At 34.6% G+C, this 288,358-nt stretch overlaps 9 protein-coding genes and 2 long non-coding RNA genes across 22 annotated transcripts in view; 7 read left to right on the top strand and 4 right to left on the bottom strand.

Annotated features, from left to right (window-relative positions):
* Window positions 1-6,599, bottom strand: part of LOC148622638 (15-hydroxyprostaglandin dehydrogenase [NAD(+)]-like) — a 23,494-nt gene extending 16,895 nt beyond the window's left edge. The window contains exons 1-2 of one of the 3 annotated variants that reach the window (XM_088572594.1): window positions 809-1,002; window positions 1-105 (exon numbers count right to left, since the gene is read on the bottom strand). The exon at window positions 1-105 is cut by the window's left edge and continues 26 nt beyond it. In XM_088572594.1, coding sequence (XP_088428720.1) covers window positions 1-105; window positions 809-840 — 137 coding nt within the window. In that variant the 5' untranslated portion in view covers window positions 841-1,002. Of the gene's footprint in view, window positions 106-808; window positions 1,016-6,568 lie in introns of those variants that run through there. The other 2 variants (XM_088572598.1, XM_088572597.1) reach the window with 2 other exon arrangements.
* On the top strand, window positions 5,517-9,054 carry LOC148622637 (uncharacterized). Its single transcript, XM_088572592.1, has 2 exons — window positions 5,517-5,600; window positions 6,029-9,054. Exon 2 carries the CDS (start codon window positions 6,034-6,036, stop codon window positions 8,386-8,388), a length of 2,355 nt encoding a protein of 784 aa, XP_088428718.1. The 5' UTR covers window positions 5,517-5,600; window positions 6,029-6,033; the 3' UTR covers window positions 8,389-9,054.
* A 1,290-nt stretch (window positions 9,055-10,344) lies between these two features.
* Window positions 10,345-13,640, bottom strand: LOC148622636 (uncharacterized). Its single transcript, XM_088572593.1, has 2 exons — window positions 13,519-13,640; window positions 10,345-11,764 (listed from the first exon to the last, which is right to left on the bottom strand). The coding sequence occupies exons 1-2, from the start codon at window positions 13,541-13,543 to the stop codon at window positions 10,728-10,730; spliced, it is 1,062 nt and encodes a 353-aa protein (XP_088428719.1). The 5' UTR covers window positions 13,544-13,640; the 3' UTR covers window positions 10,345-10,727.
* Window positions 10,982-22,583, top strand: LOC148622635 (uncharacterized). Its single transcript, XR_015920676.1, has 2 exons — window positions 10,982-11,122; window positions 22,316-22,583. It is a non-coding gene; the product is annotated as an uncharacterized LOC148622635 (long non-coding RNA).
* LOC148622634 (von Willebrand factor C domain-containing protein 2-like) lies at window positions 21,565-22,644 on the bottom strand. The gene is made up of 2 exons (XM_088572599.1): window positions 22,401-22,644; window positions 21,565-21,725 (listed from the first exon to the last, which is right to left on the bottom strand). The coding sequence occupies exons 1-2, from the start codon at window positions 22,642-22,644 to the stop codon at window positions 21,583-21,585; spliced, it is 387 nt and encodes a 128-aa protein (XP_088428725.1). The 3' UTR covers window positions 21,565-21,582.
* Window positions 22,645-26,103: 3,459 nt separating this feature from the next.
* LOC148622633 (uncharacterized) lies at window positions 26,104-39,475 on the top strand. Its single transcript, XM_088574137.1, has 8 exons — window positions 26,104-26,137; window positions 32,685-32,826; window positions 34,441-35,045; window positions 36,261-36,290; window positions 37,268-37,294; window positions 37,717-37,989; window positions 38,342-38,521; window positions 39,246-39,475. The coding sequence occupies exons 1-8, from the start codon at window positions 26,104-26,106 to the stop codon at window positions 39,473-39,475; spliced, it is 1,521 nt and encodes a 506-aa protein (XP_088430263.1).
* Window positions 39,476-56,869: 17,394 nt separating this feature from the next.
* On the top strand, window positions 56,870-64,754 carry LOC148622632 (uncharacterized). 2 transcript variants are annotated; one of them, XM_088572591.1, is made up of 3 exons: window positions 56,908-57,119; window positions 59,388-59,476; window positions 64,393-64,754. In XM_088572591.1, exons 1-3 carry the CDS (start codon window positions 57,002-57,004, stop codon window positions 64,549-64,551), a joined length of 366 nt encoding a protein of 121 aa, XP_088428717.1. In that variant the 5' UTR covers window positions 56,908-57,001; the 3' UTR covers window positions 64,552-64,754. The 2 variants fall into 2 exon arrangements, with proteins under 2 accessions (XP_088428716.1, XP_088428717.1); XM_088572590.1 differs by lacking the exon at window positions 64,393-64,754 and having other exon boundaries at window positions 56,870-57,119; window positions 59,388-60,352.
* An 18,648-nt stretch (window positions 64,755-83,402) lies between these two features.
* Window positions 83,403-88,331, top strand: LOC148622631 (uncharacterized). Its single transcript, XR_015920891.1, has 3 exons — window positions 83,403-83,419; window positions 84,323-84,528; window positions 88,133-88,331. It is a non-coding gene; the product is annotated as an uncharacterized LOC148622631 (long non-coding RNA).
* A 7,957-nt stretch (window positions 88,332-96,288) lies between these two features.
* LOC148622630 (putative G protein-coupled receptor No18) lies at window positions 96,289-186,489 on the top strand. 7 transcript variants are annotated; one of them, XM_088572585.1, is made up of 5 exons: window positions 96,289-96,434; window positions 126,498-126,526; window positions 159,829-159,864; window positions 172,447-172,580; window positions 180,538-186,489. In XM_088572585.1, exon 5 carries the CDS (start codon window positions 181,173-181,175, stop codon window positions 182,565-182,567), a length of 1,395 nt encoding a protein of 464 aa, XP_088428711.1. In that variant the 5' UTR covers window positions 96,289-96,434; window positions 126,498-126,526; window positions 159,829-159,864; window positions 172,447-172,580; window positions 180,538-181,172; the 3' UTR covers window positions 182,568-186,489. The 7 variants fall into 7 exon arrangements, with proteins under 7 accessions (XP_088428711.1, XP_088428709.1, XP_088428712.1 ...); XM_088572583.1 differs by lacking the exon at window positions 96,289-96,434 and adding an exon at window positions 96,472-96,742; XM_088572586.1 differs by lacking the exons at window positions 96,289-96,434; window positions 159,829-159,864 and adding an exon at window positions 96,472-96,742.
* Window positions 186,490-209,812: 23,323 nt separating this feature from the next.
* LOC148622629 (DNA polymerase lambda-like) lies at window positions 209,813-268,036 on the bottom strand. Of its 3 annotated transcripts, XM_088572578.1 has the most exons (9): window positions 267,386-268,036; window positions 262,807-262,884; window positions 262,334-262,441; window positions 259,577-259,756; window positions 258,787-258,915; window positions 257,047-257,215; window positions 216,759-216,850; window positions 214,842-215,003; window positions 209,813-211,511 (listed from the first exon to the last, which is right to left on the bottom strand). In XM_088572578.1, the coding sequence occupies exons 1-9, from the start codon at window positions 267,968-267,970 to the stop codon at window positions 211,404-211,406; spliced, it is 1,611 nt and encodes a 536-aa protein (XP_088428704.1). In that variant the 5' UTR covers window positions 267,971-268,036; the 3' UTR covers window positions 209,813-211,403. The 3 variants fall into 3 exon arrangements, with proteins under 3 accessions (XP_088428704.1, XP_088428705.1, XP_088428706.1); XM_088572579.1 differs by lacking the exon at window positions 214,842-215,003; XM_088572580.1 differs by lacking the exons at window positions 209,813-211,511; window positions 214,842-215,003 and adding an exon at window positions 215,754-215,959.
* A 125-nt stretch (window positions 268,037-268,161) lies between these two features.
* On the top strand, window positions 268,162-279,635 carry LOC148622628 (copper homeostasis protein cutC homolog). Its single transcript, XM_088572581.1, has 8 exons — window positions 268,162-268,317; window positions 271,102-271,161; window positions 271,652-271,820; window positions 273,513-273,553; window positions 274,385-274,420; window positions 274,639-274,772; window positions 276,546-276,573; window positions 279,352-279,635. The coding sequence occupies exons 1-8, from the start codon at window positions 268,266-268,268 to the stop codon at window positions 279,588-279,590; spliced, it is 759 nt and encodes a 252-aa protein (XP_088428707.1). The 5' UTR covers window positions 268,162-268,265; the 3' UTR covers window positions 279,591-279,635.
* Window positions 279,636-288,358: the final 8,723 nt, after the last annotated feature.

Below are 288,358 nucleotides of genomic sequence, written 5' to 3'. Positions count from 1 at the left end.
AGAAGGTTTTTCTGTTTTCCCTTTCCCCAATGAGACTGCCAACCAGATTTTAGGGTGTTGGTTGGTTTAGGTCCCTTTGAAAAACTTACTAAAATAACTTGCATTCTGTAAATATGAAAAACGGCCATTAAGATTAAATGTACATGTACTATTAAAATAAAATTTGAAGCTACAGTTGGTCTTTTCACACTGACCTTAGTCTCAAGCACATCCTAATATTAGACAGCTACATGTACTACCTTAAATGTTTCTGAAAACCTTAAAATTACTATGTACCAAATTCAGTATTGGTTGGGACTCATCTTAGTCTGACTTGTCACATCTTAATTTTCTGATGTGACTCTATTTGTATAACAAATTTTTTTGGTAAATGTTTTTTTTATTTAGAAATGTATATTCAATTTATTCCACTCATAATATTTATTGATGTTTTTGAATTTCAAGACCAGTCATTATCTCTTAACAACAAACTACAAAAATAAGAAAAGTTTGATGAATTTTTCCTAAGTCACATGCATTTATTATGTTAGTAGTACAAATAATTATGCTCTCTTCAGAGATTTCATTTTGCATTTTCTGGTCATCTCTCTAATAATCAGCAGTGAGGTATAAACAAATGTTTTCGAACAGCATATATGACGGGGTCATGATGAAAAGCCAGACTAAATCAAAAGAAGTTGAATGATCACAGTGTGCATGTATATGTATGCAGAATAATATTGAAATTTCTACCATCAATAATTTTGTAATGCTCGGTAAAATTGAACATGGACAATTCGCTATTAAAATTTAAATTGAATTAAATTACCTTGCTTCCTGCCTCCAATGTTGCTTGTGCATAGGCTCTACCAAGACCTCTAGCACTACCTGTTATTATAACAACCTTATCTTTTAACAACATTGCAAACTCATTTCATTTCATCCCAAAATCAATCTGAATATAAAAGACGAGTTAGACAGAACACAAAGTCCGAATTAAAATTGACGTGTTATTTTCTGACCTAATGATCCTACACAGACATTTCGTACCACAAATCAACTCGACCCAAATAGAAAAAAAAATATGTAGTATAAAATACTATTACATATTTTTCTAATCATACTTAGTAGTATGAGGCTAACATTTTGACCACAATAACTCGGGGTGAGTCGCCCTTCTGATATCAAGAAATTAAGACGTTCGAATATTAGCCTATATAAATATGATCAAGTATAAAAATCAAAGACTGAAGTCTTCAAAGTAGTTAATCGTCAAATATTCGCACTCACTGATTTTGGCTTCCTTTCAACATCCGAAATGGTATGCTCTAAAATCGGGTGATTTCCACTAAAATCTTGAATCCCTGGATAAGTTTGCGTACTCTTTTGTAGACCGAATTTCCTCTGACCCTGCAACCCTCCTCTTTTTTATTTGGATATTGATATTGACCAGGGAGTCAGTTTAGGAACCAGATTAAGCAACTGGCAATGAATACTTATAAATATCGGGGCGTGCTAATGTATATGACCTATATAATCTTATAACGAGCCCCATTGCCTGAATCGGAAACTGGGTAACGTTCAAAACTAACCGATCATTTCGTGTAACCTTTCAGTTCTCGTAGAAGCAAGAAAAACACGCAGTTACATATTTACATATTTATTGACGATTTTATAAACCAACTCAACTAGATGATTTATAGAACAGTTGTTTTTTTTTGTTTTACCACAAACATGTAGTTGGTTAATAACATATAATATTAGCCTAAATAAGATCAAAACTGCCAATACAATACAAAATACCAAAGTACGTCAATACCGGATTTAGTCGTCCAACACGGTCCAGTAGAGCAAGCCTTGGACCGATAACTAAGCCAATATGAAAAAAAACCTTACGTAATAATACTATATCATCGTTATGTTATCACTCTACCAACAGTGTGACACCAATGCTAACCTGGCTAGGGGACAATATAATACTAAAAAAAAGTCCTGTCTTGCTGAATTGAGCATTTCTGAAAGAACGTAACTAAATTGTAAAGAAATTATGATGAATCGCATAATGAATAATCTTGCGGAAGTACCATTAGACCACACCATGACTCAACATACATCCATAGAGGACACGGACCCAACAGTAAATTTCTTATACACACCATGACACAAATATAACGCACAGGTTCATAACACCATCCAGATATGGAACTCAATGTTTTAAATTATACTCTAAAAAGAACAAAACTATTCATTGTGTAAAATAACTTAACATTTTTGTTCAGGCTACAAACCATTAATGTAACTTCTCATAGGCCCCAATGCTAATTTCACTAAGTTCAATGAGTTATGGAGCTTCTACTTAAGTTTAACCTGAAGAAGACTATACATCACCTAAAAGCTGCATGTGTACACTAATAGTCCCGAAAATATTGCGTGGGGTTTACTACCTTGTAATGCGACACTGGCTCCTAGAAGACAATGAGCTAAAAAGAATGGGAATTCTCCTACATTTCACAAAAGGGCCTCCATGCAGAACTCATGAAATATTTAATTTAGGAAATCACAGTGACCATTTTATGTAGAGAGACTGAATCGTTCACCTGGTTAACCATTTGCTTATTTGAAAAACTTGAGGAATGAGACAGGCTAAGTCAAAATCAACTAAAATTATTCATAGCATTTTCATGACCTGAACCAGAATTTTGCTAAAGGCAACAATTTTTTATTTTTTTTGTCTTATGACCCCTCAGTTCCATTTATAGTATAGGCAGCCATATCTATTCACTGATTAAAAATCATAACAGTCATTTTGAGCACAATACACTAAAGAAATATTATGCTTATTTTCATTCAATGATCTTAAATGGTTTTAGAGACGAAGATTTTCAAAGCTGTACATGTGAAAAAAAAAAAAAAAACAAAACCAAAAAAAAAACTGTTTCAGGGATCGCAACTCCTACATTAGTCAATGAATGGTTTTGAAAATTTCGGCATAGGTCCTTCTCTTTTTACCCTATGCCAGAAATTTGTTAAAGGCAACGGTTTTTGAGTTATTTGCAAAAAACTGCCATCTGACCTCTATGTTCTATTTTTAGTAATGGCGGCCATGTTTTTTCTTCATGAATCAACAATCCTATTAGTCAATTTGTGTGGGATACCCTAAAAAAGATATATGTCAACTTTCATTGAATTCTGTGCAATTGAATTTGAGAAGATTTTCAAAGTTGCACATGCGAAAATACAAAAAAAAAAACTGTTTCAGGGGCCGTAACTCCTACATCAGTTGACCAATCGTTCTGAAAATTTTGGCATCGGTCCATCTCATGATGCTGCACAATATTACACATGCCAGAAATTTGCTAAAGCAACGGTTTTTGAGTTATTTGCAAAAAAACTGCAATCTGACCCCTATGTTCTATTTTTAGTAACAGCGGCCATGTTTTTTCATGGATCAAAAATCCCAACGGTCGTTTTGTGCAGAACACCCTAAAGAACAATCATACCAAGTTTAAAACCTGTCAGTCCAGTAGTTTTAGAGGAGAAGATTTTTTTTTAAATTTGTCGACGACGACGACGACGACGGACGCCAAGTGATGGCATAAGCTCACTTGGCCTTCGGCCAGGTGAAACAAAATATAATTCCCTGCCAAACACAAGCTCACTTGTGCAGATTTGATGTACACTTTTTCCACAGCAACATAACATAAGTGCACCAAAACTTGCGAAGGACTATTTTTGCACTAAAACTTGTGTAAGACTATTTTTGCTTACGTTCTAAAAAACTCATTGGTTGAATTAGTGGTATGTAACCTTAATTCAGTACCTTATTTAAATTTCTTTTAAAATTCAAGTAAAAATACACAAATATTTTTTTAGATATTTTGCGAGCATTGGAAATTCGATTTATAAGCGGAAAGTACAATATTAAGCTAAATGTTTGTTATTGTTGTTTAATTTCGGAACGGTTGTGTTTGAAAATGTCTATAATACTTCGTAGTCTGATTAATTGAATTTATGAACAGACATGACATTTGCAGACAAGCCAAATAGTTCGGATTGCAATTAAAAACTTGTTTGTCGAAGACAAAGCATGCCAAATGTGTTTCTGTCTGCAATTTCTTCGAATAAAATACTTCGTATCCGCTTTTATGTTGATTGTTCTTGATTAAGGTGAAGTGAGATCTTATCAACTTTTATCCTTAATTTCAGTACGATTCTTTGATCAGTTCGTCCCCTTTTCGAAAGGTATTTATGCCACTGGTTAGTAATGTAATGAACTTACAACTAGTAGACTTGTTTAAGAACCACTTGGGCAAATTAAAATTGTTGCTTGCTCATACATATTCATGCTATAAAGGAATGCAACAGAGGTTTGTACGCATACGTTAAAACAGTATATATAACATCTTCACTAAAATATAAATCGTGTGTTATGTCGTGATAAACGAAGCTAATGAAGTCGCCAACGACGAAGTGGCGCTGACTTATTGTTTTTATTGTGTTTCTTATTATTATTAAGTCGCCGACCAAGAAGTTTAGTAGTCCAAACAAAATCAAGGAAAAAAATCGCGTGCGGCTCGGCCGGTATTTTCAAAATGGCCACCAACGCAGTCGAAAATTAGAATTAGTCCGATTTCGATGAAAATTGATATCTAGGTTCTTTGGGTCGTCCCGATTAACAATCTGCGGCTCAATTGACAATTTGAGCTACGTGTCGGACGCCATTTTCAAAATGGCCGCCACTGCGCGAAAATTCAAAGATGGCCGATTTTGATAAAAAATTATATCTAGGTTCCTTGATTTGTCTCGATTAATAATCTGCGGCGCAATTGGCAATTTCAGCTACGCGGACGCCAATTTCAAAATGGCCGCCACTGCGTGCGAAAATTCGAAGTTGTCCGACTTTGATGAAAATTGATATTTAGGTTCTTTAAGTCGCCTCGATTTATTATAAGCAGTTCCATTGACAATATGTTTCTCAAAAGATTGATCAGGAAATGGGAGGTGACTACTACACGTTCTGTGGAAACGTAAATTTTAATTTCCATAGGAGTTTGTAAAAACAACAGAGGATCTTAATCAAATAAAATGTTTTTTATCACCGAATTAACGGGCGCTAACGGGTACCTAGATCAATACCTGCAAGTCGATTTTCATATTTTATGAATAGTTTCACATAATTTTTTAGACCTTTCACAGCTTGCTTTATGGGATGGGTTTTGTCTCTCATGGAAGATTGGTAGGTGACTTGTAGAAGTTATTTGTTCGTTGCTTGGCATTTGGTGGACGACTATCTCATTGGCAATTATACCATTTCTCCTATTTTCATTAGTAAAATCTTCATAATATATTTTCTAGAATAAGAGTCGTGATCTCATGATCGTGATAAAGAATGACACATTTAGATCAAAGGCAACCTTGTACAGTTTCTTACACTGATTATATGGAAAAGTTTGTCAAATATTACCTTATTAGTTTGATCAAAGAACACTGTACTAATATATCTTTGCCATTTGTTTCCTTGATCATACATAGCCTATCATCTGTTGCATAATCATTTCCGCTATACAATCACATATAAATTTTAACACGACTTGATTTGTAGAACTTCCTCATCATAAATCGTAAGTCTTATTAATCATTTTATAAAAGTGTTTAGAAATCGTGAAGTCAATCGATCATCTGGTTTTGTTCTGATAAAGATGAAATACATAAAATTGACGACAACGACCTTTGAACTTTTTGAAATGTTCGGTGGCTTTAACTGCAGAAACGGCTGCCCAAAGTCGTTGTTGGTGTCACATTCTTTATAATATTCAGTTTAATGTCACACATATATTCATTTAACACAAGATTGAGGATTCTTCGGGCCTTAAGTTCATGTTCGATTTATTTTTCCACACCAGATTAAGGGTCTTCATGTTAGATTTTAATTTTTATGAACTTTGTTTTGTAACAAGTTTTTGGTACTTTGCTTCTCTGACAAATTTAATACTGCTACTACATAGAGTGTGTGCCTTTTTTTCTGTCAATTTATTTGCTTTTGTTTCAGATTTAATGATGAAGTCGAATTGGTTTTTTGTATGCTGTGTTTTTCAGCATGTACTCACTATTCATGGCGACGATACCACAAAAGATGTTTGTTCTTTCACCATCGAAAAAAGATCAGCTGAGTATTTTGCTCAGTGGTTAAAAATGATGAACGGAATGCTTGCCCACATTCACTTTAACTTTCAGGGCAAATCCTACAACTTCACAGAAGATGTGATCTTCCCGGATCGTTGGATTTGGACATACATTCCACCAGCCGGAGGACATTTATATATATCATGGCCAGTAGATTACTCTGTTTATTCACTAGATCTACTCAACACAAAAACTCTTAAGTTTCCTGTGACTTTGTATACATACGCAGAGCCAATGAATTGCTCTATAATATTTGGAGATCCAAACACTACCCAAGAACTGAGCAATGCTTTATATAACATGTCTTCACTGTATTTCTCTCAGATAAACTATTATTACACCTACAGTTACTGGTGTTACTTGGTTAAAACGCCTAACTTTTATGATAAACGTTGGTATAACTTACCACGATACACTGGCATTCCGCTAAAACTGTATGGATACAGATGTTGTCGTAACTATGTTGAAGTGACAAAAGCCGTTTGCGATATTAGTGACGAGGACCTATGGAACCCTTATCTGCTCTTACCGTTTTACATTGGAATTATTTTCTTCCTGTATTTTCCAATTTTACTTGTTAAATGCGCACGCAGGTCGGTTGATTCAGATAGACTCGGGGAAAGAAATAGATTCGAGCTTCTGGATATAACCATGGTAAATGACGAATACGTTTACATGAAAAACCGAGGACCTATCTCGATATCGAAAATCGTTCTTAGTATCTTTGGTCTAGCAAATAGACACCCAAAAGCTGCCTCATTGGTACGTAGAGTAGTTTTGGTAATTATTTACCCTGTTATAGTTTACATATACATTGCCTTGTATTCCGTTTTTGGAAAAGATCTTATTGTCGAATTGGTAAGACAACGCATCCCATGTGGCTTTGCATCAATGCTTGGCGGTTTCAGAGAAAGTTGGGATTTATTTTTGCCCATGTTTGGAGGTCCGGTTGTTTCGCTAATACTGTATAATATAATTGGACTCTTTGTAATCCTAGTACCAGATAATCTTGCCGAAGGACTTATTTTGGGATTACCACCTGATCGGAGATGTTCAGTGTCTTTACTTCGTATTGATATTGAAACAATTGAAAAGTTTTCGAACAAAAAATGCATTGGACCAACTGTGACTGGTTACAGGAAGGCTTATTCTGTATTTCTTGCATCGGTTTACATGCTTACAAATCCTGATTTTTGGATATTTACCCTTGATTTTAATGTCCGGCGCTGGCGATCCACCATGTCTATCTTGTGTGGATGTTGTCCAAGGTCAAGATGTTTATATCTTGTTTACGTACCTTTAGGTGTTCTGTACGTCGGCTTGTGTATAGTGGAATTCCTTTTTGTGTGCGTCTTTTATGGGTTCCCGATTATTTTCTTTATCGTCACAGCTGTCTGTGGGTGTATCAAGTATTTCAAGCGCCCGCGCCCGGGAAGTATGTTTAATATCGAATGTCGTGTTTTAGGGTCTGTTTTGTTTCAGATATGCTTTCTGTTCTACATGTACATGATGGTTGTTATTACATTAGAATCATTCACGATCATAGGCTATTTCATATTTTTCTTGTATCTTTCAGTCATTATATTCCCAAGTCAAGCATTCGGCTATGTGTATTTCTTTGTGATGTTAATCGTTTTTGTATATGGTGTTGCTGACGACCTTGAAAAAGAATACCAAGAACTCTTAGAGTTAACAATAAAAGCATCAAAAAAGTTAGAAAAAGCCTGTATAGGAAAAGAAGTTTTTAATCGGAACACTGATGACCTTGAACAGTATCGTCTTAGAGAGATTCTAGCTTTGACAAAGATGATACCCGTTTCAATGTCATATGGTAAGGTATCAATCGACTACCAACCTAAGTTTGAGTACATCAGATACAATCATCAGGTGCCAGGAGTCAAGAAACAACTGTACACATTCGTTGTAGATAAATTTTACCCTGTGCATATTGCATTATTCAAGACCGTGATACAAATATTATGTGTACAACTCATTGTTTTGGCATCAATTGTTTTTATATCAATCTATATAAGACACGTGGGAACTGAAGAATCACGTGAAGTCCTCAATGTGATGTCAATCGTAGTTGTTACTATGTGTCCAAATCTTGCACGTTATTTTTTCAAACGTGAACACAACTCAGCCGTACGACGGATGAAAGTCCGACAGAAAGTTATTGAATTCTGGGAGAAAGAGGCACAGCCCCACGGACAGAATGACCAATGATTGTTATTGTATTGTTATATTTAAAAAGAGCATTTGTGCATTAACAGAGTAAAATGCTAATACATGACAATCGTCATCTATGACATGAACTGCTTTAACCGGTTCACTTTGAACACAAACAAACTTGTCTTAAAATCGTTATTTAATCAAATGTTTTATTTTTATTGCTCGGGGCTAATACAGATAATGATGCATTTCCCGCATGGCACCAGTCTCCGGTCCTATGACCGTGTATTTCAGTGTGTATGTTGTGCCACATGCTTTATGACCATTTGTCTCATAGTGAATGTTATGTATCAAGCTACATGATCTTGTGTGTGAATGTGTATGTTGTGTCTCATAGTTTATATTTAGCCTCCTGTTCTATGACCTTGTGTCTCAGCTCAGGGTGTATGATTTGTAAGTTATGACCTTGATTCCTTGATGAGCTCTTTATATGTGTTATATGTATGTTGTGTAGCGGGGTTTATGACATTGCTTCTGAGTGTGTTGTTTCTCAAACCTTACGAAATTGTTTCTCAATGGGTATGTTATATCTCGGGTTCATGACTTTTTGTCCCAATGTATATGTTTTTACCCTCAATCTCAAGCCATCTAGCCTTGTGTATCAGTGTGTAAATATTGTCCACGACAAACTAATAATAATAAAAAACAGGTAAAAAGCAACTTTGATGTTATATTTTCCGTTATAATCCTTTAGACAAAAACAATTATGCACATATATTATAAATCTTATGGTTTACATCTTATTATTTTTTACTCTAAATCTTAAATATCAAAATATAATATTAATTATAAAATACAATGTACAATAGGTCGAAATACATTCACACATGATTTCGTTTGTCCAACAAATATGTTTTAAACAATTCTTAGTTGCAACGAATAAATGCAGAATATCTCAAAAACTTAAAATATATATATTGATCAGACAATTAAGTTCTATGTCCTCTATTGTGCTCGATGTATTGGTATGTAAAATGCAACTAAAATGTCATTAAAATTTGATAAAATGTTCCATAAACTGTTTGATACAAGTTTTTGCTGTTTCCAAAACTCAATAAAGTGCTGTCGAACTTTATTCTTTCGAACTTTTCCCTCATGAGATTTTGCAAAGAAGAAACGCATGATATTGGGAATCATAGTGACACAGACAACGGACACGACATTCAACACTTCACTCGATTCTGCCGATGCTATATTCCTTATGTAACGAGCAATGAAGACTACGGACAATAAAACTAATATCTGAATTACACTGATCTGAGCGAACAGACTCGAAACTGAAAGGAAAATAGGCCGACATTTTTCTGTAACAAACCGGAACAGGTCCTTGCGCACACCAGGAATTTGTTCTTTATAATAGATATACTTGTCATTATCACAGACTTGTATTTGAAGGAGAGGTTTCGTAAGATTGGAAGGCATGTTTTTTGTCATCATTAGGAATACAATGTTATTTGTATTTCCCCCCTGGCATATCTCCTTAGCTAAAGCAAGTCTCTCTACTTCTTACATGCTTTAATTGTGTAGTACAGAATTTCTTTATACTCCTGTTCAAATTTTTTAAATAAACTGTTTACGTAAATAAAAAACATAATGAAAAAGTATACAAACCCAAAAGCTCTGCTTGGAAATAAATTAAGTGACAAATAGACGCAAAACAGAAAATTACCGATCATGATAAATGTCTGAAGCGTAATAACACTCTGCAAAAAAATAAAGAACAGGGAAAAAAGGGGAAATATTATTGAAGAAAATATACTACAAATAAACGTTCTACCTTTTTGTACACTCTTGATACATTTTGAAAAACCACGGATACTACAAACAGTAAAGAAACATATAGGAAAACCATTGTACAAAACCATAAGTACAATCTCTATAATGGAAATAAATATATACACTAACAGCATAGGGAAATAAAGTGTAAATTTTATACATCTGCAACAATCGTTAGTAAATATTTTATTTATCAGAGTTGACCATCTCTTACAAACAAAAAAGAACACAAATTGCCAAAACGACGGATTAGCAAACACACAAAGCGAACCTTTCATTGCGGCATATACACGTCTATATCCACAGTGATGTTTACAATTTATCTTGGAATACATTTCAATTGATTTCATATCCATGTCCAGTAAAGTAAGGACAGATGTTTTCTTCCTTTGTAATCCACAGACAAATATATCTTCGATTTTTCTAGGAGGTAGGATCAAAATAAGACCCACAAAGGTATAAAGAAGCAACGATATAACTGGTCCACCAAATATGAGTAAAAAGAATCCATACTGTCTGTAAACCCATCAACCACAGACATAAAACCAAACGGAATCTTACGTTTTACGAGCATTGTTACCAAATTTTTTTCCGTTTACATGAAAAATGTATATGAATATGTATATCAGAAGTGGAGAGAAAAGTACAAAAGCAGTCCGACGAATTCTGGTAGCCAAAAGAGGATGCCTCTTCGCCAGTCCACATATACTTAAAACCAATCGGTTCACAGTAACTGGTCCCCGTTTTTTCATAAATATGTACGCGTCATCATTATCATTATCATCAGTATTTATATCATCATCTCCAATATGGCGGTCATTGGGTGGACCTAATTTTCTACCGTATTTAATGGCTCGGTGGCCACATTTGACAATAACTAGAGGAAAGTAAGAGAAAAATAAAACACCTAAAAAGAAGGGAAAAAACTGCGACGACTGCCAAGGTATTATGTGTGAGTAACAAGTTACGTTTTTCTGTTCTTTGTTAGTTTTGCAACATTTATATCCAAATAATCGGAACGGAACTCCTAAATATCTGCTCAGATGGTACCGTGTAGATCCGTACATATCATTTTCTACTGCTAAATAACACCAGTAACTATAATCATAGAATGCACTGACTTGGTCAAAGTTAAATTTCTCTAGCATTTCATACAAAGCATGTCCGAGTTTCCTTACTCTTTGCATTTCTCCAAAGGTGATATTACAAAAAGGGGACGAAACATTGACGTAAAGTTTGACCGTCTCCTTTAATGTCTGGGTATCAAGTAAACCAAATGAATAAACGTAGTATTCCACAGGCCATGATATATAAAACTGTCCACCTCCAGGTGGAACAAATGTCCAAATCCATTCGTTTGGGAAAATAACATCTGATGTCGAGCTATGGTTTATATATGGTATGAACTGAATTTTAATATGGGCCAACAATCCATCAATTAAAATATTTTTAAAATATACTGCAGACTGTTTTTGCACATGAAACTCGCAGTCATTTGTGGCACGTGTTTGAAAAAACATAAGAACGACGATAGCGGACAGTAATATTCGCATCTTTCTATTTTTTCCTCTTCTATTTGACAGAAACAAAATTTCTGAAATAATAATCTTTTTTGTTAAAATGAAATACAATGTACACTGATAATTTTTTTTATTTCAAACTATTCGCATAGGTAATTTATCATATATTTAGTAGCAAATACAGCAGTTTTGAATACCTGATAAAGTTTAAAATGTTTGACCCTTATCAAACAAAATTGACGACACATCCCTTCTCACGGCGCCATATGTCTAACATTTATCACCCCATTTATAGCATCCCTAATCGGAATTCGATATCATTTTCGTGTCGGGGTCTCTCGGATGGTTTGAATACTGTAATGCACTCCTAACCAATGCATGATAAAGGCTATACTAAGTATTACATGACCGAATCTGTAACACATGCGCTATCACTCTCGATGTCGGGATGATACAGATTTTGCCATGTATTACATTTTTATATAACGCTATGATTATTAACCATTGAAATCCCCTATAATTGGTGGAATCACAATTGAATTACTAGAATACCTATATCGTCTATTGTCTGTGGGCTAATGCCTGAAGTCTATCGCTTGTAGTCTACAGTCTGTTGTTTATTGTCCGTGGTCTATCGACTGTAGTCTATAGTCTATTGTTAATTGCCTGCTCTGTCGCCTGTGGCGTTTAGTCAGTTGTTTATTGTCTGTGCTCTATCGCCTGTAGCCTATAGTCTGTTGTTTATTGTCTGTGGTCTGTCGCCTGTAGCGTATAGTCAGTTGTTTATTGTCTGTGCTATATCGCCTATACCCTATAGTCCGTTGTATATTGCCTGTGGTCCATCGACTGTAGTCTATAGTCTGTTGTTTATTGACTGTCGCCTATAGTCTGTTGTTAATTGTCTGTGGTCTATCGCCTGTAGCCTATAGTCTCTTGATTATTATCTGTGGTATATTGTCTATAGTCTATAGTCTATTGTTTATTATCTGTGGTCTATCGCAAGTATAGTCTATAGTCTGTTGTTTATTGTCTGTAGTCTATCGCCTGTAGTCTATAGTCTGTTGTTTATTGTCTATCGTTTGCTCTGTTATTCACTAGCTGGGGATTATTATTGTGTGTTGTTTATTGTCTGACATCTATTGTCTCTGTTGTATATCGTCTATCGTATATTATCTGTCGTCTATTGCCTGTGGTTGTTGTCATTCGTTCCTTGTCCAGAGTAATCAAAGGAATCAAGATTCTAACGGAAATCACCAGAAAGTTATCCAGGGACAAAGACCAGACATGGAAAACAGACATACACAACAAAGAACATAAAACAACCAAAATAATGCATACAAAGTAACGAAAGTAAATGAGCAACTCGGACTCTAAAAACAGGGAGCATGGACTAGTCTATATTGTCTTTCATATTATGCCTGTTGTTTATTGTTTGATGTCCGTTATCCGTTTTATATATTGTCTGCCGTCTACTGTCGTTACAGTGGTAACTTTTAGAGGCGAATCCAGATATTACTAAATAGAACCCTAACCCTGGACCATGATTATTTCTCAATAAAAGGGTGAGAAAAATATGCATCACATTCACTTATGTTTATAATACAATGCTAATTATCAATGTACTTGGTTCACACTGATATTAAACGGTAAAACGTCAGACCATATGATTTCACTGTGGTTATATATACATGTACCTATACCCTTGACCCATACATTATATGTATGTCTGGAATTTTGCGATATATATTAAAATTGTAAAATTAAATATTTCACTGAAGTACATGCCGAGTTTATTACTAAAATTAATATTGAGCAAATTGATACATACCTGTCTGAAGTTTTCCAGGGAGCATGGGAGCATTTATATAAAAAAAAAACAAAGACGGATAATTCTCACACAAATTTAAAAGAGATATATAACCAGGTATTTAAAAATTGAACTTCATGTTAGGAAACAATTAACTGTCTAACTGATAAAGGAAATATTTTGCATACATATATTGAGACTATCAGTGTATCCTTTTTTGACATTTAAAAGTAATTTATTTTATACATACACACAGAAGAACAAATGTAATAATCAATATGGAGTGTTCTTTTTTTATATGACAAACTGCCTTCATATATCAACAGATATGACCTTCAAAATGAACACGACGTGTTTAGTACTAAGCAAAACTACTCACCTTTTCGTAGCACCTGAGTTCATCCCGATTTTCAATGGACTTCAGTGCTGTTTGTTTTTAAGTGTATTTGTGAATTCACATGTAGAAAAAGGAACAGATATGGTAAAACACAATAAATGCACCATCGTATAACCCCTGTTAACATGGTAAATAATTACAGAGATCATCAATGATTGATTGATTGATTGTTGGGGTTTAACGTCCGAGCAGCAATATTTCAGCTATATTCAGACAATGAACATGAAATGGATGATTAAATGAACATGAATGATGATGAAATGAAAAAAAGGGATGGGACACAAGGATAACAGGGTCGACAAATTTAGATTGTCACTAGAAAAAGGGAGGACAATTTAGCCTCCCGTGGCGGAGCGCAAAGGTTCCTACTCCTATCGAATACCACAGCAGAGTTCTTTAACGTGCAAGGAACGTGGCATCTTTCCCAACACGGTGCACCACCATGGTTTGCAGTCAGGTTTTCCGTATTATAGCCTGACAACCCCAGCGGTACCCCATTCCACCACCTGGGGCACACATCCCTGTTGCTCTGTGGGCAGAGCGCCTAGCTCCTGGCTAGGTTTCTAAGCACTATTTAGTCGTCTTAGTGGTTTTATTAAAAACATGTTCTTGATTTGCCTTCCTGAATTTTATTTCCAAAAAATGAATAATTTTGGCATTTTAAAAAAAAAAATTCATCATTTTTCTGTCTAAATGTAACAAAATGTGATAAAACTATATTTTTTTTTATTAAAAAAATAAAGAAAAAGTCAATTTCTTTTCATTTTGTCAAAAAATTGTCAAATTATGCAAATGTCCTGTAGAGCAAGCCAACAAGTTGTGAACTTCTAAATCTTGAGCCTTTGGGTATTTGGTCAAATCAGCTGTTGTGAAAAAATATTTACACAGGGGATAATCATTTTGTCCCCAATTTGTGTATTGTGTCTGTTTTTTTTTTTTTGTATCATTTCTTTATTTTATTATTACAATTTTATATTTTTTTTTATATCAAAGAAGTACTTTAAAAATTGCTTTTATTTGTTGTAATTATGTTTTTTCCAATATTTTTACCATATTAAGAATTTGATAATTCATACTTATTTTCGATTAAGTGTTTTTTGTTAAAGAAGCTTTTATTACTGATCACATAATTATCTAAGAATAATTACCACTTTAGTTTTTGAGAAAATCTTTGTTTACAAAAAAGTTAGAGAAGTTTTTAAATAAGTGGTCATTTTCAGATTTTTGATTTTTTCTAGTATAAGAAGGTGGTTAAGCAAGGATAACAGTGGGTGTGTTTCACGTATGGGTCAAATATGAGGGGGTCTCTGTGTTGATGTAGTTAAAATTGAAAAATGATTGTGAAAATTTCTATTTTTTTCTGATGGAAGTTTAAGATAAGATGGTTTATTTCATTTGATTTGAAGCGGTAGATTTTTTTTAATTTGAAAAAAGCTATAATAAACTCTGTGTGAAAATTAATTGTGTCCTCGTACCTATAGATATCACAAAAACAGAGAAATTTGATCTTGAATCATTTTGGAAATTATAATCACTTGGAACTGAAGGATCGGAAAGCCGAGAGAAACAGAACACTTACCTAAGCGATAATCAAGAGAATAATATTGAATTTCGCAAAACTACCATGGAAGTAAGTCCGGGAAGGGTAGTCTTGTTTAAGGAAATCACACTACCACAACTGGAACTCCTGGCAGCAGTTATAGGGGCCCGACCAGTTAACCACCTAGCTAAGTTTAACTCTGAACTGTTGAAACATCACACTGTCGATTTATTGCGAACCATGTAAAAGAAATACAGGATCTTACACAGTCGAGTAATTGGAAATATTGTCCTTCTGGCAATCCGGCTGGTTACCTGGTAACAAAAGGAATTACAGCTGAACAATACAGAGAGAGCAATCAATGGATTAAAGGGCCCGATTGGTTAACATGTAGTTTAAAGTATCCGGTTGCAATTGAAACTTACATATGTTTATCAGTTCTATTACAAGAGGAAACCCCACGTACGAGCTCAGCATAGGACAATTCGATTGGTCAACCAGTTATGAACATTGACCGGTATTTGTCATACCAAAAATTGCTGCGTATAATATCATATAGGAAACGATTTGTGTACAACAGTAAGTCGGAACCAAATAAATTACAGAAATCAGCAGAAGTGTGGATTAAACATTGTCAACAAGAATCATTCATACAGGAGTATTAGGCACTGAAATCTGAACCAACGATACGAAACACTTTACCTACCCAGGATAAAACAACTAAAATTATTCCTTGATGAACAAGACCATATGCGTTGGACGTATACGCAATGCACCCTCACCTGACAATGCAAAATTACCGTATAGTTTGCCCACATTGAAGCGCATGGAAAATAATTTGTTTGTTTGTTGGGGTTTAACGTCCGAGCAGCAATATTTCAGCTATATTCAGACGATGAAAATGAAATTGATGATAAAATGAACATGAAATGATGATGAAACGAAAAAGTGATGGGACACAAGGACAATAGGGTCGACAAATTTTGATTGCAACTGGAAATAGGGAGAGGTGGGTAGGGTCAGGCAATTTAGCCACCTGTGGCGGAGCCCTATGGTTCCTACTCCGGGAGAATACCACAGTAGGGTCCTTTAACGTGCGAGGAACGTGGCATCTTTCCCAACACGGTGCACCACTATGGTTAGCGGTCAGGTTTTCCGTATTATAGCCTGACAACCCCAGCATGTAACACGCCAGGGGTACCCCATTCCACCACCTGGGGCACACATTCCAGTTGCTCTGTGGGCAGAGCGCCTAGCCCCCGGCTAGGGTTCTGAGCACTATTTAGTCGCCTTTTACGACAAGCTTAGCGCTGCTGCAGGCCTATTCTTTTAACACCCGGACCTGCACGGGGTGCCTCTACAAGAGCTAAATATCTGGATGTTGTGAAGGACTTAACAGAGGAATCATTTTTACAAGCATTCAGATGTTTCACAAGTAGGAAGTCTACACCCCGTTTAATCATGTCGGACAATGCGACAACTTTCTTTTCCTCATCGGATAAGATAAAACGACTGTGTAATTCAGAGAAATTACAAAAAAAAACACTAGCCGCTCAAGGAATCGAATGGAATTTCATCCCCAAACGAGCTCCGTGGTGGGAGATATGACAAAAGTGAGTTTGAAAAAAAATCCTTGGAAGATCTCTTGTTGATATATAACCATTGCAAACGATAGTAAATGAAATAGAATCAATTTTGAACGATGGACCGTTAACATGTATTCCATGGGAGCAGGAAGATCTTGAACCCCTTGCTCCAGCCTACCTTTTATACGGCGGACGTATAACCACTTTGCCATATCATTCAAATATTGAAATTGTCATTTATGAAGGAACATTAGTCGACAATTCTAGTTTAACTAGTCAAACACGGAGACAATTGTTACTCATACAACAATTTTGGAATCGTTGGAAAAAAGAATATTTGACATCATTACGAAGATGCTACGTTCCTAGGGAGAGGTGGGCAGGGTCGGGCAATTTAGCCTCCTGTGGCGGAGCCCTATGGTTCCTACTCCGGGAGAATACCACAGTAGGGTTCTTTAAGGTGCGAGGAACGTGGCATCTTTCCCAACACGGTGCACCACTATGGTTTGTGGTCAGGTTTTCCGTATTATAGCCTGATAACCCCAGCATGTAACACGCCAGGGGTACCCCATTCCACCACCTGGGGCACACATCCCAGTTGCTCTGTGGGCAGAGCGCCGTAGCCCCTGGCTAGTGTTATGAGCACAATTTAGTCGCCTCCAAAAAAGACGGTAAACCTAGATACAAATACGTAGTTCTTGGTAGAGATTCCTTATACTTTGTAAAAAATAATTCCAAATTATCTTCCAAATATACCCAAGATATTTTCAAAATGCTGGAATTGTTTTAATCGACAACATATTTGTCAAGTGTGATGGACGCGTTTTTAAACAAACTATCGGCATTCCAATGGAAACAAATTGTGCTCCTCTACGTGCTGACCTATTCCTTCACTCTTATGAGGTTGACGTTATAGCTGATCTGATTCGGAAGAAAGAACATCGTTTAGTTAGATCCTTTAATCTCAGATTACGCTATATAGATGACAAATTATAGTTAAACAATCCTAGTTTCAGTCGGGGATTTGATACATCGCATCTACCCCAAAGAACTTGAGATAAAGGATACTACAGACACTGTGAAGTCAGCCTTATATCTTGCATCATAGCATTTACTTTTGTTACTTTGTTGTGTTTGTCTGTTTTCCATGTCTGGTCTTTGTCCCTGGATTACATTCATTTGATATCCGCTAGAATCTTGGTTCCATTGAATACTCTTCCACTAAATCTACCAGAATCTGTGTTCATAGTTATATGAATTGCACACAAACACAATGTTCTTCGAAGCTTTGTGTGAAAGAATAAAAGCAGATTTTGCATGAAGTAAGGAAAGACAGCTTTTTACTTTTGGTCTTCGAAACTTTCTATTTCATCATGAAGAGGTTCCGATATTAATTCTTGAACAGACAAAGAACACCACATCGCGAATAATACTGGACAAACTGTAATATAGGAAGACTGATAATTTCGTCTATTCTCAAGTCCAAAATATCGCAGTTTTATCTTCAAACGGTGACAACCAATGAAGAAAGTGAAGTACAGATGTAATGAAGTCCAAGATGCTGTTGGGAATGAGAAAGCAGGTAATCAAATGCTTCTGGCAGAGATTGATTGATTGTTGGGTTTAACGTCCGAGCAGCAGTATTTCAGCTATATTCAGACGATGAACATGAAATGATGATGAAATGAAAAATGGAATGGGACACAAGGATAATACGGTCGACAACTTTTGATTGCCACTAGAAAAAGGGAAGGGATGGGTAAGGTCGGGCAATTCAGCCTCCTGTGGCGGAGCGCAAAGGTTCCTACTCCTACCGAATACCACAGCAGGGTTCTTAAACGTGCGAGGAACGTGCCATCTTTCTCAACACGGTGCACCACTATGGTTTGCGGTCAGGTTTTCCGTATTATAGCCTGACAACCTCAGCATGCAACACGCCAGGAGTACCCCATTCCACCACCTGGGGAACACAACCCAATTGCTCTGTGGGCAGAGCCCCTAGCCCCCATCTAGGTTGCTGAGCACTATTTAGTTGCCTTTTACGACAAGCTTAGCGCTGCTACAGGCCTATCCTTTGACACCCGGACCTGCACGGGGCTTCTGGCAGAGAAGATTATCTAATCTACAATGTCGTTAGTACTGCACACAGGACTTATTATATTTCTAACCCGTTTAGTTTTATTATTGGAGCCTGAGGACACTGCAGTACATAGCTTTCTTTTCTAGCAATCTTTTTCCGAGTGTTCAATGTTCGTTTAGAATAATCACAATCAAGTTTATTTTAAATACTGTTATTTTATTTGTAAGTAAACCATTTAAATATTTAACCGTATCTACACGTTAAGTGGCCCCGTGCAGGTCCGGGTGTTAAAAGAATAGGCCTGCAGCAGCGCTAAGCTTGTCGTAAAAAGCGACTAAATAGTGCTCACAACTATAGCCGGGGGCTCGGGCGCTCTGGTGTGTTACATGCTGGAGTTGTCAGGTTATAATACGGAATACCTGACCGCAAACCATAGTGGTGCACCGTGTTGGGAAAGATGCCACGTTCCTCGCACGTTAAAAAACCCTACTGAGGTATTCTCCCGGAGTAGGAACCATAGGGCTCCGCCACAGGAGGCTAAATTGCCCGACCTTACCCATCCCCCTTTTTCTAATGGCAATCAAAATTTCGCGACCCCATAATCCTTGTGTCCCATCCCATTTGTCATTTCATCATCATTTCATGTTCATTTTATCATCCACTTCATGGTCATCTCCTGAATATAGTTGAAATATTGCTGCTCGGGCGTTGAACCCCAACAAACGAACAAAACATCAGTAACGAAGACCTGCTGACTGATTGTAACCACCAAGACATGACAACAATACTGCTAAGAAAAGATGGAAATGGATCGCACATGTCGACAAGAAGGACAATACTTCCCATACAAAATTTGCATTGCTTTAGGCACCTGAGGGCAAACGAAAGAGAGGGCGCTCTGGAACTTGGAGGAGGACTGTAGAGGCAAAAAATGAAAGGCATGGAACATACATGGGGAACTGTCGAGAGAATGGCCAAAGCTTGGAAAAAGTGGAGGACCTTTGTTGCTGCCCTACATGCCAGCCGGCATATTAGGCAATAAGTACAAAAACCACTGCGTACTAATCAACGCAGTTCCGCTTTGCTATTTGCACTCAACAGTCACCTTTAACAAATGCAGTTCAGCGTGAGCATGAACACACTTAGGGGTATTACCATTGCAACTTCGTGCAGTCACTTTCATATGTTGTTTGTTTGCACCGATCCGTTCTAAGCACCGCTACCCCTTTTTGCGTTTTAATTTAGAAAGCATTTTAGGTGTATAGTTGATCATAATCAACTGTCAAAATGCAGTTAAATGAGTGATTAATTAAGGACCCAACTTTTTTTCAAGCGTGGTGGTTAGAGGGGCAGTCATTCTTTTTGAAAAAAAGTATTCCAACTTTAACAGTATGTGTTTTATTCCGTTTTGATTGAATTGATAGAAAAAAATGATTCGATATTTCCTTCATAAATTGACAATGTAGATTTCAAATAAATCTATGACTGCTGCTGAATAAATGGTCTTCGCCGTAGTCATCCCAATATTAATTACATTAAATACAACTAAAATTGAAGACGTCAATAACTTTGTCTACTTGGGTAGAATTAACATGGACAAACTGGAAAAGTGATGACGAGACATTAAAAACCTCTGGAGATGAAAAAGACTGGATTGAGGCTAAAAATCCAACCATGACCCCAAGACAGCCAATAATGTTTTAATGAAACGAATAGTGTGGTACTCAGAATTCACAAATGTTTTGACTTAATATACAGTCTAAATTTGACTCCTTTAGCCGAAGATTGTCAATGTGACTTAGTAGCTATTATTTCAAAGATTTACATTAAAGCTGTCATATTTCACACGTGGTGAAAAAGGCAAACCAACGTTTAGGTCTTATAAGAAGATGTTTACAAACTTAACGTCTGAGAAGGTATCTATTTTATACAAGACTACTGTGCGTTCAATTCTTGAATATCGATCAACTACTTGGTCACCAAACTTAATTAAAGAAAACGAAGCTTTAGGGGAAACCCAACGTACTCGTTTAGCAAAAAAATTAATTCAACCTAGAATCATTAGAATACATATAACATGGTGACAGGATATGTGAAAAAAACATGTACATATACACACAACAAATATGAATCTCATTTTGAAAATTTATATGAACTGAATCAATTACAAACTAAAGGTCACAACTATAAATAAGTGAAGCATTATGCAAGAACTGATGCGAGGAAATCCTTCATCTTGAACTGATTAGTGAATTCCAAAAATTCACTCGCCGCTCCTACTGTCCTCTTTTTAACTAAGGCACTTGTTTTAATTGTTTTCATATGTTGATGCATTGTTCTATGTCGTTGCAGAGTTTTTACATTTTGAATGAAAAGTGAAATCCGTAGGCTGTATTTGAAATGTTAACAATGTCTTTTCTCATTCTTTGATACGCGATACATGGCACAAAACAAAACACACACATATTTACATCATGTTTTATTAGTTAACTTTGATGGCACAGGTAGCATGAAGTACATTCATACCAAAACCAAATCTTTCTGGACATTTACATGTTGTGTGATTGTTTATAGCTACTGCTTGCCCGGCAGGAATTATTTTGTCTCCAGCATAACAGTTTCTTCCTACAAATAAACCTGAACTAAATCATTATGTTGTGAAATTGTGGGAAAGGTGTAATGGTAGCTTAGAATGAAGTTATTCAGACTGTCCATGTAGAAACCAGACAGATTCTATGACATAGGTGGAAGAGAATAAAATTTATCCCTCTAATTTGTTTCCCTATGTAATGTTAAACTCATTATGAGGACAGAAAGAACAGGGATTTTTCTGTATTACAAAATTCCTTAACAGTTTATGAACAGATCAAAGAGTTCTTTTTTTTTATTTATTTTTAATTTTGTAGTGCTTATTATGTTTTTCATTTCTTCAGTAAGTTACAAAACATCCTTAAAAAACAAACACCGTGGATTTGAGATCTTCAATGGATAAAAATGTTTTGAATACAACATTTGGTATATGTCATTTACTGCTTGGGTCTTCGATGGATACCCTCTCAAAAACTGATATAAACAGGAGTCTTTTTGTGACTTGACTAATGTGTTTTTATATATATATATAAAACTGATATTATTTTATTTGTTTTTTTTAGAGCTTTTGGAATTTCTTTTGTTGTTTTGTAGTTTTTTGTATTGCTTGTTAATTTTGTTTTCAGGCTCAGGACTCTCATGACTTTTCCAGGAATAAAAATACTCGTTTTCGACCAAAAGGTATCACCTAGAACATGAAAGGTTATTTACCGTTAGGACATTGCGCGCAGCATTTGGTCGGATCGTGGACTGCATCCACACACATTGGCATTGCACAATCTACAATGGCGCACACAACTTTTCCAAATGAACAAAAACAAGGCGAACAAGGTGACGACTGGAACTTTTCTCCTTCAGCATAGAATTTACCGTCTTTGTGACAGCCCAACGGAACTAATGTCATGGCAGTGGAAAGTACTACAAAACTTCCATAGCAGAGTAAAACGTGCCACATGCTTACAATAAAAGTTTCTTTCTAAAGCTATTTACTATTCTTATCTCTATGACTTATATATAAGGAACAGATGTCCTCGGTTGATCGTAAATATGTATAAAGATAGCATAGTGTCGTTATCAAAAGGGTGTGTTCGATAGGAGAAATTGAGATTGTCTGTTCTGATAAAACCGATAAAAATAGTATGAAATCATCATATGACAGTATCGCTACTTTATATTATGGCTACTTTTTTATGTATCATTTTTAAAAATCGAAGTAGTAAAACTTACAGTCCATGTAAATAACGAAATAGTTTTTGTCATGTAAAAAAGAGGTTGTCTAACATTCTGATAGGTAGCATGGAATAAAAAAAAAGATCACCTTTTTTAAGTAGTAACTGAAATCCGGACATAAATGTGAAACCTAGACCAAGCGTTAAGCTCTATTGAGTACCTAAGTAGTGTAATCGTTTAAATATTTGCGATTGCTAATTTTAGCGGACTCTGTCTGGTGAACATATTCGCGGTATCAATTTCCGCGGTTTCAGAGAATGGTGAGCGTTATGCAGTGTTTAATATTCATTTGCCCACTGCACAGCAAAATTATTAACTAAATTTAAAGTAACTTTAACATTTTCACTGGCTGAATTTCTTCGGTTATGCAGCCAGATGTCTTTGAATATCCTAATTTGTACAAGTCTGTCTTTGCTGGCTGGAAAAGCAGTGACTACTACTTCAACGTGGTCTGACCCACGTCCTCTCGCACGTAAGGCAAGCTAGCGTGCATAAGACAACGGAAGCAGATTCAAGGTGGCTTAAGAAAATAACTCAAGATTTTCATGTTGTTTATTTTCGATCGAACTGACTTTCGACAGTTTTGTAGCAGACAGCCTGAAGGATATCCATGCCAATGGAAACAGTATCAGGACATCGACAAACTGTATGGTCATCGATGTTAATTTTTTGTCCCGCTGGAATGATCTTGTTTATTGCGAAGCAATTGCGTCCTGAAATAAAAATTGAATTGTGGCAGTATACTGTACCATTCATTCATTTTTTTAAATTTCACTTTCACTTGAATATTCCAGAATTGCAGAATCAACGTTTGAAATTGCAAGCGTAAAAAAAATTAAAAATATGCTTTATTGATTGGTTTAATTTACACCTAGGTCATTACAACTCGAAAATGACGAAAGAAACCTTTGTGGTTTTTTTAAAAGGTAAGACTTTCTGCATAAAAAAGAATATATTTTACAGCAATTAGTAATAAAAAGATTAATAAGAGAATAATGATCTCGTCTTACCGGCCAAACACGTGGGACAACATTCGCCTGGTTTTTTGACCGGATCCACACAGAGCGGAGCGGGACAACTCTCCATATTACACGTAATAATTCCATTGTTACAAACACAGTGTCTACAAGGTATAGGATAGAATTCCCGTCCCTCTGGGTAATATCTGCCGTTTTTATGACATCCTTTTGGTTGTACAATCAACTGAGAACAGATTCCCAATATGTTTACAAGTATAATTATTGTTATTAATGGGAATGTTGACATCTTACTGCTACACAACAATGGATAAGATAAGTGTTTCACGGTTTTACATTTCCTAAGCTATAGTTCTGAACTAAGCGACCGGAGACGATAAATGACTGTTTGAAATAACTAGTAGTTTAATCCAGCGACATACTTCAAAAATTGATAATAATTTACAACACTACTCAATTTCTTCGTTAAACAAAGCGGAAAACATACACTTTATTATATAAAAAATGATCAAGATTATTATGAAAGTTTCATTAAATTCCATTCGATTGAAGGAATGAGAGATGGATAACCCTCCGCGTAACGGACATTTCTAGATTATATTGTTATCTTTAACCATTCTATAACAAAATAACAAAAAAAATTGTTTTAAATAACGGACACTTTAGAGATATTGACGTCTGCCCTTATCCTGATCGTCATCTCAATTTAGGCAAAAAGGAAAGCAGTAACCTAAAATATATGATACAGGCGACGACGACTTCAATTTCACATTTCCACGTATCGATTATTTCTAATGTTGGTAATTTTGATGGTATTGTCATTCTTTAATATGTTCTGAGCTATCTTTTAGTAACTGTGAGCGTTCATTAAATCTTAAATGTTGTATTGAATAAAGGAGAATTGGATGTATTACTGAGTGAATTTTACGGTGTGTTTATTTGTTGTTTCTGATAAATTTTGACTTTACGTTGAAAGGGATGGTTAAAGCCTTATAAAACAAGTTTCACCCACCGCAGACATGCACTTGTCTTACACAACCGGTGCACCTGGTCCATGCTCCCAGATTGTAGTGGAGTCTGAGTTGCTCATTTCTTTTTTGTTTCTTTTTTAGTATTATTTTTGGTTGTTTTATATTCTTGTTGTATGTGTCCGTTTTCCCTGTCTGCTCTTTGTTCCTTGATTTCCGCTAGAATATTGGTTCCCTTAATTCAAAGGCTTATTATATAGCTTTTTCTGTTTTTCTGAATTGAATTTAAAAATGAAATTATAAAAAAAACATGAATTATATTCACAGCATGCAAGAACCTTCGTATGTTTGATTTCCTTTATTATATGCCCAATAGAACGTACACAAATTCTTGAATAAAATCCAATAAATTTTCCATGCATACGAGTGATAAACAACCATTTCCTTTCCAAAAGAACCAAATAAAACGTTTATATTCAATGTAAATAAAAATTCCATCTCTTGATGAAAAATTTCAAAGTAATAAATGACCTATAAAATCAATTCTAGTGAAATGTCAACGCTTTGAACTGGATAATGTCTACATAAATAAAGTTATCAACTTAAACATTTTACATATTTGTTGAACTGAATCAATCTAACAAATAATAAGTGACGGGGTAGTATCAATTACGTTTTAAATTTTAGAGATCGAAGGCATATGGTGAGATAACATTGAAAACAGTTAATAGGAGATTCTATTCTAAGATCGGGAATAACGCTGGATTCTACAGACGAGAAAGTAATTTCAAAAGTTTCCTGTGATCTGCTGATACTGAAAACTTTGTAAGAAACAGTTCCCAAAAGAGGGTAGTATACTTAAATGCTGAACGCTCGTGTATTGTAGAAATGATTTTTCAAAAACCGTGTCTTCACATGAAAATGCTCAAACCACTAAAAAAGCATAACAGATTTTAATTTTAAAATTCAACAGACTATATGGAGAATAGTCTGTAAATATAAAACATTTTTATTTAAACTAAATGAATGACACTGTTGGTTTAATGATGCACATAATTAAATAATAAATGCAATTTTCTAACAATTTAATGTTCCCTTCAGTTCCTGATTTGAACTTCAATCGCTCGTTGTCATTGATTTCTGTATAATGTAACTATAAATGGTTTCGCACATTTTACATTTAACAATTTACGGAAGTTGTTTTGTGCACTTTTAGACACTGTCAAGAAACATGAAAATATGACAGGAAGAGGGATCACTATTCTCCTCCTATGTAAGTACAAGCTTCACACGATTTTTGCTGCAAGACCTTGTGACGAAAACATTCTTTCACACAATATCGCCCATGCTGCTAATTGTTATGACGAAAACGTTCTTTCACACTGGTGATTTTCACATAAGCGTAACAAAGATCGTCCATTGACTTATATATATATATATTTAAGAAAAATATTCCCAAGTTTTCTGCAGCATTGCCCTAAAATATTCTAGTTTTGAATTCAAATCCACAAAGAGTTGAAACTCGCAATGTAATCTTCATTTAGCCCTGATATTGCAATTTGTAATACAGACTTCCCTTTTAGACTTTTCCTTTTGACTACTGTCTAGATTTTATCAATTCGGTAATTCATGAAGTTTAAAACAGTATGCGGTATAAGATAACAAATGAATTCACTACAAAACCCGTTTTGTCCAGAAATAAAGCATATTAATTGAATGGTTCGCCTAACTAAACAATGGTTGACAATCGTATGGGTTTAATGTTTCAAAAATCATAATCTCATCTCACCATTGCCCCATGCAGGTCCGGGTGTCAAAAGAATAGGCTTGCAGCAGCGCTAAGCTTGTCGTAAAAGGCGACTAAATAGTGCTCAGAAACCTAGCCGGGGGCTAGGCGCTCTGGGTGTGCCCCAGGTGGTGGAATGGGGTATCCCTGGTGTTTTACTGGGGTAGTCAGGCTATAATGCGGAAAACCTGACCGCAAACCATAGTGGTGCACCGTGTTGGGAAAGATGTCGCGTTCCTCGCACGTTAAAGAACCCTGTTGTGGTATTCGATAGCAGTAGGAACGTGTTATACAATTTTAGTTCAATTAATAGTTTAAATATGTGAAAATTTGCAACTTCAAACTCATTTTGCAAAGCCCGTGTTGCAGATCGAATAGAGAACGTTGTGTTTAACTTATTCGTTAATCAACACAGAATAGCTAGATTATACACTTTAATAATCTACGGTGCCTCATTATCTCTTAATCATTGAAAATGCACTAAAATGCAACCAATTTTAGAGGCATTTTTGTTCTGTGATAAAATAGTCAACTATTGTCGGAAAAAGTTATGTTTTACATTTTTGAAATTCTATACAAGTGATCTTTCCATGATACCGTTTTCCAAATACCTAAAATAAACGATTTCACTTAAATTACTTATCTAAGTGTATTGGGGTCGATTGATCTTTCATCCCTTCTCTAATTAATGAAGAAAAGCAGAAAAACTCTACCGTTATTCACTTTGATAAGTACGATATTCAAAAACTACATTGATTTATCTTTCCATTGACATATACTATAGCCGTATACCCTCTAGGGCTATTAAAGTTCGAAAAATACTTAGCCGTCCGCAGCAATATAACTGTGAACCTCCAAAACGTTAAATGATAGACTATTTATCGTTTAAGTCACAGATAACATTTTATTCCAAAGCACAAGAATGATTAGTAAAATACTCAACATCGAACATATTTGAAACCTTCAATAAAGCGTAGGAAGTCTTGCAAATGTCTTTCTATTTCAGTTATACCTTACTTTTAAAAAGACAATAACCTTGTTATTTTGCCTCCCTGTTGGCGTTGGCTCACGAGTTTTTTTTTCACAGATCCAGACTGCCTTCTGTTTTCGGCCATCTATAATGCTCTTCGAAATAACCAGCCCCGTGCAGGTCCGGGTGTTAAAAGAATAGGCCTGCAGCAGCGCTAAGCTTGTTGTAAAAGGCGACTAAATAGTGCTCAGAAACCTAGCCGGGGGTTAGGCGCTCTGCCCACAGAGCAACTGGGATGTGTGCCCCAGGTGGTGGAATGGGGTACCCGTGGCGTGTTACATGCTGGGGTTGTCAGGCTATAATACGGAAAACCTGACCGCAAACCATAGTGGTGCACCGTGTTGGGAAAGATGCCACGTTCCTCGCACGTTAAAGAACCCTGCTGTGGTATTCGATAGGAGTAGGAACCTTTGCGCTCCGTCACAGGAGGCTGAATTGCCCGACCTTACCCACCCCCCTTTTTCCAGTGGCAATCAAAATTTGTCGACCCTATTAACCTTGTGACCCATCCTTTTTTTCCTTTCATGTTCATTTTATAATCCATTTCATGTTCATTGTCTGAATATAGCTGAACTATTGCTGCTCGGACGTTAAACCCCAACAAACAAACAAACGAAATAACCATATCCCATAAAGATATTTTGATTTCCCGTTTCCACTAAATCAATCCAAATTACTCCACCCATTCTAATCATATATTGCTGCTAATATGATTCTTCTTTGATTGTTTCGTCTACTGCTACGTTGTTGATCTGTTGTCTCACTCAGTTTCCGTTTCATGAAGACTTGGAATCCTTGTAAAAAACTGTCTGAACGATCCAACTACAATTAGTTGATTCTTTAAACCTTTCAATTTCGAAACATTCCTGACACACGTAGGTCATATCTCCGGTAAAAAAATTCTTCCATTTGAAATAACTTCTTTTCTGCTGATTGCAAACTCTTCTGTAGATATGTATTTATATTTGGTTTGACTTGAGGCCCTAGCAATAAAATCTTGCTGCCCATCCTAAGTGGCAACATACCCTGTTTCACTACATTGTCACTGTTGCGTTTAGTTGCTCCTTCTATGACATCCAATGATCCTTTTCTAAGTCCACTCTTAAAACAATGACAGGGTGACGTTATTCCAAATTTCTTTCCAAGCAACAAACGAAGTCGAAAAAAGATTTTATGCTGGATTAAGGACGGGTGAATCTGCCCAGAAATGAGTGTGAGTTTTACCTGGAGTTTGATTCTAGAGATTGGTCAGTAAGTCTGTCAAGATTGCACTTGCTACACTAGCATTGTTGATTGATAAATTGGTTGATGGCTATATCCAGGCGATGAACATGAAATCGATGATAATAATGGACATGAACTAATGATAAAATGAAATATTGGATGGGACGCACAGAAAATATAGGGTCGACGAGTTTTAATTGCCATTGGAAATTGGGAAAGTTGGGTAGGGTCGGCCAATTAAGCCTCTTGTGACGAAGCCGAGGTTCTTTCTGCTTTCGAATACCACAATACCACAGCAAGGTTCTTTAACGTGCAATTGCATTACGGTTTGCGGTCAAGTTTTCTGTATTATAGCCTGTTTTCCAAATTATAGGCATGATTCGACAGTGAACATGGCTATCGAATTTCACTGTCGAATCAAGTGAAATTCGACAGTCATGTTCTGCTAAAAAAAATCATTAGTAAATTGTGAAGACAACCATGAAGGATCCTCTTCTGCTACTGTGATTATCCGTACTGTATTGAATCAGCCTTATATGGCATGCGTCTGGAATAATCGTTCCTACATAGAATTTAAACAAAAATCTCGCGCTATTTTTTGCTTAGAAACAAGTTTTGTGCTATTTGTTTAGCTTAAAGACAAGTTCCGAGGTTTTCTCTCTTGGTCAAGTTTCTTTGAGTGTTTGCCTGTATTCTCCATGAAATGTTTGTAATTTTTTTAAGTTCGGTAAGCAACCTGTAGTTCTTCATGACTCTGCCAGAAACAACTTTTCAAACCAATTTCTTCTCAATTCTGCTTAACTCGGTTGTTTCTTTGATTTCTTCAAAAACGCATCATTCTGTGTACAACAAATTTTTCGTGTCAAGTTGTGTATTGGTTTTAGTCCAACGTTCTCACTTTTACACTTCGAAGAGTATTCCAAATCATTTTTTTTAAGCAAATAGTTAATTGTACGGAGGGTCATATGGCTTTATATATATAATGTGTCGTTCCAAAAACAAAAATTAAATGGACCAAAGCGCGGCTCGAAATGTTATGTCGACGATAAAAAATTAAAGAAAGAAAATGTGCATTATTCATTGTGCGCTACACGTCACTTTACCTGAAAGACTCGTAAATTACACTGGTTTGTTTGTTGGGGTTTAACACCCGAGCAGCAATATTTTAGGTATATTCAGGCGATGAACATGAAGAGGACTAGGCGCTCTGCCCACAGAGCAACTGGGATGTGTGCCCCAGGTGGTGGAATGGGGTACCCCAGGCGTGGCATCTTTCCCAACACGGTGCATCACTATAGTTTGCGGTCAGGTTTTCCGTATTATAGCCTGACAACCCCAGCTTGTAACACGCCAGGGGTACCCCATTCCATCACCTGTGGCACACATTCTAGTTGCTCTGTCGACAGAGCGCCTTAGCTAGGATTCTGAGCACTATTTAGTCGCCTTTTACGACAAGCTTAGCGCTGCTGCAGGCCTATTCTTTTCACATCCGGACCTGCACGTGGCCAATAACAAATATATAGGTCCGAAACTTTTTGTATTTGACTAGACTGACGTCGTCTTTTTTTACTATGACGCCAAAATTGTAGTTTAAACATATTTTATTTGCATATAAACAAAAGGGATTGAACAAAAGTGAATCACACTTACGAGGTTCTCTCCTAAATACAATATAATATACAATAACAAAATGACATTGAGCATGCATCAACTGTGTATACTTATAATAATCAGTTAAATTTAAAGATAGAAAATAAGACCTTTATGCCAGACTTTATCAAAAGCTTTGGAAAAATCGCAAAAAACAAAACAGTTAATTTCTTTTTTCTCAAGTGAATTTAGGATGTTACTATAAATTTCAAGTAGTTGGTGGACAGTCGAATGTTTTGGAAGAAAACCAGATTGATATTTGTAGATGAGATTGTTGCTGTGAAGATGGTTGTACACATATTTGAAAATTATTCTTTCCATTACTTTTCCAACACAACTTATTAATGATATGGGTCTATAATTGGATGGTAAAGATGTATCACCCTTCTTGAAGAGAGCAGTCACATTTGCCAATTTCCAACTAGTAGGAAATTTGCATTGCTGAATAGATTTATTAAAAATTTTCTGCAATGGGAGAGCGATTTTATCAGGACACAGCTGAAGCATTTTATGACTGATAACATCGGGTCCAGATGCTTTATTTGGTTTTAGAACCTTAATAATATCAATAATTTCAGACTCTTCTATATGTACGTCCGATAATTTATGATTTGTTCGGTTTTGAAATTCCGGGACTTGATGATTTTCTTCATCCAATTTAGTGATTGAACAGAAATATTTATTTAGTAATGCACACTTCTCGTCATCTGCATATGCTATATCATTTAAATCCTGATCGTTTATAATATTCTGAAGTGGGGGTATAGAGTTGGAACCTTTTGTTTGCCAAAATTGTATGCGTTAATATTCATGAAAGAAATGTCGGAAGTAAGCTGTGACATACACATTTTCGATATTTCGAATAAACTTTTCTAAGTAATAAGGTGCCCCGTGCAGGTTCGGGTGTCGAAAGAATAGGCTTGCAGCAGCGCTAAGCTTGTCTTAAAAGGCGACTAAATAGGGCGCTCTGCCAATAGGGTTGGTACCCCTGGCATGTTGCATGCTGGGGTTGTCAGGCTATAATACGGAAAACCTGGGCGCAAACCATAGTGGTGCACCGTGTTGGGAAAGATGCCACGTTCCTCGCACGTTAAAGAACCTACTGTGGTATTCTCACGGAGTAGGAACTACAGGGCTCCGCCAGAGGAGGCTTAATTGCCCGACCCTACCCACCTGTCCCTATTTCCAGTGGCAATCAAAATTTGTCGACCCCATTATCCTTGTGTCCCATTCCATTTTTCATTTCATCATCATTTCATGTTCATTTTATCATCCACCTCATGTTCATCGCTTGAATATAGGTGATATATTTCTGCTCGGGCGTTAAACCCCAACAATCAATCGATCAATAGAGTAATAAGGTATATATTAGGTTTGTTTTGTTTGTTTGTTGGGGTTTAACATCCGAGCAGCAATATTTCAGCTATATTCAGACAATGAACATGAAATGGATGATAAAATGAACATGAAATGTAAAAGAAAGGATGGGTCAAAAGGATAATAGGGTCGACAAATTTTGATTGCCACTGGAAAAAGGGGGATGGGTAAGGTCGGGCAATTTAGCCTCCTGTGGCGGAGCGCAAAGGTTCCTACTCCTATCGAATACCACAGCAGGGTTCTTTAACGTGCGAGGAACGTGGCATCTTTCCCAACACAGTGCACCACTATGGTTTGCGGTCAGGTTTTCCGTATTATAGCCTGACAACCCCAGCATGTAACACGCCAGGGGTACCCCATTCCACTACCTGGGGCACACATCCCAGTTGCTCTGTGGGCAGAGCGCCTAGCCCCCGGCTAGGTTTCTGAGCACTATTTAGTCGCCTTTTACGACAAACTTAGCGCTGCTGTAGGCCTGTTCTTTTAACACCCGGACCTGCACGGGGCGTATATATTTAGGTGTATTTATTTTACTTGTTGTGTGTTTTTATAGACAAACAACATTTTGAAATATAAAAGAACACAATTATGTTTTTTTATACCTTTAATAATATTCACTGTAATGTGAAAATCGGTATCGCACAATATTGGCCATGCTGCTAGTCGTTATCACGTAAACATATTTATTACACAATAACCGTCGTTCTGCTAGTGGTTTACATCAAATAAAATTTTGCATTTACTTTTCTTTAGTTTTCATTAACAGGATAGTTTTATCAAAGCCATCAAACCCAAGAGCAAACATCTTGAATGTTTCCAAAGAACCACCGTCACCATTAGCCTTCTGGCCTATGAAACAAAGCCTACATGATGACTACCAAGCACATGGAAGAAGGTATGCCTATTCGAAGAGTTTCAATATCCAAAGGCCCGTTTATTTACTCAAGTCAGAAATAAAAGATACGTTACTTACTCTGTGACATTGTGTGAAAAACCCAATGTTTCGGGTAAGTTAGCAGCCTAACTTTGTAAGAGGCAACAAAGATGGTACTACCTTTAGGGGTGATTTCCAAAGGCCTTTTTTTCTCAACCCCTATAGCAGATTTTTGTAATCTGATTGAAAAATGCAAGCAACAATTTTCCTGTGCAATCTAAGAAAAGCCAAAATTCAAAATCGGACCAAAATATAAAAGTTGATTTTTTTTTTTGTTTTAGGGGGGGGGTCCCTTTTAGTACACTTATAACTTAAACATAAAAAAAACAAGTTGATGTTTTAGTCTGGAGATAGCTGAAATCTGATGGAAAATTGCAGGCAGAGATTTTTATCAGGATACTAACAATAAAAAAAACGGACCATAAATGAAAAAGGTGATATTTTTGTGCGTGGCCCAATTTCGAATTTAGTTAACTCTAAAACACTTAAAAATTATTATAAACAGAATTTCTAAAGAAGCACACTGACATCTAAATCACCAAAAAAAACCTTCTGCCATCTACATAGGAACAATGTATTGAAGTTTGAAGTTAAATAATTGATTGATTGTTAGGGTTTAACGCCCGAGCAACAATATTTCAGATATATTCAGGCGACGAACGTAAAAAGGATGATAAAATGAACATGAAATGATGATGGTGAAATGAAAAAAGGATGGGGCTCAAGGATAGTAGGGTAGAAAAATTTTGATTGCCACAAGATAAAAGGAAGAGATGGGTAGGGTCGGGTAATTTAGCCTCCTGTGGCGGAGCGCAAAGGTTCTTACTCCTACCGAATACCGCAGCAGGGTTCTTTAACGTGCAAGGAACGTGGCATCTTTCCCAACACGGTGCACCACTATGGTTTGCGGTCAGGTTTTCCGTATTATAGCCTGACAACTCCAGTATGTAACACGCAAGGGTACCCCATTCCACCACCTGGGGCACACAACCCCCGGCTAGGTTACTGAGCAATATTTAGTCGCCTTTTACGACAAGCGCTGCTGCAGGCCTATTCTTTTGACACCCGGACCTGCACCGGGCGTATTGAAGTTAAAAAAAAATCGGATAATGTCGTATGTAAACGAACGTTAACGGACCACTACAACGAAATGGTGATACCGTTATGTGTCTGCAAAAATTGTGTACGGTCGTATAAATATAGAATGAGACAATGAATATAATATCCGAGTAGTTGAAATGAAGTCGTAAAGGTCAATGTGCAACAAATTTTAATCATCAGCTAGTCAGTTTTTTTAAATAACGTTTTCATTTGAGTTCCACTAATGAAAAAAGAAGAAAAAAAAGAAAAAAAAAAAGAAAAAAGAAACACACCATTGACGTCCGTGTGCTATCTTGTCATATTATGATAATCACTTACAACTTACATAGGACCACCTTATGTATTTTATTATACAGGCAAATGATCTGCGCTTAACCTTTCGTATATCCGAACGATGTTATTTTGGTTTTGATGGTTTGTTTTAGCATACATAAGATAATTCAATTTATCTATATTAACTGTAAATTTTTGTAGATATGCAGTAATAAGTGACGGGCAGCTGAACTTTCCGGGGGTTGACAACCAAGTTACATATGGATACATTAGTGTCTCCGTATCAAGGTGTGTAACCATTTCAAACAATGATGGTTTTCTGAATGGTAACGACGCCATGACCTGGCTGTTTTACATCAGAATCACGTCATCACAAACTGCAACGCTTTTGCAATATTATGGAATGTCTTCACACTCTGGTTTTACATTTGGAGTCGCCAGCAATAAATTATTTATCTCTTACAGGGATGACACTAATTCGGCTCACTATTCGACAAGCGATTTCAATATTCCAGCGGACGGATCATGGATTTTTGTTGGGTTTACATTTAACAAAATGTGGATAACAAATGATCATATAGATCTGTTGTACTTCACACACGGTGTCCAAAAATCAACGTATGGTATGGGGACTTCTGAGAGAACTGTTGATGCATATGGTGATATAATAATTGGAAGAAATTGGGATGGTTCCCAGCAATTTAATGGTGATATTGCTTGTATGCAGTATTTCAATACATCTTTACTCGGAGGAACATTAGATGATTCGATTAATCTGTGTGATCCATCACAAGGAGAATTTCCTGGTAAATCTTACTCTGGGTTTGGATTTTTAAGTTGGTCATAATTAGCTTTCAATCAGTCTTTTGTCAGTACATGATGTAAAAAACAAAACAAAAAAAAAAAAAACAAAAACAAAAAAACTTCGTTGTAATATTTGTCATTACTTGTTAAAAAACATGAATTTAAAAACCGTTAACAACTATTATATTATTGATTGATTGTTTGGGTTTAACGTCTGAGCAGCAATATTTCAGATATAGATGATAAAATGAACATGAAATGATGATGAGATGAAAAAAGGGATGGAACACAAGGATAATACGTTCGAATAATTTTGATTGCCACTAGAAAAAGGGAGGAATGGGTAAGGCCGGGCAATTTAGCCTCCTGTGGCGGAGAGCAAAGGTTCCTACGCTAATCGAATACCACAGCAGGGTTCTTTAACGTGCGAGGAACTATGGGTCGCGGCCAAGTTTTCCTTATTATAGCCTGACAACCCCAGCATGTAACATGCCCGGGGTTTGTTTGTTTGTGTTTAACGTCCGAGCAGCAATATTTCAGCTATATTCAGACGATGAACATGAAATTGATGATAAAATGAATATGAAATGATGAAATGAAAAAGGGATGGGACACGAGGACAATGGGGTCGACAAATTTTGATTGCCACTGGAAATAGGGAGAGGTGGGAAGGGTCGGGCAATTTAGCCTCCCGTGGCGGAGCCCCATGCTTCCCACTCCGGGAGAATACCACAGTGGGGTTCTTTAACGTGCGAGGAACGTGACATCTTTCCCAACACAGTGCACCACTATGGTTTGCGGTCAGGTTTTCCGTATTATAGCCTGACAACCCCAGCACGTAACACGCCAGGGGTCCCCCATTCCACCATCTGGGGCACACATCCCAGTTGCTCTGTGGGCAGAGCGCCCTAGCCCCCGGCTAGGGTTCTGAGCACTATTTAGTCGCCTTTTACGACAAGCTTAGCGCTGCTGCAGGCCTATTCTTTTAAAACCCGGACCTGCACCGGGCAACATGCCCGGGGTAGCCTAGCCCCCGGCTAGGTTTCTGAGCACTATTTAGTCGCCTTTTACGACAAGCTTAGCGCTGCTGCAGGCCTATTCTTTTAACACCCGGACCTGCACAGTGAGTTTCAACTATTAAGTATCACCCTAACTGTGATTGTAGCTTGTATAATATTTTCACTTAAAGCCGACCTGTGCATTTCTATTGTTTCTAGGTGACCATACCGTCAGGGAGAACAATTTAGGTAAGTACAATAATATATTTTTAGTTTACGAATGGAAATAAAATCTTATATACCCTATCGCATGTGAAGTTTTCTCCTAAGTCTCTATATTGCACAGCCTTGTTGAGACTGTTTTGATCGTTCTTAAAATTTGTTATCACTGTCAGTAACTATAAGGAGTAGCTAATAGAAGAAGGTATAAACAGTTTTTAGTGGAGACCGATTTGCTCATTTCCTTTTGTTTCTTGGTATTATTTTAGTTACTTAATGTTCTTTGCTGTGTATGTCTGTGTTCCAGGTTTGGTCTTTAACCCTGGATTACTTTCTTATGATTTCCGCTACAACCTTGGTCCTAAAAGTAAAACGATGGACAGTTTTATGCTAGTACATACAGAACGTGATTTGAAAAAAAAAAAAAATATATATATATAAGGGTCTGAAAAATTCCCAACGATATTCTGAATGGTAACGACACCATGACCTGCATGTATTACATCAGAGGCACGTCATCACAAACTGTAACGCTTTTGCAATATTAAGGAATGTCTTCACATTTTTTTTTACAATTATTTATCTCGTACAGGGATGACACTAATTCGGCTGGACAGGTCATAATATCACTTAAACTGTATTTTTAGAAATCAAACATTTTAGAAACAATATGAATAATACGCATAGTCAAGGAGTGGCATAATTCAAACCAAAACAGACCCGAACTGACGTGCAACGCTATGTCCTGATACTGGAAAACATGAGAACGGTTCCATTTAATGTGTAGACCTTACCATTTACCTCCAAAACACGACCATATTTGTGTGCATTTATTGTAACACTAAAACAAAACCTATGTTTGCTTGCTTGTCATTACAAATATCATCACTGCAAATTTGTTGAAAATCGTACACTTGGTGTTTTCCTATAAATTACTAACTTACTCTACTTACCTACAGCAAGATACAAAGGCGATTTAAAGATAATAAAGTTTCTTTAATTTGCAGTTGAAGTAACAACGGGAGTAACGACCAGTAAGTTACATAGGATGAAAAGTATTGGAGATTGATTGAGAAAATTACAACATTTATCGTTAAATTATTAATTTTAAGTCATAATATACAGATATTTATAAAATGTCTTATTGATGTTGTAGGATTCAGCAAACAAAATACCATTCATTATCGCATTGTGCTGCAAACCTAACAGAAATGGACATTAGGAAAAAAATATATAAACGCCATTGCCGTTTTTTTTCTGACATCATGAAAATGAAGAAAAGAAATGTAAATAATTGATCAAAATACACAGCAAGGTTTTTTCATAAAGCCTTATTATTTGTTGAAATATATTTAAACTTGCTTTACAATGGAGAAAAAAATTAAAATATTATCTTAAGTCTAAGGAGACCTGATATTTCTGGCTTTTTAAAAGTGTTTTTTTATTGTAATTATAGCGGATGTGTCATGTCTGGTATGTTCTTTTTCTGAATGGGGTCCATGGAATGATTGCTCTGAAAGTTGTGGAGGAGGTGTCCGGATGAGGTCCAGAAATATATGCTGTCCTGTTGAACTTAGTATGACGGAATGTCTAATTAATTATTGTCCGTTGGTTACTTATAACGATCTTCATCAAAGTCAGACGTGTAACAGTATATGTAGTAATGGTGGAACGTACTTTAGTTCATGCTTGTGTCAACCGGGTTGGAGTGGTCCTTGTTGTGAAAAACGTAAAGATATTAAGTCATACCTTTAAAAAGTCAGAAAAAAACATTTTTTTTATGATGGTTCACGCAATTTGTATTTTTTTAAAATAATTTAAAATGAGCTATATATATAAGTTAAAGTGTAGCGATAATAGATGTCGAAGGGTAATGAATTGTCTAATTTTTTAATGTCCTATTGCTAATTTCAAGATTGACTGATGGAAAGACACGATACACCAAACGCATTCTTAAAACGGTTCTGCTGTTCTTTGTTATGGGATATAAGACAAGTAAACAAGTTGCAATCAATACTTAGAGGGATACAAAACAATCGTATATTAAACTTTCTTCTGTATCAGAGATTTGTCTGTTTAAGCTATGAAGTGTTCTGGTGACCCGGAAATCCCGAAAAACTCCAGACTAGTAGTACAAGGGTACCAATACACGAACCAGTCGGCCGTGGTTTGTGATATCGGTTATGCTGTTACTTCGGGAGATCCGATACGTTACTGTAACAGTACGGGACAATGGAATGGAACGAAACCAATATGCTCACGTATGTAATGTTCAGAATTTTACCGATGTATGATGGAATTGAACAATATAAGATAATGCGTGTACTGGACTTGATAAAGGATGAATTGCAATTTAAATTGCAATTGCAACTCGAAATTTTAAGTCATGAACTTAAAACAATTCAAAATAAAACGGAAATAGATATAAAACGACATACTGGATCCGAGAAAAAGTAGAAATACATGATTAAATAGCAACTGAAAAATTAAAACTCATCAATGAAATGAAAGCTTATAATTACTGATATTCAAATTATAGATAAAAAGATAGAAAAAAGAGCGAAGTAAGCAAAGAAAACATACTAAGTAGTTCTAGTGAGCATCGTAACTACTGAGCATATACACTGTATTATCATAACTTGTTTCTTAAGAACAGATCAGTACCGTTCTCATGGACAAAAAATACTTTTGTCCAAATTAAATTTTCAAAACCAAAACTGTCAGCTGCAGGCTATATTTATTTTTAAAATTGTCGTAGAACTTTATGGGCTAACCTGATCTTTCACATGCTTCGGCTCACATACTAGTATTACAGTAATATCACATCCAAAAATATTTTAATATTGTTCATGTGAAATCTTATGATATTCGTTATTACACATTTAATTGCTCAATTTAGCTGAAAGTTACGTTAAATTCGTTTGAAACTCGTGTGAAATAATTTGGCCTGTGTAAGTATAATACGACTTATTGTTTTACTTTCAGTGACCTCTTGGAGCTATAGTCCTATGGAAGGCCATGGATCGTTTTCACACTTACTGATGGATAAATCATCTCTCTCCAAAAGACAACGATCACTTAAATCTGTATATGAAGATCGACCTAGTAAAGTAATAATTGGGACAGCTGGCATAATTATTATTTGTCTCATTGTTTTTTATTTTATATTCATGGATATGATGACAATTTGCAAGAATCTCAAATTTGCACGATAATAAAGAGTAATATCTATATAAAAATGTTTGTCAATTATAAAATGGCAATAAAAAAACCGATGGCAAGTGTGTCAGTAAAATTGTTTAACTGTCAAATATGGTTGTTCGAGAAACGAAGAACATTTTAATACTCCAGTCAAAGATTAATTTGTCGGACGTCATTAAATGTTCAACCAGTATGTGATCCCTGTAAAATATTTTTAAAAATAATTTTGATAACAATTTTACACCAAAATAAGAAACGATCAATTTCTGTTGTTTTGTCTACTGCAGTCTGTAACTATCTCTATAAGAATAAATTATAACTCAGACAGTTTGTTTGTTGGGGTTTAACGTCCGAGCAGCAATATTTCAGCTATATTCAGACGATGAACATGAAATTGATGATAAAATGAACATGAAATGATGATGAAATGAAAAAGGGATGGGACACAAGGACAATGGGGTCAATAATTTTTGATTGCCACTGGAAATAGGGAGAAGTGGGTAGGGTCGGGCAATTTAGCCTCCTGTGGCGGAGCCCTATGGTTCCTACTCCCTATGGGAGAATACCACAGTAAGGTTCTTTAACGTGCGAGGAACGTGGCATCTTTCCCAACACAGTGCACCACTATGGTTTGCGGTCAGGTTTTCCATATTATAGCCTGACAACCCCAGCATGTAACACGCCAGGGGTACACCATTCCACCACCTGGGGCACACATCCCAGTTGCTCTGTGGGCAGAGCGCCCTAGCCCCCGGCTACGGTTCTGAGCACTGTTTAGTCGCCTTTTACGACAAGCTTAGCGCTGCTGCAGGCCTATTCTTTTAACACCCGGACCTGCACGGGGCCAAATTAGACAGAATGACTAAATTGATTTCGTATTATATCTTTGATTGAATAAAATAAATTACAAATTATAGTATTTAGTTTTAAAACTTATACAGTTCGTAGGAGTAATTTTGGTGGTCTTGGTGGAGATGTCATGATTAAGGCGGACCGATTACTGGACAAACACATGAGTGACCTTATTTCTAGACGCTAATGCTTCGGAAATATAATGGTTAATTTTAAACAAATGAAAATTGTTTACAAATAATATAAAAGTAACATTATTTTCCTTTAGTCACGGTTATGTATTTACATATATAATTGATCTATCCGTTTCTATTTCATAGATTAGTCAATAAACCTTTAAACATAATAGAAACCAAGACCTAATTTTGAATAGAATAGCATTTAAAGTTTGATAAAATAAAACTATCAAATATGGCAAATTTTTAATGAAATAGCTTTAGTTTTGATTTAAGTCAACAGTCAGCTATTACATCACTATAACATGATTGATTGATTGTTGGGGTTTAACGTCCGAGCAGCAATATTTCAGCTATAAATCCGGCGATGAACATGAAAGGTATGTTAAAATGAACATGAAATGATGCTGATTAAAAGAAAAAAGGGATGGGACAGAGCGCTCCTGTGCACAATTTAGTCGCCTTTTACGACAAGCTTAACGCTGCTGCAGGCCTATTCTTTTGACACCCGGACCTGCGCGAGGCTCTTAATGCATGCATTTTAAACCTCTTTACCTTCACTAGTATTGCATTCCTTTATGTACGAATGCTCTACTACGCACAATCAATATTTGTACAAAATAAGACCGGGTCAATTTCGAGTATGAAACAGTGCACCCCAATCGCATCTGTATGGTGTTATAAAACCGAGATCATTTCTGGAAACTTACCCTTACTACCGCGGATTCAGTGAAGGCCATTTCACAAGTTACGGAAACAATATCAGGTTTTTGTTGACAGTCGATTATCAAAAATCGTTTGAATTTTTTATGGAGTGCCTCCAGAAATCACCAATTTTAAAGTACCCGAATGCAGACGTGCTCAGAAACCTAGCCGGGAGCTAGGCGCTCTGCCCACGGATCAATTGGGATGTGTGCCCCAGGTGGTTGAATGGGGTACCCCTGGCGTGTTACATGCTGGGGTTGTCAGGCTATAATACGGAAAACCTGACCGCAAACCATAGTGGTGCACCGTGTTGGGAAAGATGCCACGTTCCTCGCACGTTAAAGAACCCTGCTGTGGTATTCGATAGGAGTAGGAACCTTTGCCCTCCGCCACAGGAGGCTAAATTGCCGACCTTACCCATCCCCCCTTTTTCCAGTGGCAATCAACATTTGTCGACCCTATTATCCTTGTGACCCATCCTTTCTTTTTTTCATTGCATGTTCATTTTATCATCCATTTCATGTTCATCGTCTGAATATAGCTGAAATATTGCTGCTCGGACGTTAAACCCCAACAAACAAACAAACAAACCGAATGCAGACGATGACTTACTCGATACAGATTGTTGTGCGTTTGCCGCGTAGGCTCTACTGTAAGGCAATGTCCTTCAAAAGTTTCGAGATCCCGAGGACCAACGCGCCAGATAGTTGAGGTCGTGTCCACCTATGATTCCGTTATAAAACATATACCCGGAAAACTAGATGGTAACGCGGCCGGGCTCAGTCATAGAGCGCGAAATGACATATTTTTGTACTAATCAAAAAATGAAGAAAAAAAATGCAGAAATTTCTAGAACGCCCAAGGATGGTAAAGTGAACATGAAATGATTATGAAATGAAAAAAGGATGGGACACAAGGATAGTAGGGTCGACAAATTTTGATTGCCACTAGAAAAAGGGAGGGATGGGCAGGGTGGGGCAATTTAGCCTCCTGTGGCGGAGCGCAAAGATTCCTACTCCTATCGAATACCACAGCAGGCTTCTTTAACTTGACATCTTTCCCAACACGGTGCACCACTGTGGTTTGCGGTCAAGTGTTCCGTATTATAGCCTGACAACCCCAGCATGTAACATGCCAGGGGTACCCAATTCCACCACCTGGGGCGTACATCCCAGTTTCTGTGTGGGCAGAGCGCCTAGCCCCCGGCTAGGTTTCTGGGCACTATTTAGTCGCCTTTTACGACAAGCTTAACGCTGATGCAGGCCTATTCTTATAACACCCGGACCAGCACGGGGCCCGCCCAAAAGGGGGGGGGGGTTAAATATAGATTCTTAAACAAAATCATATTGATTGATTGATTGGTGTTTAACGCCTAAGCAGCGATATTTCAGATATTTAGAGTAGCCATATATACACCCGTGCAGGTCCGGGTGTCAAAAGAATAGGCCTGCAGCAGCGCTTAGCGTGTCGTAAAAGGCGACTAAATAGTGCTCAGAACCCTAGCCGGGGTCTAGGGCGCTCTGCCCAAGGTGGTGGAATGGGGTACCCCTGGTGTGTTACATGCTGGGGTTGTCGGGCTATAACACGAAAAACCTGACTGCAAACCATAGTGGTGCACCATGTTGGGAAAGATGCCACGTTCCTCGCACGTTAAAAAATTCTACAGTGGTATTCTCCCGGAGTATGAACCATAGGGCTTCGCCAGAGGAGGCTAAATTGCCCCACCCTACCCACCTCTCCCTATTTCCAGTGGCAATCAAAATTTGTCGACCAAATTATCCTTGTGACCCATCCTTTTTTTTCATTTCCTGTTCATTTTATCATCCACTTCATGTTCTTTGCCTGAATATAGTTGAAATATTGCTGCTCGGGCGTTAAACCCCAACAATCAATCAATCAACGTAAGACTGTGGAACGGAATATTTATTTTTCTCGCATGTACATTAAAAAAACCTATGTGCATAATAAATATTTGTAAAAAAAAAATTACAAAAATGCATTATGAAAAATGCAGCAAATGAAATGATATATTTTTTATATATGCTACTGTGCGTCCCAAATTTTGACTTCGGAAGTTTTTACGGACTACATTTGAATACAAAACGGTAAATCTGGAAATGATACGGGTACACTCTTAATATTGATCACTATCATAAAACCATTAACGTATATAAAGATTACAAACCTTACGTGACAACTTTACAAACAACTTTCCCCAAGTTTCGGAGGAAGATAAAAATAACCAGGGATAAATTTACTCAAAATTACTCGTATATAAAATCAATGCTACAAGTTAATTACAAGGTCATCCTTCGTATAATCTGTTTGACCCAACAAACAAAATGATGTTAATGTACAAAGAAACTTTTTTCCTTTTAGATGTATCAAGGTTATCATTCTTGCCATTGAAGGAGAAGATATGGATATCTTGTCATTCTAAGTTTTTTTTTCAATGAAGTGCTTTTACTGCCACAGATTGGTTATTCCATCATAACAATTTTCAGCCTTAATGAGATCAAATTAAAAAAAAATCGTACTCATTTCATTATTCTGAAAAGTGAAATTTATGTTTATGTTGAAGAATTTAAAAGCGATAATGCATAAGCAACGAATTCGTGATATTGCATGGACTGGCTTAGAAACGATAAATAAAACCACCATATTGTGCTTTGTGAGACAATCGATAAAAAGTCAAGCATAGCTTCCAATGTTTCCATCTTTAAGGAATCCCGTGCAGGTCCGGTGGTCAAAGGAATACGCCCGCAGCAGCGCTAAACTTGTAGTAAAAGGCGACTAAATAGTGCTCAGGAACCTAGCCGGCGGCTAGGCGCTCTTCCCACTGAGCAACTGAAATGTGTGCCCCAGGTAGTGGAATGGGGTACCCCTGGCGTGTTACATGATGGGATTGTCAGGCTATAATACGGAAAACCTGACCGCAAACCGTAGGTCATGTGAGCTATTGCCATCACTTGGCGTCCGTCATCGTCGTTAAGTTTCTTCAAACAACTTCTCTGAAATTACTAAATAGATTTGCATAAAACTTATGACTGTTCCTTAGATATCCTGCACAAAATGTCTGTTTGGATTTTTGATCGGTTAAAAAACATGGCCGCCGTTACTAAAATAGGGCATAGGGGTGAGACAGCAGATTTTTGCATATATCTCCAAAACCGTTAGGTTAAGCCAAAAGTATAAAAAAAGTATAAAAGTATTCAGCATGATGAGATCACTCTGTGGTCAAATTTATGTGGCCCCGTGCAGGTCCGGGTGTTAAAAGAATAGGCCTGCAGCAGCGCTAAGCTTGTCGTAAAAGGCGACTAAATAGTGCTCAGAAACTTAGCCGGGGGCTAGGCGCTCTGCCCACAGAGCAACTGGGATGTGTGCCCCAGGTGGTGGAATGGGGTACCCCTGGCATGTTACATGCTGGGGTTGTCAGGCTATAATACGGAAAACCTGACCGCAAACCATAGTGGTGCACCGTGTTGGGAAAGTTGCCACGTTCCTCGCACGTTAAAGAACCCTGCTGTGGTATTCGATAGGAGTAGGAACCTTTGCGCTCCGCCACAGGAGGCTAAATTGCCCTACCTTACCCATCCCCCCTTTTTCCAGTGGCACTCAAAATTTGTCGACCCTACTATCCTTGTGACCTATCCTTTTTTTTCTTCATTTCATGTTCATTTTATTATCCATTTCATGTTCATTGTCTGAATATAGCTGAAATATTGTTGCTCGGACGTTAAACCCCAACAAACAAAACAAATTTTTGTGAAAAGCTGTTGACCCATGTTGGAGTTATTACCCTTTTAGGTCGTTTTTTTGCTGTTTTTTGATGTTATTACTTTCAAAAATCTCAGAAACTACTGTTCAGAATTCAATGAAAGTTGGTGTTTTTATTTTTAGGGTATCCTTAACAAACTGACTGTTTGGATTTTTGATTGCTTTTGTTGTTTGTTGGGGTTTAACGTCCGAGCAGCAATAATATTAGCTATATTCAGACGATGAACATGAAATTGATGATAAAATGAACATGAAATGATGAAATGATAAAGGGATGGGACACAAGGACAATGGGGTCGACAAATTTTGATTGCCACTGGAAATAGGGAGAGGTGGGAAGGGTCGGGCAATTTAGCCTCCTGTGGCGGAGCCCTATGGTTCCTACTCCGGGAGAATACCACAGTATGGTTCTTTAACGTGAGTTTGTTTGTTTGTTGGGGTTTAACGTCCGAGCAGCAATATTTCAGCTATATTCAGACAATGAACATGAAATGGATGATTAAATGAAAATGAAAAGAAAAAAAGGATGGGACACAAGGATAATAGGGACGACAAATTTTGATTGCCACTGGAAAAAGGGGGGATGGGTAAGGTCGGGCAATTTAGCCTCCTGTGGCGGAGCGCAAAGGTCGTATCGAATACCACAGCAGGGTTCTTTAACGTGCGAGGAACGTGGCATCTTTCCCAACACGGTGCACCACTATGGTTTGCGGTCAGGTTTTCCGTATTATAGCCTGACAACCCCAGCATGGAACACGCCAGGGGTACCCCATTCCACCACCTGGGGCACACATCCCAGTTGCTCTGTGGGCAAAGCGCCTAGCCCCCGGCTAGGTTTCTGGGCACTATTTAATCGCGTTTTACGACAAGCTTAGCGCTGCTGCAGGCCTATTCTTTTAACACCCGGACCTGCACGGGGCTCTTTAACGTGAGAGGAACGTGGCATCTTTCCCAACACAGTGCACCACTATGGTTTGCGGTCAGGTTTTCCGTATTATAACCTGACAACCCCAGCATGTAACACACCAGGGGTACCCCATTCCACCACCTGGGGGCACACATCCCAGTTGCTCTGTAGGCAGAGCGCCTAGCCTCCGGCTAGGTTTCTGAGCACTATTTAGTCGCCTTGTACGACAAAGTTAGCGCTGTTGCAGGCCTATTCTTTTGACACCCGGACCTGCACGGGGCTAATTCTGATTTAACTCCGCACGGATCCGGGTATCAAAAGAATAGACCCGCAGCAGCGCTAAGCTTGTAGAAGGCGACTAAATAGTGCTCAGAACCCTGGTCGGAGGCAAGGGCGCTCTGCCCACAGAGCAACTAAGTAATGTGCTTCAGGTAGTGGAATGGGGTACCCCTGGTATGCTACATGCTGGGGTCGTCAGGACATAATACGGAAAACCTGACCACAAACTAATCATGTAAAACAGATCAAATATGCATATTAGGGCTGCCTAAAGAAATTTAATGCAAAAATAGTGAAAGCTATATCCTCTCTTCGAGCACCTGTGTCAGTTTTATAGCTCCACCAGAGCACTGCGCGTTCCTAGACGGCAACAATATTCCTCAGCAAACATCGTTATATTGATTGTTTGTATTAATTTCTACTCCAGAATCAAATATTTAACAGACATTTTAGAATAACGTGTGATGGACGGGGAAAAGCGTTAGATTTATCAGTTTTACTTCAGAAACCATTTGCCGTCTCAATATTTAAAACGTCTAAGGATTTACATGTAAAGGATATTTTTATGTACTTGTCCTAGATCTTCACGTCATTAGACTGAAATCTGTTAAGGAGTTGGAATGTTTGTATTCCAAATCCATGTCGGTTCGTTTATTTATTGTCACTTTCTTTTGAAAAGGTCGCAAGCTCTTCTGTAAGCTTTGCACTTTTTGTTCATTTTCTTTTAGCATTATTAAAAAACATTTCTTATGAATAAAGAGAAAACACCAACAAGTTATCCATTTTGTCGCTGTCAGAAAAAAAATATTGAGACGATTTTCGGCTTCCATTATAGTTGAAACTATTTCCAGACTGCGTACGACTCCAAGAGCTTTCAGTAACTGGTGAATATTGTCCACTGGAGTGTTTGACAACATGTCAGCTATATGCAGTGTATCCCTGAATACCTGTCCACGTTTATATGCAGCACATATCTATTTGATAGACTGTTAATTCCCAAACAAACTGGTTAAAATAGCAGTCATAACTAGCTCCACTATGCGACCCAAAGAGCTTCATAAATGATTCTTCAGTAGTCTTATCCACAGGGCACCCGAGTTCCAGTCCAGGGATAAAAGACCCAATACTTACTTCATTCGATGTCTTGTCACAAGTCTCAATGTTTGCAGGGAGGCGGAAAAGAACGTGGCGTAATAGGTGTAATTCAGACATTAAAAGAGGAACAGCCCCGTGCAGGTCCGGGTGTTAAAAGAATAGGCCTGCAGCAGCGCTAAGCTTGTCGTAATAGGCGACTATATAGTGATCCGAACCCTAGCCTGGGGCAACTAGGTTGTGTGCCCCAGGTGGTGGAATTGGTACCCCTGGTGTGTTACATGCGTGTTACATTTCTCGACCCCATTGTCCTATTCCTTTTTCATTTCATCGTCATTTCATCGTCATTTCATGTTCATTTTATCATCAATTTCATGTTCATCGTCTGAATATAGCTGAAATATTGCTGCTCGGACGTTAAACCCCAACAAACAATTTGTTTGTTTGTTTGTTGGGGTTTAACGTCCGAGCAGCAATATTTCAGCTATATTCAGACAATGAACATGAAATGGATGATAAAATGAACATGAAATGAAAAAAAAAGGATGGGTCACAAGGAGAATAGGGTCGACAAATTTTGATTGCCACTGGAAAAAGGGGCATGGGTAAGGTCGGGCAATTTAGCCTCCTGTGGCGGAGCGCAAAGGTTCCTACTCCTATCGAATACCACAGCAGGGTTCTTTAACGTGCGAGGAACGTGGCATCTTTCCCAACACGGTGCACCACTATGGTTTGCGGTCAGGTTTTCCGTATTATAGCCTGACAACCCCAGCATGTAACACGCCAGGGGTACCCCATTCCACCACCTGGGGCACACATCCCAGTTGCTCTGTGGGCAGAGCGCCTAGCCCCCGGCTAGGTTTCTGAGCACTATTTAGTCGCCTTATACGACAAGCTTAGCGCTGCTGCAGGCCTATTCTTTTAACACCCGGACCTGCACGGGGCCCCAACAAACAAACAAACAAAAAAGAAACATAAACACACGTCAGACATGTTGCCTCTTTTTTCTACTACAATTCTTCAGCACAATGTCCTCCAAAAACAATCTATCTTCGTTGTCCCATTTAAATATATAGAAACCTAACTCTCAACTTTAAATGATTGGCGCAGACATATTAATATCACCAATACGTGTAAAGATTACGTAATGAGCGTCTCTTAAGTTGATTTTACAATACCGTGAAGCTTATTTGCCTTCGGGATTATTTACGCCACATAAATCTAATGGAACAAGACTCTATACTTTCTTACACTTCATTTCCAGTATATTTGAACTGACATGAGTACTCGGGTCTTGTAATACTCAATTTAGCACCATGTTAAAATTAACTTGTCATTTAAAGCTCTCGATAATAGATTGTTTCATGTTATTAGGTGCTTAGAAATGACTAGTTAGAAATATCACTGATGCTAGGGAAAATCTCGAGAGACAAGCAAGGAACGGGGTGTTGATTTCAATGACAAGCGTATATTTTGCCTGCTGTTATATTTAAAAGTAAAGGACAACATGTCAAACAGTCATTCTCTTTAAGCTTTGAACATTTTAAATAGGGGATGTGGCACACATGGTCTCGGAATATCTTCAAACTTGCAGACCTTTGAGTAGATAAACAGTCAACTTTTAATGCTTTGACATGTTGGTTGCCATAGGAAAGCATGCCCGGTTTTTCCGTAAAAAATAACAATATTTCACCTTGAAATTAAGGTTGTTATACTTTATTTATTTTACATTGATTTAGATGTGATATCATAATATTCCTTGATGAATAAACCATGGATTTAGAACAGGCATACTTTGTAATAATAAAAGTTGATTGATTGATCGATTGTTGGGGTTTAACGCCCGAGCAGCAACATTTCAGCCATATTCAGGCCATGAACATGAAATGGATGATAAAATGAACATGAAATGCTGAAGGGATGTTGCCACAGATGAAAGGAAAATTTACAATTTTGAATGAAAAGTCATCACATTTGTTGCAATATTTGGTCAATAGTTTTCCTTTACCATCGATTTCTAAGTGTAGGTCAAGATATGAGGCTGCTTTCACAGTGTCTGGTATCCTTTATGTCATGTTCTTTGGGGTAGATGCGATGTATCAAATCCCCGAAATTAGGATTGTTTAAAGATAATATGTCATCTATATAGCGGAAACTGAGATTAAAAGATCTAGCCAAACCATATTCTTTCTTTCGGATCAGATCAGCTATAGGAGTGAAGGAATAGGTCAGCAAGTAAAGGAGCACGATTTGCTCCCATTGGAATGCCGACCGTTTGTTGAAAAACACGTCCACCACACTAGACAAATATGTTGTCGATTAAGAATTTCAGCATTTTGTAAACATCTTCCTCAGTATATTTGGAAGATGATTTGGAATTATTTCTTTCACAATATGAGGAATCTCTACCAAGAACTTACGAATTTAAAAACTTGTCTGTATTCACATAAAAGTAATTAGACTACACTTTTTCAATTCTTCAAGTTGATTATCTGAAAATACACACCAGAGAGCGATGACAATCAAAAGAGAGCTTATTAAAGAAAGAGCAAAAACACTACTGCAAACTTGTCTTTTGTGGACGGTCATTTCCAGTAACAGTTACACAATTCTTTTTACCTATTTGCATGTAAAAATCAATAGATATCATCTTGTTCACTGTAACTTTGAAATTTTTGGGTGAGAATATTTTGGAATGAGAGATAAACAGTAACTCTGGAATACTAAATGTGAGACATATAGCACTGTAATTATGGGACAGTGTTCAAATTTTGTGCAGAAATAATGTTTTGGGTGGTGTTTTAAAGTTTATCCTTTCTCTCATCAAACACTGCTGCCACAAAGTCTTCCGTTGAGATCTTCTCTAATTGGCACAACCTAGAAAAATAAGAATTTAAAATTTGGCGGTCTACCAGTGAATGGGGATGGACAAGATAATGATACTCATCTTTCATGAGTATAATTCCAGGAGTGTACAAATTAGTGATTTAAAATTGTAAATTAATGAGCTAATTTTGCTCAAACAAAACTGACTTTATGGCATATTTGCGACTATCAAACGTTCATCAGATTTGGGAAGCATAGTCGTCGAAGTATTCTCTGCAATACACTTTATCACTGAATATAGATACTTCTACCTTCATTATATAGCTATTTGTATTTAATTTAAGTATTTTAGTTCTTAGTTCTGGGGAGCGGCAGCTTTTTAAACCGTTTAGAGTTAAATCCCCTCTTGGTATGAGATTGTTGATGAAAATGATTCACATGTAGAAGTGTTATATACATTAATGTATATTGTATGAAGAGATGTTTTTCTTGTATAGTATAGCTACATCTGTTGATAATGTATAAGTTAACGAAGGTGAACATTTTCCTTTCACAGGAAACATAACATACGAAAACGTTGATTAAAGCGGTTTTCAAAATAAGAAAACGGATGCTCATGTGCATGCTCAGAAAACCTCATGAATTAATCTCGTTTGGGAACTAATGTATTAAACCTGTTAACCTCTCAGAGATTTTAATGTCATTCTGAAAATAGGAATTACAGCTTTATTGGCTGCATCTTGCATTTTGATGAAGGTAATTCCAACTCTACAATGAAATACATTTCACTAATAATGCAAGTTTCCCGATGAAATGTTTTCAGAATCAATATACGTATTAGATTATAAAGGCTAAGGATAAGGTACCAATCTTCAACGACTACTGCAGGAATATTAAGTGGGAATTCTGAAACTAATATGGTAGACAATTACTGTCTTGAAGCCGTAGAAATTTAATACAGCACCACTATCACGTTATATTTTTTTACCTTATTATTTTTTAAAATGCTAAAGGCAATTAGTTTACTCAAGACTATGCCAGGGCGTAAAGATAATAAAAAAACATGTCCAACATGAATTTGCGGGAAATCGAAGTTTTGTCGATAATTATTAAAACTGATTTTGACTTATGAGGAGATCTTGTTGGATTGTTTAATCAATTGAAAGTTTATTTTTGACTAATATCCACGTTTTTAGCTCGTTAAAGAACCTTCTATGGTATTATCCCTGAGTATAACGGAAGGGCTCCACCAAAGGAGGCAAAATTGCCCTGCCCTACCCACCTCTCCTTATTTCCAGTGGCAATCAAAATTTGTCGTCCCCATTATTCTTATGTCCCCATGCCATTTTTCATTTCATCATTATTTCATGTTCATTTGGTAATCCATTTCACGCTCATCGCCTGAATATAGCTGAAATATTGCTGCTCGGGCGTTAAACCCCACAACCAATCAATCAATCAACCTTTTACGACAAGCTTAGCGCTTCTGCAGGCCTATTCTTTTGACATCCGGACCTGCACGGGACGCTAACTGAGCAACTGGGTTCTTTGTCCCAGGGGGTGGAATGGGGTACTCCTGGCACGCTTCATGCTTGGATAGTCAAGGCCACAATACGGAAAACCTGATCGCAAACAAGGAAACTTAGGAAAAATTTCACGTTACTCGCATGTAAAAGAACCCTTCTGTGGTATTCTCTCGGAATAGGATCCATTAGGCTCCGACACAGGAGGCTAAATTGCCTGATCCTACCCACATCTCCCTATTTCCAGTGTCAATCAAACTTTGTCATTAAATTCAAATTAATCTCTAAAACCTAGAACTTAATTATCAGTACAAGCATAAATTCATGTCTTCTTACTGTCTGCAAGCTATTTTGTTCAATGAACAGGGAAAACATCTTTAAAAGGGCTTGTATGAGTTTACTGAGTTTTTATAGATAAAGCAAATGTTTTATAGGGGTAGCAGCAATAACAACACACGATTAAACTTATAATGTAGTGTTATTATGAAAGGACACTAAAACTAAATGTATTTTTTGTAATAGGCAGTGGTATTCTCTTCATTATGACTCAGGATAACTATAGATGTATGATTAATGACCTGTTTTCCTTCCGACATTAACGTCACATTAGGTTTTCCAATATAATGCTTTGTTTTTGTCTTTATTGCTATCAATTTCTCATGTAATGGTACAACAAATCCTATTTTTTTTATCTGTATAACGTGCTTGGAAATATAAATAAAGGGATTCTGCAAGGGAAATCAACTTAATGGTGTAAACAAAGCGTATTAGGGTCTCATATTTATATTGATAGTTCAAAGGAGCTGATGAAAATTAAGAGCCATGGCTATTGTAACTGAATTATTCAAAACGTTGTCCAGAGTAATCTCATCATCACGTTAACGAGAGAGCATGAAATCTGAGACTAAAATCTTATTACTTGCATAAAAATAAATTATTGATAGTTTTACCTTTGACACAAGTTATACAAAAAGTTTATAAAACCATATGGTTGCGTCATAAAGTATCAGTGAATATTTTTTGAATAGACATGAATGACTATTTAATCCCGGCATAGTTAATTTTTTCAATTAGTTCTGAATTAAATTAACTTACTTATGATTAGAAGTTATATTTTTGGAGGAATAGGCCTACAGCAGCGCTAAGCTTGTCGTAAAAGGCGACTAAATAGTGCTCAGAAATCTAGCCGTGGGCTAGCGCGCTCTGCCCACAGAACAACTGGGATGTGTGCCCCAGGTGGTGGAATGGGATACCCCTGGCGTGTTACATGCTGGGGTTGTCAGGCTATGATACGGAAAACCTGACCACAAACCATAGTAGTGCACCGTGTTGGGAAAGTTGCCACGTTCCTCGCACGTTAAAAAACCCTGCTGTGGTATTCTCTCGGAGTAGGAACCTTTGCGCTCCACCACAGGAGGCTAAATTGCCCAACCCATCCCTGTCTTTTGACTTGTGGCAATCAAAATTTGTCGACCATATTATCCTTGTGCCCCATACCTTTTTTCATTTCATCAGCATCATTTCATGTTCATTTTGTTATCCATTTCATGTTCATCGCCTGACTATAGCTGAAATATTGCTGCTTGGGCGTTAAACCCCAACAAACAAACACAATTTGTCGACCCTATCATCCTTGTGTCCCATCCCATTTTTCATTTCATGTTCATCGTCTGAATATAGCGGAAATATTGCTGCTTGGACGTTAAACCCGAACAATCAATCGTTTTTTTTTTTTTTTGCTGAAATAAATCTAGTTTTAATTTTGCTACCAGTATGTACCAAAATTTCCTACAAAAAAAAAAAGACGCTCGGCACTGCCTTGCATTTAGCCAAGATTCTGAGCCTCGTCTTAATATTATATCGTCTTCTTAGGCAAGTGTGAACACAATTATAGTTTTTAACACACTTAGGCATAAGGAAGTTCAGTTCATTATGGATACAACATCTCGTTTAGACACAATATAGCACACAATTTGAAATTCAATTTAAAGTGAAAAAGTTCTGTTTAAAGTGTGCCAATCGAAGTCTTTTGTTTTCGATTCTTTTACTTTAAATAACATTTGATGTGCAAATCTGATCCAAAAGCAATCCAAATCAAAATTGACCGAAAAAAGGGGGTAATGTACTAGTGACCCACTGGTTTCACTTACCACTTTCTTGTCAAATTGCCACCACCTATATAGTACCAAAAACACATTGAGCTTAGATATATGTGCATACTTTGTGTGTATTCTGATCAAAAAGTCAAAATAAAACTTTTAACTCATATTTGTAATTTACGTCAAAAGTGTAATTTGCCTCCATGCTGTCAGTTAGCAGAAAAGGTAAAAATGTTGATTTTTCATTATTATTTATTTAAGTAAACTTGTGAAGAATTTCTGTGATTATCGTACCATTAGTTAAAAGATTTTAAAAGCCTTATTTTAGAAGCTTCGCGTCCCGTGTTTGTCCGTGGTGTAAGGAGGTTAAATTGTCCGACCCTACCCGCTTTTCCTATTTCCAGTGGCAACTAAAATTTGTCGAGTCTATTATCCTTGTGTCCCATCCAATTTTTCATTTCATCATCATCATTTCATTTTCATTGCCCGGATATAGCTGAAATATTGGTGCTTGGGTGTTGAACACAAACCATCAATCATTCGAACATTCGCAACTGTATGCAACTTACAGACATCATTTATTCTGGGATTTTACAGTGAAACTTTGAAAATTAATTTTTTTAAGATGTGAACTAATGGAAACGTTAGGAGTGGTTAGTGAGACCACTTAAATGGAAACGTAAGAAGTGGTTAGTGAGACCACTTCGGCCTCTTATAACTCGAAAACCGTCAGAGATTTCAGAGAATCAAATAAAAGAAAATCGGAAAAAGTTAAACCCCAACAACCAATCAAACTCCTATCGCAAAGCAGGATTCTTTAATGTGCGAGGAACGTGGCATCTTTCCCAACACGGTGCACCACTATGGTTTGCGGTCAGGTTTTTCGTATTACAGCCTGACAACCCCAAGGTGTAACACGCCAGGGGTACACGTCCCAGTTGCTCTATGGGCAGAGCGGCTAGCCCCCGGCTAGGCTTCTGAGCACTATTTTGTCGCCTTTTGACAAGCTTCGCGCAGCTGCAGGCCTATTCTTTTGACACCCGGACCTGCACGGGGCGGAAACGAAAAAAGAAAATTGATGAAGAAATTTAGAGACAGGCCAAACATTATTAAGTTCAGAGAATTAATGAATAATAGAAACATTCTCTGCAAATGTATACGTATTATTAACTCAAAAATGTAATCTCCTGGGCTGGTTGTTTGTTAATTCAGCTGTTTTATACTAATATGCTAAATGCAGATACCTCTGTATTACCTTTGTATAATGTTAATTTGTATTTTCATGAATTTCTTTGTTTATATTTTCTGTTTCTCTGTACCATAGTACTTTGGTTTGAGAAAAATAAAGATATATATTTTATTTTTTGCTTGAGCAATTAAAATACAAAGAAATTGTGATTAACTGGCCCGGTAAATTAAAATTGTTTCAACTCATCCGATATTTAAGTCATTCAAATTATCTTTCTTGATACGGATGCTAAAACGAACGTGATTTCCAAGTACCATTATCTGAAGTTTAAGTTTAATGATAATTTTTTTCATGCTGATACATTATCTATATTTATTTTATAGATTTTTGTATTGATTTTTTTCCACGAGACAAATTTTGAATATTTCAATACTGTCTTTGGTAATCATGTTGCTAGAAGATCCACCTTCCCTGTTATATTAACCTACTGTTGTTTAGACTTGTGTAACGGATTTGAAACTAATGATGTTTTTGAAAATGTGCTATGAAATACAAAATACCAATTTTATAAATATAAAAAATTTTGGTATACCATACGCCCGTTTCAAGGAGTTTTATTTCATTAACAGGATTAAAATCAAGTGCAAGAAAATGTATATCTAGAACTATATTGTTGACCAGAAATACTCGAAAAACAAATATACCAGAGTAGTAAGCCAAATTTGTCACCACGAAATTCATGTTTGATAACAGAAATTAAGCTTTAGTTTTTAGGGGTTCCGAATTAAATAATTTAAGGCTTATATAGATAAGACAGGTTTATGCTGTTAATTCAGAACTATTTGTCTCTACGAGTTTATTTATAATAAGCATATGCTTAGAATTTGATTGGTTGTTATTTTAGCATTACGTCATTGATAGTTGGGTATGGCTGCAAGTTACTCAGTTCGCAACAAATTTTCCAAACGTTTCGATTCGATAACTAACGATATTTCAACCTTTCAGTTTTGTTCGATGTTCACATTTGTAATTATAACACTGATGATGGATTGTATGTACAGATTAAGAAATCCCTTTTAGAGTTATCACAACGGCGGACAAACGCGCACCTCGATCTAGACTGGCCCCGTGCAGGTCCGGGTGTTAAAAGAATAGGCCTGCAGCAGCGCTAAGCTTGTCGTAAAAGGCGACTAAATAGTGCTCAGAACCCTAGCCAGGGGCTAGAGCGTTCTGCCCACAGAGCAACTGGGATGTGTGCCCCAGGTGGTGGAATGGGGTACCCCTGGTTACATGCTGGGGTTGTCAGGTTATAATACGAAAACCTGACCGCAAACCATAGTGGTGCACCGTGTTGGGAAAGATGCCACGTTCCTCGCACGTTAAAGAACCCTACTGTGGTATTCTCCCGGAGTAGGAACCATAGGGCTCCGCCACAGGAGGCTAAATTGCCCGACCCTACCCACCTCTCCCTATTTCCAGTGGCAATCAAAATTTGTCGACCCCATTGTCCTTGTGTCCCATCCCTTTTTCATTTGATGATCATTTCATGTTCATTTTATCATCAATTTCATGTTCATCGTCTGAATATAGCTGAAATATTGCTGCTCGGACGTTAAACCCCAACAAACATCGATCTAGACTGAACAAGCAAAGATCTTCCTCTTGGGATACCTCGAATCGAAATTACAACAAGAACTAGAAAAAATTGATGTTTTTGTACCACTCTCGATCGGCAAAGCTAATCTGAAAAAGATTTACGAGGAAAATATAGCGCGTAGGAACATTTCAAGAAATAGTATAAATAGTACAAACGTTTAAGTGTCTACAGAAATTAATGATGACAATTCGGCCAATTCTGAAAAGGAAGCGAGTGAAGTTGATACTACCGATATTCCTTCTGACAGTTAGGTAAATTGATCAACTTTAGCGTTGGATAATCGCAGTGATGCGGTCCAAAGAAGCTCGCGTAGAGATCTGAATGTTGTCACAAATACGTCATCCAATATGGCGGCGCCCATGAACAACAACATTGTGACTGGTATGTTAAACTCTATGCAGACGATGCAACAAACTATGCTAGGTCTTCAGCAGACAGTGATGAAAAATTAATTCATAATGATAAGAACTCTCAAATCAGTGGAGACCAGAACAATTTGTCCACGGCGTTGGCAGCTTTTAGGAATGAATGGAAATTCCACTGAAACGACAAACAGTCAGCAGTCTTTCACACATGGTGGGTATCGCTTTCCAAACTCTGAATTTGAAGTCCCATCTGAATGTATTCCCCACTTAGATGTGGTGCCTGAAATCCTTAAAAAGCGAATTTCGAAGGCAAAGACATTAATCTTGCAAGTTTGTTAATGATAAAACTTATGTACAGGAATAGGGGTCAATCACACTCAATATGTCAGGTCATGAGGATACAAAATTGCATAAAGTGCTTACAATTAGTGAGTTTATCACCGCCTTTGGCAAGTTTAAAAGGGTAATGTGCATCCAATTTCCACCAAGGCGCATAGAATTAGATAGGTATGAAGCCAATATAATTGAAATTTTCAATGTGTATGGTCCAAAATTTTATGATTACCATTGCCAGTTTTCAGCCCGCTCAGCGGCAGCTTTGAAAGATTTAACATCAAGGTAGATTGGTCAAGCAAGGACACATCACTATTGAGCATGGTCACAGGCAATGCAAGGGTTAACACATGCTCTTATTGTTCATCTACTATGCATCTTACATCTTTCTGTCCTCAGCTATGGACACAAAATCCAACTAATTTCCCTCCTAAGTTAAAGGCAAATATGAGTGTAAAGGATAGTGACCGTTATGGCCGGAAAAGGATAATATTTAACGATCAAGAAATTTGTAACAATTTCAATGACAACAAATGTAACAGGCAACAGTGCTCATATTCACATTTATGTTCTGTGTGCTTCTCTAACAATCACGGTTCTTCTTCTTGTAACAAGAGAATATCACAAAAACAAAACCATACAGAATTTGTCACCACCATCAAGTGACGACTAGCTACATATACTTCACATACCAAAGTTGATACCCCACCCCTGTTCATGTTAGTGTTTTGCAACAGGAACTGCTAAAACATCCAGATCCAGATAGGGACTTTGTTAACTACTTATGTAATGGCCTTGTTTATAGCTTTGACACCTTAATATCGGATGTGGATGTACCTAGTAAAGAGTGTAAAAATCTACGTTCAGCAATTACACAACCAGAAGTAGTAGATACACAAGTCCCATTGGTGTGGCTAAAGGGAAATATTCAGGGAAACATAGACTTATAGTAGACTTATCTTCTCCTCATGAGGACGACACACATTAGGGTGTAAATGACATGATTGATAAGGAACAATGCTCTTTGTCTTATGTTCGTATAGATGATGCTATTAAAATAATACAAAACTTAGGTAGGAATACATGAATGTGTAAAACGGATATTTCTGATGCGTTTAAACTTATGCCGATTGTTACTTCTCAGTGGCATATGTTTTGTCTTAAATGGAGAGATAGTTATTATTACTATACTAAACTTGCCTTTGGCTGTCGCTCATCACCAACAATTTTTGACATGCTTTCACAAGCAAATTGTTGGATAGCTGAGAACAACTATGATATTCAGTTTATTTTACATCTTGATGATTTTATTACTTTCGAGCATCCTAAAAAATGTAGTCCAAGAAATATGGACCTTTTGTATACAATATTTGGTAGACTTAATGTTCCTATGGCTAAGCATAAGACAGCTGGCCCAGATACTGTTATGGAATATTTAGGCATTATCTTGGATTCTAGTTTAATGCAGCCTAGGCTACCACATGAGAAACTCCTACGTATTACTGCCTTTTTAACAGAATTTTTGTCCAAGAAATCCTGCACAAAACGGGAACTCTTACAACTGCTTGGTCACCTTAATTTTGCGTCCCGTGTTGTAATTCCCGGCAGAGCTTTTGTGTCCCATTTAATTAAATTGTCAACTACTGTTCGAGCTTTACATCATTATGTTAAGATAAATAAAGAGTGCCGAGAAGACATTAGAATGTGGCGTTCTTTTTTATGTAATTGGAATGGTGTCAGCATGTTTTACAATGTGGAACGTATTTCATCTGATGAATTGTGTCTATGTACAGATGCCTAAGGAACTATAGGTTTTTGAGGATATTACAAAGGGTTGTGGTTTTCTGAAGCATGGCCATCCATGTTTCTAGATGTATTAGCGGAGGACAGTATCTTCTCAATAGCTTTCAAGGAACTGTATCCCATAGCAGTGACTGCCATCTTGTGGGGGCATTTGTGGCAAAACAAAGATAGTGTTTATGTGTGATAATGAGGCTACAGTAGCTATCCTAAAGAAAGGCAGATTAAAATCACAACATATTATGCCCTTAATGATTTAGTTGCCGCTCAATATAACTTTATTTTCATGTGTAAACATGTGCCAGGTAAATACAATTCAATAGCAGATGCTTTGTCTCGTTTGCAGATGTACAGATTCCGCCAACTTGCGCCAGAGGCTCAGAACCTATCATGCACAGTGCTTCCACCTCAACATGTGCTTTGGAACTCTACAATGTAGTGGATCAATTGTGGTATAGATCTATCTCAAGTAAAACTAGACAAGTGTATCAAGTTGGCTTTAAGGCTTATGTGAATTTTTTGCTATTAACGAGGATTGTAGCTTTTATAGTACCAGAGTATTCTAATGTAAAAGTTGATGAAGAAACCCTACTACTTTTCGTACCTTATTGTACTAGTAAACTACTGATAAGTTATAGCATTATAAAGTCTTATTTATGTAGCATTAGGTCTAAGTGTTTAGAATTAAATATTGGTTATCCTAATGTTCTTGAACTCAGACGCCTTAAGACAATTATCAATGGTGTCAAACGGACTCAATCAATTACTTTTAAGCCTAGATATCCTATCACTTTTGATATTTTAGAAAAAGTTTGTCTATGGCTGCGTCAAGGAAGTAGCTATGAAAATTTATTGCTTGAAGCCATGTGTACAATAGCATTTTTGGGGTTTTTAAGATGTGGCGAGTTTACAGTAGATAGTGCTGAGAAATTTGATCCAGCATTTCATTTATGTGTTTCAGATTTGATAATTATGACTGATTGTGTACATCTTAAACTCCAAATTTTCAAAACAGATCCTTTTAGACAAGGTGTGACAATAAAATAGAAAGGCAAGGATATATGTCCTCATACAATATGTTGTATATAAATGAAGAAAAGGCTACAAAATAATCCATCTCTAGACACTCCATTGTTTGTAAATATATATGGAAATACTATTTCAAGATCTTACTTTTTAAATATGTTTAAACATACCATGGACATTTTAGGCTATGATTCTACATGTTATAATGGTCATTTTTTCCGCATTGGGCCCCGTGCAGGTCCGGGTGTTAAAAGAATAGGCCTGCAGCAGCGCTAAGCTTGTCGTAAAAGGCGACTAAATAGTGCTCAGAACCCTAGTCGGGGGTTTAGGGCGCTCTGCCCACAGAGCAACTGGGATGTGTGCCCCAGGTGGTGGAATGGGTAACCCCTGGCGTGTTACATGCTGGGGTTGTCAGGCTATAATACGGAAAACCTGACCGCAAACCATAGTGGTGCATCGTGTTGGGAAAGATGCCACGTTCCTCGCACGTTAAAGAACCCTGCTTTGGTATTCTCTCGGAGTAGGAACCATAGGCTCCGCCACAGGAGGGTAAATTGCCCGACCATACCCACCTCTCCCTATTTCCAGTGACAATCAAAATTTGTCGACCCCATTGTCCTTGTGTCCCATCCCTTTTTCATTTGATGATCATTTCATGTTCATTTTATCATCAATTTCATGTTCATCGTCTGAATATAGCTGAAATATTGCTGCTCGGACGTTAAACCCCAAACAAACAAAAACAACAAACTTTCCGCATTGGGGCCGCATCAACTGCGGGCAGGGTCTGTGTTGAGGACCATCTAATTAAGCTTTGGGTCGATGGTCCTCAGATACTTATTGTACCCCCGTGCAGGTCCGGGTGATAAAAGAATAGGCCTGCAGCAGCGCTAAGCTTGTCGTATAAGGCGACTAAATAGTGCTCAGAAACCTAGCCAGGGGCTAGGCGCTCTGCCCACAGAGCAACTAGGATGTGTGCCCCAGGTGGTGGAATGGGGTACCCCTGGCGTGTTACATGCTGGGGTTGTCAGGCTATAATACGGAAAACCTGACCGCAAACCATAGTGATGCACCGTGTTGGGAAAGATGCCACGTTCCTCGCACGTTAAAGAACCCTGCTGTGGTATTCGATAGGAGTAGGAACCTTTGCGCTCCGCCACAGGAGGCTGAATTGCCCGACCTTACCCATCCCACCTTTTTCCAGTGGCAATCAAAATTTGTCGACTCTATTATCCTTGTGACCCATCCTTTTTTTCATTTCATGTTCATTATATCATCCATTTCATGTTCATTGTCTGAATATAGCTGAAATATTGCTGCTCGGACGTTAAACCCCAACAAACAAACAAACCTACTTATTGTAGATATATCAAAACTTCAGACTCGGTGATCAAAAATGCACAAAAAGCTTTAGCTACTTATAATCCTCATGATTGAATTTATTTACTGCATCATATATGCACAAGTGTGTAACAACATCAAAAATTTTTAAGTATGAATTAAATATTTACTGGGTTAATTTTAAGTTTGTATTATTTAATTTGTTGTACCTATAGTTAATTTTTATCTCGATCACCCTTATATTTAATTTTGGGGCACTCAGATTGCATAATTACAACATACTGGAATGAAGAACTATCGACTCTTTGGAAAGACATGCACTTTAAAGAGCGATCATTCTTAAAATGTACGGGAAATACAAATTCGAAACGATTAAAACGGCTCCAATTCCAAAGTGCACAAAAACTATTTGATCGTAGATTGAGATTTTATGAAAGACGGCACCGAAATGCGTTCTGTGAGGAACTTGAAACAATGACAACAAAAAACCCTAACGAATTCTGGGCTAAAATACGTAATATGGGACCACGAAAACAATCCGAAATACCCATGGAAGTTTATGACGATGAACGAAATATTCTTAATGACGAAAATGAAGTTTGCGAAAAATGGAAATCCGAATTTGAAAAAATGTACAACAACACTAATGCAAATCAGGATTTTGATAATGAATTTTATAGACAATCGCTACAGCATAAAAATCTACTAGAAAACAACATGTTAGATCCGTTATATCAATGTAACGAAGAATTAAATTCCAATATTACTATTGAAGAGGTCTCTGTAGTGATTAAAGCCACGAAAAATGGAAAAGCTACTGGTTTGGATAAAATACCATACGAAGTTCTTAAATCGCCGAACATCTTACCAATTCTACTATCTCTTTTTCAATGGATATTTGATACAAGTTTGATACCATCTTTATGGAGAAAGGCAATATTGTTTCCCATCCTGAAAGACATGTCCTCCGATAAGCGAGAACCATTGAATTATAGAGGAGTGTGTCTACAGTCATGTATATCTAAACTGTTTAGCTCTTTTATGAACAATCGTCTAACTTCCTATTTAGAGGATAATGATTTACTTGCAGACGAGCAAAATGGATTCCGCCGACAAAGATCATGTGAGGACCATGTTTTTACACTGAACAGTATAATTCGAAATAACCAAAATATAATAGCAACTTTCGTAGACCTGAAGAAAGCGTTCGATTTCGTAGACCGTGATATGCTCCTTTATAAATTACTCTTAAAGAATATCGATGGTAAACTTTATAACTCTGTGAAAAGTATATATTCATTGACTTCAGCAAGCATACGAATAAACAATACTATGACAGACTGGTTCACGTGCTATTCAGGAGTTAAGCAAGGTGATAATTTGTCCCCGACTCTATTCTCGATATTCATAAATGACTTGGTTCAGGAAATAAATAACCTAGAGTTGGGTATCGATATCCATTCAAAAAAACTTTCACTGTTATTGTATGCCGACGACATAGTTATGTTTGCGACCAACGAGAATGACATGCAGCTTATGCTGAATACTCTTCACAACTGGTGTAAAAAGTGGCGAGTTCTCATTAACACGGACAAATCTAAAGTCGTTCATTTTCGATCGGGACGAAGACCAAGAACATCCTTCCAGTTTAAAATTGGTGATAATATGCTACAAATAACAGAACAATATAAGTATCTAGGCGTGATATTTCATGAAAAGAAAACATTCGAGTCAAATGCCGATAATCTTGCTAAGGCTGGAGGTCGTGCCCTCGGGGCCCTAATCTCAAAAGTGCACGGGCTAAAGGACTGTGGAGTTAGTACTTTTCAAAAACTGTTCTACTCATGTGTGGCTCCGATTATTGACTATAATGCTGCTATATGGGGATTTAAAGGTTTCAACTGTATTGACAATGTTCAAAATAAAGCAATCAGATACTTCTTAGGAGTACACAAGTTCGCACCTAAATCGGCAATAATCGGAGATATGGGTTGGTTACCATCACGACATAGACATTTTCAACATATGGTTAGATACTGGAATAGACTTATGAAAATGCCTGACGACAGATTATGTAAACAAGTGTTTCTGTGGGACTATAACAGATGTAACAATAACTGGTCCTCAGATTTAAAGTCTGTGATGAATGACATTGGACTCAATCATCAATTTAGTAATAAACTCGTATGTGATCTTAACACCGTAAATGACTCTCTTGTTGAAAAGTACGCACTTGAGTGGTTTGATATGAATGAAAACTCACCAAAGTTGAGGACTTACAAAACGTTTAAATCGTTCTTCCAAATTGAACCATACGTCAAAATGAACTTATCGAAATCTGAGAGATCTATGATGGCACAGTTCAGATGTGGAATTCTCCCTTTGAGGATCGAAACAGGCCGCTATGTAGGTGAACCCAAACATCAAAGAATATGTCGTTTGTGTGACACTGACAATGTAATTGAAGATGAAATACACTTTTTGACCGAATGTTGTTTTTACAATGATATCAGAACTGAGCTTGTCAATAACATAAATGGACTTGATACTTTCAAAACCTTACCAAAATGTGAACAGTTAATTCAACTTGTGAAATATTTTCCCAGACAAACTTCAAATTTTATTTTAAAAGCTTATTGTAAGCGTAGACAGTTCATTTACTCAAAATGATTTTTTTTTTCTGTTGTTTTACTTTGCTTGAAATTGTATATAGATAAAGCTAATTTAAGTGACTTATAGGTCCAGTGGGCCGGGTGTGTCTTATTTCATGTTAAAATTATTGTTTGTTAGTTTGATTTTGTACACATGTCACTATAATAAATAATTACTTACTTACAACAATGTATACAATCTGATTTTTGGCCGTTTTAATTAATTTTTAGAGTAAGGGATTACCTAATTAATTAATTCCCAAAATTTTTCATGCTTCATTTAATTTTAGTGTAAAATTACATGCTTTAGGGTTCATACTACATGTATTTTAGGCATTATCTGGAGGTTATGCTCTTTCTACTATGGTCTTGTACAACACACCTGCCTGTCTTCCGGCTCTTGTAGCTAACTACACCGAGGTGACAAGTAAGCAGATAGTTAGAGCAACATTTCAAGCTGCATTATTAACAATGTTTTGCCGGCTCTTGTAACCTATGCTGCACCGATACATCTATTCATCGAATCTTGTAGCATGTTCAGCTGTTACACCGAGTTAAGCATTGTTAGTAAGACTTTCAATATTGAGTCTGCGCCAAAGCCAAACTTGAGTATAAGAATTAATGTTTTGTAATGGTAAGATTATTATTTTTGTGTAACGATATTGTTAAACTTTGTATATGTTTTGTTTTGAACTAGTAATAGAATTATTAGCCTTTAAATTTTGTTGGGTTTTAATTATTTTGACACAAGGTAGGGAATACATGTATATGATAACAGATTTCCTACAACAGATCACCTTTTCACTTCAAAAGGCATCTGCTGATAATACAGATCAGACTATTCATATAAACAACACGACAATTAAAATACTATAAGACGGTGATATGCTCCAAGTCATGGCCTAACTGGGGTAGGGGGAAACAGTGCAGTCAAAGCTATTCTCAGAGGGCCTGCAAATATTTTTGCAGCTATTCATTTAGTTCATTACGAGTCGTCATATAGAGCGTCAAGGTAATTAGGTCGAGGAATCGGGATGTAGGACAGGGCTATTCAATTCACCGGAACAAATACATTTAAACTAACTAGGATGATACTTCAGTCTAAGTCACAAGTTATACATTGTACATGTAGGTGTCCTGTAGTTATCAGGAGAACTCCCTTTTCATATCATAGATGGCACATTAATAACTTAAGGTTACATCTAATTCTGATATTAACGACATAAAGCTGTAAATTTTGACAAGAATTGTCATCGCCCTACTACCGTGGATTTTATTATTTTGTTGTCGGGACATTCCAGAACTTCATTACAGGTGTATTTAGACTTTATGAAGGCCTTTTTGTATTCTTTGAAAGTATCTACTAACTTGTATAGAGGTTTTAAGATGGTGCATTTGTAACGTTGCACCATATCAGTTCTTTTATTTCACATGCTGCACACGTATTTCAAGGAGTAAACTTCCATCAATAGAAATAATGAATTTGGTACCTTCAGTACAAATTGGTATTTAGCATATGTGTTATCAACTACCTGACGCCTCGTGCAGGTCCGGGTGTTAAAAGAATAGGCCTGCAGCAGCGCTAAGCTTGTCGTAAAAGCCGACTAAATAGTGCTCAGAACCACTGGGTTGTATGTCCCAGGTGGTGGAATGGAGTACCCCTGGCGTGGTACATGCTAGGGTTGTCAGGCAATAATGCGGAAAACCTGACCGCAAACCATAGTGATGCACCGTGTTGGGAAAGATGCCACGTTCATCACATGTTAAAGAACCCTGCTTTGGTATTCGATAGGAGTAGGAACCTTTGAGCTCCGCTAAATGAGGCTAAATTGCCCGATCCTACCCATCCCTCTCTTTTTCTAGTGGGAGTCAAAATTTGTCGTACCTATTATCCTTGTGTCCTGATGTGTACTCACTTAAAATCTCGTCTCGAAAACATACATTCTTTTTACTCCAGAAAAGGCGGGACACCTAGATGCAGATATGTAGTACTTGGTAGAGATTTTTACATGCTCTGCAAAAAACTTTTAGCAATATTTTAGCTATATTCAGACGATGATGTTTGTTTGTTTGTTGTTTGTTGGGGTTTAACGTCCGAGCAGCAATATTTCAGCTATATTCAGACGATGAACATGAAATGGATGATGAAATGAAAAAAAAAAAGGATGGGACACAAGGACAATAGGGTCGACAAATTTTGATTGCCACTGGAAAAAGGCGAGATGGGTAAATTCGGGCAATTTAACCTCCTGTGGCGGAGCGCAAAGGTTCCTACTCCTATCGAATACCACAGCAGGGTTCTTTAACGTGCGAGGAACGTGGCATCTTTCCCAACACGGTGCACCACTATGGTTTGCGGTCAGGTTTTCCGTATTATAGCCTGACAACCCCAGCACGTAACACGCCAGGGGTACACATCCCAGTTGTTCTGTGGGCAGAGCGCCTAGCCCCCGGCTAGGTTTCTGAGCACTATTTAGTCGCCTTATACGACAAGCTTAGCGCTGCTGCAGGCCTATTCTTTTAACACCCGGACCTGCACGGGGCTTCAGACGATGAACATGAAATGGATGATGAAATGAAAAAAGGGATGGGACACAAGGATAATGGGGTCGACAAATTTTGATTACCACTGGAAATGGGGAGAGGTGGGTAGGGTCGGGCAATTTTGCCTCCTGTAGCGGACCTACTCCGGAAGAATACCACAGTAGGCTTCTTTAACGTGCAAGGAACGTGGCATCTTTCCCAAGACGGTGCACCACTATGGTTTGTGGTCAGGTTTTCTGTATTTAAGGCTGACAACCCCAGCATGTAACACGCCAGGGGTACCCCATTCCACCACCTGGGGCACACAATCCAGTTGCTCTGTGGGCAGAGCGCCCTAGCCCCCGGCTAAGGTTCTGAGCACTATTTAGTCGCCTTTTACGACAAGCGTAACGCTGCTGCAGGTCAACACCCGGACCTTCACGGGGCGAAGGATGAAATGAAAAACGGGATGGGACACAGGACAATAGGGTCGACAAATTTTGATTGCCACAAGAGAAAGGGAGGGATGTCATGTAATACATCTTTTAGCACAAACTGATACAAATTCCCAGTTCTAGAGTTACAGTCACCTATGATAAAAATGTCTAGATATAAATCAGGACATTCAGCAACATATGTTTCTAATTAATAAAATAAGTCAACATCATGTATTTTATAAAATGATGAGTTCTTGGGAGGTATATAGATATAAGCAACCAAGTGGTTGTTTCCACCGCCACCAAGTTCTTTGGATTCTCTCAGCCATCCGAAAGTTTCATACATAATGTCAATTTTTTCTCTATTCTGTTTATCATGGCATATAGACCACGACCTTAATTGTTGATATCTTTTCCTGGACAATGGAATAGCTTTATAAATAAAATTATCTATTACAACATCACGTGTATTATTAATCCAGCATTCGGTCAATACACAATATGATATGTACTTATAAACTGTTTAAACTATACATCATTGACTTTATTTTCAAAACCATTATTAATATTCCATGCTAAACACTTAAGTAACAGTATTTCGACCTACCATAGGATTCATTTCCGGAATCACCAACGACGCTATTATTTACCTCTGGATTTCTTTTACGGTCTTTTTCCATTTCATTTTCTTCACGAATTTCAGCACTATAATTGCATCATCGATTGTGCCGTCAGAATACCAACACTATCAATTACAGTACTTGTCGCGAATTAGCACTGCCTTCACTTAACCTCACGAGCTTTCGTTATCAACAATAAGACATCGCCGTTTATCCACCACCGTCTTCGGGAAATGATCAGTTACATCAGAGATATTTGTACTTTTTCAGCTTAAAAATATTTTTACGAACAACATCGCGTTTATGTCTATCTCCAAATTTTACTAATATCGGCCTTATACCATCTTTGCTTTCCTGTACCGCTTGAGCATTTTCAAGGCGCTTTATTTTTCCGAGACGACACGCTAACTTAATGAAGATATCTCCGTAAATTACAGCCTCCTTAATACCGTTTAAAAGTATATTAAGCGCCGTGCAAATCGGGGTGTCAAAATAACAGGCCTGGGGTTATGGCACTCTGCCCACGGAGCAACTGGGTTTTGTGCCCCAAGTGGTAGAATGGGGTACCCCTGGCATGCTTCCTGTTGGGGGTTCTCAGGCCATAATATAGCCCGGTGCAGGTCCGGGTGTCAGAAGAATAGGCCTGCAGCAGCGCTAAGCTTATAAAAGGCAACGAAATAGTCCTCAGCGGCCCGTGCAGGTCCGGGTGTCAAAAGAATAAGCCTGCAGCAGCGCTAAGGTTGTAAAAGACAAGCCCTGAGAAGTATTTAGTTGCCTTTTACAAGCTTAGCGCTGCTGCAGGCCTATTATTTTGACACCCGGACCTGCACGGGCCTCTGAGGACTATTTAGTTGCCTTTTATAAGCTAAGCGCTGCTGCAGGCCCATTCTTTTGACACCTGGACCTGCACGGGGCTATATTATGGCGTGAAAACCCCAACAGGAAGCATGTCAGAACCCTACCCCGGGGCTGCTATTGTGTATTTTCACCGAGATTACAAAGTTCGTTTGACCATGGACGGGTAGGCGTGGGTTGTGTAGGAAAGAAGGGCATAAATTGCCCCCCCCTTCCCCAAATTGCATTTGTTGTGTTGGTGAGGTGACTAAGGGCGACGTCATCATTGTATATTTCTGTTTATATTACTCATGTAGCTTTGATTTCCATGTTTATGATTTGTTTCTCCGCATAACAACCCTCATCATTTTCTATTACACAAACAACGGACACAAAACAATGCTTAAAAATAGACACCAATTAACCTAGAATCTGTAAAGGAAATAAATATAAAGTCATGATAAAGTGGATAGCCGCACGACAACACCGCTTTAATATAAAAAAAAACAAATAAAATTTAACTGAACCGATCAGTAGGATGTCGTGCTGAATGAATAATATAAACGAAAGCCTATCAAAAACCCGAAATATTTTGAGCGGGAAAATATAAGAACCGTAACAACCACCCCTACATAAATGATGCAATTACCCAGGAGAAATTAATTTCATTCTAATTCAATACTTCAAAGGAATGAAATTATAATTGTTGTTGACGTGACAAATCAAGTAAACTGTGACCTAAATTCTGACCTTGCTCGTTGTTTTTTGCTCTTATTACGTTTTTTCTTCTTTCTTTCACCGTTCGTTCTTAGCATCCATCTGGCTTTATTATTGTATCCCAAAATGGAAATATTGTTTCAAGATAGTTTTAACAAAAAATAACATTTTTGTTGGAGCCGAGGTGAACACGTGTTGTATAAATCAATGGCGATTGCTGGGACGTTGCCACAGATGAAAGGAAAGTTGACAATACCGAATGAAAAATGATTGGGTGTGTCGTATAGTTTGGTCACTAGTTTTCCTTTCAATCGATCTCTAAGTGTAGGTCAAGTAATAAGTCGAACTTCACAGAGTCTGTAGTGTACTTTATCTCAAGTTCTTTGGGGGTAGATGTAATGTATAAAATTCACAAAACTATGATTTGTGAACGGTAACATGTCATACATTTCATAAAGTGGATACTAATGTTAAAGGATCTGGCTAAACGATGTTCCTTCCTTTGGATCAGGTCCGGGTGTCAAAAGAATGGGCCTGCAGCAGCATCGCTAAGTTTGTCGTAAAAGGTGACTAATTAGTGCTCACAACCCTAGCCGGGGGCTAGGGCGCTCTTCCCACTCCCCGTGCAGGTCCGGGTGTTAAAAGAATAGGCCTGCAGCAGCGCTAAGCTTGTCGTAAAAGGCGACTAAATAGTGCTCAGAAACCTAGCCTGGGGCTAGGCGCTCTGCCCACAGAGCAACTGGGATGTGTGCCCCAGGTGGTGGAATGGGGTACCCCTGGCGTGTTACATGCTGGGGTTGTCAGGCTATAATACGGAAAACCTGACCGCAAACCATAGTGGTGCACCGTGTTGGGAAAGATGCCACGTTCCTCGCACGTTAAAGAACCCTGCTGTGGTATTCGATAGGAGTAGGAACCTTTGCGCTCCGCCACAGGAGGCTAAATTGCCCAACCTTACCCACCCTCCCTTTTTCCAGTGGCAATCAAAATTTGTCGACCCTATTATCCTTGTGACCCCACTTTTTTTTCTTCATTTCATGTTCATTGTCTGAATATAGCTGAAATATTGCTGCTCGGACGTTAACCCCAACAAACCAAACCGCTCTTCCCACGGAGCATCTGGGTTATGTGCCCCAGGTGGTGGAATGGGGTACCCCTGGCGTGTTACATGCTGGGGTTGTCAGGCTATAATACGGAAAATCTGACCGCAAACCTTAGTGGTGCACCCTGTTGGTAAAGATGTCACGTTCCTCGCACGTCAAAGAACCCTACTGTGGTATTCTCCCGGAGTAGGAAACATGGGACTCCCGCCACATGAGGCTAATTGCCCGACCCTACCCACCTCTCCCTATTTCCAGTGTGTCCCATCCATTTTTCATTTCATCATCATTTCATGTTCATTTTATCATCCACTTCATGTTCATCGCCTGAATATAGCTGAAATATTGCTGCTCGGTCGTTAAACCCCAACAAACAAACAACAAACATCCACCACCTGGGAACACAACCCAGTTGCTCTGTGTGCAGAGCGCCCTAGCCCCCGGCTAAGATTCTGAGCACTATTTAGTCGCCAAGCTTAGCGCTGCTGCGGACCTATTCTTTTGACACACGGGCTAAACATTGGGTGTAGTGCGTTTTGCAGAAAAAAGCCATGTTGTTTGGGCCTTTAACTGCTGATGCGACAACCTATTTGTCATGTATGATACACAATGTTTTGCCACGTCCGGGTCTTTGAAAACGGATGTCGCATCAACACTCATTGACCTACTTAAAACTTTCATATATCATTCAAAATTAAAGACCTTACAGACTTGGAATCATGCAAAATTTGACTTATTCATTTCATTGTCAATATAATTTCAAAAAGACACTTTTCGAACAATACAAATGCATGTATGTATGCTTCAGTTTTAACACAAAGTTCCACACGATTACCACGCGAAGACGATTTACGATTTGAATTAATTGGAATTACACACGATTAATATTTTGGGGATCAGTATAGGTCAAATAATTGATTTCAAGAAAGTTATATTTGATGGATTATTTGATATTCTGACTTTAATGTGTATATTCAATTGCCTACCATATCAGGTAAATTCTTATCTTCAAGGTTATGATCGTATCTAGTTTAAATATTATGTTTGACATTGCTTAACTGTTCAGGTTTCGATATCTGTTTACGTTTGGAATAGCATGTTCGTAAATACTTAATGTTTAAGGTATTTTTCTGTTGGAATAGGCTGTGATAATTCATATGAAGCTTTGAAATAAAATATTAAAGCAAATTAAGCCGTTACTAAAGTGTACCAAAACTTCTACACCATAGTTGGAGTTCATTCTGCTTATTTCTATATCAGATGCGTGTTTTCGGTTTTGTTTTGTCAACTGATTGATGATTTATTTTCTTAGAAGAAAATATGAAATGGCACCTTAGACTAAGGCATTTAGGTTCACCATAACCCTTCGACAATTATGGACCTAATTTCATCACATTTTTTGCTCAAACTACAGGCAAAAAATAAAGGCAAGCATGAGAAAGTTACATTATTTGTATGTTACTTTAAACCATAACCTGACCCGACTTCTACCGCGTTATTTTTATCAATTCTGCAAAAGATTACAAAATAAACCAACAAATGAGTTTCACTTGATACGGTCCACTCATGATCACAGTTTATAGTACATATTATGTATATGTGGCTTTTGTCGAGTTTCTGTTGACCAGCATGTCAATTTGAATAAAGTTCACCTTTAATACATAGTATACACTTTAGAAAATTAACGTAACTAAGGTTTTTGTCACTCTGCAGAATTGATAAAAACATCACAGGAAAAAAAAACAAGTTAAGATTTTGATTTTTTAAAAACAGAAAATTAATTTCAGTTTCAATTATCTGGACTCATCAGCCATTATTTTAGCCTACCTTGTCCAAAGGGTCGTGTGGTGAGCTGTTGCTATTACTTGGTGTCCGTCGTGAACCATTTTTCAAAAATCAATTCATCTGAAACTACTTTACCAATTAGAACCAAACTTGGTATAAATGTTCCTTAAGCTGTTTTATATTAAACTGATTTGGGGATTTTTTTATCCGTCAAAAAAACATGGCCGCCGTTACTAAAAATAAAACATGAGGTCAGACAGAGTTTTTTCACATATCTCTCCAAAACCCTAAGTTTACCAAAATTCTGATGGGGTAAAAATATTCATCATTATGACATCTAACTGTTGTCAAAGAGTAACCAAGGGAACCAAGGTTATAGCGGTAATCAAAAGAAAATAATCCAGGGACAAAGACCAGACATGGAAAACAGACATTCACAACAAAGAACATAAAGTAACTAAAACCAAACTTACAAAGTAACAAAAGTAAATGAGCAACTCGGGACTCCACAAAAAACTGGGAGCATGGACCAGGTGCACCGGTAGGGTAAGCGTCCTCTGCTTTTCTAGAAACACCCGCCGAGTTGCTCATAACAAGTCAAGTCCGGGGTAGACAAAGGAGGAAAGGAAAACTATGACCCGTTGAATACATCAGTTTTCATGGTGCTGATGGATACACCATAACGATCCACGAGTTCATGATGACGACCATAAAACTTCTGTAGTGATGACTTCAATCTTGTAGCAACATAATCCTGTTCCAGAAGCCTATTTGTTAGAGTTCTAGCGCGATACAAAAAGTCTGGGTAGTTTCGACAAGCTCTGGCCGTATAACGTATGAGTTGTGATATGAACACTCCATACGCAGGAGCCGAAGGGATGTTGCCACAGATGAAAGGAAAGTTAACAATTCTGAATGAAAAGTCATCACGTTTGTCGTAAAGTTTGGTCAATAGTTTTCCTTTACCATCGATTTCTAAGTGTAGGTCAAGATATGAGGCTGACTTCACAGTGTCTGTATTATCCATTATCTCAAGTTCTTTCGGGTAGATGCGATGTATCAAATCCCAGAAATTAGGATTGTTTAAAGATAATCATCTATATAGCGGAAACTGAGATTCAAGGATCTAGCCAAACGATATTCTTTCTTTCTGATCAGATCAGCTATAAAGTCAGCCTCATAAGAGTGAAGGAATAGGTCAGCAAGTAAAGGAGCACAATTTGTTCCCATTGGAATGCCGACCGTTTGTTGACAAACACGTTGAAAATATGTTATCGATTAAAAATTTCAGCATTTTGTAAACATCTTCCTCCGTATATTTGGAAGATGATTTGGAATTATTTCTTACTAAGTATGAGGAATCTCTACCTTCTTGGTATATTTGTATCTAGGTGTACCATCTTTTTTGGAAAAACAACGATGTATAATGTTTTTAAGTCGGGATTTTAACTGAGTATGGGGAATAGAAGTATACAGTTTTGAAAAATCATAGGTTTAATGCTATTATATTCAGATAATAGTCTTGAACTGATTGTCTTCAAAAGATCTTTCGAATATTTCAGGATCCACATTGAATTAATACCACTACGGGAGTAACAAGTGTTGTGGTAGGACTGTAGACCCTCTTTGACAGTTGTGAGTATAGAAGTTAAAAGTTTTGAAAGAGGTTCGGTGGTACATTTTGCATATCCAGCTATGAAACGTTGTTTGTATGGATTCTAGTGAAGTTTAGGAATCCAGTACATAGACGGTAAATCACAATCATCGTCATTGGTAGAGACCAAAAGACGATAGCACAGATTTATGGTTTTCCACAATCTCTTCTTTGGAGAGAGTGGTAGCAGTGTATGTCCTATCACTGCTATAATTTTCTACGTCTACCTCTGATAATAAACATTGTTGTATAAATCCATCTAGATGTTGTTGCCCTTCTTTGGCTATTTTAAATGTTATTACTTTCAGTATATTTCCTTAAAACTGCTTGACCAATTAGAACTTATTATGAATGTTCCTTAGTGTATTCTGCATAGGACTGATTTGAGGATTTTGGATCCGTCGAAATACATGGCTGTCGTTACTAAAAATAGAACAAAGGGATTAGACTTAAGTTATTCGTAACATCCCTAAAATCGTGAGGTTTATCAAAACTCTCACTTGGGATTAAAGTTTTCAGCATGATGAGATCTACCTGTGGTCAAATTTTTATGTTAAACTGTCAAGCTATGCTTGAGTCATTGCCCTTTTTGACGTTTTCTCGCTATTTTTAATGTTATTACTTTAACAATATTTTCTCCTCTAAAACTACTTGACCAATTAGAACCAAATATGAATGTTTTAGGGTATCCTGGGTAGAACTGGTTTTTGGATTTTTATTCGTCGAAACAGCCGCCGTTACTAAAAATAGAACATAGAGGCTAGACAGTTGTTTCGCATATATATAATAATAAGGTTTATCAATATTCAATGTGGATCCTAAAAAATTCGAAAGATCTTTTGGAGACAATCAGTTCAAGACTATTATCAGAATATAATAGCATTGAAACCTATGATTTGCACAACGTTATGCCAGAGCTTGCCGAAACTACGCAGACTTTTTGTATCGCGCTAGAACTCTAACAAATAGGCTTCTGGAACAGGATTATGTTGCTACAAGATTGAAGTCATCACTACAGAAGTTTTATGGTCGTCGTCATGAACTCGTGGATCGTTATGGTGTATCCATCAGCACCATGAAAACTGATTTATTCAACGGGTCATAGTTTTCCTTTCATCGTTTGTCTACCCCGGACTTGACTTTTTATGAGCAACTCGGCGGGTGTTTTTAGAAAAGCAGAAGATACTTACCCTATCGGTGCACCTGGTCCATGCTCCTAGTTTTAGTGGAGTCCGAGTTGCTCATTTACTTTTGTTACTTTGTATGTATGATTTTAGTTACTTTATGTTCTTTGTTGTGTATGTCTGTTTTCCATGTCTGGTCTTTGTCCCTGGATTACATTCTTTTGATTACCGCTATAACCTTGGTTCCCTTGATTACTCTTTCAACACTGTATACTTCTATTCCCCATACTCAATTAAAAGCCCCGTGCAGGTCCGGGTGTTAAAAGAATAGGCCTGCAGCAGCACTAAGCTTGTCGTAAAAGGCGACTAAATAATGCTCAGAAACCTAGCCGGGGGCTAGGCGCTCTGCCTACAGAGCAACTGGGATGTGTGCCCCAGGTGGTGGAATGGGGTACCCTTGGCGTGTTACATGCTGGGGTTGTCAGGCTATAATACGGAAAACCTGACCGCAAACCATAGTGGCGCACCGTGTTGGGAAAGATGCCACGTTCCTCAGGACGTTAAAGAACCCTGCTGTGGTATTCGATAGGAGTAGGAACCTTTGCGCTCCGCCACAGGAGGCTAAATTGCCCGACCTTACCCATCCCCCCTTTTCCAGTGGCAATCAAAATTTGTCGACCCTATTATCCTTGTGACCCATCCTTTTTTTTTTTCATTTCATGTTCATTTTATCATCCATTTCATGTTCATTGTCTGAATATCGCTGAAATATTGCTGCTCGGACGTTAACCCCCAACAAACAAACAAACAAACAAACAATTAAAATCCCGACTTAAAAACATTATATATCATTGTTTTTCCAAAAAAGATGGTACACGTAGATACAAATATTTAGTTCTTTGTAGAGATTCCTCATACTTTGCAAGAAATAATTCCAAATCATCTTCCATATATTGGGGATTTGATATATCGCAACTACCCCAATGAACTTGAGATAAAGGATACTACAGACACTGTGAAGTCAGCCTCATATGTTGACCTACACTTAGAAATCGTTGGTAAAGGAAAACTATTGACCAAATTTTACGACAAACGTGATGACTTTTCATTCACAATTGTCAACTTTCCTTTCATCTGTGGCAACATAACTTCTATACCTGCGTATGGAGTGTTCATATCACAACTCATTCGTTATGTCATAGCTTGCCGAAACTACGCAGACTTTTTGTATCGCGCTAGAACTCTAACAAATAGGCTCCTGGAACAGGGTTATGTTGCTACAAGATTGAAGTCATCACTACTGAAGCTTTATGGTCGTCATTATAAACTCGTGGATCGTTACGGTGTATCCATCTGCGCCATGAAAACTGATTTGTTCAACGTGTCATAGTTTTCCTTTCTCCTTTCGTCTACCACGGACTTTTTATGAGCAACTCAGCAGATGTTTCTAAAAAAGGACGCTTACCCTACCGGTGCATCTACCGGTCCGTGCTACCAATTTTTTAGTGGAGTCCGAGTTGCTCAATTGCTTTTATTACTTTGTATGTATGATTTTAGTTATTTTATGTTCTTTGTTGTATATGTCTGTTTTCCATGTCTGGTCTTTGTCCCTGGATTACATTCTTTTGATTAGTGCTATAACCTTGGTTCCCTTGATTACTCTCTGACTTCGCATTAAAGTTTTTAACATGATGAAATCTAACTGTTGTCAAATATCGTATAATTTTCTGTTCAGCCATGTTGGAGTTACTGCCCTTTAAAGCTATTTAATACTATTTTTAATGTTATTCCTTTCAGAATCAAAGATTTTCTCCTAAAAAACTACAGGACAGGATTCAGTGAAAATTGATTTGATTGTTCTTTAGCTGTGAGCGTTAGGAATTTTTATGCAAGAGAAAGCATGGCTGCTTTTACAAAAATAAAAAAGAATTTTGCTTTATTAAGTCAGGTGTGCGAATCAAGCTCTATTAAGCTTTTAGTTAATTTTCCTCTGAAGTACCCAGGCTTGTCTGTATTTGTCAAAAGGTAAACCACAACCACCTTTACTTTATTGCGTAATGGACGACTAGATTTATCAACATGGCAGATTCATAAGTTTAGGAAAGAGTCGCAGAAGTTTTTGAATCGCATTCATCGAATTTGTTTACGCTTTACGGATTATTATTTTATACAAATAAATATGTTTATATATGAGTTGATATGGCAGACCAAATAAGATAACGATTCTTTAATAATGTGAATTGGTATTTGATAAAAGCTGGAAAAAGAGGAGCAACATAAGACATAATATATTTTGATTTAATAATAAAGAATTACTTTATACTATGGAAAAAAATCTCGCAAAATAAAACAATTTAAACAGAATTGGGAAAACGATTGACATCCTTCATGCTAATTGATCTTGATTATGTTATATCATTTGTTTGTTATCGAGAAAATATTTCGCAATACAAAATGCCACAGACCTGTTTTTCAGGCAAAAATATTTTGGAAAACAATGTTACACTGCTAATTATTTTAAAAAGCGATCAATCATGTAGGATTCCCTTTTATGTCTGAAGGTAAAGGAAATCTATCAGGAACCAATAAAATCTCATTAGAAGTTATTAGAATTGGAAAATTATTACCATGAATCAATAGAAGATAGTATCCTAAAGATCAGAGTAAATGTCGCGGCATTTATTATCTGTCTGTTTCCACCTAAATTACTAGACACCCAAATTACGTGTAATTAATGCTTTTGACTGATATACTAAAATCATTGATTAATTGTGATCATTAATTGAAATTATCGCACTTCTAATCACCTTCGCAGATAAGTCTTTAGTGTGCCTTCTTTTATTTGTCCCGTTGGGGTTAATCGTTGTATTGACTTTCTTTCAATAGGCCTTTCTACTATACCTAACCATCCCTAGACAATAACTTCGGGCGACTGCCAGAACACTTATCTGAAAGAACTAAATTGAATTTTTCATTAGAGAGCATAAGTTTAAGCAAATATAAAAAGCTCCAATTAGTCAATGTCGCTGCTTTCTTTTAGGTTTGTTTACTACCGATTAAGACACTAAGCTCCTTAAATTCCCAAATTGAGTCAAAACCCACAAGTTAAATTAAACGATGTATGGATGTAAAGTTTCCATTTTATTTTTTTATAGGAAGAACAGTAACATCACTTTAATGTATTACGTTCTCATTTAAAAATTACAAACATTCTGTTAAATATTGGAAATTAAAAAAAGTTATCTAACCAAGAATTATATTTATCCAAATTTGCAGTATTACAAGTTTCAAAATACCCAAACACCCTGTATTGCAGGTAGAAGCTCTCGGTGATAAATTCAGTTTCCTATTTCAGTAGTTTTGGTTTTGAGTACTTTTTGTATACAATTGATTTTGGATTTAGATCTTTTATATATTTGATTCTAAAGCTGATCATTCCTTAAAACACGTGTACAGAGTATCAAAATTTGTAATATATGTGATTGGTATTTTTGTATTTGGTAATATTATAATAGTGATAAAGGAAATGGGGGTCGCAATGGGTAACAATTAAAGTATATTCTATTAAGATATGGCAAATGATGTGAATGAGAAATTTATAACATACAAGAGTTATACATAAATGTCTCAATCGACTAATCACCTTGAAATAGCCAACTGTATGTATTCAAAAGGCTGATGCGAATCTAACTAAGTAACTGAGTATTTTATATATTCTGGCGATATTGAATCAGTTAATTTTTTCAAGTTTACATGTTGCGGTATTTGATGTACTTCGATGCATATTTGAATATCACGCATATGTGTTAATATTTTTGTTTGCCTAAAGTTCGTGGTGTTGAATGAATGTGGTTGCAATTGCAAGTAAATGCATATTAAATATATGTAAGGTTTCATATTTAAAAGATTATTTGAAGACAAAAACGGAAATGGACAGATTTCATACATTTAATATCGTTTATTTAGAACTATGAAGTATCATGTAAATCTAACAGAAAGTAATTAAACATGAACACAATAACTTTGCCTCTAAATGTACAAAGCAAACAATTTAGAAATAATCTGGAAACCAAGCTGGTAGATACAAATTATACTTTCAACATTTCATATCTACATAAAAAATGATTTCGAAAATTTAAAAGAATTTTTAATAATATACATATTGCCTGAATTCTATGTGCATGTTCCTATTATGATTGTTTTCAAGTCACAACTCATCAATGTAAGGGTGACGGAAACAGACAGCACTCTTAATCAGTGAGCACTAAAGAAGTTGCGGTGTTGTGAAGCTATTTTACAAATTATTTTGTATTTTTTCTAGAACTCGACCTAAACTTCCTGGTAAAGGATACAAAGAAGTTCATAAAAATATAGGTTCATAATATACTGCTCATTATTTAAGTGCATTGACGGGTGTTATTTATATTGTATGTATTAACAGTTGTTGCCTTTGATTTTTGTTTTTTTTTATAAAGGTCCATTACAGCTATATCTATTACATCTGGATTATACTCTAACCTTGATCTAGATGATGGCAAAGAAGAAATACACACGAAGATAGTAGTACAGCTGGAGAATAAAATAATGGAAATACCATCTACATATTGTTTTGTCATCTCGATGCTATTTTCAGAAAACGTTTTCGTACACTGCTTTTGTTTCTATATATTTTTGTCAGCTGTGATTAGCTAATTTATTACATCCTCATCTTTCATCATCCATATCATCTTTTTGTAGTCAGGAAATGACAATAATGATAAAAATCCTTGTCAGTCAAAACGTGTTAACGAGGGACAATGACTTACTGTATAGAGCTTATCATTATCTTGCTTTAGTACATTTAATCAGATATGATGTATGCAAGAATATCTTAGGAACAGATTTTCTAATAACAAGTGGAATTATTAATTTGATATTCAAAATATAAGTACTCAACGCAATAGTCAAGCGCCCCACACAACACATGACCTGTGAACTCGTGAATAAATATGACTGTTACAATTCGGGGATTGCAACATTTTTCAAAGCAAATACATATCTTTATATACATTCTTTTGATTTGCCCGACCCGACCCATTCCCCCCTTTTATCTTGTGGCAATCAAAATTTGTCGACCCTATTATCCTTGTGTCCCATCCCTTTTTTCATTTCATCATCATCACTTCATGTTCATTTTATCATCCCTTTCATGATCATCGCCTGAATATAGCTGAAATATAGCTACTCGGGCGTTAAACCCCAACGAACAAACATAAAATTTAGTATTGAAGAAAATAATATAATCAAACAATGTTTCGCTGAGAAGGTCAGACAATTAGGGTTGGAAAAAAAGGATTTAAATCTACCTTAATGGGAGGTCGACGCAACCAAAACATAGTAGGTCTCCTTTTGCTTACGAGGTACTGCACAAAAATATTTTATTCTTTCCGCAGTAATGTATATTTACTACAAAATAACTTAGACTTATAATATTGCTTACTTCTCTAACTGTTCTTGTTATTAGTGGTATTGTTTCTTATCTCATTATATTTATTAACCAAATCGTTCATTAGAGTATGCTTATAAATCTTACTTTGGGTACCAATCAATCATTTACTTTAGTATTAAAATAAATTATGGACGTTACATAATAATAGCATAAAATCGATCAATCAGACTAATAAGGAATTTCTTTACTTTTGGTTCAATCTATAATGACACTAACTTATTTTCTGAAGTTATAATAGTTTAGCAATAAAACCTAAAATGTAAATCAATATTTGCTCATATTTGGGCTGATTTTGCTATGTAAAAGCTTTGGACTTGTGCAAAACCACAATTATCGGTATACCGATGTCAGCCCGTCCGTCGATAGCACTTCGTACAATAACTCCAAAACACTTTCACCAACTTTTATGACACTTTGGTGAATTGTTCATATCTATTGACGTAAGCTCCCTTTCGATTTTTATAAATTTAAGATTTTTCGTTTCCGTGTAATGATTTTTTATACTTAAAAAGGGGAGATTTTCAAGTTTTCGGACAATAACTCAAAAACACTTTCACCAACTTCCGATTTGTATAAATGTCATATTTTACGTTTCCGTATCATGAAGTTTTACTCTTTAAAAAAGGCAGAAACGGCCAAGGAAATTTATTCGTTGAAAAATCGTTGAAACGGACCATTTGTTATGACATTGCCAATTTTTTTGTGCATTGTTACTTATTTTATTTTTTGAAGGGGGGTATTTGACAATTTGACATTTGACAGGGCTCACAGTATTTCTAGTTGATCATATAACTTCATTGAAAGCATGAGAACAAGTTAAAAGGGCAACGGGTGTATCATGCGCTTAAAGCGCAGCTCTTCATTACCTTAAATTAAGGATTGGACTCGTTGGTTTTGTTTGATTTTTTTTTATCCTGCTCATATTTCAATCAACTTGAGTTAAATTTACTCAAATTAGCAAATACTTGTAATAAAAAAGAACGTGTTTTAGGGAATAAATGTTAGCGCTTGAAAACTGTGAGCTTAATACGCTTTTATGAGACAAAATTTTATCGAATTTAATTCTTACTATCTTCTTGAAGGTTTTAAATCACTACTACATCCATTAGTAATAAATATCGTGATAATTTATAAGCTGAATCTTTTTACGAGCTACTAGACTGAGAATAATAATGACCGATTAAGGGACTTTGCTTAAAAGCTCAAGAATTCGTTTTCGTTATCCATGACTGATTATGATTTTGAAATAGGAATTTGTTGAGTGCATTGGATGGTGAAGCGTTCGAACAACTACGGTTATATTACGAGCCTTAGTAGACGAACTAAATACCCCTTAAAAGTAATACGCTTACTAATATATTTCATCCTGAAATAAATTGTTTACTTTCCAACAGGAAGTGTTTAATATGTGTAATATAGAAATTATTGATAGACAACGTCAACAAATGCTGGTCATTTTGAAATACATTATCTCTGAAACAACTCAGACGGCTCCATTAATAAGACATTATTGTACAAACCAAGTTATACGAGCTTTCTACTCAAAATGGTAATGAAATTTTAAACTAAAAAATAAAATTAAGGAAAACCAGACTACAATACAATTTAATAAAGGTCAACTACCTTTAAAGTTCTTGAGAGTATTAGTTAATTTGTCCTCGGCAAAGTAACAATTCTGGTTTAGACAGGAAGTGAATGCTTGAAGTAGGATAAACGAGGTTAACTACCACAGAGAGACCAGGGTTATGACCCTTTACAAGTCAAACATGCCCTGTTTTTATTTGGAACACAGAGTTTGTTAGCGATACCAGGACAGTGGCATGATAAAACAAAAGAACTGTTTTCAATGGATTTATTGAATTGTGTGATTACTGTGTAGTACATGTATGTGCAATGTAATTGCTAATACATGAAAAATGTTTTTTATTTAGCGATCGTTTAAAATCTCCTTTTCGGCTGCTATAGATTGTTAATGAGATTTTTTAAACAATGATTAGCAAACAACTAAGACATATATTATAAAATTTCAGCATACCATAGACAAGTTTCCTAATTCACTATTTATTACACTTCTAGCTTATAAACTCTGCTATACGGGGTGTGAAAACAACCGTGTTCGCCAGAGAAAAGTATGCCAAAGGAGCTACCTTATGGCAGCTACAATAACATGCACTTGTGTCCTTTAGTTTCCTGGCAGGTACAAACGATCATCACATGGATGCCATCGAAACAAGCATTAGTTCTCTTTCTGGAATAATTTTCATAGTTTAGACACCATTCCTCCCCAACATAAAAAAACAAAAATACAACAAAACACAAAACATGGGTCATGTAAGTTATCCTCTCAGAATTAATTATATGAATTTAACCCCAAACTTCCCTGCCCCGTGCAGGTCCGGGTGTTAAAAGAATAGGCCTGCAGCAGCGGTAAGCTTGTCGTAAAAGGCGACTAAATAGTGCTCAGAACCCTAGCCGGGGGCTAGGGCGCTCTACCCACAGAGCAACTGGGATGGTGGTGGAATGGGGTACACCTGGCGTGTTGCATGCTGGTGTTGTCAGGCTATAATACGGAAAACCTGACCGCAAAACATAGTGGTGCACCGTGTTGGGAAAGATGCGACGTTCCTTGCACGTTAAAGAACCCTACTGTGGTATTCTCCCGGAGTAGGAACCATAGGGCTCCGCCACAGGAGGCTAAATTGCCCGACCCTACCCACCTCTCCTTATTTCCAGTGGCAATCAAAATTTGTCGACCCCATTGTCCTTGTGTCCCATCCCTTTTTCATTTCATGTTCATTTTATCATCAATTTCATGTTCATCGTCTGAATATAGCTGAAATATTGCTGCATGGACGTTAAACCCCAACAAACAAACAAACAAACCAAACTTCCCTTACACGAAAAAAGTAAATTTTTACTATTTTCCAAATGCAGATCTTACGACTGGAAATTGTTGAAGAACATGGATATGGTAATAAGGGAAATCAAGCGAACCAGGACTCGAATGGTAATTTAAGAAATCCTGGAATAACAAAGAAAGAAGACACGCACAACAAAGACAATGAAACAAACAGCATAGTAATTTCTTGTTAACTCATACATTTTGCACATATGCTTACGGCTTCAAATTCAACGGAACCATTTATTATTCATATTAATTTTGTTCAATATCTTAAATGAAATAAAATAATTTTATGAAAATGAAATTATCCTACGCCCTCTTAGTATGAGCCGTAAAAGGCGACTAAATAGTGCTCAGAACCTTAGCCGGGGGCTAGGGCGCTCTGCTTACAGAGCAACTGGGATGTGTGCCCCAGGTGGTGGCATGGGGTACCCCTGGCGTGTTACATGCTGGGGTTGTCAGGCTATAATACACAAAACCTGACCGCAAACCATAGTGGTGCACCGTGTTGGGAAAGATGCCACGTTCCTCGCACGTTAAAGAACCCTACTGTGGTATTCTCCCGGAGTAGGAACTATAGGGCTCCGCCATAGGAGGCTAAATTGCCTGACCCTACCCACCTCTCCCTATTTCCAGTGGCAATCAAATTTTGTCAATCCCTTGTCCTTGTGTCCTATCCCTTTTTCATTTCATCATCATTTCATGTCCATTTTATCATCAATTTCATGTTCATCATCTGAATATAGCTGAAATATTGCTGCTCGGGCGTTAAACCCCAAGAAACAAACAAAAACAAACAATACAACTTAAACGCGCTAACTGCTTTTTAAAAGCTTAAAAGATTTTGCCTTTTTAACGCGATATTTTTTACATCTTACCCACTGGTTAGAAGTCAACTCATTTATATACAGTTTTAACTCATGAAAGATCTTTATAATTTAACGCATAAAACATGTTTTTACAGCGTTTACCCAACAAATAACGCTTTAGTTTAACGGGATTTTAACCCGAACGGCCTTTCAAACAAGGATACATCATAACACTTGTTATCTTTCCTATCTGAACTACATTTGGTTCAGTACTGTAACTTACCCTTATCTTTCGTACAGCATATCACCAATTCCTTCTAACATCAAATATGGCTTTGATCATTTCTTTGCTCCTTTCTGTGCTTCGACGACCGGAGATAAACGACTGCTTAATAACGATCCTGATGTTATCCAACAGTTAGAAATATTAAAACTGGAAGTAAAACAACTTAAGATGGAGATGCAGCATATATCGGGTAAGTGAGTTAATGAATGATAAGTATTTTTTTTTTGCCCCATTCGGGTCCGGGTGTCAAAAGAATAGGCCTGCAGCAGCGCTAAGCTTGTCGTAAAAGGCGACTAAATAGTGCTCAGAAATCTAGCCGGGGGCTAGGCGCTCTGCCACTACACCACTGGACTGTGTGCCCCAGGTGGTGGTATTGGGTACCCCTGGCATGTTACATGCTGGGGTTGTCAGGCTATAATACGGAAAACCTGACAGCAAACCACAGTGGTGCACCGCGTTGGGAAAGAAGCCACGATCCTCGCATGTTAAAGAACCCTGCTGTTGTATTCGATAAGAGTAGGAACCATTGCGCTCCGCCACAGGAGGCTAAATTGCCCGACCCTACCCATCCCTCCGTTTCATCTTGTGGCAAGCAAAATTTGTCCACCCTATTATCCTTGTGTCCGATCCCTTTTTTCATTTCATGTTCATTTTATCATCCCGTTCATGTCCATTGCCTGAATATAGCTGAAATATTGCTGCTCGGGCGTTAAACCCCAACAATCAATCAATATTATTCCTATGTAGTTACAATCCATTTTTCTCTCACTACAGTGGCGAACACAAAACCTATCAGACAAGGATATGATGTTAGTACATTAAAGTTGTTAATTAATAACTCCTTATACGGCCTTCACCTTGACATAATTGACCAATGCGGTGTGCAATTTGATGTATGACAAACTTCTTCCTTCTGTCAAAGTTACTATCTCTTTTTCACTGAAACCGACTTTCAGGGGCGGAAGACTGGAGTTTACAGGGACATCTGTGATGTTCGTTTTACTTAGTGTATATTTTAATCGGAGTGAGGGTGTTTTTGGTCATGGGCAATTCATCTTCGTCAGTTGTTCTTTTCGTGTCTCCGACATTGTTTTGTCCAAGGATTTTCCCTCGTTTGTACGTTGATTTTCTGCTTAAAATAACTTTCGCCCCTTACTTATTGTCAGTGACAAGTCATTTCAAATATATACTATTGTAACGGATCAGACATCTAAGTTTCGACAAAAATATAGATGCAAACTACCAATATGATTATTTAGTGATAGGGATGTCTGTCCTTTCTTCCTTCTCTTCCTACACTGATGTAGGAAAAGTTTCACAGAATCTTTATTTCATATTTCCAGTGTGCACCTCGAGATGTTGATCCAAATCAATTTGGAGGTCAACAGGTGTATCGTATCGAATTTGGGAGCGGGGTTTCTATTTAGTGACCATTTATCACAGTTTTTATAGTTTTTTTTAAATAATGCAAAACTCTATGATATTTGATATAAATGTTTAACCGTTAACATGTTATGCTACATAATTACTCATTTAGGGCAGTTTCGTTTTGGTATTTTACCACGTGACTACGGGCTGAGACCGGATGTTATATTGGTGAACAGATTGATGATAGGCTTTGGAGACTGTGTAACCAGCCCAACGTTGAGTCGGCGTCCCATTTTCACTGAGAGGGTGACCTTATCATAAAATTCGAAATTACATTTTTAATCAACTTATAAATTTAAATGATTATACACCTATGCAATTTATTGCTGAGATGAACATATTAATGCCTGGATATATTTCACTTGAATATTTAGAAGATTACTTGATTGCCTTTAGTCTGGGTTAACAGATTGTGTTTTCCTCTCTTCTAGTGCTATTTAACCTTGACGAAGGTCGGATGGCCTAAATTTAGATAGTTATTCATATATTAATGTTTCTTTTTTGTCTATAGTCTGTTTGAAGTTCCCCACTGTGTTGTGCTTACCGAGTTTTTCTTTTTCATTTAGTTTTGTCACGTACAAACAAAATGCACATCAGTATGGAAGGACGTAAGAATTCCTTTATAACTTCATTCACTCAGTATGTGCGAACATCATGGAAAATCAAGAAACGAATTCGAATTGTTTTAATTTATAGTGATGTTTGATAAAACATTTTATACAGTTTTGTAAAGTACTATATAACCAAAAACGGGAAAGGTATTTTTATAAATTGTCCCAAATTCGAATATATAGTTTGCACTAACTAATAAGAAGACAGACTTTAGCTTTGTATAATTTTAGGGCTTTTATGCGTATTTGTACTGTTTCCCCTCTTTTCATATAATTGCTCTAAACATCATGTGCTGCTTTAAATTATAATATGTTGTAGTTGCATTAAAGTCTAGTACACATTACACAAGATGGGGATAAACTTCCTGTGGAGCAAACGCTACACTTATATATTCTGGTAACTAATTCGAATATTTAGTTTCACAACAAAAACAACTACAAATAAAAAATTGTAAAAAAATATATCACTTATTTTAACTGATAAAGACAAAAATCGTGACAGTTACAAAGTGAAAGTCAATTACGGCTTTAGTTAACTTCTTAAGCATTTTCAATTTACAAATAACACACACACTAAGAAGTTATTGTTTTCCTGTCATTGTTAGGTAGAGTATATTCATATATTTTTAAAGTATTTTTTGTGTGATATATAGGTCAGGTTGGTGGAGGTTAATACAGCAAAGGTGGAAATGGAGCCAATCCTCTTTGTCTTCACCATGACGTGCTTTGGGGCAGTCGAAAAGTACCTACATATTATGCGGAAATTCACGGTGCTGAGTACGAGCAAGGTTTCAGCTCTGGATCTTACGACTTAGATGTACCATGTGCTGTGTTTAAGCCAAATTCAGGATCGACTACTATCAGGATTCCGGGCGAAACAGATGCATTTCTGGATGGAACGAAGAATACCGTGGATACATTGCTGCGGGGTATCATACACAAGTTCATACTTCTATGTATATATGTGTCGATGAGAATGAAGATGTAATGGACGCTGCAAGTAAAAACGAAAACGGGTTTATTTTTTACAGCACGTTTGCTATATTCAAGCAATGAACATTAAATGATGATGAAATGAAAAATGGGGTGGGACGCAAGGATAATGGGGTCGACAAATTTTGATGGCCACTGGAAATAGGGAGAAGTGAGTAGGGTCGGGCAATATAGCCTTGTGTGGTGGAGTCTATGGTTCCTACTCCCGGAGAATACCACAGTAGGGTTCTTTAACGTGCGAGGAACGTGGCATCTTTCCCAACACAGTGTACCAATATGGTTTGCTGTTAGGTTTTCCGTATTATAGTCTGACAACCCCAGCATGTAGCACACCAGGGGTACCCCATTCCACCACCTGGGGCACACAACCCAGTTGCTCTGTGAGCAAAGCGTCCTAGCCCCGGCCAGGGCTCTGAGCACTATTTAGTTGCCTTTTACGACAAGCTTAGCGCTGCTGCGGGTCTATTCTTTTGACACCCGGACCTGCACGGGGCGACATCCGGTGGACCTAACTTACTGACTCTCTCGTCCCGATCTGTTGTGCAAGCTTGTTAAACGTTATACCCAAGAATAATTATTGCATATCATAAATACGTTTCATGTTCATAGACACGTAAACTATTTTAATGGAATAGTGCACTTAATTTATCCCATAAAACATTCAACAAATACACGTATTGCTATGTGGTGTAACCTGTTCATATACCACAATATTGAGAAATCTATATTTCCTTTGATAGACTTACTTGTGTCTATTTGTAGGATTATCCATGCAGCAAGGAACTCGGTATACAACATCATTTTAACGGTCTTGTGATGCATATATTCGGGTAACACAACACTACATTGCCATTGATTGATGAATAATTGTTGAATATTAGTTTACGTGTATGTTTTTCTCGTACATTACACTCTCATCGTATACTTAAATGTTCTTTAAATTGATTAAATATTAACTTAGCTTGGGTTTTAAAGGGGGAGGGTTGTGATCATGCCAAAGTACTTTAACCCCATCGCATTTTTTGCGCCTGCCCTAAATCAGGAATTTCTTGCCTCTGTGTGTCTTGTTTCGTTGGCACCTTTGGTTTATTTTTTTATGTTACTTGAGTATAAAGGGGCAACTCTTTCACTGTACCTGGGTATAATGATGTTTTGGGGCCTGCTGGAGCTTGCCATGTGCTATGAGGATTTCCTCGTCGTTCTTTAGTGGACAAGCATGCGAAATCGATAAAATTAGATTAAAGCAGCGAAAATTCACCAAAAACTTACATCATTCATAGATTATTTGTTGAAAATTATGAATTTGATTTTGAACTTGATATCACAAAGCAACAACTCTTGCAATAATAAACAACGCAGGGCCAAAAATCAAAAGAAATAAAGTTAGTTCAATTGATAATATTAACATATATATTGATTGAAATACACCTTCTTGTATATGCATTACAAGTGTTTGTTTAAAACCTAAATCGTTTACCCATTAACGTATACCCTTAATCACACCTCTAGAACTATACCATATACCTAATACCACACCCCTTCTCTGACCATACTGTACTGGAAGTATAGTTAAAATTTGATATAATGAACATGACATGTCAAAATCTGTATCACATGCATGCGGTATTAACCCTCGACCTATATCATCCCCCGCGGGACGGTGGCCCTTGGGATAATATACATGTAGGAGTCCCAAGTTGATACAGCATGTGATATAAATTTTGACATTTAATATTCAGTATTTATTATAGCCGGACCTGCGTAAGGATAATATAGGACATATTTTATGAGCATTTTATATAATCAACTATAGACTGAAACTCAAAATAAAATGTGTTTTGAAAAAGAAAAGTAGATACAAGAGTGAAGTCGTTAAATATTGAAGTGTGTTAATATGATTAGAAATCAAAAATCATTATCAAACACACCCACTTGTGGTAGAGGATAAAATAAATCTTACTTCTCCAGAAATGGGCATCTAAACTTTACTAAAAACTTTAGTAATTCAAATATACTCTTAGGATGACGATTTGATTAAAAATTGGAACAGAGAACCGTAGTGAATTCTATGACTTAGCTAGTTAAACTACTCTCAAAGGAATTACTTTATTGTGCCAGATAGGTATAATGTTCGGTTGGTAGTCAATAGATGACATTACTATTATAGATAGCAGTGATTTACCGCATGTTCCCAGTGTAAAACTTTTCGATATTTCACACTGTAAAATAAATTCCGTAATTAAACTCTCGCGCCATTTCTCGCCAAAACGTCACAACACCAATATCAATCCGCCGTTCACAAAATTAGAAATTATGTTGAAAATAACCAGGAATAATAGAGGTAATTCATATAATAAACGGAATAATCAATTGGTAATCGTGAATAACAAATTATGACCATTTTGGGCCAAGAACTCAGTAAGATTTAATCGTGCCCAGAACCAGTTCCGTACACTCGTTAAGACTAGGCGTTCTTCGGCACTCGTGATCATATTTTGGTTTGTCACTCTCTCCAATTAATTGTTCTATTATTCCAACTTTGGGAAAAAACTCTTTAATTTATTTTTCCCCATTTCCTGTCAGATTATCGGGGTAAAATTGCAGGTCAGACAGTGGGGAGCAAGGGAGATTATTTTTTTCACGCCAGAAAATGTTTTTTTTTTGTGGATTTAAAGTAAGAAAATGGATTCCTTAACCCTAGCAATAATCTTACTGTCTTCAAAAAGAAATGGCGTCGATGATGATCTTGGAAGGCCAACAACGTTTCAGACACAAGTTTTGCTATATGAATATGTTTATTTTGATATTTTTTTTTCGGTAGGGCTATATAATTACGAAACAGTTCCGAATTTCCCAATTTAGAATGACTTCTATCTGGTAAGAAGTCGAATCTAAAAGGAACAGATATGGTAAAATATAATAAAAAGTTAAATTACGGGCGGAAGATAGATCCATCGGATTTTGTTTGAAAGAATGTTCTTTCCATAACTAGACGTTTAAGAGAGCCTGAATCGCTTACCTGGTTAACCATTTGCTTATTTGAAAAACTTGAAGAATGAGACAGGCCAAGTTAAAATCAACTAAAATTATTCATAGCATTTTCATGACCTGAACCCGAATTATGCTCATGGCAACAATTTTTGATTTTTTTTTTTAAAACCTGTCTTATGACCCCTAAGTTCCATTTTAGTATAGGCAGCCATATATATTCACGGATTTAAAACCACAACAGTCATTTTGAGCTCAATACATTAAAGAACTATTATGCTTATTTTCATTCAATGATCTTAAATGGTTTTAGAGAAGAAGATTTTCAAAGTTGTACATGTGAAAAAAAAAACCCCAAAAAACTGTTTCAGGGGCCGCAACTCCTACATTAGTCAATGAATGGTTTTGAAAATTTCGGCATAGGTCCTTCTCATGATGCTTAACAATTTAACTCTACCAGAAATTTGCTAAAGGCAACGGTTTTTGAGTTATTTGCAAAAAACTGCCATCTGACCCCTATGTTCAATTTTTAGTAATGGTGGCCATGTTTTTTCATGAATCAACAATCCCATCTTTCAATTTGTGTGGGATACCCTAAGGAACATATATGTCAACTTTAATTGAATTCTGTGCAATGGATTTTGAAAAGATTTTCAAACTTGCACATGCGAAAAATGCAAAACAAAAACTGTTCCAGGGGCCGTAACGGTTTTTGAGTTATTTGCAAAAAAATGCAATCTGACCCCTATGTTCTATTTTTAGTAACAGCGGCCATGTTTTTTCATGGATCAAAAATCTAAACGGTCATTTTGTGCAGAACATCCTAAGAAACAATCATGCCAAGTTTAAAACCTGTCAGTCCAGTAGTTTCAGAGGAGAAAATTGTCCAAGACGACGACGGACGCCAAGTAATGGCATAAGCTCACTTGGCCTACGGCCAGGTGAGCTAAAAAAACTGGGTGAGCAACACCGTTTTTAATCAGGAACCTGAATGTGCCATTATATTTTTGTATCAAACTTTTGTAACAGTGAAAAAAATTAGTAAATGTTTTTAGAATTTTGTAAAATCGGTACCCCTTGCGTAGAAGCTTTACTGTGAAGGATATGTTGCGTTCATTTAAACTAGAACATGGAATAATGATGAAATGAAAAATGGGATGGGACACAAGGATAATGGGGTCGGCAAATTTTGATTGCCACAGGAAATAGGGAGAGGTGGGTAGGGTCGGGCAATTTATCCTTCTGTGGCGGAGTCCTATGGTTCCTACACCGGGAGAATACCACAGTAGCGCTTTTTAACGTGCGAGGAATGTGGCATCTTTCCCAACACGGTGCACCACTAGGGTTTTCGATCAGGTTTTCCGTATTATGGCCTGACAATCCCAGCATGTAACACGCCAGGGGTACCCCATTCCACCACCTGGGGCACACAACCCAGGGTTCTTAGCACTATTTAGTCGCCTTTTACGACAAGCTTAACGCTGCTAAAGGCCTATTCTTTTGGCACCCGTATCTGCACGCCGCGTTGACAGCTTCAGTTTCATCAGGTAGATATCTTGAACATAGTTTTCGAAGTTAGGATTAATTACGACCAACATATCATCAAGATATCCAAAATATTTTTGAAGTAATGCAACAGATAATGTTTTGAATGCCTCTATGTCAATTGTAATACAATCCATCACGGATACGGAACTGGTCAAAGAACTAGTATACCTTATATAACTAAAGACGCATCTTATTGTGGACTAACAGTACTCAACACCCCCGTAATAGAAAAACTTGTGTTATCGAGGAAAACGTTTATTTATTATTATTTCATTAAAACTCTTAAAATTCTTTAAAAATTTAAAAACAAGTTTGAATAATCAATAATGAGTAGGTACGAACTTACATTTTGAGAAGTTAGTGTTAACAAGTTATTGCTACCATAAACATGACAATCCTGCTATCCTTGTATCCAATCGCATTTTTCATTTCATCATCATTTTATGTTCATCGCCTGAATATAGCTGAAATATTGCTGCTCGGGCATTCAGCCCCAACAATCACAATCAATCAATCAGTGCAGATATTAATATATTATGTTGACAACATTCTTTCCATTGTATAAAGTATATCAATTGATACAAATATTACACTCCTTGTACATTATTTTTTAAATTAAGTCAGTAGCAGAAATAAGTTTGCATGCACGTTGATACCTTTTATTTGTTCTAAGGCAAATTATTCAGTGATAAAAATATGATCACAAAATATGATAATACCAGTAGTCTTATAAAATGACTGGGCATTTCCCGTAAAACTCAAAAGAGGTATTCGACAAGGATACCCCTGATCCTGTCTACTGAACAGTTGTATGTCAGTTTGAAATTTAGTTTGATCGAATAATTTACACCAAAGTTACGGCCATTTTAGGATAATTGAAACAAAAGTTAAGGCCATTTTAATTTTTTTTCAATCCCAAAATATTGTGAAGAGTTAGCTTTTTGAATAGTAAAGAATTTCAGATTAATCTGTTATTTCCATGTAACGATTTGTAATTAAGCATGTGTCAATTGATATAAAACAGAACACAAAGTGGCAGGGACCTGGGTATCATTTAATATCCTATTATTTGCCATATTTTTTTATCATTCTAAATAAAATAAGAACAAAAGAAACAAACTAGTAAACTGTGAGCAAAGCTTAATTGGTGAAACCCCGCTCCCCTCCCAACAAAAATATACAAGAAACCCTATAATGATTTAATTAAAGTCATTCAGATGTAAATAAAATTAAAATAGAAGGTGCATGAAGACATTATGTGGTACCCTGCATGAACATAACTAACGCCAATACAAATCAACTAATCATATAAATATTTCGAATTCCAGATTTAAGGAATTTCAAGAAAGTCTTAAATCCAAATAACTCTTATATAAGGGGTTGACGTTCAATTTTGACCATAACGATTTGCGACGTCTATATAAATATATATATATAATTATTTCATAAATTGAAAGTTTTTTTTCTATATGTAATGTTTTTTCAAAATGTATAACAAATTTTGTTCTAGATTTAAAGGGAAATAACTCAACGGAGAGTAAATACTATCATGTCATTTTATCACATATTAAAATGCGTTCTTTTTAACTATTGATTATTGTTATAAGATATCAGATAAAAACTGCAGAAGTAATTGTTGACCTTTTAAAGCAAAAAAAATATAATATACTTTGACTTTTATAATAAGGAATGAAAAGAAAAGTTGCATTAATTTTTCAGTATATCTTATAGTTAAAGATATATATGTTGTAATTAACGACTAAACAACTCTAAACCACAGACTCGGCCATGCCTTCACTCGATCATGCCGCGTGCAGGTCCGGGTGTCAGAAGAATAGGCCCGCAACAGCACTTAGCTTGTCGTAAAAGGCGACTACAAAGCGCCAAGAACCCAGGCCGGTAGCTTTGGTGCTCTGCCTACAGAGCGACTGGGTTGTGTGTATCAGGTAGTGGAATTGGGTGTCCCTGGAATGTTACATGCTGGGGTTGTCAGGCCATAATACGGAAAACCTGACCGCAAACCATACTGGTGCACCGTGTTGGGAAAAATACCACGTTCCACGAAGGTTAAAGAACCATGCTGTGGTGTTCGACAGAAGGAGCCTCGGCTTCGATACAGGAGGCTAAATTGCCTGACCCTACCTACCTCTGCCTTTTTCCAGTGCCAGTCGAAATTAGTCGACCCTATCATCCTTGCGTTGAACATCAATCAATCAATCACTCGATCACAATTTTGGCCATGTCTTTTGTTCGATCACTATAACTGGCACTGTTATGAAATAAAGACAACATTCGGTAACATCCCACTTACTAGTTTCATAGGAAAATATATTTTTATCCGAAACGAAAATAGATACATGTACAAAGTAATGACAATAGCTTATATTGACCGTTTTTGTACGATAAATTTTCATTGGATGTTCAACCCCTGCCAGAATGCAATGAACAGCATGAATTTTTAAAAATCTATATTTTTGTCATTGTTATTGTTATTTGGAATGTGTGTACAGTTGTAAACATCATAGAACAGATGTGCATACTGTATTATATTATTCATATTGTTCAGGAAATCTTTATTTGAGAACATGACATTTTTAGATAAAGTATAATAACATTGTACGTTAGATCATGTTTATTTTAAAACGAATATTTAACAGTAAATGTTTGTTTGTTGCGGTTTAACGTCCGAGCAGCAATATTTCAGCTATATTCAGACGATGAACATGAAATGGATGATAAAATGAACATGGATTGATGATGAAATGAAAAAGGGATGGGACACAAGGACAATGGGGTCGACAAATTTTGATTGCCACTAGAAAATAGGGAGAGATGGGTAGGGTCGGGCAATTTAGCCTCCTGTAGCGGAGCCCTATGGTTCCTACTCCGGGAGAATACCACAGTAGGGTTCATTAACGTGCAAGGAACGTGGCATATTTCCCAACACGGTGCACCACTATGGTTTGCCGTCAGGTTTTCCGTATTATAGCCTGACAACCCCAGCATGTAACACGCCAGGTGTACCCATCCCAGTTGCTCTGTGGGCAGAGCGCCCTAGCTCCCGGCTAGGGTTCTGAGCACTATTTACTCGCCTTTTACGACAAGCTTAGCGCTGCTGCAGGCCTATTCTTTTAACAACCGGACCTGCACGGGGCTTTAACAGTAAAATTTTGCGATATTTCTTGTAGAAAACTTTTATAATCGCATCATTCCCAATAGCATCTTTATCGCATTTTCTATTGAAACATACGAAAATATACATGACTTTTGTACATGTCCTGTTTATGTTACAATAATATTTTGTCCGTTACATTTTGACGACGGTGTAAATGTCAAACGGAGTCTGTGGTATTTAACGAACAGTGAAAATTAAGTCTACCTTCCTAAAATGACACCGTTACACACACACACAAATAACAAACGAATGAAATTTTCAATCATACAAAATAAACATACTATGTATTCTTACTTTATAGCAAACGCAGATTAATCATCAGAAAAAAAAAAATTAACACCATTCCGGAATAGTATTTGCTTCAAATTATCCTAACTATATATGTCATGCAGGAAACTATTCAAAATTTGGTTTATATATGAGGTGTTCAAAGCAGAATCTGACATTTTTCCATGAGAAAAATGAGGGTAAACATACTCATTATGCTATTATTTTGAAAGTAATAGTTTTCAAATGAAATTTTCCACCAATAATCGCCTCCTCCTTTTTGAGATTATTTTATTATTTTATTATATTTGTAGTTTTTATGTCCTGACCTTTGACACATCATACATGTATCTATCCCCATTTGCTCATTGAAAATTAAAATTTGTATTAATTCGCTAGATGATGCAAGGATGATCTCTACAGTAGGTTTGATCTACCTTTAAAAAAAAGCACGAGGTAAATATCTTGTAATTGGCATCATGATAGTTTGGTTATTTTTCAATTTCCAATTTATGCCAAAAGAAATCGTCTTTAATTTATTTAATTCGTCTATTAAAATTATAAATATAAATCATTGTTGTAATTCATTTTTGGTCAAACTACCTATTTCTGTGAGACATTACAACTCAAATTCCTACAATTTTACCATGAGAAGCAAAATTATAACGCGATATTCACCCAACATACTTAGAATCATCATATTACGCTGTACAATAGGACAGGTGTGATGACAAGATCTTCCGAGGACAGTATGAATGCACTTGATGATTATCATTTCCCCCTTGTTTGAATAGTTGGGTCTCATGCAATTCAATCTTACTGGTAAGTCTTCAGAATAAGACCAACTCGTTATATTTGTAAAATGCTACTTGATTGATGGAGATCCAATACCTTTAATTAATGAAAGTTAATCAGCATATTCGCAGGCGTCAACCTTGTTCATTCAAAGTAGCAGTCATGAATCGAATTTTAGTACACGACGCATCGGGACATCTTCAATGAACTTCGTATTTCTCCATTAATGATAAAATTATTGCAAAATATTACAGCATGTCGAAAACTGTTGTCGGCAATCAGTATATAGAGGTATGTATTTACATTTATAGTTTTTACACCGCTACAGAGCCAATCAACCGTGAAAACCTTTAATATGACGAATCCGTTGAACCTTAAACAGACAGTAAATTAAGTTGCCGAAAAGCTGAACCTAATAGGAAAGAATATATATCAATGTTGTGATTCATATTATGAAAAGTTGAACAAATCGAAGTTTATTTTTTTAATTTCCTTGTGTGGTAATAAAGTTGTCAGCAGCTTTATACTACTAACTGCGACATAGGCTAGTGATTTTAAATTTATTGTGAGAAAACGGATGTATCTTATTGAAGTAAAAGGTAAGTTTTACTGTTTCACATTTTGCTATATTAGTTTATTTCAAAGACTAATAAGCTTTTGTTTTTGTTTGTTTTCCGTACAAAAGGAAATATTTTTCACAATTGATCATTCGGTATATGAAAAAACAGAAAGTAGTTCTACCTTTGGATGCATCGTGAACTGTGTTTATCGGACAATTACCAATGATAAAGTACAACAATTTTTTTTTATTTTACCGTCCTTTAAGGTCAATGTTAGGCCACTTTCATATCTAATATATCCATATTTAGTTAATTGGAAGGCCATGGGGTGCATTAACCTCGTAAAAATTCTATTTTTAAAAGCCAATATGAAATATTATCCTTTTGAGGATTGTTTCCTTTTATTCTCAAATAAAGACAACAAAAAACATTATTTATCTACATGTAGAGAAAGGAAGATTTAGGATACATAGTTACGTTATGTGATATAATCTTAAATGTGTTTTTCTGCAGTACGAAGTTGAACATTTACATATTTTAAAACCATGATATGATTTTAAGTACGCACTCGACATAATTACAACTTGTAGCCTATTTGTTAAGAGGAAAGAGTTTTAATGATACTTCAAATAGATTTAATTTCTATTGAAGTTAAATGTTGAAAATGTCGAGAAAAAAAATATAAATCTAAAGGAGGCTAAAAATAGTCCTTAATAATGATATCAATGATTTGAACAGTATAGTATGGCTGATAATAAGATAATTATATAATTCTTTTATCTGGATTTAATTATTTAAAATATCAGAACCGATTGTCCTGAACTAGCCAATTGGAAATTACTTTATACCGCAGTTGTAAGGTTTTTTTTTAAAGGAACAGATTTGAGCTCTTAATACACGCAAAGCGTTGCAAAATTAGCCTTTGAACCGTAACAAATAAAGTTTATTGTTTTGGTTCCACAGGACACATTTAACAAGTCTACATAATATGCTTCAATAACTAGGTTTTCCGAATATCTTTTATTGTGAAGACACTGCAGTTTTGTCGAAGTTCTTTACTTCATTATTTTGAAATACGTTATACATAATTTTTTGCTTCAAGCACAAGTTTCAGCTAAGTGATAATGTTTTGTTTAAATTCTTTATTACCGTACAGTTATAATATTTAAATCTTTTGAACTAACTTTAAGGTGAAGGTTTGGCATTATTTCAATCAGGGTATGATTTTACACAGTATGAACATTCATCCTACAATAACGTCCTTAAAACACACGAATTCTATCTGGTTCGTCAAACGATGTCAAAATCATACATGCACACACTAGGTGGCTTCATGCGAGTTAAGAATGGAACAACTTGTATGTCTTCGAACGGGTATGATGTTTATCACCTATAAATAACCGTGTTGTTGCTCATTACTGCGAGATATGAAGACACTCTTTCGTGCAGGTCCGGATGTTAAAAGAATAGGCCTGCAGCAGCGCTAAGCTTGTCATAAAAGGCGACTAAATAGTGCTCAGAAACCTAGCCGGGGGCTATGCGCTCTGCCCACAGAGCAACTGAGATGTGTGCCCCAGGTGGTGGAATGGGGTACCACTGGCGTGTTACATGCTCGGGTTGTAAGGCCATAGTACGGAAAACCTGACCGTAAACCATAGTGGTGCCCCGTGTTGGGAAAGATGTCACGTTCCTCGCACGTTTAAGAACCCTGCTGTGGTATTCGATAGGAGTAAGAACCTTTGCGCTCCACCACAGTAGGCTAAATTGCCCGACCTTAACCATCCCTCCTTTTTTATAGTGGCAATAAAAAAAAACGGTCGACCCTATTATCCTTGTGTCCCGTCCCTTTTTTTCATTTCATCATCATTTCACGTTCTTTGTATCATCCATTTCATGTTCATCGTCTGAATATAGCGGAAATATTGCTGCTCGGACGTTAAACCTCAACAAACAAACAAAGACACTCTTTCGTTAAATAGATCCAACATCAAAAACTAGGATGAAATTGCAAAGTGGTTTTATTATTGTGTCCAAAGCTTTAAGTTGTGTAAATCTGTTTTTCCTTGCGAACACCGAAACTCTAGCTAGCTTTGCTCTATCTTAGTCTTAATACTACGTAGTTAATAGTAAGGCATAACCAGGGAAAATATTTAGGACTTATTTTATATTTAATACTAGTATCGTAGGATTATTGTTGAATTGGTTTATCAAAAAATGATTTCCTTCAAATGTTTTACACTATTGAATGTTTGATATGTATAGCTATTTGTGTTAAAATCAACGAAACCACACTGACAATAAAATCATTGATAACATATTGTATGGTTAAGTAACATATGGAGGCTCAATGTATCAGCAATAGTTAGCAAATAGTGCATCCTAAATGCATGAATCTACGTAATTGCTTGTTTACTATCATGCAGGTGTGTTTAGAAATAATAGTTGTCAACATTTCTGTACGGATTTGAAATAGGTGTGTATTCTATATAGTACATTTAGGATCATATATAATCTTATTGATGCATACACGTTGTTTATAAATTAAAAATAAATATGAAATTTCAAATTTGATATTTATACAATAACATGTTCAACACTACACCTCCTTGTTTTTATGAAAACGAAATGTCCTGCTTTTACAATTTTTATCGGGGGTCAACTAATACGTAACACAAATAGAATAAATGTCTGAAACACTTTTGTTCTATATAATTGATGGCTTTTTAACCGCGCGAAGAAGTCAATTTCAATCGAAACAATTCAATTTCATGCCTACATTTGTAAAGCAAGAAAAAAAAAATGTAAATATGATTTTGACATTTTAGATTGATTGATTGTTAGGGTTTAACGTCCGAGCAGCAATATTTCAGCTATATTCAGACGATGAACATGAAATGGATGATAAAATGAACATGAAATGATGATGATGAAATGAAAAAGGGATGGGACACAAGGATAATGGGGTCGACAAATTTTGATTGCCACTGGAAAAAGGGAGAGGTGGGTAGGGTCAGGCAATTTAGTCTACTGTGGTGGAGCCCTATGGTTCCTACTCCGGGAGAATACCACAGGAGGGTTCTTAAACGTGCGAGGAACGTGGCATATTTCCCAACACGGTGCACCACTATGGTTTGCCGTCAGGTTTTCCGTATTATAGCCTGACAACCCCAGCATGCAACACGCCAGGGGTACCCCATTCCACCACCTGGGGCACACAACCCAGTTGTTCTGTGGGCAGAGCGCCTAGCCCCCGGCTAGGCTTCTGAGCACTATTTAGTCGCCTTTTACGACAAGCTTAGCGCTGCTGCAGGCCTATTCTTTTAACACCCGGACCTGCACGGGGACATTTTATAACTTGATAGGAAAGCTGACGTAACAGGCCAACGTTGTTCATGTGATAAAGATTATTAACTAATTTCTAAGATTTTTTATAACGATCATAATTTCTAAACGGGAGAACCAAGTCCAGAACAATTGTCTGCAGTGGTTCAAAAAGTAATAAACCATGGAGGCACAGAATCATATATCTTGATTTTCAGCATCTTTAGTTCAACTTGTCAACTACTTTTGATTTAGATTTTTATATATAAAAAAAATAAATACAAAATACTAATTATATAAATATTGTGAATTTCAGTATAAATGCTAAATCATAATCTAGATTAGGAGTAGTACCCAGTTTTGACGCTCCTCTTTACATGTTTCCCTTCGCAAGGTCTGATTGTTAGTATGTACTATTAATACTGCATAACGTATCCGTAGCGTCAGACCAAAGTAAAGGTGAACATCCACTAACTTGTACGCATTATTTTGTGGATGCAGATCTTATACCAATCTTTAGCTAATATCTTCAATATTTAATAGGACATTTTGTAGCTTCACTGCTTAGGAGCTTTACATCTTACATCTTTACATCAACGATCTTGGATCGTTATGGTGTATCCATCTGCACCATGAAAATTGATTATTCAACAGGTCATAGTTTTCCTTTCCTCGTTTGTCTACCCCGGAGTTGACTTTTTATGAGCAACTCGGTGGGTGTTTCTAGAAAAGCAGAGGACGCTTACACTACCGGTGCACCTGGTCCATGCTCCAAGTTTTTAGTGGAGTCCGAGTTGCTCATTTGCTTTTGTTACTTTGTATGTATGATTTTAGTTACTTTATGTTCTTTGTTGTGTATGTCCGTTTTCCATGTCTGGTCTTTGTCCCTGGATTATATTCTTTTGATTACCGCTATAACCTTGGTTCAAGTGATTACTCTTACAGCTAATAAGATATTCTAGTCTGCCCTTATTATGTACATGGTGATCTTTACATAAGACGTTTACCAGGCAGAATATTCTTTAAAAACGAAACAAAACATTACAAATGTATTTTTCACTACACCAGTCAATTAGTCTTACATTGAGTTGACCACTGCTTTGTCATCTCGCCTCAAGAACCAAAGTTTTTTCGCTTCCAACCTCCCTCCCAAACTATAGTTGACTAGTATTTTTTTTAACTTCCAACCTCCATCCCGATCCTATTGTAAACTAGTTATTTTTTCACTTCCAACCTCCCTCTCAAACCTATAGTAAACTAGTTTGGTTTGTTTGTTTGTTGGGGTTTAACGCCCGAGCCGCAATATTTCAGCTATATTCAGGCGATGAACATGAAGTGGATGATGAAATGAACATGAAATAATGATGAAATGAAAAATAGGATGGGACACAAGGATAATGGGGGTCGACAAATTTTGATTGCCACTGGAAATAGGGAGAGATGGGTCGGGCAATTTAGCCTCCTGTGGCGGAGCCCTATGGTTCCTACTCCGGCAGAATACCACAGCAGGGTTTTTTAACGTGCGAGGAACGTGGCATCGTTCCCAACACGGTGCACCACTATGGTTTGCCGTCAGGTTTTCCGTATTATAGCCTGACAACCCCAGCATGCGACACGCCAGAGGCACACAACCCAGTTGCTCTGTGGACAGAGCGTCCTAGCCTCCGGCTAGGTTTCTGAGCACTATTTAATCGCCCTTTACGACAAGCTTAGCGCTGCTGCAGGCCTATTCTTTTGACACCCGGACTTGGATGGGTCTATAGTAAATTAGTATTTTTCTTCACTTCTATATACAGATAAAATATGAACTAGGACGGTTTTCTGCCCCTCACTTTTGAATTGGTCATTGGCAAAAGAGGTACTTTCTGTAATTTTCAATTCAGATTATTCTAGACTTATTGAATATGTTTGTAAGTTTTTCCCTGTTGTCCTTTTGATACTTTGTATACATCATTTCAATTCATTGTTTTGTGTCTTTTTGAAAATCAAACAAAGCACAAGTTGTTCAAGGAGTGAATGCGACAAACATTACCCCTCCTGTATGAGTTCGGTTATTTTGTTGAAACCTTTATTATGAAGTGTAGATGTAAAAAACTGTTTTGTAGACATTTCAGGAATTAAATTAAGAGTGTTTGTCAACTTCCCAGAACACTGTAAAACGTTTTCGACGCAACTTTTCTTAAACCTATCAATGTATTGCTTTCAAATTTGGTAGAATATATTGATTTAGGGGGTAGATGTGCATCCTACATATCCATTGATGTAACAAATGACGTAGAAGTTCCGTGTCTTACTTTTATATTTTTTCATTTTTTTCTAGATGGATAGTGATGAATCTCGTAAAAATCCCATCTCAGTTACATGTACAGTATGTACTGGTAATTCATGTATTCAGTTCAAATCATTGTGTTTAATTGACTGTGGTTTATGCCAATTTTTCGATTCGTTAACATAAATATCTTTAATATAACCCCGAAATAATCTACGTATTTCCCAACCGTTTATTTTACAAGAGCATCATTATTATGATCACATTTTGTGACAAGCTTTAATTATACAATTACTACTCTTATGTCACTTTGACATTTTGCAATGTTAGAGATTGTTATAAAATGAATTTATACGCTTCAAGCTTCATTATTCCAAATTTCTAACACTTTTCTGAAATTGTTACATGAAAATTTTGAGCGAAAAACTTCATTAATTTTACATCCCATTTTCAAACTGTCGTCGAACATGCGTGTTATTCTCCTTAATTGCTTCAGAAACTCCGTGATTAGAACAATATTTGATTTTTTTTCGTATCTATCTCGTGTTGAAGAGAACAGATAAGAACGCAATATTTTATAAAAACACCGAAAAGCTATTTCAAATTCAAATTACATTTCCAATCTGATGATGTTTAAGTGAATGAAAAGATACTGATGTCCATTGAGAGTTGTGAACTGTGTCATCATAACTGACTCCTTATTTCAATTCAGATATCAGTTGAGTGATGATTGCAAGGGACCATTATTTAAGATACTGCCAAATAAATGACGCCAAGATCTCGTCTGTCCTGTATTGCCAAATTTTAGTCTCAAATAATAATTATAATCTCGATGTCTTCGTTGTCTTTGCTGGACTGAATGAAAGTCTAAATATATTTTTTATAGTAAACCATAGTTTAAAGGGTGTTATGTTGAAAAGTGCTAATGATTTCTTACAAGGTCTATTTTAAAAACATGATACATAAACACTTTCCGATTCTGGAGTAAAAGTGCAATCATACGTTTTTTTACATTCAATTCGTTACTATGTCAACTAAAGTAATTGCAATTTATACAAGATCTCTATTGTGATAAACCAATCCATCTGGAATGTATGCCTACATGAATAACGCTTTCGAGTACATTGCATTAAAAGGTTGCATTAATATTCAGATTTAGATTGGATTGGTATTCTAATTTTATGAATTTAATTTTACAAAATGGCAAATTATGACAATAAAATGGGATTACAATATCTACAAAAGTCATCAATTTGTCATTAATTCAGAAGTCAACACTATAAAAAAGTTAAATGCAAGTTTGAATTTTTAATGTAAATTTAATTTTCTCTTTTTTTAATTTTCAAAGAAGTTCACACGAAAATTTAACAAAGTTTTTAACCTTACAACGCACTTAATTGTCTCCTGTTGCCTCTTTTTACAATATTATTATTGTAATGTTAAATGTCAAGTTGTTTGTTTTTTTTTTTTTACAAATAAATATAAATCATGTATATAATAAGACCAATACATTTCTGGACTTGCGTCACCGTAAAATATTTGCCAGCTCATAAGTGTATAAACACTAGAGAAGTTAAAACAAATTACAATGCGGGTTTCAAATTTCCTTACGTAATGTCCTAATTATAGCATAAACTGCTGAAAAAAATAGCTCAAGTTCAACATACTGAAATGAAGTTTAACAAGCTTCTCCTCAATAGAGGGTGCACATCTTCAATATGTAAAATTTATAATCACTAGGCAAAGTTGGAATAATATTGCTTTAATACTTTTTTTAGTTACAGATTACAAAAAATAGGTAGCGTTCACAACTAATGACTAAAACGGCTAAGTTCAACATGCTCAAAAGGTCGAATAAATTGATCAAATTTCTCCATAACAGGACGTGCACATCTTTAATATGTACATAGTGATTATGAAAAATTTGAATAATATTGCATGCTTAAATGTTTTAGGTACATATTACACAAAGTAGGTAGCGTTCACAACATAAGGTGGCAAAAAATGACAAAGTTTAGTATGTTCAAAGTGTTGGAAATTGTTTTTATCAAATTCCTCCATAATCGGAGCTGCAAATCTTAAATTTATATACGATCACTGTGAAAAGTTAATATTGCTTAAATACTTTTTGACAGTCGACGGGCCACTATACCTGCCTTCACTGTTGGTGACGCAGGTAATGATTGAAGAAATTTTGCACAAGCTTGTTAAAACACCTCGTTCAATGGTACAAGATATTGCAATGGATTCGAATTAAGGAAGGTTAGAAAAGGGTAGATGGATGCTACTTGTTTTACATTTTTCTACCCATGAGTTGAAAAGTTTTTTCATATGAATTAATGCCTCTTTTACACGAAGGAGTCCTTCAGTTTAAACTATTTACATAAAATGTTTTTTTATTCTAATTTGTTTATTTTCTGTAATTCATATTGTTCCATAATTATCTCTGAAATGTAGAATTACAACTGTTTTCATGACCGAACCACTCAGTGGTGTTAAAATATGCATTGACAAAAATAGCCCAAAAACTGTTAGTGGATGATAAAGGCTGATCTAAAATGTAGTTTATTTTTTTTATTAGGATAATTTGTATTTAAGTGTAAGTGTTTGTAAGAATCAGGCGAAATGAATGGAAAAATCAGAAACATGCCTGTCTTAACCCCACCAATCTGACAATGTAATATCACTCAAGGATGCTTTCTTTGTCGTCTGAAAAGCCCATTATGTGATCTCTGCATCACTGCTTTGCTCAGAATGTCGGCACTACCTATTTTGGCAGCTATGTTTGCCTTTTGAAAAGTTATGAATGCATCCTTTGCTGTTTCAAAAGTCTACTGTATATGCCTTATAGTATGTATTTCATCGACAATTGTCTTCGTTTATATATCACATTATGTAATTGTATCACTCCGTGGGATTCGAACTCGTACCACTGTGACATCTATGGCAACACCGCCTGCACAAAGTCCAGCGCCCTAGACCACTCGGCCAGCTAGGCTTTATCAAATACAGCTTTCGCTTACCGGGTCATTTCTTCCTAAATTTTGACAAAAAATACCCGAATTGAGAATTTTTACCCCAATAATAGTCCCAGCCTGTGTAACATTGGATGCCCCATCTGGGCACGGAATATAAAAAAAATTACCATGCATTTAGTGGAAAATGATTTGCTGAGGAAGGGTTATAAAAAATAATGTGAAACAATAAATTGTCTATTGAATGTTATTCAGATATAGATGCTACACCCATTTAAGAACGCGGCCATTGAGTTCCCCCTGAGGAAGGGGAACCCCATGGCGGCGTTCTTAAATGGGTGTAGAAGGTTGACTGTTCTCACTTATTTCGCCTTATCAAAGCCAAAATTTTAAATTTTAAGATGCACGTGGAATAAGACACATGTGTATATTTATGTAAATAACTTAAAAGATAACATTTAGAACGAATTGCCCAATTTGTTTCTTGTATATACAATGTCCACTGTACGTTAATTAACGGATGGTTAGGATTGTTACTTCAACGCAACTCGTGTAATGAATTTTTTTAAAGATGTCTTCTTGTCGACTAGAATCAGTTCCTTGGTAACTTCTGCCTTTTCTTATCACAGAGACCTAAAACTGTAAACCATTCAGCTTTCAAGGTTGTCAATAGAATATTTATTAGAGGTTATTTTTAGTTTTTGTGTTTAACGAGGAGTATACACGAAAGAAATAACGAAGCATATAATGTAACGGTTTAATGCTCAAGATGTAACAGTAGAAACATTTTACAAACGTGTCTTTATCATCGTTTCTCGCACTATGGAGATAACATCAGTTGTAGTAAAATGATATTATAGATGAATTTGGTTAAGCAAGCGTCGTTGGTAGGAGTATTGTGACATGCCTTATTTGTGTCAATAAGCAATATGACGGATTGTTTTTCTTTTTAATATTATAGTAAAATGTTAATCGGCCTTAGAACTCGTGAGTTGAAGTCATTTCCCCAGTATTTATACAAATATTAACTCAACTCATAAATGTAAATGCTCTGTAATGGGTAAGTTGATTTTGTATATTCACAACCTTCTAAATGATAATTCTTTATAATCATTATTCAACACTGTATATATTTCTATACTGTTTAATAGAGAGCTTTATGTGGCAGTCTTCCTTTATTGTAAATTCAAAAAAGATTAGAGGAAAATGCTTGATGCATTACTTTTCTTAAAAACAACACAAAAGGGTATCCCGTTCCCGGCTAATATTTCATAACCACAATACTATAATTAATGCTTGAAAAAATTTCTGAACAAAAATATATTTTGTAAATATCATACTGTCCATTGCTCTAGACACAGAAAACGCTTAGGTATATTTTTGCCGGTATATATCTAACGTTTTCACAACAACTTGCAGTGATGAAGTTGTAATTTACACATAAATGAAAATTTTAGGGAACCGTTTATGAAAGTGCACATTTGTGCTTTTATTAAATTACATTTCTGGCGTGACGTAATAATCGTAGACAAGCAATAGTAGCGACACATAGTCAGAAATTTACTTTCAACATAATTATTATCCAACTTTTAGTCTTTTTACAATTAATGATTGTTTGACCGAATATCTAAACAAAAATTTAATAGATTCCAGTCCAAATTAATATTTGATTCTTAATCAAAGTGTTATTCTGTTGGGGTTCGTTTGAATCGCGGACTGCTGACCAATCGCCGTTAATGACGTCCCCTAGTAAGATAATGCAAAAAAAATTATGTTGACCTAAGAGACCAATCAGAAAGCATAATAAAAAAACAAATTTAATTGCTAGTTAAAGTATTGCGGTATATAGTGTATCCATTGTTTTTCTCCGTTTATTGTAATATGCGAGATTTTTTTAATCATTTTGTCATGGTAGATTTATATTATCTTCGTCCATCTATTATGTCATCTTATACACAATCTATCTAGTTATATGTGATGTTCATGTAGCAAGGATGGTTTGTGTTTACCAATGAAGATGCTATCTTTTTTCATGTCATTCTTCGCAGGGAGGGTTGCTGTTGTAGATTATGACAGAAATCGTTAGGAATTTTATCTTTAATCAAAATACAGTCGTATACAAAATGACATTGTTTCTGCTTTCTGACACATCCTAAGAAAGATTACAGTTCCTTTAGGTTGTTTTTCTTAGTCACCAACAAGCTATCTACTTCCAAGTTGTCGTACTAAATGAGACACAGTGCTATGAGGACAATTCAATGATTAGAAATACAATTTAAAACGAGATACAGATGCCTGTTCAGTAGGATTCACCAGTAAAGCTCAACAGTTGAAATTGTCTTTTGGTTAGCGCTTCTTCAACTTTCAACCCGTGCAGGTCCGGGTGTTAAAAGAATAGGCCTGCAGCAGCGCTAAGCTTGTCGTAAAAGGCGACTAAATAGTGCTCAGAACCGTAGCCGGGGGCTAGGGCGCTCTGCCCACAGAGCAACTGGGATGTGTGCCCCAGTGCGCAGAAACCTAGCCGGGGGCTAGGGCGCTCTGCCCATAGAGCAACTGGGATGTGTGCCCCAGGTGGTGGAATGGGGTACCCCTGGCGTGTTACATGCTGGGGTTGTCAGGCTATAATAAGGAAAACCTGATCGCAAACCATAGTGGTGCACCGTGTTGGTAAAGATGCCACGTTCCTCGCATGTTAAAGAACCCTACTGTGGTATTCTCCCGGAGTAGGAACCATAGGGCTCCGCCACAGGAGGCTAAATTGCCCGACATACCCACCTCTCCCCATTTCCAGTGGCAATCAAAATTTGTCGACCCCATTCCCTTGTGTCCCACCCCTTTTTCATTTCATCATTTCATGTTCATTTTATCATCAATTTCATGTTCATCGTCTGAATATAGCTGAAATATTGCTGCTCGGACGTTAAACCCCAACAAACTAAATTCAAAGTATACCAGTTTTATATATTGTAAATTTCGATATGCTGTACACGTGTTTCAAAGAGTAACCTCTCATCAGCAGCATTAAAATCAAATACAAAATGTATGTAGGAAGATGATAATCAAAATATTTCATGTATACAATAAGTACACAAAACTAGATATATACAAGTTAGTTGTCGTTTTAAATTCGATATATATGTTCATCAATTAACTAGAAATTACACTGAATTTCCCCTTTTGAGTAATTTTGGCTCTACATCCGTCATTTCTTTTATTTTAACAGTTGGCCCCGTGCGTCATAAAAACAGACCAGGAACACCGCTAAGCTTGTGGTAAAAAGGCCACTTAAAGCTCTGAACCCTGAACAGAGCACCTGAGTTGTGTACCGTAGGTGGTTAAGTTGAGGTGGCCTGGTATCCTACATGCTGGGTCGTCAGGTCATAATACGGAAAACCTGACCACCAACCATAGTAGTGCACCGTTTTGGGAAAATGCCACGTTCCTCACAGGTTAAATAACGCTGCTGTAGTATTCGATATGAATTAGATCTTCGGCTTCGCTACAAAATCACCCGACCCTACCAACATCCCTCTTTATTTCCGGTGGCAATTGAAGCTCGTTGACCCTATTATCCTTCTTTCCCATCCCATTTTTCTCACTCAATCATCATTTCATGTTCATTGCCTGTATATAACCGTAAATCGTGCTGCTTGGGTGTAATTCATCAATCAATCAATCAATGTCAACAGTTGTGTTTTATTTCACATATTTCCTCTCGTGCATATTTTAACTTATATGTATTCCTCAGTTTTCTTAATACAAGCTTGTAGCAAGGTACATTGCACCAAGAATTTCACTATATAAATCCGTTTGCATTTTAGGGCAATCTAATTTTTGATTATATACGTGAACGGCTATAATATATTTCTATTATTTACTACGCAGTATTGGGGCTTGATTCAAAAACTGCGGTAATGCATACATATATTCCTTTTAGAGTTAATGCATTAATGGTATATTTGAAATGTTGATGCCGATGAGACGTACATCTTAGCCCCGTGCAGGTCCGGGTGTTAAAAGAATAGGCCTGCAGCAGCGCTAAGCTTGTCGTATAAGGCGACTAAATAGTGCTCAGAACCCTAGCCGGGGGCTAGGCGCTCTGCCCACAGAGCAACTGGGATGTGTGCCCCAGGTGGTGGAATGGGGTACCCCTGGCGTGTTACATGCTGGGGTTGTCAGGCTATAATACGGAAAACCTGACCGCAAACCATAGTGGTGCACCGTGTTGGGAAAGATGCCACGTTCCTCGCACGTTAAAGAACCTTGCTGTGGTATTCGATAGGAGTAGGAACCTTTGCGCTCCGCCACAGGAGGCTAAATTGCCCGACCTTACCCATCCCCCCCTTTTTCCAGTGGCATTCAAAATTGGTTGACCCTATTATCCTTGTGACCCATCCTTTTTTTTTCATTTCATGTTCATTTTATCATCCATTTCATGTTCATTGTCTGAATATAGCTGAAATATTGCTGCTGGGACGTTAAACCCCAACAAACAAACAAACTTTCATCTTAACGACTCGCCTTTTTGTAAACCATTGGGGTTTATTTATATATAAAATGAATATTCAACTCTTCAAAACAACACTACATTTTAGTGATTTTGAAACTAACATTTATCTGTTATTAAAAATGTGACTATTTGAATGACTTTTTAATAGCACTTATTTAATGATTTGAACCCAACCGGTTATATCGTGCGCAACTTAAATGGTGTAATCAGCGTATAACCTTTTTGTTTAAATATCTCTAAGCAAATACTTACGAGAAATAAATACAAAAAAAAAATATTGAAAGCCTTTACAAGTATGTTGTAAATAATCACATGATTCTTATTTAATCATATTGGCTTAAAAAAAAACAAATCCAGTAGTTAAAGTTAACTTTAAACTGACAGCATGGGGCATTAGGCAATGAATATTGCTCAAAATATCAATTTTGTTATAATAATATACATTAAGAAAAAAAATGTTTTTTGACTTTAGTGCACATCAACGATGTCATTTAGTGCCACAACTATACGTCATTTAATAAAAAATGTTGGGAATTGTAAATATTGTTGTTTTTTTGGGACATCTAAATAACTATGTCCACACCAAGAAACAACTTTATCCTATATTTTCACATGTGATAATTTATGTAATAATGAATGCTTTAATTAAATATGAATTCAGTTGTTTCTAGGTTGTAGACGCCATTTCCTTGTCGAAAATATGACCAGAAAGTGACTATAAGTACAAAATTTTCGCGACTAATCGCAAACTAATCGCTTAAAATTTGAGAGTAACTCGTGGAACGGAAACATTATCTGCCCTTCCTGATAACCAGCTGTTTTGATTGAAACAAAATTCTAGCGGAAATCAACACCATGTAATTCACGGGAAAAGAACAGACATGGAGAACAAACACAACAAAGAACATAAAATGACTAAAATAATACATACAAAGTAACGAAAGTAACTCGGACTCCACTGAAAAATTGGGATAATGGACCAGGTGCTTCGGTAGGGTAAGCGTCCTCTGCTTTTCTAGGAATACCCGCCGAGTTGCTCATTACAAGTGAAGTCCGGGTAGGTGAAAGAGGAAAGGAAAACTATGACGCGTTGAACAAATCAGTTTTCATGGCGCAGATGGATACACCGTAACGATCCACGAGTTCATGATGACTACCATAAAACTTCAGTAGTGACGAGTTCAGTCTTGTAACAACATAAACCTGTTCCAGAAGCCTAATTGTAAGAAGTCTAACGCGATACAAAAAGTCAGTGTAGTTACAGCAAGCCGTGGCATAACGTATGAGTTGTGATGTAAAAACTCCATACGCAGTCGCTGAAGGGATGTTGCCACAGATGAAAGGAAAGTTGAAAAGTCTTCGCGGTTGTCTCGTATAGTTTGGTCAATAGTTTTCCATTATCATCGATCTCTTAGTGTAGGTCAAGATATGAGGCTGACTTCACAGTGTCTGAAGTATCTTTTATCTCAGTTTGTTTGGGATGGATGCGATGTATCAAATCCCGAAACTGATTGTTTAACAATAATACGTTATCCATATGGCAGAAACTGAGATTAAAGGACCTAGCTAAACTACGCTCCTTCTTTTGGATCATATCAGCTAAAAAGTCAACCTCATTGGAGTGAAGAAATTCATCACATTTTTGTTGTTTATATATTGGCTTGAAAGGTTTCCTATACTTTTGCTGTTGTCATTGCACCCGTAAGGTATTACAGTATTTAGTCGCCGATGTTCCTCTCTTTTGCTTAGGACTGGACTGTTCGCTGTTTTTTTTTCTCAAAAATACGAACTTGCAGAGAAAGTATTGAATGATCCCGTTGATTAAAATTTTGATAAACTGTCGAGAATTCGGTGGTATTAATTCCTGAACGATAACCGCACATTCTTTGTTTAATCGTTCGTGTGTTTCATTGACATATACTAGACAGCCTAAGTTACATTCTAATTTATAAATTAAGTTTGTCGACTTGCAACTGAAGTCTTCATGATTTCTTGTGCGAAAGGTTTTATTCGTAAGGGTATTAGTGAGGAAAAAGTCGGTTATTAGAATGTTGCATGTTTTGCAATGTTTAATTCCACATTTTGATATAGTCCAATGTGGTTGGTCATGGTTGTAGTCAAATATTTCATTTAAAGTGATAGGTTTGGTTACTTTGAAATACAAGACAATTTGTTTGTTTGTTTCGTTGGGGTTTAACGTCTGAGCAGCAATATTTCAGCTATATTCAGACGATGAACATGAAATTGGTAAATGAACATGAAATGATGATGAAATGAAAGAGGGATGGGACACAAGGACAATGGGGTCGACAAATTTTGATTGTCACTGGAAATAGGGAGAGGTGGGTAGGGTCGGGCAATTTAGCCTCCTGTGGTGGAGCGCAAAAGTTCCTACTCCGGGTGAATACCACAGTAGGGTTCTTTAACGTGCGAGGAACGTGGCATCTTTCCCAATACGGGGCACCACTATGGTTTGTGGTCAGGTTTTCCGTATTATAGCCTGACAACCGCAGCATGTAACACGCCAGGGGTACACCATTCCACCACCTGGGGCACACATCCCAGTTGCTCTGTGGGCAGAGCGCCTAGCCCCCGGCTAGGGTTCTGAGCACAATTTAGTCGCCTTTTACGACAAGCTTAGCGCTGCTGCAGGCCTATTATTTTAACACCCGGACCTGCACGGGGCCAAGACAATTTGTACTGGAATAGATGGTCAGCAGACTGAACATGCGATGGGTACACTTTGTTGAAATTGACGGTCCAATATCCATACAAGATGTGAGCGTGCTAGGATTCCAATTTGGGCACACCACAGTCTTACAAGACAACACTGTGTCCGGTCTGTTGTCAGGTTCTGACCTTTTAGACTGGGCGACGTCCGAGCCAGTTTTTTCATTCATTCCTCTTGTTAAAAACATTCGGGTCATCACAGTTAAGAAAGAGTAATCATATTAAGGGAACCACGATTCTAGCGGAAGTCACCCGATTTTGTATCAAACAGTGCCTGAAATGATCCATGCATCAAAAATTGCGATCGGTCATCGATCAGTTTCCGATCAGTCATCGATCCGTCAAACCGATCCATTAAACCAGTGATCGCAGCACGTGTTCACAGAGCGGTCACTGTATTTTACGGTTTGCGTTGTTTTCTTCCTTAATTTTACACATATTTACATAATGCGATATATTTCAACATCAATTTAGACTTTTGTTTAACATTTCTTTCATTTGAAACAGATCATCCATCATTTTACAGAACAAAACTGCGATCCGATCGTTTAAACGGTCATCGGTTATCAATTCGTTAGCGATCAGTCAGCGGTCATCGATCCGTCAAATCGTTGCGCGGATTGGTTCAATGACTGTATCGCATTCGTGCCGTTTCGGATGTTGAAAGCAAGCCAACATATAGAATATAGAATCGACTTTGAAGACTTCAGTCTTTGATTTATTCAAGCACTCAGAACAGTGAACATAGTAACAAACCCCTTTAGAATGTATTGGACTTAAGCACGTCTCTTTCTTATTTACTTTGACCAATACCGGTATTTTAAATCGCACTTCAGGGAGAAAAGGTGTGAAATAGAAATTGAAATGTAATATCTTTGTTATTGTTAACTGACATGACAAGGGATTAATATCAGTTGACTTCAAAGACGTATCCAACCGTGTTCGTCTCAGCTTTCTTGAACACCAAATTTAATAAATATTTATCATAATTTGATCGAAATATTTAATATAATATCTTCACTTACTTACGTCTGATTTGATGTTATAATTTACTTTTTTCTCAAACATAAAGCTGAAGTATTCAGGGAGTGTTATATTCGTTGCAATCATTTTCATATTAACTTTTGTAAGTTAAAACCTTAGTGTATTAGAAATGAAATTCCAATGCCTATTCGATGACCTCCGATGAACTTCAAAACATAGACAAGAGAAAACACAAACAAAAATAAACTGGTTTTTTTTGCATAAAATATAAATGTTAGGATTTCGATATTCAAGTGGTTGATATCAATTAAGTGCATATACGGATCGATATAAATATGTGCTGCATTGAAATAAAAAGGCAGAAAATTAATGATTCATTCAGTACGATGACTAGATTCTAAAATTATTCAGGAACATGTCTGAAAACCTTTACAGTCGACAGTAGGCCCTTATACAATTGATGCCAAAATCATTTACTTTTTGAAAATATAAATCGTAATGTGCATTTTTAAAAAAATTTTAATCTTTTTGTGCATAACCCTAACGTAGACAAGTACTCTTATATGAAGACATGTAATAACAACCGCTTCACAATTGTAATAAATAAACACAATCAATTTCACGCGCCCCCTTGCGATATACTCTTGACAGTTTCGGTCGGTAACTCACCTACTCCACTCAAGATTATATGACAAAACAAGCTTACATTTCTGCGAATTACTGAAAATATGGTTTACCCGAAGTTACGTTTCAAGATTAACATATTAATTGCCGTGTAGGGTATTTCCTGATCTCTTCATTGATTTGTGCGAAGTGGACATTTACCATGTCACAGTGTATCTACTATCTAAATACATGCACATGAAATTAGATTTCACATATAGACTTTGTCTTTAGTAGAACTTTTAGATTGATTGATTGATTGATTGATTATTGGGGTTTAACGTCCGAGCAGCAATATTTCAGCTATATTCAGGCGATGAATATGAAATGGATGACAAAATGAACATGAAATGATGATGATGAAAAGAAAAAGGGATGGGACACAAGGATAATAAGGTCGACAAATTTTGATTGCCAGTAGAAAAAGGCAGCGATGGGTAGGGTCGGGCAATTTAGCCTTCTGTGGCGGAGCGCAAAGGGGCCTACTCCTATCGAATACCACAGTAGGGTTCTTTAACGTGCGAGGAACGTTGCATCTTTTCCAACACGGTGCACCACTATGGTTTGCGGTCAGGTTTTCCGTATTATAGCCGGACAACCCCAGCATGTAACACGCCAGGGGTACCCTATTTCACCACCTGAGGCACACAACCCAGTTACTCAGTGGGCAGAGCGCCCTAACCCCTGGCTAAAATTCTGAGCACTATTGAGTCGCCTTTTATGACAAGCTTAGCGCTGCTGCGGGCCTATATATCCGGGACACCCGGATCGAAAGGCCACCGCAGTCATAGTGTAAAACTTGACGTGTCGACAGAGTGGTTTACCGTACTGATGTTTATAAAGTATATAAATGTAGGACATTTTTAAGTTACCAACAGATTCTACATTTATTTGTTAATCATCATGTATAGTACAGATTTCGGCAATTTCAGTAGAGTTAAATAAGTTTCGATGATCCAAATTTCCGAAATTTGGATTGCCGAAAACATTTCTGCTGAAAATTAAAAAAATAATATTAGCTTATGGCAAGCCAAAGTGGACAAAAATGCCTATTAATATTTATAAATAATTATAAATATTTATAACTCAATTATAAATATTTATAAATCATTTACTAATATTTATAATTGAATTATAAATATTTATAAATATAATACAATTATTAATATTTATAATGCATTAATACATATTTATAAATAACATCATCATTGTAAATATTTATAAATGAATTGTAAATATTTATAATTGAATTATAAATATTTCAAGTTCAATTGAATTATAAATATTTATAAATATGGCAATTATAAATATTTATAAATGATTTATAAATATAAGACAATTATTAATATTTATAATTGAATTACAAATATTTATAATTATTTATAAATATTTATAAATAGGCATTTTTGTCCACTTTGGCTTGCCATACTAGCTCAAAAATGACCCCTCCCCATTTCTCTGATTGGACTTGTGAAAAAATAAAACTTTTTGTTTCCCCTTTCAAGCATTAAAAGCAAATGTACTTTCAAATAAACATCAACATACATGTGTGACGCTGAAATAAAACAATTTATTGATCGAGGTGATAAATATGTAGTGGTTGTGCCCATGTACTGTTAGCATATCAAGAACCACCAACGTAGGATATATCAACCGTAGCAGGAATTCGATAATAAAATTTAAATGCAAATAAGAAGCAGTAGAAACAAAAACATAGGAAGTTCAAGATCTAAAAATTACAAACCCTAAAATACCGAAATGGGGATCCAAAAGCTTCAGCGGTTGCGAAGGAGATACTACAGCAAGATATTCAGAAAGATGAACGAGATACAAGGTGATATTCCCGTTTCTTACACCGGGTTTGGGCACAGACCATTTTCTTCTGGTGGGCAGGGATTTTGTTTAGATCTTCTTTTTTTTCAAGCAGCCGCCTGAGTTTTAAAAAAATTCAAAAATTTATTTGAAAATCTGTCTACATTGTTTAGTAATGGGGGAAATATTTAATCACATTTTCTTCCTAACCAAGGCTGATGAAAACATTTTTTTGCTCAAATTCGGACTATTATTATTATTATTATTATCGAAATAATCCCCCTCAGTATAAAAATGGTTGTTGCCTGCCTAAGGTACCAACCATTTTTATACTGAGGGAGGAGGCTTGAATTATTTTGAAAAAAAAAACGATCCAAATATACACATTTTTTTTTACACTTGATCGGTTTTTAAATATATGTAGGGAAATGGACTAAAAAGTAACACTGAACCTGTAGACGTGTTTGTAATAACTAACTTGACACACATGTATGCCAAATTGTTTTAAGTACGTTGACATTTATATGTACAAAATGGCCAGTTAAAAATAAATCTAACAAAATAAACGTTAAATACTGGTTTCGATTGGTTTATCAAGATGACAGCATTTGGAACAAAAAAAAGTTTTAAACTTTGACTCTGTAAATAAGTCTAGGCTTTTGCAACTGAAGAGGCTCCTTGTGCAATTGCTACAACTTAAGATAGCAATTAAAACCTAGGCGAAAAGCTATTTGACCAATATGCTTTATACTACATGTATATAAGCGTGACTATGAGAAGAACTAGGCTCTGTTCGGTAAAACTAGTTGGTGATAGTTTCAAATCGAATATTTCACCATTCATTTTCTAGCTGTGAAATTACGTTCCCAAATTACGTTACAAGGTTGTTTCAATAAATGACGTACTGTTTTTTTAATGCAATTTTGTCTGAAGTTAATGTTAAAAACTCTAGCTGTATGTTTGCTCTACATATCTTTTGAGAAAGGATATTCAGTTATGCAAGTTTAGTTTGTTTGTTTGTTGGGGTTTAACGTCCGAGCAGCAATATTTCAGCTATATTCAAACGATGAACATGAAATGGATGATAAAATAAACATGAAACGATGAATGAAAAAAGGGATGGGACTCAAGGATAGGGTAAACAAATTTTGATTGCCACAAGATAAAAGGGAGGGATGGGTAGGGTCGGGCAATTTAGCCCCCTGTGGCGGAGCGCAATGGTTCCTACTATCGAATACCACAGCATGGTTCTTTAACGTGCGAGGAACGTGGCATCTTTCCCAACACGGTGCACCACTATGGTTTGCGGTCAGGTTTTCCGTATTATATAAGAATAGATCTACCTTTGCATCATTTGGTTGATTCATACCCAGTTTGTCTGGATGTTCAAAAAACAATAATATTGTCTTGTAGAGATGTCCTTAAAATTTCATGATATACTGCAATTGAATTAGCGGTTAAATAAGAGCAATGGATGGACATGAATTATCTTCCTGAATGAAATTGCTAAGATAAAGTACACTGTCGCCTACGCGTACAAAATTTAAAATTATCTCAAAAAGTCAAAATCAGATCGAAACTTCTGTTTAGGATTAGCATGAAAATCTTAACAACGAAATTGTAAAATTTTAATTAAAGCATGTCACCACGGAACCTGCTTTCGGCTGTCAACATGTTATAGAATCGTCGTTAAGACTACAAGAGAGTCAATAAAATATCTTTTCTGCTACGATAATTGACTCTGAGAAAAAGAAAGACAGTAAGAAAGCCTTAGTCTATCATTACATTACTTGTCGCTCCTTAAAAAATGAAAAAGGATTAGTCCTTTACAAAACCATGCCTAATCATTAAATGCATGTGAGGAAAAAAGTCAATTCGCAGGTCATTGAATAAGATGATAAAATGACTCTATGTGGAAAGTTCTAATGATGTCAAGAGAAAATTGATATTTTATATTTGATTTTTATAGCTTTCAGTCATAAAAGTATAGTAATTATCTCTTGATGGGTTCGGAATAAAGTCAACAGTTCTCCTAAATTAATACATAAGCAAATATTCCGGAAGCAAAGTAAAAATTATGCGAATATGCAGCTTGGCAAATATTTTCTAGACTTAAGAGTGATTGGACGAGGCAAAGAAAATATAGAAACAGTAAGAAATCAAGATATAAACATCAGACAATAGTTAATTGTTAATAGGAATATAGGAGCGCAGGCATCAAAGACCCAATGACATGGAAAGGGAGGCACATTGCATTTTTTTGTTACACATGATTGTCGTGTACAGATGACTACGAAAGGATAAAAGGAAAACATCTATCTCATTTAAGTCGATTAACTTCTATTCATTATGGCGGTCATAGTAAAATTATTGAAATGATAGCTGTAACTCGCAGACTAGAATGAACAGAAATGGCCCAAACATAGAGCTGCTTTTATGGTGGGTCAGGAAAGTAGGATCTCAGAGTAATAGTGTCTTGTACACATTTTTGTGGAGACTTGTTTCATTAAGAATATTCATTATAGAATCGTTTGCACCCATATTAATTCGGTTTTTGATGTCATTTTTACTTAAACGACATTTTCCGTCCAATCTCATCAATAAACATTGAATACAAATTAGTAAACAAACCGCGTAATGATTATGATTTTGTAAAGCTTTGAATAGTATGATGTCGTCTGTCATTCTAGCTTTGAAGGGATTCTAAATTGTCTAGGTCTGTTGGGAAAATATATCGACAAATCCTTTTCATATTATCTTATGTCCAACTTTAATTACCTTTTCTTTCGTTCAAGGAGCATTTCGATGTAATTATTGATACCAAGCTTTAACTTCTCTAACTACATTGTCTCATTTTGGGTTGCGTTGCAAAACAATGACCGAATTGTTTTAGTGTATCTGTCATTGATGCACACGAAACCTTGGGTTCAAATTTAGCATTTTCATACATGAAATGATACAAAGATAACAAACACAAATTACATTATGCAAATTTTACACTTTGTTTGACGATCCTCGTAGCTCCCTTTTCTAACACTTATAACATGTCGATACAGCCTTGGAATGAAATGGAAGAGTAACCAAAGTAACCTAGATTTAAGCGGAAATCAACAGAACGCAATCCAGGGATAAATACAAGACACACTCAAAAAAGAGCATAACATAAGCAAAATAATATGTACAAAGAAACAAAATTAAATGAGCAACACTGACTCTACTAAAAACTAAGAGCATGGATCAGGTGCACCGGTAGAGTAATCGACCTCTGCGTTTTTAGAAACACTCGCCTAGTTGCTTATAAAAAAATCAAGTCAGGGTAAAAATCGTCTTGTAAACGTAAATGTATGAAGGCTTATTATGGATTTTTACACATGTCTGTTTTACGGAATTTAGGGAATACTTTGTGGGGCAATAAAAGGCGCTCTATGTAAATTTACTGGGATCTTGTGTAAGATATTTGTTCCATTATGTTTTTAGTGATAAGCAGATGTAGGCACATATAATATAGTCCGTATGTATAGATAGACTTTTTGTTTAATACTCATCTTCAAGCTCAAACCAGTCCTTTAATTTTCAAGGAGACGTTTCAATCATTACTGACAAAACTTTGTTCATGATGTGAATGTAGCATTAGAATAATTGTATTAATATTCCTATACATCACAATTAATCAATTGTAATGATTACTTCTTAGAATGTCTTCCTTTCATTAGCGTTTAAATTAATTTGCTTTTTTTACATTCTTTCTGAAAATTAAATTGGAATATTGAGTTGTCCTAGCCAAGTAGGCTTTGTTCTATTTTGAAATCGAGTTACTCCCTTTCCGTGTTTTGATTGTTCTTGTAATGCAGTTAATACACAGAGGAAATTCTTCTTGATATTGTTTTTGGAGAGTTTGATGTGTATCCGGATTTGATTTATTTTTTGTAATTTTTAGGCAATAAGTTTTGATTTGACCGTAACAAAGTAAAGTTTTGAATTTTCGATGATAATGTCCACTGCGATGAGCTGCATATTTATTTCGGTATTGGTTAGAATTTAGATCATTCTTATATCAGTATATGCATGAGTTTTTATTACATAAATCACATACTGATAACTCAAATGATGGTGGTCTGTTCCTTACTGCTCTTCTGTAACCGTTTAAAATTTCTGTGCTACTATTTTTAAAATATGTGTCATATTACCTAGATACACGAATTGAAATAATCGGCGGCAAAAACGGGATACTTTATTGAAAGAAAGGACACTTGCAAGATATATATATATATATATATATATATATATAGAAAGGCCTGAAAAATTCCCAACGATGTTAGAACTGTCAAATTTGCGATGCAAATTTTTGGTCGTTCCCTCAGCGGGACTCGAACTCGCACCGCTGTGACATCTATGGCAACACCGTCTGCACAAAGTCCAGCGCCCTAGACCACTCGGCCAGCTAGGCTATAAAATATAGTTTTCGCTGACCGGGTCATTCCTCCTCGTAGGATTAATCTAGGGCTGTAACTTCGTACACGATGTATAGTAGTACGGGACAGTTCATTTAGATGTTATTATGTAGGATAGAGGATCAAATTAATGATGCTTGTCACAACAAATCAATATTATACAAACGTCTCAGAATGTGACGACTCTATTTGCTACACTGCTCCATCAGATCAAATTGATACAGGGAAGATATGTTAACGTATAGAAAGGTCTGAAAAATTCCCAACGATGTTACAACTGTCAAAATTGCGATGCAAATATTTGGTCGTTCCCTCCGCGTGACTCGCACTCGTACCGCTGTGACATCTATGGCAACACCGCCTGCACAAAGTCCTGTATATTTTATAGCCTAGCTGGCCGAGTGGTCTAGGGCGCTGGACTTTGACTATATATATATATATATTCACCACTATATGAAGTATCATATCTCCATATACAGTTCAGTTGCTTTAACTTATTGTTATGACGTCAAATCTAACTAAATCAGTAGAAAGAAATATGAAGTTCTTTCATGACAATTACTTAGTAACATTTGAGGACGCTTTTTATCTCCTTGAAGGTCACATTTCATTTATTGAATTCATTCCAGGTGTGGTGTTGTACGCCTGAAACTTTCAATGCAATACATTTAAAGACTGTTATTAAGTCAAAGAATTGACCAGACCAAATTATTGCATTATTTATTTCAATGATTTCTCAGAGATATTTAAAATCTTCTCTAAATATCATGGGACTTTGTATTTGACTATTAACTGCAACAGAAGCATTTTCATTGACTATGAACATCAGTTTTATCGAGCATGTAATTGTTGTTGCCACTTACATTGCGTGCACTGTGCCATTAAAATGACTCTGGGGTGACAGTTTGCTCTGTAGTGCATTATCAATGTTTGGTATTTATTTAGTTTTCAACATATTTAATACTAGAAGTGTCGGTGTGTTTTCGTTGGTGTCGGATGATTTTAGACTTTGTTAAGTGATTATGTATCTACTAGTGACGCGGTCTTCATGTGTGGGAGAACACCCGCAAGACAGTCTCGTTTTTGTTTTAGGTTTTTGAATGACGTAAATGCAACACTTACTAATCACTAGATTATACTCTTTTTAATGGAGATTACTGTCGTGACGTTGAAGCAACAGTTTTTCAGGGGTCTTACCATTAATTTTAGTATCTACAAAAAATAGCCTCTGTCATAGGAATTAATTCAGGTAACTTGATGACTTATATTTTAAAAGCCCCTGAACGAAAGAACCTTTAGCTGTGCTGTTTGTCGTAAAATACGACTAAATAGCGCTCAGAACCCTGGACGGGGCTAGGGCGCTATGCACACAGAACAACTTTAGTGTGTATTCAAGGTGATGGAATGGGTAACCCCTGGTATGCTACATGTTAGGTTTGTCTGGCCATTATACAGAAAACCTGACCGCAAACCACAGTGATGCACCGTGTTGGGAAAAATACCACGTCCCACGTACTTTAAAGAACCCTGTTGGGATATTTGATAGAAGTGGAAACCTTTGCAGCCACAGCAGGCTAAATTGGCCGACCCGACCCCTCTTCCTATTTCCAGTGCCAATCAAAATTTATCGACCATATAAACCTTGTGTCCCATCTCATTTTTCAAATCATCATCATTTCATGTCCATTTTATGTTCTTCGCCCTGATATAGCTGAAATGTTACTGCTTGGGCAATCAGTCAATCAATATATTTATTAAAAAAATCCACCTTTTTGATATATTAGGATATTATAGGTAAAAAAAATTAAAATGTTACACTAATTAAAACAGATTTTTTTTGTACGAAGCGGGATATCTTTAGAACCTATTTGAATCTTATTGAATTGTGAAAGTATATTTTCAATATAAATACAATGAATGTCCTTTCTGTGGTTACTATACTTTCAGTTATAAAAACTCGATTTGTTTTTTTTTTTTCCAGTTTCATCCTTTTAATTTGGATTTTGACAACACGTATTAATTTTGACAAATTAAATAAAACGATGTAGGAAGTGGCATTTGTCACGTTTATCCCCGTACTCTTAACTGATAAGAAGTATCTTTACAGTGACATCCCTCCATATTAAACCTCATTTCTCATTATCACACTCCGTATCCTGTCATTACATAACATTCAACCATCTAAATCAATACAAGTGAATAAAGAATCTGGTGTATTTATTGAGGGATTAATTTATTTAATTTCATACGGCTATAGTTTCGAATAACATGTGTATACTTTAATCTGCAATATTGAAAGTCAATTTTAGAGGAATTCAGTGTAGACTTTATTGCAATAGCCCGATGCATGAAAGCAAATATTGACAGTTCCTGTTAGCTTTTATTAGGTAACTTTATAATTACTGCCGCTTACAGACTCTGAGTTTGCCATATAACATCGATATCTTATTGTACGGTCAGGAGTTTGGTGTAAATAAATCCTTGTTCCTCGGGAGGTTTAGAATTAAATTAACGCTCGTTTATAATTTTTGGAAAGAGTTCTTACTTGCTGTATTGATATACCTTTTTAAAAGGAACAAAATTGCATTTAATGATTATTTTAGTTTTTAATTCATCATTTTTAGAGCAGTGGCAGCGAAATGGTGCGTTTTTTTTTGTAATTTGTTGTTTTTTCCCTAAACGAAACATTTCTTCAGTTTGCTTCATTACAATTTATTTACTGCTGGTATCCTGATATCTTTGAACCTATGATCTATCACAATAAATCCATAAATAGAGACCAAAATACGGACAGTAAAGTACTAATGTCTCTTCGTAACCAAGTAAAAAACAAAATGCACACTGCTGGCTGATAAAACAATGAATGTTGTGATATTTTCTCTATTACAATGCAAGAAGTGTTGACGTAGACATTTTATCATAAAGCGTTGACATCGACATTTTGTTTTACTAACTAACCTAGCAAAAAAAATGTCTAAAACATTTGATTTTGTTTAGATTGACAAATGCAACATTTTTTCACCGTTGTTCACCTCGTCATGATTTTTCTTTCCTCTTTCATGTACCCCGAATGTGTCATTTTATGAGCAACTTGGCAAGTGTTTCTAGAAAAGCAGAGGACGATTACCCTACCGGTGCACATGCCCCATGCTTCTAGTTTATAGTGGGGATTAGGTTGCTCATTTATTTTCGTTTTATTGTACGTGTTATGTTTTGTTTTGGTAGACAAAATGTATTTCTTTTAGGCAGATAATGCGTTGATAGAGACATTTTGTGTTTGTATCAGTCAAAACAAAACTGACTATGGATGGTCATGTCAGTCATTATTTTGTCTAGTAGTGATGGTTGTGGTTAGAATGAAGAACAGAATATTTAAGATCCAGGGACAAAAGCTACACCATCTATAAATAACGCAAATAAACCAAAATGAAACACGCAGTTACTAAAAGATAAATAAGTCATCCAGACAACCACGAGTTCAAAATTTTTACTCCCTTTTTACCCCCTTCATTTAACTGAAACATCACACTTCAACATTTGAAAAAAATCTTATTATATATCAAGGGAACGAAGGTTATAGCGGTAATCAAAAGAATGTAATCCTGGGACTAAGACCAGACATGGAAAACAAACATACACAACAAAGAACTAAAATCATATACATAAACTAACAAAAGCTAATTAGCAATTTGGACTCCACTAAAAACTGGGAGCATGGACCAGGTGCACCGGTAGGGTAAGCGTCTTCTGCTTTTCTAGAAACACCCGCCGAGTTGCTAATAAAAAGTCAAGTTCGGGGTAGTCGAAAGAGAAAAGGAAAACTATTACACGTTGACAAATCAGTTTTCATAGCGCAGGTGGATACACCATAACGATCCATGAGTTCATGATGACGACCATAAAACTTCTGTAGTGATGACTTCAAACTTAAAGCAACATAACCCTGTTCCAGAAGCCTGTTTGTTAGAGTTCTAGCGCGATACAAAAAGTCTGCGTAGTTTCGGCAAGCTCTGGCATAACGTATGAGTTGTGATATGAACACTCCATACGCGGGTAAAAATGTGAACATTAACTCAACCGATTTGTTTACCGCGTCATAATTTTCTTTACTGTTACATCTACCCCGGCTTTGAAATTTTATGAGTAACGTGTTTTGTTTTGTTTTGCTTCGTTTTTTTTTGTTGTGTTTATCTATTTTCCGGGTCTAGTTTATATCTATGGAATATATTATTTTGGATTACAACTCGAATGCTGGTTGCTTTGATCATTCTTGCATTAAATCCAGCCTCTTAGTATTTTTAAAATAACAGACTAAGTTAATTTAATTGAATAATGTTAATGTCATCAGAAAATATATGAATCATTGGGAAACATATTTAATACATCATTGAGACAAACATAGTCAACGAATGATCTAGGGAACGAAGATTCGGGCGACAATAAAAAGAAAATATTCCAAGAATAAAGACTTTAGAGAAAATAGACACACATAACAAACAATATGAAATAACCAAAATAAAACGCACAAATAAATAAAAAATAAATGAGGAACCCGGACTCCATTAAAAACTGGTAGTATGGACCAGGTGCAAATAAATGGAATTGGGTGCAAAGTTCTTAAAAAAAAATCCTTTATTATTGCCTAATCCAAAATTCATGGAATTTGTACTGTTAATTAACATGTTTTAAAATTAAATTTTATATTTGAATGTGCAGTAGTAATATACATGTAATTAAAATTATTTTGAACTCATCTGCCTTAAGACTATGCATACATGTACATGACTCATGCTACGGTCGTGAAACTTTCTGATCTTTTTAACGTCATGACCCTAAGGTGCTGCCATAACTGTATATAGTTATACAAGTCAAAATCATTTGGCTTCACAGGTAAAATCAATGATCCACTTTAAAGCTGGGCTCTTTTATAGATCTACATGAATGAAAAAGGTTAGGTTAAAAATGTCAAACACTTATTTTTTTAAACACATTTCGATAATAGTTCGAAGAAGATGAACAATTCAATTTGCATTACTTCCCTTGATTAAATGTTGAGTTGAAAGTTTATTTATATCGAATTATGCCGATATGAGACATTTTCAACTTCTTGTGCATAAAGACAGATTATTCATTTGCTCGCGGAAAGCTATAAACCTATGGTTTTGGTTTACAACAATAACGAATATACAGGCTTGGTATACAGGCTTGGTTTAACTTTGTCTCTTTGTCTTTCTTTAGTTATAGTAGAATAATGTCAGAATAATGTCTTATCATTAGTCTAACACATCCTCTTCTTCCGATTATATTCCATCTAGTAATTTCAATTGTTAATTTCTAATTTTACCACGCTACAATACAGATTCTAGCATACAAATCTTTATCTTTCAGTCGAAGGATTAATCAATATGAATGTAAGCAACAGATGATAAGAAAATGTGTACAAGTCCCTATATATTACTTATGATAATCACTTTTACTTTTCGATAAAAGGACATGCACGTTCATCGATATCCAAGCAGTTTAGTTGTTTAGGTTATAGTGTTCGGAAGTACTGATGCTGCATTGATGTGACTATTAAGGAAGCGTTCACGTGATATGATGTCTAAAAGCAAGAGCACTGATCCGTGGTTTCATTATACACAATCTGAAACTTTTTTCAATTGGAAGGAGGGGAATATGAAAAAAAATCAAACTTTACTAATCAAGACTCAGTCGTGGAATCAATAGCTTGGCGTATTCTATAAGTCACAGTATTAAGTCTGAGTGAAGATTAATCTTGGAACTGGCTACATTGTTCACTAGTATTGGTGCCTCACTTGTCATTTGAATTTCATTCAAGAGAGATCAGTTTCTCTTTTTATTGATCCTTATCACCAGGCCAGTAACCATTTGAATAATAACACAAAAAAAAACAAGCATAACAACACTTATGCAAAAACATTGTATACTGCCAAACCGATGTTATTTTATCTGGGATATTTGCGAAGTCTTACATGCTTCTTTTTGTGTGTTAAGTGACAAAACAGACTCAACTCTCAGCTGCCTGCGTGGTGATATAATTACTTCTTTTTTTCTTCAGGAGTAGCAGGGAATACAACAAAGAAAAAGGTAGGCTTTGATTTAATTTTAATTTGAGTAGTTTATTTTTTATTTAAAATAAAGAATACATTCAATTTATTATTAATCATATGCAAATTGAATTGACACATTTATTAATTAGCAACAAATGTTGTGTTAACACTTCCACGTTGGAGTAATTTTCCAACAACAGATTTCCTTGATGGACTGTGCGCTTTCGAGGATTCCAATACCTTTGTGTCCAGTATCAATAAGTCTTTCTAATGAGCCACTTTATATTAATCACCAGATTGGTTACTAATATTCGCCTACATTGCAATATTTGATTCAACTGCAAGTCGAATGTTGAACATTTAATGCAGGGAATCGGTTTCAAGTGTAAACATTAATGATTCAGATTAAACATTCCTGAAATTGAGCTGAGTAAAGATTTTTTTTCTAAAAAGGTACGAAACCAAGAAAAGAGTGAAATGATTTAACACGATATCATTTATAGATACAAGATTCTAATTATCATACTTCTATTTCGCTAATTAAATGTCATACAAATCAAAGAACTTTAAAAAGGTAACTGAGCTGAAACACTTCAGAGTCAATTATAGAACAATAAAATCTGACAATCAAACTAGAAAAACGGCCTTTATCACGAAAACAGCTGTCATTTTACAATCAAAAATCCATGTCTATGCAGCTTTGTGAAAAGCGAAAAAGAAATAAACTGACGTTAAATTAATAAATGTTATTTTAAAGACATGTCGTGAATAGAACAATAACTGTAGACATCTGGTTGATACGTACATGTACATGAAGGATTGCCTTTCTTAATCTCTTGTTATTGTTATTTTATTTCATCTTAGTTGTTGAGGTCTTTCCCGCTTCAGACGGAAAACCCTTCTTGTATTTCTTCTGATTTATATTTTTTTTATTTCTGTTGTCCTTTGCTTGTTACATCATAGGTTAAAAGGAATTTAAATCATTACCTCACGTGCATTACCAACTTTTTTGAATGCTTTTTAATTCTCCTATATAAATCATTATATCATATCTGGAATTTAATTATCAAGTTTATTTATTAACATTCTAAAAAAGTATCCATTGGACACAAATAGGAGTATTAAATGAGAAAATAGTAGAATGAATAATGTTTAGACAAACATTTGTAATACATAGGAACTTCCGAGATACATAAAAAAATAATTATTATTCTACTTAAAGGAGTTTTACTTTTAAAAAAAGACAAATTTCCAGGGTAGTTACTCCCATTTGACTGAACCCTTCATCTCATTAGTATTAATATATAAATCAGTAAAGTATAGGAAGTTGCCTTGAGAGAGAAAGATAAAAAAAAAACGAAATGGAACTTAATCATCAATTGTCTTCTCTTGTACTTATTGGAAGTTAAGTAATGGAATGTAAGAAATTCCCAAACCTGTATATTTAACTAATTACACAATAAGACAAAACTGACATAACAAAGTGGACACAATTAAGCCTAGAATGCACTTGATCTGGCCTTAACGTAAGGACGCGAACATTTTGTAAGAAACTATAACTATTGAATTCATTTCCTACATGGGTTATAAAGCTCTCTAAACTTAGTGCGCAATAGTTACATGTATGTACATGATATTTTTATTGCACTCTCTACTTAACTTCTGTATTGGGAAGGTTATTTTTTCCGGGGTAATTTCTATTTTAATGTAAGGTCATTAGTTTAATGTTGACTTATTTGTATGATACTTTTTAATTCGTTTGCGTCGTCAATTTAGGCACGAAAAAATGCGCATTACACATAGCAACAAAGCAAACATGATTCTCGACATGTACATGATAGATAATTCTGAATATATCTTGAAATGAGTCATGACGACGTTTGTCGGTTACTTTCGGTGACGTTCCTGAAGGTGAACGAACCTCTATCTGTCGTAGTTTGTTATTAAAGGGTGGGTTGAATATTTGATCCTAACAACTGACAGGACGTCGTATAATATTTGTGTATTCTAAGAAATGTTGAGTGGTGTTTCTTTTTATGAAATAAATAACTATAAAAATGGCGTTTTTAACAACCTATGACATTTCACCAGTATGTTTGCTTCGTAATCTTAATTTATAAATTTATTGAAGTTCGATTTTCAACATTATAAGACTGGTACAATCAGACTTCAATATTCGCTTAATAAACTATAAAGAACATGAGTTTTCCATAAGTGAGTCATTGAGTAGCTAAAATAGTGTCTTATTGACAATACTTAGGCTTTACGTTTCAGTGGTGTAGGTATTCTAGATGTCGATGACCATGGACGCTTAAGAATCAATGTTACCCAGATTACTATTTTATCAGCCAACATATTATGATGCTCAATAGCGCGTCTCTGTATTAAGCAAGGATACAATTTATGCAATAAACAGCGATTAAAATCATTCAAGTATAAGAAATGACTTGATATCAAAAAGAAATTTGTTTGCTATTATCTAATACATTGTGTAATAGCATACTTTTTCAATCTTTGTTATCTTTTTATTACGATAAAATTGTTAGAGCAAAAAAGTACCATAGCTGTTGACGAAGTCACGTTTAGCGACGGCTATTAATGTCACAAAGATTTGGCGCTAATCACAAGTGTGTAAATCAAAGGAGATATAATGCAAGGTTTACATTCGTTACGGTGAAGTCTTTCATTACATGCACTAGCAGTAATGTTTAAGCCTGTGATAAATTGTCAATATACATAAAACTGGACATAAATTAATCCCATCATCTAAGGTAGCAATTTAAAGCTGAATTGAACTCTACCATCTTTTCTTAACCGATCGATTGTTTGAGAAGTTTTCTTATTAAATGATCCTTTTTTTTTTGTTCATACAAATATAAGTATCACTATAAACGAAATAGTTTTCAGTCTAATACACGTATATTCACACATGAAACATGTAAATGGAAAGTTTATAGAAATAGAAGGTGAACAAATGGTATGATTTAAACGTTTCTACCAGAAACGCACACTTTCTGTTGTCCTCAGTGCAATGTCATATTGCCCTTTACCGTTCATGTAAGTCCTATAAAGAACTTTACATCTACGGACTCACTGGTTTGGAAAATTGACATCGGTATATTTACACCTAATTTTCTTCAGTACGATAAACATCTTGTATTGTGTACATAAAGACACACTCATTAATGATGCAGATGGAAAAAATGGAAAATCCAATCATCTTTCTCAGCAGCCATTCTTACTTATATTTGTACACAAGCTATGGGTTATTGTACCATTTTACCTCCGTGGCATAGCCTATATAAGCATCATGTGTTGCTAATCAAAAACAAAGTCATAAATAAAATAATTTCACATCACAATGATTGTTGTAATGTCTAACTTTGACAGGGACAACCCTTCGGAAAAACAACAAATTTTATTTTTTTTTCCTTTTTGAAATAGAGATGTTATGTACTGCTTGAAGTGACAACATGTCAATAACTAAATATAAACGATATGTTTGTAACTGAATATAAGTCAATTTGTTTGTATCATAATATAATTTAATGGAAATGGAAATGTTCGGATTTTTTTCTATGTTTTGATCAACTTGTCATTTGATGAAAGAAACCATAAAGGGTATGTATCGCGAGATCATAGAAAGGAATTGCTTGTTAGTAAATCACTGGCATAAAAAAGAATCACAACGAATTGATTTGTTTTAATTAAGTTATAAAACATTTCACTGGTTTATATTAAGTTGGCCCCGTGCAGGTCCGGGTGTTAAAAGAATAGGCCTGCAGCAGCGCTAAGCTTGTCGTAAAAGGCGACTAAATAGTGCTCAGAAACCTAGCTGGGGGTTAGGCGCTCTGCCCACAGAGCAACTGGGATGTGTACCCCAGGTGGTGGAATGGGGTACCCCTGGCGTGTTACATGCTGGGGTTGTCAGGCTATAATACGGAAAACCTGACCGCAAACCATAGTGGTGCACCGTGTTGGAAAAGATGTCACGTTCCTCGCACGTTAAAGAAAGCTGCTGTGGTATTCGATAGGAGTAGGAACCTTTGCGCTCCGCCACAGGAGGCTAAATTGCCCGACCCTACCCATCCCTTTCTTTTTCTTGTGGCAATCGAAATTTGTCGACCCTATTATCCTTGTGTCCCATCCCATTTTTTTTCATCATCATCATTTCATGTTCATTGTCTGAATATAGCTGAAATATTGCTGCTCGGACGTTAAACCCCAACAATCAATCAACAGTCAATATATTAAGTTGTCTTGCCTGGTTGTATTTGTATAATTATTTTTACTTCACTATATGTCAAACAATAGTAGTCACTTTAAACATATTTTATAGAACCGGTCGTGCTGCTCGGGTATTAAACCCCAACAATCAATCATAGAACTGCTCGTCAACCCAGCTGATATGTCTTTTTTAACTTATCTATCCCAAATCTCATATGGTATTTTGGAATTCTACTCAGAATCTGAAGTCTAACATTACAGGTCTAATGAGATTAAATTAAGGAGTTACAGCACGCAAGTTTGCGATGCAAATTTTTGGTCGTTCCCTCCACGGGACTCAAACTCGTACCGCTGTGACATCTATGGCAACACCGCCTGCACAAAGTCCAGCGCCCTATATAGCCTAGCTGGCCGAGTGGTCTAGGGCGAGTCCCGCAGAAGGAACGACCAAAACTTTGCATCGCAAATTTGACAGTTGTAACATCGTTGGGAATTTTTCAGACCTTTCTATACGTTTACATATCTTCCCTGTATCAATTTGATCCGATGGAGCAGTGTAGCAAATAGAGTCGTCACATTCTGAGACGTCTATATATTTAAAAAGATTTTTAATTGTTTATTCGTCATTTATTGGTTTAGTCTGTGTGTCCTACGTTTTCTCATCTCCAAATTCTTTCGAGTTTTCATCGCCTTTTGATTATATACGCCGAAAGAAAAGTTAACGCCATTTTAATTAATTCTTTTGTTCAAGTGACAATACTGAAAATAAGAAGTATTGAAACTAAGTATTGTGGAAAACTTCAATTCGTTATCAAGGTCATGTGCACTTACGACTAATAATGATTACAGCAACATTTTCTTAGTTACTCTATAAAGTCGCAATCCCAAATCCTAAACGCAACCAGTATTTTGGTATTGCCTTAATTACATATTCTTGTCAAGTTCGTTTAGTGTATATACTTTTTGTGATTTTCTATTGGATTCATCGCTATATCTTACTGAGTTTTATTGAGTAATAATTTCCAGGGTAGAAATTAGCTACACTTCAAGACTAATAAAAACAAACGAGAGATGTAAGCGTTTATTAATTAATCGAAGACCTAGCAAGTGTTTTATAGTTTATTGGCTATAAATATCATATTTATCATTTAGTTTTTCCTGATAATTTGTTCAATAATTGATAGAGCCAATTCTGAATTATCAACTAGTTCCTTTGAAGTGTTTATCTGAGATCTTGACTGCTAGGGAATAAAGCAATATTTAGCATGACCTTTCTCGTTTGAGAAGCAAGCAATTATGAAAACTATATCATTTAACACTTTTGAAGATCATTTTCATTAAGTCATGTATGAACAGTTCTACGGCAATGCAAAACAAAGATAGTTTTTAAATGTACGTTATGTGTATATCAGCCTCAGTATGTGTTAGAATGAGGACTATAATTTAAATGGTATCCAAAGAAGGCATCGGATGAAGAACAGGCACGAGACACTGTAAATAGCATCTTTTCCATGTCTTAATGTAATGCCCTACATGTATGTGAAGATTTCAATTTTTTAAAACATTTTCTGAATTAAATTTCGTTTGAAACTTTCAATTATTGTTCTTATTGTATAATATCAATTATTATCACTTAATAAACTAACGCCATAAAAGTAATATGCGTGTCGGATTTTGAATTTTATAAATGTACTCAATTAAAAAGTTTCAAGTATTTCAAATCGCATGAGATAAATTATAAAAGTTGAATCCTAATAACAATGCAGTATACCATTTTATTTTTTTCGTGGGTATATATATTTTTTTTCGTGGGTATATATATATTTTTCGTGGGTATATATTTTTTTCGTGGGTATATATATTTTTTTCGTGGGTATATATATTTTTCAAAACACACTAAGTCATCAATGTTGTTATATAGAAATACATTCCCTATTTATACCTTAGTAATGGCCGACAACCTATATAATGTGAATAGAGTTATCATAACCATCCAAACAATTATGGTAAACTCGATATTATCTTACGTGCCTGATGTTCAAACGCTTTGTGAATGAATGGAGTATTTATTGATTACATGAAAAAGCTTTCAAATATATATATACATTGAAATATTTTTTTTTATGTACTGAATTCTAAACTTAAAATTTATACTTTGCATATGGGTCAATATTTTTCTAAAAATTCTACTCGGGTTTATTTTGACTGTGTTTTCAAAGAAGACATTACTCTACCATAGTACATTTATTCAGTGACGTTACAAGAGTGGCTTGCCGTTCATTGGAAAAGTTGATTGAAGAAATTATCGGATTAAACCCTCATTGGACAAGTCAAGCACTGAGTAGGGGTAATTCCTGTTAAGACCAAAACATTCACTAATGATCTCGAAACAGCCCAACATTCAAATCATGCAGATTCGTTATTTTTAATCCCAAATAGCATTTCATTGCTTTTCGCAGGAGAGCATAATACTTCATTCACTTCCAACTTTTTATTACTATTTATATCTTCGCATTACACCATTGAACATTTTATTTTTTCATCACTGTCTGTCAGTGTGAAGAACGTATTCCACTGTTACGTACATTATTTTTTTTTTTATCAAAATCATGATTCTTCGAACACGTATGTAGACAAACATAAATAGACCTTCCCACATGTACTATCATATCCTTATGTATATCTTCCTTCTATTTTCACATTGCATTCTCAAGAGGTCACCATGTCCCTAGGACCTATTTACATTCAAACATTGAAAAAGACCACCAAAGCAATGATCTAATAAAACAACGCCATAAGAAATATATGTATATTTCTTCAACGATTCTATAAGGGGTAAATTCTTACATACCACCACAGGATAGAGTAGAACGAAAAAGAGGAATAAAAAGGTACTATTTATTTTGTCATCTGTGATCTGATTTGGATCATTAGCTATCTGACTTATAAAATTCGATTTCTCCACAGGTTTTTTTGTTATCCGTAAGTTATTAAGATCCAAATGCTATTCGTTTCACTTCATTATTACGCTCTAAGTGATTACGATACCTTTGATATGCAACCAATTTATATAAAAGGTGAGAAATAACATTTCTAATAAGCCTAAGAATTATTTGCATTAATGTCTCTCGTCTCAATATCATATTCAACATACATCTGGTAACACATGGCGAATTATTGGAATAGTAATAAAAACTTACCATTGTACTCCAAGATGTGACACTGCGATATTGATGAACACAGTAAAGATATTTTCAACAATGAATAGTACCGAATTGTGTTTAAGTTAAAGGTAAATTTATAAATCTACGAGTAATAATACAATTCTTATCGAAGAAAACGGAATCCTGCTGTAAGGAATTTGCGTAATAAAGTGCAATCATTATAAGTCTTTTATCATGTATTTTGTAACATATTTTAATGAAATGATACAATTACTTGCAGTTTAGTGAATTTCACTGACCCCTAAAAAACTGCGTTATTAACAAAAATACACGCTCCAGGAAATGCTGAAAAATAAATTATTAAGTGACTTTGTAATAGAATACGATCGACGATTCAGTTTCTGTGACCGATTTAAAACTTAATTTGACTTAAGACCTCGTATCGCAAGGAACAACATTTTTAGCAATTCATGCCAACAATGTAGTGGTTATTTACGCGAGCTAAATCAAATAACGAAAATTAAAGATTGAGTAGCGTATAATTTGGCTTTAAAATAAAAATGACTTAACGAAATAATCGGCTGACTGTCTGATGATGAAGAGTTACATGTTTTGCTGAACTGTCAAAGATATCAGGTTTCATAGAACAGTTTAGTTTCATTCCTAAAAGTGGGACAGTTTTTGTTAAATATGTGACGTTTATAATACCTTAGGTTCTGTAGTATGTCTGTAGTTGCTTAAAGCTTGGGAACAAATTCTGACAAAAGATACAGCGCGGTTTTTGGGAAATGCTCTCAATGGTTACCGAACGGCAAAAAAGGCAGACAACGTCCAATCTTTAACAGTTGAATTTTATATACCTTTTCCATCAGTATTGTGTTTAAAGGAAGTGTAATTATAGATAATTAGATCTGTAGATCATGTAGAAAATCAGAGACTCACTTGTCAGATTGGTTATTAGTTTAGTTTATGTAATTTATTATAATGTTTTGCCTATGATAATTGTATGCCTACAGCTTTGATGTCAAAATACAATTTAAGTTAGGTGGTGATTTGTTTTCAATGATGAAATGTTGAAAACGTGGCTTTTGTAACTTCCGTCATAAATGCCAGAATTCCTAGTTACTGAATGGGATTTGACTTTTATTCGATAGTTTTAGACAGAATCTTTGATTAGAAAGCTTTATGGGAGATTTAAGTGGAGGAAATAACATGTTAACATTATTTAGGATGTTTTGAATTATTTTCTAATAAACACTTTCCTATTGTCAAATAAACATCGTATGTTTTAACTTTGGTATACTTGGACATGCAAATTGCTTCCAGAATATTCGAAAATAGTCACTGAAAATAAATAAATCATGGAGAATTCAAATTTGAGTATAACAAACTGTTCGTATGCCAACATTCTATACAATGCTTTTGAAAATAATTTTGTTTTCTATGTAATGTAAACATGTGCAAAAAGTATATAAAAATGCATAAGTATGTTGGTTTTTCAATATTTTGTGTTTTGCAATCAGCGCCAAGAATGTGAAATAACAAACATTCAACTCTGTGTGTAAGATTATGATAAAACGTTCGGAAAAAGGAAACACTAGTTTTTATACATTAATTTAATTCAAATGTTATTAATTTGAACAAAAAAAGATGCTGGCAATATTCTCAATAAACATCCCATAGGCCTATAATATTTAAACAAGGCCGGTTGCATTATATTTACAGGAAAGTACTTACAGTCCAACAATCAGCATAATTTATGTAATTATGATAACTTAATCGGATGCCCGAATCACACCCATTAACATATGCAAATGATATATAAAACAAGTACTAATTTTAAAAAAAGATAGCCGGCGCAGTAAAATTTTGTTCCTTTTACTTCTAAGTTCCTACATTTTTTCAAGAAAATACCACGTAATTTCAAATTTTCTATACAGTTTTATCGAACGCCACTAAGTTATCAGCATTTGGCCACTCGGAAAACAGAATTGCGATCAGGTGACTTATGTTTCCATAGAAAAGCGTCCTTAAGGTCAAAGTGTAACAAGCGAAACTATACCGACTGTGTCGGGGAAAAAATTAACACTTTCGTGTTATATGCGCATTAGAATCGATTCGATCGTTCGGATTATAGTTTTAACGATTTCGAACGAAACAAGTAAAAAGAACAAACACATATTAAGCTGTTATGATATTTCACTCATACAATCATAACATTCAAGAGAAGTTGTAAATATTCTATCACTTAAACTAAAATATTTTTGTTTTTGTTTTTATAATGTGACTTCGTACTTTGTATTTTACTTGCCCTTTTAAGGTCATGAAGCATACTTCCATTTCTACATAGTATCGACTGATATCCTATGCTTTTTATTTCAACTTCTACCTTTTCGTTCTTTCCAAACCACAATTTGAAATATCAACGATATTCATTGTAATCATTGTATTATTTTAAACTGTATTTTCTGTAGTGTCAGATATTGGTTTTATTACTTATCGCTGTACATAACCCTACTGTGAATAAAAAACAACATGTAACCTCCCAAAAGAATAAAAGAAGAATTTAACCATTTTGTCCATTGAAAATATTATACACGTATTTGGTCATGTAATATCGCTCACTTCTCAGAATTGATCATTTTAAATGATATGTGGAAGACAACTTTATATGTTGTGCGGAATTTAATTCATTGGACGCGACAAATTAGTAATTTAGGTGTCATTTAATACAATTCCAAATCTACTCGTTAATTGAAAAGCAAAAACTCCCAAGTGGGATTAAGTAAAACATGTAGCATGTTTATTCCATCTGAAGGCATTTAGTTTGCCTGGAGATTCGACAACGATATTTTACAGACGAACAAGGTACTTTTTATAGAATTTTTATGTTCAGCAATTTCCAACCAAGGTAGAAAAAATGATGACGAAACTCGATGTGTTAAAATTTGAGATGTTTTGATTTTTATCACTTATTTCTCCTATTATCAGATAAACTTTTCAAAAATTTTCAGGATAAAAAAATACTTTTCATTCTTATGGTTTTGTTATTTTTTTTTAGCGACAAACACGGGAATTTATCATTTATCATTCCCTTAACCAATCTGTAAGGGATGAGTCAGTACCAATGCTAAGTATAGCTTGCTTAAAGATATAAACTAATGTGATATATTATTCTGTTTATGGATCATTTAATGACATTTTATCTCAATATGCATCTCTCTCTAAATGTTCAAGACAAATTAAATTAAGGAATGGACACACAATATCTTTAGGCAGAACACATTGTTTGGTTGTTGCTGATAACAGCCTGTCTCGTTTTGATTTAATATCGAATCACAAGATCATTGTTCTTCATGAAAAACAGAGATTATAACTTTTAATGCCATAAAGATATGTCGTATATACCCAATGATAACACTTCGCTTCTAAAAATAAAACAGTAGTGAACCATTCAGCAATTGGAGAAAGAATATGCGTGTCCTGCTATGCTGTAACCACCTATCATGGGATAACTTACATTGTACAATGATTGGTAATCTTATAAGTAGTCGAAATAGCGAATATTTAAGTAATCTATATATGAATCGATTTATACAGGAAAAAATCGGGTGTGAAACAGAATATTAAATTTTGGAGCGGTTCTACGTAGGGAATGTCAATAACTTCATGTTTTGTCGAGTTAGCAGCTATCTTCTCGTATCAAGTATATTTTATGCACATTCAGATGATATTTTCATCATCCTGTACATGCTAAGCAAACCGTCACATCCAGATTTTAAAGAGGGTTATGTTTTGAGACGGATATATTATGACGTGTTAAACACTGCTCCGCGTTTACTTCTTGTTAATAAAATACATGTTCAATTTTACTAGTAGTGTAATCACTATGATCCTTGATCACATTAAATCAGGAAAGTGAAAACAAATGTGGAATTCATTATAACAATATTTGTAAGTTTTATTATATCGCGCACAGCTCAAGTGCAGTACCATCCGGAAGTGATACATCGCGGAGAAAATACAAAATAATAATTATTTTGACAACTAAAACGATGTCACGAATTTCTTAAAACATATCTTAAATAATAAAATATGATCGAAAGTACACTCAATATTTAGATTTTAAGTATGCATCGTTATCAGTATATCGTCCTTTTTACTTTCTACGTAATGCCGGCTTTTCTAAAAAAAAAAGTTATTACAAAAATTGAACGTAGTCCCAGTAGGCCATATTATTAAGCATGACATCGGCGTTCTCCTGTTCTGTTGATATTGAATCTTCATTTTTTTTTATTATTATTGTGTTGGTGCATCGTGTATTAAAGTCAAATGCATGGTTAAACAAGTACTCTCTTTAAAAAAGATAGCCGACGCAGTAAAAGTTGTTTTTTTTACTTAAAATTTTCATTAGGAAATAACGCATAGCACGCAATTTCAATTTCCTTTTTCGAACTCCACTAAGTTATCAGTATTTGGCCAATCAGGAAACATAATTTTGATCAGGTGACTTGCGTTTCCATGGAAGAGCGTCTTTAAGGTCAAAGGGTAAAAAGCGAAACTACTAATCTGGCCTGGTCAGGTCACGGAACATGTCAGAGAAGGTCGATAATTGTGATTGTAGGCTCGACACCTTCACCATGCATCAAACCGTAAGACAGGGACGTTCATCAGTTAAGCGTGTTTTTTTTTCTTGTGTTTTTTATATTATAGAAATTCTAAGGAATGTCCTTGATTTGGTTTTGAAAATTAGTGCACAGAAATTATATGTGACATAATATCGTGCTGTAACAGGTTTTCGTGTCGCTAAAAAGAGGTTCAGTTGTAATAATTAGCGCGTATTCATGTTCTCTATATATAGCTATACACGCACAGGTTATAAAAATTGAACATAATAATCCATTTTATACATAACTTGAATAGCCTACAAATACTTGCTAAAAACGTTTCATGCCTTCTTTCTATTTTTTTAATTAGTATGTTTTGCAGTATTTAATCAACATGCTCCATTTGTTAACAGGTTATTACTTCAATGAAAAAGACCATTATAATATTTTAACGAAAGACAGGTATTTGAAAGAAATGACAGAAAATTAAAAAGTGAAGAAAACAAAAAAAAAATCGAAGTTCGACTGTTATTTGTCTTGAAAAGAAGAAATGTTTAAAAGACAAGCGTAGCTATCAACGCTTACGTCAGCTTCTCCTTAAAAATCTTGATTGAATTTGACATTTATGCCTTCGTGTAAGAACAATTTTTTCTTGATTGATTTAAACGATGCAGACGATTTTATAATTGGCCTGTACTGGGTATTTTGGTAGCTTGCCTTGTCTTGAACCATTTTAGCCACGATTTGTTCATGGTGAAATCATTTTTGATTATAGTAAAATAAACTTCCCTAAATGGGTTGAAATACATGCATAATCACTGGTTTGTTTCGTTTTAAATATGATTCATTTTGTTTAACTTCTTATATTGTTATTGTTTATATTTTGTTTTTTGTTTTTGTTTTTTTTTGTACAACCAGCATCATAGTGATCATATGAGCGTGGGCTTGCGGCTAGTTTACTCTTAAATATTTCAAGGAAAAGTCAGTTATGTAGATAATTAAAATATCAACATACAGAATGTAGTCAGTACAAACTGATATCATTAATTACCATTTTTTACGTTTGGATTGGAGAAAGGTACCTATAGAAATGTATGATCAAGATCAGTTATTATTGCGGTGTCTCATATGCGACTTTAGAGAAAATTGGGATTGGGTGCTTGCTATTGAAGGGAATACGAAAAAGTTAGAACCCACTAGGTTTTTTTTAATAGATAAATAAACTTTTAAACATTTAGCAAGTAATTTTGATTTTAATGGAGTATATTAAAAGATGACGCAATCATTTTGGGCTCGTGTAAGGCTGGTAAAGTCTGCATTCAACAGACCTGGACTTGTGTTGTCCACTTTAGGGCTTTAATACCAATCGAAACTTTCTAGTTACACAAAAGAAAAACCTCGTAGACTTTAGGCGGAAGAATATGTTCCGAATTTGACCGATCCGGTTTTAAACTTATCGTTTTACTGGTTGAAATTTATACCATTACCTTTTTTCCTAGCTTCGCACCAAAATTCTTAACAGAGTTATTTATCTTTGTTTCTGGTGATATCTAATAATTTTTAATTGTATGACTACAATATCGGCATTTTTTTCAAGAGGAAATTCACCTTTCTGCATCCGATGTTATTTTTCAGAGTAGCGGAAATGGCCAAGTAGTCTGATTGGCTAAAATACATGTAACTCATGTCATTTGCTCTGATTTCCGGAATTGTTTTGAAAGCTATATCCGTCATAAAGGCTTCACCAAAATTTCTTGGAGCTAACGAAAGATTTTCCCTTGGAAGGGCCATTTGCTTATCTCTATACATTAGAAAACTTATATAGTAGTAAAAACTGTGTGATTCTCTGTTGTTATTTTCTTGCAACGTCGCATGTAGCATTTCTATGCTTTATTTTCCTTATAACATTCACGCTTCTCAACATTCTGGTTTTGCTGAATTCATATAAACTTCAGTCCCAGTGACAAACCATTTTATCCACTAGAATCCATTGACATTTTTATATACAAACTTAGAGTTAATGTTCTGTTTAGGTTACCAGATTGTAGGTTAGAGCCGCGTTTCGACATAAAACGAATATATACGAGGATGTAGATCGATCTGTTAATGTATACCCAGAGCTCATGCCATCTCGCAGTCACTTATAACCTCTCTAGTTCTCAATGAATGGTTATCTACACTAATACAATAATACAACACATTTAGTCTTCTTTTCTTTTTATGAAGTTATTAATCGATGGTACTGTATAGCGATGTTATTTTCTGTCTAATTTCCCAGGAGTTGAGAGATCGTTTCGTTTTCATGTTATTAATTTATGATGGATAGATTAGTACAGTACATATAAGGTGACGCAGGGGGTCATAAAAACTAAATCTTATATCTAATCGTCTGTTTCACAGGAAAGCGACATCTGTTTCAGAGTTATAACCATATTATATTGCATACACCTGTCTCACGTCAGTAATTTTCTGGTAGCTTTCTTAATTGGCCCCTTTTGCCCATTTACATGTTAGTTGGTTTGGTTTGTTTTTTCGCCAAATGGGGTACCCCTGGCGTGTTACATGCTGGGGTTGTCAGGCTATAATACGGAAAACCTGACCGCAAACCATAGTGGTGCGCCGTGTTGGGAACGATGCCACGTTCCTCGCACGTTAAAGAACCCTGCTGTGGTATTCGATAGGAGTAGGAACCTTTGCGCTCCGCCACAGGAGGCTAAATTGCCCGACCTTACCCATCCCCCCTTTTTCCAGTGGCAATCAAAATTTGTCGACCCTATTATCCTTGTGACCCCCCATCCTTTTTTTCATTTCATGTTCATTTTATCATCCATTTCATGTTCATTGTCTGAATATAGCTGAAATATTGCTGCTCGGACGTTAAACCCCAACAACAAACAAACAGCCTGTCTCACACAAAGACCTTATACTTGCTTGAGCCCGTGTTACAATGTATGAGTTTATCCTGATATGCCTAAGATACGCATGTATGCTTGACTGTTGTTAATAGGTTATGTATGCCTGACTCTTGTTTCATTTGCATATTCTCCGTATCGCAAACTTACTAAGACTTAACCATTTTAGCGAATTAGGTACACTCTTATTCAGATGAACCCATGATTTTAATTATTTAATCAATTAGATAAAAGTGGATGAATTATTATAGCAAAGAGGAACGCACACACTAATTTGAACCTCTGGATTTGTAAAATCCATCGCCATATATTCATGGTATCAATCCTTTGTCACCAAGGTCATTCCCCTTTCAGATCTGATCACTACTTTACTATCTCTGTCGGCCGGAACTTCGCTATCTATTAATTAAGGATGTAGTATTAACTGCAATAACTTGCAGTTCTGTTCTATTATATGATCGATAGAGAAACCATATCTAAGATAGTGGCCTAGAGATGTCAATACTGTCACATTCTCCTATGTAATTGGACCAATCAATGGAATGAGGAATGGTGTAAACAAAAACATCGGTAAATCCATCAAATTGAGTCGTCAAGGCGAAAAAAAAACATCATTAAGACTGCAACTTGACACTTATTCGTTACACATTGGGTTAAAGGGCATTTAGGATTATCTCAAGAAATTTCCGCGATTCGAATATATGTATATTTAGTTCATTTGTTTACATTATCAGTGCAAATGTCGATTATTCTTTATAAAAACCTAATTTAATTGTTTTTGGTCACTCTTAGGATATTGTCCTTGAGAAAATTCTTCATAAAGCTCTCCAATGAACTCATTGGCTAATGATGACGGTATTATTGAAGGAAACATATTTGTCGTAGGGTCTTATTCGAGTGATTGATGTAGAAATTCATTGAGCCATCATCATGATGATAATTTGTCAAAAAGCGTGCAAAACTCGAGTTATCTCACCCTTACCTGTATGATTCATGCAAGAACGAAATCAGCTTTTAAATACCTCATCGCATTTAATGACATTTTCGTTTTCAAGAGAGCAACTTAAAATGAAAGTAAGCTAATCGAGGTATAAACTACATGCAATTTCAAGGTGGAAGGCTTTCATATTTTGTCAGTCATTCTGTCAGAAGTTGATGATTCCAAGACCGTGATAGTACAAAGAGCTTAACTAATTATACTTAATGTTAAAAGTAAGTATTTGTGTTGTCGAAGTAATGAAAACTCTTGATTCAAGAGGTTCTGATTGCCCGATTATTATTTCTTTCATAAAATTGAGCAAGTAATTTTGCTCAATTTTACGAAAGAAGTAAGTGCTAAGTAACCAATCTTGTAAAACAACCTCAAAACCACTCGGTATTTAGTTAGAGCTCTACAATAAAATGTGCAATATGCAAAACCGAAATACTGAAGTATAGGAACGATAAGAACCTGTGAAAATAATTTGTTGATCTGAGTCAAATTAATTCAGGTTAACATATGCACGGTACATTTTCTCTTCATGACATTTCTTAACAACTTAAATGATTAGTTTAACAGAGATTTTTACATAATGATATTCAGTTTCAGTTTCATTACGTGAAACATCAATATGCGTAGACATTAATTCAGTGTATCGAATCAAGATTTGGTCTGCAATTTTATGAAAGACATACAGTGAACTATGTTTAATATCATTCTCACTAAAAGCTGATTTTTATTCATCAGTCGTTGGTTTTGACTACACCTAATTTATCCCATTCCTTTATCAATACCAAACATTCGGCCCGGAACATCTATGTACCACTCGTACTAAGAATAAGGCAACAGTAATTGTTGAAAATTAATACATGCATGTACATATACTCTTTGCCCTTAGGTGTAAATCATTTTCAGTCATGAATTATTATTTAATTATATTTTTTTCTTATCTTACAGTTCTCGTATATATTGTTTGTATATACTTAGTTTAAAACAATAATACAACCTTATTAACACAATAATACGACCTTATTAACATCAAGCTGAAATCTCGTTTCACTTTCTTTTAAGTTACCGTATGCTAAATACATGGAATATCATGAATATTGCTTTTTGAAAATTAAACATTTACAATACTATACAAACATGTCTCTTAAAAGAGTGGTATTTAACTGATCAAACACATCTAATTGGTTTACCATACAGCACAGTTAACGTCAGAGTTTCGTACCGCTTTCATTATTATGGAAATAACGTTAATCCCATTGATGTAACTCACAACAAAAACTTATTTGCAAAAGACGACGTTCCACTCTGCTCGGCTTGCATTCCCCTATAGTTTATCTTTTCAGTTCATTTGCCGATGGAGGAATGCGCCATCTATTTGAATACCCTAAGACTGTGGTATTTAGAAGCAATCAGAATGGACATTAGGAAACATCTGATCCGCTGAAGATTGTAAACATTCTCATGAATATTTTTACTTTCCAGCTTTTTGTTAGAATTAAAGCTTTTGTCGTGTGAGCCTTTAGACCTCCATCGGAACATAAAATTTCACATCAATCATATAACAATCTATATTCATCCCATCCAGTTTTCAATAGTCGGAGTTTTATTGAACTGTATCATTCTTATTACTTATTTCAACCAATGACCCCATACTGAAAACAAGTGGAGAGTATTATATGTGTAAGCATTGAGATTTCAATATTTACATTTTCAATAAAGGATATCGAAATTGCAATATACATTGATGTAATTCAAATGTCCATCGTTTATAGCTGTATATAAAAAAAGCTTTTCATCCTTCGATGTAAATAAATAACAGCCTTGACAAGTGTTGATATCCTCACTTCATGGTTCCCTAAATAATATACTCTTTCCAGCAAGTAATAATTCATATTAACAAATTGTTCTGGTGGCTTTCATTACGGCACGTGATAAAGAAATATTATGATTAAAAACCGAACTACCATGTACAGAATATGTAAGTACTAGTATATTCCTTATCATCCTACTGCATTTTACATAACTTTCATCTCGGACATCGTCCCGACAAGAATTCGTTCTTGAAGCATGAATGATGGGAAACATAAAACAGATAACTGTACCTAATTACCCGAAGTCATTGTACTTGGGTATTGTCTGAAAGATTCATCATTTTATTTTGCTGTTTTCATGGTGGTTGTCATGACGTCGGAAATAAGCCAACTTTATATTTTCTTTTTGAATAGATGTTTTCTGTACCGGACAATAGAACAGGAGATGATAGATGGTCCTTTGCAAAGGATGCATCAAAACTTCCGCTAATTCACAATAGTGCCTTGTCTCAGTAGTTCCGATATACAGAAAGAGACAGACTTTGTGGTACAATGCTAAAATTCATTACAAATATGGCCTAGAATAGAAAGTCAATATTGACAAAGACAAATGAACTAAAGTTATGGGAAAACTAATTTAATCCGATGTTTCATTTTAAATTAATAGGGAATATAAATCGAATACACAGAGGGACTGAGTTTTATTCGTACATCACCCACACATCAATAGGTGTAAATAGAGTTAGTTCCAAAGGAATGAAATGATGTTTGTTTATTAATCTAATGATTTCAGAAAAAAATATTCGTGATGCATTGACAGCCTACCTCTACTAGGCAATATTAAAGTTTGCTACTGACACCTTCCAAACAAATGCATGTGGCTTAGCCGAATAGATTAAGTATTTGAAGTGTATAACAGTGTTCCGTTGTGTTTATTTCTGATTCATATATACATAGGTATTGTTGCTGTTTTCTCTTCTCAACACTTTGAGTGAAGATATTGTCAAATAAGCTTACAAGACAGGGGTATGTTCAGCCGTAGTTGACAGCATCACTACAAAAGTTTTATAGTTGTCTTCACAATTTGATTGACCGATATGAAGTTTCTATCTCACAAATGAGATAAAATATCTTCAGTTAAAATTATCGTCTTACCATCTAGACAATCCACCAGACTTACAAAGTTTTCGCCTTTGGAAATGTGATGGGTGACGCTTGTGGAGCAGGTTTATTGATTAACCTTCCAGACCACCTAATTTCTGTCCCATTTTTGCTGAGTTTATTTTGCAAGTGCTTTTGTTTAATGTGCTGTCTTGTTTGTCTTATCTTCCGTTTATATACGTAATTGTGTTTTATTTTGTTGTCTATAATGTTCATGTGGAATGCCTTTTTCCTGTTTTTCAACTAGACCATGTATTTGGACTCTCAAGTCACCGAATTCGTTTTTTGCAATGAAGCTACCGTAGATGTTTTGCCAATATCTGACTTTCTTTAAACTAAAGTCAGTTAATCTTTTTCTTCTTACTAACTTGCTTTTCATTTAATTTCTGCTTCAGAAATAGTGTCATAAGTTTGTTATTATTTTGTTTTCGTATGTAAATTTTAAAATTGAAATATCTCTCTTTTTTCTGTTTCAAGACACTGTGGGTTATGGGTATGAGTCACGGTCGGTCACGGTATAATGAAAGACACAAACAAAATAATATTTTTAGAAAATACGAGAATATAAACCTATTAACAAGTAGATAAACTATATATAAATCCTGGTAATATCTTTTTTTGACTTGATCACCCAGTAAACAAATATTACATTTCAACGACATTGATGCCTTAGTTCAAGCTACAAACCTTAGTCATTCAAGGTATTTATATAGTGTTAGCTTTGATTACCAAAAATGTTTTCCCAGTTGCGTAAAAGCCCTTCAAACGACACAATTGTTAATTCCGTCATCTTGCTGGGACTTCCCCTGGCTTCAAAGATCAATTATACATATTATTTTTTGTTTCTTGTCTCTTTAAACAGCACGTTGCTTATAAAATCATAACCGAAAACCACTCAACCAAGGTAAAGTTACTGGGATTTAATGATCACCAACAATTCAAAATCAATATGGCCGCCATACAGTTTTAATTCCTTTAATCAAATTGTTCGAATCCTCTATCCATAATTTGGTATGTGCTGATTGAAATTAATAATCACAGCACTAATGTTTCTAAATTAAAATCTATCGGTTGAATAAAAATGCGGCAAATGTCAGGTTCAAGTAACGACTGAAGCGAGAATCGCCGGGAAATAAGACCGGCAGGACCTAAGTGATTGGACTTGATAAACTCCTAATCAGCTTTCATAGGAATTTCTTAACTTCTAATGAGAAAATGGAAAAACGATTGAAAAATTATTGACGGATGATTTTCTTTACGTCTAGCAGCGGATGTAGTATGAAATCCTCCTAAAGACAAAACGGATGAGTTATCATGTCTTATTTGTAGTTTTAGTATCGTAGCGTTTTTGTTCCAAACGGAAACTGCTCTATAAATCATAGACTTATGAATATATATAAATGGTGAACTATGCGTATAAACTTTTTATGTCTTTTATTTTAGTGTAAAATGATATTGATTAAGAATGAAGTCGTTTCCTCGCGATAATTCCTGATAATTTATTAGATGTCTACTTTGTCCCAAGTTAAGATATGTCCGTTATTTTGATAGTTGGTCTATATATGAACGTTTATCGTTGGCTTGGCTCTGACATTTCCAAAGTAAATAAATACAAAATTTCTAATTGTAAGCTATTTGAATTTATTCAAGTGTACAGTGTAGATATATTCTGTGCATCATAAATTGCTAAACATCACAGCGAGTCAGCAACTTAATATTGAGACAAATCATTAAAATTTGCGTCCTTATGTATAAGGATAACTTAATAAGCTATGGTGACAATAAAATTGACCATTCACTGTGGTTACCCAGGAGAAGTACGTGTAGCGAGAATGGAGTCTGAAGAATGTTTACGACCAACTCTCTGTTGGGTTTCATACAGATTAGTCGCGTTCAATAAGTCGAGTCAATCAGGCAATGCTTATAATACAGATTTAAGACCCATTTTCTTGCCAATATTCATACTTTGGAAGTCTGGGAAAAAAGCCTTTTCTTATTAAATCCCTAAATTTATTCTATACTTCTTTCTATATATGGATGACAGAATATAATTGCAAGATTTTCTATTGAAGCACGATTTTGTCTGTAGAATTCCTCAACTTGTCTGTCACTAGCGGAATTTTGATTGACACATTGTATTGGAGGTATTGATTCAGCTGAAATATACACGATATTGCTATTTAGTGCTTAGTCTATGAGAAAAGGCCGCTGTACCTGGGAAATGCCTTTCATTAAAAGAATATTATGAGATAGAGATGCAATTACGCAATGAATATAGTCCTATTCATTTGCATTTAAATAATTTCCTTGTTGCTATACGACTACAGTTGGATATAGCAAGGAACACACAATCCCCATGGAAGTATGGAAAATCCTTTCGAAAATTGCATAAAATGTAAATAAACAGTATAATCATGAGCTATGTTGGATGAACTTGTATGTTAAAATGACGCATTACTTTTGGCGTTTGTGATATTGGTTTAGAAATGTTCCGCAAATTATAAAAAAGCATGTCTAAGAAAATTCGTCTGAATTTCCTTTGCTAATTTGTCTGAATTCAAATACATATACCGTACATTTAATTTAATATCAAATAATTGTTTAGGGTAACAAGACATTTTGGTTTCTGTAACTTGATATTTAAAATACATATTCATTAGTAATAAACCATTGCATATTCATGAACGATAAACCATTCGTGTCCATTTAATGAAGCAAAAATAGTTTCTATGCGCACGCCACACTTACACACACACACCAGTGTCTTTTGGTTATGTTTGTTGCGATAATAGGGGAAAATTAATTTTCTGCGATGTTTCTCAAATGATAGCTGAATTTTACTTGAATATTCGTGAACTCGACGTGTCTCAACTTATTCGCTATCGTGCATCTAGCGTTTTCATCTGATGGTCGTTTATTTCTTTATTGAAAGAAAGACGATGTTCACGCGCAAAGAGTTACCGAATTACACGTAGTTCATAAATGGAGGTCATTTCATATGATATTCATTGCTGTCCGGGAACGATTATTGAAGTATATATAAATATACCAATTATATCAATATTGAAAATTTCGGTAAACTGAATATTTCATCGCAATTTTTTTCGGGAATGAAATGGAAACCATAAAAAAATATTTTGTTGACAGAAATTTGTATTTTGACGTTTCGTATTATTAAAAATCTAACCAGGCATGTAAAAAATTAAACACCGTTTCTACTATATGTGTAACTTCTGCATTTATTGATATAGACCGACTTGCTCCAATTAAGTTCTCATAGCGAATCTCAGTATAAATGTGCAGTCGACTACATAATGACAGGGGGAGAGGGGGACAATGGATGCGACTGGTTGCAAATTGCTAAGTTTTGTTAATATTTTGAATAAATTGCCTTATTAAATTAAGTTCCCATACATCTACCATCGAAATCAGAAACTAATTTATAATAAATATGAATAAATCGATTAGAAGACGTGAAATGTGATTGTCTAGTACTATTTAATGCTTATGTTTTACCTTTATTGTCATAATACAGAACTATGATGCTATATCAATTCCAAATGATAGAGATTGATGATAAAGGAGAACTATTGACCAAACTGCACGACAAACGCGATGACTTTTCATTCCGTATTGTCATCTATGGCAACATCCCTTCAGTACCTGCGTATGAAGTTTTCATATCACATCTCATACATTATGCCAGAGCAATTGCCGTAACTACGCAGACTTTTTGTATCCGCTAAACCTCTTACAATTAGGTCTATGGAACAGGGTTATGCTGCTACAAGATTGAAGTTATTACTTCAGAAATTGCATGGTCGTCATCATGAACTTGTGGATCGTTACGGCGTTTCCATCTGCACCATGAAAACTGATCTGTTCAACGCGTCATTGTTTCTTTTCCTCATTCGTCTACCCTGGACTTTTTATGAGCAACTTGGCGGATGTTTCTAGAAAAGCAGAGGATGCTTGCACTACCGGTGTACATGGTCCATGCTTCTTTTTTGCCCCGTGCAGGTCCGGGTGTCAAATAAATAGGCCTGCAGCAGCGCTAAGCTTGTCGTAAGAGGCGACTAAATAGTGCCCAGAAATCTAGCCGAGAGCAAGGCTCTCTGCCCACAGCGCAACTGGGTTGTGTGCCCCAAGTGGTGGAAAGGGATATCTCTGGCGTGTTACATGCTGGGGTTGTCAGGCTATAATACGGAAAACTTGACCGCAAACCATAGTGGTGCACCGTGTTGGGAAGAATGCCACGTTCCTTGCACGTTAAAGAACCCTGCTGTGATATTCGATAGGAGTAGGAACCTTTGCGCTCCTGCACAGGAGGCTAAATTGCCCGATCCTACCCATCCCCCTTTTATCTTATGGCAATCAAAATTTGTCGACCCTATTATCCTCGTGTTCCATTCCTTTTTTCATTTCATCATCATTTCATGCTCATTTTATCATCCCTTTCATGTTCATCGCCTGAATATAGCTGAAATATTGCTGCTCGGGCGTTAAACCCCAACAAGCAATCAATCTCCCAGTGTTTCGTATTAACGTCCGGGTTATTCATTTACTTTTGTTTCTTTGTATGCATTGTTCTGGTTTTTTTTTGTTCTTTATTGTGTGTGTCTGTTTTCCATGTCTGGTCTTTGCCCCTGGATTACATTCTTTTTATTTCCGTTAGAATCTTGGTTCCCTTGATTACTCTTACACAAGAACTATTCGATTCCTCTCCATTTTTAATCAATAAGAATTATAAAAAAAATGATGAATGACACCATTAAGTCTGAAAATCTCATCATATTTAAAAAGGGAGCTCAGCGAGAACACATACAAATGAATAAATGAATGTTGAAGTCGAAATTTCAAACAAAATTTTCCGCCTTAATAACGTGAAAGATCATGTTGCTGAGAACAATGGCATCCATTTAATCACAAGACTCTCAAGTAGAAATACAGAATTGTTCTTTAATACCAGCAGCTTTTTTTACATAATTAAAGTCAAGTTAAACTGCAACATCCATTTCTTGGGGCTGATTAGGAACATCTTTGCTCATTAGTGATTTTGTTAAAGTTTTGCATCTGCTTTTTCAAGTCATGCGCTGAATTTCAATCAACGACATACTTTTTGCTCACTCCTTTCCTTCTGAATATGAATTTTAAATATATTTTTGGTTTACTGTATGAAACATGGTCTTTTGCAGGTAATATATTGGATTATTCAATAGGTATATGGGTTAACACGACAAAAAATAATATTGTAACGCTATAATTAACATTCCTAAACATAATCTAAATACCACTGTAAATAGCAAGAGTAATCAAGGGAACCAAGGTTATAGCGGTAATCAAAAGAATGCAATCCATGGACAAAGACCAGACACGGAAAACAGACATACACAACAAAGAACACAAAGTAACTAAAACCACACACACAAAGCAACAAAAGCAAATGAGCAACTCGGACTCCACTAAAAACTGGGAGCATGGACCAGGTGCACCGGTAGGGTAAGCGTCCTCTGTTTTTCTAGAAAAACCTGCCGAGTTGCTCATAAAAAGTCAAGTCCGGGGTAGACAAACGAGGAAAGAAAAACTATGACCCGTTGAATAAATCAGTTTTCATGGTGCTGATGGATACACCATAACGATCCACGAGTTCATGATGACGACCATAAAACTTCTGTAGTGATGACTTTAATCTTGTAGCAACATAACCCTGTTCTAGAAGCCTATTTGTTAGAGTTCTAGCGCGATACAAAAAAGTCTGCGTAGCTCTGGCATAACGTATGAGTTGTGATATGAACACTCCATACGCACGAGCCGAAGGGATGTTGCCACAGATGAAAGGAAAGTTGACAATTCTGAATGAAAAGTCATCACGTTTGTCGTAAAGTTTGGTCAATAGTTTTCCTTTACCATCGATTTCTAAGTGTAGGTCAAGATACGAGGCTGACTTCACAGTGTCTGTAGTATCCTTTATCTCAATTTCGTTTGGGTAGATGCGATATATCAAATCCCCGAAATTAGGATTGTTTAAAGATAATACGTCATCCATATAGCGGAAACTTAGATTGAAGGATCTAGCCAAACGATATTCTTTCTTTCTGATCAGATCAGTTATAAAGTCAGCCTCATAAGAGGGAAGGAATAGATCAGCAAGTAAAGGAGCACAATTTGTTCCCATTGGAATGCCGACTGTTTGTTGAAAAACACGCCCACCACACTGGACAAATATGTTGTCGATTAAAAATTCCAGCATTTGGTAAACATCTTCCTCTGTATATTTGGAAGATGATTTGGAATTATTTCTTACAAAGTATGAGGAATCTCTACCAAGAACTATATATTTGTATCTAGGTGTACCATCTTTTTTTGGAAAAACAACGATGTATAATGTTTTTAAGTCGGGATTTTAACTGAGTATGGGGAATAGAAGTATACAGTGTTGAAAAATCATAGGTTTTAATGCTACTATATTCAAATAATAGTCTTGAACTGATTGTCTCCAAAAGATCTTGCGAATTTTTTCAGGATCCACATTGAATTAATACCACTACGGGAGTAACAAGTGTTGTGGTAGGACTGTAGACCCTCTTTGACAGTTGTGAGTATAGAAGTTAAAAGTTTTGAAAGAGGTTTGGTGGTACATTTTGCAGATCCAGCTATGAAACGTTGTTTGTATGGATTCTTGTGAAGTTTAGGAATCCAGTACATAGACGGTAAATCACAATCATCGTCCTTGGTAGAGAGACCAAAAGAGGATAGCACAGATTTATGGTTTTCCACAATCTCTTCTTTTGGAAAGAGTGGTAGCAGTGTAGGTCTTATCACTGCTATTATTTTCTACGTCTACCTCTGATAATAAACATTGGATATAAAACGTTTTGCAGACAAAAACAATGTTGTTTTTGGGCTTTGTCTGCTCGTACGACAACATATTTGTCATGTATAGTAGACAATGTTTTTGCTACATCGGGGTCTTTGAAACTGATGTAGCCTTGGCACTTATTGACCTACTTAAATCTTTCATTCGTTTCAAAATTAAAGACCTCACGGCCTTTAACCACCAGCAACACATTTCGGAATGTTTCCTGTTTCTTAAAACATCTTCAGTTATATTTTTGACTAACAATATCTTAGCTATAGTAATTGCCATAGAAGGCGTTTTATAACATCCTGTTTGTCTCAAGTCCATCAATGCATTTCGTCCTGACTTGGATGTATCTTGGTGACCAACAATAACGACTTAGATCGATGTAATTGCGTCGGTGTACAATGAGACTGTATGTCGTTTTCTATATTATTGGATGACTCAATTTTATATCCGTGAATATCGTCATACATTAATTACTAATTGATGTCGATAAGTATGATTTATTAAAAAAAAAGGCTTTTGGCCAACTGCTTGGAAATATAACGAACCTATCATGCCATTAAGTGATTAAAACTTAATTTTTGATAATGACAATTTAAAATTAAATCACAAGGATGATATCTAATTATAGACCGTCTTTTTTCATCATGAAGAGTGCACTGTCCTACAGTCTGTTATTTCGCATACATTTTAAGCAATATATCAATCCTTTAATAAACTTAATGACAAAGTTGTAATAATAAGTAATTAAAGTCATCCATGATTAAAGGAACATTCGAATCGTATAAAATCTAAGAGACGAAGGCAAAAAAGAATAAAATAAAATAAAACAAAATTGTGACAGAAACAATATTATGACCAAACATATATAGAAATCTAAATATAGATGAATAAATCTCTCCGTGGACAACTTGGAGGGTGGACCAAGCGTACAAGTACAGTATCTTCCCCTGCATTTCAAAAATTAAACTGACCATCATACTTCATTCAATTAATATTACATTTCAAATTGGTATCTAGCAATTTTACGAGGAGAATGGCATATTTCCAATATCAGAGTTATATTACCTAACCAAATGTGTCAACATGTGATGAACACTTAGATCGATCATGATATGATAATCATATTTCATTTTACATATGATTATCGCATAATTTTCATATGATAATCATATATTTCAAGCAAAACCGAGCATATGAGAATCTTCTGATTGTGATATAATTGCTCTCTTATCGTCTAACATAAAAACTACAATTAACTGTGTTGGACACCAACACAAATTTTCTCCAAACGTTCCCATTGTCACAAAAGCCCCCACAATCAGTTTGTACGCCTCAATATTATTCGATTTTTATATTTTTATATTTTTTTCTTTTAACTCCACCAGAGTCCATATTTGAATGGCGGCAGCTGTAAAAAAATCAATTTAGTCGACAGGAAACTCTTGTACTGATTATTTCTTAAACCAAATTTCAAGTATCTACGATTTATCTCTCAATTTTTGATTTTTTTCATCTATAAACGGTGGCCATTTTAAAATTGCGGCAAAGTTTGACATTTCCATTGGCCCATGCACACCTCCAAAAGGTGACCTACTTTTGTGCCAAGTTTGGTTTCATTTCGTTTAGCAATTTCGGAGTTGTAAGAAAGAAAAAACACATAAAGTTTATTCATTAATATTTTTTTACTTAGTTGTTACTAAGCTGATCACATGAACTGTTACTGTTTCATACCAGTACAGCGTTCAACAGAACCATTAATGTGATACCAACGAAGTTATAGACTATAGTTTTCTATACACATTAGCTTTTCTCTCTCTTAATAGTGATCGACATCACATATTACGATATTGTAATTACAAGCGCTATCTTTTAGGCAATCTTCCGGAATAATTTCAAGACATATATTTTTGTCAATTTATCTCGCCACTTTGAATGCTGCGTTCGGTATTAACCTTCTACTTAGACAATCAGTAGTATCACAAGAAAAATAAACTTGTAAGAAGGCTTGGTTGATTAGTAATGGTCTGCGATAGTTTATACTTAATTACATATTGTATTCAACTCGGTGAAAAGATGGAATCACGATCGGAGAGGGCTAGGAAATGCATCGACTATTGTATTTAGTGCTTTATTTGTTCATATCATGGTCGGTCAAGCACTACTTTCACTTAAAAGTGTTGGCTGTGGTCAAAAGAACAATTAGTTTGCTTTTAAGCAATAAACATTGGTATGGTTAGTTCCACTGATACATTGTATTTTGAGCATATAATTTAAGACAGTGAATAATGCTAATAAAACGAGCTCGAATGAGTTTTATTGTTTATGAACTTGTCACAAGTTTTTGTTGTATTTTAAGTTTTTAACTCGATATTGTGTTTTCATTCATTAAAAGTTGAGTATGAGTATTGTGCCTATGACAAGATTAAGGGGTTTAATTCAATTAAAAATACTGATGATTATTTTTTCTTTTTATTATTTGTCATATCGAATAACAATAATGACACAACCTAATGAAAAAAACAAAACAAAAACAAAACGTTAGAATTTATTCTGTTTAGATAAGTATAAAACAATCATTTTCGTCGATAATGTGAATATACACAATAAAAGACCCACAGCTGTGGATATTATTGTATGGAATGAAATAACATGCTTCAAAAAGGCATGCAGTACTGTACTAGACGCATAATACAAAAAAGCAAATATATAAATAGTTCATTCGAAGTTTTATTACTTATAACAAAGTTTGGAAACTATGATAAAATCTACATTTACTTTCATATCAATCTTAATGATGTATTCGTTTATTAATGACGCAAATGTCTCTAAGCTTTGAAAACACAGGACAACAGACTCCAATGGCTATAACAATGCAATTATGGAACTGTATAGGATAAGCTTAAAATAGTTAGTTTCGGTTAAGATAAAGTCCTGTTTTTCCGCCTTAATCATTTGAAACGACTTCTAATATACAACCAAGTAATGATTCTGTCAGAAAGATTTATATAGCAAGTGATCTTTTGAAAATCAAATTTCCTAAAATGACCAAACCATTTCCTTTTCTGTAAGATATATTTTGTTGATGACAAATCTACTATTAAGAAAAATACTTCCCGTTTGTACAAACTTTGTCTTTTTTCTGCTGATGTTCGAGTTAACAATCAAGGGATTATTTTTAATAGCAAAATTTGAAGGTTAAATATGCTTTATTTGATGGTCTTACTACAGATAAAGGACACAATGCACCTTCTAAAGACTAATGCTGTTAAAGATTGATTTAGATTTGCTTTTAAATTCTATTGTTTTAAATCAAATGTTGATACTTGATATAACGGAATACTGCTTTATTCATTTTTTTCTTTTGAACTTTGATGCATGAGTGATTTTCACCCTTCGTAAGATTGCCGGTATGAATTGTAAGTAGACGGTGTCTTGCTCTCTATGACTTCTTCGTAGTATCAATATGACCAGGACACTCTTCGGTTTTAAAAATATGGCAATAGAAATTTTCGATCGCAGCTTGGTAAATTAACCTCAATGTGATAATAATTGAAATTACCATGTTTTGAATGTAGTAGTTATGCCATGGCGTGCGGTGTTATGTTTTATTCCAAAGGATAATAGAAGGCCATGGACTAATACACCATGACGTTCTTGTTAACAATTTATTGAAGCCAGTTGAATTCTTTAGAACTACCAATCATTATTTTGAAGATGCCTTAGAAAATTCTTTAGCCCTGTTTCACTAAAGTTTATTGTGGAATCAATGTATAATTACTAATTTACAATAATTAATCATTTATTCATCGCAAAGCGGATAGAGTTTCAAACATTCAGTTAGTTCCACACTGGGATTGCAATGCTTATCACATATAGATGTCTGAAGAAAGCCATGATATTGATTTACCATTCCCTGATGCCTTGCTGTCAAGTTACTTAACTTTAGCATAAAAAGCCACTAAATACTTGTCATGGAAGAGGTAATCCAATTTATTGGTATCTGTCATTTTCAACTATTATCACGACTTTGTAGTCTTCAGATAGAATAATTCCAGGAATTCAAAAGTCACATCCAATTATCTCATCATAATGCTCACTTGTAAAAACAGGTTTTGTGTTTTTGTACTACGGAAATGACGTAAAGGCTATTTTAAAATGCTTGGTATTTTTGCCGATTAAAGTGAATTAATTTAGTTATATGTTAACGGGTAACCCTGAACCCGAGGACACGGACTCTATCCAGCCAAATGACTTCAGTTGACTTGGATTGTGATGCTTTATTACTTCAATATAATTGCAATGATTCGGTTGAATATAAGGATATGGCATATTATTATTATGCAACACAACCACCATATTCAGTAATATTCAGTCAATATTACAAATGAGTATTGACCCCCACAATAGAAACTAAAATGGTGACTTCATAATTTACGACTTTTTGAATTAATTGCTCCATCATAATTACCATTCATTTTATTTGAGTATTTTGGTAAGATACTTTCACATAGTTTCGTCATCTTTTTCTAACATACGATAGAAGTTTTCAATCTCTACTTAAATATTTGCTGTTCGTTTAGTCAGGACTTTATTCAATGACAACAAAATTTTAAGCATAAATGTTTGATATTTGAAAAATATTGTTTTTCGTCTGACGCCAATACTTGATTACTTAGGACACTTACCAATTTCCTGCCGGTTTCTGCTACAACATTTTTGCGAAATTTAAGTCGACCTCTTCCCCCGTTAAGGTCTGGGTGTTAAAAGAATAGGCCTGCAGCAGCGCTAAGTTTGTCGTAAAAGGCGACTAAATAGTGCTCAGAACCCTAGCCGGGGGCTAGGCGCTTTGCCCACAGAGCAACTGGGATGTGTACCCCAGGTGGTGGAATGGGGTACCCCTGGTGTGTTACATGCTGGGGTTGTCAGGCTATAATACGGAAAACCTGACCGCAAACCATAGTGGTGCACCGTGTTGGGAAAGATGCCACGTTCCTTGCACGTTAAAGAATCCTACTGTGGTATTCTCCCGGAGTAGGAACCATAGGGTTCCGCCACAGGAGGCTAAATTGCCCGACCCTACCCACCTCTCCCTATTTCCAGTGGCAATCAAAATATGTCGACCCCATTATCCTTGTGTCCCATCCCTTTTTCATTTCATCATCATTTTCATGTTCATCACCAATTTCATGTTCATTGTCTGAATATAGCTGAAATATTGCTGCTCGGACGTTAAACTCCAACAACAACAACAAACAAGTCGACCTTTTCCATAACATATTATATAGAATAAGTGACAAAAATAAAAACTACAAGACAAGTTTATAAATGCATTGATAAGCAATGATTATCATGTAAAATAGTGAAGTCTGAGACAAATGGATAGAAGATGCATTGTGTTTTTTTTTATCTTTAAGTACATGTAGTTATCTGAAACGAATTCTTCCAGTAGCAAACTGACAGGAAATTAAGTATCAAAAATACATCAATAAAAGATGGTACATTATCACTTAAAATGAAGGTTAATAACGTAAAACAAAAAGCAAGTCGTATCAACAATTTTCACTGTATCCATACTTTGACAAATTAGCAATCTTATAAAAAAACAAAATTCAAACTAACAAATTGCGTGAGATCGTCGAAAATGAGAAATGATGTTTTCTGTAAGAATGTCATAGTTATATTAAAAAACGTTACTTCGAAAAAATTTTGCATATGTAATAAGCCATATGCATACTGCGCGTGTTTGACTTATTGGAACCCATTCTATTAGAAAACAGACCCATTGACCTTGATTGCACTGAAGTTCATCAAATTAATCCAGCTTATACATTTAGAGCCGTGTCGCTGACCCTTTCACCGTGTAAGGAAATTGATTGCCAGTATGGATTAGAACATTGTATGTTACCTGTAAAACATAGATTGTAAGTCCAATATCTACAGTCATACAAACTATTTGAGGAGATGATATTTACATCCATGCAATTTGACAATTCTTCTTTATTTTAGACACAAGATAGGAAATTCATGCTATTACAACACTGTGTTACTAAAGGTATAAAATGGTACTTCAGGAAAGGGTATTGTAGTTATGATAATGGGGTCTCAGTTGGTTTTATGGAGTATGGAGTTAAATTTGTGCAACTTGATTCTTTTTTTTTAAATTCCTCTCAAAAATGAAATGACATTCTTCAATCTTATTGTCATTGGTATTACAGGAATGAGTTGTATCGCTTCTCTCTGGTTGTTTTTATCAGATGCTTCGACTTCATGAAACACCTTTGTTTATAAAAAAAAAAAAAATTTTAAATGCGAAGCATATATTTAAAGGAACATGTTGGGCCTACATGAATAAATATATTTGACCAATATTGCCTTACTGGGTCCATTTGGATGTGTGTTTCATTTATAATCGTGATCAAGAGAATTGCTATTTGATCGTCCGTTGTCTTTGGATAAAGGAATTTAAAAAAAACTTTCAATTTCATAATTGCAAATATGACTAAATGCTACAAGGAGTATTTGTTAAGCATCATATTTAGAAGTGGGGGCTTTATTGAGAGAAACAAAGTCCTGTAGTTGTTTCTGTACCTTATTAGTACGACAAGAGGATATCCCAAGATGATATAGTGTATATAATAAAATGGGTTCGAGTTAAGTTAGACTACAGCTGCAACTTTATATACTTATGTGTATATTACGAATCGTATAGTCACATCCACCATAGCTGAACTATAGGACATTACTTTATATTTTTGTTTCTCATATTGCGAAGGGGATTAGCATTACATGGACACGTACCTCATACATTGTGCATTATTCACTAAGTCCCTGTAATCCCAAGAAATTACATCAGTCTTCTCGGTCATGTAAGAACTATTAGCTGCTTCATTTATTTTCTTCTTTCATTTATTTGGAGTAAATTGTTCTCATAGCTCTTGCATATGTTGAAGAAAACTAGACCGTTGTTGTGGAGTACGGATATAAAAATATTCTTGGGTCGATAATATGTTAACTTTGCGAGTATATTGTAAATATGAAAAACGTTTAATAAAGCGCCAAATATCTAATTAGTTTTGCTACAAAATTGCCAGTAATGAACGGTTCAAACAGTGTATGTGGGTATTTCTGTAAGTGTACTCTTATAGACATCTTTTTTTTATGTTTTGTTTTTTTGTTCTGTGAGATTTCTCTTTTTTATAATGATTATCTTTTTACCAGAGATTTTTTAGATACAATCATTGCCCTCTGGGTAACATGCTTTGAAAGCAATAGTCGTTTTAAGATTCTTGGAATCTTGATTTTTAGTTTGTGAGGATCACTGTCACCATGAAGGCTACAGTGTTTTATGATTAGTATTTGAAGATAAAAAATACAATATCAATATTTTGGTAAAAATATATCACAATCCTCAAACTATAGGTATTTGGCAATTGACTGTGTAATTAGGGGGACAAATATGTAAAGTGGAAACTTTGACCTCGTTACAAATATGATATTTTGTCCAATATACATATACATGTACTGCATTTTTTGTTCGAATTGTCGTTCTTGTCATAAGCAATACATATGTGTGACGAAATTCATGATTCTTATTTTCCCAGGTCGAAAAGACAAGTCACAGTGAAACACTTTGTACGGTATGTACACGTTTATTGATATAAATAAAGGGATTTTTGTGCGTCTGAAAAATGCACCTCGGTTATATTTTTTCGCTTTCGTAATCTTGTAATGTTACATAGTATATATATATATATTATTTAATGTTTTGTATGTATTTATCTGTGAGATCAGGCTTTTGCATTTAGTTATATCTGGTGCAAATATAAATGTTATGTTTTTGATGTTTTATTGCATTTCTGTTTTTGTTCTTATTATTTAGTGAAGCTATTCTTTGTTTCTTTTTAAGCTTTTTATTCAGTAAAGCCATTCTTTGTTACTTTCACAACTCTTGGAAAAAATAATAGCTGAGTTTAATTTCGTTATAAATTCATCACACTTAGCCGATACCATTGATTTACTTGAGACAGCACGTTGAGCCAAAAGCATATTCTTATAGATGTTTCTTTCTGTCCAAATAAAAATGTCGTTTACAGAATTCCAATATATTTTATTAGCATTTCATTCAATCAATGGAGTGTTTTAACCTCATTATTAAGTTATTGGATGGTTATTCAATATTTTCATTTACTAATCACTCCGTTTACATTCTAAAAGCGTCGGTTTGTTTAGAGACATTAACGAATAGTATGAATGCGCTTTTATACTTAAAGTCTATGAAAAAATTAGAAATGAATATTGATATTATTGTATTGTATAATCAATTTGTTGTGAAAGGTTTTTTTGTGTTACCTTACCGGTGCATCTAGTTCTTGTTTCTTAATTTTGGTTAGGTCTGAGTTGTTTTTCTATGTTAAGTTTTCTTATTGTTGCCATTTGTTATTTGTTTGTTAATCAACAGTTTAATAATGCTTATTGGTTGGTTTCTGGTTTTGCTTGATAATACAACGATAATCAAAACTAAGCAAGGAATGACGTAAGAACAAAAATGTTATTCAATCGTCGGTCCAACTGTTATTGAATTGTCCTCTTTCGGTCCTCTTATAACTACAAAAAAAATCCAATCTTATGAATATTACAATGGTTGACATTTAAAGTTGTATGCCAATTTAAAAACATAGGATAATTTTGTCTCAAAATATACATATAACTAAACAGAGTACAAAACAATGCACTATAAATCCGATTATTTTTATATATATTGTATACTTAAATTAGATATGACATGGAGATGCATTTTGATATACATCAGATTTGTTATTTTGTATAACGTGAAGCAATGGATGTGTACATACATATTTAATATATTCACTTGTTCTATATATTTGTTTACGTCAAAATTTTATTTACTCATTTTGAATTGATGCAAACGTTTCTTTTAGATTATGTTTTGACTGGTAAATGACACTTGGATTTTTATAGTTAAACAGCTGAATAAATTCTTAAAGAGTTCTTTGGATTACACATTTTAATCTATCAATCCTGCCAAATATAGACCACCACCGGTATATTAGTACACATTTATATCATAAGTAAAGCTTATAAATAAACGAAAACAAAATAATAAAATATCTTTGCCAGTCTTGATTCGAAATACAGTATGACAAATTTAGAATATTTAAAAACTTTGTAATCTATTATCAATATCTTGTGATACCTAGAGCTTTTTGTATTTTTGTCACTACACGTACTTAACATTATGCGTCTTCTAATTCGGCATTAACTCATTTCTCATTTCAGTTTTTAAAGAACTAAAGGTATTTGCACATGGAACGCCCAAACAATGTTATGATTAGCAAGATATTTTATTATTGATTTGAGTTACCAATGAAATTACATTCCCATTTTTGTCAGATTTCCAGACTCTATTTCACAGCATACATTTTGCCAAGTTACCTCCACTATTCTTTTCATTATTTTTTTCATTTAACATACCTTAAAGTGTTATTTCAGAAGATTTTATGAAATCATATATCTTCGGAATTTTTATTAGATAAAACGTTTTCTGATTTTCGAAAATCAAGAGAAATCCTTTTCCCGCCAAAATTTTAAATGTATATATCTCAAAAATGAACACACTGACCAATTAATGTTGTCTACTTATATTGCTCTAGATGTTAGTATATTTCATAACCCTTTGAAATACTTGTTCTTATTTAACATAGCAGCGAAAATCCTGAATGTTTTATATTGTATCTCTAATCAGTATCCAGCTTCACTTGATAAAATCAAAAAGTAAAAACTCCTCAATCCAGAAAATTCTACAAGTTTTTTGGTTTATAAAAATTCCAGTATGAACATATTGTATGATTTCCGTGACTTTTTTCGATTTGACATTTCGGCAGTACAGTCGTAAATACCAGACAAGAAGTAATGTATATTAAGTAAATAATTAGGCAACTAATTAATGTATAGATCATTTTAGATGTCAAAATTCAGCCATTTACATAGAATATATTATTCATTTGTATGATTTTCTACTGGAAGCCTAATTTATATTGCCATATAGCCGTACTTAAAGAGAAGTAGTTTTTCACTGTATTAAGCGTCTGTGAGTTGTTTACAAGCTCATTTGTTTTGAACTATGCAAGCCATAGTCACTTGTATGTTAAGATCAGACCATCTTATTTAATGAATCTTATTTTTCGCCTTCACAATCGACAATTAATCTTAGACTATTCAATCATTTTGACGGCAAAAAGGTTTATTAAACATTTTCCATGAGCCTTAATCATTCTAATAGCCATTTTACAGAGTTCATCGACTTTCTCTTAATATTTGGAGTCTTGTAATTGAACAAGAACAAACGTTAAAATGAGGTTTTCAGACACTGTGTCAAACCAAAAGGTATCATAACTAACAAGCTTAAGAAAATTATGAAGTAGAGTTCTTTGATATGTGAAAGGTACAAGGAATTAACACTAAAAAATGTATGCATGAATTGATACCAATTAATGTGAAAATGGCTTTAGCAGATGGAGAAAAGCTGCTTTACTTATTTCTAATTTTAGTAGTTTGTTGCTTTTAATAATAACCCTATCATACTAGGCGTTTACTTTCGTTAAGGCTGAAATGACAAATACACATCTATAATTTTTCACATCTCTGTTAGCATTCTGTATACTAGATATAAAGTACACACGCTAGGAATGTAACTCGATGTAACATAGATACTGTCTGCTTTGCCTTGTGTTGTACATTGCATAAATGTATCCGAGATTTTCATATACTTGTACAATGATCAAGTTATTGTGAAGGTCTCGCATATCTTATACTCCTGGAATAAAGTTTTAACAGCATGGATAGGGATTACATATAACAACTTCAGTCTTATGTCTATACCATTAACCAAACATTTAAGGATAATGCAAGTCTATGAGAGTTAACGTTTTCAGGCACGAGTTCAGTTTACACATAAGTAAAGATTCCATTTTGTTGATCTACCTGAGGTAATGTAAACAGGTCTAACTGTTGATCTACCTGAGGTAATGTAAACAGGTCAAACAGGTCTTCTGTTTTTGCTGCAAAGTCTAGTTTTAGTCACAGAAGGCTTGTGCGTTGTTTTACAATAGTGTATACTGTTGTCATCACCGATCAGTTCCCTTGTTCATTGTACATCATCTCGGTTCACTCTTATAGTGTGTAAAATGTCTGTACATGTATTCAGCAAAACGTTTATCATTTCGTTTTCAGACATAAAACGTTTTCATAATCCTGGTCGTTTTCTGTTAATGAAAATCACTTATGGTTTATTTTGTATGCGTTATCTTAAAGTGTAATTACACAGAATGTCATTAATTCGTAATGGACACTGTTTTGTAACATTGTAACACTGGTAATTTGACCATTCTTTAAAACCATCTTTAACGCGTTTAAGCCATTACGTTTTTGTACATAATATCACAAAATACATACAATTGACACTCTTCTTTTTTTTAAACTGTGAGGATTCTTACATAAAAAGACTTACTGATATCTCTGATTTACGATTAATAGAAAAATGTTACACAGGTTTCCTAAGCATTTACTAAACAAAATTTGTATTGGTAAAAATCTTTATATAGCATGCGTCAGAAATACTCAACCAACATTGGGAACGAACGTCAGAAACACTGACATGATAATTATAGTCAAATGGTGATTAGGTTTCATTCCTTTATACATGTTCTTCAAATGTATATACCGTAATTGAAGTAAAAACCAACGTTTGATGTACCCTGAGTTTCAAGAGTGTGCACTTTTAAATACATAGAAGTACAATACCGCTTCAATTATATATCAAGCATATGAATTAGATAAGAAAACAAGTTTGTTCAATCATATATACATGTACATGTATTATAGAATCCTACATAATACCAGCAGAACATTTTGTTTGATAATTGAAATATCAACTATGGCATGATAGTATGTGTCGGTTCACCTAGCACTTTTGTGTATTGACATAACTTGCAACTTCGACATGGGTAACTGTCCATTTTGCAAATCAAGTATCACCCTTAAAATTGACTGAAAAAAGGGCTTATTACAGTTAGTTTGAATATTTCTGTGGTCCTACTTAAAAAAATCCATGTAAAAAACGTCCCAAAGAGTAAGAAGTCTAGCTGACCGAAACTATTAAATTTCTAAGGAATCAAATGATAAGCTGAATGCAAAATGACAGTATTAAAGTTTCCATACAAGTTACAACAATAGTGGTGTCGCCATAAAATAAATTTGACATGCCCGTTGCTTTAATTAAAAAACTAATGAAGATCTTCAGTTCATTAAATTAACGAGCTGCTTTAAAAAAATTTTGGTAGTATGAACATAATACTTGTTCAACTTTGGAAAATTGAAATTTGTCTTACACTCCTAAATACAATCAGTCTTATACAGAATATCTTAATTCATTGCCTAATTTGGATTCAAACTAAGAGTTTTAGGGCGAGAAACTCTAACCAATAACAGTTACGAATCTGAACAAAATGACTACTCCCGCGAGATTAGAATCGTTGTTTTCTAGTCTTTTATGATCAAATCGTAGCCTTAAAAGGTTGGTCATTTCCCGAAATAACCATTAAGATGTGTTATGGTTTATGGCACTAAATGTCACGAGTGGCACTCCAATATAAATCGTAGAGTTTATGGTGTCTGACCATCGACCCCTGTATCTATCGTTATCATTTCTCGTTGATCTTGTCAGAGAATTTACAGAAATGATATGTCAACTTGTGCAATTAACAAATTGTATAGGATTTTAAGTCATATTGTAACAAGGTTATGTCTTAGCGTATATATATATACATATCCAGTATCGAGAAAAACGTTTCATTTGTAAAATACTTCGCAATGTCTGTACTTTAAGTTGTATAAAAACATTAACGGCAGATTCTACGTAAAATAGTTTCATACATTTTTTTATTCTTATGCTTTCGCTGTAACTACTTTTTTTTCAATTCTTTGTTCATTTTTTTCTCTTAATTATGATTAACACTCTAAGTTCCGATTTCGGGCATTGTTCCAAAAAACTTATCTAAAGTTAATCATATTTATGAGGATGATATCAGATGAAGTCAATTTTGACTAGTATTCTCAGTTCAACAAATATGAATTTTAATAAAACAAGGTTTTTTTTAATTTTTTATCCGAGATTTGTATATTTTCTTAGAAATGGCAAACAATATAATTTGATCTATGGCACAGTTCTCATTTGAAACCTTTCGAAATTAATTACACTCGAAAAGGTTTCAATAAGTTTAGAGTGCAGATGTAAGAGTTTCGATGATTTAATCTTGAGAAAGATAGATGTTTTCAACATCTCAATCACAGTTGCTTAACTTTTTCTTTCAAAAAGGGCTCTTCAATTTGTACTTTAAAATCATCTCTTGTACAAATTACTGAATGTAATCAGGAAACCAAGTCATGTTTAAGAAGGGATTGGTAATCCGTATTTTAGCTTCATCGAATCAAGTACGGGTTTTCTGGTTTTCTATGTAAGTAAACTACCTTCTTTTTTCAAAGACTGAAGTTTCGCACCAACAATTTTTGTGATTGAAATGACAAAAATAGATCCAAACCGATGAGATACTTGAAAAAGATGATTGATTTGTATTCGAAAACAATTTACTCAATACAAAATATGAAATATGAAACAAATTATTATTTACAGTGTATTGAAAGTAAGTACTCTGTTTTTGAAACGGTAATTAAAGCCAGATGTTATTGACTTTTATACTGATCACAGTACACAGCATCGATGACAGATTAACATATGAGTCTATCAAACTTTTATCCCAGGTGGTTTTACAATGATGATATGTTCTTCATAGAATGTTAACGAAGTAAGCATGAAATTCATGTTTAATTCACGTATTTTTTTCATCTTGGTTTATTTTAATTTGTAATAAGTTAATTACTTGATTATATTTGGGCAACATAGGTTTTGTATAAACTATGGTAAGTGTCGATTGGTCCACAGTCCTCGATTCAAATAATCCAATACTAAATAATATTTCAATATTGATTTATACAGGAATTAATTATTATTAATATAATGATTGGTTTTGAATATTCGACCAAATTTACTTGCATAACCGAGTATGGAACAATATACGCTTGCTCATAAACCGCTATCCATAAATTAATGACATCTACACTTCAAATCTTATTACATCAAACTAAATGTTCATTAAGTTGGTCAGGGGTAAAAGATAGACATAACATGTTTATAGTGATACAGTGTAGGTTGTGTATTGTGAACTGCCAACCAAACCTATAAATCAATAATTATAAAGGCGCTCCCCGTAATTTGTGTGTGTGTGTGTGTTTTTTTTAAATTTGCCTGAAAATGCCAGCGTTAAATTGCTTTTGTTTCATCAGTTACAATGTTATGTAATTTATTATATAGCATTGTAAAATGCGATGACTGAAATTTACGTTTGAAGTGTTCATTTTTCTCTGTTGTCTACCTATTTCATTATTACACGTTGACGACATTGGTAAGTCTCTAGATTTTATGCTAATTATCTTGACAATTGAGTTAGATAACATATACATATAAGTAGAATGCTGGAGTACTTTGTATTCATAAACCAAACTTACCAGGAAAGTAGGAAGTGAAATTCTATGATTAAAAGGATGTCATTCTAATTTCATTTCTCTATTACTTCTATAGTCAATCATACAGTATTCCACATTGGATTCTTTTTCACAAAACAAAGAGATTTCAATCAGCATGTACTTTTTGTAAAATGCTAGTGAACAAAAACGCATTGGATTAAACCATAATGCTCTGAGCTTTATTGCTTCAAGACAAAGGTTCAAAGGTTAGTTTTTATTTGTTTGTTCGGGTATAACGTCCAAGCAGCAATATTTCAGCTATATTCAGACGATCGCGATAAAAAAAGTACCAACTAATCAAAAGCATTGATATAAATTAAATTAAATTATAATTGTACTGTTAACTACAGTTTGAAAAAAATAGTTAAAAACGACTTTTAAATTTTCGGTTTTTGTTGTCATCTTTAAAATGTTCGTTTCCGTATTTAGTATTTCTATATATATGTATTAACGTATAGTTTTCTCTTGTCTCTTTAGCTCTGATTGCCTCCATCTACAAATGTTTATTTGACCCTGTAGATGCTCGGCAATCCGAAGGTTCAATTAATTTTCTTCTTTTTTTGGGTTGACCTCGTCTGGTTTCTAAATAAATGAAACCTTTAAACAAAACGTGACTGCTTGAAATGGAAAGTATATTGTTGACAGTCAAATTCTATTTCAATATTCACCTCAAGATCATATAATTGTTTAAAGGAGACGTGACACAAAAATATCATTTTAAACTTATATCGATAAAAACTATAGTATGTTTTGATACGAGTGTAACAAACGTTTTCTCATTAGTTTAGCGCTAAAGTTAGAATGATTTATTTGTGTTATCACGACGACCTAATTAATATGCATAAATGAAAACCGGAAGTAACGCCCACTTACCATATATGGAAGTGCTACCTCATTTGTTCTCAATTCCATTTGGGTGCATCCGCTTCCATGTAGAAATAGTAGAAATCTATATATATATACGTCTATAACTGGGTAGAGGCGGCTTAAATCAAACCAGTCAGAATTCATGTTTGTTTGCATTTTTGTTTTTGCTTTTTCTTCTTTTTTATGTTGAAAATAACGAGTTTTCTTATTTTAAAATACTGTCTTTAAGTATGAACAATAAGGTATTCCCTGTTGTCATTTGAGTTATGAATAGTATATGCATGAACTTTACTGGACCGTTTCTAGAGTCCATATATGCCTTTTGGGTAGCCTTTCTGGTGCCTCTTCAGATGTTGAATTTCTAGTTGACTCGCTTAACCATTGCATACATTTTCAGAGACTATCGCATTGTTCGACTAACGTTGTTTTGTTACTCCAAAAGAACCTTTAATGTATGTCAATCAATCAAGTGTCCAGTTACCAATATTATAACTTGCGATGGAGATGACAAGGACTACATCACACCTTTTATACGACTTGATTACCTGTTACCTTTACTGTTGTTGTTATATTACTTATTCTTATCAGAGTAAACAACTCCGACATTTCGGGCATAGTATCATTCTAAAGAAAATGATAATAATCTTTTTTATAGATATCACGACATGATGCAAGTTTGAAATGTATGAAAACTAAAGCGAGGTTATAATAGACATGCTTGTTGCAAGCTCTAGCTGTACATTTCAAATGGGTGGAGTCAGATGTAACTTCAATGCAATTGGTTGACAGAAGTCGTTTATTTCGTTTGTTGCATATATTATCTTACACCTAATATTTTCAAAGGCCAGACGGTTTTTGTCTAATGAAATTTTCTACTACTTTATTTTTTCTTTAAGATAAGCTTCAGACGTATACATTGTAATAGCATTAAATCTGACATTTCCCTCAAGTAAGCAACCATCATCGAAGATTTGAGAAATCGATGATATAATTAAACACCGGTGCTATTTTTTCGACTTAAAAGTGTATAACCTATTGGTCTATCATCTTACTCTATAAATCTTTGGAACTTGGCTTGTAATTATTGAAGCGTAACCGCTAGTTTTCCCAAATTGACGTCGAGCGTCTCTCCCGAATGTAACGTATCAAGTTATAGATATGTTGCGTCAGAAATGTAGTTGTCAGTTGAAAAATGAGTATGCCAATGTAGAATGCTGGCATCTACATCGTCAATCATTCTCATGATGAAAGAGGTAAGATAATCCATTGGCACTTTTCGTGTTCAAAATGAAGCAGAAATCGTAGCTATATGACATTGTCACTTATCATATAGGGAAATCAGATACAATACAATTTAACAACAAATATGAATTTTGCGAGTTATTATGTATATTAAATTTTATTCCTATGTCAAACATCTTTTAGTTTGTTATTTTATCGCGTGATTATTACTGAATCATGTAAAAAAGTTGACTAATTTATTTTCTAAGAAAAACAAAAATATCAAACCCCAATATATCCCCAGATAGGTATCAGAAGTTAAGATCATGTTTTCAACCATGCCTCACTTACTAACAAGAAAAGTATGAGTCCTTTCTGTCAATCTTCAATGATAATCACTGAATTATTACCTCTTAACGAATGCTTTTGAGATTTTAGATACTCTGGTAATCTTATTTTTGTTGGGTTAAGAGATTATTTATGGTGAGCATTTATAATGAAGTTCATTCTATCCATTTTGTTTAAAGAAACGACTCCCAAACTTTAATGGCTCCCAACAGGAAGTAAATTAGTTTGACGTTTTAGAGAATATGGGTTAGAGGCATTAACAAATTTTTAAACATACACTAAAAGACTACTTAATTCATAAAAATATAGTTATGCCTACGGATTGAAAATTGCACATATTGACATGTCCATGAGATCAGAGTATTGAAAATGTTGGTATCGAATGTGCATGTGAAACTTGGGCAGTTGGAATTACAGCAAAATGATTACAAACCTTAAATCAACAAGTATAATTATTACTATATTTAGTGCTTATAAAAAAAGTGGACAGAATTAGAAATCATAAATTACATACAACGTATAGATGTATTTTAGACACTACTTAGTATCAAATGATATTATATACAATCTACATTAATATGAACGAGATGTTATGAATTCCTAAGACCCTTTGGCTAAGTTTGTCCTCTCTATTTTAATCTCGATCATCGACAACAATTATATCACTGCTGACTCTACATACGGTGATTTTATGCCAACATTTACCGGGAGCCATCTACAATACGTATTATGAGCAAATAAAATGTGGCTTTCAATTAACGTTGTATGTTTTCGAGAAAGATGCGGAATCTTATTATTACTCAGGAATAATGTGTAGGGAAGTCTATTCTGGTAAAATTAGTTCAATCTCATTATAGAGAATTCAAAGGCGTAATGAGATCTATATACAATAATAATATAACCTAGCAGTTTATTTTATTCTTAGTGTTTCAATGGACCATGATTAAGATGTGCATATAACTTAGTGATAAGAGTGGTATTGGCTTAACATCAACGATCAACTAGCGTTTGTTACTTATAAACTTGTATTTGTTCGATGTAATTTAACTCCTACTTAGGGTTTACAGTAATGATATCAAATTGTCTATTTTAACTCACACTTCGGCAAAGACCAGTTATGAATGGCAGTGTTTCAATAAATAGTGCAGATTTCAGGAAGATCATCCAGTGCACTTAGAACATAACATCCACTTGTCATATTTTATACATGTAAGATTTAGGTCATAGCCTTTATACGTAAAGGAAATATGTGCCATTAGAACCTGTAATGATTCTAATTTAAGCCTGATGATTGTTTAAATGCCTTTAGGGGAAGATTTAAAGCTTCTTTAGACGGTATGATCGCATTCTGTTTACTATTACAGCAAACAGAAAAACCACGTAAAACAACGTAAAAGTTGTACTACAATATAACCATCCTTATTTTCATCCAATTTTAACAAATCATCCACAATAATCTAACCGAACGAAAAGATGAAGCGTAGGAAAAAATAGCAATAAACCCGTACTTGATAATGTCGTAATGTTCGTAACTATCCTACAAAATACTTATCAAATTAGAAAGTCTTTGCCGAGAAGTGACATCAAACAAGTTATTACACTAAGTAGATTGTTTACAAGGTAGAAATGACCATTGTCCCAGCCCTGAACCTTGTTACACACTTAAGGTGATTAGTCTAACTCTCTTTAGCTACAACCGATTCATAGATTTCATGCATATTATATGCACGGTTTAATTCGCCACGTTTACCCATGCTCTTGGCATTTGTAATTTATTTGGGAGATTTTTTTGTTGTTGTATAGAGATGCTATCGAATGTATCACGTCAGTTAAATACCAAGTGACTGTCATTTTGACATTTGACGAAGATATTGGAGTACCGTTTGTATAAGGAGTGCATGTAGTGTTTAATGTCTATCTTCATTTCTGTTAACGAGGGAGTTGGTCATTGATGCAATTTAATGATTGATTGTTGGGGTTTAACGTCCGAGCAGCAATATTTCAGCTATATTCAGATGATGAACATGAAATGGATGATAAAATGAACATGAAATAATGATGAAATGAAAAAAAAGGATGGGACACAAGGATAATAGGGTCGACAAATTTTGATTGCCATTAGAAAAAGGGAGGGATGGGTAAGGTAGGGCAATTTAGCCTCCTGTGGCGGAGCGCAAAGGTTCCTACTCCTATCGAATACCACAGCAGGGTTCTTTAACGTGCGAGGAACGTGACATCTTTTCCAACACAGTGCACCACTATGGTTTGCGGTCACGTTTTCCGTACTTTAGCCTGACAACCCCAGCATATAACATGCCAGGGGTACCACATTCCACCATTATGGGTACTCATCCCAGTTGCTCTATGGGCAGAGCGCCTAGACCCCGGCTAGGTTTCTGAGCACTATTTAGTCGCCTCTTACGACAAGCTTAGCGCTACTGCAGGCCTATTCTTTTAACACCCGAAACTGCACGGGGCGATGTCATTTAAGGATGTATTTCATTTCTGTAGAAATTCAATATAATTCAAAATATTTTGTCTTGGGTGTGTGTGTTATGCTTGTGTGTATAATTTGTTGATAAGTACATTGAGCTCCCCTGTTATTGCAATTAATTGGTGTCAAAATATCAGACAAATCAATTTATTTTGAAGTATCCTGCTACTCAATATTATCAATTTGCAAACAGAGAAAAAAAACAGGAAAAACAAACCCTATGAATAGTTGTGATGGATCAAACAAAATTATCTTTAAGAGTCCATGTCCTCCTATTTCAACTACAAATAAGATAAAAGACAATAACGAATAACGATGTCTATTTTGGCAAGTCTTACGTTATTTATCGTGTTAAATAGGTACATAAATTTATATAATCCAAAACTAGACAAAAATTATATAAAGTACATAACAATAAGATTTCGGGACGATGACACAACTGTCGAATTCAGTACATCACCTAACTTGAATTCTTCAGTATATTAAAATCACAGTGAATGAAGACTCTCCACCTTTCCTAAGGTGAGCTCCTGCTGTTTCATTGTCAATTTTGTATCCTGTTTACGAATAACTTCGGAGAAATATAGACTTACACCGTATGTTTGATACAAATGTATAATTATTTTAACAGGTAGATATAAGATAGCAATTCACACCTTGGATGCCCTTCATTAATCATGTCTTCAACAAGTGGCCATGTCTATACATAACTCTAATGGTCTGCATATTGTCTTAGTACAAACGGATGATAACCTTTACTATCACGTGAGTAAATATTTAACATTCAAATGTATTTATGGTCAGTTCATAATAGTAAGACCGTTGCTTACATGTGTTGCAGATGATATGTTTTGTAAACCGTCGTGTATTCCTGAAGCTAGCATATGGAATGTTTTTTTATTTGATCTTCAAGATTCCAATTTTACTTCATATTTCTGCAATGGAGAATTGTTTGTTTTTAAACTTAACATGCGTTTTAGAAATTGTCCTGGTATAATGCAAATAATACAGACAGGTTCAAGTAACCAATCCTACTAAGTGACTACCAAAATATTGTACAGACAGATTAAGTATTGTCAATACATTTAATTCATTTTGGCCTCGAAAATCAATCTAATCAATCCTCTTTCTGATCGTTTTCGCAAGTCAGACATCAAGAAGTCTGATTAGAAGTGTATCAAGAAGTCTGATTAGAGGTCAGACATCAAGAAGTCTGATTAGAAGTCAGACATCAAGAAGTCTGATTAGAAGTCAAGAAGTCTGATTAGAAGTGTGTCAAGAAGTCTGATTAGACGTGTGTCAAGAAGTCTGATTAGAAGTGCATCAAGAAGTGTGATTAGAAGTGTGTCAAGAAGTCTGATTAGAAGTGTGTTTTTTACGTTTTGTTGCATTAAACAAATATTGTCGAGTATGAATAAATCTGACATGCTTTTACTGGACGGAAAATGTCATTTGTACATATTGAGGGACTATCTTGTATTTTTGGTTGAAGTGATTCGTGTCAATAATACCATGACCAGATTTGAGACTATCAAGACACACCAATAGTCACACAAACTGTTCAAGGTTGTCATTTCTTTATCAAACAGTTTGATAACAGATGAACAAATATTCTAAATATGCTTTATGGTCGAAATTAGTCAAGGCCATAATTTCCCCTGTATCAATATGATTTTCATTATAGATGTTTTATATATATGCCTTATTTGTAGACCTCAAAAGACAACTTCTTCCATGTGTTTAACATTTATGTGTCAATAACCGATTAATATTAAGATAAATATTTTACTTACTAACTCTGTCACCTAAGTTTGCAATTTAATGTTATTTTAACGAAAATAGTAGCGGAGAAGAAAAAAATAGTACTGACAAGTATTTTGTTCATTTCTTTATGAATATTTAAAAATAGAAAGAAAACCAAAACGACGAATAAAGTGTCATTGAACCAGGTCATACATGGTCACTGACTTGTGCTATGATTTTAATGTAATTTATGTTGTAGAGTTGTATATGGTTACAAGGCAAAAAGTTCATAAATGGAGGAATCAATGTTCCTTATATTGACCACTCTATGCAGAATTGCACAGGTGTACCGCTTCCTTATTTTCTATTCTTTACCCCACTCGACCAGTCGATGTTAACATGATCCCCAGTTTGTCCATCAGTTTGTCACAATTTGATATTCGGAGTTGATAATTGAAAAAAACTGCTCATCCAAATTATTTCAAACCATAACACAATTATTAAGACCATGAAATAGATATTACAGCGCGATTATGAACTACGTATATATTGCAATCGTAATAAGTAATAGTAGGCTTTAGAATCCGCTGTTGTTTTATGGTGTGGACACGTATAAATAACTGAACAGCGTTTCCCCCTTTTCCGGTTACAGAGTTATGTATACAAATCAAGTACAAAATATAAAGCTTTAAAATTTACTTGAAGCTCAAATTAGGAAGAGGCGTTCAAATCTAAGCCCGTGCTATTAAGTCGACAGCTGAATCGTCGTGTATTGGTAATCAAACCTTTACCAATTATTAACATACTTTTTATAGTCACCGACATATTTCTTGTATGCAAGTCATGTTGAGTTTTTTCTATAACTTTACGGTACATCACTTAACCAAATAACTATCTACTTGGTATATATATATGTTAGGATTATAAACTTATTGAATGTTAAATCTGATGTGTTGAATGTTAATTTTTTTTTTAATAATTTCATTTTGAATGATTTTAGAGAGGTTTACATTTAGTCAATTCTGTAAAATGGAATAAAAATTTAAAACGATATATGATTTCTTAAAATTCTTTTATTTGCGTGTTTATCCATAAATACATCCATGTATGTCTACCCACTCGTAACATAATTTTCTTTATCCCTGTTCTGATGCCATGGACCGCTTGATGTATCTTTGGTTGTAATGATAGGTAGAAGGAATACATCTTCCACTTGTAAAAGCAGGTAACTTCCTTTTACAACCTGTTATCTTCCTTGTAAAAGCAGTTTTCTTCCATTTAAAAGCAGTTATCTTCCTTTTTAAAACACGGGTCGTTGAATAGCAAAGTTTCAATATAGTAATAGCATGATACCATTTATTATTTCAAACTTATTAGTAAATGTTGTTATTATGGATCTTTAACCGTTATACCAATATCTTACAAATGGCTGTATTCTAGATGATATTTTTTTTGCTAACGAGTTTGATATGCGCAAGTGTTATTTTGAGCTGGCGTTTGACCACGGTACAGCGATATAATTTTATATTAGTGCGTATGTTCCTCGCTATGGACGAATGATTATAATCAATAGCCGTTACGAATCACTTTCTGCTTGTTGTGTTGTGTCACATCGAAGAAAGGACGTTTTTCATAGTTAGGATTTTATCCAAATCTTGTAACACTGCACCATTTAATCTCTTGGAAATAATAATTACTCCAGTCCCAAAAAGTTGTTGTCATAATAACAGGTCAGTGTGTATTTATTATATAAAAATGAACAAAACGTTTGTCATGGGAATTAATTGAATTTAGAGGTGTTCACTAATATTTGAAATTTAAATACAGGTTATTCGTATTAGAATGAGGAAATGAGATGTTCAATATTTATAAAATACTTTATTTATAGTAGAGGACTCTTTTGAAATACAAATTATGCCTTTCACAATGATAAACTTCATTCAAAGTAAGCTTTTTCTGAACATATTCTAATTATAACATGGTTTATGCTGTATTTTGCCAAAGAATCAATCCATCTTCATGTTTCTATCTTCCGACATGAGATGCGTGTATAATCAGTGCGGTCATCGAACTACTATCAATGTTTTTGTTATTCAAGCACATGTAGATATTGTTTTCTAATTAGTGATAATTGATTCCTAATACCTAGCACCTTAACACGTGCATTAGAATATACATGTACTATTAATGACGGTTTGACACTTCCACATTTTTACTTACGATATACAATCCTAAAGTATATGTTTTCTATTAGGGTTAAGAAGTTAGACCTCTGGCGTCAAAGATGTTCTGTGGAAAACAGAACCTTGCTGTAGGTTGATTGCATTGGTGAAACCAAAAGCATTTGGGGAGATGCACAAATGCCCCATACCTTTGACGATACATGTTATGCACATCTTTAATGTTAGTGTTTTGTTTTAATTAATTGATAATCTTTAATCTTTAGCCACACCAAATTGATATTAATCTTTGAGCGATGATTTGGTTTCAAATGAATAACAGCTGCCCTAAACAACTTAACAAAAATAAATGTTCGCTCTAAGTGGTATATGTAGCATATCTTCACATGAACATCAACTTATTGCCGCCATCAAGTACATGTAATACTTTCGATCCCCCTTTTTCTGAAATCCGATCTTCTCCTCCTCGGACCTTGCAAGTTCCATCGACTTAATAATTCTGGTAGTGACAAAAAGCATTAAAGTTAGATTTTTACAGGTTGTTTTCAATGTTAAAAAATAAGTTTTTTGTTATGCTAAGTATGACACATGTAATACAGGTCTAAGTCGAGTGTAAGACATTTCTATAAACTGTATGATCTGTTCAAATTACAATTGTTAATGAAAACTAAGTACTATGTAGGCATGAAATGTTTACTGATTCAGTTCATATGGCTTTAAATGGCCATTAAAGATGTTACTTGGAAACATAAGTCAACGTGTAATGGCCTACAAATATGAAATTGGACAAATTATTGTTACAAGTGTATCCCTCCCTATGTGTAATAATGGATGCATGATGAGAATACATTTGTTTAATTGTTTCATACTACTGAAATCAGTTCTAAAATCTCAACAAGTCGTGTAGATGAAGGTATATTGTATTTTTTACGCTGGAAAAACTACCTTTAACAAAGTTCGAATTGCGAAATTCACTTTTTTTATAAAACATTACAAAACATTATTCTATATAGATATTTTGTTTATTATTTTATTTGTGTATTGTCTTTCTTTTGGTGGTAGGAACAGAGGACAACAAAACTAACGGAGGGATATTCAAATCTCAAAATTTAAGGTTCAAATCTTAAACACACGGTGATATTTTTTTCTTAAAACTTAATTGTTTAATCTAAATGATACTCCATTCAAAGTAATAAATTATTGTACATGCTTTGTTGCTTTAAAACATGTTTAAAACTAAGACTAGTATTCGTTGTTTAAAAGATGTAAAGGTATTTATTTATTTATTAATTTTTTTTTGCTGTTTACCGAAAATTCGAAATGAGCATCATGCAAGGTAAATAATGACTTAACTTATAGTTTTAACTTTGAAAGTCGGATCAAAATCTCAACTGAATTAAAGATATTGTTCATATGTCTTCCACCTGGTGGTTTGTACATGTTAGTTCTAATATACCTTAATAATGCATGATATTGTTCCAAACAGTTGTACCAGGCTTTGCATAAACATACCCAAATAAAAACATACAAATGATCAAGCCAAACGAAGCAGGTGTTCGCATTTAAGCTAATGACAAAGAGTGGTGTATACAAACTTAGATTCAGAGGCTAAGTAAAACTGGCATTTTAGCCGGCTATCACCCCTCCTTTCAAAGTGTCTGAATTCCCCCATGAGAAAGCAGAATGGAATCTCCTCCCATATTCGCTCCTGTATTTTAATCTAATTGGCAGTGAACTTGATTAAAATGTGTAAAAAAAGAGAAAAAGTGTGACAGATTTTTACATTGATTTATTAAATAATTTATGAACGAACAATGGAACATATGCGTGTACATGTACATATTTTTGTTTGCGTAAGTAAATATTCTCATTATCATTTTATGCATTTTTGTGATCATTAACTTTAAATTCTCTGGTAGTCCCGGATGAAGACGTGTGCGCTATATATATATATATGCATTGTAGCTATTAAAACTGTAATGTATCATTTTGTAATATTACAACTTGATTGCTCACAACCTTTTACTGTGCATACAAATGTATGTATAGTTGCCATTCTAAAGCGAGAACGTTGGAAGCTGGGTATTAAATATGCCGCGCGGCTTAAATTTCCTGAATGGAATAATTTAATATCCTTGCTATTTTGAGGGCTTTCGGTCGTATATGGAATATTTTAGGGTTACGTACGCTTATCCGTTTTTCTATACCAACTATGCAATATCTATCATAAACAGCTTTTGCCACTCTGAAACTATTTAAATGTCCGTATAATTTTTTTCACTTTAATTCGCACTGAAAATAATCAAGCTATTAAAAGATAAGACCCTTTTAAGTATTAATTTATTCCATGCAATAAACAAACTGAATTAGAATGAAATTAAGCAGTATAAAAATATCATAATTTAAGAGGACTGGCGACTCTCTCCCAATTTTCCTTTTCAACCTGTAGTGTCTTTTCCAGACAAATGCATATTAATTATGATCGTTTATGCCCTTTCTCAATTGTTAATTATGACATTCTCAAATTTCAATTCATACGAGGGATTAACGGACTTGGGTCTGATACTTCTGTAAATAGAAACTGGTTACAGGGTATAGCCTAATAGTGAAGCCGGACTCCTGACTTGCCGACATAACTACATATGTAGTCAATTTATTTGTTTTCTAGAGACCGATATGTCACCAAGTTCATTAGCTCGAATGTTCAGTACTTAGGTCGGGTTTTACTGGTGACCTCTTGACTTACTTGTGTGATCTGAAGCTAATTTGGCATCCACGCGATTTGTTGATACGTTTCCTACTATTATTAGGTTCATTGTTTTTTACCTATGCCTTTTCAAAACTTTGTCAAATATAGTCTAAAAGTTACGTCATTTCAGGTAAACGTATCTCCCTGCCTATTTCCGATAAACACATTTCCGGATCTCCATATCTACTTCCGGTAAATACGTTCCCTTGTCTCCCTTCCGTTTTTTATTTACTATACTTTGTGTTAGCTATCACTTTTCCGTCTAAAAGTGGAACAGCAACCTATAAGTATAGTAAAAGTTACATTTCTTTACGTGTAAGTTTTAATTTTAAGGAGTTTTTAATGATATTTTTCTTAAGGAGGATGTTGAATAAATCCAGTTTTGGCTCTAATTATCGATTCACCTTCATAGGGATAAGTAAAGATCGTTTGAATTCGATATTAAAAACCCAACACTATGGTTCATTGTTATATTGATAATATGATGAAGGTGAAACTTTTTAACACTCCCAAAGAAACATTAATAAAACAAATTTTTTGTCAGCTCTTATTTGATATGTTGTACCTTCAAATATGGTAAATTTTGTAATGATTTATATTTGCCCTAAAGCATTATACTAATTGTCATGGTCTGATATGTCTATTGGCCGAAATGTCCGGCATTCATAAAGAATTATTGGTTTTCGTGGTCCGAAATGTCTTTTGGTCGAATTTGTCCGGTACTGGTTAACATTATGGTTCTTAAAATTTGCGAAACGTCTCAAAAGATTTCTTTTATTGTATTTAGTTTCGCTGCATTCTGTTTCATTGAGTATAGTTTAATTATGTTTTTATTACGATTTGATTCAATTTATCTAATTGTTTCGTTTCAATTCTTTCTTTTATCGAATATTTTCGTTTCGCTTTGGTTCGTTTTCGTTTCACAATTTGTTTGACCGGAGAATTATTGGTAATATTGGTGACATAATTTTCGTAAACATCCGGGAGCCATACAGCAGACCTTATCTTGAAAAAACTATGATTTGATTTGTATATAATTATCGAAACTAGCAAATATTTTTCGAGACTGGTGTGGCGCTCAATCGCACATACACAAGTATACGCGAATGAAGCTGCCATTATGCTGTTTTTCAGCTCCTGAAAATGCAGGTACAAACCGGATATTGATGCTTTTGGTGGTGTCCGTATCTCCATGAGAGTAACATCGACAAGCCCAAGTTCACAATTAGAAAAACACTGTTTAATAAACATATAAGTGTCCTTTCTTATCTCTGCTGTATTTGTACATTGATTACCCTCATGCTTTTATGCTACTTTTGACGGATACGGATCACGCATACGAAAATCAATATAAGGGTACCAGCTTTCATGTACTTACTTATTCATTGTATAATTTGTATAATTTGGTCTGGACAATATAAAAAATTCATAGGACTGCATTTAAAATTACTGTCGAGGGAACTAATGTTATTCGTTAGCCAGTTAGTTTAATCGGTCAGTTCATTAGTGCTAAGCTGAGAGTGACCATCAATTACAAAAGTCAGACTTACTACAAATTTCCAAAGATCAGTGTTTGGAAACTCGTCTTGAAGATAATTCGTTATTCACGCCCTGAGAAATTAAAGCATTCAATCTTTGATGTTAACGAAGGAATATTAGCCTGTATTGAAGAATTTGTTTTATATTATTGATAGAAAAAAAATATGTAATATACAGGTTTCTTTAAAGATTTCTGTTTTTATGTGTAACTAATACTGGATTTGTAAAAGTAGTTTAGTATTGCAGACCAGTACAAATCGCAACTAATTAAATGTTATTTATTGGACTACAATATATACAAGTTTGACTAGAAACTCCTGTTTTCTAGTCCATGTACTTCAATCTTTTGTGTAGAGAACATAAGGTAACTTATCTCGTTGATACTGTTATTGTTGTGTATTGTTTTATTTTTTTCACTTAGTGTATGATCATAATGTTTGTTTAGGGTTTCGAAAATGTCCACCTTTCCCTTGCCCAAAAATTAAGCAATTAAACCATTTTCTATTTTCAGGTTCTGATATGCTTGAGGAATTAAATTACGATCATCGACCGACTTCGTTCCTATCCCATGCGTACCTGTAGCGCCTACCTGAATGGGAGGATTTAATGAATTACGGACTTAATACCATTTGTGAATATTACTCCACACGTGGGTGCACATAGAAAACATGTAGTCTGTCGTGGCTTTATTTTGGAGAATTAAAGTATTTCTTGAGAGTAACTATTAAGGGATGAATTATCGAATACATTAATAAGGATTATAACAAGCAGATTATAAACAGCACTAACAAATAACTCCAAGTTGGATAAAAAACAAGGAATATATTCTCTTTGAAGAAATTGGCAGTGTAGATAACGGCTATATCTAAGTTGTGTTTTTGGAGATTTCTTACAAATTGAATTAAGATTCTTTTCAGTTTTCTGCATATTTCGTGAAATGGTGCCAATTCTTGACCTTGTGATTTACAACAAACATTATGAGTGATTAAGGTTCGTAACATTGTAGCAGAAAGCAATAATCGACCTGACCGTCCGAATTTACCGAAACTGGGGACATTATTAAAGGACTATTCAAAATTATATGTGTCAAAACATAATGTGACGCTGTGAATTTTAGGCAATTATATATTTTGTTATTCCACAGAAATGAGTGCGAATATCTCGGAGAGTATATCGTATGAAATTCTGCATTCTAATGCTAGCAACTTGACTATAGGTCAGTTTGGCTCAGTAACCTCAGCTGTTCCAACAAATGATTCAGGGGCTAATTCGTCGGGTCCGCCTGGTCCGTTTTATAAACCATGGGAACAAGCTTTAGTGACGACTGTGCTTGTGTTATTAATATTAGGAACTATAGTAGGCAACTGTTTGGTGTGTATAGCTGTTGGAATTGTAAAGAAACTACAAACCCCTTCAAATCTTTTGATTCTGTCTCTAGCTGTTTCGGATTTGCTTGTTGCTGTTCTTGTGATGCCATTTGTGACAATACAACAGGTTTTAGGCTACTGGCCCCTCGGAGACGATATCTGTGCATTATTCACGTCCTTAGATGTTATTCTATGTACTGCTTCCATTTTGAATTTGTGTATGATAAGCGTTGACCGTTATTTCGTAATAACACGCCCTTTCAAATATGCAATGAAACGGACACCGAAACGAATGGGGATAATGATTGTAGGGGTGTGGTGTTCGTCTGTTCTGATTTCTTTACCTCCATTATTTGGATGGAAAGATGACCCGCCGGAATGGACATGCATAATCAGTCAGAACTTAGGTTACCAAATCTATGCAACGTTGGGTGCCTTTTACGTTCCTCTGTTTGTAATGTTAGCAGTGTATTATAAGATTTGGCGCGTTTCATCCCGGTTGGCGAAGAAGGAAAACACGAATCAGTTAGGAAGTATTGATCGAGGACAAAACAATGTATATTATCCCAATAGTGTCAAGAAACATTCTCTTACGGAAAGTGGTACTGTTTTGCCAAATGGAAATGTAAGAAACGGTCATCATAATGACAAAGAAGATGACGAAAGTGTAGAGATGCTGGCAAAAAGTTCTGCTTCAATTCATAAGCGAAGATTTACAATTCGGAACTTTTTGCCGACAAGACGTCGATCTTCTGGTCATAAAGATTCAAAGGCCATAAAAACATTGGGAATTATTATGGGAGGTTTTACAGCCTGTTGGTTACCGTTTTTTATTCTTGCCGTTATAAGGCCTTTCGTTGGTGATGATGCTATTCCAATTGTGATACTAAGTGTCTTTAATTGGTTAGGATATTTTAATTCATTTTTGAACCCTGTTATATACGCTAGATTCAACAGGGACTTTAGGACTCCCTTTAAGGAAATTTTATGCTTGCGTTGCAGGGGAATTAATGTGAGAATTCGCTCCGAGAGTTATGTAGAACAATATGGTCCCGACTTACGGCACCGAGAATGTTTGCGTCCGCCTACCTCTTCAGTCGTACGTTACGACAGCCAAGGACGGACCGAAGTTCATCTTGGGAATGGTTCAACACCATCTGAGAGTAAAGTATGATAAAACCAACTCAAAGACACGTTTTGAAATTCCAAGTATCTTCTTGCCTCTGGTCATAGTTTGCCCAAATGAGCATAAGTCATGAGACGAAGATGCACTTAGACACAGGTACATATGTACTGGTTATCTCACTAAACCCTTTGGTACGGGTTGTGATTTTCTGTCTCACCAGAGAACGTTGGTCGTGGTTTTTGTGACCATGCGGTTCACCAATTTTGCAACTGTGATATAACTTAGGAGAGAAGTCTTACAAGCTGTTGTTTAATCCATTGTATGATTAGAATGACTGTGATAAACCATGATAATACTTTGAACCATGTCGAATTTATACACTTAAAAGCTGTATAAACATTTATACAAAGTTTCGTAACACATTTCAGGTTGTCGCATAAACTTCCAGGTGTATGATAGTACTTCTAGGACATGTTCCTACTATAAAGTAAATGTGTTTTTTGTAAATCAACTTACCTAGTACGCTTTGGTACATATATGTTGATCCTTACTTCATTTGTAACTAACATTTGTAAAATTGTTTTAGTACGTGATATGTTAGTAATTTATGACCCCAGGAATGTGTTACTGAAATCCTGCACGGTACTTTGCATTTACACTTAATTCAGTCGTTGACGGAGGGACGGATTTTGAATCCATTTTGTACATTTTGCTGTCTCTATGATTTTTGCTGTCGTATTTTTTTCATAGGAAGCTGTAATTTTATAATCAATATTTACTGCTGTATATGATGCTGCTGAAAAGGTAAAACACTGCTTTTAGAATTAATGTGATTTAACCGTTCTAAAACCATTAACTGTCCATCTTTAAAAAAAAAACATTGTGCACAATAAGTTTTCATAAGTTTTGTTCATGCCAATTTATCAAGTTGAATATTATGTCAGTATCTACAGACATATGGTGTGTAATATTTTATATTATTGTCATTCATTATTGAAGACAAAACCGTGTTTAAATATTTAAAAGCTGCCTTCTTAAGCTACATGTACTATTAATATATTATGGATAACATGTGTATACGTAAGACACAATGTGGTATCCACTGAAATGTTTCTCTATATTTATCCGTTTTTAAGCCTCTTTTCACTATCAATTTAAAGTCTTAAACACAAATTTTTAAATATTTTTATAATGATTTTAGCAATCTAACCGGGTCGGTCGACCTTATTGTGCCTGTAAGCAAGAAATTAAATTTTGAAAATTTAAGTTTTTAAATGCGCTTAGATCACATGCCTTTTGGTGAATACACTCTTAAACAATTAGAAATAGAAATAAAATAACAAGAAATTTCTTGAAGGAAGGAGCTGTGATTGCATCATCAATATTTTCTTATTGAATTTCACATAATATTTCTGTTTTTAACTCAGCTGTGAAAACACATAAAGTTGTCAGCAGTTTTCTGTTTTTCAATGTTTTTATTATTTATAAACAAACAAGAAGACCGTCCACTTTGCTTGTTATGTAAAGGACGACTTTATTACTATCGATGAATAAATAATCCGGACTAATCATTTACATTGAACGAAGGAGCAATTGAATAAAGCATTGATTAATAATCCCCTACTTCTTGTGTAATAATTTGCAATTTATTAAATTCCTATAAGTTTATCGCTTCTTTATTGGATATTATTTCCGAACAATTAGTTTTAATGACCAAAATCTCGAATCAGGGAATATCCATTAAGCGTTGGTTTATTTTCGAATTATATGACAATAAGCTTGCCGACGTGACGCCTAGACTATCTGTGTAACATCACAATTTTGTTCATTTTAAACCGTATTTCATATTTTTAACGAAAATAAAAAAAAATCGCATCCATGCAGTCAAAGGGAGATAACTTCAAATAATTTACATAATACGCATGCAAAAATCATAGAGATTGTACACTATTTATTACTTTTTTTTAAATGCAGCGAAGCTGTTTATTTTCATTTTACTGCTGAAAGAAATGCAAATGAATAATGCCATAATTTGTAAATAGATAAAATCAGCATGTAACTACATGTATCATATTTTACATTTTTAACAGGGATTGTGTAACACGAAATTACCATTCAAGAAATCCATTAAACAAACTTTTACATTATCATACAACCATGTTGTACGATTTGCAACCCTATTATATATCCTAGATCAATTTGTTTTAAATTTGGATACTAAAGGTGTGTGTAACTTTTTGAATGGTATTCCTACATATGTAATTAAACGGTGATAACTTTTTAACAATAATGACCAAATTTTAGATACCCGCACCATGTTCAATTGAGGGGTATTCTGTTCATATTAAAAATTGTACATACAATAACCATGTGCTACCAGTATTCAAATAGTATCTGTAGAATTTTTGAATTTTTTTTTAAAAATTCGAGGTACATATATAGTGGATATCAACAAATACTCAAGTATAATAGACATTAAGTTCTTACAGATAGAACAGTGGTATCTAATAAGTTGTAACCTAGTTTTATTAGACTAAGTGCTCAGTCATTACCTGTATTTATTTTGTTAATTTGGATTGTTTGTTGACGCTTTTTTTTTTAATTTAATCTTGTTTTTGCTGTTAATTCATTCTTGCCGTAGCTGTAATTTACCATAGAACAAACAGTATTTATTGCTGTAGCTACAAGTAGTTGGACAGATTTTGTGTTCAGGACAAGAAGAAGGAGAGTTTTACTTTAATCCAATCTCTACCAAAACTGCATAATCCATGACCGCATTATCTCTTCCTCTGTAAAACAGTATATTTCTTGTTATCGTATTGAAATGATGAGCCAACCATCGAAATTAATTAATTTTTTTTTTAATTTGTTTTAATTTTTTTTTGACAATTAGTTATGTACCCAAAACAAGTTTATTGAAGATATTCTGGATTTGTGAATTTTAAATTTTGTGAACCGGAAGCAACTTTAAGCAGAGTAAAGATCACTATTTCAAACGTAACCAAACAGGCATTTCAACATCCGTTTAACGTGAACATGAACCATTTCAATTAAACGTTAAATCAACGTTGAAGTTGAGTTTTGTTGCATGTGAAGGTTTACACAACGTTGACCTCAAGTTATGACCTCCAACGCTTTTTCCAACTTTCGAACGATGAACAAATGTTTAGGTTTTGGTTGTATAATTTTGTTATTTTTGTAAAGATTGCCTTAAAGATAAAATTGCTTACCAATTCGTATAAATTAAATAGTTATTTGACGTAATTTTTAGGTCTATGTTGCTTAATATAAGATATATTTTACACGTACTACATGTAGTTGTAGGTTTTGATACATTTGCTCACACTAATTTATTTTCTAGTCGTCCAGTTTGATGACATCTTTATTAGAACTATAATTGTATTCAATGCTATCAATCTTTCACGTTTTCATCTCTGCATACATAAGATTCGGTACATTCTGAGTCCAATTTCCTCATACAAACCTTCAAGTCTATAGAAATAATCAATTATTCTCCAGAACAAGGGAGATACTTACTCATTAGAATTTCACCTGTCAATCACATGTATTGCAAGAGAAAGTGCTATAAAATTTAAAAGTTTAAGTTGAAATTACAAAACATTATCTTCCCTTCTCCATGTTCTTTATTTTCGTTTTTTTTATTGCACTATTATCATGCCGATCATAAATCCAGAATACTCGTAAGCAGTTGAAACGTTCTTTGGTCGTTTTCGGTCTCAAGGCCTGACGGACAAGTCCGAATAATGTATTTACTGAATCTTCAACGTCATCAGAATATGCATTTATAGTACATTCAGAGAGTCATGGCTAGATGATGTTAGTTGGTTGTAAACATTGATTGTTAAAATATTATTTTTGTAAAAATATGAATTTAGCGCATTGTTCATTATGGCAACGTGAATTTTACGTTCATGTACTTCTTGAGCATAATAAATTACGATTAATATTACATGACTTTGTTAATAATGACATATATGGCAGTGTCTTATGGGTAGGAATGATTGGTTGAATGTAAATGTAAAATGCCCTTTAAAAACAACTTCTACGAACTGAATGAAACTACATAGTAAAAGAGCGGCTCAGACACCAACAAAAGCTTGGATTATTGAGCATGCTCATGCTTCCCGCACACCCCCCTTAAAAAAAAGACAAAGTGTCATATCATACCTAGTTCATAGAAAAATCAGAAAAATCTGTATTTGTGGCGGCCATATATTTTACAAATCTTGTTCAGCTTGTTTTTCTTTAAACGAAAATTTGACAGAAGTTAGTGGTGGCGTTATCAGAGTGGTTAATTACATAAATTTTCTGTATCATATACATAATGAAGGGAGACTTGTAGCAAGTCTTGCCAAGACCATATACAAACAAATTACAAGTTAATTAATAACGAAAATTAAGAGTTGCATAATGACACATAGTTCTGATGATACTGACTTATATGATGAGGAAGTTAATCTAAGATATCATATTATGATATTTGCTGCTGATCATCGTCGACATTTAGTAAAACATTTGCATTTTGGCTAACAGAGAAAAAATACGTGACACATCAAAGGAAGGGCAGGACTGGTTCTGCTTCCTTGTGCTAGGTAACATTAGCTTATAATGTAACCAACTGTTGTCAAGGCTCAATTCAACTTAACTTCAACATTTATAATCTTTTCAATATTGACTATGTGAAACCTACATGTATCACAGTGGAGGTTATTCGTCGTTTCTTATTGGTTAAAGAAGATAATAATTCATAATATGATGCTGTCAATCACAAGGTTAATACAAATGAAACAAACTGAATAGCGGAGTTATTCAGTCGTAAAACCGAAGGATCTTCGTATCTAAAAATGAAATCGAGACAAAAACTTGCATTGAAAATATTTACAATTTTTTAAAATTGTTTACTAGGACAACGTCCAGAATTCACACTCACCTGAGAACATATCAAAGGATGTCTTACATCTACAATAATCAAAACGGGAATCAGCTTTTACTTACAAGTACAATAAAACTACAACTCAGCAGACATGCAAGAGTGCATTTTTAAGTCGCCGACCGCGAAATGGCGGTGACATATTTTTCTTATAGTTTCTTCTTCTTCTTCCTCTTCTTCTTCTTCTCATTATTATTATTTTAATTCTCCTGTCATAAAAATTTTGAAAGTGTCTTTTTCTCAAACTTTTTCTCAAAAGGTACACATCTGATTGAGATGAAACTTCACAGGAAATTTGAGCTATTCTTTGAAGGATGCCGAAGTCTAAAAATGTTCCAGTTGCCGCCATTTTTTTTTTTTCAAAGTGGCTGCCGGACTGAACGTATCCATTTTTTACACCGGAAGTTGAAACTCATATATCTCGAAAATTGCTGATCAGAATTTGACCGAACTTGGTATGTATATTAAGCTCAATGATCCCAACAAAATCCCCCGAAAAATCGAGTGAGTCTCGGCCGCCATTTTCAAAATGGTCAATGAAAACATCCAAACTGAATCGAATGTCATATTTTTTTTAATACAAAACGTTCTGATTGAAAAAGTTGTAAGTACATGTTAAGATGTAAGCGTCACATTGACCATTTATTCATGACCATGAAAAATGTTCTGACACTATTTACATGTACGTTGTTTTCAAGTGAGACACCAGAAGTCAAATTTCAATTTTATACCCACAAAAGCATTTCAAAATCTAATTTTTAAACCATCTTTTGAAATTTTTTCAAAAACGTTATGTAATTAAATGATAGAGAATCGTTTTGAAAAATAGTCTCTGAATTTTAAGAGCAACAATTTACCAAACAAAAGCTACAGTTGACTTGCATAATAAGCAAATAGTTCATGATGCTTAGGGTCATATGGCAATGTACATAAGCGTAGCTGAGGTCCGTTAGTTTTTTTTTCGGCGACCAACCTGTCCATATATTGCAATTTGACATGAAATACATGTATCATGAACTACTTGCTATATTATACTTCTTTGATATAGTTTACTCTGGATCATCTGGATTTGGATTAACTGTGGGCTAGTATCAATGGATTTATCTTTGATTGGTTGATTGTTGGGGTTTAACGCCCGAGCAGTAATATTTCAGCTATTTGTAGGCGATGAACGTGAAATGGATGATAAAATGAACATGAAATGATAATGAAATGAAATATTGGATGGGACGGAAGGATAATGGAGTTGACAAATATTGATTCTACTGGAAATAGGAAGAGGTGGGTAGGGTCGGGCAATTTCGCCTCCTGTGGCGGAGCCCTATGGTTTCTTCTCCGGGAGAATACCACAGAAGAGTTCTTTAACGTGCGAGGAAGGTGATATCTTTCCCAATATGTTGCACCACCATGTTTTGCGGTCAGGTTTTCTGTATTACGGCCTGACGACCCCAGCATGAAACATGTCAGGGGTACCCCATTCCACCAACTGGGGCGCACAACCCAGTTGCTCCGAGGGCTGAGCGCCTAGCCCCCAGCTAGGTTTCTGAGCACTATTTGGTCGCCTTTTACGGCAAGCGTTGCGCTGCTGCGGGTCTATTCTTTTGACATCTGGACCTGCACGGGGCGGATTCAGCCTTAAAGTCCTTCATATACCGGTATTGTAATTTTGTATATCGTCGGCGGTGTCCGTGTCGTCGTCGTCGTCCATATATACTTGGTTTTCATGCGATGATATAGTAATTGTTGACCAAATATTATGAATTTTGATATGAATTTACTGACCACTAAAGGAAGGCTCATATTTAATTTGGTGTTTATGGCCACTACCATTTTAAAATAAAGACCAACAAGGATAAAAAAAGGGGTCATATTAAAACCCATGTAGAATGTTTGTTTTTCTTCCGATTTTGATTATTCTGTTTTGATTGTGTTCTTTATTTAATTCTGGTTAGCAATTTTATCTGCAGATTTGGTGATTTTTTTTACTGTTTTCGAGTAATATGGTGTCAAAGGGGTCATATCTCCAAAAATTCGACTTTTTAAAATTTTTTGGTCAGATTTCATCTTTTTATTGGATTCGTTATGAAAATTCCTGCCTGTATTTTTCATTCAGATATCGGATACGTGTATGTCTTATGGTTTTCGAGTTATACGGATCAAAGGGGCAACACCACACCCCCCCCCCAAAAAAAAAAAAAAATCGACTTTTTCTATTTTTGGTAAATCAAGCATTCATAAAATACCGAAAATTCTCCATACATGGGCGCTACAGTTGTACAATTTATTAGAAGTATTTGAATGACACAGATTCTTCATACCTGGATTTGAAGAGTACATGTATTATTTCCTTTCTGTATCTACAAAAATGAACTGTGACTACCCTGAATGTCTCAACTGGTAATGTTACAAATCTGGTAACTTTTTTATTTGTTCAAGTGGAACTTTTTTTTTTAATTTACAGAGGCCTAATACACTAGACATTTTTTGTAATATCCATATCTAATTTCTCTATCAAATAATTCATATTATCAACTAAAAGGGTTTTTTATCTATAGCTACAGCATGTACTACAAGTATAATGCATGGTTTTCAAGATAAAAGTTGAAGAACCCTGTCTTTGTTCCCAACACCCGTAATAACTTGAAGACCCTTCCACTAATTTGAAAAAAAAAAGATAATTGTGTTATTCGACCAAGAAACAAAATTCTGTCACAATGATTTGACACTGTCATCCCTGTTGCCAATGCATGTTATTTGACACTTAGTTCCATGTAATAAATACATGTAATTAGATTATTAGTTACTCAAGTTTTCAAATAAAAAAGGAAGGTTGGTATTGATTTTGGGAGATATGGTCTCAACCATTAGGGAATTAAGGCAAAAAGCAAGCATTTATTAAAATTATGCTACATTACATGAAACTCAAATAAAATAATGCATGTCTCGATTATTGCTCTCCAATTTGCTATACCACTAAAGCTAGACCGGTATTGATGGTTAAGATTTGCTATACCACTAAAGCTAGACCGGTATTGATGGTTAAGATTTGCTATACCACTAAAGCTAGACCGGTATTGATGGTTAAGATTTGAACCCTTAAGGATTTATGGACCAAAAAAGGGTCAGAAACAAGCATTATCCTGATTTCTGAAAAAGTTACATGTAAGTATTATTCACATGATGCTACATGAATGGCCAACCCGTAGTTAAAACAATAATAAAATTGAGTTTCTTAATTATAAGCAGATAGGGACTATATTTCTAAACTAACGGACCGAGGTAGTTTGATAGTCAAACATGTTTGTTAATTGCCTTTTCTTTTTTACAATACAATATATAAATTCCAAAATTCAATAATGTACATTTGATGCCAAATTTATGTCGGACAGTTATGTATATATAAGTGAATCCTTTACTCCGAGAAAGTAATTCATAGTATCAATGCACAACATCAAGGAAATAGCAGGACTAATTAGTAAGAGATTATTTCTCATTCCGGATAACTTGGATGAAAAGGATTAAAGCAAGGAAGTTTCCTTAACATACAACCAGAAATTTGTAGATTTAGGTCACAGTATTATGATAAAATCAAAGGTTATTTTTTCAAGTTTTATCAGTTAATAGTTTTACTATTTTATTACTTACATAGAAAATATTGAAAGATACCCTACACTGATTCGCCTTCGACGGTTTTACATACATGTATGTGTCTGAACATGTACACAACACCTTTTTTTTAAGAGCTTATAAACTTAAAACCAGTTTGCATTCAATATTTTAAGAAATTATTACACAACTATTTACATCCGTATAAATAAATGAATGATTATTTGTGTAATTATTTTCATGATAAATTGAACCTTGCGTATTATGTTCTATTATGTTAGGAATGAGAAAAAAAAGAAATGAATACTTTAGATTGTCATCGATATTGTACGATCATATTATTCCTATCATGACAAGTTCCTACTGTCGTCGATAATTCACAAGATGTGACCATTATGATTTAAGGAAAGCAAAAGATAATCACCTTCCTGGATCTCAGATGCACAGTTCGTGCACCAACTTCTGATGAATAAAGATTTCTATGTGGCTTGCGCTATCTTTGTTGCAATATACCAACATCTGCAGCTTGTTGAGCTTATATTTCACAGCTGATCCGTAACTGTCGTACATGTTATTTATACAATGACTTTTAGGATATGGTCAATGGTTCAGCCTTTAATAATATTAATCATCAGTGTAAAAGTTTTATGTTTGTCATCACATGATCACAAAATTTGATTTACCGACATAAGCAAATATCTATCAAACAAGACAAAAGATCTGTAAGTCTTACCGGATTCACAACTCCAAAAACTTTAAGCTTAACTGATGAGTCTCACAGCTTTTTTTGCTAGATAGTACCACTCGGTTAATATCTCTGCTTGGTTGATTTTCCACCTAAGAAATTATTATCCAAGTAGCCCTTAACCATTAAAAAAAAACACACACACACACCTGGTTGATGGATTTTCTCTCTGAGAAACTATTATCCCAGCAGGCCTTAAGTCATGAAACACACACACTTAAAACGGAGATACAAATAGCTGCTGGAACGTCACTGCAGTCAAGCATGTTCCATTTTGCTGACTGTATGGCCATGCAGGGAATCGCCCTGGATACGTCAGAACCCAGTGTTAAGATCTAGATTTATCCGGCGGATAAAGATTTTTTCATTGGATAAGTATTATGCAAATCTTTACAAACTTTCCAGTGGATAGTGTTTGGACAACCGGGCCAAGGTGCATCTCCAACATTACCGGACGTGATACTTTCTCAAGTGAACAATTCAAGCCAGGAATCTATTACTAATCACTAGGGTATATTTCAAAATGCTTTATTAAAAATTGTAAAACTGCAACATTTGACGGCTACTTTACAAACAATCTGAATAAAAAATCACACGCTACCACAAGTTATGACGACTTGAACTGCACTTCGAGAAGGTTGACTTTTGCTACAGATAGGCTTAGTGTGGTCTTTTTATGTTGAAAAATAAAGAAAGGGTTAAATCGTTTACTCTGGACTTGACTCTTTTAGCAACTCGGCGATTGTTTCTAGAAAAAACAGAGGACGCTTACCCTACCGGTGCACCTGGTCCATGCTCCCAGTTTTTAGTGGAGTCCGAGTTGCTCGTTTACTTTTGTTACTTTGTATGTATTGTTTTGGTTGTTTTTGTGTTCCGTGTTGTTTGTTTCCATGTCTGGTCTTTGACCCTGGATTACATTCTTTTGATTTCCGCTAGAATTTTGGTTCCCTTGATTACTCTTTGAACAATATAATGTTTTATTATACTGTAGTATTTACTTTGTACAGTTGATGGATTGTTTAGGTATAACGCCCGAGAAGCATTATTTGAGCTATATCCAGGCGATGAATATGAAATGGATGATAAAATGAACATGAAAATATTTAATGATAATAAAATGAAAAATGGGATGGGACACAAGGATAATGAGATCGAAAAATTCCGATTGCCACTGGATACAGGGACAATTGGGTATGGTCGGGCAATTTCGCCTCCTGTGGCGGAGCCCAATGGTTTCTACTCCGAGAGAGAACCACAGTAGGGTTCTTTCGCGTGCGAGGAACGTGACACCTTTCCCAACACGGAGCACCACTATGGTTTGCGGCCAGGTTTTTCCGTATTATGGCCTGACGACCCCGGCATGTTACATGCCAGGGTTACCCCATTCCACCACCTGGAGCACACAACCCAGTTGCTCTGTGGGCAGAGTACTCTACCCAGGCCAGGGTTCAGAGCACTATTCAGTCGTCTTTTACGACAAGCTTAGTGCTGCTGCGGGTCTATTCTTTTGATACCCGGACTCGCACGGGGCTATTGTATATAGTAAATCAACTGTAATATTTTAACTAGTTACTCCAAAAAGCTTTGATCGTTCTGTTCACCCGTTCAACAGTTTTTACTATTGACCGTAATCATATTTCGCTGTTTCCCCCTCCCATTGTCATCAAAGTAATCAATTGAAAGAGTTCTGATACTCACGGGGTTTATCTTTGAACAACGTTAAAATAAAAAACGGCGAGATCAGACGAAAATACCTATTACGTACGCGCAATATCTACTCACGAATTATGAAGACATTATGGTTCAATAAGATAAACATTTGTCGACTGTTCATTCATGAAACAGTAAATGGTTTACCTCTTGATACCAACTTTTACCTTCAGCGTTGATTAGTACATTTGTTGTTCCCCTAATGACCATTCAAAAAATGTATACTGTCGTCGATATAAGTCATATCTAGGCACATTTTAACCAATCAGACAACTCCGTTGTGAATTGAAAAGTCAGGAGGATACATAAACATGATATCACCACATGATTAATCCAACTTTAGTTACTGTGAATGTGATGAACATTTTCACTGGAAGTCATCGTGACCAACGCAGTGATTTACAAAAGCGTTATAATCCTCTAGCCTCGTTTGTTATTCCAATAGATGGTGTACCGTCACAAATTTATCAACTTCTTCGTATTCATCACACCCACACGGAACTGTATGCCTTTACTGTTTCAAAATTACATTGATTTTATAAATATTGTTTGGCCTCATCTGCCACTGACCCAAATTCACTTAGATATAAATCAACTGCAATCATGCTAGGTATCAGCAATCTCAGATTATTTGACCCCTTGGTGTTACTGATAATGAACAAGAGCGACGTGCTTTTGATTTTTTGTGTTATTACGTTTTATTTTCCTCATCTACATTTTCATTTCGATATTTATCTTATTCGATTCATCGCTACAATGTGTATCAAGATCGTCTTTGCATCCTTTTATGCACACTCTGGTCATGTATTGAGATTTTAACGTATTTGAATTTTCTCATTGTTAACGCTTCGGTACTATTTTTGCTAATAGTTTGCTCAATTTTGGTAATAAAGGTCTGCATGGATGCTACCAGCCTTGGCAATATAAAACTGTTAAATCTGAAGTTCCTCCATATTTGCAATCAGTTCCACTCCTATTCAACACTAACACCAGTCACAATGTTTACTAAAACAATCTCCAACTTAACGACTTTAAACCCAAATTATTTCTGTTATGGCTTTACCAATCAACTATAGTCCTACTTGGCGTGTTATTAATTTTCAACTTAGTAAAGCTAAAATGTTTCATTGTCAGATATTACTACATAACGCCAAAATTAAAAATACGTTTATCCATTCCATGTATTGGACAACCGCATCTTTACAAGTGTTCTTACAAATGATTACATTTCTTGGTCTCCTTAGTGCATAGTTTTTTTTTCCAGTGAACGCCAACACTTATTCTAACAAGATGTACACCGAGTCGGATGGTTTGACATAATGGAACTGTTGATCGACAATGGCATTGTCGAGTTTGGAGGACAAGTGTTCCATCGTTTCAAATTGAATACTTATTGGAACAAACTGTGCACCACCCTGTTTCTTTATTTGTATGAAATATCGGCAAAAATACCGAAGCGTCAGTAGCGTGTATAATACAAACACGAAAAAAACATGGTCTGAACATAAACACGGGAACCAAAGGCGATCTACATACACAATGTAGGAAACTGAATTAAATAGATTACACATAAGAACTGATCATGAGGATAAGAAAAGCAAGACACCACACAATCGAAGCACTACCATTATGAACTCCCACAAAAAGTGGGCGTGGCAAAAAGTGGGAGTGGCATCAGGTGCTCTAGAAACGTCAGTATATTCGTCTCCGTTAGCGGCATCCGTCATATTGCAACTATGTATAATCCAGTAATACATGTAAGACTAGCAACATTAATGCAGCTCCTCGACACGAGTAACAAAGGGGGCCTGTTCAAAAATTCACACGAGGGCAATATCATTAGACTACGAATCATGATGTACAGAGTAATAGTTAATGCGGAACTAATTTTATAGTCGTCATCACAATTGATTGAACAACGTCGAATCAATCAACGTTTTAGAGAGTCAAACGTCTTAAAAGGAAAAGAGGTCAATGTCGAACAGAAAGTAAATAGAAATATTGCAACAAAATATTTCCTTAGCACACATAAATGACACAAATTAAGAAATGAACTTGCTATGTTAAACTAGTAAGCGCCATACACTCAGACATGGCATGAGGTGATAAGTAGAACAAAACACGTAAATGGTTTGAAACAAAGGCTAAACAGTCACTTAAGATGTATTCTTAAGAATGCATACGTATTCATATTTGATACTGGTACTTAACTAAAATGAAGATGGTTAGATAGTCTAAAACACGGAGTTTCTTCCTCTCCTTATTTTTCGTAAGAAAGATAAAAACTTCGGCGTAATCAATGATTTTAAAAAAAATAACAGTGTTGAAACAGTATCAGTACACTAGAACCATGGAACAAAAACTTTACAATATATACGCTGAAGTATAATGAGCTATTGCGTCCATGCTTGTAGGTTACACAGAGGGCATATTGTACTGTTAAATACCTTTGTAAGCTTAGATTAACTAATTTGCACAAAATAATGACTATCTCCAGCAACGACTATGATTAGGCTTTGTGAGGGTTAACATTAGAATACAACAAAGCTTCACGTAATAGCCTCATTATCATACATAGGTCTACTAAGAGAATAGTAAATCGAAAGTCTTATTGTTCTTGTGTACTGTACCTGTTGGTTACAACACCATCAGAGGTTTTCAATGTTTGAAGTGCTAGAATTAGCGTAAGCAAATTGTGATAAAGATATTATTTAAAAAAAAAAAAAAAAAACTAGTAAGGATTTCCATCCTTTTCTGGAAGGTTTGAAACGACGAAATAAAAAAGAAGGTTTATAGCCAGAGCTGATTGCCAGGTTCTCCATTTTAGTGATAAAATACCCAATTTATAGCTCTTGCAGATCCTGACATTTTTATCAAACAAAAGTCAAAAAGGATTGTTGATCTGTATGTTAATTCTTCTTCTTACTGACGGGTATTTACTCATTCAATAGTACCAATATCTGTTAAAACATTGGAAGCGATTGTAACGCATCTCATTTGAATTAAAAGTAACTTCATATTCCAACACGACAAAATTAGTCTAAAAAATAAATATACATTAAAATGAACACAAACACCAAAGTTGGAGTACCAATAAACAGAATGAAAAACTTACTTCCTAACTTGATATTAACAAAATCCCGTAATATATCGCAACTCCAGCAGACGCGATCGTCAGATATTCCACATTTGATTATCCGTTTTAATGAGTAATCAAGGGAACCAAGATTCTAGCGGAAATCAAAAGAATGTAATGCAGGGACAAAGACCAGACATAGAAAACAGACAAACACAACAAAGAACATAAAATAACCAAAATAATACATACAAAGTAAAAGTAAATGAGCAACTCGGACTCCACTAAAACTGGGAGTATGGACCAGGTGCACCAGTGGGATAAGCGTCCTCTGCTTTTCTAGAAACACCCACCGAGTTGCTTATAAAAATGCAAGTCCGAGGTACACGAAAGAGGAAAGGAAAAACATTAATGACTCGTTGAAAAAATCAGGTTTCATGGTGCAGATGGATACACCATTACAATCCACGAGTTCATGATGACGACCATAAAACTTCTCTAGTGGTGTCTTCAATCTTGTAGCAATAATCCTGTGCCAGAAGCCTAATTATAGCGCGATAGAAAAAGTCTGCGGAGTTACGGCAAGCTCTGGCATAACGTATGAATTGCAATATGAAAACTCCATACGCAGGTGCTGAGGGGATGTTGCCACAGATGAAAGGAAATTTGACAATACTGAATATGAGGAAAGTGAAACCTTAAACGCTCCCGAGGTAACATTTTGATATGATATACGGTTTTTATTGTCCTTATGCATTCTCCTATTGTCATGGTCTGAAATATGTATGGGCCGAAATGTATGGCTATGGTAAAGAACTGTGGGTTGTCCTGATACGAAATGTCTATGGGTCGAATTGTCCGGTATTGATAAGCTGATATGCTCATTTTCGTTAACATTCGGGTGATATATTGTGCCCATCCTTATCTTGGGAAAAGATAAAATTCGATTTGTATTTAATCGTCGAAACTAGCTAATGGTGTTGTTATCAATTGCATTTACCAAGTTTACAAGAATTGAGCTGCCATGATGTTATATTTAAACTCCCGATTTTACATGCACAAATCGGACATTGATGTATTTTTTTGCCATAAGTATACTGAACCCAGTTAATAATCCAACCAAGTTACTTTTATTCTTTATTTTATTATTCCTCGTAGTTTTTATGTACAAGTCTTGCAGTTTTGGCCAATTTTAAACAAAAAAACTTGAGAAGTGTAAAAAAAAATACGATATGGATTATAATCAAATAATATGGCGTTAAACTTTTATATCAAACAATGGTGACCTTAATAAAAGGCCCAAATAAATGCAAGGCGAAATTTGGATGAAAATTGGCCACAGGAATATAATTAAAGCACGAGCTGACAAGATGACACATATTTTACAAACCGTCAAGAATGAAAGCCAAGGACTGGTAGGTGTTCAACTGGTAACAGTAGAACAAATTCTTCTGTGTTGCCCTACAGAAACAATTGGAAGGACAACCCACGACTTTACTGGACCGCATTTTTCAAGCTTTTCTCCCATACCCCGTTTGATGATATGATATGAATTCAGAACTGGTAACAAGAGGAAGCCTCGCCTAAATCCCCCACCATCTTGTGGTACTACTGGGTGGCGTAAAATATGATCCATTGAAGTAATCTAGGGTTATAACTCCTGTTTTCATCTTGTCAGCTCCCGCCCTTTCAAATATCATCATATCAATTCAAATAAATTTGAAATTAAAGTCACCATTTTCAAATTAAATTAACTATGAAATAAACAGTCTATTCCAATTTTACAGCGCTTTCACCAAATTCCTCCGTGTTAAACGAATCCCCGTCTTTCTGCAATGATCAACGCACCTCCCAATCCAGTCATTGTTCATCATTCACATGGAAACAGTTAAATTGTTCGTCGATACACAGTCCAGGATTACGGTAACAGTAGTCATCGTATCAGTATACAGTACACTGTAAATATCGATTAATTGAAAGGGAGATAACTCTGATAAAAGTACATTTTTTGTAATTGACTTTTAAAGTCGGCATTTCTAGGTAAGATAATTTGTACTTTTATTAAACCTGCTTTATCTTAGAAAAGATAACCATACTAAAGTCTTGTATTTTCCATATAATGTTTTAACTTAAGTTTTGAATAACTTTGATATTATTAGTTTTACCATTAGTTAGGTACATGTAGAACATCGACCAACAGAAACCACACAAGATGCATTTTTTTCATCATAATAGTAGCAGTTAATGAATAAAAAACGAAAGCTTAGGAACACTAATTAACCTGAATAATTCTTATTTAGTATGTATAATCTAACTGCAAGGTCTAGGAGTTTTAACCAGATTAAAAGGACTACACAGTTTATATTAAACACATCGTCTTGTGCGGTTCTGATCATTTCCTTTTTTATTTTGTTTATTTATATATATAGTCTTTCGAATCATTCCATAAAGGTCATTTATTTGCCGTAAATTGTATTACCTCCTTGGCCATTAGACTTAGTGCAGGCGATATTTCCACATATGCCACGAATTCGAATGATTGGATAACAAACAACTCAGTGTTTCTGGGCCTACTAATTACTTTTTAAGACTAATCAAGGGAACCAAAAAATGAAACGTCGTAGTAGAACCCCCCCCCCCCCCCCACACACACACACACGCAAAATTGCACGAATTGTTACCAATGACAAAATATCTGCCCGGTACAACTTCATTTTTAACTATAGAACTTTTAAGTCCCATCGTTAAACGATTACGGAGAATTAGTACAGTCGTTTAGAAGCTTACAACCATACTCGTATTTGATTTTGGGACATACAATGTTGGGTTAGTACAATAAATTTATTCATTCCGGTTGATGAAACGTAAGATTTCTTTTGGAATTATTATTCCAAAAAATAACTGATAATTGCGAGGTAAAGCAAGGTTTTACATTTTGTTTTTAATATTTGTACTTTAATCCGGAGTATTGGTCAATAGTTTTTTAGTACAAATATTAAGGTTATGGCAGGAATTTGTACTTTGTAAAATAATAGCACATGTACAACAAAGACGGTACTTATTACAGACCTTTACTAGGGGACTTCACGTACTTATCACTCCCTAGTGGTATAATTATAAGCGCGTATTAATAAAGGGAAAAATAGTATTTACCTTTCCAGTGCACACAGAGAAGCCCGAAATGCTTGTTTTCAGTTGGTTTAGGTTGTTCCATTTTGTCAGATTTCCTGACCTTTTTCTTCGTTCTGTATCTGAAAATTTACATTTAAAATACCGTTGTGTTCTTGATTTCATATTTATGATGGAATTTTTACAACATAAATTATATCATTAAATGATAGGATATACAGCTGAAGTATTCTCACAGTTCTATCTTCACTTCGATCGGCATATACAAGTATTCTTTTTCCAAATTGGAATTTTTCTGATTTTTTTTAGCATTTGCTTCTTTCCCTCCGTCTATTGTCTTCCTCCCAAGATTGAAGGTAATATTATACGAAGTTATTGATAAAAAAGTATCTTATCAAGTTACTATCTTTTTACATATAAGTTTTACATATGTTTGACAGATAGGTCTTTGCTGTATTTTCATATATATCTCATAGATTATTAGATCTATTTCAATTCATTTCATTTATCCAAATTACTACTGAAGTTGTTTAATCGAAATATTGCACTTAGACAGACATGAGCCATCTAATAGTATCTTTAAAATACTGAAGTTGACACATTCTTGCTGTACTGCCCCCAAAAGTTGCAATTTTACTCCCCTGTAACTTTATAATAAAATACTTTAAAACGTCATTAGGCTCTTACATCTTAAAATCATGAATCTAATCATTAAAGTATTTAAAATGGTGGATAATGTTTAAAGGCGGAAGGACCAAGTCCTACATTTTTCAAGCTGAGAAAATTCAACTAATGTAATGATGAAAGTCTATGTTGGGTACAAAGCGCTGTTATGCCATTTCCCGATAGCATTTGATGCAGATACACACAGTAATTACATCCTCCAAAGCATTATTAAAGTACAGTTCATCCGCAGTTGGATTTATCCCATAATTATTTAAATTACAGTGATTATACTTCCTAGAATCAAGTCAGACATAATATTATAAGCTTTAGGTCTACATGGATAAAACAATCCATAATTATCTATTTAGATTTGTTCTTTGAGGTGATCATGTAACGAATGGTAATTGTTCTGCTAGTGCTGTTTTCTAGAACCGAGGAGTGCTCTAACACCCGAGAGGCTGCAGTACAAGGAAAATTAACAACATTATAGGTAATTATATAGTAGTAGTCTGGTGTCCTCATTAAGGCTTTTAAAGTACAGTTCATATAGCCCTATATTTTATTTAAACTAAGTTCTTCTTTCAAGTATAAATTTAATTTGATATTAACAGGCAAAAGCTATGTTACTGCATACAATCTGTGTCAGCAGGTCAGTCGCGGTCCGCATTTAAAAAAAATGCGTTTTACAGTCCTAATTCTGACTGGGACACTCTGAAATTTAATTATAATGTTTGATTTAAGTTGTGACTTGGAACTTTAGCATAAATCAGAAAGTTAAGACAATCTTTTTATCATTTACATGTTCTTCAACAAGATATTGTATATCATAAAATGTGGTACATTTGTTTATACATATACCACTTCTATAACTTGTCATTAAAAATATTTATTGGCATACTGTTTCTGTTACAAAGATGACTAGACACTGACAAAAAAAAATACGGTACGAGTTATTACAATATTTACTTCTTTAAATGACATCACAAAGTATATATGTTTTCTCTATTTTCATATAACCCTGTTACTATTGACTATTTGTTATACTAACCTTTCTGGTAATGTAAATTCTGACAATGTCATTGTAGTACAAGAATTCATTTTAAATACAAAAAGGTTTACTTGATAAGCATAAGTTTATATTGATTGATTGATTGTTGGGGTTTAACGTCCGAGCAGCAATATTTCAGCTATATTCAGACGATGCATAAGTTTATAAAATCTATTTCAATATTTTGTGTGGCATAATCAATGTAATGAACTTGATTTTAATAAGTTGTATATCTGTAATAGTGCTTGGTTATCACCTATTTTGAAATGTTTCATACATGATTGTCTATAATCATTTCTAATTATATTTTTCTTGGAGAGGAGTTTGTAAAAGTATTCGACACTTGTTCTCCAATCCCAATATTGCTTAAATGCACTTGCTATTGATATGTAATATTACTGAATAAAATACTGTTTACACTCAAGTATCGCATCTTTGCACTGCCGTTTATTTCTTTTGAAATATTTTCGATCCACAACTAAATATTTTGTCAAAATATATATAGGTACAAATTGAATAGGATTTCATAGTTTGAATATTGAATTTGTTGACTGCATGTGGGCAATTTCTCCTGCAAAATATTATAATGAAATCAATTTGTTTTACTTTGGGAATTTCAAAGGCGCATTATTATATCAGGTTAACTGAAGAAGCTAGGCCTGATCTTAGCGCTTGGAATTTTTTTTTCTAGACTCCTTTAATGGAAAATCTTTCTTCTTAGCTGATAAGTGGTTGTTTTCTGACCATTTGTTATCATTTTCTGCATTCTTGCGTTTAGGAGAAATTTTGTTGAGGTCAAAGGAGGACTCAACTAGAATAATACAAACAGGTGATGTTCAATTTTCCGATTTTGAAAAAGATATGTCTTCCCCTCTCCCCGAAACAGTCACATTGACGCTGTGCCATTTTAAGAACATTAAGTCACATCATCCGGTCTCAATATATCTGGCAGCTAATTTGTCTGACCTAGCTTTCTGTCCTGTCAGAGCTTTGTTTGTATACTTACAGCATTTTGGTCACTCTGATGGACCTCTCTTTCAGTTTTCTAACCATAAACCTGTAATCCACCATTTTGTTGCAACACAAACGGCCAAAATTTTACAATTCATGGGTATAGAAAATACTTTCTATAAAGGCCACAGTTTTCGCATCGGTGCAGCTACCCATTTTGCCAACCTAGGTTACTCATAAGCTTACATTAAGAAGCTTGGCCGTTGGAACTCAAATGCAGTAGAAAGATATATCAGCATTGATACTTTTATATTGTAGTATATTTAGCTGTTGAATTTACTTATTGAATGAGGCCAGGATTTGCCTGCTCGTGGGGACTTCCATCCATTTATTACAATTTACGTTTACCTATACCAAATGAATTTCTGTTATTTACAGTTTTTGTACTATGTGTAATCGTTTGTTGTATTGCTTGTGCTTATTTTTATCAGATCTGAGACCAGGATTTGCCTGTTCAATGACCTTTCAAGTTTGGATTCACTTATTCACTTTCATGTAAATATAGCACATCTTATTGCCTTAACAGATAGGAGGCCAGGATTTGCCTGCTCCTTATAAGTTTTTAACATTATATGTACATTGTACACGTATATTATTGTTTTTCATGTGACATGGCATTAAAGCACATTGATAGTTATGGTTGTATGTACGTGTAATTCCCTCCTGTTAACAAGTGGGTACATGTCTTGGGACAGATTTGATTGCTTAGAATTAATTATATTTCGTATGGGTGACAACGTTGTCACCAACTCTAGCTAATGTTTCATTTCCGACATAATATTGGTTATACCATATATACATGTAGGTAACTGTTAAATTGTATGTACTGTTGGTCAGCATGTGGCTGCTTCGGTAAATATACACGCTGTATTTCAGTATTACTCTTACATGTATGTGTTCTAATGTGTTGAAAATATTGTTTTATTCTTTTGATTTTATCCCGAACCTCCTTGTGCTCGCTACTCCAGGTATGGCGGCGCCGCCATTGACTGTTCAATGTCGGCTATGGCTGTTTTTTAGGCCATACCTTTTTTGTTGTAAGGAATTTTGTATACTTTTTAGGGAGTGTCAACTGTATTATCAAATTTATATTATTTGTCTCATCTCTGACAGTGACACTCCAATTCAATGTACATATGTTACTTATTTTTGCCGTTTGATTATCGTCATTTAATAAATGACATTTATGGGATATGTTGTTTTATTTATGTCCTTACCAAAAAACTCAGTGGTGTAGCTTGCACAGTTGTTCTCCTCTTTTTCTCTAAAGTAATAACTTGGGAATTGGTGCAATATAAATTTGTTTTCGCAGATTTTACACGTTATTGGTCCATTTTGCACTAAGAGTTCCATGTGCTGCATGAATGAACAGCAAAAAAGCTTTGTTGTCAAATTAGGCACATACTTAAATTTAAAATTTTTGCAATGCCTATATAACACTTTAAATTGGCGGGTTAAACAGTCTTTATGCATATGGTCTATAATTGACGGTTTCCGGCGTGAGATGCAATTATTGCAAAGTCCCAGTACACTATATACAACTTTATTTACATCTCGTGAAAATACATGTGTACAGTTCGGAAGTCAAGGACAGACTCCTCGATTCAACTATTCTCTATTTTTACAGAGGATCATAAAACACTCACAACATTCCGAATTTTTTAGGTATTACATCATTTAGCGATAATTGCTATATTGACAAATTTGCTTGGGGCGGTTTCTCAGCTCAGTGACAAATATAAAGACTAAAACGTTAGAATAAACTATGTCCAGCACTTAAAGTTCAATAAAATTCTGTTTCCCCTAAAAACGTCCAAGGGGTCCGGCTGTCCGTTTTCTCTTGTTTATACTTACATTGATTTGACCAAGTTTATTTTGGGACCAAATTTAATATACTAGTAAACCGAGCATACCTGTTTGGGCAATTTTAAATGAATAATGCTTGCTATACATTTTGTGTGAGTTTAGAACTTTAAATATGCATATGCCCATTTAGATCAAATTTCTGAATGGTTTGATAAAATTAGAAAATCATCCTGGGAATATCCACTATATTTAACAAAAGCTTGATACTAAAATGCGTGTATTTATAGCAGATTCTGATAATGCAATACGTTTGGTTTGTAACTTACTCAAATGTGAAAAAGCTACTACGGAACAATTACGGTAATTTTCCAAATCTCTTAATAAATTTGATATTCTAATACATATTATATACTACTTATTATTCACATTAAAATGTAATGGTATATATACAAGAAGCTGTTTTTTTTTCAACTAGGATACTAAGTATTTTTTTCAGAGCCTCTCTCCGAGGAAAACTTACAAAAAATGACTGGTGAACTACCAAAACTTTCCTTTATGGACCCTCCCCTTTTTGCCTCTCAATGTCACGTTCCGTCGTCACAAAGGCCTTGCTATTGTGACGCTAAGAAAACAACAGGTTTTTGAAAGGGCTGATGCATCGGACCTCTGGCACTGAAAGGAGTACTACTTTGGGCCGATGATCGGCCCTGTGGCACAGAACTCGTTACAATCGGGAACAAAATTTTCACAAAACAAATCAAATCTTGGAATGTAAATGCAATTTATGACCAAGTTTCAATAGTGACAAATTGAATTTGTTTGGTTTGTTGTGATAATCACTGAGCTTTATTGTATTGCGACCTTTGTCAATTTTACTCCCGTGTGTGTTGAAATTTTATTTCCCGCAGCAATGTTTTGATCTGGAGTACGTAAGCGACGTAGTAGTCAATACATCATCGTTAACTAATAATTTGCTTTGACGCACAAATGAAATGTTCGTCAACCCTTCGAAGCTAGTTACTTACAATTTAAATTGTTTTCATCTAATATCGCAAACAAAGCTGTAAGCATAGCTGGATTTAAAAAAAAAGCATCAGGGCAGAGTATAATTATGACCAAATAACACGACCATAACTAAACGAGACCGATAAAATGTCTGAGTCACCATAATAATAACATTATCAACACGGTTTTCGAGGAAACTGCACGTAAAGGGCCATTACTGTGTCAATAATATCCGATCATTAAAACATTAAAAGAAACGGGAATTTCTGTTTGTTTGTTGTTTGTTGGGGTTTAACGTCCGAGCAGCCGAATTTCTGTTGGAATTTCTGTTGGTAAAATCATTAAACCCATGCAATTCAATGAAGAGGAATGATTGGCGAATACAGGGACATCTGGGACGAATAATTAAGGCTTAAGTCCCTTGAATAGTATATTAATACTAGACGTCGACACTGCTGTGGGTGTTTGCTGTAGTTCTAAGCAGCTGTTTTAGCCAAAGGCGGTGAAAATTTTCCTAAAAAATTCTGTAAATTGTTGGCTTATTTACCGACGTCCAGTAATTTACCTTCACTAATGGGCAGATGGATTTTGGCTACTGATAAAGGGCTAAGACAGACTCTTTCCCTGAAACAACAAAGTATATGGTAAGTGTAAAGACTATTATGACGAATATGCGGCAGAGTCAAGAACTATCATTTCAACAAAAAAATATTCAGTGCAATAAATTCGCTTCAGACATCTTCAGTTAATAAGAGCCGTGAAAGCCAATTCACAGTACGGTTACATGAAGAATAAAAGAAAACACTGACCGATACATATTTTTATCAAGTTCTTTATTTAAACATTAGTATTATGACAGTCTACATCAAAAGAAGTTAATTGCAGACTGAAGATGATTTTAATGTGATACATGTTGAGAAATACATTATCAATGATTGGTTTGTTTTCAAGTCATGATTTTTTTTATTTCTTGTCAAAAATTATATAAATTGCAATTGTCGTGGTTTGTCTTGGAGTCTATATTCGCTGCAGTGTACATGATGGATGAGAATATTGATGTCTGCATGTGGGAAGAATTGGTCACGCATTTTTAGACATTTAAGCAGAAACTAAGATAAGATTAAAGATGTACAAATCACAATTAAATGGAAGAGCTCACAGTATTTGTTACTTAAAGCTTTCGCTTGTACAGTTTCAGACGAAGCAGAGATCGAATCCTTAACAATCTCATGTTTTGGCAAATATGGACTGGATTCACCACTGAAGCTTTATATAGCTTTGCGCTCCGTGCAGGTCCGGGTGTTAAAAGAATAGGCCTGCAGCAGCGCTAAGCTTGTCGTAAAAGGCGACTAAATAGTGTTCAGAGCAACTGGAATGTGTGCCCCAGGTGGTGGAATGGGGTACCCCTGGCGTGTTACATGCTGGGGTTGTCAGGCTATAATACGGAAAACCTGACCGCAAACCATAGTGGTGCACCGTGTTGGGAAGATGCCACGTTTCTCGCACGTTAAAGAACCCTGGTGTGGTATTCGATATGAGTAGGAACCTTTGCGCTCCGCCACAGGAGGCTAAACTGCCAAACCCTACCCATTCCTCCCTTTTATCTTGTGGCAATCAAAATTTGTCGACCCCATTATCCTTGTGTCCCATCCCTTTGTTCATTTCATCATCATCATCATTTCATGTTCGTTTTATCATCCCTTTCATGTTCATCGTCTGAATATAGCTGAAATATTGCTGCTCGGACGTTAAACCCCAACAATCAATCATTATATAGCTTTGCGATTCAATTGCGATAAGACATTTTATAAATAGTATGAATTTGATCAAAATCAAAGGTGCCTCTTTTTTGGCCCCTTTTCCCAAATGGTTCCTGTCACAACCTCTGAAGTCAATCTAAACACATTTTAGGGTTAAATGAGTTATTGGGTTAATTTTATAGTTGGTTCAGTTAATTTTTTACCTTACATTAAAGGGGGCGTTTAAGCCTAAAACCTTGTTTAACCACACCGTGATGAGATGTTGGTCATTATTGTGTCTTCGTGTCGTTATATAACTTTTTAGTTTGATTTGTAGAAGTGGCATCAATATGTTACCATAAATTTTACAACCTTTTTGTTGTCAGTCATTGCAGAGCTTATTTGAATGTGTACTTGCACTTTTTAAAGACATTGTGGTGATCGAAAGTAGTCAAAATAAAGCTGAGAATGTGTACATTGTTTCCACTTGCGAGTAATTTGCTTCCATGCTGTCAGTTAGCAGAAGAGATAAAGTATTTCCTGGTTTGTATTTTGGTTATAATACGCCGGTGCATACGTAGCGTTTCACCATATTCGTTCTTTTGTTTTTCATTTTGGGTATACATGTAGCGCATTGTCACTTTCCCTTATAATCGTTCAAGTTAACACCAGACATCAGGAAAGTGCTTGTTTCTTTCCCTCTTACGACCCTTAAATACTACTAAGTCCAGTAAGAACCCCTAAAATTTAATCCCAGCCTTCCTTTTGTGGTATGGCACCTTGTTAATGCCAGCCTTCCTTTAATGGTATGGAACATAGTACAATTTAATCTCAGCCTCCCTGTGGTAGTGTGGCACCTTGTTAATCCCAGTCTTCCTTTTGTGGTATGACACATTGTACAGTTTAATCCCAGCCTCCCTTTGGTAGAATGGCATATTGTACAATTTATAAAGAAATCCGTTTAAGTATTGTTAAGTTGTATCAAATAACACAAGAAAAAACCAAAACTTTCATTGATTTATAAACATAGCCTTTTCACTTAGCATAGCTTGACTGTAGACAACTTGTAACGGACGGACGGGAGGACCAGTTAACGACATAACTTCATGGAAAGAGCATCTATTGTTCGATAAAAAAGTAGAGGCATGGCTTTCTTGACATTTGAAATCTATACATTATAAAGCAAGTAGGTAAATTTGATATAAATTGTAAAGTAAGAATTATGGCAACATTTGTTTCTTTCTGGGAATCAATGTTTTCAGATCTACATGAAATCAAAGATTTTATTTTATTTAAAAAAGGCACAAAAATCATCAAAAAATAATAATCAGTTAACTAGTACAAAATAATAAATAATATAAATACTTACATACATGTACAACAAAGTGAGGTATATATGAGGTATATAAAGTGCTAATGAAGACTGGGAAATCCATTTCTCTCAATTAAATAGGCTGCATAAACACAATGACAACACTTATTTATGTAAAGACAAGTTAAATGGAAGGTAGTGAGTGTGTGAAGGCCATTTAAACATGTCTAGTCATTCCACTATATAAAATGACCACCATTGAAAGCATATGTCATCCTAAACAAAACAATATTTTATAACATTCAGGATTAAACTATTAAAAAAACATAAATATGTAGTTTCAATAACATACTTTGCAAGCGAAGAGGTCGAACACACAATTCAAGCTTGATACAGTCTTCAAGTATGATACTATTAGGCATTTGACACAGGATAAGAATTTGTCCAGTATTAAAGTTGTTCTCTTTTATTCTTAATTTCTATCCAGTCACAACCTCCAAAATAAATCACAGCATCCATTTCGGGATAAGGCACTTTGTGAAGCAATTTCAAAGCGATCCGTTCACTTACAGTCAATATATTATCCGGACTTTAGGTAAATGCTTGTTTCTGGTCATTCATCCTAAATGGTTAAAATTTTAATCCAAAAATCAACCCTACTCCCATCCCGTATTACCTTAAGGGCATAGAATATTGTGGAACGATATCATAGGCATCCATATGCTTTAACTGGAGATGTATTTACTTCTTTGTGTGGTTTGGAACCTTTTTGTGAAATCTGATCAAGAAGCATCAAGTAAAACCCAAGTTATGGCACGAAAATAATTGTCTACCGGCAATACAGACAACGCCATACTATAACAGGGTTTTTAGATTAGGGGCGCACAGTTAAAATTTTTTGAGGTTAAATTTTTGAAATATTCTTCTAGAGTGGGTGTAATGTAGATATCTTTTGTGGTAAAATTAGAGAGAAATTAAAGTTTGAACTTAAACCCGCCTAAATCAACCCCTGACAACCCATGCTTAGCAAATTTTAGCCAATTTTGAATCCGCCCCTGTACTATTATACGACCTCAATTTGTTTGTGGTCGTATAATAAAAATTGTAATTCATTGAACATGGATATAGACACTATTTACAAGCATTGGAGTATTAAAGAAATTACTACACGTGTAAAACGTGAACATTACTATCATAAATGTTTTCTACCCGCATGCTCGGGTAATTTCTTATGCACAAATATTAACAGTTGTTCTGCGATGTCACAAATGTACATATCTTATTTCAGTCACTGTCGCTATATTGTGATTTTTAACATTACCATAACTAAAATCATTGAAGCCAGATTTCTTACAAGGCAGCAGTATTTATGGTATTCTATACTGACAATCTATATTACAGAAATATCCCTTAGATGACGTAAAGATGACTAAAATAAATGTTCGTAGAGAATATTATGTAACTGTCTGGCCTTGTGTCCATCCTATGATTTTCTTTTTTTTATCATTTAATCAAAAATACGTTATTACAGGTTATCATATTGGTTTTATAAACTCTTTTAGACAATTAGATGACACAAAAAATAGATGAAAATATAACGATCATACTTTTAGAAAAGCCCATTTTATTCCTGTAACTTTTTGATTTAAATTCTTTCCAGTCAGATTTTCAGGAGAACTTTATAAAGAAGTTTCCCTGTATCCACACGGCCAATTTTTCACACTGTATTACCATTTGTATTGTAGGAAATGTAAAAAAAAATAAATAGAAACCACATGATTCCGATATAGTTTAGCTTGACCTGTGTTCAATCCAATTTAGGCCTTTTGTAATTTGAAAAAGGTTTTCACACGACATGCTTAAAAATGACCAAAAGTACGTGTTTTTTTAATATTTATATTCAATTGACTATTACTTCATCCAAAACAAATGGAAACATTCACAGAAAAGTTTGATTGAGAGTAATGTGAAACTTTTTGTATGTTCTTGATGAATTTTTTGGGTAATTGCGTCATAAGTTCCTATGCTATTGAATTTTTAACATTTTTTTTTAAAGATTTTTTTCATTAAACTATAAAACTGTACTACATAACATTTTAAGTGTATAAGAAAGTCCTTAAAAACTACAAATTCATAAGTGAAAATTAACAAATACTATAGAGATTTAGAACTCAGAAAAACAGCATTACTGTAAATTTACTAACGTATATCTTATTTTCCTCACATGGAGGAAAAGTAAAAACTCTGTTTATTAGTCCGACTTATAAACGATACAGAGGAATAACACTTAGTAGGAACTTCTAAATTATCCTTGTACAATGTAAACTTTGATACCACCCAAGGAAGATTTATTTATACAGTTAATCCCGATTATACATGTAACATACGCTTTACTATAGCATTATCTTATCTGGACAATCTACTTACATCCGAAATACATACAGTTGTGTGGTGGAATGGAAACTAATTCATAAATCCTAATTCAATGGTTCTACGCATCATTTAATACGATTCAAATATTCTAAAAATAATAGAACAAAGAAGTGTAACTGGATTTAATTTTCATAATTATACATGTACTTGTATAGTATACTTTCATACTTATAGAAATGGTAGAATCGGAGAAAAAGAATTATTTTGTCTCTACTCTATCATCGATCATATTTTTAGAAGTAATTTTAAAAATATTTAAAAGTCGTATAGATTGTCAACGTTGTTATACATTTCATTATAAACAGTTTATACCAAAATATACATGTAATTTAAAAAACCTAAAAATCTACAGAAATTCATCACTCAAAATCTTATAAATAATGTCACTATATACATCAAGGAAAAGATACACCCGTTAAAAATACTTGTATAACAACTAGACGTATAAATCTATTTTCAGTTAGTAGATGGTTTTCAGTGGTCTTATTCAATAGATATACTTTTATCAAATCAGTGCATAATACCAACCAGCTTCCAATCAACTATCGTCAGTTTACTACTTATAGCTATGATTTCATATTAATATTATACATTAGGACTAATGGCACGTCAATGGTGTCATGATATTCTGTATACATGACACTGCGTCAATGATCTCTTTCATTGGGAGGTCTGTACGGTACACCCAAGAGTGTCATAACTGATTCTTCTGTTGGTGTTGGGACTACTGTTCCTTCATATATCTTTTCGCTACCCTGAAATATCCATATGACGTCATCATGTGACAATAGGTAATATAACTTCATTTTCGTAATCTACAGTTTTTAATACTATCTACCAATTTGTTAAAGACCCTGTCTTACTGTCACCCTCGTAATTAAAGTAGTTTATATTTAACAATTCATATGTCTAACTCTCGAATGTAATAGACGTCTAATTTTTATACTTACAAACATCTCAAATCAGATAGTAACAGTAAACTCTGTTTTTTTTTTCAAACAAATCTAATAAAACATCGCATGCGAGGCCAACGAAAGACGTTCAGTCAAACCGGAATAGGTATCAGACAAGCCGGCCAAAAATAACACATCGCATGCGAAGCCAACGACAGACATTCAGTCAAACCGCAATCGAAACTACTCGGCCATTTCCGCTACACTAAAAATAACCTCGGATGCAGAAAGGAAAATTTCTTCTTGAAAGAGTAATCAAGGGAACAAAGGTTATAGCGGTAATCAAAAGAATGTAATCCAGGGACGAAGACCAGACATGAAAAACAGACATACACAACAAAGAACATAAAGTATCTAAAATCATACATACAAAGTAATAAAAGCAAATGAGCAACTCAGACTCCACTAAAAACTGGGAGCATAGACCAGGTGCACCGGTGGGGTAAGCGTCCTGAAAAAATTGCCAGAATTGTAGTCATACGCGAATCAAAATAGTTCTATCCACCAGGTGGTGCTAAAAATTTTAGTTGGATATCACTAGAAATTAAGAGCAACTCTTCCAAAAATATTGGCGCGAAGCGAGGAGCTAAGAAAAAAAGTAATGGTAAAAAATTCAACCAGTTTAATTATAGTTTTAGAATCGGATCGGTCAAATTCCGGACGGATCCATCCGCCTAGTGCCTCCAAGGTTTTTCTTTTGTGTAACTAGAAAGGCTGAGGTGTACCGATTGGGTCAAACCGGAATAAGAATCAGACAAGCTCGCAAGAAGTGAATTCAAAGTAGCCTTTAAATATGTTTAAGTTCAAAATATATAATTCAAAAACCAAAAAAAAAAAAAAAAAAGAAAAAAAAGAATTATTTACAGTAAGTTATTTTGCGAAAAAAAAAAAATAGACAACCGTTTACCTATCTATTGAAGATATATGTATTCGGCTTGGAACGGGGGAAATAGCTCGGCGGAGCCTCGCATTTCTTACCCGTTCCGTCCCCTCATCACATATCTTCAATAATTTTCGACAATGTACCTTTATTGTATATGTCACAAAAACGTTTCAACGTTACAATGTGACTGAAAACGTTGTTTCGGATGTTGACAAACAAAAAGTAGTTTCGTAAAAGGTGGGCGTGGCCTAAATAGCAAGTTAGTTTATACAATTGAAACAATGTTGATTTCAATTTCAAATTTTCACCAGATATTTTGACATAGTTCGAACTCTGAAACCATTCCTCCCCCCCCCAAAAAAAAAAAAAATTAAAAAGTTTCGCAATATTTGCCGTTCACTGACTTAACCGAACATAATCTAAATGTGGCTAAAGAGAGTTAATTCTGCTGTATTGTTTGAGAAGCAACGTAAATGATATCACATGTATTGTAGAATTTTTCAGCCAAAAGGAATTGCCTGGGTAAATGAAACAAATCAAATTCATGTGTATGTTTAGCCTTTCATGTTATAAGAATAAGGCCATAACATGACACAATTAAAATAAACCAAAAGCTTTAGATCAGATGGCTCATATTTCTGTAAAAGAAATTGACAATTTAAGGTTTCCACTACGGGTAATTGGAAAGTTCTCGATGATTTTTGGTTTAAAATCTCCATGAGTTCGTATGATTTTGAAAATGAGTTAGCCAATATTATATTAGGGGATTTCTTACAAATATTTGATTCTAAGTGGTTTTTGTTTTTGTTGGGGTTTAACGTCCGAGCAGCAATATTTCAGCTATATTCAGACGATGAACATGAAATTGATGATAAAATGAACATGAAATGATGATGAAATGAAAAAGGGATGGGACACAAGGACAATGGGGTCGACAAATTTTGATTGCCACTGGAAATAGGGAGAGGTGGGTAGGGTCGGGCAATTTAGCCGCCTGTGGCGGAGCCCTATGGTTCCTAGTCCGGAAGAATACAACAGTAGGGTTCTTCAACGTGCGAGGAACGTGGCATCTTTCCCAACACGGTGCACCACTATGGTTTGCGGTCAGGTTTTCTGTATTATAGCCTGACAACCCCAGCATGTAACACGCCAGGGGTACCCCTTCCACCTAATGGGGCACACATCCCAGTTGCTCTGTGGGCAGAGCGCCCTAGCCCCCGGCTAGGGTTCTGAGCACTATTTAGTCGCCTTTTACGACAAGCTTAGCGCTGCTGCAGGCATATTCTTTTAACACCCGGACCTGCACGGGGAGACTCTAAGTGGTTATTACTATAAAGAATCAAACGGTAATAAGCGTGAACAAAGCGAGTATAGCATTTACTGAAAATAATACATGAAGTATTTGCGCTTTTCAATATACATGTAGACTATACAAGCTTGACTCCAGCGAAATCTCGAGAACTTCGTGTTGAGAATATATCGTGTAGTATATAAAAACCCATACTTTATGTAAAAATACAGCATCACGGACCATATGCATTTTGTCGCCAGATTTGGTATGTCATGCAAAGGCTTTGAATATTCGCTTACTTCTCGGTTCATTATTTCATATCATTATTTGGTTACTATTTATTTAGACTGACAATACTTGTCCTGAACAATCTATTTCAAGTATTTAACATTGTCCTATATATTGAGCTAATGCATGCTCCGTCCCATTAACTGGTTTACTGAGATCATTTTGTCATCATTTCTCCTTATTCACAAGATAACACAGTCCACAAAGAATAGGGATTTGTTTAAACTTACCCTGATGCATATTTCAAATAATCACTTCTAATATGCATTTATGTATTTTTCACTAGTATCAAATACAGTTATATGTGCTTTTCAGTTAAATGAAATACTATTGTAGGTATTTCTATAGATAGTTTTTAGGTAACACCAAGACCCTAGCTTGGTACCTTATTATTTTAACGGTGCTATACATACTTTTAGACAGCATCAATCACTTATACCATTCACGACACAATATATGTTTGGCCATAAAATACATGTATGCACATTCGTGAACATTCATGATTTAATTCCTTTGATTTGAAAGAGAGTGTTTGTTTACTTCGATCTTTTCTGACTGGGTCCTTTCTCGGGACACGATAAGAAAGAGAGGTGCATATAAAAGTACCAAGCTTTCTGATCGTATCCTCCTTTATGGTGTGGTTAGAAAAAGAGGACGTGCTTATACCTACATTTCTGACTACACCCTTTCTTAATGCGTGGTTAGACAGTGACATGCCACATTTTTTCGCAAGGTTGCGTAGAGATCTGTTAAAATGGGCAGAGCCGGTGAAGTAAACCAGTGCACAAGCATACTCGCTGTATGGTACGACGATGATATCCAGTCGTCGATGCTACAATGACAAACGGCATGATTGTAGGAGTGTATACAACGAAAAAGACATTTTAACAGAAACGTATTCATCTCATTAACGCATTACGTAATTTATAAAAATAGAGCCAAAACACACGATAAAAAAAACGACCCAGAGGTATAAACCATGTATCTGCTGAACTAAGAGCCTATTTTTTGTGATGATTATAAGCCGAACCAAACATAAACTTGATATATGTAACCCATTACTACACATTTAAATATCTAGAAGCGTTCAGTATATAAAATGCAGAGTGGTGTTGTATCGTCCAATGCCCATAATGTCATCAAAACTCATTAAAGCGGAAACAAACGCAAGCATAATCTGTTACCCATAAAGATACACTCACACATCAAATATTATATATCTGCTTGCGTTAAAAACACGGAAAGCATGTGATTAAATGGACTGACGGAAAGATTTTAAAGTCGATAAATAAAAAAAAGTCAAAAAAAGTCCTTAAACTTCAAAACCAAGATTCTAAAAATAAAATGCTGTGGGATTCTCATATTCATAGTCTTGCTTTTGCAATATGCTTATAAAGCTGCTTTTAATAGAAGATACCAAAACGCACCCATTTTAGATTTAAGAGCATGGTCTCGACTATGAAACATACTTTTCTCAATAATAAATACCCAACCATTTCCCCTCAACAAAAACTTTAGAATATGAATCTACTCTATGCAATCTGACTGTGTAGAAAAAATAAAATTAAAAATAAAAGTGTTGTTCTGTGCACGTATAAATTTAATTCTAATGACTATTTAATTCTACAATATGACAATGTACATGTATTAATATATCTACCAATTTTAATTTACATGTACTAATCCACTACACTGTATCTTTACATCATATATCCTGTCCTAGTTCTGAATGGCTAGCGGTAAGGTAGGTTATCACTAATCTTGATTTTAAATGATTTTCTCCAATATCTGTTTACAGGATTAAAGTCGTACTATTTTACGTTTGTGACTGTGATTTTTGCATACATTTTCTTTGCACTTACACAGTGTACAAAGTTTTCATCTGTCCAGTGTCATTTATATTTTATGTAATGCAATAAGTTACTAGTTAGTGGTCCTTAACTTGTGTATAGTAGAACTAAGATCAATTCTATAATGACAAAGGATTTTTTAAAATGCACATGAAATGTGTATCTGATAAAAAAAATCACCAAAAAACGGTTGTGAAACGGACATAAACTAAGTACAATCGTATACGTATGTACGTTCAAACATGAATGCGTATGTTATTTTAGAGTTATCGCTCTTGGTGTGTGAAACGCTACGAAACAAGCATATAACTGTATGTCATATCTGTCAGCATGGCATTAAGATAAATAAATATTACATCGATGACTGTGCTGAATGATTAACTGTGGTCTTATGAAATAAAAAATAAAATTAATTATACATTTGAAAATGGAGGAGATGAAACTGCTTGCCTTAGGGTGAGCCTACCCAAACTTCTTTGATTTTAGTTCACAAAGCTATAACCGTAGTAAAATGTGCCAGCAAACTATTCTGGCACCACATTTATTCATTACTTCAACGACTTGGTAGCAAACAGACATAGGATGTAAAAACAAAACAACAAAACAAAAACAAAACAAAAACAACAAAAACAAAACAACAAACAACAAACAACAAACAATCAAAAAGCCAAAAAGGCGCGACAATATACTTGATCTCCAAGTCTGATATTATGTAGACAACTGACTAAAACACACACCTTTCTATTAGAACCGGGCAACTGGCAAACACCAAGATATTTCTGCTGGTTACCGTCGCTTTCTGATGTTACCAAATCATCTGTAATAAAACCTACAAACGAGACATAATATTTACATAATGAATTCCAGATTAATAACCAACACATTAGTTATAAATCATGAATGCTCCAGTACAGAATGTATGTTATTCTAAATTTTGGATGAAACAACAATATAATGGTGCTGTATTCGTCTTTACTTCACCGTTTTATATCTTAACATCCAGGTATGTATGAGAAACCTTATTAAAATGTATATCAGATTCTATTCCATACAGGAGTAAACCGAGAGATAAATTACGACACGCAAAGATCAACAAAAGCAAAATGTTTTCAACAATTATCAGTAATAGAGGAATTTTACATTTTCCATTTTCACTTCATAACGCATTTTGACAACAATTAAAATGTGGGGGGTCCTCACTCGTTGTGTTACAAATCATGTCTAACTCCATTTTTCATGGACTATATGTATTTAATTTAGTCTAGCTAAAGACTACCTACATGTAAAAAATAAGCTTACAGCATGAACATGTAAGGTATGCAGTTGATGTAGGGATTTATGCAGCAATGACATGTAGTATAGCGTGAAAAAAAACAACAACAAAATGCTCTTTTTGATGTTTCCGAGAGTTTTTTTTATAAAGCGGAAATCAGAAAATGTGTCGACGCAAAACCGATGCACCAATCGTAAGTGACACTTTATTATTATTATTGTACTTAATGACACACATCCCACAATTCACATAATGAGAACATGTATACCAAGTTCCATGATAATGTGACCCCGTCTTCAAAGAATACAAACGACTTCTTGAGACATATTTTACATTTGTGCAAATCAGTTCAATACAATAATATTCAATAGCAATGAGATACATGCATAAGTAAAAGTAAATAAAATCGGGATAGAATACTCTAATACTACGTATACTAAATACTAGATACTATGATATAAAAATATTGAATACTAAATGCACATACTATAACCCCACGATGCTTACGAAAAAAAAAATCTTATCGAATCCAACAAAATATGTAGTAATAGCAAATATCGACCATAATTTGGACTGAGTTTTTTTGCCAGTCTCCTGACTAAATTCTTTTTTACATTCATAAGAAATGGTTATTAAATAATCTATCAACCACATTAATATAATGATAGTATGCGAACAAAGACCAGCTTTGACGTCATCGTATTCAATCGGCTTTTACAGAGCAGAAAGTAATTTTCTTAAGCGATTTTGAACATTATTTAATTTCATTATTTTGGGTCATCATTTAATTTATTTGATAACGTCAAATCATTCAACCTAACACAGTACAGCATATTTCAATAAAATAGCACATTTAGTTAACTGTTGAAACATCATGGAAGTATAATATCTAAAAATTGCTTTTCTTTTTTATTTGGTCGGTGACTTAAGAGTCAAATCGTAGTAGAAAGTAAGAAAACCCAGATGACATCCTAGAAGTAAATTGTGTGTTCGGAAAACAATATAGGTGATTATTACAAAAGACTATAGTCATATACAGGAGAAACATTAAGAGAACGCTCGCTGCTATATTTTTGGATAAGTATAATTTAATTAACTTTGTTAATATTTGCATTTAAAGGTGTATGAATTACATGATTTCTCGTTCTCTGTGTTATCTGGTTAGTATGTTACATATTTCTATAATTGGTTGACGTCACAACATATTTTTACATGTATGATCAGACAGACAAAGTTGTCGGTTTTCCGTTATCAATTATCTTCAAACCATCACTTTTATCAATTTCATAATTCTTTTTGATTGACGACCTACATCGGATAAACCGCAATGACGTCATTAGTGTATTATTGACCCCCGAAGTCAATTGACAAAGTCCGGTTATCATATGTTACATTAAAAAAATACAAATTCAATGAATATCTCTGGAAAACCACAGAATTTCACTTTTACATGTCAATTTTATTTATCTCGGAGGGGTGGAAGTTATGCAGCATTCTTAGAATATGTGTAGGTTTTATAAGTTTGAAGTTTATTTAGTGCGTTATAAATGTACATTATTACATCAGTCAATGCATATAAAAATGAACAAAAAAAAAAAAAAAACAAAACAAATCAAAACAAAAACAAAACAAACAAACCAAAAAAAGGAGAAGAAAAACTCATTCAGCGGAATCAGCGTGGGGGCAGAAATGACAATCCGTCAAATAAAAGATGTGTAAAACTAAACAAAATTTTCAAAATCAGTCATCGCACTTCCCAGCTGAAGTCACAAGAAAGATGCAATTCTAATTAGAAAAAATAAGAATTGTATAAAAATGTTTTAATGTAACTTATAAGCATGACTAGATGGCTGTCTATAAAGTCACCATGGTTACATAATACATATTTGTCGATTCACGAGCATGAAACATGAATATTGATTGTTATAAAAAAATCTACTGATGTAATGAATCATGTCTTATTCGAAAATCAACTTCTATTGAATATTTCATATTCATCATTCAGGCAATTAGTTTTGGGAAACCCGAATTGTACAATATATGTTATTATTGATTTTGTGAATTTAGTCATTCAAATGCAAGAACGACAATGTACATTCAAGGCCCATTAAGTCGATCTTGCAAGCAAATTAGGTGAATACCACTAAATACGGTTAACCAAAGACAAACAAAAGCAAACTTTAAAGACAAATGAACATTCTCACATACTTCTTATACCAAGTTAGAAATATCAACGTACATCTCGAGTTATTGTTTTGATGAAACAAAGCAAAGTCGTCATTAAGTGTGAAAACATAGTTTGAATATCTTATTGCACATTTTTTACATATAATAAACAAACCATATTTATGTCGACTATTCATCCCCAATAAAGAAGAATTTTTGATATTGATCAGCACAATGCCGTTTTATATTCAGTACAAACCATCGGATGAAGACTAGACTGGTTACTTAAGGTTGATAGATAATTGGTGATCAAACAATAACATGGAGCCAATTTCATTGAAAGGATGATGAATGAATCAAAGTATGATACACCAGTCTATAGAGTAAAATTAAACTTGGATATGGTATATAGAGGAATAGGAGGGGTCGGCTGTATTAGCTCTGCGAATAGGGACTTCAATTTAAGCATCACATTATTCGCTTACAAATCAAGTTATGTAATAGTTTCTACATGTTTCATCCATGCTATTAGATAGTCTTTATAGAACTGAGCTGGTTGAATTATTTATATATTTGTAGTATGCGACTTTAATTATCGTTTTTATGAACAATTCGTTTTAAAAACATAATGTAACCTACATATTATACGTGTATATCTTTTACAGACTAGCAGTCCTCTTTTTTGTCACTTAAAGGGCGTGGTCATAGACATTCTGTTTGCATAGCAACGGGCCTGATTTCAAGTCAAAATCAAGAGAACTAAAATATAAATAAAAATAAACATATAATATAAAGAAATCTATTGTTGATTATGTTCTGTATACTTTCAGTCCAATGTACTGTTGAACTCCAATAAATATAAATGATAAAAAAATGAATATCTGGTGACTGGAGACTTGAGAGTATGCAAGTGATATAAACCTCGACATTTTCCGGTTAACTAAAAAGCGTTTAGCGAATGTGGGTAGTATCGTTGCTAGCACTGTATGTTTTCATAACAGCTGATATCAATATGTTCGATCTGTACAAAGCTTGACCAGGTTGATATTCATTAATTGCATCTTATCAGCTCATGCCAATATCGAACTTATACATGTAGTCAAATAATGCTAACATTTAAAATATATTTTTTATGAACTTTAATACAGCTTTACCAGTGATTAAATGCACTGTGATCATTATGATATCAGTTTATTGTGATCTGTTTGGTCTGCAACATTCTTGCAATGTAGTTAATGCTGATAATACTCTTTATTTTAAGCTTGCTACGGGAATTGGCATTTATTATGTATTTGGAATCTAAAGGCAAAATATAAAATTTTGCTGTGTTTTAGTATAAAACTAATGAATCTGTCCTGTTGCCCTTGTGCTGTCTTAGCTACATTGCTATTCTTTTGTAAGAATTTAATGAATTATCCACTAAAGGTTCACTTCTTTACATTTTTATTAAAACAATCAACATATGTAAAAAGACTCTGAGCATAAAAATATACAAAACAAAAACGAAACAAAACATACAATGACATGCAATTTGAGCATTTTATGTTCATGGAGTAAAAGCAACACTGGAAGCAAGATTTACACTGATATACCCAATCCACAGACCAATGTTCAAAACAAACCTTAGTTCATAAGAGTAAAGTTTTTTTCTTCCACAATACTTCTCTCCCATTACATTCTGTCGTAAATTGTTCTTTCCAGATCACAAGAGTGTTAAGTCTATGCAGAGTTTTCGTATATCCCGGTATGAACACATTCATAAAACCGGCAGAAGCCATTTGGATTACTCACTGCGTTGCCAGAAGTTAAATTATTGAAATTACCAAAAACCGTTTTATTTTACCCGAATTTGTTTCCAGTATCATCACAGCCATCATTTGTCGGGTTGTTTTCCTGGCTAACTGACTCCGACTCACAGCCATTCATTTTAAGTTCTTGTAAAAGCTTACTGTACAAAACCTCATGGTCAACGTTCTGGAATATGTCCCCCATCGCATTTCTCCTCCTCGGTGTATATCCGTGTCCATTTTGGATGAACACATCAGAATTCTGCCTTTCCATTTGAACTGACATAGTAAGAGCAAGTACTGACATTAGAAGTAAAATTTTTCGTTCAAAGTATTCTATCTATCAGATTATCCTGTATGATTCCCACCAACACGATATGTTGTTATATATCACTTCAATACTATAGTAAGCTTTATATATAAAATATTTCAGTCGATTGACGTCACAGGAGTTTCACCAGGTGAAAAATCCTCGATTACTCATGTATTACGTTGCACTGTGTTGAATGTAGATCCTATTACGTGTCGTTAAGATCATAATCGCTACCTTAAGGTTTAAAGTATTGAACCAATTACATATCTTCATGTAAGGGTAAGATTAGAATCTTCTCAAGGGTTTAAAACCTGTGCTTTCATTGTTGTCTAGGTTTCTGTAAGGGATAGAACCCTGGCACACATTGTATTGTCCCGCGTAGGAACATTGTAAACGATAGAGACTGTTTCTATGATGAGCTCATTAACCTAGACAGATAATGACTCCAGTAGCCTGTTGGCACGAAACTAGGTCCCGGGCTTTAATGATTAATTAAGACATCATACACGTATATGCAACCGCTGCAGGTCTATACACTGATACGCGCAAAAGAAGCGCGTTTTTTACATTTCTAAACATTATCCATTATAAGATGGCTTTGAAAAAGTACCGAAGTACTATTCTTTCATTTCAAAATTAGTCTTTCCCTGTTCCTTTAAGGAGACGACCATTTGAGTCTAAAGTGGGGGCCTGGCTGATTTTGGATATAAATATTCTGGCCCTGAAAATGTTGAATATAAATATTCTGAGCTACATCTCCTAGAAAATAGATAAATTCTGACCTCAGTAAAGATACTTCATCAAGTGAACGGAAATAAATTTGACTGGCAAAGTTTCAAAATCAAATTTTCTGACCCCACAAAATTTGCTAGCCCCATCAGAATCAAATGATTGTCCCCTTAAAAATCAAGCTTAAAAACGTATAGTACTGCTGTTTCAGGAAGTAATATTTTTTTACATTAAAACAAATATAATTTTACATAGCTCATGATACTGGTACTTGTATTAAATGGACAACGATATAACATTATCTGATACAGGTACATAAACAGGATGAAAGTAGTTACTTTAACTTCCTATGTTGTTAAATTCTCTGAATAAAATGAGGTCAAGTTACTCTGATAAAAAAAAGATTACAGGAAATTTTCAATTAAAAAAAGAAAAAAATGTCGACACTCATCCATGTTACACACGGAAGAATAAATATTGCACTTTAATTGAATACATTGTATACGAGTGTCTAGATATGAATTAACCATACATAACTTCCATAACAAACTTTAAAAAATGCGTGTTTTGATGTTCAAAATTTTAATTCAATGCCTCTCGCGTCATTCCATAAATATATACCTACTTTTCGTCATTCAGATTTTTAAAAGCACGTGTCTGATAAATATACTTAAAGTCATAATCCCTTAAGTGGTCATTCTATGGAGAACATTATAAAAGAAAAACTTCCAACAGCTAAAAATAAGATTTCTGAAGTTTATCCGGCGCCACAGCACGGTACCATATTGTTATACAAAATACAAGAAGATTACATCTAAACTGAATTTCCGAATTACGTCTATCATTAAACCTATGTGTACTTATATATTTATGAATAATACTTTTTGTGAAGTACTGTGTACATTACGGAGGTCTTCCAAAGTGTGTTTGATAAAAAGAACAGTCAGATTGAACTAATAACCAGAGGTAATTGTCTCTGTAAAATTTGGAGAGACCAAACCCATTGTAGACTTCAATGTAGTTTTGGATATCAATAAAACTTATAAAAGTCAAATTTGACCCAGTTCAATTTATCATGTATTTCCACAAAAATTGAAAAAAAATCATACACGAAAATAAGCAATATAGTAGCAAAGGTTCCAGTGGATTGGTTTGGGTTGTAGCGAAGACCCTAGAACTTAGCTCTACAACAGATGTTACGTGGGGATCTCTAGTGACGTCATGTACAGGTGTAACATCAGCCTTATTATTGTCTACCAAAATATCAAATATTTTAACTTATTCAAACAATTGTTATTAAATTTAAAGTAGACAAAGTAAATCAATTAAATAAATAAAAATCATTTAAAATGATAAAATGGATAATCTATTATACGTACACACTCCTTTAAATTTGTAGCAATAGATGAGTTAAGAGAAATATTTAAAAAAACGAGGGATGATGATCAATGAGGAATAATAGCGTATACACCAAAAACTTTGGTACCTCGTTTTCATTTTCCCTTAAGTAACGTGACCTTTATGACATATAACGCAAGTTTTCAACACTCTTAAAAGGTCTCTTAAAAATATCCTCCCATAAAATAGAGTCTTAAATTAGATGTTATCATTAACATTACAAAGAAAAATATGCATAAAAGATGCTGGTATCCTGACGTCTCGAGAATCGTAGAATTATTGCTAACCCTTGTGTCCGTAATCAGTTAAGTTTAAGAGAAGAAGAGATTACCCCCTTGCTCTACCTCCAACCTGATGGACCAGGGATTTTACATCAAGACTTTCTCACTATAGAATGGTTGCATGCCACAGCTCATAAAACCACTCTCTCTAGATTTTACATCAGAGTTTCCTTCTCTTAGATGAGTTAAAGTTAACGACCACCAACAGTGCTAAGGCATGTCCATACGCCGGTGAATTTGCACACTGTATATCTGGGGTCCTTGCTGTTCCGAGATCCCCTTCAACTCAACCTGAGATACTAGGTCCCTGTCAACGTGAAGTGCCACGAGGAGGTATTGAAGGAGTCTTAGACACATTACAGAGCAATACAAGGGTGATAATCATGAATTTCATAAATTTTGAGAAGGCCTTTGAGAGTGTCCATAAAGAGAAAGCTTATGGAAGATCTTAAGGTATTATAAAGTACCATCTAAGATGGTTGACTTACTTAAAGCTTTTTACTCTGAGAAGCAATGTAGGCAAAACAACAGATACAAGCTTCCTTGTAAAATCTGAAGTCAGACAAGGCTGAATGATGTCATTCCTTCTTTTTATTACAGCTATTGATTTGGTAATATATCAACCTTAAATGGAAATAACAAGGGCATTAGGTGGATATTCTTTCCAAATCTGGAAGACCTTGACTATGCAGAAGACATTGCCTTAATATCACATCTTTAAGTATATGTGCAGGATAAGACGTCAAAACTACATCACACAGCCAGCTAGATCGGACTGAAGATCAACCTGAATAAAACTGGTCCTGTCACTGAATATGAAACATCCACACAGAATACAATAAGATGGTAAAAGTGTGATGAATAGAAGAACCTTCACATATTTTGGAAGCATCGGTACAACTGATGACATTAAGGCAAGCTTAGAGAAAGCAAGAGGTGACTTCATTAACCTTCAGAGCGTCTGGACCAGCATTAATATGAACAAAAAGATCGGGCTATACCACAGTTGTGTTATATCAGTACTGTTGCATGGAGCCGAATGTTGGAGGATGACCGAGAAAGACATCAGCAAACTCTCAAGTTTTCATAACAGATGCCTAAGACAGGTGTTGAGAATATTCTGGCCGTAAAAAATTACAAAAATTGCACGAGAGAACAAACGCCTCAGACATGAGCACCATACTTAAGAAATATCGATGGCGATGGATTTGGCATATATGAGGAAACAGCTAACACTATCACCAGACTGTCTCTCAGATGGACTACAAAAGTTAAACTGAAATAGGGTCGCCAAAAGACCACCTGGAGGCGAACCGTTGAGACAGAAATGAAAGATATTGGAATGAACTGGAGTGAGCTTCGATAGAAAAGAATGGAAAAGATCAGTTCTTGTCCTATGTGTCACTCGGCGCAACAAGGACTACAAAGGTAGGTTTGCATAAATTATACAGTTAACTTAAACCAAGGGCTCAAAATTTAATTTTAAAAATGGAAGGACCTGGACTTTTCCAATCCAATTTTCAAATCAATAGTACCGGTCCACTTGACGAAAACCAAAAGTGTTCAATAAAGTGTAACTGAGAAGGTTTAAAGTCAAAGAACTTAAAAAACTTATAAAAAAAAAGGGGGGGCCCTTTGTCTGGCATATTGAGAGTTCCAGGAAAACACAACCCTTTGTCAGACATATTGAGAGTTCCAGGAAAACACAAATTGAAAACCCGAAAAAAAAAACACCGTTTCAATGTTTTTGTATCATTCAAATGAAAATAAACGAGAGAGGTCAGACTTCGGCTTGATCTTACATGCATACAGCTACTCGTTCCAAACATCAAAGAAAGTTGAAACGCAGTATAATTCGCGTTCTCGTAAGTCAAGAGTCGTTCTTCCCATAGACGGTTGTATATCAGTGACAATATAAACTTAACAGCTGGCACGGTGAATACTATTAATCACATTGAAATGCCTTCGAAAAAAAAATTTGGTTAGGCAAACAAATGATATAGACAGCAATGAAAGCGTTGTACGAACAATTTGGCACGGATCGTTATCGATATGACGTCATTATCTTCCTTTGTATCAATTGTTTTTATCGAGTCAGTATGTATAAATTCATGAAATCATTATAACAAACAATGACTGATAAATAAGTAACATGAAGATGAATCAACAAAACAATAATAGACAATTAACGTTTAAATCATAAAAGACTAGGTTGCACCCAGAACATGAAGAAAATTATTCATCAAAAGAAGTTACCAATAAGGGTTAGAAAACATCATCAAAATAATTCCATTTCTTCTTTCACCAGTTCTAATTTATCAATATCTTAATATAAATTCTAAGCATATTTTAACCATGTTACACTGAAGCTGGCATCTTTGTGTTAAGGTGCATAAAAATATTGACCAATCGAAGGCAATATCTTAAGGTAGATCATTAATTGAACGTAAATTTATTCTAAGACAGATATTCTGAATCTGACACGTTTTGAAATTTCGAAGGATACAAATACTGGAAAAAGACAACACTGCTGTTCAAGTTAAAAACGGAAAGTACTTTATATCCTATGATATTCTAACTTGATGCAGCTTCATTCCAGTCCGTTTTGGGGAGATGATTCATTCTAGAAGCATGTAAAAATGCATCACATATCATATAAAATACCAGTATCGACATGGCATAGACAGATGTGGCATTGAATACAACACTTGCTTACATAACTATTCTAAGGCATTTATCCATCCTCTAAAACGATGTTTTTTTTTCATTCTAGAAATACATGCATTTAATTCATCTTGTTATATTAAAATTTGCGTATTATTTCAGAAACAAATACTAACAGGAATGGTTAAACAGTATAACATTTATAGTTGCTGACCTAAATTATTGATAGAAAATTGTAATTTGCTCAACCCAATACAATGTATCGAAGAGTTTTACTTATTCTAAACACATTCAACCATTTTTCCTTTTAAAAGAGTCCACAGTTTAAACCGAGTTTCTTTGATCTTCTGAACTATATGCATATTTGTATGACTTTGTTTTAATAAATGAATGCATTTACAGTACACAGTCATTATTCAAATATATGAACTTTATATTGGTGATTTTTTATATACAAATATGAAATAAATGATAGGCTTTAAACTCGTGTTTAATATTTTATCCACACTATTGGAATGTCTTGCTTTCAGCATTAATGCAGAATAACGACAACCTTTATTATACAAAAGATACAGAAAAAACGTCCGCAAATATGTCTTTTAATAATTTTCAAATATAAATAAAATGTTTCGAGGGCGTTTCGAGTGTTTCTATAAAAGCAGAGAACGCTTACCCCACCGGCGCATCTGATGCATGATCCCAGTATTTAGTGGTCTTGAGTTGCTCATTTACATTTCTTGCATTTTACGTATTATTTCGGTTATTTTATGTTCTTTGTCCCAGGATTATATTCTTTGGGCTTCCGCTAGAATCTTGGTTCTCTTGATTACTCTCTGATACGACCGCAGAGGTCGAACCCCAAATTGTTTGGGGAAGTATGGGCACACCATTTAAACTTTGATTATAATTAGATATTTGATACATGATACGACTTTGACTAGAGTAGAATCGAAATGTCGCTGTTTACTGGAGTTACTAGTATACAGTTATAATCCACGATAGGCTTATTTACCCCTTATTCTAAATAAGGCCATAACCCCAAATATCAATAAGAATCTTTCTTTTGTTATAAAATGTTAGAAAGAGCAACCAAATAACATTCAAGTTATTGCACGAAAACCAAGTGTCTACGGACGACAGCGACGACAGTACAGTGCGTTATACGACTCAAAAGATATTTTGCGGTCGTTCTGTATAAAATTCAAGTTTGCAATGTAGGATTTACGCACTTGTTTGATCAGGTACAATCATGATAGGTTTCATAATCATTATTTAAACATGTCTAGCACCTGTTACAATATACATCAATAGTTTAGATAAACAAAATTCTTATTAATTTCAGGTGTGAAGAAAATATGCGAAAAGTAAAATACATGGCATGATTAAGGAAACATCAATAATGTTGGTGAGAAACCTCTGTCAGAAAATGATAAATGGACATCACCACATAAAGTTCTACCTTATTAGTATTCCTAGCGTTTTAAAGTGTTTTAGGACATTTATAAATGACACACAACAGAGAGTTTAAACACTCAATGCAAATATAGCAACACAAAGGAAAGACAAAAAATGTTCCTTTACTATTATTTGTCAAGAAAAATTTACAGGAAATTTTGTAAGAACAAAGTTTTGTTTTTTTTTGAAAAAAATTGGCATACATAAAACAGTTCTGGGTGTCGATACTTTAATCCGATTAACAAGGAATAAGCAATATCTAAGAGGATTTATGATCTAGATCTGAAATGTTAAATATTGGATCGATGCATGCCCATGAACTTTTTGACTTACATAAATATTATTGCTACATCTCATGAAACTTTTGGTAGAAAATGTTTCACATACCTAGTGATTTCTTAATGAATAATGACAAAATATATTAAGATGATTTCCAATAGCGGCTTGAGAGTGATATTACATCGTTTTCCGAAATGATACAAGAGAATTCGATTTCAAATTTTCCAAAATAGGTTATGAAACAGTTAGAGGACCGTCTACAGGAAGTTGGAGCTCTAGTAAATTTCTTGCATATGGTTGTTGCACTTAAAGTAATCAATACATTCATCTCATAAGGCCATACTGAATATGTATGAATAAAATGAACCAGCAAACCAAAATATACATTCGGTACACTCCGAAGTTATACAACCAGGAATGTTTAAATGAAATATTATGCGGTCAGTCGTTTATCAAATTCATTTTTGTAAACAAAACATATCTAGCTATGAAGGCTATGTAATTATTACGTATGAAATGAACTACTTGAGTTATATTACAAGCACTGATATAAACAAACAATAAATTATTTTTCTTGGAAAATATTAATTAGTAGAATACAATTTTATGAATAACCGAAGCAATTCAGGCAACCATTCGCCACAAATATTTTTACGCTCGTAACGCTTCTTGCCGTGGTATATACAATGTATCATTGCATCTAGAACCATTATACACTGTTGTTGATAATAGAACCGTTTCAGGCTTCGTGTGCGGATAAGCCTTTTAAAACAGAATTCAAAAAGGAATAGATCGACATCTGAATCATAAAACTCGGATCAACAATAAGCTTTTCATATCTATTCTCATAATAAGGACCATTTCCCCCATTTTAGCCCTTTATTTTTAAATGGGTATGAGGCAAAAACCTCAATAAAACTAAACGACCTTCCACGATGTCCCCAGAAACGACGACGACAACAAGGTGCTACCATTACACAACCGAAACAAACAAATTGCGGTCGTATAAATACAGACATTCGTGTCATATGCTTTATAGCAAAAAAAAAGTGTTATTCGGCATAAATACACTTTGGAAAAAAAATCAAACAAGCGATGTATTATATAGAAATTAGAACCACCAACTATATTCCCACATTTCTCAATTTGTGGAAAACGTTCTTTACGCGATAAAATTGAGTCCAGGATTTTTACAAGGAAACTGCTTCCTGGTCTTTTAACGACTAAATCCATGCTTGAAAGATGGTTACGCTTTACCAAGTGAAAGCGGAAAAAGTATTCATGGACTTTCCGATTGTTAAATTTGATACTCTTCCTTATTTCATGAGATAACACTTATTTTCATAAACTTTATGATTCATAAATCAATGATAGCATTTCTCAATGCATCTAACATGTAAACTGCCAGAACATAATGATCTTAAATTATTAAAAGGATAATAAAGCATCATTAAATGTTATTATTCATCTTTTTCCTTACAATATGTTAGCATGATGCAAAGGTTTGTTTCACCCTTCTTCACATCATATTGACGTCACCACAATAATATCTTATTATACAGAACATTTATTTTATCACAATAAAGCATCAGTAAAAAAGTGTAATGATAGGATGCATCTTCTGTTCATATGAAAACGAAGAGAAAATATTTAACTTTAAATGTAATTGATGTACAATGTATCACCAGTATATATCTAAAATCCAACAACTCGTGCAGGTCTGGGTGTCAAAAGAATACGCCTGCAGCAGCGCTAAGCTTGTCGTAAAAGGCTACTAAATAGTAATCAGAACCCTAGCCGGGGGCTAGGCACTCTGCCGACAGAGCAACTGGGATATGAACCCCAGGTGGTGGAATGGGGTACCCCTGGCGTGCTACATGCTGGAGTTCTTATAATACGGAAAACCTGACCGCAAACCATAGTGGTGCACCGTGTTGGGAAATATGCCACTTTCCTCGCACGTTAAAGAACCCTACTGTGGTATTCGATAGGAGTAGGAACCTTTGCGCTCCGCCACAGGAGACTAAATTGCCAGACCCTACCCATCCCTCCCTTTTTCTAGTGGCAATCAAAATTTGTCGACCCTATTATCCTTGTCACATCCCTTTTTTCATTTCATCATCATCATCATCATCATCATCATCATTTCATGTTCATTTTATCATCCATTTCATGTTCATCGCCTAAATATAGCTGATATATTGCTACTCGGGCGTTAAACCCCAACAATCAATCAATCAATCTAAATTCGAACAAACAAAAAGCTACTACCGTAATGAAGTCATGTGGAAGCGACTAGGAGTTTTCCACATCTGAAAACACGTTAAATGGGCTCAATACTAAGTAGCAGTCCTTTTAAAAATCAGACAGGAGATGATTCATTTAGGTCACATCCCACCAAACTCACTTTTATTTCTTAGCTTTTCATTTGGTCGTTGCGCCCCTAAGATAAAAATGTATGAAGTTGGCACTTTGTTATCTTTTCTTTAAAATTTGGATCGATTTGCTTTATTTTAGTGGGAGATGAATGTATGATTTTCTCAAAGAGTAAATAAGGGAACCAAGATTCTAGCCGAAATCTAAAGAATCCAATCCAGGGATAAAGACTAGACAAGTAAAACAGACAAAGAACATGAAAAAAAAAAATAGCACAAAGTGACTGAGCATCTCGGTCTCCACTAAAAACTGGGAGCATGGACCAGGTGTATCGGTAGGGTAAGCGACCTCGGCTTTTCCACAAACACCCACCTAGTTGCTCATAAAATGTCAAGTCCAGGGTGGACGAGAGAGGAAAGAAAAACTATAACCCGTTGAACAAATCGGTTCTCAAGGTGCAGATGGATAAACCGTAACGATCCACGAGTTTATGATGACGACCATAAAACTTCAGTACTGATGACTTCAATCTTGAAGTAACACAACCCTATTCAGTTTAAGTGTAAGAAGCCTAGCGCGGTACAAAAAGTCTGTGTAGTTTCGGCAAGCTCTGGTATAACGTATGAGTTGTGATATGAAAATTCCACTCGAAGATGCTGAAGGGACCAGACGACAGTAAAGTTGAAAATACGAAACGAAAAGTCATCACACACTGGATGAATATGATTAAAATTCAAGCAATATTTGGAAGGTGATTTGGAAAGTACCAATCATATAATACTGCAAGTTTGGAAATGCTGTTTAGGTGTTTCAAGAAATAGCTTCATACCAGCAGCATTCAAATTCTATAGGAAAATCTTAATCCAAAATAAATTCTATACAAGAGAAGTTCTCAAAACCAAAAGTATCGGAAAGTCAATACCAGCACTAAGAAATTCTAGCATGTGCAATACAAGGAATAAAGCTTTAGTGTTGTATGAGCATTAAAGTTTGTAATACTGCAAATTTCGAGAAATATAAGGAGAATGGATATGGTTAATATGTCAACGAGATAACAACTCCACCAGGATGGAAATGTTAGCTCAAGGTCAACCATGGGTCTTCAATGAACGACAAAGAAAATCCTCACACCACAGGACAGGCTGCAACTGCCCCCAAAATAACATTATACAGAAGTACAACGAAATAGTTTCCTCTATATAGTCCATGTATATAGCAACATAAAGTTACCTGAAAGTGAAAACGAAGCACGATATACATAGGCCAGAAATTTCCGATTTGGGACAGGCGCAAAAACGCAGCGGGGTTAAAGTACTTTGACATGATCATAACCCTCCCCCTTAAAAAAAAAAAACTGACTATTATGGAAAAAAATATTACACAATTAAACATAGCTAAAATCAGTTCAAAAAGGTCGGGTCGGAGTAATATATGAAATGATTCGCGGTTAGATAAGTTTGACTACTGAGTTCAGGGACCTTTGGAATCATTTCTGTCAAGGAAGTCTATTTATAGACTGAACCTGACAAAGAGATCGTCGGCAACCAAATTACGTAACTAGGGTAGACATTTCTACATATAACTACCAAAATAACACTACGCGGGTTATTCTCCTTGCAGAGTTTACTTAAAAATATCGCTCCGCCGACCATACTCCATGTAAAATATTCGATGTTTACTTTACGTACGACAAGGGGGTAAAACAATATTAAAGATATTTAATATGACTGTAATGAACTACAATATTTCAATAATTGTATGATATTAACTATTTAAATTTTGACACAGAGAGCTGGACTATTTTGTCAAATTGACCCGAACATTCGCAGAGAGGAAAACTCAATCGACATTTGCCAATTTATTCCTGTTAATGAGGAAGTCGGGACCTTCTAATGACGGATTTTCGGAGCTGCAATGTACACATTTGTGTTGTAAGTATAGATTATAGTGGCGGATCCAGGGGAAGGTGAATGGGGTTCGTATCCCTCCTTTTAATTGGAAAATTTCATGTGTGTTTAATTTGATCCCAGGAATTTACCTTCTGTACATAAAATGCACTGTGTACAGGTATGTTAATTACTGCATGTACATAAATAAAATAAAATAATAAACATACATGTACACATACATACATGTAGCATGTACACCGCTGACTGGATTACTATTGTATCCTACTTCTTTCTGAGTGTTTTTATGATTTAACACGCACAATTTTTCAACAATTTTTAAGAATTGAAATTTTCAGTTTTCTAAGCGGTTTCTACATTAAATATGGTTAAAATACATGTATATTTTCATGAATTTACATTGTAACATTTTGCATATACATGTATCAGACATTCTTATGAGTGAGAAGAAAACATCTCTTAATAAAAAACTATGCAAACATGAAGCCTGGTTTCTTAGCACTTATATATTGGCAAAACATAGGAGTTACTTGTGTTGTAATCTAATATATATTTGTGAAACAATCATGCAGAAAAAAAATGAAAGAAATGCACATACATTATTGAAGGCTGACAGGTATAAAACACTCAGCTTTAGCACAATAGTGATTCATCATAAAAAGGTGGTACTCATGAGGTATGGGTTCACTAGTAACTTTTTTGTTTTGGAGAGAAAAAAAGAAGGATTTATACTTAAGGTACATTTGCGATAAAGACATCATATTCCCTGTATTCACCACATCTCTATATCATTGACTTTCCAACTTAATTGGAATCTTAAATTGCTCAAATCTATGAGCTGCAAAGTTATTTTTAGTTTAAAGATTTTTAAATTGCATAGTAGTTTTTAGAACAAGAGTTTGTGTCCTTGTTTGAATTGAAAAATTCCTAAAGAAAGTTAATTGTTTCTTGTAAATACGTGCACAGTTTCGACGAGTTTAACACAGGGCCTAATCTAGATAACAATGACAAGGCCAAATTTTGGTTTTAATTTATTAAAAAAAAATTACCACATCAAAGTGAGCACAAACAAGAAGTTTTTTGCTCATTTCTCCTTTGAGATTAGGTCCTCGTTTAACTTCCTCCAGTCTGCGGGATTCATTTTTACTTCATGCATCTCCAAACCTACGGTAAATTTTTGAAGCGTGGTTCCATTCGTGCTGTGAAAATTCGTCGAATATTAATAGTCATTGATTCTCAGTGGAATTCATGTTTTGTAAGAAACGATAATTTAAGTGTACAGTGTTAAGAAATTTGAAGACATAAACGTACGTGTACAGCCAGGAATACAAAAAGCAATAGTACAATAGAAAATAGCCTGTATAAATATGCACTGCATGAAAACAAATGGTTATTCTTTAAAAGGAGTAAGTTTTGATCGGTTTATTTAGCTTTCAATTTGGTTACATAAACGTTGTTACTTTGAGGTCTTCCTTGACTCAGTGCCTCAGCACTTTGAATTTATACAAAGCATGATAAATCTCTAACAAGTACTTAGTATCTGTAGCTAGATGTCACGTCTTTTCTGGAGTAACAACTATGTGTAATGTTTTTGACTCGGGATTTCAACTGAGTATAGGGAATAGATGTACATAGGGATGAAAAATCGTAGATGTACTTTGACAATAGTCTAGAATATAGGAATTCCAGAAGATCCTTCATTTTTTTCAGGATCCACCTAAAATTGATATCACTACAGGAGTAATAAGTGTCGTGATAACACTGGAGACCCTCTTTGACAGCTGTGAGTATAGAACCAGCTATGAAGCGTTGTCAGTGTGGTATCTTGTGGAATTTTGAAATTCAGTTCATGGACGGTACGTCACAATCATAATAGTCATTAGTAGAGAGATCAAAAGGAGGATAGCGCGGATTTATGGGTTTATGGGTTCACTATAAATACAGATCTGAATACATAAAGGATTATCGTTCTTTAAAAATATCGCTTACATGTGTGTAGTCCAAAAAAGAATCGTTTGTTCGGTGGGTTTACAAAACCACGAATCACATCTACAACTTGCAGTGTCTAAATTCTACATGGACTGGTTCTTAAATGAACAAGTACAAATCTCCTTTCTAATGCCATTCCATGAGCTATGAAGCGGCACAAAAAACACTAGCAATAAAGATCTAGTACAATATATTGATAAATAATTATCAGACAAAGCGTTCGTAAAGGTCTTTCCAAGCAGTATTGTAGCAAGGTACGCATTAACCAAGCTATTTTGAACAAAAAGGTTTTGCACTTTTGGGGATCGCGGCAAACTAAATAATAATATGTTCTTGACCAGGTAGTCGTTAATGATTTAGATTTTTTTCAGTAAATATAATATTTGGACCCAATTATTTCTATCAGGTATGACATTCGGCATGATTAGTTCGAAACAACGATATGATACTTGTGTAATTTATTATAAAACAGAATTTGAGGGAAAAGCAAACAAATATGTAATCTTGTTTTTAATTGTGGACCTATGTAAATAATATACCACAGAAAACTATCAAACGTATTTACAAAAATGTTAACGAACTAAATATGCAAGGCAAAATAAAACATCGGCAATATCAACTAAAATGCATGAGCCGAAATCGCGATATTACTTATATATAGTGCATATTAGTATATGTGACCCATTTGTTCTATTCTTAAGTAACGGCGGCCAACTTTTTCAACGGATCAAAAATCCGCACATCAGTTCTATGCTGAATACCCTAAAGAACATTCATACCAAATTTGGTTCCAATTGGTTAAGTTATGTCAGAAGGGAAGATTTTTAAAAGAAAAAACAATAAAAGAGCACAAAAAAACGACGAAAATGGGCAATAACTCCTACACGGCTTAAAAGATTTAAACGAAAATTTGACCTGAGATAGATCTAATTATGCTGAACACAATTACCCCGTCAGAATTTTAGCGAAACCTAACGATTTTTTTAGATATATGCGAAAAACTCTGTCAGGCCCCTACATTTTATTTTTAGTAAGGGGGTCATGTTTTTCGAGGAAACAAAATCCTCACATCAGTTCTATGCAGGAAACCCAAAGAAATATTCCAAACAAGTTTAGTTCTAATTGGTCAAGTAGTGTCAGAGTAGAAGAGTTTTGAAAAATTGTTTACGACGACGGACGACAAGCGATGGCAATAGCTCACATGGCCTTCAGCCAAGTTAGCTAAAAACTGATTTTTTCCAATACTGTTTGAAAGTTTTTGATAAAGGATTAAATAAGTGTTAGCACGAATTTTAATTATTGCCACCGCAAAGTGAAATCGTTGTCAGTGCCAACTATTATCATTCTAGGTACTTATGAAAATAATCAAAAAGTAAAATACATTCCCATACTAAACGGAATTCATGTTACAATAATTTCTGCATAATTGGCTGCCTCATTTATGTTTCAGAGGACACATTCTAGATATTATTTCAAAAGCAAATGTGAAAATGACAGCCGAACGCTTTCGGAAAAATCAATAATGAACACACTCCCACGCAATTTGCGAATTCACCCGAAAATTGCTAATTTACATTTTGTAATTGCAGAAAATAAACTACATATCAATGTTTTTGTTATTTTTGTGAAAACTATTGACCAAACTTTACGACAAACGTGATGACCTTTCATCTGTGGCAACATCCCTTCAGCACCTGCGTATGGAGTGTTCATATCACAACTCGTACGTGATGCCAGAGCTTCCCGAAAATACGCAGACGTTTTGTATCGCGTTAGACTTCTAACAAATAGCGTTCTACTCCATATCTTTATCATAGCAATATCCGTCTAAGCCCCAAGCTCTAAATAAAGGAAAAAGAGAAAGAGATATATATCATGTCTTGGTTGTAGGCTACAGATAGCATTTTCCATCGCTATGTACATGATAAACATAACTCGTTTACTTAGTTCTTAATAATTAAAAATTCTAGATATAGTTACTATTTATCTCTATCCATACAGCATGTAAACGTGCTTTAAGGGTGTTTATCATCATTCTTAACATCATAAAGACGTCAGTGCAATACAAAAGCATCAGCAATAAGGTTTGATTATAAATGAACTTTTTTTAAAACAAAGAGAAAAGTAGATATTTCACTAGTATATCATCGAATAAAACTGATATTTAGTGCAAAATAAAACAAGTGTTGTACTTTATCATTTAGTACATGTATTTAGCAAGCATTGATTTTCTCCTCCAATGTTTACTAAACGGGAAACAAAACCTAACTTTATACTAAAATTAATACTAAAACTAAACTAATACTACAAGTTAATCATTTGTAAAGGTCTATCTAATCACACCTAACTGCACGGTAGGGCACAATTACAGTCACTTCGATTCCGTCAGTCCTGTCCATCAGTCAGAATAGTCTATGTCAGAAATGGACAGAAAATAAAATCATTTTGTTGTTACTAAACGTAACTGCAGAGATTTATCTCAATCTTTATGATTTAAAAACAATAATTTGGGGTAGTAACAAAGGGCACATTTTCATTCATGTTCCTTACAAGTAAAATACATATTTTTCAATGTACCCATTCGAAACTGTTAACCAATATTCTTCATTTTCTTAAAAAGAGCATAACTGATACAGGCTGACATCTTTGTTCTAGAATCGAATCATCTCATTTATATCGTAGGTCTAGGGTAGTCAGGATATACTAATGCATCCAAATGATAATCAATATTAATCATTTATTTTTAATGATGTAAGAAAAGTGCGACAAAATAATGTACGATAATAACCACACTAAGAAATTAGCTGTAATTTGACCGTTTTGGAATCCAAAACAAAAAAGTGAAAAGAAAACAATTGGGGAATTTTACCAAGACGAAAAATAAAATATGCGTTACATGAAAAATATTGTTATAAGATTTGATAAAAACAGTCTTCTTGAACATTGAAAGATCCTTGTGAAGATTTCTTATGGTAAATTAAAAGACACTTTATATAATAAAAAGAAAAGAGAACAAGTCTACGCCCAAAAAGGTAAAATTATCAAGAAATTGAATCATTTAAGGTAAATAACAACATGTTTCCTTTACGTAATATAATACTAAATCGATCAATTAAGTAAAGTTAACTTTTTCTCAAGAAAGATGTATTAATACATGTAGCTAAGTACTACAGATATCTCGCGCTTGTTTGATACTTGTTTGTATTTGTGATGTTTTCGCACTACGTTTTTTTCAATTAGAGTCCAGAATATCGAGCAGAATCTACTAAAGATGGTCCAGAATCATCTATAATATCCGTACAAAATTAGTACGATCTTCATCAGGTTAATAAAAAAGACTTCTGCATGTCAATAACAGTTCTTCTTATTAAAACCTGAATTACTCTCGATAACCTTAATTTAAAGTTAATCCTTCAAGGGTAGAATCCTATGGGGATAGAATCGTTCTATGGTAGAATGTGGGATAGAATTTTCATGTAAAGTATTAATTTAGAACATTCAGGATTCGTTCAGTAGTCAAAAATCGTTCTTCAGTTGTAAAAACTATCTTGAAAAACCATCATCCCGACAATTTTTCAAGATTTAAACAGGGCTTAGAACTGATCTACAATCTACATTGACTAAGTAACCTTACTATTATTTTCACCGAGAATTTGAAACTTTAAGAATAAAGAGCAATCACATCTTCTTTGAAAATTCAGTACATTTAACCTTTAACTTATTAGAAATACTTTTCGACGAATAAATGAACGCAAAATTTGTAATGAACATCACCTCATGTGATCGTGATTTTAACATTGGTTTCAAACATATAAAAGCTTCACCAAGCGCAGCATGATACGACTGCAGTGGTCGAACCCTGAACAATTGGGGCAAGTGTGGACACAATATATTAAAAAAATTGCATAAAATTTAAAATTAAATTGAAAGTTTTTAAAATCACATCACAAATATAAAAGTACGATTTTCAAGTGTGGCCCCTTTGACCCCTTATAACTTGAAACCGTAACAGATATCTGAAATCTGATTAAAAAACGCAGATAGAGAGTTTTTTGAGGAATCCAATGAAAAATTTTTAAATCGGACCAAACGTAAAAAAGTTTATTTTTTTCGAGTGTGGCACCTTTAACCCCTTGTAGCCGTGCACGTGTTCAAAAAGTGACCGCTCATCAGTAGCGTCAGAAGCAAATAGGTAAAAGTTCAAGATTCAAAATATAAATTATATACAAGAAGTACTTTAATTAGAAATAGATATCGGACGTCAAATGCAGCACCAATTATTTCAATTAGAGTATGTCAAAGGAGCTGTAACATTATAGCCCTATTTTTGATAAAAGGAATGAAGCCGCACTATTTGGGGTTCGAATTTTCGAAATAATATATGATACTTAGTTCGGGTCAGACACGTCCGACCACTTTTGGAGAATACTGTCGGTGACCAATGGTCACAAAAAATCAAACTCAATCAAATACTACCTGCAGTAGAGGGATGCTTGATAGCAACGAATATAGAAATTACATTAGATGTATTTGATAGAGTCATCAAGGGAACCAAGGTTTTAGCGATAATCAGAAGAATGTAATCCTGTGACAAAGACCAGACATGGAAAACAGACATACACAAAAAAGAACATGTAACTAAAATAATACATACAAAGTAACAAAAGCAAATGAGCAACTCGGACGCCACTAAAAACTTGGAGCATGGACCAGATGCACCGGCAGGGTAAGCGTCCTATACATTGCTAGAAACATTCGCCGACTTGCTCATTAAAAGTCAAGTCCGGGGTAGACGAAAGAGGAAAGGAAAACTATGACACGTCGAACAAATCATTTTTCATGGTGCAGATGGATACACCGTAACGACCACAAAACTGTAGAGATGACTTCAATCTTGTATCAACATAACCCTGCTCCAGAAGCCTATTAGAATTCTAGCGCGATACAAAAAGTCTGTGTAGTTTCGGGAAGGTCTGGCATAAAGTATGAGTTGTGATATGAATACTCCACGCGCAGGTGCTGATGGGATGTTGCCACAGATGAAAAGAAAGTTGACAATTCTGAATAAAAAGACATCACGTTTGTGGTAAAGTTTAATCAATACTTTTCTTTTACCATCGATTTCTATGTGTAGGCCAAGATATGAGGCTGACTTCACAGTGTCTGTAGTATCCTTTATCTCAAGTTCTTTTGGGTAGATGCGATGTATCAAATCCCCAAAATTAGGATTGTTTAAAGATAATACGTCATCTACATAGCGGACACAGAGATCAAAGGATCTAGCTAAACGATATTCTTTCTTTCGGATCAGATCAGCTATAAGGTCAGCCTCGTAAGAGTGAAGGAATAGGTCAGCAAGTAGAGGAACACAATTTGTTCACATTGTTTGTTGAAAAACGCGTGCACCACACTGGACAAATATGTTGTCGATTAAACATTCCAGCATATTGTAAACATCTTCTGTATATTTAAAATATGGTTTGGAATTACTTCTTACAAAGTATGAGGAATCTCTACCAAGAACTATATATTTGTATCTAAGTGTACCATCTTTTTTTGGAAAAAACAACGATCTGTAATGTTTTTAAGTTTGGATTTTAAATGAGTATGGTGAATAGACGTGTAGTTTTGAAAAATCATGGATTTTAATGCTATTATATTCTGATAATAGTCTTGAACTGATTGTCTCCAAAAGATCTTTCAAATTTGTCAGGATCCACATCGAATTAATATCACTACGGAAGTAACAAGTGTTGTGGTAGGACTGCAGATCCTCTTTTACAGGTGTGAGTACAGAAGTTAAAAGTTTTGAAAGAGGTTTGGTTGTACATTTTGCAGATCCAGTTATGTAACGTTGTTTGTACGGATTCTTGTTGAGTTTAGGAATCCAGTACAAAGACGGCAAATCACAATCATCGTCCTTGGTAGAGATACCAAAAGAGGATAGCACAGATTTATGGTTTTTCACAATCTTCTTTGGAGAGTGTGTTAGCAGTATATGTCTTATCACTGCTATTATTTTCTATGTCTACCTCTGATAATAAACATTGGACGTAAAACGTTTTGCAGACAAAAACAATGTTGTTTTGGGCTTTGTCTGCTGGTACAACAACATATGTGTCATGTATAGTAGACAAAGTTTTTGCCACATCGGGGTCTGCAAAACTGATGTAGCATTGGCACTCATTGATCTACTTAAAATTTTCATGAACTGATGGTCTCCAGAAGATCTTTCGAATTTTTCAGGATCCACACTACCGGAGTAACAAGTGTTGTGGTAAGACTGCAGACCCTCTTAACAGCCTTGAGTATAGAAGTTAAAAGTTTTGAAAGAGGTTTGATATATCATAAAGTTTAAACAATCATATCTTCAAAGTTTTTATTCGTGACTGTGCCGAATAAGACTGGATACTTTTTTTATTATTAAAAAGATATAATCATCCATTTTCAACCAAATTAAAATCTCTTCGCATAGATTTAATTATATTCAAAGAAAAGGGAAGGTTTTCACTTCCTTGTCTAGAAAATTTATCAAACAAAAAAATCATTGGTACGTTATCGTAAAACAGGATTTCCGACAAGTATATATATACACCCATAAAACATACTTCATGCTTTCACAATTATGTTAATAACTGTGAGTATTTGGAATGCTTGATTTGTTATAAGAAATATATTGCGCCTTAAAAATATATTTCTAACAAAAAACAACAACATATGTCAATGCCAAAAATGTAAAGTACTGTAAAGATATTAATTTTCCGAGTTGACAGAAAAGCGCAAAAACAAATGCAAATTGAAATCTAACACAATATAACATTAGTAAATTTTGAAAGTACAAAAAAAAAATATACCCGTAAATATGTTCAATAAAAAAAAACAAAAACAACCGCAAAAATTAGCAACCGCAAAAACTGAGTGCACACACAGTAATCATGAAGTTACATAGAAACTTTATTTCTCTTATTCTAGTACACTGACAGTAATCATGCAGTTAGACAGAAACTTCATTTCACTTATTCTAGTACCCTTACAGTAATCATGCAGTTACATAGAAACTTTATTTCACTTATTCTGTCGCACGATTGCATGAAAACACTATTAGGTTAGTAACGTCCGTTTATGCTGGGAAAAACACACATTTTCCACCATCACACACAAACCTTGTAAGATGACTTACAAATCAGATTGACTAAAATTTTATTATTGAATCATCAATAAATGTCTCCCTCTTGTGTTTGTAATTGCAAGAATCTGGCTAATCTACAGCAGACAAGCATGATTCAATTTCAAAACAAGTGAAGATATGAATAATTCATTTTTGCGGAGAAAACGTGTATTTTTCCGCCACATTCTCAAAGCGATCGTGATGTATATGGTGATTCTTAACAAGGTTTCAAATTTATTCTGGTACGGATACCTAATGTGTGTGTACATATATAGAAAGGTCTGAAAAATTCCCAACGATGTTAGAGCTGTCAAATTTGCGATGCAAATTTTTAGTCGTTCCCTCCGCGGGACTCGAACTCGTACCGCTGTGACATCTATGGCAACACCGCCTGCACAAAGTCCAGCGCCCTAGACCACTCGGCCAGCTAGGCTATATAAAAATATAGCTTTCGCTGACCGGGTCATTCCTCCTCGTAGGATTAATCTAGGGCTGTAACTTAGTATACGGTGTATGGTAGTACGGGACAGTTCATTTAGATATTATGTAGGATTGAGGACCAAATTAATGATGCATGTCACAACAAATCAATATTATACAATCGTCTCAGAATGTGACACTCTATTCACTACACTGCTGCATCGGATCAAATTGATACAGGGAAGATATGTATACGTATAGAACTGAACTTTGTATCGCAAATTTGACAGTTCCAACATCGTTGTGAATTTTTCAGACCTTTCTATACGTTTACATATCTTCCCTGTATCAATTTGATCCGATGGAGCAGTGTAGTGAATAGAGTCGCCACATTCTGAGACGTTTGCATATACCAGAAACAAGCATTTCCCTGATAATTCATGGAAATGCTTGTTTCTGGTCCCTATTTGTCCGTCTTATTTCTGTACGATTCAAGTCCCAAAACCAGTCTTCCTTTTGTGTTATGGTACCTTGTGGGATAATGGCATGTCATAAGGACCCCTACTTATTGTCTATGTTATGTCCGGTTACCAAATGTCTTCGGGCAATGTCGACCACAACGAGGAGGTGTTTTATCCCGACTTAATCCTGTATATATTTCCATCATCAAATCGTGCGATCATCAATTTACGTTAACATTTATAGTAAGTCACCTTGGAAATGTGATCTACGATAAAAGTATTTAGACCGATAAATACGTCAAAATGACAGTGCCGAATCAGATATCTAGGTTTATCAGTCGTGTAAATAAACAGAATAGGGGATTTTCATTTCTGAATTTCTTCACATGAGGGAACATTAAATAGAATATAGATAAATGCTACAATGAATGCTTTATCATGTGTGAGCAAATTAAAAAATGTCTTTATATTCTATGTGTATTAAACAAAACACATGCCGTGCAGACACTGGAATGTAAGAAATATTTTAAGTTGACCGATTATTGTACAAATAAAAGGTGCATTAAAACTACAATTGATATCTAAGAACACAAAATTACAATAATTACGTTTATTAAACAAACATTATTATATTAAATGACATTTTTTACACCTTATATTGATTTATGTCTTTTGCACAATTAGCCAAACCTGAACTTAAAATGAATAAAATCGACCAATGAGTGCGAGATAAACCGTGAAGAGAACTGCTATCACAATTAATGACATTTGGAAACAGAGTTTCAATATAATTTACAGCTTTTTATCGCTGTTTTGATCTCACCTTTGTATTCCACAGGTTCTTATTTAATATTTGTCCAAGTGAACGACCTTATTTTCCATTAATTTTATAGCAAGTACTTTATGTGTTACAGATTGAAAAGAAAATTAAATTAAGAGGAACAGTAGCAATAGCATATAAATTTAAAAGCTAGTTATTGAACCAAACAAATTGAAAATTGTAATTTGAAGGCCAAATAAACTCTAGACAGGAAAAAACTATAAGCATGTATCAAGTGCATTAGTTCGATAAATACACTCTACCTTTCTACCTATACCCAGTAGAGAGTTGGTAAGATTAACAGCCTCTACATTATACCAAGTAGAGAGTTAATACAATAAATACCCTCTACCTTATATCAAGTACAGAATTCGTACGGTAAACAACCTCCACCTTATACCCAGTACAGAGTTAGTCCGATAAGAACCATTTATTTCGTATTAAGTAGAGAGTTGGAACGATAAAAAACCTCTATTTAATACCAAGTACAAAATTCGTATGATAACCAACCTCTACTTTATACCAAGTACAGAATTCGTATGATAACCAACCTCTATTTTATACCAAGTACAGAATTCGTATGATAACCAACCTAAACTTCATTTCCACTACAGAGTTGGTAAGATACGCACCCTCTACCTTATACTCACTACATAATTCGTATGATGAACAACCTCTACCTTATACCCAGTACAGAATTCGTATGAATAAACAACCTCTACCTTATACCAAGTACAAAGTTGGTACGATAAATATCCTCTACATTACACCAAGTACAGTGCTGGTATGATAAACAATGTCTTATATCAAGTACAGAGTTGGTACGATAAACATACTCTACCTTATACCAAATAGACATTTGGTTCGACAAACAGGCACAACCTCATACCCAGTACAGAGTTGGAACAATAAGTACCTTTACCTTATACCCACTACAGAGTTGGTACGATAAGAGTGAAATTATTTACAAATAATGCAAAATCTTATACAATGAAATCTGCAAGTTCTATATCAAAACACTAAAACAAAAAATTATCTTATGAAAAGAAATAAAATGATATGAAACGCAACAATGGTAACGAAGACAAATGTTTTCAACTGAAATAAAAAAAAAATAAACAGTTGCAGGACTATAAAGTAAATGTGACGGACGGACGCAGACCATTACTATCTCCCTTCGCCATGGAGCGGGAGAAAAATGTTAATAAGTAAACCACTGGTAACGAGTGTTTAGAGACAAACAAATTTCAGCTACTTGAAGTACACCAAATGACATACTTTGAACATCACATATCGATTTATAAATCAATCAACGTGATTGGTACTTTTGTAGTTAATAACCACAGGGTCGATGCCACTGCTGATGGATCTAAGGTCCCCAAAGGTGTTGTAAAACCAAGTAGTCAGACTTATCTGATCACACAATTCACAAACACCAATGCTTAATTCCTTATATTGCACAACGTAGGACATCTTAGTGATGGATTTGGTTTCCTATTCCGATACTTTTGGTTTTGAGTACGTATTATATATAACTAACTTTTTTGGTTTAAATCTTCCTATGTATATTATTCCAATGCTGCTGGTGAGAGGTCACTTCTTGAAACATGTGTACGGCATGTCGAACTTTGCAATACTAATATAATTGGTACATTTGAGTTAAGCATTGCCAGAGTTATTAATATTGACCATGTAAACCTTAAAACAGATATATCAGTACATCTTTTACATCATTTGTCAATTCTAAATTAAATGAACGAAAATCGTCATATAATTAGTGTTAGGATTCAAGATGTATAAATCTCTGTAATTGAGAATAACAGTTGCCAACATTAGATAACATCTTGAAGACAAAATTCTGGATATAATTCTTTTTTGCTGTTTTGATCACACCTATATATACTAGTACTTAACATAATATTTTCCCAAATGTATGACCTTGTATAATTTAATTACTTTATAACTGAATAGAAAATATTTTATTAATTTTTGGGTTGAAGTGAAAAATAAACAAAGACAATCAACAACAGCGACAATTCGAAAGTTAAATAACAATGATTACGTAAAGGTATTAAAGACGGCAATTGAACCGCAGAAGAAAAGTATAATTGTAATTTAATTTTTCACTTAATATTAGCTTTCCATCAGCTGTGAAATATGGCTCAATAAAATCATGTGCACTTAAAGAATTAAGTGCAAAAGGGACTCGAAGTACCTAAGGATTAAGGTACAATTTTAGATTAAGAATACGGGGTCAAAAGCAGAATTAAAATGTAAATGGTCAAGACCCATTAAATGCTAATAATAAGTGGCCTACTTATAAACTGGCACACAGTTACACGGTTACAATAGACACTTCTTGCACATGTTTTAAAGATTGCAGTGAAGAAAAAAAAATAAGCTGAATATTTCAATAACATGAATTTTACACTGTGATAGAATATAACAACGGAAGGGCTATTGAAGGTGAACGACCAACAGAGTGCATAAAATACATCTTTGTGGAAACTTTATATTTTTAAGAAGGTTATGTATCATACGGCTTTCATAAACTCATTATTCCACATTTCCTTGTTTCACAAACCCCAATGCTTCATTCACCCCTGTACTTGTTCGACAAACCCCATTGCTTCATTCCACATTTACGAATTTGGCAAACCCCAATGCTTCATTCCTCATTTACGTGTTTGACAAAACCTCATTGCTTCATTCCTCATTTACTTGTTTGACAAAACCTCATTGCTTCATTCACTATTTACTTGTTTGACAAACCCCATTGCTTCATTCACTATTTACTTGTTTGACAAACCCCATTGCTTCATTCACTATTTACTTGTTTGACAAACCCCATTGCTTCATTCCTCATTTTCTTGTTTGACAAACCCCATTGCTTCATTCCTCATTTACTTGTTTGACAAACCCCACTGCTTCATTCCTCATTTCCTTGTTTGATAAACCCCATTGCTTCATTCACTATTTACCTGTTTGACAAAACTCCATTTGCTTCATTCACCATTTACTTGTTCGACAAATCCCATTACCTCATTCCTCATTTCTTGTTTGACAAACCCATTGCTTCATTCCTCATTTCCTTGTTTGATAAACCCCATTGCTTCATTCACTATTTACCTGTTTGACAAAACTCCATTTGCTTCATTCACCATTTACTTGTTCGACAAATCCCATTACCTCATTCCTCATTTTCTTGTTTGACAAACCCATTGCTTCATTCCTCATTTACTAGTTTGACAAACCCCACTGCTTCATTCCTCATTTCCTTGTTTGACAAACCCCATTGCTTCATTCTCTATTTACTTGTTTGACAAAACCCCATTTGCTTCATTCACCATTTACTAGTTTGACAAACCCCACTGCTTCATTCCTCATTTACATGTTCGACAAATCCCATTGCTTCAATCCTTATTTAATTGTTTGACAAACCCATTGTTTCCTACCACATTTACCTAATTGAAAAATAAACAAAAATCAACAAAAGACAATTCGAAAGTTAAATAACAATGTTTACGTAAAGGTACTGAAAATGGCAATTGAACCGCAGTAGAAAACTATAATTGTAATTTTAATTATTCACTAAATATCAGCTTTCCAGTAGCTGTGAAATATGGCTGAATAAAAGTATGTGCTCATAAAGAATTAAGTGCAAATGTGACTTGAATTTTGGATTAAGAATACCGGGTCGAAAGCCGAATTAAAATGTAAATGGTCAAGATTAAATGCTAATAATAACTAGCCTACTTATAATGAAAACATATACAAACTAACACACGGTTACACGGTTACAATAGATACGTGTTTTAAAGGTTGCAGTGAAGAAAAATTAAGCTGGATAATTTTACAATGATAGAATAAAACTACGGAAGGTCGTTTGAAGGTGAACGACAAACAGAGTGCATAAAATGAATATTTGTAAAAACTTTATATTTTGAAGATGGTTATGCGTCATATGGCTTTTATAAACTCCTTATTCAACATTTACTTGTTTGACAAACCTCAATGCTTCATTCACCATGTACTTGTTCGACAAGTACCTCCTTTACTTATTTGACAAAATGTATTGCTTCAATCCTCATTTACTTGTCTGATAAACCCCATTGCTTCATTCGTCATTTACTTGTTTGACAGATCCCATTGCTGCATTCCTCATTTCTTGTTTGACAAACCCATTGCTTCATTCCTCATTTCCTTGTTTGATAAACCCCATTGCTTCATTCACTATTTACCTGTTTGACAAAACTCCATTTGCTTCATTCACCATTTACTTGTTCGACAAATCCCATTACCTCATTCCTCATTTCTTGTTTGACAAACCCATTGCTTCATTCCTCATTTCCTTGTTTGATAAACCCCATTGCTTCATTCACTATTTACCTGTTTGACAAAACTCCATTTGCTTCATTCACCATTTACTTGTTCGACAAATCCCATTACCTCATTCCTCATTTTCTTGTTTGACAAACCCATTGCTTCATTCCTCATTTACTAGTTTGACAAACCCCACTGCTTCATTCCTCATTTCCTTGTTTGACAAACCCCATTGCTTCATTCTCTATTTACTTGTTTGACAAAACCCCATTTGCTTCATTCACCATTTACTAGTTTGACAAACCCCACTGCTTCATTCCTCATTTACATGTTCGACAAATCCCATTGCTTCAATCCTTATTTAATTGTTTGACAAACCCATTGTTTCCTACCACATTTACCTAATTGAAAAATAAACAAAAATCAACAAAAGACAATTCGAAAGTTAAATAACAATGTTTACGTAAAGGTACTGAAAATGGCAATTGAACCGCAGTAGAAAACTATAATTGTAATTTTAATTATTCACTAAATATCAGCTTTCCAGTAGCTGTGAAATATGGCTGAATAAAAGTATGTGCTCATAAAGAATTAAGTGCAAATGTGACTTGAATTTTGGATTAAGAATACCGGGTCGAAAGCCGAATTAAAATGTAAATGGTCAAGATTAAATGCTAATAATAACTAGCCTACTTATAATGAAAACATATACAAACTAACACACGGTTACACGGTTACAATAGATACGTGTTTTAAAGGTTGCAGTGAAGAAAAATTAAGCTGGATAATTTTACAATGATAGAATACAACTACGGAAGGTCGTTTGAAGGTGAACGACAAACAGAGTGCATAAAATGAATATTTGTAAAAACTTTATATTTTGAAGATGGTTATGCGTCATATGGCTTTTATAAACTCCTTATTCAACATTTACTTGTTTGACAAACCTCAATGCTTCATTCACCATGTACTTGTTCGACAAGTACCTCCTTTACTTATTTGACAAAATGTATTGCTTCAATCCTCATTTACTTGTCTGATAAACCCCATTGCTTCATTCGTCATTTACTTGTTTGACAGATCCCATTGCTGCATTCCTCATTTCTTGTTTGACAAACCCATTGCTTCATTCCTCATTTCCTTGTTTGATAAACCCCATTGCTTCATTCACTATTTACCTGTTTGACAAAACTCCATTTGCTTCATTCACCATTTACTTGTTCGACAAATCCCATTACCTCATTCCTCATTTCTTGTTTGACAAACCCATTGCTTCATTCCTCATTTCCTTGTTTGATAAACCCCATTGCTTCATTCACTATTTACCTGTTTGACAAAACTCCATTTGCTTCATTCACCATTTACTTGTTCGACAAATCCCATTACCTCATTCCTCATTTTCTTGTTTGACAAACCCATTGCTTCATTCCTCATTTACTAGTTTGACAAACCCCACTGCTTCATTCCTCATTTCCTTGTTTGACAAACCCCATTGCTTCATTCTCTATTTACTTGTTTGACAAAACCCCATTTGCTTCATTCACCATTTACTAGTTTGACAAACCCCACTGCTTCATTCCTCATTTACATGTTCGACAAATCCCATTGCTTCAATCCTTATTTAATTGTTTGACAAACCCATTGTTTCCTACCACATTTACCTAATTGAAAAATAAACAAAAATCAACAAAAGACAATTCGAAAGTTAAATAACAATGTTTACGTAAAGGTACTGAAAATGGCAATTGAACCGCAGTAGAAAACTATAATTGTAATTTTAATTATTCACTAAATATCAGCTTTCCAGTAGCTGTGAAATATGGCTGAATAAAAGTATGTGCTCATAAAGAATTAAGTGCAAATGTGACTTGAATTTTGGATTAAGAATACCGGGTCGAAAGCCGAATTAAAATGTAAATGGTCAAGATTAAATGCTAATAATAACTAGCCTACTTATAATGAAAACATATACAAACTAACACACGGTTACACGGTTACAATAGATACGTGTTTTAAAGGTTGCAGTGAAGAAAAATTAAGCTGGATAATTTTACAATGATAGAATACAACTACGGAAGGTCGTTTGAAGGTGAACGACAAACAGAGTGCATAAAATGAATATTTGTAAAAACTTTATATTTTGAAGATGGTTATGCGTCATATGGCTTTTATAAACTCCTTATTCAACATTTACTTGTTTGACAAACCTCAATGCTTCATTCACCATGTACTTGTTCGACAAGTACCTCCTTTACTTATTTGACAAAATGTATTGCTTCAATCCTCATTTACTTGTCTGATAAACCCCATTGTTTCATTCGTCATTTACTTGTTTGACAGATCCCATTGCTGCATTCACAATTCTCAATTCAAATTCTCCATTGCCCCGTAATAGTCGCAGAAAAACATTATAGTATCTCAAGTATTGATTTCATTTAAAACGATATATACATGTTCATAAAACAGACCTTAATTAGATTTATTAACAATGTATGTCTAGTATATTCGAATTCCCACTTCACAATTACATATACCCTATTGTCCCATTCACCATTTAGGTACAATGCGTACTTTTACATTATGGAGGAAATATCGACAAAAACTACCGAAGCGTCAGAAATGGGACGATTCAAATACATCAAAATCCAAATCTATGGCCTAACCGTTAACACATGTTAAAGAGATGATCTGCATAAACAATGCAGCGTAACGAATAAAAAGATTATACTTTAAAACTGAAGATAAGGGAAACACGACGTAACACACACACACACACAAAATAAAGCACTAACAATATGAACTCTCACAGAAAAAAGGGAGTAACATCAGGTGCTCCGGAAGGGTAAGTATGTCCTGTTCCGCAATCGGCACCCGCCATATTGCAAGCGAGTATAATCTGGCATTACACTATCAACTATAATGCAGCTCCGCGACATGTGTCAAACAATAGGACAAAATCATTCATCTAATGTAATTCAGTAAATAACTTGGAAATTGTGGAAAAATATCCTAATTGTAAGAAGTCTAGCGCGGAACTAAAAAGTGTAGTTACGGCAAGCTCTGGCATAACGTAAGCGTTGTGATATGAAAACCCATACGCAGGTGCTGAAGGGATGTTGCCACTGATGAAAGGGAAGTTAACAATGCGGAATGAAAAGTCATCACGTTTGTCGTAGTTTGGTCAACAATTTTCCTTTACCATCGATCTCTAAGTGTAGGTCAAGATATGAGGCTGACTTCATAGTGCCTGTAACATCCTTTAATCTCAAGTTATTTGGGGTAGATGCGATGTATCGATAACATATTTGTTCAGTGTGGGGGCTCGTTTTTTAACAAACGGTAAGCATTCCAGTGAGAATAAATTGTGTTCTTCTACTTGCTGTTCGATTCCTTCAATCTTATGAGGCTGACTTTATAGGGGATCTGATCGAAAAGAAGGAACATCGTTTAGCTAGATTCTTTAATCTCAGCGAACATCTTTGGTATATTGTGAAGATGATTTGGAATTGTTTTTTTGTTTTTTTGTTTTTTTTTATAAAGTATGAGGAATCTCTACCAAGGCCTACATATCTGTATCTAGGTGTACCACTTTTTTTGAGTAACAATGATGAATAATGATTTTGAGACGGCATTTTAACTTTGCATGGGAAATACAAGTGTAAAGAGTAAAAAAATCATAGGTTTTAATGCTGTTGTATTCTGATATTAATCTTGAATTGGGGGTTTCCAGAAGATCTTTCGAATTTTTCGGGATTCATATTGAAATAATACCACCACGGGAGTAACAAGTATTGTGATAGGACTGAAGACCCTCTTTGACAGCTGTCAGTATTAGATTTGAAAAAAAAAGTTTGGTGCAGATTTTGCAGATCCAACAATGTAGCGTTGTTTGTATGAACTCTGTTGAGTTTAGGAATCCAGTACATAGACGGTAAATCACAATCATCGTCTGTGTTAGAGAGACCAAAAGAGGACAGCACAGGTTTATGGTTTTCCACTATCTCTTCTTTGGAGAGTGTTGAAGCAGTACATGTCTTGTTACTGCTATTATTTTCTACGTCTACCTATGATAATAAACTTTGGAGTTCATACGTTTTGCAGACAAAAACAATGTTATTTTGGACTTTGTCTGCTGGTACGACAACATATTTGTCAAGTATAGTAGACATGTTTTTGCTACATCGCTGTCTTTACGAAAACTGATGTAGCACTGACACTCATTGACCTACTTACAACTTCTTCTCCCCGTTTTATCCATTTTTTGTGTAGTCCTCCATGGCATCCATAAGAACTTGTGGTACTTGGGACCTTTAGAAAGGACCTTACGGAGAGATTAATTTTCGATGATGATAAAATCTCCCGTAATGAAGTGATATGTTTAATATTGAAAAAAAATCAATATCAAACACATTCACTTCCGATAGAGGATAAAATAAATCTTATCTCTCCAGACATGGACATGTAAACTTCAATAAAAACTCTTTGGGTATTTCATCACACTCTTAGGATATCAGTGCGATTAAATCAGTAGAGAATCTTATGATATAGCTATTTTGAACTGTGTCAAAGCAGCTACTTTCCTGTGGTTAGTAGGTGTCAAGTTCGGTGAGTAATCAATCCGGTACTTAGACGTCCAATCTAATTGAAGATATCTTCTCTCATCTGGGCGATTGAAACTTCATATTAGTCTATCAAATTGTGATGTCTACCGTTAAACGTCTACAGATGGCTAGTGGCTGAACATACGAGTCTCTTGATTGAGAAGTTTATTTAACAATATCCGCGCTCTACAGAGAAAGTCCGGGTATTGATCAAATGCTCGTCAGTAACGGATCCACTGTGAAATTTATACTCCACAGCCTCGAGATGTTGGTATACTGCCACTTAGAACGGGAAAGTTTACTATTGGGAAGTCAAAATCATCACCTTTGTCATAAAGTTTTGATTAAGGTTTAGGTATGAGGTACATGAACGTGTATGTTTAATTTCAAGTTCATTTGAGTAGATCAGATGTAAATAAGGATAACAACAAAATTACCGAACCCTTATCCGATCCATAATGAAGTCAAGTTCGAAATAAATCTAGCAAAAATAGATATTACACCACCGGAGCAGCTGTTTATGACTTGGTACAGGCATTTCAAACGAAATGGTGGGTTAAATCTAGGTTTTACAGCGCTAAACCTCCCTCATTCGTTACCGCGTGAATATACCGGTGGTGATTAAATAGCATTTGCATGCTATTGCGTAAGTAATCCTTGGAGCTAGGATTATTCAAATTATTCATACAAAGCATCATCTATATAACGGAAACTGAAAGTGAAGGACTGGGCTACTCGCTCCTTTTTTTTTCTTTAGGAGCCCTTGCAAAGACTGGCTTCTGGAATACAGGTAAAAAAAACTCGACAAAAATGTTGTCGACCAGATATTCCGTTGTTTTAACAACATCAGACACAAAGTACTTTTTGTCAGAATCAGTGTGTTTTTTTTTTCACAAAATAAGCCTTTTCTCTACCTAGTACCAGATAAGTATGTCTTTTAGTTCTCTGCTTTGTATAAAAGCATTTGCGAATAAGATCACGTAGAGCTGACTTTTGGTTGTCATATGGCAGTGTGGTGTACAAGGTAGAATAATCAAAAATTTGTATACTGCTACAAAAAGTAAGTAAGGCTAAGAAATTACGGTCAGTTGTTTATAATGCTATATAACCTAGCTTTTCTAAGCAAACAAATGTTCATAGCTAAAATGGAAGCCATGTAGTTTTTAGTAAGCCTGCTAACAGTTCTAAAAAGTACAGTTGTAATAGATAAAAGACAAAGACAAACTTATTTTCCTTAGTCAGATAACCTTAAAAACCCAACTCATCATATATTTATATTAAATTATGTACTTTATGTCAACGTGGGTTGTCAATCTATGCAGTATTTATTTAGTTAGAAAATATGTCACTTTTTATCGTTCTGCTAGTGGAACTTTGATCATCAATTACGGTAAATTATTTAGACCGATAAACACGTCACACGAAAACAGTGGTAGATTAGAGATACATACATTATTGGTAATAAAAATGAACAGTTTCCTCCCTTAATTTTATCTCATGAGAAACAGGATATACGAACTTTGCTGTAATTTCGTGCTTTACCAAGCAAGGCCTTATATAAAAGGTCGTATGTTACAACGAGAACATTGCCTGTGTGCATAAAGATTGAATTCAATTGGGTTAGCAAACATAAACCATCAAGATATTTTTTTTTACCCTTCCGATAGAAAAGTTCGATTTCATGAACTCTAAAACACTAATTTATTTGCATATATGCGGCACATAATTTACCACAAAATAATGCCAATATTTTTTTTAGGTGTGTTCCACTTCAATAAAATGTCAAAATGAATAATTTTGGAATATAATTGTAGTACATGTCTTAACTGTCTTAATGGCAATTAGTTGTAGAGAAAACTGTTACCAAATAAAGAGAAGAACAGACTGGCGTACACATGATTTAACGTTAAATGATTTAACGCATCAAAAGTGTCGTCAATCAAATTACTCTTCTAATAGTAATGATATTACAAAGATGTTTAAACTACAATTGTTCAAGCAATTATAAAAAATAAAATTTATTTTTTTACTGACCAATACATGGTTTTAAGCTGTATTATAAGATAGCCATAGGGAATGATAACTAGTCACTTAGTCTATACTGATGTTCATACATCATTACTATAATATTTGGGTTGATGAAGGCTTTTTATGCCATTGTTATAAAGGATGAACATAGTTTCGAAACAGACAATTTATGTGTTTTGAACATTTTCAAAGAGGTGCATTTTCACATTTCATTCAGTGCAGTGTTTATAAAGGATAAATCAAGTTTTCATTGAGGGTAACCTTTGGCAACGTGTATATTTAATATAACTGATAATAGAATGAACACTAGGGTCCAGAGTTTATTTTCAACTCAAAATTTGCTGTTTTAGTGATAACTATTGAATGAACTGTTTGATGAATAATAACTCTGTTTTTACTGTTTGATGAAGGGTTAATACATTGTACAGTTGAACAGGTGTTTTACGTTTCCCTGCACTCAAAGTATAAAGAGCAACAAGTTGAAAAACATTAATAGCATAAGAAGAAAACAAACATTCCTTAACAACCTACAATAACAAAACAAAATATTAAAACAAAACTGTGGCCAAGCAAATCTCATATCAAAAACACAAATCCAAACCCCAAAAGTTGGATTATCTTCCTTTTTAAGCATGTGACACTAATAAACTTGCTGCGTGTTGTCAAACCTTCACATCAAGTTTTATGAATGTCCATTGCACAGCTCATCGTTGCCAAGGAATATGTATATGCCATTTTAAAAACTAATTTCCCTGACTCCTGTTGGATTTAATTAATTTGCAAGCATTCAATAATAGTTTTGTTTCACCCATGCTTTAAATATTATACTAAATCTGCAAGTAAAGTTTCATCAAAATCCACCTAACTAAGGAGAAATTACATCTAAATTGTACATATGTGAGGATTGATGGAAAATCATTGTAATTCATATATGCAAATACAACTTTTAAGATTAATGCTAATGCCATAATTACAATATGCAATATTACAATATTCCGAAAAGTTAACACCAACACATGTAACACTGCCAAATACAAGTTTTAAGGGAGTTTAATTACTGTAGAATATAAGTAAATGTTAACTAGAAATATTAAGAGCAAGCTCATAAAGAAAATTCCCCCCCTCTGCTTCAAATGAATTTAATATATAACCTCATAACCTGTAAGTTCAATTATCTCCCTTTGAAGTCTTCCAACAGCATATTCCTTCATGCATCTTTGCATTTGATGCCTACCCTTCCTATAAAATGCCATAAAATTCCCTTGAGTGGTCTAGTAATAGTTGTGCTTATGAGGTATTAACATGTAAAGCCCTAAAATTGGATTATCTTACATTAAATTTCTCCAATAGTATCTAAATTCCTTCAGGCACATGGCCACATATACATTTGATGCCTAACCTATAAAGTTTCAGTGCAATCCCTTGAGCAGTTTAGGAGGAGTTGCACTAATAAATATGTAAAATATTTAAGTTTGATTATCTCTCTTTGGAGTTCTCCAACAGTAACTATATTCCTCCATGTAAATCTACATTTGATGCCCAACCTTCCAATAAAGTTTCAACAAAATCCCTTGAGCAATTTAGGAAATGTTGTGCTAACAAGGTTTTAAAATGTAAAACCCTTAAAGTTAACTTGGATTATCTCCATTAAGAGTATTCCAACAGTAATCACAGTCCTTCGTGCACATCTAAATATGATATCCAACCTTTTTATAAAATTTCATCAAAATCCCATGAGCAGTTTAGGAAGAGTTGTTCTTACAATGACTTAATATGTAAAACCCTTAAGTTGAATAATCATTCTTTAGAAAGCTCTGACAGCAATATTATCATTTATGCACATCTACATATGATGCCCAACCTTCCTATACAATTTCATCAAAATCCCTAGAGCACTTTAGGAGCAGTTGCACTTGCAAGAAATGTGGACAGATGGATGGATGGATGGAGGGACAAATATACAAATAGATTGGGTGATTCCTATACACCCCAAACTTTGTTGGTAAGATATAATAAGTATTCATCAAATCAATGCTGTTTCAAAAAATAAAGAATGATTTGTGCTGGTTTGCCAAAATTGACCTCTTACCAATACATGCTGTTACAACATTTTGGTTCTTAGTTGGCAGCTAGATCAATTAATTGTACTCTTTGAAAACATTGAAAATGTTGTTACATTATGATTAATTAATAAAACTAAACACCCATCAATTAGCATTAGAGTCTACCTAAGTTCAGTTATATCAGCCAGGACACAAAGTAGATAACAGACCAACAACTGAACTTCAGTCTTCCTTAAACCTCATTATTTTATCATTTCAAGAGAAGGCTACTAAAATAAAGAATATTTAAAACCCCATGAAGATTTATTTGTACGGGCATGTCCTCTACATAGACACATAATTTAATGGCAATCCGTTTCTTCTACATGCATAGAGTCTAACCTGGAAAAAAAGTTATTTCTTTAGTCAACATTTGAACTCAGTACCTCTACATTGTGAACCTACTTTATATTGATGACAAACATTGATGGACGGAGTAAATAGTATAATTTACTAACAAATTGTTCAAAACACCACTGCCTTACCTTGGTCTTTCAGCTCATTGATTAGTTTGAGGAATATGCCTTTGTGTGACTTGCCATCAGGATGAGTGACTAACACATCAACATCACCACATGTAGACTTGCCTCTTCTGTATGATCCACAGGCTTGGGCAATGATTCCTGTCTGTATTAATTCTGCTGCCTTTCTGACCTTCGGAAAAAGAACCTCTGGCTATATTGTGTGTCACGATACGTTTAATGTGTAACTGTTGCTTTGAATGATGATATTCCTCAAATACTCAAAAACATATGTCATAACAAAGCCATTAAAGTTAAATTCATTGCCATATTTCACGACAACCAATGACGGAAGTCGGCATTTCTTTTTACTCTTTTAATTTCTCAAAATGTGATTGGTTACTTTTACTTTGGTTATAGCTATTAAAAAAAATAATCAGGGAGATACTTGCTGCAATACAAAAGATAATGAGGTATCCTTGAAAAAAAAATTAAAATGTTGACCTAAAATCTAACATTTTCAATTGATTTTGTTTCACCTTTTTGCTACCACTGAATAATATATGTTATTCAGGATCTTCCCAGTGGATATAGGCTCATATTCCATAAGTGTTTGATATTCCCTTCGCCGTAGCGGAAGTGTATATAGAATGATGGCAGGGAATATGAGACAATATACTCTTTTGATATCCTGAATAACAATTATATTCTACCAAAGTATCTTTTGTATATGTATAAGTAACATCTTTGTATATCCTTTTGTATATGTATAAGTAACATCTTTGTATATCCAGATCAGTTTACTTCATCTATGTGAAGTATGTATATCATTTTGTGATGTTACACATTAAGTTAAAATAATGTATGAAAACAATGGTATTTTGCTTGAATTTCAGTGAATATCTTTTTGAATAAGAGTGTGAATCACACACTCTTATTTAAAATGATGTTGAGTTTCCACATATTTTTTTAATAGATACTAATTTATTAAAGTCCACTTCTGTAAAAAATCAATACATTTCCAGTTCCCCTTCCAAATTTTTGGATGTATCACAGGGATACTGTCTAATATCCCCTACCAAACTGACCAATCAAATGGCAGGATCACCTGGCATAGTTCCAGACATTTTAAATCATTACCAGGATTTTACATTCTATGTTGGATTTATATTTATGGGACTTTAAGAAATACCCTTCATATTTTCACATTTTCAAGAAACAGGCCAAATTTTCAATGTCAGTTGTTTTCTCAATGATTTACTAAATCACTATTGTTCAACAAAGTAAGGAAAGGGAGATAACTTAGAAACATATCGTGTTTGAAGAAATACATGCAAGATCAAAGTAGTTGCTTCCCTGTTTAATGTTAAATTTACCTTGTGATCCTTTTAAAATCAAATCCTGACCATATGGTAGAAAGGTGGCTTTACAGTCAATTCAGAAATTATTGAAGGGTTATTAGTAATGTTAACAAAATGGGACATTATTGTAATCATTTTTAATTTCTATCATTGATATGATAATGGAGGTTAAATTTTGCAAGAATGAAAATCAAGTTAAGCTTTGTATTTTAATGTAAACTACACACTGAACCAAACTTATGATATTACACAGCAGTCCTTTTCACAAAAAATCTTAAGAGAAAAGTTATTTGTAAGTTATGACATCACAATACTTCACTGTATTATGTCATAACTTATGACTAATTTTACACTTAAGATTTGTTTGTGAAAAAGACTGCTTGTCTCTAGATTAAAGCCTTACAGTTGTCTCAATTTCAGCAGCCTCCTCCCTAGACATTCTATCTAGAAACTCATCATAATACATCAGACCAATTTTTTGTTGGGATGTTAACTTAGCTCTCGTCCTGAGGTCTTCTAGTGTTCTGAAGCCCTGAAATCAAAACAAATGTTGAAGAATCTTCTTGTTTTTATTATCTTATTACTTACCACAGCATGAACAAAAACAATTGTGCTGCATATATGACTTCTAATTGTAGTTAGTTTATAATTCTTGGTCAATTATATGCTACAAAGATGTAAATAAATGTTTAGAAGCAGGCAATATTTACATAAAAACAAAGAAAATTGGGGCACAGAAACAAAGAGTAATGAAACATTATAATTGATAAAAAATCTTTCAATCAAAATTGTGGTGAAAGAGATCAGGAAACAAACAATGTTGAGTAACCATTCTATGTTCCTACACTTATCTTGATACATAAAAGTTGATATTTACATAATTTATGAGCAAGTCGGAAGTCAAACTTTGGTTATTTTGAGAATGGAATAATTTTGTAATTGTCATTACATAAAAAGGAAGAAAAAGCACCCTTTGTTTACACCACTCCTATTTTCTACATTAATTTCCAAAAAATGGATCTTGATAGATATGCAAATTCTTTTGCATATTAAGATGTCAATGAAACTTTGCAGCTATTAAATTCTTCTAATATGTATTCCATAATAAAGGTAATTTTTCACTGCAACTTATTTTTGTGTTTTTAAGCATGAAAATACGTTGGTTTGCTGTATAAATGAGCATTCAATTCTACCTGCTGATACCACTGTCTACTTGTCACTGCTCCTGCTCCCCATAAATTACCAAATAATTCTAATGTCTTTATTTCATCACTTGATTTAAACTCGTCAAGTTTTCTGAGACCACCACTTTCAACAATCTCCCAGATCTTATCAGCAAGTTTGGAGCCTACAGCAGGTAAAGCTCTTGCTTCCTACATAATCAATATTAATAATTCATCAGCTTTCAGACAGTTAATGAAAGATGAGCAAGATGTTCTAAAGACAAATCATTCAATTAGTGTTAGTAAATTTTCATGTGACACACTTAATTAATTAGATCTCTGGATAAAACCAAGAATGAATAGATTAGTTTTACAGTTGACATGTATTTTGATAAGAGACTTTTTAAAACAATATTGTGAAATCTTTATTCAGGTTTCGCCTTTATGTTTTCTTCATTCTGAATTTGTTTCTATTAATGATAAAATGCCTAGTCCATGTAAAAATTATAATAGTCTATAATAGTTATAAAATAGAAGTCTAGGTCTTGCGTATAGTATTTTCCTTTACTCTGTGGATGTCTGTATTTAGTTTAAACATATTTTGTTTCATATAGTCGTAAATGTGATAACATACATACAAATATAATAGATATAGGATCTAGAAACAAGCATAGTTATGCTTTTATAAATCTGTCTCCATAAGAACCAGCATGATATAATTGACATTTTTTTGCATGCTCAATGACAAATACATTGAATAAAATATAGCACAGTTTAAGAACTTGTAAAGAATTCAGTTGAAAAAATAAAGTGAAGGAGAACAATTGCAAAAAGAAATGTATATATTGGAATAATCAGTAAATTTCCAAGAGAAGAGAGAGAAAAAAAAACCAATTTTTTTCAAATAAGTAAATAAATGTATGAATGTATGAGTATCAATAACAATTAAGTTATGTTTTAAACCTTTAACTTTTCAGAATGAATTTCTGGAAAAGCTTAAAAACCATAGAGTTTTGTTCATCTGATAGTTGCATGGATCCAAAGATAAATAAGCTCGTATCAACCCTAACATTGATATTACAATCCGTCATAGCATTAAACATATCTTGTCTTATAGTAGCATATCTTTGACAGTGTAAGGTAAAATGTTCAACTGTTTCTATTTGCCCACAAATACATCTTGGTGAGTCAAATAAATGTTTTAGGAAAAGATACTCATTTAAGGAACTGCAATGCATTCTGAGACGTGCATGTAGGATCTGACCAAGTCTACAACCAGAGTAATAGTAAGATGGGGTCTTTCTATTTTGATTTGACAATTGACGTTTAAAGGAGGCAACAGATTCAGTATTTCGTAACTCGGAAGGCAAAGTATTCCAGTCTTTAACTGTAGACGGAAGAAAATAATCTGAATAAAAATTTGTTCTTTTTCTCCCTTCCTGAATATGGTTAGTCTGACGCGTGTTGTGGTTGTGTAGAACTCCAACAGTATCTGGTATTAGATCTGTCAGATATTGCAGTGTTTTCCCATTTAAAATCTTATGGAATAACGACAGTCTGTGGTTTTTCCATCTGTCCATAAGATTTTCCCAGTGAGTTTCGGTGTACAGATTTTGGTGTGAGGTCAATTTGGTCCCACCTGTAACTATCCTGGCTGCTTCAAAGTTGTATATTTTCAACTTTATCTATCTGACCTAAATTTTTTGTATCCCAAATTACATCTGCATACTCTAGGATGGGGTGTATAAAAGAGATATACATTTTTTCTAGTGTAAACCAATTAAGCAAAAACTTTAATTTTTTCAAAATATTCAATCTCTTATAGGCTTTAGCAATGACATAATCTATATGACTGTGTCATAGACCATCACTGGAGAAAATGACACTGAGGTGTTTGTGACTAGAAACATTTTTTATCTGTTGATTAGCCATAACGAGTGGAGGATGATCGGGTTTATTCAGTTTTCTAGATACAACAAGTGATTCGGTTTTATGTGGGTTAAATGTAACCAACCATGTAGATGCCCATTTGTTTATTTTCTCAATATCCCCATTCAGAATAGTAGCAGATTCATTTGGGTTGTCAACCACCATATATAAGGTAGTATCATCCCCAAAAAGCTTAATGACAGAATTAATTTCTGTAATAATATCATTAATGAATATAAGAAATAACAAGGGTCCAAGTATACATCCCTGAGGAACCCAAGCTTCTACTGGTTGCTACTCTGAGTGTGAACCATTTAAAACAACCCTTTGGACCCTCCTTGAAAGATAGTTTTTGAACAAATCCAGTAGTTTACCCAAAATTCCCAGATGCATATGTTTAAAGAGAAGACTCTTGTGCCAAACCCTATCGAAGAATACTACCCTAATTTCTTTTCCACTATCCAAAGCTTTCCCTAAGTTATTTGATATATCTGTAAGTTGATTAATTGCCGATTTATTGAGTGGATACTTAATTTTTACTACATATGTTTAATTGATTAAGTGTTATTGCTTCATTTTCATTATTTGACAAAGGTTTTCATGATACGAGAATACAATGAAAGACAGGCAGAAAAGTTAAATACACAAGTACATGTAACCCATAATTCTAACACTCAAACAGCAGCAGATCCAGAACTATAATTGGTCGACTTTCACCAAAAAAAGGATGAAAATAAACAAAATTTTATAGCTTAAGTGTGAGGAAGTTCCCACTCCTGATCCCTCTCAGGACCCACCACTGCAATCATATTACAGTATGAACAAATAATATAGCTGCCCTGGTAATTTATTCCATACCTCATAAGATGTGATTTGTTTTGGGTGTTTCTTCAATGCCTGAATAGCTTTCTGATAACCAAAAGCTCTCCATTTATCACTTGTACTCTCATATTTCTTAACCATTTCCTACAATGAAAACTAAATAACAATAATAGGATCAATGAAAATTGTGTACTTAAGCAAGTTGTTGTTAATAACAAGCTGCTACATAAAACCTCTACCTATAGGCTAGGGCTTTGGTTTTCAGTTGCTCCCTTTGTGTTGGTTTCCATTCTTCTTTTCCTGATTCCATACATAATTTTGATTTTAGAATTTGATTTTAATTGGAAGGTTAGCATTTTGTATTATTATTATTCAAATAGCATAATACTTCACACATGTATGTGTTTATTTCTTTAATATTACCAAGTGAAATGGCCAGACACTAGTCTATAGCCTGATTCCAGGAACTTGACCAAGAAGATAAATAACAAATCTTGTCCATATAATACCTCTAATTTATCTGTAATTTGTTTATTTAAGTTCTCTCTTGGATTTAGTGATGACTGAGTACAGACCCAGTTACCTCTCTGAAATGTAAAAAACAGTTTATAACATCTAACTACATGAGAATATTATATATGTACAAATGTTTCAGCTTCAATTACTAAGAGAGAAACATGGTCAGATTGTGAGAAGAAAATCCGTAGATTTATGAGTAGTGTTCTAAAATTTGATAAAAATTTTGTTGAAAGAATACAATAGAATATGTTCAGCGGGTACGTGGGGCTAAAAAGACTTGACTGATTATTGTGAAATTCTCAAGCAACCGGGATTGTAATAGTATTCTGAAAAAGGCGAAAGAGGTTCTTAAGCCGAACAAAAATTTCTGCGTCAATGGAGATTTTACTCCAAAAGTGAAAACAGCCAACAAAGACTTAAGTAAATTTCTTCTTGAAGCAAAGGAAAGTGGTAGTAAAGTCTCAATGAGATATGATAAATTGTTGATTGACAGTAAACTGTATTCATATGAAAAAACTGCAAAGTTGCGTGAAGTTACGGTAAAATAGGGATTTGGCCGAGGCCCACAGTATTGTGTAAATATGTTGAAAACTCTAATAATTGTTATATCTCAACTGATGTTGTTCGAATTGCGTCTTGCAATATCGAAAGTTTGAAAACAAAGTCATACAGAGGCAGATGTGGGATTGAGCAGATACTCAACAGATACAAATACTAAAACATTATAAAGATAAGATTCTTCTCAAGTGTGTAATTAGAAACAAGGTTATTGTTTTTGGTTTTATATATATCCCACAAGAAAATTCTGTTTTTTACAAAAATCAGTGTAATAACAATTGTATTGATATACTGGAAGATGCACTATTTGACATTAAATCAATGTTTGAGGGTTGTTTGCTGGTGATGACAGCTGATTTGGTAGATTTTGTTGAACAGGACAAAACTTACTTTATTCTTGGTCTTAGTTTTATAATGAATGATGATGGTGATAGAAAAAATGTGTCTGTAGTACATTGTTGTCATAAAAATAAAGATAATAGTACAAATAGCTTTGGTCGATCATTTGTACAGCTATGCAGACTTATGTATAATCAATGGTCGAAAACATAATGAAAAAGATGGTTAATTAACATACATTTGTTCAAATGGAGCCAGTGTTATTGAATAAGTGATTACTAGCTATAATTTATTTGAATGGGTTTCAGATTTTAAAGTGCTCTCAAATGATTTATCAAAGCGTTTGCCAATTTCATGTTGTTTAACTTTTCCAGCTTTAGATGTCGTAAAAAAAAATGCTGAGGTTTTAGAAAAACAGAAAAGATACAAGTAGTATGATAACAAAGCCCAAATATGTCAGGATATTTTTAATCAATCAGATTCTGTAAACCTTCTGTCGTATCTTGAAATAATGATAGAGAGTGATGTTAATGAGGGTACAAATCTTCTAATTAATCATTTACAAAGTGCTCATGAAATAGCAGGTTTATTATGTGGTAGTAAGAAATATAACACTACAAATGTACTAAAACAACCAGAATGGTTTGATTCAGAATGCAAGTCAGTGAAAAGGAAAAAATGTAAGTTTCTAAATGACTTTAGAGCTACAAGTGATGTGAGAATACTAGAGTGCTATATTGAAACATAACAAAGTTCCCATAAACTGTGTGATGATAAACAAAAACATTATAAAGTGAATAAGAGAACTGAAATCTGTTACACTGCAGTAAGTGGTGATCCTTGTAAATTTTGGAAACTGGTTAAATCATTTATATATAGACTGGGTAAATCAGAGACAAATATTTCTAGTGAGGAAAGGAAAACTTATTATTGTAATCGTTTGAATCCTGATGTCGTAGATAAGGGTACTGAATTTTCAAATTTTGTGAAGAACTTAGTACATTCACATAACAATAATTGTGATGTGTGTATTAAGGAAGATTTTTCCTTCATAAATAGTGACATAACTGGTGATGAAATTTTAAATGAGATGAAAAGACTTAATAATAACAAATCACCAGGTGAAGATGTTTTGTCAGAGGAGTTCACCAGGTGAAGATGTTTTGTCAGGGGAGTTATATAAATGTTTATCTACAGAGTTATTACCTGTACTGTTAAAATTGATTATAAAGATTTTTGAAACTGGTGATTTTCCTGAATGTTGGGTTACAGCTATAATCATTACATTGTGATAAGTGTGATTGTGGAAACTATCATGGAATATCATTGCTATGTGTTGCTATGTGTTATTAGTAAATTTTTCTTGGGTGTAATAAATAAAAGATTGGTATTGTGGTCTGATTTGAATGATCATATTATTGAAGAACAAGCAGGCTTTCATAGTGGTTATTCCACCATTGATAATATAATAATACTTACAAGTACTAATATGAAATATTTATTAAAGGAATCTGGTGTCTAATATACTGTGCTTTTAAAGATTTTTTTAAAGCGTTTGACGGCATTAACTGATCAAAACTTTTTTATTTTGTGTAAAAATACACATGGTAAAATGATAGTGTTGTTACACAATATTTATAATGTAAAAGCTAAAGTAAAAACGTCAGAAGGTCTAACTGATGCCTTTAATTGTAATTCTGGTGTAAGGCAAGGTTGTATGCTATGTCCATGGTTATTTGCTATGTATATTAATGAACTTGCAAGTGAAATGGAAAGAAATGGAGGAAATAGTATTTTCACCCATGACTTTCATGACATTATGTTATTTCTATTTGCGGATGACCTTGCACTTGTAGCTGATAATCCTATTGATCTACAGACATTTGAACTGTTTAGAAACTTATTGTGAAAAATGGAATATGTCTGTTCATATGGAAAAATCAAATATAGTGGTTTTTATAAATGGAGGTAGTTTATCAAGAAATGAGAAATGGTATTTTAAGAAAGAACTTGTGACTGTTAATAGTTACATTTGTATTATAATTTAAATACTTAGGACTATATTTTTTCTAATTGACTTAAATGGAATGTATGTTGTAGAACATTAACCACACAGAGTGAAAAACCTTTGAATATGATAAAACAGTGTTTATGCAAACTTGGAACAAGAGACATTAATCTTGGATTTCAACTGTTTGACTCTATGGTATATGGTGGTATCGGTAATTCTTTACTATGGTGCTAAGTGTGGGTAATGAATAAAGTAAAGGACATTGAAGCTGTTCAAAACAAATTCTGTAAATGGCTTTTGGGAACTGGACAGAGAACAAATAACCATTTAGCCAGAGGAGAATGTGGTCGTTATGAACTATATGTTAACTATGTGTAAACCAATCAAACACTTTTTGTGTTTACTAAAATTAGAGGATAATAGATTACCCAAACTATGTTAAACAATGATGTTGGATATCATGGATGCTTGAATTGGTGTACAAAGGTCAAAGAACTGTTGTTTTTGTATGGTTTTGGTGAAGTATGGGAAAACCAAAGTGTTGGAGATGAGTCATTATTTATCTTTATGTTTAAACAAAGACTAAGAGACACAAATGGACAGAACTGGTGGGAATATATTTCTAACTCATCCAAATGTTCTTTTTATACCAAGATTAAGGACTCAATATATGTAAATGAAAATATTCAAAAACTGTTTCGTAAATATTAGATTTGAAATTTATTCTATTCTATGTTCCAATCATAAGCTTGCTATGGAAAAAGGATGACATGAAAATATATTACGAGAAGATAGATTATGTCAGTAGTATAATTTTAATGTAGTGGAAGATGAATACCATTTTATGCTTGTTTGTCCAATATTGTCAGACATTAGAAGAATTTTTTACCTATATGGTGTCATAGTAATCCAAGTATGGACAAATGGATTAGTCTTTTTAAAACTGAAGACTATGTTATCTTGAAAAATACTGCTATTTATATCAAAAAGACAAAACATGTGAGAGAAGAGGTATTGTCATTTTAATTGTTTTGTAATGAAATGAAATGTGTACTTGTAATTGTGTTCTTGTTCATTAATGTGAACTTTTGATCTAACTATTGTTATTAATGTTTTCAACATTATTGGTGATAATACATGTAATTTAAGATGACAACTGTAGTTGGCATGATATTATATTGTGTATTGATATTTGTACAGTGGGCTGGAGGCCTGATTTGTACAATAAACATATCTTTATCTTTATCTTATCTTTATACATGTACATTAAAATGAATATTAAAGAAAAAATATCAAAAAGAAAAATGCTTATTGAATACATTTCAGTAGTATATAATTCAGGAATTATGATCCATGTCATTGTTCAATGCCTCATTCACCTATGGCTGAGGGAATATAAAAAACATGGGTGCCCCATGAAAATAATAAATAACTTGAGTTTTTTCTTAGTTTCCATTTTTTTGAGAAAAAAATAAAAACAAAACAAAAAAAAGGAAAAAAAAGAATCCTTGAAGGAAGTGTCATTTCTAAAAATCCAAATCAAAATTATTAAAGGCAAATTATCACAGACATATAGAAACCAAGATCTTAACAATTAAGATTGTTCATTGATAAAGGGAAAGCAAAACAGGGATAAATTTGAACATACAAGACAGAACTACCTTTAACATTTTTTCTGTGGAAGGTACAGAAACTTGTCTTTCTAGTTTCCCACCAGTATCAGAGTCATAATCACTACTGTTGTCACTGTCACTGTAAGCCAATTTCCGACGTTTAGAAACATGCATATCATTTTTATCACTTGATGGTCCAGGTTGGTGTGTAGCTTCTTCTCTATTCTTAACGTCAGCTGTTGAACTTTTGGAATCATTTTCACTGGCTTCCAATTTAGGTTTTGGTGTGTTTCTTTTCACCAGATATTCACTGATATCAACCAAACTTTTTTCTTTGAAACATTTACTTAACCAGTTTGTTTTCACTATATCTATGTTTTCACTTACTTCCTCAATTTTAAGCAAACTTATTATTCTCATCATTTCAACGTTTTCATCAACAACAAGATGAGTTATATCTTCACTAAATTCATCGCATGAAATCCCACCGTACTTCGTTAACTGAGTCTGAAATATTTTCATCCTTGCATTTTCGATTCCAGCTTTTAAGATATGGGCTTTAATGCCCTTCAAAAACGCATATGTAACTTCTTTACCAAAAGACTTAGGAAGTTTTCTTTTCTTATCATTCATTTTTCAATAAAAAGTTAAATAACAAAACAAAACAAAGCAAAACGACCAAAATGAAAGTAGACGGATGTTTACAAAGAATGCTAAATGAAACCATAGTCGGCACAAAACACAGTATTTCCGGAGTTCTTTCAATTATGTTTAGCTTTAATTTTGTCTGAAATTTCTGTCTTCCCATTAGATATAGATATCTTTAATTTCAGAATATACCAAAAAATATTTTACTTACTAAACAGTTTTAACATGTTTATTGTGAATTATTACACCCTAAGGTGAAGCAAACGTGGCCATTTACAGCATGGAAGTCTGTGTCGATTCACCGGCATCTTCTGTGAATGCTGAGAAAGGTGGTAAGTTACACTCTGTAATATAGTTTCTTGTATTATTCATACTTTCTACTGTAATGTACTATTTTATGAAATTCATTTGTATCCATATATCAAAGAAACACTTAAGTATTATAAAATTCTTTATGTCTGTGACTGTATAACTTGGAACTGTTGAAAAATCACTCATATATGCATGTACATGTATAGATGTAGATATACATATGGTTGTCTTAAAAAAATGTGTTTTGTGCGTTTTTATATTAATTATATGCAAAAATATCTCCTGGTATGTATCATTGTTATGTATTTTATGTTTTCTGTTTGAGAATAAGGCATCAGGAAGGGATTGATTTTTGATTTTTTATCTTCTGATGTAGTAATAAAATAATTCCTTGTAAAATTTAGTATATTCATCTCAACTCATAATACATTTATAAACACAATTAAAAGACGCAAGAAGTACGTGTTAGAGGAGATTGTTTTTTTGTATGGAAGAACGAAATTCTGACCTCATAATTTGTAAAACTCACGACTAGTCTGACAGCACCACGTTTGCTACAAGATTTTTCGTAATTCTAGATTTTACGTGGACGATCGTGACATTATATCTCATGGACAACCACTGCTTGTTCACATGGTTTTATCATGTTTATGGTGCAGTCAGTACTCACAACTGTAATAAAAATTCTTCCCTTCCATACATATACCAATTAAAGACAAATGACAGACAGTTTCGATATGACATTTTTATGTATTCGACCAAATATCAAACAAACAAATCTAGTTTTTGTATTGGTGTCTTGTCCGTAAATCTTGGTTCAGTACTAATAATGTACTTGCAGGACCAAATTGCAGGGACACCATCTGGACCTGCTGCCTTCCCATTTTTTAGCAGGGACACCATCTGGACCTGCTGCCTTCTCATTTTTTAGCAGGCCGATAGCTTTAAAATTTAGTTACCCTGTTTGCATTGATGTTGAGTGGTAACTCTTGGTGCCATGACTGGTGAATCTGTTGGCATTGGTGATTCAGCAGTTCTCTCCATCTGACCATGCAGTTATGTTCGACAGTGTAAACCTCTCCTTGCCTTTTTTACAAATTTATTGGTTGTTCGTCGTTTATTCCCTGCAAGATTTCTTGTGATATTGTGACTTCTTTCGTATTTCTCTTGCCTACTACATCTTCGGCTTCCTTTGCTAGGTCGTCAAATACAGCTCTCTTGGTCTTGGTCTCCTGGTTGACTTACTTTTTAACCTCGTTATACTTCTGTTGAGTTAAGTCTTATTTTATTCAAGTCTACTGTTGTTCAAGGCTGGTAAACAATATTTTCTTTCCTTGATCTCAGAAAGAGTGTCTAAACTAATCCATTCTTTGTGTTGCTTTGTCACATATCTCCCTCCACTCATTTCTCGTATTTTCAGCTGTTCCACTGAAGTTTCTGCATCATGTTAATCGAGTGTCTGATAATGGTTGGACATTTCTAAGTGATATTCCTGTTTCATGTTTTTTTTTGTTTCTGAGAAGATCAGTATAATATTTATGGCAGGTCTAAGTATTGTTGGTTTGGCAGTTCTTGAATTTCACTATATTTCACCAATAAAGAAGATGATCATTGTCTGTCTTTTGTTTCTAAATTTAAGTTAATTACATCTTGTAGCTGTTGGTAAAATTCTAATCGGATTTGTTCATCTTCGTTATTTTTGGTGGATAAAATTGTAGAATGAAAAACCTTTAGTTAGGTGTAAAATCTTGCTGTAATGATACCAAACTTTCTGATGCACTCTTAGATAACACAAATCTCCTTCAGTACACGGTGCTTGCTCCTTTTACAGTGATTCACCAGTTGCTTATTCTATCTGCCCTGAATCTGTCCATCTGTCCATCCAAGCACAGAAAGTTGGTACTGTTGCATTTCTTTTGTTATTTGGTGTTTTTTTTTTCAGCTTCATATATTGTTCTTACATTCCATGTTCCGATTAATGTGTTGTGTTTGAGTGAAAAAAAAAGACTTTTGCAAGATTGCTTCCTTGTGGCTTTGACTGCCATGCTTCGTACTAGTAATATTATTACTACCTATTCTTCCCAGAGCTATGTTCGGATGAGTTTTCCTTCGTGGCGTTTCTGTAGCAAGGTTTTTTTTCCTATGGGGTGGTTGGCCCTATGACAACCTTCTACGTGAAGGATCGGGTTTTTCCTCTAGGGGTTTTCCACCCCGTAGACAATTGATTTGGCTGACGAGATCCATCTACCCGAATTTTCTGTCTGGATTTTTTTCTTAGTCTATGAATAATAAATCTTGTCACAAGGCAGTGATACTATCTGACCCATAGTTTGCGGCTAAATTTGCAGGCATCAAGTATATCCACACACTGGTGGCCATGGGTGTCTTGCATCTTTGTAGCCAGTCTCATTTAACACCAAACGATCCTGCCTTGGGCCGTGAGGTACCCAATTACCATCTGTCAGATCGAGCAGGATTCCATGCCTGGCAAAATCAGTCTTGCTATGTGAGAGACCATAATTGGTAGAAATATATTCTCAATCGGCTTACATTTTTGCGCCACTAAGGCAGCTAGCCAATGATGGGAGCCCAAAGCGAGAGTGACGAGATATATATTATGTACCGTCAATACAGCCATTTTGGCAGACTTAAATATAACAGTTACCATATTTTATGTCGATATCATCAGAGACCTATAATTTAATTACAGGTCTATGATTTCATGTTGCAATAAAATCTGTGATTTATTTTAATTTACTTGGTTCTTAAAGCTGTGTGGCAAAAAAATGTTTTCCTCTTTTCAGGAGCTATACGTTTAGAGCTGTGTGGTAGTTTAGCAGAGGGTGGAACGACTCCGTCTGCAGGTAATTCAGTAACGAGAAGCAACAAAATAGAAACTAATAGATAAAACTCATGCTACATGTATGCAACTGCTGTTGTGGTTAGTATCAATTTATAAAATATCCCTGATTCCCCAAATAATCTTAATTATTTTTTTTTAATTTAATTTAGTGTTTTGACATGCAGTGCTATTTCACGTCAACGGCAGACTGTTTTCACTTTTTAAAAAAATCGTCCTTACCCTCATCGTACACGGTGACATTTCTTTACACTAGCTGCGTACATACGCATGTAATGGTTTTCTTGTCACAGAGCATTTACCAATGTGGTCTGTGTAAGTTTCGTGTGCGAAAACACCTGGCTTTCTTCAGTGATTTACACTATGTGACAGTTAAAATGAACTAAGTTTTCTTAGAATGCGTATTCCCCAATTTGAAACCGACAATTACGAATGAGATTGTATCAACCATTTGATAATTTATGTAATTCTATTACTATGTTAAATATTCTAAGGTTTACTTAAATGTGTTAAATCCCGAGTAAAGATACCAGTTTATGTTATGCTGAGACCGCGCGGTGGGGACTTCTTCTATTCTGACGATGAGTTCGAAGTCCTTATGGAGGATCTTAACATTCTGAAAAGACTAGGAGCCGATGGCTTTGTTTTTGGTTTCCTGAACTCGTAAGTGTTTCAGCCTATCACATGGTATATACGCAATCCAGGTTGTCTTAAGCTTGCAAGGCATTTATAAAATGTCGAACAAATCAACAGAAATCATCGGAATCTTAGGCCTTAAGTTGAGTTTATAAGTATATCTAGAGCGCTTACTTGTATTTACAGCATATGATTTGCTAGTTTTTTTTTCTTCTTCTTTTTCTTGATTGGTAGGTCGTAGAGGGTTCTATAAATCAAATACGTTGTCTTCGGAGAAAAACCGCCACACGCAGATTAATGCCAGGACTTTCAACAACTAAAGAATAAGAATACCTTAACTGAATACAACTCTTTAGGAGTCATTTCTTCTCAGTTCATGCTGAAAAAAAAACTATGCTAGGAAAAACATAATTCTCAAGTACATGTATAAACATTTAATTGCTGATACGGTCTTCGTGTTGAAAAAACTCCTGAAATAGACTGTCACTGAACTATATTGTAGAATCAAAACATGTACATGGAGAGATCATTATTCTATCTCAGTGTCAGAATAAGGGTAACAACAAATGTATACCGAACACTAATGCGATCCATAATCAAGTCAAGCCCAAATCAAATCTGACAAAATAGATATTACACCACCGGAATATCTGGAAACACAATAAAAACATTGGTACATGTATATACACTATTGCAACCGATTCTCTTTAGATATCCCTTTTAAGCACACCTGGCCGAAGGCCATGTGAGCTATTGCCATCACTTGTCGTCCGTCGTCGTCCACAATTTTTCAAAACTCCTCCTCTGAAACTACTCTACCAATTTGAACCAAACTTCGTTTGAGTGTTCCTTGGGGTATCCTGCATAGAACAGATGTGGGGATTTTTGATCTGTGGAAAAACATGGCCGCCGTAACTAAAAATAGAACATAGGGGTCAGACGGTATTTTTTCGCATATATCTCCAAAACGGTTAGGTAAGCCAAATTCTGACATGAGTTAAAAGTGTTCAGCATGATAAGATCTATTTACGGTCAAATTTTCATTTTAATCTATTAAGCCATGTTGGTGTTATTGCCCTTTTTCAACGCTATTTTTTTGTATGTTATTTCTTTAAAAAATTTTCTCTTCTGACACTACTCGACCAATTGGAACCAAACTTGGTGTGAATGTTCCTTGAAGTATCTTGCATAGAACTGACGTGGGGATTTTTGATCCGTCGAAAAGCATGGCTGCCGTTACTAAAAATAGAACGTAGGGGTCAGACAATAGTTTTTCGCATATATCTCCAAAACGGTTAGGTTTAGCCCATTCTGAAAGGGATAAAGTGTTCAGCATGATGAGATCTATCTGCGTTCAAATTTCCATTATAGTCTATTTAGCCATGTTGGAGTTATTGTCTTTTTTCAAAGTTTTTTGCTATTTTTCATGTTATTTCTTTCAAAAATCTTCTCCTCTGACCCTATTTTACCAATTGAAACAACACTCGGTATAAGTGTTCCTTGGGGTATCCTGCATAGACTTGCAGTGAGGTTTTTTGATTCGTCGAAAACATTGCCACTGTTACTAAAAATAGAACATAGGGTCAGACAGTAGGTTTTCGCATATATCTCCAAAAACATTAGGTTTAGCCGAATTCTTTAAATAACTGAAATGATCCTTATTTTCAAGACTACAAAAGTCTGCAGGCATAAAATTTGCCTCTTGTTTGTTGTTTGTAGAAATGGAACTGTTGACAGAGAACGATGTAAAGAGGTTTTAGGTTTGTTGTTATATAATGTAGAATGTATTTCATGATTAAGGTGATTGTACTGTGTTAGTTTCTTAGTTTCCAATAATTCACTCTTGTCAATTTGAATTGCCCGTGAAAATTATATGTGTTACTAGCCCACATCTGGCAGTTAACGAAATACATCCAACTCTTCAGTTTGAATATAAAAAAAAATTGTCCCCCAATTAACTATGAGACCGAAACATTGTAAGCATATATGCTAAATTCGTTTTTTTGTTTTTATAAGTTTACATATTCAGGTCTTGCAATATTTTGATTTCTAAACCTTTTTATTGTAAATGTATGAATTCTGTGAATATTTGAAACAAGAATAACGTTGCCTGTATAATTCTGAAAGGCAAATTGGGCACATCTTCTAGTTCACTGGTGCCTTTATAAGTTGAAAGAAAGAAAATGCACAGAAAAACAAGGTTTAACATCTACTTAAAGGCATTTTCCCGCCAAGGCATTCGATTCTATATCCACTTTAACACAACCGGTACCAGAACGATATAAAGAACATTTATGTGTCTTTATGCATTTAATATGAGGCACATTGTTAATTTATATATGCTGATTGTATTGTACTAAATGTCCCTTTTGTTGTAGGTTATGCCCTGTCATACGATAAAATTAGCTTTAAACATGATTAAATCAAAACAAATATATGGCTTGAAAGTATAGCTTTAATCTCAATTAGGGATTTTGTATGATTACATCAATTTACAATTAGCGGAATATTCCATGAACAAGGAATGGTGATGTTGCATTTAAAACCGGTCATGCTATTTCAGTCCAATACAACAGTATGTTTTTTTTCAGATGCCATAAGACCTCTGCCAGCGACATTCCATCGAGGTAAGTTGATTATTCTCTTGAGGTAATTCGATTTCCTGGCATTAGAAAAGAATATTTCATTTGTATGTTCTGTATAATTTCTTCAAATAATGAATCCTAAAACATTCTATACGAACGTCTATTTTAGAAATTTGATTTGTTTGTCAGTTGAGAACACAATATGTCTATATAAACGTTCTCCTTTGCTTAGTAAGCCAATATCTAGTAAACCATTTCAGCAATAGACGTTACAGTTGACATCATGGCTGCCTTAGATACAGTTGTAAAGCTGGGGTTTACAAGAGTTCTCACTAGTGGAGGATGCTCGTCAGCCCTTGAGGGCCTTCCAGTTATTACAAACATGGTAGAAAGGGTGGGTATTTTTGCTTATATAAATTGTCATCCCAGTGTTTACATTCTGTTGATATGTTTTACATCAGCAATTGATAGTGTAACACCTACACCTACTGGACATTGCATCATACAACAAGGAATGAACTCAAATATGTCCTAAAGTTAAATATTCTCGAAGATGGACTTCTAACGAAGTCAATATTGTTTGTTGGGGTTTAACGTCCGAGCAGCAATATTTCAGCTATATTCAGAACGAAGTCAATACTTATATATGGACCTATTGTACTATATTGACCTCGGACTTCTTCCTCAGGCAGAACAATGCGAATAGGGCCATGTATAACCTATTAACTTCGTTAAAAGTCCTTTATTTATACATTACATAAGTAGATAATGCATTTTCTTTTTCTCTACTTATAAATATCTATAGATGAATTATAAATATTAATAAATCAATTATAAATATTTATAACTCAATCAAAAATGGACAAAAATGCCTATTTGTAAATAATTATAAATATTTATAAAGATTTATAAATGAATTATAAATATTTATAAAGATTTATAAATGAATTATAAATGTTTAAAAGATTTATAAATGAATTACAAATATTTATAAATGTATTTTAAATATTAATAAATCAATTATAAATATTTATCAATCAATTATAGCTATTTATAACTGAATCCCAAGTGGACAAAAATGCTTATTTATAAATATTTATAGATAATTGTAAATATTTAGAAATGAATTATAAATATATTTGAAAAAATTATAAGTATTTATAATTGTCTTGGATTTATAAATATTTATAATTCAATTATTAATATTTATAAATGATTTATGAATATTAATAAATGAATTACAAATATTTATAAATGAATTATAAATATTAATGAATGAATTATAAATATTTATAATTGAATTACAAATATTTATGATTATTTATAAATATTTATAAATAGACATTTTTGTCCACTTTGGCTTGCCATAGAAACTAGGCTTCATGTAGGTGGAATATCCTTTGAATCATGTGATCATAATAGTAACCAAGGAACAAAGAAGACTGTAACACCATATGTAATGTAACAAAATATTTTAAAGATAGGAAATTATATGGACCTCCTCGCTTTCAAATTAAGAATATGACGTCGTAATTTGAGAAGCTGTATATCCTATCTCTTGGATCCAGAGTAAACTTTACATAAAAAGTATAATATAGCAAATACTTCATGCTACTTTGAGTCCAATTGCAATATATGGACAGGCTGGTCGCCCCTATTTCGCCTACTATAGCTGAAATATTGCTGCTCGGGCATTAAACCCCAACAATCAATCAGGTATACTTCAATCTATAAACTAGTGATTTTTTTGGGCTACTACCGCTCCATATAATGCCATATGACCTCAGCATTATGAACTATTTGCTTAATAATGACTAATCATATTACTGTTTACTGACAATTGAGGATTTCAGGAAACTCTTTGGGATTTGTATCTTTGTACCAAAGATGTGGTTTATGAAAATAAAGGTTGTCAGTGATGAAAATCCCAAATTTGAAATTTGCCCTGAAAAGAGGGAACTCATGTTTTCCTTTTTTTCATGCTTGCTATGCGTTACATTTTGCATGTAATTATACATTGTTAAAACTTGTCTTGAAAAATAGACCCTGTTCATTAACACTGTACTGTGCATGAAAGAAACAGGACGTCACTGTTAAGTTCTCACCATGATAAATTTTGAATTCATTCTTTATAAACAGCATGATTATACTGCGTTCTTTTTTTTAGGCAAAAGGTCGTTTATCTATAATGCCAGGTATGTAATGGAACAGACAGACATACATTTTCCACATGCACTTGTGTGGAAGGCAATATTTTATTATTTTTACCCTGAACACAACTTTCGGCTAAGTGCTTTTGATATGATCTTGATTTAAAAAAAACCAGACCAATCAAAGAGATAAAAAACATTGCAACTGAAATTAGAAAATTATGTCCATTTTCCATTGAGTATTGTGATCATTTGTTCACCCATTCAAAAACAAAAACAAATATTTTATACTTCTTTCGCTCACCTGGTCGAAGGCCATGTGAACTATTGCCATCACTTGGCGTCCGTCGTCGTTGTCGTTAACAATTTTTCAAAACTCTTCTCCTCTGAAACTACTTGACCAATTTGAACCAAACTTTGTTTGAATGTTCTTTGGGGTATCCTGCATAGAACCGATGTAGGTATTCCTGATCCGTCGAAAAATATGGCTGCCATTACTAAAATAGAACGTAGGGGTCAGATAGTAGTTTTTCCCATATATCACCAAAACCGTTAGGTTTAGCCATTCTGACATGGGGTAAAAGTCAGCATGATGAGATCTATCTGCGGTCAAATTTTCATTTTAATCTATTAAGCCATATTGGAGTTGTTGCCCTTTTTCAATGTTTTTGCTGTTTTTAATGTTATTTCTTTCAAAACTCTTCTCCTCTGACACCACTGGACCAATTGGAACCAAACTTACCTTGAATGATTCTTGAGGTTTTGTGCATAGAATTTTTGTGAGGATTTTTGTTCCGTCGAAAAACATGGCCGCTGTTACTAAAAATAGAACATAGGGGTCAGACAGTAGTTTTTCGCATTAATCTCCAAAACCATTAGGTTTAGCCGAATTCTGACATGGGGATAAAAGTGTTCAGCATGATGAGATCTATCTGTGGTCAAAATTTTGTGAAAATCTGTTGACCCATGTTGGAGTTATTGCTCTTTTTGGAGTTTTTTGGCTGTTTTTAATGTTATTATTTTAAAAAGTCTTTTCCCCAGAAACTACTTTACAGAATTCAATGAAAGTTGGTATTTTTGTTTTAAAGGCACCCTTAACAAAATGACCGTTTGGATTTTTGATCTGTTATAAAGCATGGCCTCTGTTACTAAAAATTGAACATTGGGGTCAGACAGCAGATTTTTGAATATATCTCCAAAACGGTTAGGGTTAACCAAAATAAGACAGCGGTAAAATTATTCATGAAGAGATCTATCTGTGGTCAAATTTTGGTGAAAATTGTTGACCCATGTTGGAGTTATTGCCCTTTTTGGACGTTTTTTTTCCTGTTTATGATGTTATTACTTTAAAAATTCTTCTCCTCAGAAACTGCTCTACAGAATTCAATGAAAGTTGACACTTTTGTTTTATAGGGTATCCTTATCGAAATGGCAGATTTTTGATCGCTGAAAAAACATGGCTGCCGTTTCTAAAAATAGAACAATGGGGTCAAACAGCAGATTTTTGCATACATCTCCAAATCTGTTAGGTTTAGCCAATCGCTTTCAATTGCTGAAATGATCCTTATTATAAGGCTTACAAATGTGTCCAATGAATCAAATGGAGTCAAAATTGTCTGACATTTCCTTGTTAGAGTTATTGCCCTTAAAAGGCAAACATTTAACCAGGTGAGCGATTCAGGCTCCTGGAAGCCTGTTGTTTCTGAACCACTTCGTTCATTCTGCAAATTTCCTGTAATTAGCCAATTCTACTGATATTACTATGGCAAGTCAAAGTGGACAAAAATCAATATTTTGTAATATTAGAAAATGAATTTTTACTATTACAAAATCATTTTGTAATATTAAAAAATGTGACTGATTTTGCAATATTGCAAGTGATTTTCTAATATTACATATTCATTTTCTAATATTACAAATTCAATTTGTAATATTACAAAATGTGTGATATTTTATAATATTACTAAATCAGGAATTTGTAATATTAGAAAATAAATTTCTGATATTAAAAAATCTTTTCTAATATTATAAAAATTATTTTGTAATATTAAAAATTCATTTTCTAATATTACAAAATATTGATTTTTGTCCACTTTGGCTTGCCATAAAAATTATTTTTTAATATAAAAAACACTTATTTTGTAATATTAGAAAACATACTTTTTAATATTACAAAATCATTTTTAATATCAGAAAATATTTTTTTAATATTAGAAATTCATTTTGTAATATTAAAAATTCTTTTTCTAATATTACAAATTCCTGATTTAGTAATATTACAAAACATCATACATTTTGTAATATTACAAATTGAATTTGTAATATAAGAAAATGAATTTGTTATATTAGAAAATGAATTTGTGATATTAGAAAATGAATTTATAATATTAGAAAATCATTTTGCAATATTGCAAAATCAGTCACATTTTATAATATTACAAAATGATTTTCTAATATTAAAAAATCGTAATTGAATACAACAAATGCATTTTCTAATATTAAAGAATCGTTTTTTAATATTAGAAATTCAGTTGAATTTTTAATATTAAAAAAGTGTTTTGTGATATAAGAAATCTAATTTGTAATATTAGAAAATGAATTTGTAATATTAAAAAATCATTTTTTAATATTAGAAAATACTCATTTTTATCCTTTTTGGCTTGCCATGTTATTCTCTATATCCAGATTCGTTGTGCTGTTAATTGTCCCATCCCCATTTTACAGAAGGGTTACATTTTTGTGCATTTCAAACTTTCAGTTGATTTTTTTATTGAAAATTGTGCATGACGTGAAAACAATTGTACTTTAAATTAATGCCTTTAGGTGGTGGTATTAACGAAAACAACATAGGAAGAATATTGAAAGAATCCAAATGTAGAGAAGTACACTGCTCAGCACGGTCATCGCAATCATCCAAGATGCAATTCCAAAAATCTGGCATTCCAATGGGGGCAGCCTATCACCCTCCTGAATACAGCATAAAAGTAACAGATGCATCTCTGGTGCAAAATCTTGTCAGTTTGTCAGGAAACATTTTTGAGGAAATGAATTGTCACAGCTAGTTTTTATTTCATTTTTTTTTATAAATTTAGTTGTTAGTGCCATAATAGTTGTTATTGATAATACGAAATTTTATTTAGATTCCGTACATATAATAACAGACAACATAAGCTCTGGTTTTAACCGAATGAACACGAATAAATTGGCAATAAAACGAATAAAACAAATAGCACAGCAACTAGCGCTTTTACAAGGCATACATGGACAATATAAAACACATTTTCTTGCACACGCATGAAAGACATAGGTATAACAAGACTGAGTAAAATGTCATAATGCGTGCATAAGTACAGTGTAGCACTAGTGAACAGAAAAAAAACCAGATAAACCGATAGAAGCAATATGCATGCAGGACAGCGACATTCCGAGCCATTCCAGGACCAATCTAAGCTCTTAAAATAAGAAAAAACTACTTTCTCTCCTGAAATGATTCGGAAGACTGTTCCATTAAGTAGCTGCAGCAGAACGGTAATTTTTCGTACCATTAGTACTGGTTTTGACCTGTGGGATGTCTAGTACCATTAGTACTGGTTTTGACCTGTGGGATGTCTAGTACCATTAGTACTGGTTTTGACCTGTGGGATGTCTAGTACCATTAGTACTGGTTTTGACCTGTGGGATATCTAGTACCATTAGTATTGGTTTTGACCTGTGAGATGTCCAGTACCATTAGTACTGGTATTGACTTGTGGGATGTCTAGTACCATTAGTACTGGTTTTGACCTGTGGGATATCTAGTATATTGTTGTTCCTGAAAATATATTTATATTTCACAGTGACAAGATCACGTAGGCATGAAGGAGATGAATCATTTAGGATTTTAAAGGTTTCAACAGCTATAGTTCTTTGACATCTAATATGCAGAGAAGGCATCCTGGCACGATCCAAAAGTTCTTCGTATAAGCTATACGTGTCACCATACACAAGATGGAGTGTTCTTTTTTAAAGTTTTTTTAATATTAACCACTGAAATGCCGTGCCAAAGGACAAAATTAAAATTGCTAAGAATGAAAGTATGGGAAATAGTGAGTTGTGAGTCTATTAGTATATTTAGCTACACAAATTACCAATACAATGTATATGAAGATCAAAATTAAGTTTATATATGACCTTCAATGCACATTTTATGAAATTTTACTATACGATCGAACATTCATTATGTTATAACAAACACAGCAAATGCAAGTGAAGAATTCAGAAATTGAATGATCTAGTGACAGAATACTATACCTAATATGTCTGTCTTGTTTGATTTTATATTGATGTAGTGGATAGAACTTGATAGAATAAGATCTGTGTTACAGTTGTAGAAGACTTTGCAGTTAAAAAGGGCTCCATCCTCGCTGACATTTTCTTTATTATCAGTGCAATTATATATGGTTTTTATTGTTGAGTTGAGACTAAAATGCAGTGTATATTTTTTTCTAAATTTTACATGTATATGGGCCTTAAAGGCAACACAAACATAAATGCGACTTTGGAGGTTAAGATTTAGAAATCCAATTCCAGGAGGCTAAAACGGATGTTCAGAACAACATTGACAAACTGTTAGACCACAAGAGCAGCAGGGTTTTCAAAACATGTGCATGTATCTATTACATATATGTATACCCAATGGTGTATATGTATATATTTCGAAAACCTTACCTGTACATTGTACTTACTATATTTATATACTCTATATCAAATATGACATGAATATAACATTAATTGGTTCTAGAAAATTAAGAGGTCACTTACCCTATCGGTGCACCTTATCCATGCTCTGTTATTCATTAGTAAAATTTATTTTCGCTATTTTTTTTTTCAATGATATATATATTTTCTCTTTACGTGACTTGTCATTCGCTTTTTGCTAAAACCTAATGTTGCCAATTACAAAAGGGGATTTCCTTCACCTAAGTGACCATTTTTTTTCTAAACAACTGTTCGATTAATTCTAGGGAATGTGTTAACATAAACAACCAAACTAGCGGTGTCCGTTTCTCTAGGTTTGTTTAAATTACAAAGAAAATGTTTGACGATTATGTTTTAATTTCATATGACATATCTTCTTTTTTAATTTTCGGTCGTATAATGGTATATAGCGCTGTCGTTGTTCGTCCGTAGACAGTTAGGTTTCGTGCAATAACTTTGATATTACAGTTCGCTGATCATTATAAATAAAAATGTTACACATTTTGTAACAAGACTCCACACCACAAAAGAAAGACTAGTATTAATTTTGGGGATTGTTACCTCAATTGTCTTTGAATTAGGGTCCACAAACATAGAATTTAGCATTTTATTTATATTTTGTCCGATTTTGAAAATTATTTTTATTAGATTCCTTGTAAAAATCCTAGTCTGCATTTTTCAATCAGTTACCTCTTACGATTTTCGAGTTAATGGGGACCCCGCCCAAATTAGTAATTTTTTTTAAAAGAGTTTTGGTCCAGTTATGAATTTTTATTAGATTCCACTTAAAAATGTCAATCAGATTTCAGATATTTCTTATGGTTTATTAGTTATAGGGACTTTGATAAATGTAATGACAACAACATTTCTTTCACCTATAAATGCATATCAAACTTTGTGCAAATTTGTGTCCAAACCAGTTGTGTCCATAATGGACTGTAAGTCCCTATGCTAAAGTGTGTCAAAAATAATATTGTGTCCACATTTGCCCAAATGGACAGAGTTCAACATTCTGTGGTCGTATCATGCTGCGCTCCGTGAAGATCTTTATTTTATTTTGACAAAGAGTATATTCACTATTTCAAAGTTTTATACCTCTGTCACATTCAGTACTTAGTCCTGCTACTTTATGCAAATAAGTACAGTACAACGGAAGTAGCTTCGCGGGTGTTCATGCCATGTGAATTTATTCACATCCTGTATAGCAGGAGTCTTTAAGCTAGCGGAAGCAGGAAGCGGTTATAGGTTCTGGCCTTGGCTAGTGAATTGAAAATTAATATTCTGATCTTGGCTAGTAAATTTTAAATAAATTTTCAGACCTACGCAAAGCATTTAAAAAAGAAATTGGCTCGCTATGCTCGCCATGCTTTCATAAATTAGAAAAGTATACATGTTTGAATACTCCACAAGTTTTATACAACACCCTAATACATGTAGTCTCAAGTGGCAATATTACATGTAAATACAAAGGATTCCACTTAATTGCATACATGATTATTGCATATTTCTGTTAACTGCATAGCATTCTCATTTCAAGATTTCAAGATTTTATTGATAGCCTCACATGCGAAGAAATACCCCCAAAATTTTGGTCTGCCTCCTACAGGCACTATTTATTTTTGGTAACACGATAGTTCAAGATGGATTTGCGGTTTGTCTTGGCATGGTATAGACTTTAGAAATTCGCACCTAAGAAACGTATTCTTGATTTTGTATATACTTTTTTTTGGGGGGGGGGGGTGATATTGTAAACGGCGGTCTCGGATTGTTGTATATTTACGACCGCTATCATTAAATAAAAGAATGAAAAATAATAATAATTAAGAAATGAAATCTGGCTAGATTACAGTTTTGAATCGTGTTCAGGCAAACCAAACTTGGTACAAGATCGAGCGCCATTTAAAGTTGTGCAACAGCATACGTATTAAGGAATTCAACAGTACCGTCATTAAAAAACTTCCGGACTTTACAGTTGTCCGGTATAGAAATGAGTTCGGTTTACCCAGATTAAAATACATTAGGATTGATACAAAGGGACTTCAAAAAGTGTCTGGTTTAGACAGGGTTTGGTTTAGACAGGTTTCGCTGTATATAAAAACAGGCAATTACAATGCCTTTCAGACGACCTAATTTAAATTTCCACAAAAGCCACGGTTTTACAAGGTCGAAGTCGGAATATGAAAATTATTCATAGAAATAGCCTAAAAAATAGGGAAAAAAGGGTAAAAAGATCGTAAAAACTTGATTTTGTTTCTTAAAAAAAACTATGAGTAAGGAATAGGACAAGCGTTGGGCAGACCTCCTAGGCCCTAGATATACAGTGCAAAATCGTCTCAAGTGACCACTACTCTTATTTATTGACATACTGATCCATTGTACTTTACGGGTATTTATACTATAGAAGGATATTCCGAGGTACACGAGTCAATAAATGTATAAATATTTCTGTAAAAGTTAAACAACTGTCACATCATGCTCATGAAAATATTCATATGTGTGATTATCCAATGTGTGTTAATATGTTGCTTTGTAATTCTTCGTATTACATGACATAACCATTCAATGCCGTAAATGTGTTTGAGCTAATAAATATGAATGGGTAGTTTTAAGTTGATATTGGTGGGTAGTTTTATGTTGGAACATCTTAATTTTGTCAAATGAATTAATACATTCTGTTGGAGAAGACATGGTTCAATTCTGAATTCATGTTTCCATGTGCGGTGTCCACGTGGGGAAACCAAGAGTGATAGAATTGATCACATACTGTCTGTTTGACTGCGACCTTAAACCAGTTATTTACTTTAACGCGTTCGTTTCATAAGTAACTAAGACCCAAGATAGATTTAACATAGTTAACCCACCAAAATTTGGTTGGATTATTGTCATGCAATTTAATCATCAGCCGGAGCATTAGATTTACAGTTTTGTTCTTTTTGCATAGTTCTTGTCCAAACTCTAACCAACACATACTTCAAGTGGAATTATACCTAAATCCCCATAAACCATAAAATTCGGAGTGCTGCTTCTCAACTTAAGGGTATTTTTACAAAATTTAAGATGCACATTTCAATGTTTTTAATGTATTCAAAGGCCTAGACCTCAGAGGAATATAACAGTATTGGTGATATCAAAGTACCAAATAACTTCAACTGTAATTCTATTGGCAATGGAAAGTTTATAGTTTCCTATAGAGAGCAAAAAGAGCTTTTTGGGCTTGATCTATTAGACGCTTTCTTGCAATATAGTGAAACTGCCGTTTCAATAGCAAGTCCTGCCTCGATATGCATACGACTTTACTATGTCTTTATTTTTTTAAACCATGTAGTTCCCATCTCTTCAGTGTTAAAAATTCCGCTTAATTGCACAGGTCAAAACAGACATTCCTGTTTATTGCATATTTTTTTCCCAAAGTGTTACAAAAATTAACACTTTCTGGCCTTAACGATTTACTTTTAACATATACTAAATTCAAAGGTGTAGCTAATTCAACTGTTTTATGTTTTTATAGTAAAAATAGTCAAAACGCCATATAACTTTATTTCTTTGTTTGTAATTACATGTACATTATGTTGATTTAATCAAAGCCCTAGAATTGTTTATATAGAAACAGGAAGATGTATAGGAGAATACGTAGGACCATTACACCGAATTCAACATTCCTGCTGTAAATTGCATTTTTTTTTGACAAATTGGGTATGCGATTAAGAGGAATCCACTGTAGGTTACAGACCACCAATTCAACCAATGAGCATTTGGAACGTACGCAAAAATAGTCCTACGCAGAAATTACCCCTGTTCCTCATAGTGCTGTGAAAAAAGTTCTCATCTTATTTTAAAAATTTAAACAGTTTCTGAAAGGAAAAACATTTCTGTATATTTTATAGGTGCATTTTGCTTCTTGTGAGGTGAAGCCTAATCTCCATAATGATTTTTAAATATACCGCTATCTTGTGAAAACACTGGGATTTCCCATGCTATTTATAGACCCTTCACTTCCGGTGACCAGTACTGCACTGCAAGTCTGCTAACCCCACATGCCATTCTGAGGATTGTGAGCTGACATATGTAGAATCATGCTGATATATAGTCCTCTGCAAAAATAGTCCTACGCAGAAATTACCCCTGTTCCTCATAGTGCTGTGAAAAAAGTTCTCATCTTATTTAAAAAATTTAAACAGTTTCTGAAAGGAAAAACATTTCTGTATATTTTATAGGTGCATTTTGCTTCTTGTGAGGTGAAGCCTAATCTCCATAATGATTTTTAAATATACCGCTATCTTGTGAAAACACTGGGATTTCCCATGCTATTTATAGACCCTTCACTTCCGGTGACCAGTACTGCACTGCAAGTCTGCTAACCCCACATGCCATTCTGAGGATTGTGAGCTGACATATGTAGAATCATGCTGATATATAGTCCTCTGCAAAAATAGTCCTACGCAGAAATTACCCCTGTTCCTCATAGTGCTGTGAAAAAAGTTCTCATCTTATTTAAAAAATTTAAACAGTTTCTGAAAGGAAAAACATTTCTGTATATTTTATAGGTGCATTTTGCTTCTTGTGAGGTGAAGCCTAATCTCCATAATGATTTTTAAATATACCGCTATCTTGTGAAAACACTGGGATTTCCCATGCTATTTATAGACCCTTCACTTCCGGTGACCAGTACTGCACTGCAAGTCTGCTAACCCCACATGCCATTCTGAGGATTGTGAGCTGACATATGTAGAATCATGCTGATATATAGTCCTCTGCAAAAATAGTCCTACGCAGAAATTACCCCTGTTCCTCATAGTGCTGTGAAAAAAGTTCTCATCTTATTTAAAAAATTTAAACAGTTTCTGAAAGGAAAAACATTTCTGTATATTTTATAGGTGCATTTTGCTTCTTGTGAGGTGAAGCCTAATCTCCATAATGATTTTTAAATATACCGCTATCTTGTGAAAACACTGGGATTTCCCATGCTATTTATAGACCCTTCACTTCCGGTGACCAGTACTGCACTGCAAGTCTGCTAACCCCACATGCCATTCTGAGGATTGTGAGCTGACATATGTAGAATCATGCTGATATATAGTCCTCTGCAAAAATAGTCCTACGCAGAAATTACCCCTGTTCCTCATAGTGCTGTGAAAAAAGTTCTCATCTTATTTAAAAAATTTAAACAGTTTCTGAAAGGAAAAACATTTCTGTATATTTTATAGGTGCATTTTGCTTCTTGTGAGGTGAAGCCTAATCTCCATAATGATTTTTAAATATACCGCTATCTTGTGAAAACACTGGGATTTCCCATGCTATTTATAGACCCTTCACTTCCGGTGACCAGTACTGCACTGCAAGTCTGCTAACCCCACATGCCATTCTGAGGATTGTGAGCTGACATATGTAGAATCATGCTGATATATAGTCCTCTGCAAAAATAGTCCTACGCAGAAATTACCCCTGTTCCTCATAGTGCTGTGAAAAAAGTTCTCATCTTATTTAAAAAATTTAAACAGTTTCTGAAAGGAAAAACATTTCTGTATATTTTATAGGTGCATTTTGCTTCTTGTGAGGTGAAGCCTAATCTCCATAATGATTTTTAAATATACCGCTATCTTGTGAAAACACTGGGATTTCCCATGCTATTTATAGACCCTTCACTTCCGGTGACCAGTACTGCACTGCAAGTCTGCTAACCCCACATGCCATTCTGAGGATTGTGAGCTGACATATGTAGAATCATGCTGATATATAGTCCTCTGCAAAAATAGTCCTACGCAGAAATTACCCCTGTTCCTCATAGTGCTGTGAAAAAAGTTCTCATCTTATTTAAAAAATTTAAACAGTTTCTGAAAGGAAAAACATTTCTGTATATTTTATAGGTGCATTTTGCTTCTTGTGAGGTGAAGCCTAATCTCCATAATGATTTTTAAATATACCGCTATCTTGTGAAAACACTGGGATTTCCCATGCTATTTATAGACCCTTCACTTCCGGTGACCAGTACTGCACTGCAAGTCTGCTAACCCCACATGCCATTCTGAGGATTGTGAGCTGACATATGTAGAATCATGCTGATATATAGTCCTCTGCAAAAATAGTCCTACGCAGAAATTACCCCTGTTCCTCATAGTGCTGTGAAAAAAGTTCTCATCTTATTTAAAAAATTTAAACAGTTTCTGAAAGGAAAAACATTTCTGTATATTTTATAGGTGCATTTTGCTTCTTGTGAGGTGAAGCCTAATCTCCATAATGATTTTTAAATATACCGCTATCTTGTGAAAACACTGGGATTTCCCATGCTATTTATAGACCCTTCACTTCCGGTGACCAGTACTGCACTGCAAGTCTGCTAACCCCACATGCCATTCTGAGGATTGTGAGCTGACATATGTAGAATCATGCTGATATATAGTCCTCTGCAAAAATAGTCCTACGCAGAAATTACCCCTGTTCCTCATAGTGCTGTGAAAAAAGTTCTCATCTTATTTAAAAAATTTAAACAGTTTCTGAAAGGAAAAACATTTCTGTATATTTTATAGGTGCATTTTGCTTCTTGTGAGGTGAAGCCTAATCTCCATAATGATTTTTAAATATACCGCTATCTTGTGAAAACACTGGGATTTCCCATGCTATTTATAGACCCTTCACTTCCGGTGACCAGTACTGCACTGCAAGTCTGCTAACCCCACATGCCATTCTGAGGATTGTGAGCTGACATATGTAGAATCATGCTGATATATAGTCCTCTGCAAAAATAGTCCTACGCAGAAATTACCCCTGTTCCTCATAGTGCTGTGAAAAAAGTTCTCATCTTATTTAAAAAATTTAAACAGTTTCTGAAAGGAAAAACATTTCTGTATATTTTATAGGTGCATTTTGCTTCTTGTGAGGTGAAGCCTAATCTCCATAATGATTTTTAAATATACCGCTATCTTGTGAAAACACTGGGATTTCCCATGCTATTTATAGACCCTTCACTTCCGGTGACCAGTACTGCACTGCAAGTCTGCTAACCCCACATGCCATTCTGAGGATTGTGAGCTGACATATGTAGAATCATGCTGATATATAGTCCTCTGCAAAAATAGTCCTACGCAGAAATTACCCC

Source organism: Perna viridis, chromosome 3 (genome assembly GCF_037379345.1).
Source record: "Perna viridis isolate PV_CMFRI_1.1 ecotype Kerala chromosome 3, ASM3737934v1, whole genome shotgun sequence".
Taxonomy (NCBI): domain Eukaryota; kingdom Metazoa; phylum Mollusca; class Bivalvia; order Mytilida; family Mytilidae; genus Perna; species Perna viridis.
The sequence above is the reverse complement of the archived record's forward strand: the minus strand, read 5'-3'. Positions and strand labels throughout refer to the sequence as shown.

What these genes read in the sequence shown, in the direction of transcription:
- LOC148622632 (XM_088572590.1), top strand. Translation starts at nt 57,002, where the DNA reads ATGATAAGAACTCTCAAATCAGTGGAGACCAGAACAATTTGTCCACGG. An exon ending in TCAGCAGTCTTTCACACATG is followed by an intron (nt 57,120 to 59,387) that starts GTGGGTATCGCT and finishes TCTCGTTTGCAG; the next exon opens with ATGTACAGATTCCGCCAACT.
- LOC148622629 (XM_088572578.1), bottom strand. Translation starts at nt 267,970, where the DNA reads ATGAATGATAAGAAAAGAAAACTTCCTAAGTCTTTTGGTAAAGAAGTT. An exon ending in CCACAGAAAAAATGTTAAAG is followed by an intron (nt 262,885 to 267,385) that starts GTAGTTCTGTCT and finishes TTTACATTTCAG; the next exon opens with AGAGGTAACTGGGTCTGTAC. An exon ending in CAATGAGCTGAAAGACCAAG is followed by an intron (nt 216,851 to 257,046) that starts GTAAGGCAGTGG and finishes TCTCGTTTGTAG; the next exon opens with GTTTTATTACAGATGATTTG.
- LOC148622628 (XM_088572581.1), top strand. Translation starts at nt 268,266, where the DNA reads ATGGAAGTCTGTGTCGATTCACCGGCATCTTCTGTGAATGCTGAGAAA. An exon ending in TGGAACGACTCCGTCTGCAG is followed by an intron (nt 271,162 to 271,651) that starts GTAATTCAGTAA and finishes AAATATTCTAAG; the next exon opens with GTTTACTTAAATGTGTTAAA. An exon ending in ACGATGTAAAGAGGTTTTAG is followed by an intron (nt 273,554 to 274,384) that starts GTTTGTTGTTAT and finishes GTTTTTTTTCAG; the next exon opens with ATGCCATAAGACCTCTGCCA.
- LOC148622633 (XM_088574137.1), top strand. Translation starts at nt 26,104, where the DNA reads ATGACAGGAAGAGGGATCACTATTCTCCTCCTAT. An exon ending in AACAACGGGAGTAACGACCA is followed by an intron (nt 37,295 to 37,716) that starts GTAAGTTACATA and finishes TTGTAATTATAG; the next exon opens with CGGATGTGTCATGTCTGGTA. An exon ending in AACGAAACCAATATGCTCAC is followed by an intron (nt 38,522 to 39,245) that starts GTATGTAATGTT and finishes TTTTACTTTCAG; the next exon opens with TGACCTCTTGGAGCTATAGT.
- LOC148622637 (XM_088572592.1), top strand. Translation starts at nt 6,034, where the DNA reads ATGATGAAGTCGAATTGGTTTTTTGTATGCTGTGTTTTTCAGCATGTA.
- LOC148622630 (XM_088572585.1), top strand. Translation starts at nt 181,173, where the DNA reads ATGAGTGCGAATATCTCGGAGAGTATATCGTATGAAATTCTGCATTCT.
- LOC148622636 (XM_088572593.1), bottom strand. Translation starts at nt 13,543, where the DNA reads ATGCTCCCTGGAAAACTTCAGACAG. An exon ending in CCCTGGAAAACTTCAGACAG is followed by an intron (nt 11,765 to 13,518) that starts GTATGTATCAAT and finishes TTATTATTTCAG; the next exon opens with AAATTTTGTTTCTGTCAAAT.
- LOC148622634 (XM_088572599.1), bottom strand. Translation starts at nt 22,644, where the DNA reads ATGTGGCACGTTTTACTCTGCTATGGAAGTTTTGTAGTACTTTCCACT. An exon ending in CTGCGCGCAATGTCCTAACG is followed by an intron (nt 21,726 to 22,400) that starts GTAAATAACCTT and finishes GTTTATTTGTAG; the next exon opens with GAAGAAACTGTTATGCTGGA.